The following is a 264,918-nucleotide window of genomic DNA, read 5'->3' on the forward strand; positions in this document are numbered from 1 at the left end:
ACAACTTCAAATGGGTGCAAATTAACAGGGAATCAGCACTGGTATATACCATGACCAGAAACTCAAATGCCCCCTTACCAGAAGCTGGATAATTTACAATGCAGCCTTACAGCAGCATACTCTGTACATGCTGGTGGGGAATCTCCTTTATGACGATGACAAATAGAAGCAGAGAATTATGCTTTTCCCCCCATTTTTTTTTTTTTTTTTTCTTTTTGCGGTATGTGGGCCTCTCACTGCTGTGGCCTCTCCCGTTGCGGAGCACAGGCTCCGGACACGCAGGCCCAGCGGCCATGGCTCACGGGCCCAGCCGCTCCGCGGCATATGGGATCCTCCCAGACCGGGGCACGAACCCGCATCCCCTGCATCGGCAGGCGGACTCTCAACCACTGCGCCACCAGGGAGGCCCCCCCATTTTTTTTACTGCGGTGAAATACACATAAAATTTACCATCTTTACCATTTTTAAAAAAAATTTTTATTGGGGTATCGTTGATTTACAATGTTGTGTTAGTTTCAGGTATACAGCAAAGTGAATCAGCTATACATATATCCACTCTTTTAAAATTCTTTTCCCATATAGGCCATTACAGAGTATTCAGTAGAGTCCCCTGTGCTATACAATAGCTCCTTATTAGTTACCTTCTTTATATGTAGTAGCATGTATGTGTCAATCCCAATCTTCCAATTTATCCCCCTCCCCATGTTTACCACTTTTAAGCATACAGTTCAGTGGTAATAAACACATTCATTACATTGAGCAACCATCACCACCATCCATCCCCGTGAACTCTTTTCATCTTCTAAAATGGAAACTCTATACCCATTAAACAGTAACTTCATTTCCTCATTCCCTGCCCCTGGCAACCACCAGTATATTCTTTTAAAATATATCTGGACAACCTATGTTTTCACCAATGGATCAACAGGCAAATTGGATGTCCGTGTTAATGGCGTCATAAAACCCTCAAATATTAGAATACTATCACAGTCAATCTAGAAATCCTTAACATTGGTGTCAATATGTGGCAAATCTACTTTTTGTATGTGGCTGCAAAGAGGTACAGCTAGATGTCAACTGTGATGCCCATTCACTGGTGGTTAACCTTTCATGTCCCTAAACCTTTCTTACCATCTTGTTTTCACTGAGACCAATCTGTTTTTTATTTGTTTTAAAATATTTTATTGGAATCCTTTGGGTAAGACGAAGTAAAGGCCACCTAATTGATTTTGGTCCCCAAATTTCTACGCAGTCCCCTCCCTCCACCCCAGGAGGTTGACAGCTGCTCACGCGGGTTAATGCAGGAAAGATGTGAAGTTCCGAGGACCTGTCCAACCCCAGGTAGAGAACATCCTTTGTGTCAGCAAAATTCTAAAATTTCATAAAAGCAACACATATTAGAAACATGCAAGCAACTGGCAGTAAAGCATGAATCTAGGGCTTCCCTGGTGGCACCGTGGGTAAGAATCTGCCTGCCAACGCAGGGGACGGGTTCGAGCCCTGGTCTGGGAAGATCCCACATCGCGGAGCAACTAAGCCTGTGAGCCACAACTACTGAGCCTGTGTTCTAGAGCCTGCGAGCCACAACTACTGAAGTCCGCGCGCCTAAAGCCCGTGCTCCTCAACAAAAGAAGCCACCACAAGGAGAAGCCCTCGCACCGCAACGAAGACCCAATGCAGCCAAAAATAGGTAAATACAATAAATAAATTTATTTTAAAAAAGCATGAATCAGGCTTCCCTGGTGGCGCAGTGGTTGAGAGTCCGCCTGCCGATGCAGGGGACGTGGGTTTGTGCCCCGGTCCGGGAAGATCCCACATGCCACGGAGCGGCTAGGCTCGTGAGCCATGGCCCCCTGAGGCTGCGCGTCCGGAGCCTGTGCTCCGGAACAGGAGAGGCCACAACAGTGAGAGGCCCGCGTAGCGCAAAAAAAAAAAAAGCATGAATCATAGATACAGGGACAGATTGGTAGTTATCAGAGGGAAAGGTGGTTAGGCAAAAAGGATCAATTGCATGGTGACTAGATTTATTGTGGTGATCGCTTTCTAGTGTATGTAATTATCCAAAACATTATGTTCCTAAAACTAATGTAGTTATGTACCAGTTTTACTTTAAAAAAAGAAAAGTCTGGGTGGGCAGGGGAATTGCCACACAGGGTGGAAAGAAGCGTAACAGTGGATCAGGTGGTTTCAAAGATCCTCAGAAGTTCTCAGAGACTGTAGTCCAACCAGGTCACCATTACCACTCTGGAGCTGGCAGAAAAACCAACAAGAGACTTACCACAGTACCCACGTAGAAAGCATGCTACTCTCCACTTCTTGTCACAGCTTGTTGATGAAGTGGCAGGAACCATTACCTAGGCATCCCAGCTATCCCAACAGCACTTCTCCAGGAGAAGAATTCCAAACTTTAGGCCTTCAGCCACCAGGCTATCCCTGAATCTCTGTGAAGGGGCACTGCCCCTGCTGGGCTTCCAAAGCTCTCAAGCTAGAAAGATGAAAGCAGGACCACCAATGAGAAATACAGCAGAGAGTTACAGCCCTCCCATTGGCTCCTCTCAAAACTCCAGGTATCCAGTTCCCCAAATGAGTCAGAAATTAATTTTGACATCAGGATCAGCATCAGAGACTCTAGTCTGAGAAATCATCATCCCCAGTTTAGGGAAACCTGGATCAAGGGAAGCCATTATGGGAAGGAATCTACAACATTCAAATACAACAGCCCCAGTATAAGGATCTAGCAAATTAAGAATTCAGGGATGGGAAGTTCAGGAGAGAAAAGAAGTAGGAAACAAATTTAGAACTGTGGAGAACAGCTCCATCAAGGAGGCCCAGCATGCAGAGTAGTTTATAGTAGGAAAACAGGTGGAGAAAGCAGGTTTAGCAAGGCTTAAACAAAACTTTGGGAAGTTAAAAAAGTGAGAGACACTGAGAGCGCCCGCACACCTAATACTCACCTTTATTCAAAAATAACACACCGGTGAACGTCTTAAACCCCTAATGGAGAAACGAGACACACGAATAAGTGGCTTCCCCGAGCCCAAATACTAGGGATCCCAACCCGGGGGATGGAGGTGGTCAGCGCGCTGCGGTGATGGCGTCAGCGAGACACTCAGAATCACCTGTTGTCATCATCACCCCCGTCCTCCCCCAGTACAACCACCAGCCACTCCATATCCCACAATCCACTCACCTTCGAGGCGCTGCGGACCCTCCTTCGAGAATCAGGGGCCTGGGAAGAAACCAGTGAGTTAGCGGAAACCAGGGCGACTACCAGACGAGTCCCTCTGCCCTGGGCTGGCTCAGTTCCAAGCAGTGGAGTCACAGAGACATCAGAAATTCTGGTCTGTAATGATAGTTCATCCTGCTCAGTGTCCAACACGGCCCTGAGGTACTGAGGCACCTGTACGCCGGCAGCTGTGCAAAGACGGCGCAGGCGGTCGCCTTCCTCTTGGAAGGTTGCACAATGCCCGCCAGGCGGATCCCAAAGCCACCATCTTCACCACCCACGAGTTCACTGCACAAAAAGAACGACAAGGCCGGGGCCAGAGCCCTTTATTTACGGCGCGTGGCTTCGGGGCCTGACAGGCCTATAGCTGTCTTCTGAGATGCCTGTCTCGATCCTCAGAATTTTCCACATAGCTTGTCCAAACAAGACTAAAGTTAAGTGAAAGAGAGGCCATGAGTGAACGTTTCACATTCTTCTGGGCAAATATTCGGAGATGTTTTGTGAATTTTGAAAAACAAAAAAACAGGTGACTTTCCTGGCCAGGCCGGAGAACGTCCTCGACGCTGCCAGGTGCGCGCGCAGCTGAACGCTCTTCCTGGGTGGCCTCCCAGATAGTGTAGTCCCTGTTTGTGTAGCCAAAGGACTTCTCGTTCTCACTAGTCCCGGCTTGGATTAGGGGGTCACTCCAAGGGACTGTCACCCTGCTCTGTCTAGCCAGCGAAATCTGAATTTGCAAGATCTGTCAGGTACATTAAACTTCCTGCCCTGTTGTGGTTTTTTTTATTTTTTTTTGCCGTACGCGGGCCTCTCACTGTTGTGACCTCTCCCGTTGCGGAGCACAGGCTCCGGACGCGCAGGCTCAGCGGCCATGGCTCACGGGCGCAGCCGCTCCGCGGCATGTGGGATCTTCCCAGACCGGGGCAGGAACCCGTGTCCCTTGCATCGGCAGGCGGACTCTCAACCACTGCGCCACCAGGGAAGCCCATATCCTGTTTTTTTTTTTTTTTTTTAATCTTTATTAAGGTATAATTGTGTCCACTGAAAAAAAACGCACGATCTAAACGTTGAGAATCTGTTTTATTTGGTGGATAAAACTGAGGACTTAGGCCCGGGTCGCAGCCTCTCAGCCCTGAAGAGGTAAGGGAGGAGCCAGGCTATGTAAGAGTTTTTGCGACAAAGATCGGGTAGTCGGCACTTCATAAGATTACTGTCAATTAGAGAAAACTAGGGATTTCCATGGTGGCGCAGTGGTAAAGAGTCTGCAGTTTTTTAGAAAATGAAAGAACCTCCATACTGTTCTCCATAGTGGCTGTATCAATTTACATTCCCACCAGCAGTGCAAGAGGGTTCCCTTTTCTCCACACACTCTCCAGCATTTGTTGTTTGTAGATTTTCTGATGATGCCCATCCTAACTGGTGTGAGGTGATACCTCATGTAGCTTTTTTTAACATCTTTATTAGAGTATAATTGCTTTACAATGGTGTGTTAGTTTCTGCTGTATAACAAAGTGAATCAGCTATACATATATATATATCTCCATATCTCCTCCCTCTTTCTTCTCTCCCACCCTCCCTATCTCACCCTAGGTGGACACAAAGCACTGAGCTGATCTCCCTGTGCTAGGTGGCTGCTTCCTACTAACTATCTATTTTACATTTGGTAGTGTATATATGTCCAGTATTGAGAACAGTGTGGAGGTTCCTTAAAAAACGGAAAATAGCCTTACCATATGATCCAGCAATCCCACTATTGGGCATATACCCAGAGAAAACCATAATTCAAAAAGACACATGCACCCCAGTGTTCATTGCAGCACTATTTACAGTAACCAGGTCATGGAAGCCACCTAAATGCCCATCGACAGACGAATGGATAAAGATGTGGTACAGGGCTTCCCTGGTGGCGCAGTGGTTGAGAGTCCGCCTGCCAATGCAGGGGACACGGGTTCGTGCCCCAGTCCGGGAAGATCCCACATGCCGTGGAGCGGCTAGGTCCGTGAGCCATGGTCGCTGAGCCTGCGCATCCGGAGCCTGTGCTCCGCAACGGGAGAGACCACAACAGTGAGAGGCCCACGTACCGTAAAAAAAAAAAAAAAAAAGATGTGGTACAGATCTACAGTGGAATATTACTCAGCCATAAAAAGGACGAAATTGGGTCATTTGTAGAGACGTGGATGGATCTAGAGACTGTCATACAGAGTGAAGTAACTCAGAAAGAGAAAAACAAATATTGTATATTAACGCATATATGTGGAACCTAGAAGATTGGTACAGATGAACCGGTTTGCAGGACAGAAATAGAGACACAAATGTAGAGAACAAACGTATGGACACCAAGGGGGGAAAGGGGCCGGGGTGGGGGGATGGTGGTGGGATGAACTGGGCAATTGGAATTGACATGTATACACTGATGTGTATAAAATGGATGACTGATAAGAACCTGCTGTATAAAAAATAAATAAATTTTTTAAAGAAAAATTAGGGCTTCCCTGGTGGCGCAGTGGTTGAGAGTCTGCCTGCCGATGCAGGGGACACGGGTTCATGCCCCGGACCAGGAGGATCCCACGTGCCGCGGAGCGGCTAGGCCCTTGAGCAATGGCCGCTGAGCCTGCGCGTCCGGAGCCTGTACTCCGCAACGGGAGAGGCAACAACAGTGAGAGGCCCGCATACAGGGAAAAAAAAAAAAAAAAAAAATTCAAGAAAACCAGACATCTCTAATTAATGAATTTAACTAAACATGCCGCAACAAAGATCCCATGTCCCGCAGCAAAGACCCGGCGCAGCCCAAAATAAATATTAAAAAAAAAAAAGTCTCTTCCAAGAATTCTATAGTATTCATCTGTTTATTTGACACATTTCTCAGTTCCCAGTGGTTGAGTTCCACCGGTGGTTGATGTTGCAAAGTGACTTTAAGTTCCAGGAAGTGTATGTGTACAGGTAGGTGATGACTTCTCATATTCTAAAGTGGCTGTATTTATTGGCCGTGCTGCGCCGCGTGCAGGATCTTAGGATTGAACCCAGGCCCACAGTGAAAGGGCCGAGTCCTAACCACTGGGCAACCAGGAAGTTTCGTGATGTTGCTTTTTGATGAACTATTTCCCTAATGAGGACTCATGAAAGTAGTTGGCCCAGCTTCAGGAATTCTCTTCTTTGGCCCGTTAAGCCGTTGCTGGCGATTTCCCTAACCTTTATCATCGCTGCTGCTGCGGCCAGTGATTCAACACTTTAAGGCCTTGGAAGGCTTCCAGGTCTGGTTCACAGCAGAAAGCCCCTTGCCACAAGCTGCTGCTCCTGGAAGCACTGGCACCTTCCTGTCCTGCCTCTCTTGGGTCCCCATACCTCTAAAAACATAATCAGGAGTAGCCTCTGGTGCAGTGGCTTTTTCTCCACTTTGGCTGAAACACTGAGACAATTTTAATTCTATACAATTACTTGGCCTATTTCCGGGCCAATTTCTTGGCCTGACTCTTGCGGGACCGGTATCAGTATTTCTTAAGCTTCCCAAATGATCTCAGTATACCACTGGGTTGGAGAACCATGGCTCCAATGATTTGAAGTTACAAGGTTTATTCCCTCTATTGCCTGACTGGTTAAATTTTTTAAAAGTTAAGCAAGCCCCCAATTTCTGCTGCTGCAGCAGTTAAACTGCACATACTATATGCTATGGTCAGAGCCTATAATATTACATACAGTTCACCTATCTTGTAAGTAAGACCGGCCTTTGAGAATTGGCCCAGGAACCAAAACTATACTATTTCCTTTACAAGGTTCCCATACTTTGTCATTCCTAAGATGTTTCAGTTTCCCAGAGAGGAATGATTTATTGAAAGATAAAACACAGGGAACTTTAATTTGATTCTGGAGTAGATACTCCCAGGTTCAGTTTTTGGAAGGAACAAGGTTGGGATTTATCAGGCTAGAGGAAGTGTTAAGGACTTTTAACTGCTCCAGTGAGAAGCAGCCCCTAGGGAAGGGCTTGTGTGGGAGGAACGCCCATCTCCCCATCTTCCCAGATCTATGCTGCACAGCTTTTATTTCCTCTTCGTTCATAATTAAATGTGCTATTAAGTTGCTTTTGTTTTGAGACTGTCCATGAAAAGAACAAAAAGGCTACTGATTGTTAAAACTGGGGTAAAACCACCACTTACAGCCAGACAGGAACCACCCACACTAGCCCCAGTGTTCAGGCAGTGTGAAAAAACCCTGGCCCCCAAATCATCACTTGTTCCTCCCTAGTTTTGCTCTGGATATAGCTTAAGTGACCACCTCCACATGGCTACCTATGAAAAAGACACTTTACAATGCCTAAGTTAGAGGGTGGTGTGATGAGAACTACTGAGGATTACTGGAGTGACTCAGAGAAACAGGTGCAGTGCCTGGCCCATTCCTCTTTCTTGCCATGCCCCCAAACTCTCAGTATCTCACTCCCCCAGACCCTCAGTTGAATAACTGCAGCTCCAGTGACCTTCGTTGAACATGTTGCTTGCCTACAGCACATTTCTGCTCAAAATGATCTAGATCTTTGGAACTGAGGCCATTCAGACAAATGCTTTATTTTGAAAGGAGGCAACCAAAACTAAGAGGCTAAATAATTTGCACTAAGTCACTCAAGTGGGATTTATAAACCAGAGTATGAATCTGCATCTCATTTTTACTGTTTTGTCCACCCCTAAATTCATAACTTAAATAAAAGACTGGAAGACTCACAGGTCTAGTAAGAAATGAACAGCTCTGCACACAGTGAGTGCAAGACCCTAAGGAACCACGAACCCATCTCAACACTGCCCTTAACACCACAACAATCTCTCCTCCCCAAAACCCTACTGCAGCTCCCATCCCTACTTGTACCTAAAACAAACCCCACCCCAATCAAAATGGGCACTTGGAATTTGTTTTCTGTCATGGATGTGATTTACCACTTACAATAAAGTCCCAACAAAAACAGCCATACCCACGGCTCCAAATACGTATGATACTCTCTTCAGAAGTACAGCCCTTTCATGGTCTATGGATTTCAGAGAAGAGACTATTATCCCTCCCCAAATAAAAGCAGACATATTTAACATTTTATTCTTATTCCTTAAGCATGCAAATTTTTAATTCCATAAGTTTTGGGATGTTTACAAAGCAAAAAATAGGACAGAAGGTGGCAGTGTTAATCCATTTGAGAGAGGGGAAAAAAAAGGAAAGCGACCCTTACACTACCAACTTACATGAAACGCAAATAATTCTGGTGAACACCAGAACTGGTTATAACATACAGAAATAACAAAGACAAGCAAGCTAATTATTAAAGGTTAAAAGCCAACCATAGAATAAACTGCTCTGGTAGAGGACTAACATACAGGGAAATAACCAAGGTCCTTGGGTCTCCTCTGTCTCAAAAAGGAATACAGAGAAACAATAGTAAGTCCCCTAATCCACCTCCTCAATGGTGGGGCCAGACCCAGAGCCCCCTTTAGGGGCCTGGGCCCCAAAGCCGCCAGCCCCGGGGCCACCCGCCCCCTGGTACAGTCCGCTGATGATGGGGTTACACACCTGCTCCAGCTCCTTCCTCTTGTGCTCAAACTCGTCCTTCTCGGCCAACGTGTTGGCGTCCAGCCAGGAAATCACCTCCTGGCACTTGTCCAGCACCTTCTTCTTGTCGGCCTCGCTGATCTTGCCCTTCAGCCCCTCATCCTCCACGGCGCTCTTCATGTTGAAGGCGTACGACTCCAGGGCGTTCTTGGCAGACACCCTCTCGCGCTGGACCTCGTCCTCGGCTTTGTACTTCTCCGCCTCCTGCACCATGCGCTCGATCTCCTCCTTGCTCAGCCGGCCCTTGTCGTTGGTGATGGTGATCTTGTTGGCCTTGCCCGTGCTCTTGTCCGTGGCCGTGACGTTCAGGATGCCATTGGCGTCGATGTCGAAGGTCACCTCGATCTGGGGCACTCCCCTGGGCGCCGGTGGGATGCCGCTCAGCTCGAAGCGCCCCAGCAGGTTGTTGTCCCGCGTCATGGCCCTCTCGCCCTCATACACCTGGATCAGCACGCCGGGCTGGTTGTCCGAATAGGTGGTGAAGATCTGCGTCTGCTTGGTGGGGATGGTGGAGTTGCGCTTGATCAGGGCAGTCATCACGCCCCCAGCCGTCTCCAGCCCCAGCGACAGGGGAGCCACGTCCAGCAGCAGCAGGTCCTGCACGTTCTCAGACTTGTCTCCCATCAGGATGGCTGCCTGCACCGCCGCCCCATAGGCCACCGCCTCGTCGGGGTTGATGCTCTTGTTGAGGTCGCGCCCGTTGAAGAAGTCCTGCAGCAGCTTCTGCACCTTGGGGATGCGGGTGGAGCCCCCCACCAGGACCAGGTCGTGGATCTGAGCCTTGTCCAGCTTGGCGTCGCGCAGAGCCTTCTCCACGGGCTCCAGGGTGCTCCGGAACAGGTCCGAGCACAGCTCTTCGAACCGCGCCCTGGTGATGGACGTGTAGAAGTCGATGCCCTCGAACAGGGAATCGATCTCCAGGCTGGCCTGAGTGCTGGACGACAGGGTCCTCTTGGCCCTCTCGCAGGCGGTGCGCAGTCGCCTCACGGCCCGCTTGTTCTGGCTGATGTCCTTCTTGTGCTTCCTCTTGAACTCCTCCACGAAGTGGTTCACCAGCCTGTTGTCGAAGTCCTCCCCACCCAGGTGGGTGTCCCCGGCCGTGGCCTTCACCTCGAAGATGCCGTCGTCGATCGTCAGGATGGACACGTCGAACGTGCCCCCGCCCAGGTCAAAGATGAGCACGTTGCGCTCCCCCTTGCCCGTCCGGTCCAGGCCGTAGGCGATGGCGGCAGCCGTGGGCTCGTTGATGATCCTCAGCACGTTCAGCCCCGCGATCACCCCGGCATCCTTGGTGGCCTGGCGCTGCGAGTCGTTGAAGTAGGCCGGCACGGTGATCACCGCGTTGCTTACCGGGTGGCCCAGGTACGCCTCGGCGATCTCCTTCATCTTGGTCAGCACCATCGACGAGATCTCCTCGGGGTAGAACGCCTTGGTCTCCCCCTTGTAGCTCACCTGCACCTTGGGCTTGTCACCGTCGTTGATCACCCGGAAAGGCCAGTGCTTCATGTCCGACTGCACCACAGGGTCGCCAAACTTGCGGCCGATCAGCCGCTTCGCGTCAAATACGGTGTTCTGTGGGTTCAGCGCCACCTGGTTCTTGGCCGCGTCGCCGATGAGCCGCTCGGTGTCCGTGAAGGCCACGTAGCTGGGGGTGGTGCGGTTGCCCTGATCGTTGGCGATGATCTCTACTTTGCCGTGCTGGAACACCCCCACGCAGGAGTAGGTGGTGCCCAGATCGATGCCAATGGCCGTGCTTTTCGCCATGCCGGTGTCCTGCCCTCTCGGCTCCGCAACGAACTTCAGACCTGAAAACGGCCAACGAGTCTAGCGACGAGGAGCTCGGTTCTTTAGGAATCCGAAAACGGAACGCGCCGGTGCCGCTCGGGGTGGTCCTCGCAGAGAGTGCGTCTGCAGAAGGTGCGCTCACCAACCACACCAATCTTAGTAGCTTTCTCAGGGTTCTCCGTTTCTCTGAGGGCGGCTCTGTGTTTATAGTTTTCCATCAAGCTCCGCCTTTTCCCTCCTCAGCCAGTCACCGAGCTCAGTGGGGCTGCCGGGTCGGGAATATTCCAGGGGGTTCTCCTCAGGTCCTGCCTCCTGGTTTTCTGGGACCAATCAGCCCCGTGGGTGCCGCCCCTCCCAGAACTCTCCAGACTCTTCTCGGATTCGCTGGAGGAAACTGGAGTCCTAAGGGGACGGGGGAGAGGCCCTGGGAAGAGTTGTTGTTGACTCCGCCCACCCAGTCTCCGTTTCCCTGGCGAGCCGCCTGCCAAGTAGTTGGATGTCTACCGGAAGGATGAGTCCTAGGCTTGTAATAAGTAGGGCGGTGAGAGGGTCGTGGGGCTCAAATAAGCTTGGTCGTTTAAAGTAGGATTAGGGGGTACACGATTCCGGGGAGACCGAAATTACAGAAAGATCCGGAGTTTCTCTAAGAGGGTGGGGTATCTGTGGCCCAAAGAGACGCTGATTGGAGCCTGACGCTGATGGAAGCAGCCGCGTTTGGGCCGGTTCGCGGAGGGGCCGGGCTGCCTGAGAATTGCCTTGGCCATCCCGGCGTTTTTCCCATCTTATTTTTAAAATAGGAAGGACAAGGAAAGAGATAATGCAGTATAGTTTTGGCGTCGTCTTTAGCCCTATATGGATGGAATATCTGGGGATGGGAAAATTTGAATTTTCAAAAGAAAAGTAATCAGGTAAACAGACGGTGCTTAAATTGGAGAAGGCTCCCAACGCCTTAGAAGGGACATGTTCGGTCAGGGGCGTGGGGAGGGAAGGGGAGGGTTGGATCCACCGCGCCCCTGTCCCCGCCCAGAATCGCTCCCGTTTTCCTCGGGCTGGACTGGGGCTTGAGGAAGAAAAAAAAATCTCTATAGAAATTCAGCTATCATTAGGCCTTTGGGGCTTCTCCCAGTTCCTCATCTTTCCCCGCCTGGGGTCCGGGCCACCCCCGTGTTTCCTTTCTGCCTTCTTCATTCCTGGTTCAGCCTCGGATGATTGGTGGTGCCAGGATTAATCTGAGTCCGGAATTCGGCCTTCTGCCTTGTCACTTGCAGCCTCTAGGCTGTCCACCGCTTTAAAATAAATGTGATGTGGTGATGAGCCTGCGAGGGCGGGGCGGGAATGTTCACTCCTCTTTAACAGCATCATATGCTACAGCAGGTTGGCAGGTGGCTCACTTAAAAGCAAACTGGTCGGGATGGTGCTGTAAAGTGGGAGGTTGGCGGGACCCAGATTCTAGCTCCTTTAAAACTTCCCATTATTTGCTATGCACGTAATTCTTCCGCTTAAGTTTTTTAGCCTGGATTTCAACTCTCTGTGCGTTACCTTCCTTCCTGTTTTAGATACAATTATATTTGGTAATTTGTTTTGGCCTTTGTTTCTTCATCCTTTGTGAGCAATGCAAGACCGCTTGTTAAGCGCCTAAAATGAAAATGTGAGGGACATTAAAGCAACAGTGCGGGGTTCACAACCCACAGAAAAATAGACTCATTGCTGTACTCACATGTCTTGAGCATAGAAAACATAAGAGCACAAGTGGGAGGAGGCAGGGTTTTTTTTTCTATTTGTTTATTTATGTATTTATTTTGGTTGCGTTGGGTCTTCATTGCTGCGTGCAAGCTTTTCTCTAGTTGCGGTGAGCGGGGGCTACTCTTTGTTGTGCTGTGCGGGCTTCTCATTGTGGTGGCTTCTCTCGTTGTGGAACATGGGCTCTAGAGCACAGGTTCAGTAGTTGTAGCGCACGGGCTCAGTTGCTCCACGGCCTGTGGGCATGAACCCATGTCCCCTGCATTGGCAGGCAGATTCCTCTTTTTTTTAAAAAATAATAATCTATCTATCTATCTATCTATTTATTTATGACTGTGTTGGGTCTTCGTTGCTGAGCAGGGGCTCTCTCTAGTTTTGGGGAGCTACTCTTCGTCGTGGTACGTGGGCTTCTCATTGGGTGGCTTCTGTTGTTGGGAGCACGGGCTCTAGGTGCACGGGCTTCAGTATTTGTGGCACGTGGGCTCAGTAGTTGTGGCTCGCAGGCTCTAGAACATAGACTCAGTAGTTGTGGCGCATGGGCTTTGTTGTTCTGCAGCATGTGGGATCTTTCCCAACCAGGGCTGGAACCCGAGGCCTCTGCATTGGCAGGTCGATTCTTAACCACTGCGCCACCAGGGAAGCCCAGCAGGCAGTTTCTGATGAAGGGAAGAAATCTTGCTTTTGAACACTTTTGCTCAATTGGCATTCTTTTAAATTTATTTATTTATTTAATTTTTGCTGTGTTGGGTCTTCATTTCTGTGCGAGGGCTTTCTCCAGTTGCGGCGAGTGGGGCCCACTCTTCATCGCGGTGCGCAGGCCTCTCACTGTCGCGGCCTCTCCTGTTGCGGAGCACAGGCTCCAGATGCGCAGGCTCAGTAGCTGTGGCTCACGGGCTTAGTTGCTCCGCAGCATGTGGGATCTTCCCAGACCAGGGCTCGAACCCGTGTCCCCTGCATTGGCAGGCAGATTCTTAACCACTGCGCCACCAGGGAAGCCCTCAATTGGCATTCTTTACACACACACCTGTCCATCAAAACACCTTTTCCTGGAATCCAAGGGTATTCATTTGTTTATTCTATAATTTGCTCAGGATAATCTAAACTGATGTTGCAAAAAGATTTCTTTAACAAACCTGTGTGTCTTTCTCTGTGCAGGTAGATGATAACTTTTTTTACTTTCAGATGTGACACCCTAACGAATCACCTCCTTAATCTAATCAAACTGGCCAAAGTTCAGGAATTTTCCATTTCTTTATGCAATATCTGGCTGGGGATTCCCCAAACTTACATCTTAGCTGCCCAGTATAGGAACACTTCCAGAGACCCTTAACCTCACCGCCTCTGGAAGCTTCCTCACCATCAGCTGCTACCAGCAGCACTTCTGGATTCACTGTTTCCTTCTCTCCAAATTTGCAATTGTATTCCTCTGTTGGCTTGAAGCAAAGGGTATCATTGTCTCCACTGCTAGGCAGGTAGACGATGTGAGAGGGCCTCAAATCTTGTGGCTGCTGGCTTAGCAGAAAAAAAGCCACTCGAAAATGCTGTTTTTCTTGAATCGGGCAGTCAGCCGCACATCGTATTTGACCTACATTTTGCATTAAGTTTCTCTCTGTGGACTGGCCTGTAAACCTAAACATCTATATTCCTTTTCCATTTCCTACAAGGGGAAGTGTCTCCTCAATTTTGTCTTTCCTTTTGCACTGGACACTTCCGAATGCAGAAACTCAGTTACAGGTTTAATTGGTGTCTAAGGAGACTATATGAACCCCAAGAGATTTTTCAGAACTTTCATTTGATTAGCTTTGGAATTAGGTTTTTATCGGGTTTGGTGTTTGGAAGGATCAAGGCTCGGGTTCCCCAAGCCTGACGGGCTGTCAGGTAAAATTTAAGGGTGGGGCATGGGAGAGAGAGTGCCAAGAAAGCTGACCGCCGGTGGCAGGAAGTGTGGGGGAGGGGAACCTTTCTCACCCCGAGGCTGCAGGATCTTGTTTCTTCTCTCTCCTTTTTCCTACAGTTTTTCAAACAGTATCGTTTTCTCCTCAATTCTATTTGTTTAAAAAGATAGTATAATTCTAGGTTTATCAGAAGAACGCAAAACAGATAACTGATATGAAACCTAGAGCCAGGCATTTTTAACCATCAAATGGCAAAGGCTTCAAAGACCTGGGAACCCTGCTAATTTCCAGCAGCATGGAAAAAAAACCTGGGTTTGCATCTGGACTCCACTTCGTTGTTGGGGCTGTTTTTCTTCTTTCTTTCACAATGAAGTACTTGTAAGTTAACTAAATTACACGTCTCTGTATATCTAAATTAGAATTAATATTTCATAGGATGACAACTACAAGGATAATACTTATAAGGCCTTAGTTCAGTGTCTGTGACAGAGTAGTGTTCAAAAGTTTGCTTCCTTCTCCCTTCTTTTGTTGGGGTCCCACACTCTCTCAGGTCTGTTATATCTCAATCATTCTTACTGAAGGTTGGGGTTAATACCAGGACTATAGTATTACTTTCAGTTTACCATAGAAACTATCTTAAGATTTTTAGGCAGAGCCCTTCAGCCAAACCTTTACATTTTCAAACATAACCACAAAAGATCAGAGGTCTAGTGGCTTGGTCTGGTCTCCTAGACAGATAATTACAGAACCGGTGACTGAACCTACATGTCCTCATACTTTCTATTTTGGACTCCTCCCAATGCTGGCACGTAGACCTTACCCTTTCACTCTAAAAAGAAGAAAACAAATGGCCATAGAAGATAGTTAAGAGTGAATGTCAGGGCTCTGCGCGCATCTTGTGCACCATGGGGGGTATGTGACCAGCAGGTATTCCCCTCCAGGCTGTTGCTTCTGACTCACAACTATCTCCCCCATCGCCCCACCCCCACCCCACCCTTCCAGCTTCTTCCAGAACCTTCTCTTCCCTTCATCCCAGACTGGTCGGTTGTTACGAGGGGAAAGGAGGGGGAGCCCCGTTACTAAGGCTAGGCTGGCACCCAGTTCTAAGAATCTCCTGGAAACTAAATGTAGAGCCGTGACTAAGCTTGATATCCTAGAGTGGGGTTGGGGGGTAGGGAGACTTGGGTGGGGCAGTTTGTTTGTTGAGGACTGTTCCGAGTCAGTCCCCGCCTTCGAGCCCAGAGAACTCCAGAAAGTTCCTGGCACAGCCTGAAGCGGGGGCGAGGAGCCAGAAGCCCTAAGACCCCGAGAAAATGGGGCGGGGCGGGGCCTGACGGTAGGGCTGGCCGCGGAGCTGCCTGTCCGGTGCCGGCGGTTTTCGGTTGTTTTTTCAAAATGGGATTAAAGAAGTAAATAAAGGAGAGACCTTTAGAGTTTCACTCAAACTCGCTAATTTATTGGATGAAAACACTAGAAAGGTTCGTAACTGATACTAGGAAGCCGGATGAACTGGGTGGCCAGACGGGAGAAGGCCCCACCGCCTGTGCAGGGACGGACCATAGATGGGAGCTTGCTGGCTTCTCTCTGCCGCTTCCCCACCCGACTCTAGTCCCTGGTTCTCGTGGGGACGTTTGGAGTGGTAAAATGGTCGAAGACCGTCGGGGGTGATTCTGGCCTTCCGAACTCCCCCGCCTTCCCACCCTGTTTGCCCCGTTATGCCCCCCCTCCTCCCCCGCTGTGCCCTCTGCTCCGATCCTCTGCTGGGCTGGGGGTGGGGCGGGTTGACCTCGGCATCCGTAATTCGCGGCGCTACGTGATCCCTTAACGTCTCTAAATGAGCTGGAGCTAGGAGAGGGCGAGGGGGCTGGTGGGGTTGCTCTCACAGAACTGCACTGGATACTTTACGGGTGACCCTCGGGGACGGATTTAAGGTGATCAGTTGGCGTAAAGTATGATGACAGTTACCGTTTCTTATTCCTAGCGTGAGGATCTCCCCCTCAGAAATCGCCAATATTGGTTTTTCACCTGAAACAACCTCTTTTAACTGAAAGCCCATGCTTCTGCCCACTTCTCTCACATTTATAAACGTTTTTGTTGTTTTGGTATCTTTTCTTCATTTTTGATGACAGGACCCTGTTAAACACCAGGAATAACAGTATGTATGTTACTAATCACAATATCTTGGATTTAAAAGACATAAAATTAGTCGCATTACCATAGCCACCTGCCTTCTGAGGGCTGGCATAGGGAGACAGGTGAGATTGGAATTAGGGAAGGTATTAGATTTAAAAAATTCTTTCCTCATCTATAATTATCTCGATGCACCCCCTCTCCGCCAAAGTTCCTGCTGCTACCCAAAACACCACTTTCTCCAGGGATGGCATTGCATTCTCTTTGCTAGTTCTGCAATTCCCTCAGCTTCATCTGGAACTTAAAAAGTGATTATTTTCAAAGTACTCCGTGCAAGGGTATATGCTATCAAGGCAATAACATATTGACTTCTTAGTGTCAATAAAACACCCTCAATAACCTTAACTGATTTAGCCATAGGAACTCATTTTCTCCAAGGTAATTTCTGGAGATTTCCCTAACCTCTCTTATCAAAAGGTGTTTCTTAGGTCCTTCCCAATCTCCGCCCTTTTCCACCCACCCTCCCCATCCCTTGCTACCTCCCCCTAAAGTAGTGGTAGTGGCTGCTTGAAGAGTTACTGTGTTGTGTGCAGATGACAGTCACAAATGTTACTGCAGCTCTATGGGGTAGAGGAGGTCCTGTAGCAAATGCATACCCCCATGAAGGTTGACTTACATTGTGGCTAGACTCCACAGCGCTACAGTTCAACTACCCTGAGGATTAAACGTGTCTTTACAAACTGGCCTGTAAGTCTAAGCATTTCCATTTCCATACTTACAGGGCAAGGTCTACGTATACATGTTATTCCCATAATATTGGATTTTGTTCAAAGGCAAGTATTTAGTGAAAGGTTTGGTGGGCCTTGAAGTATACAAACTCACAAAGTGCTTTTGAATGTTGACACAATTTTTTTTTCTGCTTTTGGCGAAGTAAATTCACATAACATAAAATGAACCATTTTCAAGTGTACAATTTAGTGGTACCTAGCCCATTCCCATGTTATGCAATCACCACCGCTACCTAGTTCCAAAATCTTTGTAAACCCCAGACACAACTGATTTCTGAAAGGGCTCACTCCCCAAGCCTTGAGGATTGTGCCAGGCCTTTTCCAACAAAGAGGCTGTGGAGATTACTTCTAGGATGCTAGCAGCTAGGGTATGAAGCATCTCAAGGGGAAGCCAGTGTGTGGTAAGTCTTCCTGGTACAGGGCTGCAAGTTTTTTCTATCACTCTTCTAAATTAACAAATACTAAACCTCTGTCATCAACCCTATTGTTTATCTGACATCATTGTTTCGATCATACAGAGTTAAAGCAGAAAGAATACTGATTGTGAAACCCAGAGTAGAAACATAACCCAGAACCAGACATGCACACACAAAGCCCTGTGGACTTGGGGCAGCAAGGGAAAAACCAATGAACCCAGAGTTGGAATCCAGGTTCAACATCTTTGCTGAACTGATGTTTTTAACCTTGAAATAAATTTTAGTTAGGCCAGTAACTTTTAAGTCTCCCCATATGTTCACCTGTGGAAGTCAAACACCACCTATACTCAGTGCAGTGGAATGAGAATTCATAAACACCTAAAAGGCCCCTGTGCAGTGCCCGGTAGGTAAGAGCACTGAAATACTGGGGTCCCCCTGCTGAGGCATGAAACTATGACACCTCCCTAAGGTACTCACTGGGATACTTAAAATGTAGGTAACCACTGCTGGAAATGTGGCATTTTTATCTCAGCATTCTTTCAGAAATAAGAAATATAGATTGAGGCATGAGGCCAAACCCCTCCATTTTAAAATATGAGAACTAGGGATCACAGTGGAGAATGCATTCATGCATAACTAGCAAAGCCATTGCTTGAACTCACATCTCTTCAATGCCAATTTAGCCTCTTTTTCATGCTGAATCCAGATTAAGTAACAGGGCTCTAACGTATCACGTGTACTCACAGGAAGCAGGAGCCATGACCTTCCAATCCAACTGCCTCTCCTATTTGGCTGCTTCTCCAGAACACTCCCACGCACAAGCTCCTTTTGAGGCCACCCTTAAAGCCTCTACCCCCTCAGCCACCTTGAGGCCACCATGCCCGTACCTCTTAACATTTTTTCTGGACCCACTAAACCCAAAGCATTCAAATTCGCAGTTTTGTAGCTCCCAAGAATACTATTTGCCTAAAAGACGTGTGTCACGATACTATACATATCCTTACTTTCCAGATCCCTGACCTTATCTAAGAGGCAAATTGCCATTCAATTTTAGACTCTGTAAGAAAGAGAACCTATGCAGACCCTTCTGCCCTCGAAATAAAACAGAGACAGACATCACTCGACTTATTTTGAGTTTATTTACTTAGAAGTAATCAGTTAAAAAGGGGGGGGGAAGCCTGAGTTTGGCATGAGTATTACAAAGCAGAAAATTGACAAAAGATGGCAGTATACATTCATCTCTACGCTCACACGCTGAAAAAGAGTTCATAACTTCACCAAGAGACACAGTTCAACTTTGCAAACAACTTGCATAGCTGATAACTGATGAAAGGCAGATACGTAAGGCAATGCAAAATCTTGGATCCCAACTGTCTCCATAAAAAATGAACGATCTGGGGAAAGATTCCTAATCCACCTCCTCAATGGTGGGGCCAGACCCAGAGCCCCCTTTAGGGGCCTGGGCCCCAAAGCCGCCAGCCCCGGGGCCACCCGCCCCCTGGTACAGTCCGCTGATGATGGGGTTACACACCTGCTCCAGCTCCTTCCTCTTGTGCTCAAACTCGTCCTTCTCGGCCAACGTGTTGGCGTCCAGCCAGGAAATCACCTCCTGGCACTTGTCCAGCACCTTCTTCTTGTCGGCCTCGCTGATCTTGCCCTTCAGCCCCTCATCCTCCACGGCGCTCTTCATGTTGAAGGCGTACGACTCCAGGGCGTTCTTGGCAGACACCCTCTCGCGCTGGACCTCGTCCTCGGCTTTGTACTTCTCCGCCTCCTGCACCATGCGCTCGATCTCCTCCTTGCTCAGCCGGCCCTTGTCGTTGGTGATGGTGATCTTGTTGGCCTTGCCCGTGCTCTTGTCCGTGGCCGTGACGTTCAGGATGCCATTGGCGTCGATGTCGAAGGTCACCTCGATCTGGGGCACTCCCCTGGGCGCCGGTGGGATGCCGCTCAGCTCGAAGCGCCCCAGCAGGTTGTTGTCCCGCGTCATGGCCCTCTCGCCCTCATACACCTGGATCAGCACGCCGGGCTGGTTGTCCGAATAGGTGGTGAAGATCTGCGTCTGCTTGGTGGGGATGGTGGAGTTGCGCTTGATCAGGGCAGTCATCACGCCCCCAGCCGTCTCCAGCCCCAGCGACAGGGGAGCCACGTCCAGCAGCAGCAGGTCCTGCACGTTCTCAGACTTGTCTCCCATCAGGATAGCTGCCTGCACCGCCGCCCCATAGGCCACCGCCTCGTCGGGGTTGATGCTCTTGTTGAGGTCGCGCCCGTTGAAGAAGTCCTGCAGCAGCTTCTGCACCTTGGGGATGCGGGTGGAGCCCCCCACCAGGACCAGGTCGTGGATCTGAGCCTTGTCCAGCTTGGCGTCGCGCAGAGCCTTCTCCACGGGCTCCAGGGTGCTCCGGAACAGGTCCGAGCACAGCTCTTCGAACCGCGCCCTGGTGATGGACGTGTAGAAGTCGATGCCCTCGAACAGGGAATCGATCTCCAGGCTGGCCTGAGTGCTGGACGACAGGGTCCTCTTGGCCCTCTCGCAGGCGGTGCGCAGTCGCCTCACGGCCCGCTTGTTCTGGCTGATGTCCTTCTTGTGCTTCCTCTTGAACTCCTCCACGAAGTGGTTCACCAGCCTGTTGTCGAAGTCCTCCCCACCCAGGTGGGTGTCCCCGGCCGTGGCCTTCACCTCGAAGATGCCGTCGTCGATCGTCAGGATGGACACGTCGAACGTGCCCCCGCCCAGGTCAAAGATGAGCACGCTGCGCTCCCCCTTGCCCGTCCGGTCCAGGCCGTAGGCGATGGCGGCAGCCGTGGGCTCGTTGATGATCCTCAGCACGTTCAGCCCCGCGATCACCCCGGCATCCTTGGTGGCCTGGCGCTGCGAGTCGTTGAAGTAGGCCGGCACGGTGATCACCGCGTTGCTTACCGGGTGGCCCAGGTACGCCTCGGCGATCTCCTTCATCTTGGTCAGCACCATCGACGAGATCTCCTCGGGGTAGAACGCCTTGGTCTCCCCCTTGTAGCTCACCTGCACCTTGGGCTTGTCACCGTCGTTGATCACCCGGAAAGGCCAGTGCTTCATGTCCGACTGCACCACAGGGTCGCCAAACTTGCGGCCGATCAGCCGCTTCGCGTCAAATACGGTGTTCTGTGGGTTCAGCGCCACCTGGTTCTTGGCCGCGTCGCCGATGAGCCGCTCGGTGTCCGTGAAGGCCACGTAGCTGGGGGTGGTGCGGTTGCCCTGATCGTTGGCGATGATCTCTACTTTGCCGTGCTGGAACACCCCCACGCAGGAGTAGGTGGTGCCCAGATCGATGCCAATGGCCGTGCTTTTCGCCATGCCGGTGTCCTGCCCTCTCGGCTCCGCAACGAACTTCAGACCTGAAAACGGCCAACGAGTCTAGCGACGAGGAGCTCGGTCCTTTAGGAATCCGAAAACGGAAAGCGCCGGTGCCGCTCGGGGTGGTCCTCGCAGAGTGTGTCTGCAGAAGGTGCGCTCACCAACCACACCAATGTTAGTAACGGAGGGCGGCTCTGTGTTTATGGTTTTTCATCAAGCTCCGCCTTTTCCCCCTCAGCCAGTCACCGAGCTCAGTGGGGCTGCCGGGTCGGGAATATTCCAGGAGTTTCGCCTCAGGTCCTGCCCCCCGGCTTTCTGGGACCAATCAGCGCCCTGAGTATTGCCGCTCCCAGAACTCTCCAGAGTCTTCTGGGGCTTGCTGGCTGGCACTGGCTCGGGGAGGGACGGTGGGTGGGGAAGGAGTGGGAGGAGCTTGCGGGTCCGGTGGGGGGGCGGGGGCGATGACGTCGTCCCCGTAGTTGCGTTACAATGGAGATGCTGCTTCTGACCTCATGGGCTAGTAGGGAGTCAGGATGACCGGTCTGGGCCCGGCTCAAAGTTGTAGGGCAGGGCGGGTGGGGGGTGGGGGGACACTGGCTGTGCAGTTTGGATATTGAGGGAGCCCCAAGTTATAGGCGCTCCGCAAAACGAACCGTAACAAACTGCATCGAAGGCGGCGGGACACTAGGTGAGCCACGAGTACTCTGATTGGAATGGGCTGGGAATAGGCAAGACGAATAAGTCCTTGTTTGAGGAAGTGCTGGAAAGTTCTCTAGTTTGTTTAAATCTAAGGTATGGGGATGTGGGCCAGCCAGGGAAGGGGGATCGTTTAAGGACCTCAAAGGTGGCTGGGATTGGTCAGAGCTGCCAGAAAAAAGTGAAGGAGTTGGTCTGTTATTGTCTCCAGATAACAGTTGTTTTACTTGGGAGAAGATTAGAGAAAGAGACAGCCTTAGAGAGCACCACCTCACCTGAGAAAACTCATGAGGGCTTGATTGGGTTCCTAGCAGCCGTCTTCAGACTGGCCCAAATATACTCCCAGCAATCCCTAACAGAGGGTAAAAGGCGATCAGCAGGGTTGCTAAACCCACGTGACTGATGTCTCCTGTGGCGACAAGAACTTCAAATAATCAGAGTTCAGCAGGAGACAGGTACAATACCAGAATAAAAAAAGTCACAGACAGAGGAACAGGACAGTTGAGTCTGGCCCTGTGAGAAATTGAAAACAGCATTATGACGCTGTCCTAGGAGTTGGCTAGGAGTTCTTCTGTCTACCTTGTACATAACCTTGTCTGGAAGAGATGTTTGCACACACAGTATGTGGCAGGATTATTCACAATAGCCACAAGGTGGAAGCAGCCCAAGTGCCACAGAAGGAATGAATAAAGGAATGTGGTATATACATACAATGAAAATTATTCAGCCGTAAAACACGCTGTAAAATAGATGAACTTTTAGGATATTACACTAAGTTAAATAAGCCAGTCACAAAAAGAAACAGTGTGTAATTCCGCTAATGTGAGGTACCTAGAGTAGTCAAATTCTGAGAGACAAAAAGTAGGCCAAAAGGAAAACCACTAGTAGGCTAATGGTTTCCAAGGGCTTGGAGGAGGGGGGAAATGGGGAGTTGTTTAATGGGTATAGAATTTGTTTTGAGAGATAAAAAATTCTGTAGACTGTTTGGGCAGCAATGTGAATGGACTTACGACTGAACTGTATGCCAAAAAATGGTTCAGATGGTAAATTTCATGTTGTGTGTATTTTACCACAGTTAAAAATACATAAAAATTAAAAGTTCTCTCTGAAATTTTATCTCATTCTTTTCCCACAGGCCTAGGAAAACCATGGCTGCTGCTAAGGGAACAGCCATTGGCATCGACCTGGGCACCACCTACTCCTGTGTGGGGGTGTTCCAGCACGGCAAAGTAAAGATCATCGCCAACGATCAGGGCAACCGCACCACCCCCAGCTACGTGGCCTTCACGGACACCAAGCGGCTCATCGGCGACGCGGCCAAGAACCAGGTAGCCATGAATCCCCAGAACACTGTCTTTGATGCCAAACGGCTGATCGGCAGGCAATTTAATGATCCTGTAGTTCAATCAGATATGAAACTTTGGCCTTTCCAAGTAATCAATGAAGGAGGCAAGCCCAAGGTAATGGTGTCCTACAAAGGGGAGAAAAAATCTTTCTACCCTGAGGAAATCTCTTCTATGGTACTGACTAAGATGAAGGAGACAGCTGAGGCTTTTTTGGGCCACAGTGTCACCAATGCTGTGATCACCGTGCCAGCGTACTTCAATGACTCTCAACGCCAGGCCACCAAGGATGCAGGTGTGATTGCAGGTCTCAATGTGCTAAGAATTATTAATGAACCCACAGCTGCTGCCATTGCCTATGGCTTAGATAAAGCAGGGCAGGGAGAACGACATGTCCTGATCTTTGATCTGGGTGGAGGCACATTTGATGTGTCCATCCTGACCATAGATGATGGGATTTTTGAGGTAAAGGCCACAGCTGGGGACAGCCACCTGGGTGGAGAGGATTTTGACAACAGGCTTGTGAGCCACTTTGTGGAAGAGTTCAAGAAGAAACATAAGAAGGACATCAGCCACAACAAGCGGGCGGTGAGGCGGCTACGCACTGCCTGCGAGAGGGCCAAGAGGACCCTGTCGTCCAGCACCCAGGCCGACTTGGAAATTGATTCACTTTATGAAGGCTTTGACTTCTACACATCCATCACCAGAGCCCGGTTTGAAGACTTGTGTGCAGACCTGTTTAGGGGCACACTGGAGCCTGTGGAAAAGTCTGTTTGGGATGCCAAGATGGATAAGGCTGAAGTCCATGACATTGTTTTAGTAGGGGGCTCCACCGGCATCCCTAAGGTTCAGAGGCTATTGCAGGACTACTTTAAGGGTCGTGATCTCAACAAGAGCATCAACCCCGATGAGGCAGTTGCCTATGGGGCCGCAGTACAGGCAGCCATTTTGATGGGGGATAAGTCTGAAAAGGTACAGGACATGCTTTTGTTGGACGTGGCTCCCCTGTCCTTAGGGTTGGAGACAGCTGGGGGTGTCATGACTGTCCTGATCAAGCGCAACTCCACCATCCCCACCAAGCAGACGCACATCTTCACCACCTACTCAGATAACCAGCCCAGCGTGCTGATCCAGGTGTACGAGGGCGAGAGGGCCATGACGCGGGACAACAGCCTGCTGGGGTGCTTTGATCTGAGTGGAATCCCTCCTGCACCCAGGGGAGTGCCCCAGATCGAGGTAACCTTTGACATCGATGCTAACGGTATTCTCAATGTAACAGCCATGGACAAGAGCACAGGCAAGGCTAACAAGATCACCATCACCAATGACAAGGGCCGGCTGAGCAAGGAGGAGATCGAGCACATGGTTCTGGATGCTGAGAAATATAAAGCTGAGGATGAGGTCCAGAGAGAGAAAATTGCTGCAAAAAATACCTTAGAATCCTATGCTTTTAACATGAAGAGTGCTGTGAGTGATGAAGGTCTACAGGGCAAGATTAATGAGTCTGATAAGAAGAAAATACTGAGTAAATGCAGTGAGGTCCTTTCATGGCTGGAGGCCAATCAACTGGCTGAGAAAGATGAGTTTGATCCTAAGAGAAAGGAGTTGGAGCAGGTGTGTAACCCAATCATCACAAAGCTCTACCAGGGAGGATGCACTGGGCCTTCCTGTGCAACAGGGTATACACCTGGAAGGGCTGCCACAGGCCCCACCATTGAAGAAGTAGATTAATCTTTTCTGGAGCTGGAGGGTTTTAGGGTGCCTCTAAGATGAATTTTGTTCCCCTCATCTTTGAACATGGTTATGATTCCTGAATTGACTGGACCTGAAGCTAAGTTACCATCCCTTTTGGATTCTGATAGAGGAGTCTTATATACCATCTTTTCACACTCCAACATCCTGTTTCTGACTCTGGGTTGAGACTCTTAGGAAAACTAGGCCTCTCTCTGAACCATTTGAAGAATTTGTCTGTTATTTATTTCCAGCCTCCCCAACTTTCTTCTTCCTGTGTGGATGGTTATCTGTCCCTCAATAAATTTGTTCCTAAAGCAAATTACTTCTGGTATTTTTAGACTGTGAGTGTATCTTGTAAAGTAGGGAAAAGGAGAGCTCCTGGAGAGAGCGTCTGTGGTCTGTTTGTGAGCTTATTATGAATGATTAAGCTGATGAGTCCAAAGTATTTGAATTTTCATGAGCTAATTGTTTCAAGAAAAAACAACTTTTGATCATCAGGCACCTTTAGCCCCAGTTAGAGTAGTTGCTAATTAGTTACTGCTTATATTCAGTGATAGACTGATTTCTGTGCTTAGGGTTCAGCTGCTTCCAGGGGTGGGTGGGTGGGGGCCGTGGTGAGGGCCCAAACTTCTGCTTGATGTCCTGATGTCACTTACAGGTGGGGCCTAGGAGATCCAGCGTCTGTGCACTCACAGAGTTCATTATACAGTCCTTTACATGCTGAAAATATTTCTACAACGAACTCCTAACAAATGTGTACTTTTATGCAAGATGAGAAATGGAAGATGTATTACAATCTTATTCCTTTAAAAAATATTTTCACCGATTGTGTCATAATATCGCATACTTATAAAGCCTTGGGGACCTGAGTATAGAAGTACGTGTAACTGTGTAACTGCATTTGTGTCCCTTTCTGTTTGAGAGGGAAATATTTTTTAAGTGAAAATATTAGAATGGATATTTCTAGCCCCGAGCCAGACTGTTTGGTTTTACTCAGTCCTTTACAGGACAGTCCTAGGCAAAACCGTAAAAGAAATGTGGACCGAGAGAGTAATATCTTTATTGGGAACCTTTGATAAAATCGAGATATGTGCGCAGGCTCCTCATCTCCGGGACTTCTCAACATTTTTTTTTCTTTACTTTTATCAAAGTGTAACATACATAGAAAAGTGTACAAATCATCATGGGTTTTCACAAGCTCCCCAGCAGTTTGCAATAGGAAGTGTCTTTAGAGTATGAGCAAATCATGCTGGAACTGTACTTATTGTCATAGAAAGGAACAAAAACCCCTGAGAGGCGGTGAGCCACCCTCCCCGACGCCCGTGCAGCAGCTGGGGCCCGCGCCTGCGCGGTGGGAGCCTGCCACTCCGGGAGGAAGTCGGAAGGCGATCAGCTCCGCCCCTTTCCCGGCTTTGGCGTTCCCCTCGGCTCTACCCACCCCGACCTCCCCGAGCCGCGAGCCGCGAGCCCGCGGGGCGCTGTCCTCCACCCCTTGGAGCTCTCCGCGGCGCTTCCCGCAGCGCCTGCGCGACCCCGCCCCGCCCCACGCGCAGGTTCGTGTTCCAGTTGCCGCCAGGCCTTCGGTCCACTGCGCCCGGCCCTCGCTCTCCCTGTCTGGCGGGCGCCCGGCGGCGCAAGCACCATGGTAGGTACCGTGACGTCACAAGGGGGCGCCTTCGGGGAGCGCGGGCGGTTGGGACGGTTGGGGGCGGCGGGGGGTCCCTCTGGGGGCTTTGTTCTTCTGGGCTGGCGTTGGGCCCTAGGACTTTTCCCTCCATCCTTAGTTCCTGCGCCTCAAGTTCTTTGAGGAGAGACCTGGAAGCAAATAGGATTTTTTTCCCCCCATGAGAAAAAAGGAATAAAAAAACAGAGAGTAGGCGGAGACAGCAGTAGGAACAGCTAGACCTCAAGGATCATTTCCCTGACGGAGAACAGGCTCCGGGAGGGTGCGGGTGGAATACTTTCTACAGTTCTCTGGGAGGCGTGGTCAGGACCCTGGGAGAGGTCGTCCGTTGAGAGACGAGCCCGAGGTGTGTAGCGCAGAGCCTCTCTCTGGGGCTTTAGGTCAGGGGCTCGAGGTAGTGTGCATAATCATCTGGGCTCCAGCTGTTGATCCGAGTGTTCCTGTGAAGTTTTGAGAACTGCCAGAAATGTGGCGGGGATCCCAATACCAGTATTTGGTAATACTAGCAGGGGGACACGCCTCTTACCATGTCCCTTCCCATATGATGGTTTTCCCCCTCTCGCCCAATAGCTCTTCTATTCCTTTTTCAAGTCCCTTGTGGGCAAGGATGTGGTCGTGGAACTCAAGAATGACCTGAGGTAGGTACCTGTTCTGCCAAGTCTGTAGGGGGTCGATGTGCCCAGCGCCCTGGAACTTCTTTAACAAGTATTTGAGGGCTAGGCAAGGTGGGAGGGATACAAAGGAAATAAATGACTTGTGCCTCCAGCTTACAGATTAGCTGAGGAGTTGTATCTTGTATTGGAAAAAAATACAAAGAAGTATGTAAGTAGTAAGTACTGGAGAGAAGACAGGGCACACGCATCAATAACATTTTTTACAAAACCTAGTTTTGTTTTTCTGATTATATACTCCTTTGACCCAACTTCTAGAAATGTAAGTATCGGTTCCTCAAGTAAAGATGTGTGTACAACGATGTTGGTAGATTTTTTTTTTTGTAATAGCCAAAAGTTGGGGGAAAAATTAAAAGAGCCATAAATAGGGAATGGGTTAGATTGTGGTATTTCCATATAGTATAGCTGTTCACATAGAAATGAGATGTATTAATATGGAAAGCTGTTGCAGAATAGTATATGTGGCATTATCTCCTTTTTGTTGAAGAAAATATAAAAGGTAAACAGAAGACCAGTGCAGCCCCTTTTGTCTATACTGCTTTTACATCCCCTATCCCCTTGTATCATTAGCTTCTAGTCATTTTTCAGGAGTTGGATTAAATGCTGTATCCTTGGACTTTCCTGGTTCTTTTTCTTCTTCTAGCCAAGTAGACTCCTCCTTTTCTTTTTTTCTTTTCTTTTTTTTTGGCCCGTGCCACGCAGCATGTGGTATCTTAGTTCCCCCACCAGGGATTGATCCTGTGCCCCCTGCATTGGAAGCATGGAGTCTTAAACCACTGGACCTCCAGGGAAGTCCCTAGCCAAATAGACTCTTCTGTCAAAGAGTCTTTTCTCCTTCCTAGTGGGTGCTTCTCAAGTTGTGATTTCATAGAAGTGTATTTACTGTTTAGGATCTATCTTTCCTACAGGGCCAAGACCATGTTTAAGCTCACCACTGTGTAACTAAGGTCTAGCACAGGCCTGGTATCAATATATAGTAGGTGCTTAATAAATGTGTGCTGAAGGAAAAAAAAATAGCCAACATTTGAGAACCTCCTATAGACTAAGAACTACTCTGAATACTTTACATTTGTTAATTCATTTAATTCTCAGAACACCTCTACATGACATATACTACTGTTCCTGTTTTACACATGAGGAAACTGAAGCTTGGATAGGTTAAGACACTTGATTAAGTCTGCACAAATACTAAAAGACAAAGCCAGAACTTAAATCCCATTCTGTCTGCCCCCCGACCCCTTTTTAAAAATTAAAAACAGGGTCATAGTTTCTATGCAATTGTGAAACTTGCTTTCACCTAATGGTATGTTGCGGATATTTTCCATGTCAATAAAGTTGATATTTAACGTTTTAACGTTCTTAATGTCTGAATGGCATTTTTCTTAGCTGGCTAGAACTAATTTAACCAAGACCTTGCTGTGGGACACTTAGGCTGTTTCCAATTATTTGCTTTTATAAATGATACTGCCCTGAACATCCTCATGCATACATCTTTGTATACATCTCATTTCATTAGAAAAAAAATCCTTTAAGTGAAATGTACATTTAAAATATTGATACATATTATCTGATTGTCCTTTAGAAAGTTTGAATGAATGTATTCTCTCCCCAATTGTTTCTTCTTCATTTCTATGTGAGACAATTTCTTAGTGGGGGAGGCATTGACATGGCAGGGAACGAACGGTGAGGCAAGGGATTTGCCTTTTAGATCAGCGATTTCGATTTATGGCACTGACAATGCATGTGGTATTGATGGCATATATTGATAGATTGGGTCCATATAGAGACAAGTGTGGAAAGCACAACTACCCTCAGCAATTCTGTGAGATGACTTGTTTTTTGATTTTCCTCTTCTTCCTGGGTCTTCCACATGGCAAGAATAACTGTTATGTTATAGCCCCAGATCCTAAAGCAAGGACTTAAAAGATTCGAAGGTAATCCATTGGGTTGGGAGAAGAGCTCTTTCTCTTGTGCTGGTTGTCAGACCACTTTTGTCCTAAATATCTCATTCTAAAGGGACTGAATGAAATGTTACCACCTTATGCAATTCCTGAAAGTTACTGCATTGCTGCAGTGGGTGATAAGGCGCTGTCAGAAGTTTTTTAGCAGCCAGGGATGTGGTAAAAGCACCACTGAGGCAGTTGGTCTCAGACACTGGATTTCAGACACTTAGAATTTTACAAAAACTAGGGCCAACAGAGAACTGACAACTTGAAGTTTGGCAAGGTAAGGATAATTTTTAAACTGCCATTTATTAACAATCATATTTTTTTTAATACAAAAAAAAAGGAAGGGCAATTAAAGAGCAGTTATTCTTAGGAGGAAACCAATGACAACCTTCAGCACACTATATACACACTACACTAGCCTGCATTTCCTCTTTTGTCATGGACTTATGAAACTTTGAGCGCACATCAGTATTTGAGAACCAGTTCTAAGGAACTTAGAATCTGGTGATGACATGCAGAATGGTTCGGATGAAGGCAGCCAGGTTGGAGGCTGGCCTGGATTGAGCTGTAAAGTCATCAGACCTTGGTTTGTAGAAATCATACTACAAAGAGAATTACAGAAATGTTAGAAAGACATCAGCAAACCATAGGGATTCATGGGACATGGAGGGTGGAGAAGTACAACTTACAGGATTTGAGGTTGTGAGACTTCGTGTTGAAACTATTGGCAGAAATGAAAGGACTGGGAGAGGTAGCATGGCTTGGAGCACTGGTGTTTAGATAGCATTCCTCTTTAACATGGCGGGGGGCTCAAGGATTGAGGAAGGGAGAGGACATCCCTGTGCCTGCATCATCAAGAACACTGCTAGCTACCTACTTTACCTACTTTACATATGAGGCTCTGGTTCCAAAGCAATAGTATTTGAAACTAGCTGGTGGTTCTGGGGGTTGGACAGGCCTGAACCAAAGTCTCTGTTTGTTCTAAACTTGGGCAAGTTATAAAACGTTTCTGAGCCCCTGGATGGTTAATAGCTACCTTATGAAGTGGCTGTAAATATTACAAATATGCAGAATACAGGTCTAGCCCATACCAGTTGTTTAATGGTAGCTACTGAGAGTGAGTTGGTTTAGGGAGAGGAGAGGTTATTTTAGAGGTCTAAAATAACACACTGCTGTTTTTCAGAGGTCTAAAATAACACACTGCTCTGGAAGCACCTACTTTCCTAGTCCAGAGCTTAGACATATCCCTTTTTGGTTCTGCCTTTTCTGGTTTCCTCAAGTCCTTTATTTCCCCCAACCATGCTCTTATCCCTGCTCTGTAGTCACCTCTATGTTGACTTTGGTATAAACTAATTGGGTTTTACCCTCTCTCTGCCCCTGACAGCATCTGTGGAACCCTCCATTCTGTGGATCAGGTGAGAATATAATAAGGGCCGTGAATGGGGTCTTGGGGAAGGAGATGGGAGAGGTTAAGGACTGCGTACATTCATCTTGTCTCTAGTTCTAATGATGGTGTTCATCTTCTTTTCTTAGTATCTCAACATCAAACTAACTGACATCAGTGTCACAGACCCTGAGAAATACCCTCACATGGTGAGTTGTGGATGGTAGAGAAGAGGAAACATCTCTCAAAGCAGGAGGTCCCTGGGTGGATAGAGGACATTTTTTAAGGGTGTTCTCACATTTGTCTATCTTTGTCTAGTTATCAGTGAAGAACTGCTTCATCCGGGGCTCAGTAGTTCGCTATGTGCAGTTGCCAGCAGATGAGGTCGACACACAGTTGCTACAGGATGCAGCAAGGAAGGAGGCCCTGCAGCAGAAGCAGTGATGGCTCCTCCTCCCTTCCCCCTCCTTCCACTGGTGACCCTTAACCTCATGTCCCAGCCCGGGAGGCCTCCCTCCCATACTTGAGGTGTTGTTTGTTTCTACATAGCAAAGGCTTTTTTTTTTTTTTTTTTTAAGGGATGTGGATGAGAGGAATAATAGTAGGGAGCAACTGTCCTCTGTTGAGAAGGGGAGGAAAAGTAGGCTGGGGAACCGCGAAGCCTTCCCTGTCCCCAGCACCTGCCTTTCTCACTTCTTCCCTGGAGACGGTGGGGAAATCTCCCAGATCTCTCCAGGGTAGCACGTGATTCATTTTGGGGATGGAAGGAATCTGTCCCGCATCGGGAATAAAATTTATGACGCAAATTCTGGTTCTGTGTGTGTTTTGGGAAGGGGGCTGGAGAATGGGAAAGGGGTGCTAAATTCATCCAAGCCCTGTTACTCTCATTACCCCAGCCAAGAATCCAATCCATCCCAGCATTATCTGCTGCTACTCTCCTTGGTATAAACCATATCATTACCTCAATTAGACTACACGTGTTTCCTGAACATTGCCCTACCTAAATGGCCTACCTATCGCAGCTTTTTGCTTATACTGTACCTGTGAGTGCTTGCTGTCCTATTACCATGAAAGCTAATGAGACACCAAAATGCGTTTAATGCTGCTGGATTTCTTCCTCAGCCCAGCCAAACCAGTACACTCTTTCCCAATATCTATTGCAGATAAATAAATACAAGTGACAAAATACTGTGGAGAGTTGTGACTGGGAATTAACCCTTTCACTCGTTTAGCAAACGAGTTGCCGCTACAGATATGATTTCTCAGCATGAAGGGATTTTAGAGGCCATCCAGCGTGACTCCCTCTCCCACATAGGAGGAAATGAGGACCAGGGAGGACCTGGACACCAGGGACCTTCCCCAAGTGGGTCCGCGTCCGCGTCAGGGAGCACCCTCCCCGCCGCTTCCCCAGCTGCCCGCTCGGCAGCGCCCTCCCGCCCGGCCGAGGACCCGCGCTGGGTGCCCGCGGCGGCGCCTGACGGGAGCGCGGTTCCCGGGCGCGTCGCCACACCGCCCCCCCGTGCCTGCGCCCCTCGCTGTTCCTCCGGAGCGCGGTCTGCGGCGGGCGGCGCGGTACCCGGGCCAGGGTCGGGAAGGGCAGCGCCCGCACACTCAGGCGGGGCACGGCTGCCCCCGCCAGGACCCGCGGGCCCGGAAACGCTTCCAGTCACACGTGGGCGCCGACGGCCTGGGCTGCTGTCGCAGGGAGCTAGGGTCGCCCGGACCACTGCCCGCCGTCCACGCCCGCTGGACTCCCCGGCTCCAGCCGCCAGACCAGTCCAGCTTCGGCCGGCGCCTGGCTATGAGGTGGATACCAGGCTCAGTGTGACCACCTCCCTCCAGTACGTACATGCAGCCCGAACCCGCGTCCTGCCGGCCGCTGAGGGGAGCCTAAGAGCTTCCCACACTCCCCGAGGGCCCGCGGTCACGGGAAGTTCCCCACTGTCATTGCCACTCCGAGAGCTGGGTCCTCGGCTCTTGAAGTCCAGTCAGATTCCTGGGTCCCTCGTTCTTACCGTGTCTTTCTTTCTCCTTAGGGTTTTTGCACCTCGTTCGGACCTCCTGCATAACCATGTCCGTTCTCTACGTCTCTTCTCACCCCGATGCCTTCCCCAGCCTCCGAGCCCTTATAGCTGCTCGCTACGGGGAGCATGGGGAGGGTCCGGGATGGGGAGGAGCCCACCCCCGCATCTGTCTCCAGCCGCCCCCGACCAGCAGGACTCCCTTTCCGCCACCCCGCCTGCCCGCCCTGGAACAGGGGCCCGGTGGGCTGTGGGTGTGGGGGGCCACTGCTGTGGCCCAGCTGCTGTGGCCAGCAGGCCTGGGGGGCCCTGGAGGTAGTCGGGCAGCCGTCCTCGTCCAACAGTGGGTCAGTTACGCTGACACGGAGCTGATACCAGCTGCCTGTGGGGCAACGCTGCCAGCCTTGGGACTCCGAAGCTCTGGCCAGGACCCCCAGGTGAGAAGAAGCGCAGAGGGGAAGGGGGAAATTTAGAAGAAGGAAGCAAGACTTGGAATGGATGGTGAGCCAGGAAGTCAGCAGGTCAGACGTAGAAAAAGATTGATCGTATTCCAGATTGCCACCTGATATGGTAACCTTGGGCAGTTTTCTTAAACTCTCTGAACCTTGGTCTTCCTATGTCTGTGAAAACGAAAATTGAGAACATGTTGAGAAGGTGAAAAGATGTGTGCAGAGCACATAACCTAGTGCCAGGTGTTTTAAAGTCTCAGAGTAAGAGTTTGATGAATCTGAAACTGATGAGGTTAGTTAGAGGTTACTGTGAATTGTAGGAAAAGATTGGGTGAAGGAGAGATGAGGAGAGGCGGCTGGCAGGCCTGGAGAGATCACAGTTGCTGGGAGAAGATGGAGGAGAAATGAAATGAGGAAGAAGGGAAGTAGGAGAAAGGAGAGAGAATCACACCGGATTATAACTGAATTCTTCTTGAGTGGAGCTGTGCCTTACTGCCCTTATACCACCACCTCCTTGCAGAGTATTGAGCACATGGTGGATATTTAGTATTTTTTGAATGAATGAATGAATGAAATGAGTATATGACTTAGATCCTGGTTTGCTCCCTCATATCCTGACTACCCTATCTAAATAGAGGCCCCCTCTCATTGGGATTCTCTCTCCCCCTCAGCTTCATTTATTTTTCTTCATAGCACTTAGGAGGAAAACAGGGTAATACATTATATATTTGCACATTTACTGTCCCCGCCCCAGAAGGTAAATGCCAACAGGTCAGGGGCTCCGTGTGCTCATATTGTCTCCTCATTCATTAGAGAAGGCCTGGCATGCAGTAATACTTAAAAAAATATTTGTTGCAGCAGTTACTGTGTTGCCTCATGTAATCTTTAACTTGCTGTGCTTAGTATATTGTATCTGACATATAAGCGTTTAGTAGGCAGTCCAGTGGTTAAGACTCCATGCTTCCACTGCCTGGGGCGCGGGTTCGAGCCCTCTTTGGGGAACTAAGATCCCGCATGCTGCGTGGTATGGCCAAAAAAAAAAAAAAAAGTGTTCAGTAGGAATTTATTGAATGAATGGTAAGTATTTTTATTATGATCATTTCAGTGAAGAAGGAACTGGTGATTTGTGGGAATGGAAGGAGGCCAAATGGATTGAAGGGGGGTGGGGATTGAGGTGGGCCGAGCCTTATCTCATACCCTTTGCCTTCCTGTTAGGCTGCACTGGCGGCCCTGGGCAGGGCCCTGAGCCCCTTGGAAGAGTGGCTTCGGCTGCACACCTACTTGGCTGGAGAGGCCCCCACTCTGGCTGACCTGGCGGCTGTCACAGCTTTGCTGCTGCCTTTCCGTTATGTGAGTCATTGGGGCTTGGAGAAGAATGAGGGCAGGTTCCCTCAGACCTCACTATAGGGTGACTCAGGACAGTTCATTTCTTTTCCCCACCCCAGGTCCTGGACCCCTCTGCCCGCCAGATTTGGGGTAATGTGACTCGCTGGTTTATCACATGTGTCCAGCAGCCAGAATTCCGGGCCGTGCTGGGAGAGGTGGCTGTGTATTCAGGGGCCAGGCCTCTCTCCCAACAGCCAGGTGAGGAAGGATGGAGGGTGGGAGCGAAGGGGTTCCTCTGGGGCCTTTCATGCAGCTCACTTTCTTTTGTCTCTTAGGAATAGCAGAATCACTGGGACAGGAGCTGGGCGGGGGTAGGTGGGAGGTCAGCATGGGGGAGCCTTTGGGCAGCTGAAATAGGCCATCTGAGACGTAATAGCACTCTTCACAGAGGGTCTCCCGCAGGTCTGCATTTCTGTGCCTCTTTCCAGGCTCTGAGGTCCCTGCACCCCCAAAGACAGCTGCTCAACTCAAGAAAGAGGCAAAGAAACGGGAGAAGCTAGAGAAATTCCAACAGAAGCAGAAGGTCCAACAGCAGCAGCCACCCCCTGGGGAGGTGAGAGGCTGGTGGAGCTGGATGGAGGGTTGGTGCCATGGTGAGCGGCTGATATCTGGACCTATGTCCTTTCTCTCCCAAGCAGAAGAAACCAAAACCAGAGAAGAGGGAGAAACGGGATCCTGGGGTCATTACCTATGACCTCCCAACCCCACCTGGAGAAAAGAAAGGTACTAGGAGGGGGAAGAGAGACCTCCACTCTTCACCTCTACCCTCCTGGTCTCTTCTCTTTTTACCCCTTTTGCTCTGTCCTTGCTCCCACTACTTTGCTTAGTGAGGATTTGCAGAGTCCCAGGTCCTCCTCTGCTGGCCCCTTGTCCCCTTCCCAGCTGCTCCCAGCCTCGGCTCTGACCCTTCCCTTCCTCCCCCTCAGATGTCAGTGGCACCATGCCTGACTCCTACAGCCCTCAGTACGTGGAGGCTGCCTGGTACCCTTGGTGGGAGCAGCAGGGCTTCTTCAAGCCCGAGTATGGGGTGAGTGGGCACTGCTGCCCAGGCCTGGAGGGGATGGGGGCGGGGAAGGACAGGGCTGAAGGATACATTGCCTGGGAGCGGACCAGAAGAGGTGACATGAGGCCTTAGTAATAAGTACCCATCCTTCCTCCCCGTCAGCGTTCCAGTGTGTCAGCACCAAATCCTCGGGGCATCTTCATGATGTGCATTCCACCCCCCAACGTGACAGGCTCTCTGCACCTGGGCCACGCGCTCACCAACGCCATCCAGGACTCCCTGACCCGATGGTGAGCTCCCGTCCTCCCCTCCAACTGGTTCCCTCTGCCTTCTCTGGCTCCACGCTCCTGTGGTTCCCTTCTCTTTGCCGACTGGGGCCCTCAGCTCTGCCCCCTGGTGGTGCTACACTTCTCTCTGGGTCACTCCCATCTGATGACTTAGCGTCCTCTCCTGGTCAAGTAACCAGCACTTCCACTCGCAGACTCTCTTCTCTTGCCACTAAAAATAACATTATTTTGAATTTAGCAAGAAATATGTGAATATATTCTTGTAAGAAATTTAAAACTTCAAGTTTCCTTGACCTCCCTCCCTCAGATTTACTCCCTGCTAAGAATTAGCACACATCATTGTTATCACTTGGATGTGTATCTTTCCAGACCTTTCCTATTTGCTTACATGTACATGTACCCATAGAAATGTGTAGTTTTCCTTTTGGGAAATGGGTTTTTCTTTTCTGTAAAGGGATCACACCAAATTTGTTATTTTACAACTTTTTTCTTACCCTTAACAGTTTATCGTAGAGATTTTTCCTCGTCCTTATATGCGGACTGACTTCATTCTCCTTCATTGCTCCTTAGTGTGGCTTTGCATAATGGTGTCACTCTTTTTTTTTTTTTTTTGCGGTATGCGGGGTTCTCACTGTTGTGGCCTCTCCCGTTGCGGAGCACAGGCTCCGGATGCGCAGGCTCAGCGGCCATGGCTCACGGGCCCAGCTGCTCCACAGCATGTGGGATCTTCCCGGACCGGAGCACGAACCCGTGTCCCCTGCATCGGCAGGCGGACTCTCAACCACTGCGCCACCAGGGAAGCCCGTGTCACTTTTTTATTAGTGGTTGTTCCTGATTTTTCTCTGTTGAGAACTGCTGGAATGCACATTTCCTATACATGTTTTCTTAAGCTCCTGTGGAAGCATATCTCTGGCGTAGATACCAAGAACTGAAATCTCTGTGTCCAAGGGGCATGCCTTTATTGAGTACAAATAGAAGCTGGCAAGTTGCCCTCTAAAACAGCTTTACCAGTTTATACTCCATGAGTTGCATGTGAGGTGTGCCCCTGCCAACCCTGGACATTATCTGTCTTTGTTTTGCCAATCTGATGGGGGGGAAAATGGTTATTTCTGTTACTGCTGATTACTAGTGAGGCTGTGTCTCTTCATGTATCCTGGCCAGTCAGGTTTCTCTTTATATGTATTGTCTGCCCATCTTTCTATTGTTCTTTGTTTGTTTGTTTACTTTTTAAATTGTTTCGTTCGTTAGAAGATTCTTTTTTTTTTTTTTTTTTTTTTTTTATAAATTTACTTTATTATTTATTTTTGGCTGCATTGGGTCTTCGTTGCTGCATGCTGGCTTTCTCTAGTTGCAGAGAGTGGGGGCTATTCTTCGTTGCGGTGTGTGTGCTTCTCATTGAGGTGGCTTCTCCTGTCGCGGAGCACGGGCTCTAGGTGCACGGGCTCAGTAGTTGTGGCGCACGGGTTTAGTTGATCCGCGGCATGTGGGATCTTCCCGGACCAGGGCTCGAACCTGTGTCCCCTGCATTGGCAGGCAGATTCTTAACCACTGCGCCACCAGGGAAGTCCTAGAAGATTCTTTATAGAATCTATGTATACATTTTGGCTATTGATTTTTGTTGTTGTTGTTATATATGTTATAAACATTTTCTCCTGTTCTAGCACTTGATTTTTTTCCCCCACTGTTAATATTTTGACTAGTTAACAACCACAAAGGCTAATATTTCAGGTGATGACTTTCTTTTAAAAAGTATTTTAAAACAGCATTTTATCTATTGAAACTAGGGTTTATTTATTATATTTTAAAATTTGAGAAGTTTTTCTAGTGTCCTACTAAACTCAATTAATTTGGTCAAAAATATTTCAGGACATAAGTATGTGCCAGCTCTGCTCAGGGGACTGGGATACATCAGACTTAGCATTTTGCAAGGAATTAAGAGTTGGAAAAACAGAGTTGTGTTAAATACATATAACATATAACAGCCAGATTATTTACGTGAGGAAAGGTTTAACACTTCTTACAGAACACTTAAGGTAGCAACTTTTTTTTCTGATGAGCATGGTTTAAATCAAGTATTAGAAACTCCCATTGCTTAACTGGAATAGATTCATGTCAATGTTTTAGAATCACAGATAACGTGAAATAACAGCCATAAGTATCTCCACCAGTAAGACATAAAAATGAAATAAAAGTGACTACCTATGTTTTTTCCTTTTTCTTCTAGCAGAGAATAGGGTGTTTTTCTACAAATGTCCATGACATTTTATTGATTTTTTTTTTTGGCCGAATTTATATGCTCCCCAAGAGACACTTCTGGTGAAATAATATTTTTATCTTCCTCTCTCATGCTTGATTTCTTTAATAGTATTGTTTAACAACATCTTGAAAAGGTGAGAAAATGTTCATATCCGTTACAGCATATAAGAATGTCTGTGATCTGTAAGAGAATGGAGTTGCTACAGTCCTGTCCCCAAGGAGATCTAAACCCAGTGGGGGTAAACAGACTGATAGAGTAATGGATATAATGCAGTTTGATGAGTCATTGAAAATAATGTATGAACACAGTATTACTGTATTTCTATAGTAATTTTCTCTCGCCCACTCTTTTTTAAACATGTATCGATTTTTTAAATTAATTAATTAATTTTTGGCTGTGTAGGGTCTTCGTTGCTGCACGTGGGCTTTCTCTAGTTGCAGCAGTTGGGGGCTACTCTTTGTCGTGCTGCGCAGGCTCCTCATTGCAGTGGCTTCTCTTGTGGAGCACGGGCTCTAGGCACGTGGGCTTCAGTAGTTGTGGCACGCGGGCTCAGCAGTTGCAACGCACGGGCTTAGTTTCTCCGCGGCATGTGGGATCTTCCCAGACCAGGGCTCGAACCCGTGTCTGCTGCATTGGCAGGCAGATTCTTAACCACTGCGCCACCAGGGAAGTCCCATAAACATGTATCACTTTCTAATAACAATAATAATAGCTGACATTAATTTGGTCCTCTCCCCTACTTTAAAATATACTTCTCAAAGGTCACCAAAAAGTTCATTACAGTTCAATGCTTTATGGGCCACATCAGCACAGAGCTTGATTAAGAGTAAACTGCGGGGGCTTCCCTGGTGGCACAGTGGTTGAGAGTCCGCCTGCCGATGCAGGGGACGTGGGTTCGTGCCCCGGTCCGGGAAGATCCCACATGCCGTGAAGCAGTTGGGCCCGTGAGCCATGGCCGCTGAGCCTGCGCATCCGGAACCTATGCTCCGAATGGGAGAGGCCACAGCAGTGAGAGGCCCGCCTACCGCAAAAAAAAAAGAAAAAAGAGTAAACTGCATTTACTTGTACCAGAATATGGTAGGTGAAGACTCACGATACTACCATCTCTATTTCTCTAATTCATCCCCTGATTAATTCCCTGAAATATTACTAGCTTCCAGTCATTTTCTCCAAAATAGTCTAGTCCTTGAATTTCAACTCAGAGATTTCATTGTTCTGAGGTTTTATGTTTTAACCTAGTCAGTTTACCAGTGTTCTTTGACTTAATCTTTACTGTCTTGTTAAAGAAGATCTCTCCTGCCTCCAAGTTACAAACACGATCACCTATTATTTTCTTCTTTTTTTTAATTTTTGGAAACGATACCATTTTCTAATGCTTTTCTCATAGTTTTGTTTTCTAAAGTTGAGGGTTTTTCTTTTTAACTAAATTAAAATTAGACTAAATTTAGATTTATTTTAAAGTAAATAAGTTTATTTTTGTGGCTATGGGGAAGTAGGGCGATTTTTCCAACCAATTAGCTAGTGTCCCAAGCAAATTTATTGAATAGTTTGTCCTTTCTCCACTGATATGAAATGCCACGTTTAGCAAATACTAAATATGCTTGAATCTGTTTCCAGTCACTGTTTTGTTTCCTTAATCTATAACTTTGTTCCTAGTTCCTGTAAAAACTTCTTTTAATAATCGTAACTTTCTCACATGTGTTGATATCTAGCTGGGCGAGAGCCTCCTCTCTGTCCTTCTTTTGCCAGATTGCCTTGGCTGTCCTCACACATCTCTGCCTGACAGTGATTTTTAGAGTTGGGAGAGTCCTGCCCCATCGCCCCTCTCTATCTCAAGTTCACCGACTGCCTGCCTGGAGTCCCTTCCTCCTTTGGGGCAGCCCTACGGCCCGCTCACCTCTGCTCCTCCGTGCTCCCCCCACAGGCACCGCATGCGCGGGGAGACCACCCTGTGGAATCCTGGCTGTGACCACGCGGGCATTGCCACCCAGGTGGTGGTGGAGAAGAAACTCTGGCGCGAGCAGGGGCTGAGTCGGCACCAGCTGGGCCGAGAGGCCTTTCTGCGGGAGGTCTGGAAGTGGAAGGAGGAGTGAGTGCAGTGTCCCTGCAGACATCCCAGCCCTGCCTCCCTGTCCCCTGTCCAGATAAGATCTCTGTCACCTGCAACCCTGGCTGCAGGGTCAGACCCTCCCACAGAGACTGAGGGTCATTTGGCCCCAGGGACAATGTCCATTTCAGAGGAATGAGTGATCCCCACATTCTGCCCCATTAGCTGCCTGATGTCTCCTTCCAGCCCAGGCCTGAATGCTGATCCCGGCCTTTCTGTCCACTTCCAGGAAAGGTGACCGGATTTACCACCAGCTGAAGAAGCTTGGCAGCTCCTTGGACTGGAATCGAGCCTGTTTCACCATGGATCCTGTGAGTAGGAGTAGGGCCGGGTCTCGGGGCTGGGGTAGGAGTAGGAAGCTCCCCACGGAAGAGAGCATATGCCCAGGGCCCTCCCCCAGGAGGTGGCCCACTCGTAGGAAACCACCAGGGCTCAGCTGCAAATGCCACTTTCTACCCCGTGTCATGGCCCTTTGTGTTACCTGTCACCTACCTTAGGAGCTCAAATTCCTTCCAGTGGCACATGGTGGGGCCTCACCCTCCCCTGGAGCCTGAACCCCCAGGATTTTCTGCATTAGCACCTGTCCCTAGCTGAGTGGTTTCCCTGCCATCTACAGTATCACCAGGCTGTTGCCGATCTGTGTTCCCATAGTGCCCTCTCCCCCTCAAGAAAAGTACTTCTCTAGCCCCTAAAGGGGTCTGTGTGCCGGGCAGTGGGGCTCTGGGCCGGCCGGGTCTCACTGGCCCCTGCTGCCTTGACACCGAGGCCCATCTCTGGCTCCCCCTGTTCCCCCCTAGAAACTGTCAGCAGCCGTGACGGAGGCCTTTGTCCAGCTCCATGAGGAAGGAGTCATCTACCGTAGTACCCGCCTTGTCAACTGGTCCTGCACCCTCAACTCTGCCATCTCAGATATTGAGGTGTGCCCCTTCCCTCCCCCAGCTCTCCCCATCTCCACCCCCAGTCCCTGGGCCACTCTTCTTAATCTCCGCCTCACAGGTGGATAAGAAGGAGTTGACAGGCCGCACCCTGCTCTCTGTGCCTGGCTACAAGGAGAAGGTGGAGTTTGGGGTCCTCGTCTCCTTTGCTTACAAGGTCCAAGGCTCAGGTAGGAACCAGGGGCACCAGGGTCCTGGACTGGGTTGGCTGGGGGGTGGGAAGGGCCCAGCGCTGAGCCCACAAGGCCTCCTGTCACCCCAGACAGCGACGAGGAGGTGCTGGTGGCAACAACTCGGATTGAGACGATGCTGGGAGACGTGGCCGTAGCCGTGCACCCCAAAGACCCCAGATACCAGGTGTGGCGGTGTGCTGCCCGCAGTTGGGGAATGAATGCTGGCTGAAGCGGCCCCCACGCTACGTGGGGGCGATGGGCGCTGAGCCCCCCGGCTGATGAGAGAAATTGGATCAGAAACTCATCCGCTGGTGGTTTTCTGGCCGTGTAGATGGAATTTGGGTGTTAGGAAGTCAGGACCCTGCGTAGGAGGGAGGCGGGCCCAGCCCTCTGTGCGTTTTCGGCATCTCCCTCTGTCCCCAGCACCTGAAGGGGAAGAGCGTGATCCACCCACTCGTGTCTCGGAGCCTTCCCATCGTCTTCGATGATTTTGTGGACATGGAGTTCGGCACAGGTGAGCACAGGGCTGTCTGTGGGGAGAGGAAGGAGCCGTGAGGCACACTCGTGCTGTCCGTCTTCCCTTTCAAAGAAAAAAATAAGCTTCACCTGAGCAGGCAGGAGTTGGGCTGGTTCTCAGGGGACTGTGTGAGGGGGATGGGGGACGGGTGGTCTGAGGGCCACATCCGTCGGCAGAAGGGGGGGTGCGTGTGGGCAGAGACTCTTGTGAGTCCCTCGTGACCCTGGCACCCCCGCGTACACCCCAGGCGCGGTGAAGATCACCCCTGCACACGACCAGAATGACTATGAGGTTGGGCAGCGGCACGGGCTGGAGGCCATCAGCATCATGGACGCCCAAGGGGCCCTTGTCAACGTGCCCCCACCTTTCCTGGTGAGACTGCCTGGGGCGTGGTGGCTGGCTCAGGAGACGGCGGGGTACCTGGCACGGCCGTGACAGAGCCTGTCTCCCATCCAGGGCCTGCCCAGGTTTGAGGCCAGAAAGGCAGTGCTGGCGGCGCTGAAGGAGCGGGGACTGTTCCGTGGCATTGAGGACAACCCCATGGTGGTGCCACTTTGCAAGTGAGGGTGGAGGCCGGGGGAGGGGGGAGGGGACGGGTTTCTCGGGGTGCTCGCCACCCAGCCTCCCCACGCACATGTACCTGCAGCCGCTCCAAGGACGTGGTGGAGCCTCTCCTGCGGCCGCAGTGGTACGTGCGCTGTGGGGAAATGGCCCAGGCCGCCAGCGCTGCTGTGACACGGGGCGACCTCCGCATCCTGCCCGAGGCCCATCAACGGACGTGGCATGCCTGGATGGACAACATCAGGTGCGTCAGGCCCCTCGATGTGGGGAGGGCGACCGGGCGAGGGGCCGAGCGGGGCAGAGGCCAGGGCACCTCCTGCCCTTCCTTGATTCCTTCTCCTCCCCCTGCCACTTGCAGGGACTGGTGCATCTCCCGGCAGCTGTGGTGGGGCCATCGCATCCCAGCCTACTTCGTCACTGTCAGTGACCCAGCTGTACCCCCAGGGGAGGTGAGAACCGGGCCAGGGCTGGGTACTGGCACGTCTTGAGGGGGCTCTGGGTTCATTGGATCTTGGTGGGGGGACAGGCAGAGGTGCCCCCTTGGATACTCACTCCACCTGTGGCAGGACCCTGATGGGCGGTACTGGGTGAGCGGGCGCACCAAGGCTGAGGCTCTGGAGAAGGCAGCCGAGGAGTTTGGAGTGTCCCCTGACAAGATCAGTCTCCAGCAAGGCAAGGCGGGGCCTTGGGGTGGGGGCAGAGGGGGGCTGATCCTCACCTCTACCCCGTCTGACCTCTGGCCCCCCTCAGATGAAGACGTACTGGACACCTGGTTCTCCTCTGGCCTCTTCCCCTTCTCCATCCTGGGCTGGCCCAACCAGGTACATTCCCAGGGCCAGCGCAGGGTGGGGTGGGAGTCTTGGGGGTGGGTGCTTGGCTCCCCATCACTCACGCCCTGCTCTGCCCTCAGTCAGAAGATCTGAGTGTGTTCTACCCAGGGACGCTGCTGGAGACGGGCCATGATATCCTCTTCTTCTGGGTGGCCAGGATGGTCATGCTTGGCCTGAAGCTCACTGGCAGGCTGCCCTTCAGAGAGGTGTGGAGACTGCTGAGACCCCTCCCGCTGTCCACTCCCTCACCTGGGCAGCTGCGGGTGGGCCTGGCCAAGGAGGCTTGTGGGTCTCAAAGCCAGCCTGGGCTCTACTAGGTGATTCTGCACCCCAGCTTCCTAGGGGAGGGAGCACCTCTAATTCACACGAAGGCACTGAAGGGGCTGGCAGGGACACCGAGGGGCCTGAGGTTCAGAGGAGGGCAAACCAGAGGTAGGGGGAGGGGGACAGGCATTGGGGTCTAGGTGGGGAGACATCCCCACAGGCCTTCCCTTCCCTGCCTCGCAGGTCTACCTCCACGCCATCGTGCGGGATGCCCACGGCCGGAAGATGAGCAAGTCTCTAGGCAACGTCATTGACCCCCTGGACGTTATCCATGGAGTCTCTCTGCAGGTGGGGCTGGGCGCGGGCTCAGGCCGGGAAGGGCTGTGGGGTGGTGGCCGCGGGCCCCTGACTACTCCCACCTCACCCTCAGGGCCTCCACGACCAGTTACTGAACAGCAACCTGGACCCCAGCGAGGTGGAAAAGGCTAAAGAAGGGCAGGTACGGAGGGTGGGCCCGGGGCTGGAGTTTGGGCAGAAGGCAGGTGAGGCTGGCTCAGGACGCTCACTCCTCCCCCGCAGAAGGCGGATTTCCCGGCAGGGATCCCCGAGTGTGGCACCGATGCTCTCCGGTTTGGACTGTGCGCCTACACGTCCCAGGGTACGGCTCCCCAAACCTGTCTCAGCTGCATCCTTCCTCCTTCCCTGAGGCACAGCTCTCTTCTCTGCCCTGGGCGTTGAGCTGGGAGGGAGCACGGTGTGGACTCACACTTCACCTCCACCCAGGCCGTGACATCAACCTGGATGTGAACCGGATATTGGGATACCGCCATTTCTGCAACAAGCTCTGGAACGCCACCAAGTTTGCCCTCCGTGGCCTTGGGAAGGATTTTGTGCCCTCACCCACCTCTGAGGTGAGGGCCTGGTGGGCGTGAGGTGGGCAGCACCCACACAGGTTGCATTCCTTCCCATCAAGCACAGCCCATGCTGTTTCAGGATTGTAGCCACAGAGTCAGGAAGCCTGGCTCCTGCCCCCAAGGAGCCTCTGTCTAGCTGGGGGGACAGAAGGATGTCGGGACAGGGTGTCATCAGGAGCCTCAGGCACTGCGGTCCTCCCTCAAGGTGGAGGGGGCGCCTGCCCCTTCTCCCCCGGGTGCTGGGCACATGGTGGTTGCTTTGGACCCATCAGGCTCCTGGAATGCAGATTTCCCCATGGTTCCCGTTCCCATGGGGTTCTGGCTCCCCTGCCCCTGGGCATATGGTGGCCCCCCGCCTGATATGGTGCTTGCCCCCAAGCCTGGAGGCCGCGAGAGCCTGGTGGACCGCTGGATCCGCAGCCGGCTGACTGAAGCTGTGAGGCTCAGCAACCAAGGTTTCCAGGCCTACGACTTCCCAGCTGTCACCACCGCCCAGTACAGCTTCTGGCTCTATGAGCTCTGTGACGTCTACCTGGTGAGGAGGAGCCGAGGGGCCGGGGTGCACAGAGCCCTGGGTTGGCCTGAGACCTGAGCCAGCCTGCCCCCCTCCCAGTCCTCACCAATTCAACGAGGGCTGGAAGCTGGGCCTTCCCAGCCCTGAGCCCTGTGCCTCCCCCTCCCCTAGGAGTGCCTGAAGCCTGTGCTGAATGGGGTGGACCAGGTGGCGGCCGAGCACGCCCGCCAGACCCTCTACACCTGCCTGGACGTCGGCCTGCGGCTGCTCTCGCCCTTCATGCCCTTTGTGACCGAGGAGCTGTTCCAGAGGCTGCCCCGGCGGACGCCACAAGCTCCCCCTAGCCTCTGCGTTACCTCCTACCCGGAGCCCTCGGAGGTACGGGGTATGGCCTGGAGCGGGGCTCCGGGTAGCTCTGCAGAGCCAGCCCCCAGCTTCCCTCACCCCCTCCTCCACCCCACAGTGCTCCTGGAAGGACCCTGAGGCGGAAGCTGCCTTTGAGCTGGCCCTGAGCATCACTCGAGCCGTGCGCTCCCTGCGTGCCGACTACAACCTCACCCGGATCCGGCCCGACTGTGAGCCTCAGGCCCCCGCGTCCCCCGTCCCCTCAGCCCACTCTGGGACCAATGTCCAGTGTGGCCGTCTCGTCTCCTTTCTCCCTCCCACGCAGGTTTCCTGGAAGTGGCTGATGAGGCCACAGGCGCCCTGGCATCAGCAGTGTCGGGCTATGTGCAGACGCTGGCCAGCGCGGGTATAGTGGCTGTCCTGGCGCTGGGGGCTTCTGCACCCCAGGGCTGCGCTGTGGCCCTGGCTTCTGACCGCTGCTCTGTCCACCTGCAGCTGCAGGGGCTGGTAGACCCGGCCCGGGAGCTGGGCAAACTGCAGGCCAAGCACGATGAGGCGCAGCGGCAGGCCCAGCGTCTGCGGGAACGCCGCGCCGCCTCGGGCTACACCGTCAAAGTGCCCCTCAAAGTCCAGGAGGCAGATGAAGCCAAGGTGTGTTGTGTGGGTGGGCGTTTCCTTCCCCATTTCCCACCCCATCACTCCCTCCGCCATCAAACCCCCTCCTGCGTCTGCTCTGCCGGGCCCCAGGCAAGCCCTGGAGGAGCAGGTGGGACCACGTAATCTCTCCTCTCACACATGAAGGACAGCCAGGCAGGGGCACAGCCCAGGGTCACACAGCAAGTTGAAGATGGAAGCAGACCATCCATCCATCCTTCCTCCCAGTCAGACCCCTCGTGCACCACCCGCTTCCCAGAACTTGGTATCCACATGCCGCGGGGCTGGGATTGGGACTGGCCCAATACAGTCAGGAAGCTTAGCAGATCACCTGGGACCCCTGCAGGGAGGAGCCGTGGGGTAAACCACAGGGACAAAAAGAGAAACATGAGTGGAGGCTAGGAGTTACAGAGCCTTGGTGGCTGAGCAGGCTTGTCTCACGTGATTGTCCCAGTAGCCCTCTCATGGCAGGGCGGTATTACCAACACCATTTTCCAGATGGAGGCGAAGGGCCCCTCAGAGCCTCTGTTCCTAACCACTGTGCTCTGCTTGCCCAGTCATTGGCTGGGGCTGAGCCACCAGGTGGCACACAGGAGCCCTGAAGCCCCTTTGTCTTTGGGAATGGACCACTCTGGGAAAAGACAGGACCCAGGAGACCAGGGATGGTGGAAGAGAACAGGGAGGTGGGGAATTAGGGGGAAACAGGCTAGCCAAGCACACAGTTCCCCCAGACTACCCCCTGCCCGTGGTCCTCGCCCGTCTTTCCAACTCTGACCCCTCTGCTCTTTGTTTATTAATATATAAATTTATTTATTTATTTTTGGCTGCGTTGGGTCTTCGTTGCTGCACGTGGGCTTTCTCTAGTTGCCGCGAGTGGGGGCTACTCTTGGTTGCGGTGCGCGGCCTTCTCGTTGCGGTGGCTTCTCTTGTTGCAGAGCTCGGGCTCTAGGCGCGCGGGCTTCAGTAGTTGTGGCACGTGGGCTCAGTAGTTGTGGCTCACGGGCTCTAGAACGCATGTTCAGTAGTTGTGGCGCACGGGCTTAGTTGCTCCACGCCGTGTGGGATCTTCCCGGACCAGGGGTCAAACCCGTGTCCCCTGCATTGGCAAGCGGATTCTTAACCACTGAGCCACCAGAGAAGCCCCTGACCCCTCTGCTCCTGTGGGCCTTTGGGGTTCCCTTCTCTTGGCCCTGGGTCTCACCACTCACCGCCTTTTCCGCCCTCAGCTCCAGCAGACAGAAGCAGAGCTCAGGAAGGTCGATGAGGCCATCTCCCTGTTTCAGAAGATGCTGTGATACACCCGGCTCCAGCCCTCGTAACGCCCAGTGCTCCACCATGGGGATGGCAGCAATAAAATATTTTGCCACAAAACCACCTCCTGGCTGTGTGTGGTGGGGCTGGGGACGGGGTGCTGAGGGGCCGGGTTCCTGAATCCTCAGAGGCGCCAACGTGAACAGGAGGGCAGCGGGCTGGGCGTGAGACACTGGGTCCTGGCGGGTAGAGAGGTGCGTCTCTCTGGGTCTGGCCCTGGCCCTGAGCCAGGCCTGAGTCACGCTGCTCGCTCCCCCTCCTGCTGCCGCCGCCTCCCAGCTCTCCCCTCACCTCCGCACTGCGGCCAGCCTTCTAGCCGTGGGAGGCCCGCCCTGGTGCTGGCTGCTGCTTGTGGCCTTGGGCAGGCCAGAGTAGAGGGGCCAGGGGCTGCCTGTCCTGCCCACACCCTGCCGGGGCCTCCCCTCCCTCCCTCCACTGAATCCGGCGAGGTTAATTATAACTCTGACCTAAGTGCCCTGTGACACCCTACCCCCCCGGCCTGCCTGGAGACCCAGCAACCAGGTAGGGGAGAGGCCTAGGGAGGAGACTTCCTCTGCATGGGGGCGTTAGCCGAGGGGTGGGAGGTGCGGTGCTGGGGGAGGAGCCTCAGACCCTTCCCCTGCAGGTGTAAGTCCCTGTTGGCCTGAGAGGCCCTCAGGTTGTCTGGATGATTGAAGGGAGAGGGCGGGGAAGCCAGTTAAGGGGCCAAAGCAGGTGCCCGTGGAGACAGGGCCGGGCCTGCCCTGAAATCTCTGCTGCTTCCTGCTCTCTGGAGAGCCTTCTGTTCCCCAGGTCCATGTCTCAGCTATGCTCCCCACGGACGAGCCCCTGTTCCACCTGGGCCCCTCACTGCTGCTGTTGCTGCAGCTGCAGCTACTGCTCCCCCCCGCATCTGCCTTCTTCCCCAATATCTGGAGCCTCCTGGCTGCCCCCGGCTCCATCACCCACCAGGACCTGACCGAGGAGGCGGCACTCAACGTCACCCTGCAGCTCTTCCTGGAGCAGCCGCCCCCAGGTCGGCCCCCCCTTCGCCTTGAGGACTTCCTGGTGAGCGTCCCTGGGTCCGGTAAAATCCCAGGTGGATTCCCCCATTCTGGGGGACTTCTACTACTTGAGGGTCCTGCTTGCCCAGAGAAGGGACCCCACGCACACATTCCCTCCTCCCCTCCTGACAGCAACGATACCCAGGAGTCCTGGTCCTACAGTCGGGAGTCCCCCTCCTTAGGAATGTCCAGGATTGCCCCTCCCTTGTAGGGCCCAGCACCCTCAATTCCTCCCACACCCAGCCTGGAGTGACAGAGCTGAGGAAATGTAGGCAGTGGTCCGAGCCAAGGGGCTTCGCTGGAACCCCTGCCCCCTCCCACCCTCCCAGGGCCGCACCCTCCTTGCCGACAACCTCTTTGCCGCCTACTTTGGACCTGGGTCTCCTTCCCGGCGGTTCCGAGCAGCCTTAGGAGAGGTGTCTCGTGCCAATGCCGCCCAGGACTTCCTGCCGACTTCCAGGAATGACCCTGACTTGCACTTTGATGCCGAGCGGCTGGGCCAGGGGCGCACACGCCTGGTGGGAGCTCTAGGGGAGACTGTGGTGGCAGCCAGAGCCCTTGACCACACCCTGGCCCGCCAGCGCCTCGGGGCTGCGCTTCATGCCTTGCAGGTGAGGACAGAGTTGGGGGGTCATGGTCAGAGGGGTCTTCGTTTCCAGTCTTCCTGTCTCCCGAGTGGTGCCTCCTTAGCCATGCCTCCCCCTACTCTAGAAGGGGCTGGGGCGCTGCTTGCCAAGGCCCTGGGGCTATTCCCTAGTCCCTGCCTCCAAACTGGCAGCTTCCTGTGGTAACAGCCAGGAGGCATTGGCGGCTGGAGCAGGTGAGTGAGATGAGAGAGGACGGTGCTGAGGTCAAGAGGTGGGCCGTGCAGGCCACTGAAAGGCCTCTGGCTGGGCTCTGAGTGAGATGGGAAGAAACGTGGGAGGCTCCCACTTCGGCAAAGCTCTATTCTGGGCAAGGGAGAGAGCAGTGGAGGGGACTTGGGGTGTCTGAGGAGTAGCAGGGTGGGAGGAGGCTTTCAGGCTGGGGCACTGGGAGGAAGGGGAGTTAGGGCTGGAGACGGTGAGAACAGTGAGCTAGTGCTTCTTCCCCTTCTCCGTTCTCTTGGGACCAGGATTTCTACAGTCACAGCAACTGGGTGGAACTGGGGAAGCAGCAGCCACACCCTCACCTCCTCTGGCCAAGGCAGGGGCTGCAGAACCTGGCGCAAGGTACGGCCGGGACCCCACTGGTGAGGGTGAGCCCACAGAGCCGCCTCACATCCTGGGGTCAAATAGGATGCGACATGGCTTCATCTCTGGAACCACCTGTGCGGTCTCTCAGTTCAGCCAAAGGCCAGTCAGCTGCTTCCCCAAGGTCACGCAGCAGAGGACAGAGCCAGGACCAGATCTGCAGACGTCAGGGAGTTCTCTGTCTTTCACGCGGCTTCCTCCCCCTACTGGATCACACAGGGCTTTCTCTCTCAGTCCCCTCATCCTTCCAACTGAACTGTGACCCGGAAGCTGCCTCCTGTCTAGGACAGGTTCACTTCCTGTCCACAGCTCACAGAGGGCACACTCCCGTAGGATTGGTCCCCCCCACACTTCTGGGTTTTCTAGCACAGTCCCAGTCTCAAATATTAAGTCTCACTGCCAGCCATGAGCTCCAGGTTTTAGTTCAGAAAGCCTGGAAGGGTACCTGCAAAGGGTACCTATGGGCTTTTACCTTGTTCCAGTTGAGAGAAAAAGCTGAAGAAGTTCGGGTGGACAGGGATAAAGGTCAGGGGCAGCAGAATCTTGGGTGCCAGACCCTTGCCCTCTCTTCCCAGTGGGCGATCCTACCTGCTCCGACTGTGACGAGTGGAGCTGCCCCGGGAATTTGCTGGGCTTCACACTCCTCACCTCTGGCTACTTTGGAACTCATCCCTCCAAACCTCCAGGTACCAGACAGGAAAGACCCCAGAAGTAAGGGGAGAAAGTCACTTCCTCTCCCCTGACCCTCTCCCTAGGGACCTCAGTCCTGTAGCCCTTGTCCTATTTCCTATGGCATCACTTCTTGGAAGAAGGAGAGGATGCTGGGAGGGGAGTCGGTGGATGAAGGCCCACTGAGGTGGCCATGATTGTTGGGCAGGTGGGAGCAGCTTCTTACACTGCCCATAAGACTTCAGTGCCCGAGGGCAGCTTTTGGGGACTAACTGAGGGATCAGGGGATCCACCATGTGCTGTGGTAACTGATCATTCCAGATTTACTCCACGTTTGCCCTCTACAAAATATCCTAATTGTCTGCTTATCCTTTGCTGAGGAGTGAGAGGGTCAGGGCAGGTCAGAGAGGGCCTCGTTTTATTAGGAGGCAGTGGGTTTTTTACCTCCACCCTCCAGATCCCTTTCCCCAACCCAGGGAAATGTAGCCATGGGGGCCATTTTGACCAGAGCAGCTCCCAGCCACCACGGGGAGGCATCAACAAGGATAGCACATCCCCAGGCTTCTCCCCCCACCACATGCTGCACCTCCAGGCTGCAAACCTGGCCCTTCTGGCCTCCATCCAGGCCTTCAGCCTCCTACGAAGCCGCCTGGGAGACAGGGGTTTCTCCAGGTGAGTGGCCTCCTGGGATGGGCTCCTTGCTCCAGAGTTGAGAAACCAGGGGCTGGGGACAAGTGTGCAGGCCCTTCACTGTATCTCTGGCCTGCTTTCCAGGCTGCTGGACATCACCCCAGCCTCCAGCCTGAGCTTCGTCCTGGACACCACAGGCAGTATGGGCGAGGAGATCAATGCCGCCAAAATCCAGGCTCGCCACATTGTGGAGCAGCGACGGGGTGGCCCCATGGAGCCCACCCACTATGTCCTGGTGCCTTTCCATGACCCAGGTAACTGGGGTCTGGCCGGAATAGTGGAGAGAAGTCCAGGGCAAGGGGTAAATGCCACTGGTAGGAAAGAGGGCCTAATGGCTTCACTTCCATAATAAAACGGAGGCACCTCCTAGGGTCCTGAGTGAGTCTTCACTGGTACTTGTGTGCATTTAGGAAACAATCAGCCACTTCCTCCACTGCTGCCCACGTGACAGCACTTCCCGTCTGAGTTTCACCATTATGGTGCTTAGGCAGGTAGCCTCTGCTTTCTTAGGCTCCCACTCTAATAAGGCATTCTCAGTTCTCTCCATTCCTGTAGACAGAGGTTGGGGTGAAGCTGGGGGGTGGGCTTGATGGGTCCAGGCCTCTGTGAAACGTCTAAGACAGCTACCTACCTCATATTGCTTCCCCGCTAAATTAGAAGTCAGATCATCGGGCCTGGGTTGACCGGCACTTACTGTGTGTGCTTAGGCTGATCGTTTAACCTCTCTTTCCTCAATTTCATCATCCATAAAGTGGATTAGTACTTACCGTGTCCTGCCTATCTCCCAGGGTCAAAATGATCATCAAATAAAATTGGGATTGAGAATTCCCTAAGGGCAGGGTTTGAGTCTGATCTGCCTATATAAATCTCATAGTAGCTGACATTCAAAAGGGGTTTATCACATATCTGATAAAGGTACGAGTAAGTGAATAATTAAGAATTTAGCACTTATTATGTGTCAAAGCACTATTCTAAGATTTACAAAATCAACTCATTTAATCATCCCAATAACCCTCTCTGAGGTAGGTACTATTATTTGTCTGTCTTTTCTGTGAGGAAACTGAGGACCCAGTTTTTGTTGTTGTTGTTTTTTAGTTGAAGTATAGTTGATTTACAATGTTTCAGGTGTCCAGCAAAGTGATTCAGTTATATATATTCTTTTTCAGTTTCTTTTCCATTATAAATTATTACAAGATATTGAGTATAGTTCCCTGTGCTATACAGTAGGTCCTTGGTGGTTATCTATGTTGCCTTTTTTTTTTTTTTTTTGGCTGCGTTGGGTCTTCGTTGCTGTGTGCGGGCTTTCTCTAGTTGTGGCGAGCGGGGGGCTACTCTTCGTTGCAGTGCGCGGGCTTCTCATTGCGGTGGCTTCTCTTTGTTGCGGAGCACGGGCTCTAGGCGCGTGGGCTTCAGTAGTTGTGGCATGTGGGCTTAGTAGATGCGGCTCGTGGGCCCTAGAGCTCAGGCTCAGTAGTTTTGGCATACAGGCTTAGTTGCTCGGCAGCATGTGGGATCTTCCCGGACCAGGGGTCGTACCCGTGTCCCCTTAACCACTGAGCCACCAAGTAAGTCCCCCCAGTTGTTTTTTATACTTACACATATACCCAAAAAGGCCCACTCAGGACCACAGGAAGTGCCACCATTTTGTGAGGAAATGAGGTCCACTTTCCCACCAGAGGTACCTAGCCCCTGCCTTGTTCTACCCTGTCAGTATAAATATAAAGGAATATTATTATCTCAATACTTGTCCACTCAAGGAGCACAGCGGGGCCCCTTGACTGGGGAGATGCCCGTGGGTGGGAATGAGGGGAGCCCTCCTCTCACTTATCTCAGTCTCCTTTCTCCTTTCCCAGGGTTTGGCCCCGTCTTTACAACCAGTGACCCTGACAGTTTCTGGCAACAACTCAATGAGATACATGCCTTGGGAGGTGGAGATGAGCCCGAGATGTGCCTGTCAGCCCTGGAGGTCTGCCCTCCCCACCCCTTCCCTTCTTCTCCCCCCACCCCTTTCCAGGCCCCACCATCAAGGGAGCTAGAGCTTCCCTGGGACCTCATCCCTCCGCCCTGCCTTCAGAACCTAGTCCCACTCGCTTCACTCCAGGTTCCAGGGCCGTGTTGCCTCCTACTCTGCCCTCCCTTGCTCTGCCCATTCCCCTACTGCCGCCACTTTTTTAAAAAGTTATTTGGTTGTGCCAGGTCTTAGTTGCGGCAGGTGGGCTCCTTAGTTGCGGCTCACCTGCTCCTTAGTTGTGGCACATGGGCTCCTTAATTGCGGCAGGCGGGCTCCTTAGTTGTGGCATGTGAACTCTTTGTTGCGGCATGCATGTGGGATCTAGTTCCCTGACCAGGGATTGAACCCCGGCCCCCTGCATTGGGAGTGTGGAGTCTTATCCACTGCGCCACCAGGGAAGTCCCACTGCTGCCATTTTTTAACACCAGTTTTTTCCCTCCCCTGTCAGCTGGCCCTGCTGCACACACCTCCACTCTCAGACATCTTCGTCTTCACTGACGCCTCCCCCAAGGATGCCTTTCTCACCAATCGGGTGGAATCTCTGACTCAGGAGCGGCGTTGCAGAGTAAGCATAGCTGGTGGGACACTCAATGTTAGCTACCCAGGGATGCGGTAAACTGCAGGACAACTCTCATTACAAGGGTCACACTCACACTAGGGTGGTTAAACCAGACTTGGCTTGGGGGTGGGAGAAGTGGACCATGAATATAACATTTCCAGATCCCTTTAACAATACTAAAGTGGGAGGCCCTACCCTTAATTATGCTGAATTCTTATATGAATCTGCCCCCAATAAACCGTTTGAAGAACTGGAGATTTGGTTGCCAGCAATCCACTATGTGGATGACGTATGGTGACAGTTACAGGGAATGGCAGCTTCTAACGGAAGCCCAGGGGTTGTGTCATTGGGAGACCCGGCTGTAGCAGCCAGAGGGTAGACAGAGAATTTATCACCCATCATCAGCTCTGTAGAAAGCTTGAGCACAGGAGATCCTTATTTACAATGGTAGATGGCAAATAGAAACTTCAAGTACTGGCCTTTCTTCTGGGCACAGGTCACATTCCTGGTGACTGAAGACCCATCTAGGGTTCAGGGCCGACCTCGGCGTGAGGTCTTGTCCCCTCTGCGTTTTGAGCCGTATGAAGCGGTGGCGCTGGCCTCAGGAGGAGAGGTGATCTTCACCAAAGACCAGTACATTCAGGATGTGGCAGCCATTGTTGGGGACAGCGTATCTGACCTGGTAAGTGTGGGGGCTCAGCTCAGAACTGAGGGGACGATGGTGACACTGCATTTCTCTTTCTTGTAGAAGAAAGCAAATAGCTCCCATTGCTGAGTTGCCATTCTAGGCAGAGGGTGGGAAAGGAAGTTTCTCTCCGAGATCCACAGCTACCCACCTTCTACACTGCCACCCTCAGTCTTGGCCTCCAGTATTCTGTCTTCACGGCTACTCTAGGAAGTCCTGCCATCTTTTAAGGGGGGCAAGAAGTGGTTGCCTCATCCTTAATCCCTTGCCTCCAACTTTGTCATTGATCATAGCTTCATCCCTGGTCCTTCCTCTCTCACTGGTATCCCATGTGTTACTTAGTTTTTTTCTGTCTCTACCTTTCTTCCTCCTGTCTTTGTTCCCACCTCATTCCATGCCTTATCTTCTCCCCCATTTTTCGGTCCTGCCCCCTCAAGGTGACCCTTCCCCTGGAGCCTCCTGTTGTGGTGCCTGAGAGGCCACTTGTGTTCAGTGTGGATGGGCTGCTCCAGAGGGTCACAGTCCGGATCCATGGGGAGGTCAGCAGCTTCTGGATCAGAAACCCTGCAGGTACTTCCATGTGTGTGTCTCAAGGCAGAGGCAAGAATGGAGACTGGAGAATGAGGGGTAATGTACTAAGGGAAAGGAATTCTCCTGTGACAATCTCATGCCCCCAATACCCATCCAGGGGTCTCCCAGGGCCAGGAGGAAGGTGAGGGGCCTCTAGGTCATACTCGCCGCTTTGGGCAGTTCTGGATGGTGAACATGAATGACCCCCTGCAGACAGGAACCTGGGAGATCCAGGTCACAGCCAAGGGTACCCCCCGGGTGAGAGTGCAAGGTAAGGAGGGAGATATTCCTGGGAAAGGAAGGGGAGACTGCAGCGCTCAGAGAGCAATATCAGTCACGTTCATCTCTGGAAGGTCTCTGACTGCCTTCGCCCTCCCTCAGCCCAGACCTCCCTGGATTTCCTCTTCCACTTTGGGATCCCCATGGAGGATGGACCCCACCCTGGCCTCTACCCACTGACTCAACCAGTTGCAGGTACATCTGTCCCCACCCCTAACTTGCTTTGTGTATATATATAAATTATATATATAGCTTTTCATTGAGTTATAACATTTAATAAGGTGCACTAAACTTCAGTGTACAGCTGGGTGGATTTTGTATAATAAAAAATAACCGTCATTCAGTTCAAGCTATAGAACATTTCCAGCATCCCAGCACTCCCTCCTGGCCCTCGCCATCAATACCCGTAGAGGTAACCCCTTTTCCCCATCCATACCCCCAGAGCTAACCCCTATTCAAAGCTGTTCATGCTTTTCTCCCTGTCTCCAAACCTCACGCAGACCACTGTTCTTTCCTCCCCTCCCCTGTCCCAGGTCTCCAGACCCAGCTGCTGGTAGAAGTGACAGGGCTGGCCTCCAGAGGAAACCCTGGAGATCCTCTGCCGCATTTCTCCCACGTCGTCCTTCGAGGGGTCCCGTACGGTGCCGAGCTGGGCCGGGTGCCTTTGGAGCCCATGGGACGCCGGGAGCGAGGTCTCCTCGCTGCCTCGCTACCGCCCACGCTTCTGTCCACCGCGGGACCCTTCTCTCTGGAGCTGATTGGCCAGGACGGAGTGGGGCAGGGCCTGCACCGGGCGGCCCCCCAGCCCTGTGCTGTAGTTCCTGTCCTTCTGGAGGTGAGATGCCAGCGGAAGGTGCGGCTGCGGCTGGCGAGAACAGGGCCTGCTGCTCCTCCCCTGACTGGCCCTCCTCCGCAGCTCAGTGGTCCCCCGGGTTTCCTGGCGCCGGGCACCGAGGCCCCGCTCAGCCTCCGCATCGCCAGCTTCTCGGGCCCTCAGGATCTCGATCTTAGGACATCCGTCAACCCCAGCTTCGCTCTCACCTCCAACCTCTCCAGGTGAAGCCCCTGAAACCCCCTGCTCCCTTCTTGTCCCATCTTTCTGTTCCCAGGGCATGGGATCTGGTACTCGCTCCTCTGGCTCTTTCGAATTGGCGCTCAGATTCCTCGCTCCCCTCCCACCCTGCGCTTGGCTCCACCCCTTGGCTTTCGGCTATTCAGAGCCTGCGGCTTCAGCCGGACTTCGGCATCCACTCCCCAGGGTTCGCCTGGAACAGAACGAGTCCGCCTGGGGGTGCCTGTGGCTGAAGGTACCAGACACAGCCGCCTCAGACTCCGTGGTGATGGTGACTGTGACCGCGACGGATCGAGAAGCCAGCACTGTACCCCCGACCCATGCCTTCCTCCGGCTCCTGGTGTGGGGCCCCGCCCCGCAGGTGAGGTGCCCCCACTTTCCATTGCAGGATAGGCAGGGTGAGGGGAGGGCGGTGCAGGCTTATTTGGGTGCAGCCACCCTGACAGCCTCTCCCTCTTCTCCCCAGGACCAGCTCCCTGCCCCTGTCCACTCGACTGACCCTGTCCTCACAACCACCAGCCCTGCCTTTCATCTTTCCACCTTGGTGACTCCAGGCAGGGCTGGGGGAGGGCTGGTGGGCAACCCCTGGTGGGGCACAGTTGGAGCCGTGCTGCTCCTGCTAGGCCTGGCCTCCTGGTGACACACTAGCCCCTAGAGGGATGGGTCTCCGGCACTGCCATCTTGCCCCATTGGTAAGAAGGTAACATGGGCCTCCGGACCCTACCTCTCCCAGGTGGGATGGAGGTTTTCCTTCTCATGCACTTGTCCCTTCCAAGATTGGGATAGAGGGCATTGGGTTTTCCCACAATGCACTTTCCCTAACCCTTGTGGGAAACAAACGGGACTCATTTTTGGAGAAAGTTGCTTTCTATTTCTCTGTAGCATCTTTTTTATTTTTTGGCTGCGTTGGGTTTTTGTTGCTGAGCACGGGCTTTCTCTAGTTGCGGCGAGCGGGGGCTACTCTTCCTTGTGGTGCATGGGCTTCTCGTTGCGGTGGCTTCTCTTGTTGCGGAGCACGGGCGCTAGGCGCATGGGCTTCAGTTGTTGTGGCTCGCGGGCTCTAGAGCACAGGCTTCAGTAGTTGTGGCACATGGGCTTAGTTGCTCCGCGGCATGTGGGATCTTCCCGGACCAGGGCTCGAACCCGTGTCCCCTGCATTGGCAGGTGGATTCTTAACCACTGCACCACCAGGGAAGCTCTCTGTAGCATCTTTATTCCACTTATTCATGCTCTCCCAAGCTCACGTAGAGGGGAAGATACATGGGGCAGTGACTAAGATTGGAAGTGGGGAGGAGGGTACCCCACCTCCAACCGAAGTGTTATTTATAGAATTGCTTTTATTGAAATTCTGGAGATGCTTCTATTTTATTTTTAAAATTCTGGAGATGCTTATATTTTATTTTTGTATTTAAAGTTGAAGGACAGTGCCAATAAACACGTCTTCTCCCCAGAGGGATTTCAAAGAAAGATCACTTATGCACATCATGTAGGGAAGAGTGAGAGCGTAAGATACCAAAAAGATGAAATGGAAGTTTTCACGAGTGGAGAAGAAACTTCACAGCAAGATGTCAGGTTTCAGCTGACCCTCCACCTGGAGCCATTTAGCTATTGAGTCAAGAAGCAGAATAAGGAGGCTGGGGGTTCTGACTCAGCCTTGCCAGCACAACTGAGGGGAACCAGAGGACACATTAGACACGGGTAGGGCCCCTCTGTCCATTGGGGCAGCCTGGCTGAGCCATCTCCCCCTTTGGCTGAGCGACTCCTTTCTGCTGCCTTGACACCACCTGGAGGAGAGGAGGGAGACAGTCTGGTATGTCCGTGCCCTCCCTCCCGCTGAGGGCCAGGGCTTCTGCCCTCCCTCCGACTCCTCTACTGCTTACCTGTTGCTGCCACACGTTCTGCTTCCTTGGCCTTCCCTTCCAGTCCTGGGTGGCGCAGGAACTAGCTTTGTCCAGGGGATGCGGGGAGAACTGTAGGGGGTGGAATTTGCTGTTTTGTTAGACCAGTGCTGACCCCAAGTCCCCTCTTTACCCCCACACTTCCCAAGGGTAAACTAAAAACAATAAACTCACCTTCCCCTGAATCAGATTCTGCAAACAGATGTTCACCTTTTGAATCTGGGCAAACTGGGGGCCACCAGGCTCTGAGTGTAAATCTGTTGGAAAATTCTAAAAGGAGGAGTTAGAGGCAGACAGTGTGGTGAAAACTCGAGTACCATCTGCCACTCTTCTCCCATCACCACAGGTCATTCCTCTCCTCCATCTGGATCCCCTCATCCCAATTCCCTGCCAGGCAGGTGGGAAATTCCAGTACTCTCCACTCCATCTCTTTAATAGTCCAGATCCTCCAACCCCCTCAAATAGCATAGTACCCACTTTCTCTATTCTTTGGATCCTCCCTGTCCATCCCTGACTCACTGGAACAATCCAGACCACTCCCCCATCTCCATGGAGTGAGCCAAACTGTGTCCCTCTGAATGGAATGCAGACCAGCCTCCTCTAGGCCCAACAATGAACCGACCTAACACTTGGTGGCATCCTGTCATTACAATGCTGCTTCCAATTGATGAGCCCTGTCCATTAACTCCTGCCTTTCCAGGATGGTGTCAGGCTGTGTCCACATGTCCCTGCTACCCCTGCCCCCACATACCATGGGTCAGCCCCATACCTCACCAAGGGCCCCCAGATACAGCTGCTGTTGCTGGGCCTCCCTCAGACGGCCCTCATACCAGGCCTGGCTGTGCTCCAGCAGCTCCAGCCCCTGCCACAGGGCATCCTGTTCCCGCTCCAGAGCCTGCATCCTCTGCAGCTGAAAAAGGCAAGAAGCAGAGGCTGACTCACTCCACAGCAGGGTTCTGGGCCACGCTTGGCCCTTACTCTTAACCCGTGGCTCAGTTCACTATGTGGTCACTGAGTGTGCGCCCAGACTGGCCACTGAGGACCTGGAGGGCAAGGGAAAGCAAGGGGCTGAACTTACGAGTCCTCAGAATTGAGTGGAGTTGCAGGAGACTGATCTAGGGAGAGGGGCTTCCCCGGGGCCTCTTGCGGGACTGATACTCACCCAGAGGAAGAAGCGCTGGGCCCCTGGGTCTTGGCGGCTTGTCTCCAGTGGCAGCAGCAGAACCGTGTAGGGGGCCTGCACCAGGGGCAGCCCACCAGGACCCCGGCTCCCCATGGCTCTGAGGTGGGAAGGGTGGAGCCACACCCACTGGTGCAGGGCTGGTCCCTCCCTTTCCCCCCGGCCTTGCACCGGTCCGGCCTAGTCTTTCAGCCTCCCAGAGCCCTTCCTGCTGGGTCTGTCTCAGGCTGAGGTGTTCCTACTTTGAGGGGAAAGAACATCTCCCTTGGGCTCCCGTCTTCTCATCTGTTTCTGTGGGGTCTGTTGAAGTGGCTGGTTCTCATGAAGTCCCCCTGGGTAGACCCCGAGGGCCTCCCTCCAGCAGTGATACTTTATTTCTAAGGAGGCGGGGCAGGTCCCTCTGTGGCCTGCTGCTTCCTGTTTCATCTCTTTCCTACTCTCTTGTTCTGTTTTGGCTCGTCTAAGGAAACAGTAACTTTCTCCAAAATAAACTTTATTACTAACATGAAACAAAATTTCCAGGGAAACTGAGAACTCTGGGTGTGAAGGAGGTAAGGAAACAAAGAGGGCCTGGCAGCCTCCCGGGGTTTGGGGTGTGGAGAGCCCAGGAAGGACTCTCAGAGGATGGCGGTGGCAGCAGGCAGCACTTCCTGACTCATGAAAACGTCCAGGTCCAGACTGGGATCTTCCAAGTCCAGTGTCAGAAACTTGTCTACTAACATCTGGCAACTGAGGGGAGAGAGAACAGTGAGATTTATGGAAGCATGGATAACAGAATCCCTGAGCAGAGGGAAGAGGATGCAGCACAGGAAACCCGAGACCTTGAGAATTTAGCAATTTCAGGAAGAAATTTTGAATCTTTAAAGGGCAAGTCTGAGTCCCTGAAAGGGGCAGAAGAGCTGCAGAACATGCTAGAGAGAACAAGGACCCTGGGCCTGCACTCACTTTTCCATTTGTTTCTCCTTTAGCAGCTCCTTGACAGGCTTGATGGGCTTTCCACTGCAGATCAAGTCTGAGACCTAGGACCAAGGAGGAAGGGGCAGGGGTGGGAGTGGGTGAGAGCAGAGAGAGTAAGGGTCAGAAATCCCATGGGCCCAGAAATCCAGGTCCCTCAGAGAAACAGGGACAGTGGAAGGGAGCCCTGATGGAGGCGGTTGCTGTTTGGACCTCACCTCCTTGCCGCGAGCAATGAGTTTCTCAGGAAGCCCAGCCTGGGCAGCTGTGTGGGAGGCATGGCTGGCACTGGCAACACCTTCACAAACCTGATAGAAGAAGACAAGGTCATTCCCATCTTCACAGGTCTCCATGGTCTTAAAAGAGAATAAAAGGGGAATGTTATCAGTCATTCTGCTTCCCGCCCCAGTCCCTTGGTCAGTTGCTGTGGAGAGTGAGAAACAGGAAGGGACATGGTCCCTGTGCTCAAGGAGCCCCTGTTCTGACGGAGAAGCCAGTTCCCAGCTCTGGGAAATGCTCGGCCTAGGAGCCCCTAGGGAGCTGGATTGGTTTCCTCACCAAATACTGCACGAGGGGCCCCTGTGGCAGCAGCTGTAGCTGAATGAGGCTCAGAAAGTTGGTGGCCACGAAGATGTGGGGGCACGTGGGCCCAAGCGCCAGCCAGTGTCGGATCACGGCCGCCAGAAGCGCGAGCCCATCCACCTGTGCAGAGGGCAAGGGTGAGGCTGTGGAACCACAGGTGCCCCATGCGCCCCTCTCCTCCTGCCAGGCCTCTCCCGCCTCACACTCTGTTTCTTTTCCACCCACACACCCCTATTCTTTTCCAGAGGCGCAGCCGCACCCTCTTGTTCCTTAGCCCTCCTTCATTTTCCCCTCCTTAACTCCTCAACAGCTTCTCCCCTTACCGTGTTGGTTCCCTTTCCGAATTCATCGATAAGGACCAGCGACCGCTCGGTGGCATTGTTCACTGCTTTCGCCACCTGCTGGGTACCAGGTGGACAAGGGAGAGTTTCAGAAACATTCGAGGCCTGTAACGCACTGACCACAGTCTGCCTGGCAGTAAAGCTGCTTGTGTATGTGTCCACCCAACTGGACTGCAAGTTCTTTAACGGCGAGACACGTTTTGTTCATCCTTTCATTGCCAACAGTGCCTCACACAAAGCCGGGGATCGATAAAGGTTCGCGGTATTGATTCTCCTGGTCTCTGAACTGGGTGCTCCCTGCCCCTAGTGTAGAGAGCAGGCAGCAGAAGGAACGTTTCTCCTGTTCTGACATTTTTCACGGGTAGGGTTCCTTCCCCATTATCCCCCTCCCCCAACCCTCCCTCCTTTTGACCTGGTTGAGGTCGATCATGAAGGTAGAGAGGCCAAGGGAGATGGATTCACAGCTATGGATTCGGGTGAAGATGGCGTCTACTGCCCCGATTTCGGCTTCCTCTGCTGGCACAAAGCTGCCCACCAGGGCCATGAACGTGATCAAGCCTACCTGAATAGGGGAGGAGACAGGGCCCGGTGCCTCGTGTGGCTGAGGTGAAGGTGAGGCTAAACTGAGGGGAGAACAATAGATCAAGAGAGATGGACACAGTTTAACAGAAGATCACAGCCCCTTCTGCTCGCTTTAGAATCAGTAAAGGGCAGGGAGTGAGCAAAGGTACACTTTAATTCAGAGGTGGGGGAGGAGAATTCAGGCCATGGAACAATCATTAGAGCATGGCTCTCCCTCAGGTAGAGAATGAGAACTTGGGAGGAAGAGGAGCGGCGGGTGTGGGTTACGGTCTTTTCATGACAGCTGGGGTCAGAACACGGGGAGAAGAGCTGTAAGGACCTGGGTTGACTGGCAGGTGGGAGATGGAGACAATGGAGAAGATCCCAGAGGCCCAGTTTGTAGGGATTCCTCTACCTGTTTGAGGTATATGCTCTTCCCTGAGGAGTTGGGTCCAGTGATGACTTTGACCCTCCCTTCGTTCCCCCCGCATTCTGCGGAGTTGGGCACGAAGGTTCGGGCACAGAGTTCCATCAGAGGATGCCTGCAGTGGGTGGAGAGGTACCTTGCACATGGCCTGTGGATGCAGAAGATGGGGCCTTTGGGCCCCTCTTGTCTATGCCTCCACCCTTTTCTGTTCTCACCTGCCATTCTGGATTCGTACCCCTAGGAGCCGTGGGGAGTAACGGGGCCTTGAGTAGCCATAGTCCCGGGCGGCACTGGCAAGAGCCAAGAGGACGTCCAGGCGGGAGGCAAGGTCCAACACACGGGTCAAGACAGCTGCCCGTGCCAGCACCTGGCACTGCAGCTGGTACATCAGCAGGGTCTCCTGGTCTGGGGGCAGGTAAGGGAGGGAGCTGGGGGTCAGCTCCAGGGGAAAGTGAAGGAGAGACAAAGAGGCCAGCAGAGGGACCCAGAAACAGGCTTGCAGATACCATCTGAAATACCCAGAGACATTCAGAAAAGGCAGAGTCAGAGAGAGAGAGAGAGAGCAATAGCAGGAAGGAAAGGAGCCTATCAGAATCATCTCCATGCTGCCCACTCCGCTCCAGCCACTCGCTTCTCCTCACCCCGGATGTCGCAGTGCAGGTCCCCCAGCAATGCATCCAGCTCCTTGGTTCGAGCACTACGATAGTGAAGCTTCTCCTCTGAGAGGAACTGGATACAAGGGTTCAAAGCTATGGGCTTTGCTTCTCTCGATCCTCATCCTCTCTAACCCCCGCTCCAGCCCTGACCTTGATTTCTTTCTCCTTTGTCTCAGAGCTGGTAAAGATCAGAGTAAAACAACAGAAGACGGATCCCACATTGGGCAGTGCTGATATGGGGTAAGGCCTTCCTCTCAGCTGCTCATTCACTTTCCTTATCAACCCCTACAGAGGTCAAGGGTCTCACCATGAAATCCAGACCCTCAATCTCAAAGTCATTGGTCTCCACCATGGAAGGCAGGCGGGGAATACAAAGAAGGAAGCCAATCTGTGGAGAGTAGAGAAGAGATAAAGTAGAGAGTGAGGTACTGGGCACTTTCTTTCCTTAGAGGAAGCCAGAGTCCCCTATATCCCCCAGTGCTTCCCTCAGGGGGCTAAAGCCACCAAAAAGTGTTCATGTTCTTCAGATTTCTCCAGGGTTTTCTTATCTACTAATGTGTCCTTCATAAGCCTAATGTCCCCCTAAAAAACCCCTGGGGAGCACACCCACCCTCCTGCCCTCACCAAAGGGATGTAGATGACACTGCATGAAGGAATACGGGGGTCCAGATTTTCCAGCTCCTTCCGAGCCACCTCAGTGAGGAAACTGGGAAGTCCTGTCAGCCTTCGTTTTTCTAGGAGGGTGAAAGACACGTGGATATCAAAAGTAAGGTTCCTGCTCTGGTTGCGATGATTATCCCCAGTTGTAGTGGCCGCCTACCGAGAATGGTACCCCATCAACGGGCAGGCTCATGTTTCAGGCCTCACAGGCCCACCCGTACACCTAACACTCACTCTCATCAATTTCAGGATCTATGTTGGGGAGGACTGTGAAGCGATTTTCAGCAAGACTGCCCTCAAAGTCCACCTGAGGAGACAAGAAGTCCAGGTTCTTTACATCCAGCACCATCTCGTCCTGTTCCTCACCTCTACTTGGGCCCCTTCAGCCCCTGCTTTAACCCTAACCCTCCAAGCCTCCAAGCAGATCCCTGATATTTTGCCATCTCCTCTCACCATCCCATCCCTTGGTCATCCAGCTGACCTCAGTGTCTCCCGTGCATCCCCATCTTCCACACCACATTCCCCAGAGCCCAGTCGTTCTCTATTACCCAAACCCACCTCTCCCCTAGTTTCCCAGGAGCTCCGCCTCTTTCCTTCCACTCACCACTTTCCCAATGAGGCTGGCAATGTGGTGTAGGTCATCAGAGAACTCTTGGGCAATGTCCCGAAAGAGCTGAATGGACTGGGGCAGGGAGCGGCAAGCATCCCTCAGGCCCAGGGCACTGTACACTGTCTGTAGGAGAAATGGACAGAGGAGGGTGGTCCATACCCAGGCCAGGCTTAGGCAAGAGAACAGGGATGGACTGAGAAGAACAAAGACCAATAGGGAAAAACACAATAACAGAGACAGAGAGAAGATCTCAAATGCAAAAAAGAAACAGTGAGAGAGAAAATAGAATCTGCAGAACTCTTCACCAGGCACCACACTAAACACTGAGGCTCCAAAGACAACAAAGACAACTGGGTCCCTTGTCCTAGATGGGCTCGTGGTCTAGTAAGGAAGACAGAAATACACCCAGAAGATTTAAAAATAAAGTGGTAGTTGCTTTGATAGAGATTTGTACAATATCCCAAGAGAGAAGTTTGTACAGAGGAAGGAGAAAGAGAAATAGGGATATGAAAGGCAGAGAAGAAGTAAATGAGCAGAAGGGGCAATGACAGCATTCGGGTAAGAGACAGCAAGAAGAGAGGATGGGTGAGAGTCACTGAGAATTAATTCCCCAGCGTGAAAGTCAGTGACCTGAGGTGGCTGCTCTAACCAGGGATTAGACTGAGTGGATAGACCCAATCCAAAGGACATTGACTGAGCCTCACTCTGTGACAGAGGATATATAAAGTGTATAAACCAAAGAGTTTATAATCTAGCCATTATGGAAACAAGCAACAAAAACAATGACTACCCACAAAAAGGATTGACCAAGTTGTGAAACTGACTAAAATTACTAAGGAAGTTCAGAGAATAAGACTAATATGGGCTAAAATAGTTGGGATATCTTTGCAGAGAAAAAGAAATGGGCTTGGTCTTGAATAAGGCAATTCCAAAGGGAGGAGTGTATTCTAGGTGGGGGCAAGAGCATGGGCAAATGAATAGACACAGGAATAAGAACTAACACTTATTGAATGTTTAGTACCCGCCAGGCAATATTCTAAACTTTTTACATGTGTTAATTTCATTCAATTCTCAAAAGAATCCTAGGAGATAGGGACTAGCATGACTCCATTTTACAGGTGAGCAACCTGAAGCACAAAGAGGTAACACAATTTGCTCGAGGTCTCACAGAGAGTAAACAGAAGAGCTGGGAATTGAGCCCAGGTGTCTGGCTTTTAACCACCATGCTATCCTGAGCAGGAACATGGTGGGTCTCCCAGGCAGAGTGCTTGAATGCGGAGCCTGGCCTGGCTGAAGCCAAGGATAAATGTTAAGTAGTGGGAGGGAATATACAAATAGTCACACACATCTGCTCACGTCAAATAAAACTGAAACTACTTTATGTGTTAGGTAAATATACTGTAGAGGGCTTCCCTGGTGGCGCAGTGGTTAAAAACCCGCCTGCCAATGCAGGGGACATGGGTTCGAGCCCTGCTCGGGGAAGATCCCACGTGCCACGGAACAACTAAGCATGTGTGCCACAACTACTGAGGCTGCGCTAGGGCCCATGAGCCACAACTACTGAAGCCCGTGCACCACAACTACTGAGCCTGCACTCTAGAGCCCACAAGCCACAACTACTGAGCCCACGTTCCACAACTACCGAAGCCCGCGCACCTAGAGCCCGTGCTCTGCAACAAGGGAAGCCACCGCAATGAGAAGTCCGCACACCACAACAAAGAGTAGCCCCTGCTCGACTCGACTAGAGAAAGCCCGTGCGCAGCAACAAAGACCCGATGCAGCCAAAAATAAATAAATAAATTTAAATTAAAAATATATTTTTTTTTTTTAGGCTCTGTCGCCTTCTGAGATGGCCCACACTCTGTCTGTGGAGTGTGTTTCTCCCTAAATAAATCCACTTCTTAACTATACCTTTGTTTCTCACTGAATTCTTTCTGCAATGAGACATCAAGAACCTCAAATTCACTGGGAACAGAACTATAGCAGCTGCTGCAGCAAAAAAGCTGGAAACTGAAACCATGCACAGAGAAACTTCAGACAGTCACTGGAAACTTCGAATAGCAGTGGACGAGGAGTAGCTGGAAAGCAGATATTACAGCTGGAATTCACCTTGCTATCTTGAGCGAGGGGGTAGAAGCCACATGCTGAGGATGGCAGAACAGGAAGACAGAAGGAGACTGGGTCACTGAGGACTTTATGAAACCACCCAAAAATCATGGACTGCTTATTTTTATCCTTTTCTATAAAAGATAAACTTATTGGGCCTCCCTGGTGGCGCAGTGGTTGGGAGTCCGCCTGCCGATGCGGGGGATGCGGGTTCGTGCCCCGGTCTGGGAGGATCCCATGTGCCGCGGAGCGGCTGGGCCCGTGAGCCATGGCCGCTGGGCCTGCGCGTCCGGAGCCTGTGCTCCGCAACGGGAGAGGCCGCAGCAGTGAGAGGCCCGCGTACTACAAAAAAAAAAAAAAAAAAAAAAAAAAAAAAGATAAACTTATTTAAGCCAAAAAAAATTTTTTTTAAGGTTATCTATAGGTGGAGAGAGGGGAAAGGGATAGAAGCTACAATTAATTGACTATACCTTGTTTGGGAGATTTGACTTTGGAACTGTGTAAATATTCTACATAATTATAAGATTAAATTTTAAGAAGCAATTATTAAAAATCAAAAAAAAGAATGAAATGAACATAATGTATATCCAGATAGTGACATAACCACTTGAAGTAGTGACTAAAACACAGCAATTTGACTGTATATCCTAGGGAGAACAGAAAGAACTATCCCTCCTTCCCCCCAAAAAATGTTAAATAGTATTCAATAATCATAGTTTTGGTAGTAATGGTGATATTGCTATTCTAAGACTGTTGTGGATGTAACGTAGGAAAAAGCAAGTAAGTGATACTTTGATTTTCTCATTCCTAGTGTTATTGAGACACAGAATCTCCAGTATGGAAGAAGGAAATATTGAAGAGGATGAAAGTGGAATATACAAGGTAAGAACCCTGTGGTGCTGAATTTAAATAGGTGATGTCACAGATGTAGAAAACAAACTAATGGTTACCAAGGGGGAAACGGTGGGGGAGGGATAAATTGGGAGATTGGGATTGACATATACACACTACTATATATAAAATAGATACCTAATAAGGACCTACTGTATAGCACAGGGAACTCTACTCAATACTCTGTAATGACCTAAATGGGAAAAGAATCTAAAAAAGAGTGGATATACATTTATGTATAACTGATTCACTTTGCTATACAGCAGACAATATTGTAAATCAACTATACTCAAAAAAAATTAATTAAAGAAAAGAATATAGATATAGTGATCTCTGGATATCTAAAACACTAAAATAAAATAAATAGGTGATGTCAGTACTAATTTATCATGTTTTTTTTTTTTTTAAGTTCCTAGATCTGTCCACAGAAAAGGCCTACAAGCAATAAGCAAAACATGCTGAGTACCCTCTAGCACTCACTGTGGTATACAGAAATACCATTTCTCACTAAAAGGAACCAGGGCTCCTCATGTCTGGTTCCGGGTCAGAACCAGTAGGTGTAAATGGTATATCTGGTACATCTTGTCAAACCAGAGAGTGGGGAAGCTATCCAAGTCTACTAGTGTCATGTTAAAGGACTCAGAAGCCAACATGAAGAGGCTCCCACTGGCCAAAGGTGGAATATCTCGAACATGTGTAAAGATTAAAAATGCAGTGGCCTGGGCCTCCCTGGTGGCGCAGTGGTTGAGAGTCCGCCTGCCGATGCAGGGGATACGGGTTCGTGCCCCGGTCCGGGAGGATCCCATATGCCGCGGAGCAGCTGGGCCCGTGAGCCATGGCCGCTGAGCCTGTGCATCCGGAGCCTGTGCTCCGCAACGGGAGAGGCCACAACAGTGAGAGGCCCACGTACCGCAAAAAAAAAAAAAAAATGCAGTGGCCTGAAGCACGAAGAAATCTGTAAGTTTGTAATGATACTAAAACAACAACAGCAACCAAAAAAACTCATTGGTTGCCTTGGAGGATTATGGAACTAATTTCGTATTTGCTGATAGCTGGACAGATAAAATCAGGGGGAAAAAAATCAAGCAATGTTCTGTGATATCACTAGGTAACCAAAGAGTAGATGAGAGGAAGTCTTCCTTCCAGAAACATTCTAATAAATGAAGAAAGAATTAGAATAACACTACTTTGCAATCTCTAAAGAACTAATGGACTTAGATATTAAACATCAAAGACTGCTATCGTCACAAAAGGAGAGTCAGACATACTGACATTATGTTCCTCCATTTATGAAACACTATTGAAAAAAATTAGACTTGAACCTGATCAAGCTTCTAGATTCAACTATTAATTTACAGAAATTCTAGAATAGAGAGAAACATGTCAAAAACAGGGAATGTAATCAGTGAAATTCAGGCTAAGGAAAACTCTGTAGGACAAATAATCCAGCTTCTTCAAGAAATACGTTGCAAGGGGGAAAGATATATATATGGAGAGATGGCGAGAGGAGGGGAGGGGGGGAGAGGGGGAGGGAGGGAGAGAGGGAGGGGGAGAGAGGGAGAGGGAGAGAGAGAGAGAGACAGAGAGACAGAGAGAGAGAGAGAATGGTGAAATGGAGAAGGAACCCATAAAGGAGACTCAGAAAGACATCATCCCATCGTTATATGAACATATTTTGATCCTAATTAAACAAACTGTAATTTAAAAAAATCATTAAAGAGATGAATAGAAATAAACATGAGATAATTAATATTAAAGAATTACATTAATTTTTAGATAAGATAATGGCATTGTTATTCTTTTTTAAAAATAATTTTCTTTTAGAAAGCATATTGAAATATTTATGGGTGCAATTATATGATGGCTGGGAATTGCTTCAAAATAATACAGGAAAAGGAAAGTGAGAGAAGATATACATGAAACAAGATTTGTATGAGTCAAAGTGTTAAAGCTACATGGTGGGTACATGGGAGTTCATTGTATTATTCTCTCTAAATTTTTTTTGACAATTTCCACAGTGCAAAGTTTTTTTAAAGGTGTTGGGATAAAATTGGACCGGGTGACGAGAGTAAAGAGGATTTGGAACACATGCTGGGGGTCTTAACCTGGACTTCTAGATTCAAGAAGGGAGGTCTTACCTTGTAGAGAACCTGCCAGTCACTGACCTTGGTGTGGGACAACTTCATGCGCTTAAGAATCAGCTAGAGTCAAACAAGGAGACAGCCGCTGTTTGCCTTCTCCCGCCCTAATGCCCCTCAAGATGCCCAGCACCCCTCAACCTCCTTCCCCACCTCCCTGCCCCCAACCCCGAGCTCACAGGCACGTTCTTGATGTGACCCAGCAATCGATGCAGCATCTGAGCCATGTCCAGATTCTGGGGTAACAGGAAAAACTGAATGACATCCAGACGGGAATTTAGTTCCCCCAGGTCCTGGGTTGGACGTGTGAACCATAGCCTGGAAGTGAGGGTTGGAGTGAGGAGACCAGAAATTACATCTGTTCTCATCACTGTCTTGATCTCAATTTGTGAAAAATGTGCATTTGGAGGTCCCTGGGGATTGCGGCAATATGTATCTGCACTGGTAAGTACAGTGCCCTATCTATGCAGGTGTGGTTACTCGCATCTACTGAAAATCTCTGGATGTGAGCACAACTGTGTGTATCTCGGTTTTGATGGATATGACCATGTGTCCTTCTATGTGGATATGTGATGGAATTTGTCAGTATTTTAGAGGGAGAGCAGTGTGTTGAGGCGTTTGAATGCCAACACTCTAGCTCTCTCTGCAGCTGAGTAGGAGTCAGAAAGTTTGTGTATCTGTATTTAGCTGTGAAATAGCACAGACATTCATGTCTTTTCATGTTCTTCCTATGGAAGTATATAACTGTTCCATGTAGAATAAGTCCTCAATTCGTGATAATGTTCATCCCTGCAGAGAAGAAAGTATTGGGTAGAGATAAAGGGTTTCGATAACATTGTCTTATTTTTAAATTGGCTAGTGGAAACACATCGAGGTTTATATTATTATTACCTTTTCTGTGTCTGAGGTTATTTCCTAATAAATTAAATTATTATACAGAAATAACTGTCTTATCTGTGTTCGTCTAATTCTGGGTACCCCTATCTCCCTATGGCTATGAAGAGTGTGAGATTCTACAAGGACCTGGGAGCCCATGGATTCTTTCCTACATTAGAGCAAGCCATTAGGCATATCATTTTGTGTAAGAGCCAACCTGTGGAGACACTGGGGCCTAAGGATGTGTATCTCACACTGTAGTCTACGGCCAGCTACCCTGGGTTAGAACACCCCAGGTTAGAATGAAGTGCAAGACTCATGTGGATTCGAGGGTGGGTTTAGGCACCTCTGCTCCTTGGCCACAGAGGAGCGGAGGTGTCTGAGGCAGCGTAGGCCAGTCTGTGAATACCCGCCCCACCTGGAGAGCACGAGCCTCACCAGACTTTCTTATAAAACACCTGGGTAGCTCTGACTCATGTACTTCGAGTGCCTGGAGGTCTTAGTCGAGCCAGACTCAAGTCAGCTGAGGGGATGAGGCCCTTAGAAGGTAAGCAAATTGTCCAAAGTCATGCAGCTAGTAAGAAGTACAACTGGATCTCAAACTCAGGTCTCCAGAGTGCTAGGACAGTGCTCTTTAGAGCATACTGTGACATTTAGTCACCTTCCAGGTGCCCTGTTTGGCTTCAGGCCAGCTGGGCCCTTGGCTGATCATCAGATTGTGATTCTATGCCCTGCAGGATCCTATCTAAGGAATCTGCACCCCTCCCTCACCTTTAACTCAGTTCTCTTCTCCTTTGAGAATTCCTTCCCTTTCATCCCTGGTTGAGACTAGAGATCTGTGCCTGAAGCACTAGAGAAGAACTTCGAGGTAATTAAATCACCCCACCAATTACCTGGAGGTGGCCTCAGAGATAATCCTAAATTAACCTCCAAAAGACATACATTGCAGGGCAGGTGGCATGGGGAAAAGGTTGCGCACCTGCAGGCTAGCTAAGGTTCCCTGAGTTTTTAGAGATGGTGTAACCAGTGTGCTTGCATTCTACTGCATACAAGGCCAGGTGCTGAGCTAACAGGAACGGGCCGCTGCATAGAGTTCACTCACAGCTATGAGGGCAAGTAGATTCACCAACTACTTCCCACCGTGCACCTAGAAACTACAAACAAGCACTATTGTGACCACACAGCACAGTGCATGTCAGTCTCCTCAGAGGTGCCTGTGAAAGCTTCACCAGAAAGCTGATAGTGGGGTTGCAAGAAGATGTAAGATTTTGACAGGTGGAGAGCAGGGGAAAGACTTTCCAGAGGGAACAGCATAAACATAGGCTTGAGGGGGAATTCCCTGGCGGTCCAGTGGTTAGGACTCCACACCTTCACTGCTGAGGGCCTGGGTTTAATCCCTCGTTGGGGAACTAAGATCCCACAAGCCGCACGACCGAAAAAACAAAACAAAACAAAACGAAACATGGGTATGAGGAGGTAAGCCTGGAAATTAAAATTGAGGGGCCCTGAATGCCATACTGCTAAAGATGCGACCCTTAATCATGCAGGTAATGTGGAAACCTCCCGAGATTTATGTTTTTTTTCTACTTAAGCTTTAAAAAAAAGGGGGGTGGGGGCGTGACATGCTCAGACCTCTATTTTGGAATGAAGAACACATTGGAAAAAGAAGCGTTTAGAGGCAGAGAGACCAGTTTGAAGGTGAATGCAATGTTCCAGGTTAGAAATGAAGATAGCCAGAGTTAGAGCAGAGGAAAGAGGGAGAAGGGGATGGCTGAGAGAGACATTTCTGGATAGAATCAATAGGTCTCAGTGAATAATTGAATATGGGGGGTGAGGGAGAAGCATCAATCCAAGGTTCAGAGCTTGAGAAGCTATATTGCCAGCAATGCCATTAACCAGAAAAGGGAATGCAGGAAGAGGAACAGGGCCAGTGGGTGTCAGTTTGGATGCTCTGAGTTTGAGCTGCCTGTGGAAATTGCAGGTGGCGATGATGTGCAAAGAGCATTCCACATAATTGAGCTCGGAACTAGAGATACATATTTGAGAGTCATCAGAGAACAGCTCAAATTTGAAGTATGTTTTTAATAATTAAAGATATTACCATGTGTACATTGCTGTCTTGTGATTCTGCTTCTGCTGCGTGTATGTGTGAAAGTCTGTGTATCATCAGTGGGTACATGTGCATCTGTGCTGACAACGTAAAATGAGAATAACACTAGCTACCACATGGGGTCGTTGTAAGGATTAAATGCATTTAGCCAGCATTTGGGAAAGGGCAGTTGTTTTCATTACTACTAAGGGTGGTGTGTTTGAGTCTACAGATTGCCTGCATTAACCTGTAGCACGTGTGTGACTCTTACTCACCTGAGCAGTTTCTCTCCCCACTTACAGCGGCATCTGTTGAGGATTCCTGTTGGGAATTGGGGTATGGAGTGAGCCTGTTACAAGCAGGGTCAGGGAAAGCAATGTATGGATGTGTCTAAGCTGAGGCATCAGGGTCAGAGGTTTGGGTGTTCGGCTGGCTGGCCTGTGGGGCGTTCCCCAGATACAGGACACAAAGGCAGCCAAAGCCAGCGTGTGGTCACAAGTCTGAGCCAGGATTACCTTACATGGGCTTGGGGGAGGAATGGGCGCTCACAGGAACACTCAGCCAGAAAAATATGCAGAGCAGGCATAATTAGACTCACAAAAAGCCCAACACATACACATAAACATTAGACACAACCCACTAAGATGCACAGTGAAACCATGTGTTTACTTGGGGTGATGTCCCCAGTACACCCTAAAGCCTGAAACAACTATAGGAAATAAAGACTCTATGCAAAGCAAACATGGGAGTTATGCAGTTACATAACTCTCCTCTATACATAGGGCCTCCCAAAGTCCCTAGACAGGTACACCACTAGTAGAAATATTCATACAAACCCAAGGAATAAACATGGAATTGGTAGAGTAAGAAATGATACGCAAATGACACTGGACAACTATACTGGACAAGGTTTCGGGAAGATGGCCAAACTGAGGGAGGGTACAAAGAGGATAATAAAGCTGGATTGGGACTTCCCTGGTAGCGTAGTGGTTAAGAATCCACCTGCCAATGCAGGGGACACGGGTTCGAGCCCTGATCTGGAAAGATCCCACATGCCGCAGAGCAACTAAGCCCGTGCTTCACAACTACTGAGCCTGCGCTATAGAACCCGCGAGCCACAACTACTGAGCCCACGCGCGGCAACTACTGAAGCCCCCACGCCTAGAGCCCGTGCTCCGCAACAAGAGAAGCCACTGCAATGAGAAGCCTGCACACCGCAATGAAGAGCAGCCCCCGTTCGCTGCAACTAGAGAAAGGCTGAGTGCAGCAACGAAGACCTAACGCAGCCAAAAATAAAAAAATTAAGGAAAAAAAAAAAAAGAAGCTGGATTGGAGCAGAAGAGACAGCTGGCAATGGGGTGAGGTGGAAAGAGAGGGGCTGGGATACATCTTTGGAGGCAGCTGTTTTTCTGGCAGGCCTGTGTAGTGTGGGATGAGGGAGGGGGCACACCTACCAAAGAGGCTGAGCCCCTCCTTGAGTCCACTGGCCACTTTGTACACTGAGGGGTGAGGCTCACTCTTAAATATCTGCAGAACACTATCAGGGAGAAATTAGGGTAATTTGTATTTTAAAAGGCAATTGAGAAAATGGAATGGGGATTGGGAACACCTCCTGAGATGAAGTCTTGATGTAAGGTTTGTCCCTCACTGCTCTCTGCCTCAGTTTCTCCCTTTAGAAAAGGAGGGTGACGCCTTTGTGCTTTTCTTCTTCTCTCCCCTCACCCCACTTCTCTTTCCTTCAGGGAGAGAGCTCTTAATAGCCCCAGGATTAAAGAAATTAGAGCCCAGTTAAGGATTATTAGAGCATTAAGCTTAATCCTTCTCCCTCCCCAAAGATGACAGCCTGCCTCCATCTCCTTACCTGTAAGTGTCTTGATCTATGCTCACCAGATGGGTCCTGAGGACAGAAAACAAGCAGAAAGGAAGGTGGCTGGGGTATGAGAGCTCTGAGTTCATTCTTAAGTTATACCCGCTTAGCTCTCCTTCAAGAGTACTGACTCAGTTTTCTCCCCAGAGCTCCACACCCTCTCAGGAGTTCCTGTGTGTCCTAGAGCACTTTACCAGATGGGTCACAGCCAACGCCCCCCATCCCGTCTTACTTTCCAGGCCTCCCAATCCCACCTTACTTTGGTTGAGGTTAGGGTAAATGACCTACAACACAAATTTCTTAAAGCCTAGGATGGGGATGCTGACGTTACAGTCTTCCAGTTCAACTCCGATTCTTCTTCGACCCATGAACTTCAGCAGCCCTCCAAGTGCTCGAACCTAGGAGGGGATCAGTAGTGGAGGTGGGGTAAATCCCAACGTCTTGGAGGCTGGACGACACCAGGGAAAACTATTATTTTCCAGGGCTGGGCTAGTATCTCCCAGGACTCAAACCTAGTCTCCAGGTGCTTGTGCCTTTCTCTAACCTGCTGCAACCCAGCCCTTCTCTTGCGGGACCCATCTCACCGTGAGGAGGCAGTCAAAGGGGATGATGGAGGAGAGGAAGAGGATTTTCTCAGTGGCGGTCACGGAGTCTGGGATGAAGGAGTAGTTTCCAGAAAGGAGGCGCTGTTTGCTTATCTCCAGGCCTATTTTGAGGGAAGAAGGGAGGGAAAGATCTTATAGCCCGATTCTTCACCTTATTTTAAGAATGAGAAAACAGAAGCAAGAGAGATGATGTGGCTTGCCAAATTCACACAGGCAGTTAACGTAAAGCTGATACAAGAGGCAAATTTTCAGACTCTTTATTCTACATATACTATAAAGAGGTTTGGCTGGGAACATAAACTGAGAAAGATAAATGGCTCAGGAGAGGAAGATATCTGTCTGGAATTGGGGATTTGGGGTCAAAAAAATCATATTAACAGAGGAACTAATAACATGAATGCCCTCACATCTAATTTAGGATAGAACATTCCCTGTCCTTTTTGCAAAACCTGGGAAGGTTATGGAAGCATCTTCTAGATGAACGAGGTCACTGAGGCAGTGCCTTTTTTTTTTTTAAGGGGCAAATGGCTTTGGCTTAAAGGGGAAAATGCCAACAATCAAAGCTGACCAAAAAGTGTTACTGCTCCCTCTTCTCACGGAAGGCCCTCATCCCTAGACAAGCCTAAGCTGCAGGTTATTAAAGGGTAGGGATTAGGAGAGATCGTGGGGAGACTGGTCATGGGGCTTGAAGAACACAAAGGTTTAGAATGAGATAGGGCTGAGGGGAGACCTCTGATGATGAAGGTGGAGTTAGGAGAAAGGGTCAGAAAACTGGGATGGGGGATTGGGCAAAGCAAAAGGGAGGAGATACCAAAATCCACACTTGGCAAAAATATGATTTCAGGTCTCTTAGGCTCTCTGTGCTCTTGGGAGGCTGTGACGGAGACAAAGAAAGGGCCATCAGTCTGTACATCTCAGTCCTTCTGCCGCTGTCCCACCTTCCCTCTCACCCAATTCTGGTCTCCTGGCTGTAGCTCCCCCCAAGACCCTTTAGTCTCCTGGAACATTCCATAATTTAGTCCTTCCCCGTTTTCCCTCTCTCCCTTACTCAGTCCTTACCAAGCTTCCCCAGAAACCGAGTCATAGACTCATCCTGTTTGGCGCTCGTGACCACAGACTGGGGATCGATTTCATCCAGAACTTGGAATGAAAATGGAGACCAAATGAGTTGAAGGATCTTTATCTTTTGACTAAGAGGGAACCCGTAGCCCTCCCCTTGCTATCTCCCTTCACCCCTCAGAGACTTATTTCCTCCTTCTAAGAGTAGGGAGTGCCCCCCACATTGGGAGCGTAAGTCGGAGTCAGACATGAGATTAGAAAAGGAAAGAGTAGTAAGACTGATGGGGTGGTGGGAGGGGAAGAGGGGTGCCCAGGAGATTATCACTAGACTGTAAACCCTTAAAGGACAGACATGACTGATGTGCCCAGGACTGTATCTCCAGCTCCTGGTACATTTGTGAATAATGAGATGAATTCCTAAAAACAACAAAGGGGGGGCCTCTAGGGGTCAACTAATAAAAATAGATTGAGTCAGGTAAGGACCTACGAGTGAAATACGTTTCTAATCCCAGAGTAGAGGAATTCCTAGTTCTGTCCTCACCTCTCTGGAGCAGCTTGAGGCTCTCGTGGTCTGGGGCATCTGGCATAAAGTAGATGGTGGAGTCACTAGTGTCATAGTAGGCAATGCCCAGGTATCCTGAGTTCCACAGTACACACAGATGAATCTGTCCGGCAAAGAAGAAAGGAAACTAATATTTGAACCAACCACTCGTTAAGTGCAGGGTTGAGGCATGCCATATTTAATTTTAATTATTTTATCAACTCTCTGAGATAGGCATCGTCACCCCCATTCAGTTAATGTGAAACCGACATTCAGCGGAGGGAAGTGACTGGCCCAGCTCTTGTTCCCAGCCCCTTTAGAGTCTAACAACCAGACGTTCCAATCAACTCCCTGCTCTCCAGATTCGAGCTCTTGCTCCTCCGACAACGCCTCTCCGCCCCACCCCCAGACCTCCGCGGGCTCCTCCTCTTCCTCCTCCTCGGCCTCCCGGGGGTCCGGCACTGGGGCCGGGCTGGGGAAGCTGGCCGAGGCTTCCCCGGGTCCCGGTCCCTGCGGCGTCCTGCCTGGGGTCGCTCCTACGGAGGCCATGGCGTTGGAGGCTCTGTGGATGAAGAAAATGAAGGCGGTTCAGGAGCGAGATCTCACCCGCGAGGAGGCGGGGGTAGCGGGGCGCGCAGAAATGCAACTCCACTGAGAACTAATGGGAGAGGGCTGAGGGGCAGGGCTGCTAGGGCCTTCGAGAGCTATGGTCACAGGTGCAGGGCATCTGGAGGGGCGACTTCTCGGGTATTTCACTAAAGTACAGACTGTGGAAAACACCACTCGCCCCACCCTCATTCCTGTCACGCGAAGGTTGTATTTGGAGACGGTCTGAGGGTCCTGTGGGGCAAGTTTTGCACGCCTCCTCTCTCCGCCCCTGCCAAACAAGCCCCCAAGATCACAGCCTCAGGCTCTTGACTTCCCCACCCAGTTGCGGACAGCTCGCGGCGTTTTCCCGCCTTTTCAGTCACCTGGGTCGCTACGTGCGCGAGACCGCGTCACTAAGTGCCGCGGGCCTGCGGGAGGGTGCGCCGACGCGAGGGCGGGGTGCGCGCGCACACGCCCCGCCTTCTTAGCCGCTATTGGTCGAAGAAACCCGGATCCTGCCTAGAGATCCAACAGGGCGAGAGGGAGGAGGGGACCGCCGAGAAGGCTGGACGATGATTGGCCTATTCGCATATGGGGCGGTGCCAGAACGTTCAAACTTCCCGCCCTCTGCTGTTGCCTAGCAACCGGGCCTCTGGCCCTTGATTGACACGGGGTGGAGCCTGTGAGAAGGTCCTTAGCAGAGCTGGAGTCCGAGCCCCCGGAACGGGTCTAGGGGCGTTGGGTAATCTGGAGAGGAGGCCGACCTTAAAGGAACAGAGACGCGTTTTTGGGGGGTTTTTGTTTTTGTTTTTGTTTTTTCTGGAGAGTGGAGATAAGCAACATCAATTCAACCTATGCCAACAATTCTAACTTAATATTTATAATGAGCTTAGAACAGTGCCTGGCAAACACAGTAAGAGCTACGTGAGTGTTTTAAATAAATAAGCGGAAATAAGAAGCGAGGCTCCTATCTCAGCCCACCTTTGCCTGTTTCCTGGGTGCAGAGTATGATCACTCCCATAGGAACACCACAGGGCCTAATTAATAATTTCAGCGCCCCAAGAGAAGTTGGAAGCATTCGAATTTCACCAAGTTCTGGCAGAGAGAAGCAGACCTGCTAAAAAACACCTACACCCCTACTGAAACGTGCCCCTACCCCTGCGCGCGCGCGCACACACACACACACACACACACACACACACACACACCCTAAGGACAGAAGGGTGTCATTCATTCATTCTGGGCCAGGTGGTGGACTCAAAACAGGGAACATAATTAAATCCCTACTCAATGAGCCTAATTTTTGAGTGTGTGTGTCTGAGGGGAGGAGAAGCAAGGAGATAGTGAAGGAGAAAGAAATAAACAATTATATACTTTTAAAAACACCTCTTAAAATACATCTTCACCCCCAGCTTTGTTCTGGGTACTCTGAGATGCGGAGATCCCACCCAGGAGCTTAGGAAAGATGGTAACCTGGCTCTGCTAACCAATGATTGGAAAATCCCTTCTAGTGAGAAAGGTGGGGGAGTGAGTTAAGGGCTAGGTTAATGGTTACCCCTGGCAAATTGTTTAGCAACGGGGCTATGGAAACCTGGAGGAGGCCAGGTGACAGCTCTAAGGAGTGTTGGGGAGGGACACACGTTCCAATCTGGGGTGGGAAGAGATTAGGGACTGGTTTACCAACCTGAGGAAGGGGAGAGAGTGGAAAGAGAAGCCTGGGGAAGAAAAGGGGAGATACTGAGATAGGAGAAAAGCAGGGGCAAGGAGATTGAGATGGGAGGGAAACTTCTCTGATGCAGGATTTGGGGGTATAGCCTCTGGCTTCAAACCCATGCGGCACTGATGGATGGTACCAGGAGAGGGAAGCATCACCTGTTGTTACCTGAGAAATTAAGGAAAAATACTTTGTGGGTAGCCATGCCAGCTAGCCAAAGTCAATATTGATCAAGGCAGCTCTAGCTATAAAAGCTGTAGGGAAAGAGAGGCAGGGGAGAAGCTGTCAAACTTGTTTGAGTTCAGGGCTGGTCCCATTTGCCTGAGGCTTCTCCCAAAAGGGAGATTTTTGTGGGGCAGATTCTCTGGTGGACATGGACCAGCTGGAGCAGAAAAGGACCCTGAGAAGTAGCGCTGCTTTGACCTCCCTTCCTCAGATGGAAGGGGTCATATGTGTGCAGATTTTGAGGGTCACCCTGGAGGAGATTCCCCACCAACAAACACATACTCGTTGAATCGTTCTGCATCCTTATCGGATGTTACAATTCAAGGGAGCAAACACCAAATATATCCCCTCTCTGAGGAGGACAGAGAAAGGCCTTCCTCCATGGAGGAGAAAACCCACAGAAGAGGAAGCATGAGAGGAAACCGCTAACTGCTGGTTCCAGCACCTCTCTTCACTCCACCCCCTCCTCCCCCAACTCTCTCCCTTTCTTTAAGTCTCAAGCCCTGTTTTGCTCCTATGTCCTTGCATTCCACCATGATTTTCTGAAACTGTAGGTGTCCTGTTAGACAGAGGGTGGTGAGGAAGAAAGGGATGGCTGGATAGGAGAGAGATTCAAATGTGGAGGCTGGCATATGTCCAGTTTGGAGGACATATTTTTGGGCTATTTTTCAGCAGATCATAAAGGGTTTGATAGAACCTTCAAAATCAAGGTTATTGGGGAGGGAGGGAGAGAACTCTTCTTCCTCTGTCCTCTCTACTTCTTTCTTTCTTTCCGTATTTATTTATTTTCGGCTGCGTTGGGTCTTCATTGCTGTGCGCGGGCTTCTCATTGCGGTGGCTTCTCTTGTTGCGGAGTCCTTAGTCCTTGAGGACTCCACTCACACTATTCTGTCTGATCTTCACTTTTTTCCCCCATGATAGGACCAGCTACCACCAGCCCCTAGCATCGGTGCAGCTCTACTCTGGGGCCACAATAACCCCATGCTTCCACCCCAACTCCAAGGCAACCCGTCAGTGATAAAAGGGCAAGGGGCACAGGAAAGGACCCCAGATGGGGGGGTGGGGAGAAGTAGAAGCATTAAAGCTGACCAGGCTACGGAGCGGGAGAGTATCTCCGCCGGTGATGAAGTCCCTTGGCTCAGCTTTCTGTTTCCCCAGCACAAGGCCTGGTTATCTCCTTTCCCCACCCCTGCCCTACCTCTCACCGCTCTCTTCCTCCAACCCCAGCTTCCACTTGCAAGTCCCTCTCCTGGGCCACAGTCCTAGCAACCCAGAATTTGGACTGGAGTTCCGAGGGAACTTGGAGAAAGTAATAAAGGACCACCTTTCCCTTCTATAAATTCCCTCTCTGGGCCCTCATGGATGTGCTCAAGCAGTCGGTTTCAGATTTCTTGTGTGAGGGTTGAGTGGGAGTGTCCTCTGACTAATGAAGCAGGGAAACTGAGGCAGAAAAAAGTCCCTTGTTCAAGGAGACTGGCAGGGACACAAGAAGTTTCCCAGGATTCCCTCTCCTCAACACCCCCTTCCCCATCATCTGGGAGACCTGAGGCTCACCCCTCCGGGCCCACTCCCTAGGTCATCGAGTTCCGCCCCCGCGCCCGTCCCCTCCGCAGGTTCAGGGCGGGGCGGTCCGTGAGTCAGCTCCCAGATCCAGCCCGGGAGTGGGTAGAGCTAGATCCGCTGGGTGCGGAGTACGCTGGACTGGTCGAGAGGCCGCATCTGGAGTGAGCGGGTCTGATCGGGCTCTTGCGGCGCTGCAGGGCGAGTAGTCCTAGGTCTGGGGGAGAGAATCTTTTCTGTGAGACCGCCTTCTCCCTGGCCCCGCCCCCTCCCAGTTCCCCCAGGGACGGCCGCTTCCTGGTCCCCGTCGCAACCATGGCCGAAGAACAACCGCAGGTCGAATTGTTCGTGAAGGTAAGAACACCTCTCCCTCCTAGGCCCCCCTCCGAGTTACTGGAAGGCAACTCGCACTTTTCCCCAGCTCCAGCCTTAACTCCCTAATCCCTTTCCTCTTTGATCCCCACCCCCAAACCCACGTGCAGTCTTTAGGGCGTGTATGGCAGGGGCCTGGGGTGGTGGTGGCCGGGCTTTGGGAGGGGAAGACATTTGATGTGTGCGCGGGTAATGAGAAATCTAGGCTCAACCCTGAAAAGTTTGTAGAAGTGCACGTTTCCAGCAGCCTGAAGGACAGGAAAGTAGAGAAAAGGGAGGGTTCCCAGGAGCTGAGAAGATTGACGGGAGTGGGTGTGGGGGGACAGCTGATAGGAGGACCGAGAGAGTAGGGGGCAGCAGGAAACCTACAGGCTTTGGGTGGGACAGAGGGGAACATCCGGATGAGGCCCTACAAGAAGATCAGAGGGTGAGGAGCATAGTGGGGGAGACTTGGATTGGGGGGGTGTCGGGGCGGGGGAGGTTTCAAGGAAGAGGGTGTGGTCCGGAGGCCTGGGAGTGGGACCAGGTGAACTGGGAAGAATTGGTGGGGTGGAAGGAGACAGGAAAATGGGAGTGGAGTTCCAGAAGCTGGCTCAGAGAGGTGATGGGGTCGAGAACGAGTGTCCTGAGGACTTGGAGGAGCGAGAGAAAGGGTGGTGGCGAGGAGATGAGAGTTGAGCTGTGGCCACCACGAGGGTAGATGGGGAGAGAGAGCAGGAGGAGAGCTAGGTTAGGGCGTTTAGGGTTTGGGGGTTACAGAAGCAGAAGAAAAAGAGTTGCCCCAGCTCTGTCCTCTCTGCGGGTGTGGAGGAGGAGAGGTGGTCCCAAGGCATTTGCATATCGAAACCGCAGGCTGCCGTTTCTGCCCCGCTCCCTTCCCCACTAGCACTGCATTCTCTCCCCTCTCTGGACCTCTTCTTTGTGCCCCTCCCTCCCTTTAGCGACCTCCCCCTCCGTCGGTAACTCCCAGTTCACCCATTCTCCCCACCCTTCACTTTCCTGCCTCCTTTCTCTCCACTTCCCCGCTTTTGTTCATCTAGCCTTTGTGTGTTCCAGCCCGTCTCTCCCTCTCCTTTATGCTGGGGCTTCTCCGGTAGCCATTCCCTCTCCCTCAGCCGTGCCTGGGTCGACCCCCTTAAGTGTGGTCCCCACCTCACTCTCACACTTGCCTCAGGGGCTATTTTTATTTTTACTCCTGGGTGAGTCTGCGCTACAGAGATTCCAGCCCTGGGTCCCGTGTGAGGAAGATTATCTGGAGCCAGGGAACTTGTCCTGGGAGACTCCAGCCGTGCCCAGGGAAGAGGGAGGTGGCCTTTGCTGCCCAGGCCTCAGCCTCACAGGTCCCTGCCCCCACTGCTTGCCAGGAAGGAAGCTGCTGAGCCCGGAGACACAGTGAGATGAATCACCCTCAGCTAACGGGGAGGTGTCCTTTGGGGGATGAGGTCACTACTTGCTGATTAGAGGGCAGCCCCCCTCTGCAAGGCCCTCCACATCTCTAGGGCGAGGCTCTGAGCCCCTTGACTCCCCACCCAGCTGCTTGGGTAGAGGTATAGAGAACCAGAACTCCTGCTGCCAAACCCTGCCCCACCTCTCCTGTTCTCAGGCTCTACGCCATTCAGGAATCCAGGCCTCCAGCCCGCAACTCTAGCCTCACCAAAGTCCCTCTAGGCATTATTTCATGGGTCGATGTGAGAATTAAATGAGTTTTTGTATGTAAAGTGCTCAGAATAGTACAGAGAAAACTAACTACACCACCATTAGTCTTCCCCCTCTAGGGTCCAAATCCTCCAAATTCTCCAAAGCCCATTCCCTCTGCCTACCTCCATCTGTCCTCAACTCTCTGGGGAACCAGAAGCCTACCTTTGCAGAAGATATTCTCACTGACCCATCTTAGGTTTGATCCAGACCCCAGGGTAGAGAGCCCAGTTCTGGAGGGGTGCTTTTAGCGGTGAGACTGAGTATGTGTCATGACTAGGCAGAAACCAGCTAGGTCTGGGAGTAGGAGATTCAGAGAATGGCCTGGGGATGAGTGGGGTGCACCAGGCCTAACCTTGGGCTGGGGGTTGCTTTCCAGGCTGGCAGTGATGGGGCCAAGATCGGGAACTGCCCCTTCTCCCAGAGACTGTTCATGGTGCTCTGGCTCAAGGGAGTCACCTTCAATGTCACCACTGTTGACACCAAAAGGTAGGTGCACTTCTGTTCCTCTAAACTCCCTTGTGCACACACACATGCACACTTACACACTCACCCACCTGAGTCCTTCCATCCAGAACTGTTTTCCTCTCCATCTGGAGCCCCTTTGCCACATCTCCCCATCTCTCCTTTCTGGGTCTCCCTAACCCCCTTTTCCTGTCCTAATGCCTAGTCTCTCCTCCAGGCGGACTGAGACGGTGCAGAAGCTGTGCCCAGGAGGGCAGCTCCCATTCCTGCTGTACGGCACTGAAGTGCACACAGACACCAACAAGATTGAGGAATTTCTGGAGGCGGTGCTGTGCCCTCCCAGGTATAGGGGAACTTGGAAAGGGGAGTAGGGCTGGGAGACTCTGGGAGAGAGAGGTTGAAGAAATGAAAAACAGAGATGGTGGTGGGGCTGCGGCAGGGGAGCTGAGGTTCCTCCTCAGAAGATATCTTATCCTGTTTGTCCCATTGGCTTCCAGGTACCCCAAGCTGGCAGCTCTGAACCCTGAATCCAACACAGCTGGGCTGGACATATTTGCCAAATTCTCTGCCTACATCAAGAATTCAAACCCAGCTCTCAATGATAGTGAGTCTTGTGCGTTGGAGGCCTGGGTCCTAGGAGGAATAGAAAAGATCCAGTGAGTAGGGGCACCTGGACATTCAGATACCAGGGAGATGGAGCAGATGTTGGCAAATCTTACTTCAATTTAAAAAAAAGAGAGAGAGACAGTGAGAGAGAGAGAGAGAGAGAGACTCTAGATCCAGATGACCTGAGTACAAATTCTAGTAGCTGTGTGACTTCGGGGAATTCATTGAACTTCTCTGTAAATCCATTTCCAGATCTATAAAATGAGGATAACAGTACCTACTTCATGGGTTGATGTGAGAATTAAATGAGTTTTTGTGTGTCAATTGCTTAGAATAGCACAGAGAAAATGCACTACATTAGTGTTAGCTATTATTATTTTGGACTGGCCTCACCATTAGTGTTCACCCCCTCATGGGCCTTCTTGGACTATGTCAGTCTTCTGATGTTCTTACCAACTCCCTTCTCTTGCACAGACCTGGAGAAGGGACTCCTGAAAGCCCTGAAAGTTTTAGACAATTACTTGACATCCCCTCTCCCAGATGAAGTAGATGAGACCAGCGCTGAGGATGAGGGCATCTCTCAGAGGAAGTTTCTGGATGGCAATGAGCTCACTCTGGCTGACTGCAACCTGTTGCCAAAGCTCCACATAGTACAGGTGAGTGGTCACTGTGGGAGGAGAGGGTGGTCGCTGGGATGGTTCTTTAAGGGGCTCCCACGCAGGCTTCCCATGACAATCACTCCAAAGGTGCTTTCTTTCTTAGGGTGGTTTTCAATAGCAGACACCACCCCATTCTTTCTCTGCTGTCTTTGCTGGCAAGACCACTACTTGAGAGAATTACATTCTACGATGCAAGGTGTGGGTGCAAACAGACTGGCCTAGGGTAACACATCCCAGTGTTAACATTAAAGAATGCTCTTCCTGTCTCTGTCATTGCCAAATCCCCAGATCAGAGAGCAGGCTTTTCCCAAAATCAAAGTTTTAAGTCTATAGCTTCAGTCTCCACTTCCTCTTGTGGAAGATGAAAGCTGCTGGTTCCCATGTTTTTGTCATAGTTCAAAGCTACGGTTTAGTTTCTGAAACGTGGGCCCAGTGTCAGTCTGCTGCAGAACTGTGTACTGAAAATCTCTTTACTAGGCACTGAAAGACAAGATATGTGGTGATTGGTCCTTGCCCTCAAAGGATTTGAAATCTAGCTGAGAAGATAAAACATTCACATGATTAATAATACATGATTAAAAGCCAAATGAAAAGTAGAAAAAAGTTGCTGTGGAAATTCAAGAGGAGAATTTTTGGTTTGTGAATTATATTTCAAAATCAAGAGGGGAAAACTAGCACCATGGACTGGGGTGGCCTGAAAAGGGGCTGGTTATAAATGGCCAGTATTTTAGTAAGCAGAGAGGAAGGATGAAGGCCTTACAAGACAGTGAGGAGTTAAGAAAGATTATTGAAGATGATTCATATGGGAGGTAAGAATCATCGGAAGAGAAACCAGATAGTGGACCTACTTGAATGCCTGGATTTTATCATGAGGCCTTGGGATAAGGGAAAGACCAAGAGCATGGCAGCCAATGTGACTTCCCTGAAGCTAACCTACTGGCTCTCCTCTCCCCACCCCTAGGTGGTATGTAAGAAGTACCGAGGATTCTCCATTCCAGATGTGTTTCGGGGAGTGCATAGGTACCTGCGCAATGCCTATGCTCGGGAAGAGTTTGCCTCCACCTGTCCAGATGATGAGGAGATCGAGCTGGCCTATGAGCAAGTGGCCAAGGCCCTCAAATAAGCCCCTCCTGGAGCTCCCTCGCCCCCCCTCCATTTTCTCCACAAAGGCCCTGGGTGGTTTCCACATGGTTACCCAATGGACACACTCCAAAATGGCCAGTGGGCATAGAATCCTGGAGCACCTGTGCAGGGCTTGCTGGGGGGATGAGGAGAAAGGATGGGGGATCTGGGTGAGATTTTTACTGTGGGGTGGGTAGGACAACGTATTTCAGTAATAAAGTACAGAATGAAAATCTAGTGCTTTGGGACTTCCCTGGTGGTACAGTGGTTAAGAATCCACCTGGCAACGCAGGAGACATGGGTTCCAGCCTTGGTCCGGGAAGATCCCACATGCCGCGGAGCAACTAAGCCTGTGTGCCACAACTACTGAGCCTGTGCTCCAGAGCCTGTGAGCCCGGGTGCAAAAACTACTGAAGCCCGCGCGCCTAGAGCCCGTGCTCCCGCAACAAGAGAAGCCACCGCATAGCAATGAAGACCCAACGCAGCCAAAAATAATAATTTTAAAGGAAAAAAGAAAATCTAGTGTTTTTACACAAAGGGGGCTTGAAGTGTGAGTAACACGGAATGAAGAGTGGGTCAATGACCTTGAACTCCTGGCAGAAACCAGGAATTTAGAAGACGGGTGCTTGTGACGGGGCTGCCATTTTTAGTGCGGGTCCACCACAGTGCTGTTTTGTGCTCCATGTCGCACTCGCAGCCCAGCCGCCAGAGCCAACCACATCTGGGTGGGTCTGGGCAGAGCTCGTGGGGCGGGGCCGAATTTCGAGAAGGGGGGCACAGTCGGGGTGGAGTGGGCGCGGCAAAGCAGGGCGGAATGGGCGTGGCATCGAGGCGCCCCGCCCCGTCCCGCTTAGACAATGCCCCGGAGCCGCCAGACCGTCGCGCCCCCGACCCACTGTGGTACTTGAGCGCGCCTACCCGGGGACCCCTCAAAGCCAAAGCTCCAATCCCCGAGGCTTGAAGACTACGACTCTCTTCTTCACCAACTCTGTCCTCAGGGGGGTGGGGCCCCAGCCAAGAGCACAGAGCTGCAAGAGTGGGGGTGGCCGCAGGAGGTGAGTCTGGTGGGAGGTGCTCCTCGGACCGTGTGTGTGGGGGGAGTTTGGAGGTGCTGGGCCCGTGTCTGCGCCGGACAGTGCGGAGGGTCGACATTTGGGTGCGGAGCTGAGTCGGGGTGGACTTTGGGGAAGATGGATCGGGAGACTGGAGGACCCGGTCCTGGCGCCCGGAGCGGTGCCTGCTCCCCAGAACCACGTCCCCCCCCCGTTTTCCCGCCCCTCGGATTTCGTTTTAGACCTCTCCCAGTCCTCCGGGACTCAGTCTGGTTTACACTGGGTCGCGCTAGGAACGGATTGACCGGCCAGGGTGGAGAGGATGTTTAACTCCTTAGGCTCTAATTCCTCCCTCCTTGTCCCTCGCTCCCGTTCTCGTTCGGACACCCAGGGCTTTCATCCCCCAGGTCCTGCCTGACTCTCTCCCCAGCTGTCTCCTCCTGTCCCATAACCCTTGTGGGTTCCTCGCCGCACTTCGGGTCCCTAAGGCAGCGAGCAGCAGAGGGTTAAGGGGGCGGGGCCGCTGCATTTTTTGGGAGTGAGCGCATCCTAGCGGCTGCCAAGAGGGGCGCCCGGCAGGGACCTCTCGAAGCCCCCGAGCAGGGGCAACAGGTGTTTTGGAGACTAGGGATCCCGATCTCGTTCCTCGGACTTCTCCTAAAGCAGCAGACCCGCGAGGATGCGGGGTGGAGTGGGGTCGGCAGGAGAGGAAGGTCTGGAGGGGGGTGGGGCGGAGTGGGAGGGGCGCCCGAAGATGGCAGGAGGAAGACCCGGGCGCTTTTAACCATCCCCCTATGCCCTTCTCTGCATGTCTCTCTCTCTGCCTACCCCCGTTCTGTTTCTTCTCCCAGACAGGTGAAGTTAAAAAAAGACAACTAAGAAATCAGCGCAGCCGGAGGGGGCGTCTGTGTGGATGGGATGGGGACGCCAGGAGAGGGGCTGGGCCGCTGTTCCCATGCCCTGATCCGGGGGGTCCCGGAGAGCCTGGCGTCGGGGGAGGGTGCGGGGGCTGGCCTCCCGGCTCTGGACCTAGCCAAAGCTCAGAGGGAGCATGGGGTGCTGGGGGGTAAACTGAGGCAGCGATTGGGGCTGCAGCTATTAGAACTGCCTCCTGAAGAGTCGCTGCCGCTGGGACCGCTGCTTGGTGACACCGCTGTGATCCAAGGGGATACGGCCCTAATCACGCGGCCCTGGAGCCCCGCCCGCAGGCCGGAGGTGAGCGCCTGGGCACGGGTCGGGTAGGGGGAAGGGAGGATCTGGACGTCTGGGGCTTAAGGGAAGAATGGGGGTGGGAATGTCTCCGCTTCGCGCCCTCTTCTCCTGCCCTAAGGTCGATGGCGTCCGCAAAGCCCTCCAGGACCTGGGGCTCCGAATTGTGGAGATGGGGGACGAGAACGCGACGCTGGATGGCACTGATGTTCTCTTCACCGGTGAGGCTGGGGTGCCTGCACCCTGGGGCTTGGCACAGGGAAGCAAACTTTGGGAGACTGGGCCATCTCGGGCCTTGTTTCCAACCCACTCCCGCTTCATACCTCGACGGCCTCCCTGGGCTCAGGCCGGGAGTTTTTCGTAGGCCTCTCCAAGTGGACTAATCACCGAGGAGCTGAGATCGTGGCGGACACGTTCCGGGTGAGGAGCAGGACTAGCCTTGTGTGGGGGGAGCAGGGAGCGGATGGGGGTCTGAGGGACTGGGCGGGGGCGCGGGGCGGGCCGTGCTGAGGAGGAAGAGGCTGAGAGCAGCCTGTTTGAAGGTATCCTCTCACCTTTCCCGCGTCCCTGAATACTTTCCCTTGTACCCTTTAGGACTTTGCCGTCTCCACGGTGCCGGTCTCGAGCCCCTCCCACCTGCGTGGCCTCTGCGGCATGGGGGGACCCCGCACTGTGGTGGCGGGTAGCAGCGAGGCTGCCCAAAAAGCTGTCAGGGTGAGAAGGGGCGGGGCTGGGGTGGGGCAGGTTGGGGCGCGGCCAACAAAAGTGGGCGTGGCTCCGGGCCTGGCAGGCGGGGAGTTGGGAGGCTCTGAGAATTAATTAACTCCAACCCCTACCCTCATGGAGCTGTCCATCTATGTGAAAACACGTGTGAAAACAAGAAGTTACTATAAACGGGACAGACAGCTGGAACACCGAGGAACAGGGGCAATTAACATCGTTTTCCCGAGTTTCAAGAAACTCCCTAAAGGGCACCCAAGCTGTGTCTTGAAGGATGGATAGGACCGACCCGTGGGGTCTGAAGTAGGCGAGGAGTGTGTAGCAGGTGGAAAGAACTGCGTGTGAGTCCGAGGTGGAAATTAGACAAGTTAATTAAAGCGCTTAGTGCCTGACACATAGTAAGTGCTATGTGATTGCTGTCATTATTATTCCACAATAATGTAACTCTGTCCCCAGCCCTTAGCGGTGGTAGGGCAGCCGGACTCAGTTGTGGAGAGGCTCTGAGCCTTGCATGCTTCCTCCCTCCTCTCCCCTAGGCAATGGCAGTGTTGACGGATCACCCCTATGCCTCCCTGACCCTCCCAGATGATGCAGCGGCTGACTGTCTCTTTCTGCGTCCTGGGCTGCCTGGTATGCCCCCTTTCCTCCTGCACCGTGGAGGCGGGGATCTGCCCAACAGCCAGGAGGTGAGAGAAGGCAGGAGCTCCACCAACAACAACAACCAGAGAAATGGGGCTCAGACCTTCCTAGTGGGAGGAAGAAGGGGTACCTTTTCTAGAAGCCAGGGTGGGGCCACTCTAGCTGGCTGAAATGGGGCCCTGGCTGTGGGCCTTGGGGTCTTACTCTCTTCTCCCCACACACTGTCCTCCCTGCAGGCACTGCAGAAGCTCTCTGACGTCACCCTGGTACCTGTGTCCTGCTCGGAACTGGAGAAGGCAGGCGCTGGGCTCAGCTCCCTCTGCCTGGTGCTCAGCACACGCCCCCACAGCTGAGAGCCTGGCCTTGGGGTCCTGGCTGACCAGGGGCAGGGTGGCATAGGAGTAGAAGGGGAAGGAAGGTTAGATAGAGCACAGTGAATAGGTAGTAGTGGGGAGATGGCCCCAAGGTAGGGGGAGGGCATAGAGTGAGAAGAAGGAAGGAGGTCACAGGGTGAGTCCTCTCCCCAAGAGCTAATAAAATAGAACTGACCTTTTTAGAATGGGCTGCGACTGGGCTGCGACTGGTGTCTTATGGGGCAGAGGGTCAAGGGCAGGGCTGAAACCTGAGGTTGGGGTCAGTGCTGGGAAGGAGGCCTCCTTCATTCATCAAACCCTATTCAGTGCTCACTGACTCATTGTCCAGCCCTGTCATAGCTGCTTGGGCACAAGATGGACAGGACAGAATTTCTATGATGGGGAGCATGTACAGGGCAGAGAAAAAATATGGGTGAATCACTCACTGAATTTATCTAAATGTCAGATGATTCAGAGACTGGGAGATCAACAGCCCATCCCTAGTGGATAGGAGGAAATGACATTTCCAGGGATATTCATTTTCACTCATTTACTGAGGCTTAGCAGTGATATAAAAAGGGTCAGTCTCCTGATATCAGGGGACTCACAGTACATGAAAATTTCTTATAAATTGAAATACAGGTTGTAATGGAACAATTCACAGGAGGCTGTTGCTATGAGAGAAATAAGGGGGCTCCCTAGGGCATCAGAGTGTATGCAGGGGTGGGCAAAGTGGGTCAGAAATAGCTTCCCAGAAAAGGCTACACTTGAACTGAGTCCTGAGGATAAATAAGAATTAGCCAGGCAGATAGTGGGGAGGAGGCAAAGGCTAATCCAGGAAGAAGGAATTGCACTGGGCAAAGGCACATTTGGGGGCTGGGGAGAATTTCTCTAAGGCTGTCCTGTTCTAGGCATTGAGTGACAGAGATAAGCCTGGAGAGTAAGTAGAGTACTGTGGCACCTTGAACCCAAAGCTGAGGCCCATGGGCCCAGAGCTGAAATACTGCTGAAATATAGGCTGTCAGGAGCAGGTTAGCATTTGGGGAGAATATCTCTAGCTTCAGGGAGGAGAACAAGGGCAGGAGGATGAGGTGGGGCTATGGGTAATCCAGGGAGGAAGTAAAGAGTACATTCAGGTGGCAGTGCTGGGTGTGAAAAGGGTGTGGATTTGACAGTGACATTAAAATAGAAAGACAGGACTTGGTTTATCGTGTGGGAGTGAGAGGAAGGAGGTCTACATGACTCTCCATTTCTGGCTTGGGCAATGGGGTTGATCAAGAGAGAATGCAGAGGAGGAAAGATTAAGTAAGTGGCTTGGGAGATGACAGTGAGTTGGGTTTTGGACCTGCTGTGTGCAGAATGCCTAGGGCCAGCCAGGCAGGGATGTCTGAGGGACAGTTTGGAAATCTCATATCAGAGATCTGAACTGGAGAGAGTTCTGGATGTTGCACAGAAAAAGGCTGAGGACTGGCTGTGGATGACAACATCCCAGGAGAGGGAGAAGGCAGATAAAGAAAAAGACAAACCTGGAATGGTGGAGAATACTGTAGGGGCAGGGAGCAAGGGGGAGGAGTCCAGAAGGAAGACAACAGCATTAAAGAAAGACAGCTTAAATAAGAGCGATCAAAGGCCAAGCCAGATGAATGCTAATAGATGTCTAGTGGGTGTGGTTATTAGGACATCACTGGCAAGCTCACGGAGAGCACGTGAGCAGTGGGAGTGGAGTGAAGAGAAAAATGGAAGAGACAGGTGTAGGCCCTTGGTTCAAAGAGCTTGACTGTGGAGAGAAGGGAAGAGATACGGCAAAAATCTAGGAGTTGTTGATGTCTTAAGATAGGGAGACAGGGCTTGATCAGGTTTAAGGACATCAGTGGTGAAGGAGACCTGAAAGCTGTGTGAGAGATGGGGGTAAGGAAGGACCAAGATCAGCAGCAGAGATAGCCTGGATCCTCCGTCTCCTGACTCCCAGTCTAGTGCTCATTTCTATCCCACGGTGCCTTCCTTTTCCAGGTGAAGGGCCAAGAAGGGGAGGGGTGTTATGGAGAGCTGGGAGTCCCCAGCTTGTTAGGTAGTAAGGGCTTCCTTTCGAACTACAACTGCATAGGTGGTGGAGGCATCAGCAGGGACCACTGGGGACAGTCGGCAGGATCTTCTGAGGGCCATATGATCCAGGTCTGCGTAGAGCAGGCTCTGAAAGGTGGGGAGGAAGGTAGGAGGGTCTCAGAAGTCTGACTCCCTTGGGGATCCAAGCCTCTGTCTTTCTTGGTCCACTTTACTCACGGATTCTGGCCAGACACCACCCCCCCCCAAGCCTTTACCGGCTCCTGGTCCAGGTCCCCTGCAATCTTGTGCTCTTCCTCCTCTACTGGCCTCTGGGGCTCCGCTTTCACGAGTGGAACTATGTGGGGGGGACAGAGCTGAAGAATTGAGAGAAGGTGACCAACGTGTCTGCTCCCAGCAAGGGCTCAGACTCAGGAACTGGGTGGGGAATGTGCGGGGAAGGCAAATGGGGTGGAGTTAGTCTCACCAAATCTGGGGGGTGGTCGAGGCGGGTGAGGGGGCGAGCGCCTGGAAGGGATAGATAAGAGTCTCTAAGAACCACATTATGTCCCGCTTGTTCTGGGCCCCAGGACGCGCCAACAACAACCCAGCAACAGGCCGGCTCTGACCAGCAAAACAACCCAGGTTCCACCCGCACAGATAGTTCCGCCCACGCTTGGAGCCAGCTCGGCCTCTAGCTTGGCTTCCTTAGCTAGGGCTCCACCCACCAGCCCATGGCCTCGCCCCCAAGTTCCGACCTCCCCTATTCGTCTCCGAACCACACCCGAGGGCTCTCGATGTAGTTTTGGCCCGCGGAAAGTTCTGGGCCTGCCCCTCCCGCCTCTGGTCGAGAGCCTTTCAACCAGGCCCCGCCCCTAGAGCTCACCTGCGCAGCCAACAGGCCCAGCCCAATACTCCGAGTCCCAGCACCAGCCCAGCGCCCAGCAGCGGGATTAGAATCTGGGGATACACGGACCCTGCGGGAACGTTGGAAGCGGGGTAGCGGTGGATGCAGAGGTCAGGGTGCGGGGACAGAGAGCTAGGTCTCCCACTCAGGAACCCCCCAGGGAACTTCCCTCCCTGACGGGGGCGTGTGTCTGAGTTAGGTCCTCTTTGTGTGAAGGCCTGGACCTACCGTGGGTAGGCCCCGGAGCTCTGCAATAGGCCCGGTCCCCCAGCACGTGAAGCTCCGTACGGCTCTCGTTCTCTTGGCGGCCCTTGCAGATAAAGGTGCCCGAGTCCCCCGCGCTCAGGAGCAACTCCAGCCGCCGGATATCAAGGTCCAGAGCACGTAGGCGGCCAGCAAAGGGCTGGACGGGAGACACGGTGGGGGTCCCGCTCGGTGAGGCCAACAAGATCGCGCGGCGTCCTTTGGACAGGCCTTTGCAGGCCGGGAATCTAGGTGCCCAGACCCAGCGGGTGGGTTGCGAGACCCCTACGCAGGAGAGATTCACCCGGTCCCCAGGGTGGCCGTCCAGTGAAGCTAGGGGAGGCGGCGGGGGGGGGTTGCGGGGGACGGTGGTCAAGGCAAGTCCACAGAGCAAGACGACCCTCCCCCTTACGCCTTTTCCCTCTCCTCTACCCTCCCGCCATCCTGGATCTTCCCATACACATCTCATCCCTCCTCCCCCCACCTGGTCGCCTCCTCCTCCAGTCTCAGTCTTTCCTCGCCCATTCCGACTTTCCTGGGATGGCTTACCCCCGGGGTTCCCCTGGGCCCTCGACAGCAGCAGCGGCAGCAGCTGCAGAACCAAGGCCATGGCTGCGATGTGGTGGGAAGAGGAGGCCAGTGAATCAGCGAAGGAGACCGGAGGGAAATCAGAGGGGGGTGGAGGGGGAGACCGCAGGTCTGGGGGCTCCGATAAGGGGTGGGGGAGGGGCCACCATCTGCCCACATCCCTCTGGGAATCCTTGCAGGCAGGTTCACAGCCCTCAACCAATGCTCACTTAGAATTCATGCTGGGGCCCTTTACACAAGCACTTCCGCAGACTTTAACTCTTGAAGCGTAGCAGTCGCCGGGAGCATCACAGTTTCTGGATCTTGGCTGCCTGAATTCAAATCTCCACTTCACCTACTAGCTGTGTGATGTGCGCAAGTCGCTTAACTTCTCTGGGCCTGCTTGCTCATCTGTAAAATGGGAATAAAAGCACCTACGTGGCAGAGTATTGTGAGAACTAAATAAAGTAATACACGGTAAATGCCTAGCACAATGGCAGAGACATAGGAGCAATATATGCTTGCCATTCTTACTATTTCTATTCTTGTTTTAGCTGCTACCTCACCCCTCTGTGCCCACTCCATCCCTCCCGTCCCAAGGTGGCCCGCCCAAATTGGCAGGTTTTGATTAGGGAGGCGCTTTGGAGCAGGTGCACAGCCCCACACCCAGGACTTCATCAGCCCTCACTGCACTGGAGCAACAAAGGCCAGGCCAAGCCCAGGTGGAGCCAGGATGAGGTCCTGAGAACCTTCACGGGGCCTGAGGCAGCCCCTCCCTAACAGGCAGCTCCAGCCCATGCCTCTACTGCTTTGACATCACAGAAGCTCTTGGTGACATCACAAATCCTACTCCTCCATCCTGTGGCTGAGGAGGGGTTGGGAAAACTAAGTGGACGGAGATGAATTTGGTGCTCAGTTTCTGCCCACATACCCCTACCAATGCCCCCCAGGGACCAAAATTTTGCAGTCAGCTTGGGCCACACCCCATTGTCCATTTCCCAGGAACCAGCAGACACTGCTACCACCACAGCCACTGTAACATCACAGGGGCCTTTGGTGATACTTCTTCAGAGGACTGGGCAGACAGGGATGTTACTCCTGGGGGCCAGGAGGGTGTGTCTTGCACTGAAACCAAGAACCAAAATGGAGTTGGCCACTAGTGCACCTACCCTCCCCACCTCTCTCTCCCATCCCCATCCCTACTGCCCCACTGGGTCCTGCTTAGCCCCTCCCTAAATGGGGAAGGAGGGGCCACCAGAGACCAGGGAGGGAGGGACTGCTGTGGCTATAAATTCCAAAAAGGCCACTCAACTCCCAGAGCAGGATCCCTGAAATTCTACTCTGTCGGCTGCTGCTGTTGCTACCATTCTCAGGACCCTCACCATGAAAGGCCTTCTGCTGCTCACCTTGTCTTCTCTGCTCTGCTGGGTCTCAGGTGAGCACCTGGGGGCCCCAAGGACCTGGTTCACCTGGTCAGGACTTTTACACCCTGCCCCAGGCACTGCCCTACACTACCCACTACTCAAGATCCCAAGCGCCCCCAGACCCAACTGGCTCAGCTCTCCTGTGCCCCCCTGTGACAGGGTCCTTGCTCTGTTTCTCAAGGACCCGTGTCTCCATCTTCAGACTGTTCCCCACCTCCAAGACGCACTCTTCTAACCTGCCCAGGGTTCCAGGTCCCCTGTTCCCCACTCCTTGGAAACTCTGATATCCAGTTCCCCTGCCAGCCCCACTCTGATACAGAACTCTCCAGGATCCAGCTTACCTGCTTTCTCCTCTCACCACCTGCACTCAGCCAGGGCGTCCTCCCAGAAATCTAGGCAACCAGCCTGGGGCTTCTTTTGTGACCCCTCCTCCCATCTACTCCATCAGGGACTTTGTGCTCAGTCCCTCGAGCAGTGGCCTTTCCTAGATCCCCACCCCTGCTCCTCCCTGAGGTGCATACCTCCAGGAACACAAGCTTTCTGGAGGGCTCCAGTGACCTCTCAGAAATTCCCAGGGAACCAGGGAGATTTCCCGGCCTTCTAGGGAGGGAATGCCAAGGTTGCTCACCCCCAGGGTGAGGTGGGTTTCACTGAGGTGCAGTCACCAGGCTCCTCCACCCACGGACTGAACCCTTCCATCCCTCAAACCTTGAATCGGATGCAGCAGAAACTTTCGGGGTGCCTTCTGCCTTTCTGCACCCATCCTCTCCATTTTGGTAAAGTGCTCGGATGGATTCTGATGATCTGTCTCCCAGATACTTTTCCTTTCTGTCAGAGAGCTACTGGGGTGGGAGGATTCAGTTCAAGTCTGGTTTCTCTTCCCATGCTCTTGGCGGCCCCAGGAGGTGAAGAATACATTGCTAATCTGGCCCCAGGTGGCTTTCTTGCCAGCCTCAAGTTCCAAGCTATTTCTGCAAGTGTTGTAACCACCATGATTTTTACTTTTAATATTTCTTCCTATTTCAAGACTCCATCTGTGACCTCTTCTGAATTCCTTCATCTCCTCCCTCGCCACCTCCATTCCTTCCCCGTGGTATTCTCCCATTTCATCTGTCCCCAGCCCTATTGTTGGTATCTCTGCCTCTCTTGACTCATCTCCAGATGGGGTGGAGTGAAGGAAGATGTTAAGGTGTGGGCCATTCACAGAGCAACTCCACCCTCACCCACTTACATTTTTTCTGCTTCACTCACCCTCTCTGTCCCTACCGGAACAAACAGGTCAGAATACCTACTTGATTGGCTCTTCTCCACCCTGCCCACCAGCTGGGTTCTTCCCCAGGTGAGTCAGACCCTCCATCACTTCAGCCCGACTTGTGTCTTCCCAGCTGACATTCGCTGTCACTCCTGCTACAAGGTCCCTTTGCTGGGCTGTGTGGACCGGCAGTCCTGCCGCCTGGAACCAGGACAGCAATGCCTGACAACAAATGTGTACCTCGGTAACATTCCTTTCTTCAGTGGGGAGAGGGGGCCAGTGGGAGACTCTATGGCTGCGGCTGAGGTGGAACAGAGAATTACAGCAATGATATTTGGCCAAGGATCATTATGTGCCAGGCACCATCCTATGTCTTTACAAGGATTGTTTCAATTAATGCTCATGACAACCCTATGATGTGGGTGCTATTATTATACCGAGAAAACAGCCTCAAAAAGAGACAGTAACAGGTCCAAAGCCTCATGGGCAGCAAGTGATAGGACCGGGATTGGGGTGAGGGGCAGGGTAAGGAAGTGCAGGAGAAAGGTTAGACTGAGAAGAGATACAGAAGGGCAGGGCCAAGGGCAGAGTTGGGAAGGAAGGAAGCCTGGGTGGGGTGCATGGGGTGGGGAGGTGGACACAGGCATGCCAGGTGCCCATCTTAACTGTCCCCACTGCCCCCTCCTAACCCCAGGGAAGCTGTGGGTTTTCTCCAACCTACGCTGTGGCACACCAGAAGAGCCCTGTCGGGAGGCCTTCAACCAAACCAACAACAAGCTAGGCCTGACCTATAACACCACCTGCTGCAACAAGGACAACTGCAATAACCCAGCCCCTCGGCCCACCCCGGCCCTGGCCCTTGTCCTCCTCACCTCCTTGGCTGGCCTTGGCCTCTGGCTGTTGCAGTGAGACTCACTCTATGGCTGCCCCTCCTCCCACCTGCCTTAGCCTGAGCCTCTCTTATCTTCATATCCTCTGCTTCCTTTTGCTCAGAAAAGCATTTCTCCAGACCCTTCACATTTCTTTAATTAGACAGTGGTCCCCCGATCCATCCTTCCATCCCACACCCTCCACTCTGCTTCTCTGGAGTCTCTTTCCATTTCCCTCGACACCACTCCAGATCCTCCATCGTTTCCTAGAAGGGCTCCGCACTTTGCCTCCTGAACTCCCCTGTACCCTATGTGAGGAGGGATTGGAATCTGGGCCTGAAATGGGGTTTCTGTCCTGTCCCCAGTGAAGGCTCCCAGGAAGGACCTGATGATCTCACTGTATGAGCTGATCCTTCAAACCCTGGCTCCCATACGTACCTCATCCCCATGCTCACCCCTTTCCATTTTGAGTAATAAATGTCTGTATATGATCAATTGTGTATCAGAAGATCTATTGTCAGAGGCGCCCTCCCAGGAAATACCACTCTCAGCCCTCACACTCACCCAAGAGCCCTTCAGGGAGTTTCTCTCAGAGGCTGGGCTGGGGCAGATGGAAAAACAGGTTTTGCAGGCTTCCATCCTCTCTTCCAGTGTCTGGGGGTGGCGTACAGGGCCGAGTGTTTGGAGAAGCAATATTTATCTTAAATTTAGGCCACACCTCTGATGTACTGCCAAGAAGGAGGTGCAGTCTGGCTTGAGGGCTCCCCAGAAGGGGTAGGAGAGTTGCATGGGGATGGGACCTGGGACCCTCTTTCCAGGCCTCAGTCCCTCAAGTTAGATTCAGAGGCCTCACCTGGCCTAGTACATGGGGCACCAAGCAACCCTCCTATCACAGTGCTTACATTTCCTTTCTCAATTCCAAATAGTCATATTGGGAGCCAAGTTGCAAATGCGGGGAAGGGGAACAAGCCCAGACAACGAGGCTCATTGATTCCTGGTGGCCCCCACTCAGCCCAGAGGCTGTTCCCGTCAGGGATCCTCATTGCTAAGGAAGATTCTCCCTAGCAACAGGATGTAGGAGTCACATAGGGTATATTCTCCATTGTCCTTTGGGGTTTAGTTGGTTAAGGAGTGCACCACTGTAACTAAGTCCACTGATCCTTGATAACCCCTAAACTAGAGACTGGTTGCCCCCATATTACTCCTTCAGCCCTCCCATCAACAAAAGATGGAATTTTCCAGTCAGCTCTAGAGTGGTCGATAGATTTTAATGGCTCACAGAGGAGTGTTTATCTTCTCACTTCAGATCCCCTTTGTTCCCTTGCTCCCTTGCTCCCTTCTCTTGCCCTACTCCCACGACCCTCTCCACAGTCCTGGCAAGAGCCAGGCTAGGGCAGTGACCCCTGGAGCCACGATGCACGCGGGGGCTGCAGTGCTCACCACAGCACTGTTGCACAGGTCGCAGACGCAGCAGTCCCTGTGGGTCATATAAGTCATGTCTCCCACCACCTCTGTTTCCACTCACTCGACTGCAATGATGGGCCGCCATGCAGGCTGGATGGTGATGAATCAAGGTCACTGAGGCTGAGAGAGAGGATGAGATTGGGCTGTTGAACTCCTGGCTTGAGGACTTGCCTTCTGAGGCAGGGCAGATGTGATTTCAAGGAGCCCGAAAGGATCCTCTGGCCCCTCAGAAAACACCTCCCTGAAACCAAGTGATCACAGTCAACACGCTGACCTTGTGAACCCCTGATGGGATGCACTGAAAGGGACAAACGTCACTTCTTGCCAAAAACTCACGACCTCAGTCTAATCATGAGAAAATATCAGGTAAATCCAAACTGCGGGACATTCTATAAAATAACTCATCAGGACTCTTCAAAAAGGTCAAGATCATGGAATCAAAGGAAGACTCAGAACCGTCCCAGAGCGGGGACGACTAAGAAAACAGGAGAGCTAAAGGCAATGTAGGATCCTGGTGTGGGTCCTGGATCAGAAAAAGGACATCAGTGGGACAACTGGCTAAATTGAGTAAGGTTTGTAGGTTAGTTAGTTGTACTGTACCGGTGTTATTTTCTGATTTTGCTAATTGTACTATGGTTATATAAGACGTTAACATGAGAGGAAACTGAGTGAGGCTATACAGTACTGATCTGTACTACTTTTCTAATAAAATTAACTTTTCTGTCCATCTAAAATTATTTAGAGACAAAAACATTAGAATACACACATACACATACCTCCTTGGTCCTTAGCTGATGCCTGCAAGTTGAAGTTTGGCTGAATCTTTTGCTCCCTGCCTTCAAGGGAGCTTTTCACCCATTTGTGAGTGAATGGGCCTATGAGACTCTTTCTGGAGGGTAAAGAGGAGGGGGTGTGGCCACACAGACAGCGGGCTTCCAGGGGCTCAGTGCCAGGAGCCAGAAGGGGCTACAGACCGCTCCACTCTGACAGCGGCACCATCTGCCCAGAGCCAGACTGAGCCTGGAAGGTTCTGGAAGCCAGAAGGACTGAAGTAGTAGGGGCTGGTGGCAGGGGGACAAAAGGAGGACTCACGGTTTCCAGATGGCTTGGTCTGTCTCAGGTCTGGTTGGGGTTTGCGCTCCAGGAAGCCGCAGTGTTTGCCCTGGCCGCAAGTGGTCACGGTCTCTTTGCAGGAGCCGCTGGGGCCCCCACCGCAGTCATAGCACCGCTTGCGGTTTCCTGGCAGGAGGGAAGCGGTGCTGGAACTGGGGCGGGGGGGCGGCTGGCACAGGGCGATGGGCCTTTGTGACAGGCGCCTTGGCTGCCTCCTTACCCAAGGCAGCCCGCAGCAGGGTGCTGAGCAGGATCCTAGCAAACAGGGGGTTCATTGTGTCTGCCTGTGTCTGTAGTGCCTCTCCTTCCCGCCCACCCGCCTCCCTGGCCCCGCTCTGCCAGCCTTTTATCCCCCTTGCCTTGGGCTTTTTTTTTTTTTTTTTTTGGCTGCATTGGGTCTTCGTTGCTGCGCACGGGCTTTCTCCAGTTGTGCTTGCCTTGGGCTTTATAGGGCAATAAAAAGGAAGGAAAGAGACTCCTCCAGCAGCCACCGGGGCCCCAGTGGGGACAGGGAGGGGCCGCCACAGGAGAAAGAGCTCTCAGCATCCTCTAGCATCCCCACACTCCTCCATCTCAGGAACAATTCTAAAACGGTGGCCCTAGACCTCCTGCGGGCCCCTAAGGCCCTTTTAGAGGGTCCTCCACCGTCTTCCTTTTCCAACTACATATCTGTCAGATTTTCTTCAGATACTTCAATCAAAACAACAAATCCCAACAGGTTGAATGCAGAAGCAGATGTGAAAACCCAGCCATCTTCTATTTCTTCTATTAAGCCCAACATTAAATAGATTCCCCAAAGGGTAAAGCCATGCCACTCTTCTCACTGTACTGTTGGAAAAGGAATTATTTTTCACAAAACTATGTTTTGTTAACATGTAATAGGTTTATTGTTTTTTTATTTTTAAATGAACCTATTAAAATATTCTGTTTCGGGACTTCCCTGGTGGAGCAGTAGTTGAGGGTCCGCCTGCCGATGCAGGGGACACGGGTTCGTGCCCCGGTCCGGGAAGATCCCACATGCCGCGGAGCGGCTGGGCCCGTGAGCCATGGCCGCTGAGCCTACGCGTCCGGAGCCTGTGCTCCGCAACGGGAGAGGCCGCGACAGTGAGAGGCCCGCGTACCGCAAAAAAAAAAAAAAAAATTCTGTTTCTATTTCTCATATAGCAAATATTGATATAACTTACATAAGAAAAGCTCTTTGGGGTCTTCAGTAATTTTTGCGTGTAAAGAGGTCCTGAGATAAATGTTTTGAAAACTGCTGCTCAGTGGATACCTGTCTCCTCTGCCTCACCTCCACCTCACATCTCCCCCACCCTGTCTGCCTCCTACTCCCAGTACGTTCTGCCCTGATTCCCCAGGTGCAGCTCTTCTCCCCAATCTCTTAAGCCCCCGTCTTCCACACTCTACCACCCGTACTCCCCAAATCTTATCGCTGCCTTCCTTCCTGGTCGTTCTGACCCTCATCCCTGCACCAGTGGAAACATATCAGTCCCTCTGGCCACACCCATGATTAATTCTTTCCTCTAAGGCAGTAAGGCTGGGAGAGATAATTATGGGGTAAGAATGTTGAAGCTTGGGGGGATCAAAGGGATCGGAAGCTGGGTGGCGTCCTCCCTTACGCAGCTGCAGCTGGGCTTTGTGTGGGCCGGTGGGTGGGGGATTGTTGAGTCCACATTCAAACACCGCTCGCCAACAGATGTGGGCTGCAAACAGGTCTGGGCCAGGGCTCAAGGTCAAGGAGAGTGACCTTGACAGACTTAAATGCACAGAAGGACAAAAGACAGAGAAACAAAAACAAGGAGATGAGAGAGCAAAGAACAGCTTGAGACAAGGGGAGGGAGGGAAAGGAGTAGGAGGGGAAGTGACAGATGCTGACAGACACCATTCAGGAGCGACAGACGCAGCTAAGAGTAACAGACCAACGCTGCGGGAATGGAGAACACCCTCAAGGCAAGAGCAGGCTCTAGTAGGAGACAGGGAAGATGTGAGAACTGTGAGGCCAGGGTCCCTGCTGTGTCAGGCTGCCCAATCTGGTCCGGCTTCCACCCCACCCTCAGATTCACTCCCTACATGTGTTTGTTTACTGCTTCCTCCCTGTCTCGCTCAGATGCTCCATCTCTCCAACTCTAGGATCTCTGGGTGCAGATCGCATTCTCCCAGACTCCTGAGCCCCGGGTCCAGCCATGGGCGCCTCCAGCATCTTCCTCTGCATTCTGTTCCTCGGTGGGGCACTGGGTAAGGGTGGGCTGGGGAATCCTTGGGGACTGGGCGCAGGGTGGGGGGGGTGCTGGCAGGGGCTTGTGGAGGAGCCTGAGTTCTGGGGGTGGGGGGTGGCTGGCGGAGAGGGTGCTGAGAAATGCCAAGGAGGGAGTTGTGGGGGTTTTGGAAAGAAAAGCTACTGGGAATGGTCTCAGGACAGCCTGATGAGGTGGAACAAGAAAAATTTCCTTTCAAAGGCATTTGAGAATAACTGTCTCTTTCCTGTGGCATCTTTGACAAGCCTCTGTCTCCCCTGACCCTTATCTCACCTCCTGTTTCTTTGCTGGGCCCCTTGGTCAATGTTAATTCCTATCTTCTCATCTGACTTAGCACCATCTGCTTAACTTCTTCACTGGTACCCCCTCCCCGTCCTGGCCTGGCTTTTTGTGTCGTTCTCTGTATTCATCTCCGATTCTCTTGGCTTCTGTTCATGTCTGTGTGTCTCTCACACTCACTGTATCCCTCGTGCCTCTGTGTCTTTTTCTTTTCCTGTATTATCCCCCCTCCCTTCTCTGTATCTCTTTTTCTACTTCTGTTTTTCCCTCCATTTCACTGTTCCTCTCTCCCCACTTTGTGTATCACCTCTGTCTATGCATCCCGTTCCCAAATCTGGGCTCAGCCTCTCACCTGTCCTGTTTGCCTCTCCTCCCTGCCTGACCTCCTCCGACCCCACAGGTCTTGCCACTTCCCCTGCCCGGAGACGGCTCCACTGTTACACCTACAACTTCGCCAAACCCTGCTACCCTGTTCCTACCGACTGTCAGGATGATAAAGTTTGTGGCATCTGTATTGGTACCTCAGGGAGGACTCCCTAGGCCTTCCCCACCGCCATCCGTCCTGCCTTTCCTGTGGCCTCGTGGCCCTTGTCTCCTTCCTGCCCCTGCCTCAGCATCCCCTCTTTGTCCCATAGAACAGTGAGGTCATCAAGCAGAAAGCGTGCCTCCCAAGGACCCCAGTGCTCTCTGCAGGGCCATGCCACCTACTGGTCACTCTCCTACACTCCTCAGCACCACTGCTGCGAGCAGGACCTGTGCAATGCAGCCACCAAGCCGCATCGGCTCCCCAGCCTCCTCCTCATCACCCCGCTCATCCTCGTGGCCAGCTTCACCTGGGGAGCACACCTCCTCCACCAGCGTTCAACCCAAGACTCCTCCACTATCGCCGTGGCCCTGGAAACACCGGCACAGACACTTCTGAGATCTGCCTGATGTTGTACAGAGACCTCACACCCCTTGGGCCCAGCACCTTCACGGACCCCTCCCCAAACCCGATTCCTACAGGCACTGCTCTAGCCCCTTCCTGCCCAGAGGCACCAACCCAGAGCCCAGCCTCATAAAGAACACCTGTTCTAAATCTTTGGTCTTTTCTAGATGTCTGTTGCTGATGCATTCTCTCAGCCCCAGCTCTCTGGCAAGGCAGGTGTTTGACGGAGCTGTGGGTCCCAGGCAAGGGGATCGAAAGGGCACCAGGTGTGATGAGCAGGAGGGTCCTGCTAGGAGAGATTAATTTGGTAGGTCAGGAAGGAGGGCTTGGGGAACTGTGAAGAGTAAATGTAATAAAAATGCTACCTGGGGGCTTCCCTGGTGGCGCAGTGATTGAGAGTCCGCCTGCCGATGCAGGGGACGTGGGTTCATGCCCCGGTCCGGGAGGATCCCACATGCCGTGGGGCTGGGCCCGTGAGCCATGGCCGCTGAGCCTGCACGTCTGGAGCCTGTGCTCCGCAACAGGAGAGGCCACAACAGTGAGAGGCCCACGTACCGCAAAAAAAAAAAAAAAAAGTGCTATCTGGGAGTTCAGTAACACTGCTCCGTGTGTGTGTGTGTGTGTGTGCATGCGCACACGCATGTGCTCTAACAGCAAACTATAGCTGCTTGGTGGGTTGGGCTGGGGTGCTGGCACGTGAACCACAACTTTCACTTCGTCCTCCACCTGGCATTGGTATCCTCCTTCTTGCCATTAACTCAGCTTAAGCCACTGCAGCGTGAAGGCTTTAGGTAAGACTTCTGAGAAAGCTTTTCTCCAGTGAAGCCCAAGCTTGAGTAGACACACAAAGGGGCCCCTGGTGGAGTGGTGGCGGTGTGACCGGGAGGCCGGCTGATTTCTGCCTTAGACTAGGAGCTGGGAGCACCGGTGCCCTCCCCCGCTTCACCAGCCCAGACTTGTCCTGGTTCACTGACAGCCAAGCACGCAGGGCCCAAGTACTCACCCCACCAGGGAATTCACCCACCCAGCACGGTGGACACTCCCTCTGCCCAGGGGCCCCCAGGATGTCAGGGTGGTAAGCTGCTCCCTGCTCCGGATGCCACAGTGGAGCGCCTAGGATAAGGGGGTGCCGTGGGGGTGGTGGTCAGGCACAGGTACCCCCATCCTGACTCAGTTCCCTCCACTTCCATCTGAGGAAGTCTGGGGTCTGATTAGAGGTGCTTCTCTCTCAACTTCTTTTCTTTGTGGGGATGAGACGGGGTGGGGATCTGGCTTACTTTAGAGGCAAGTTGAGTCTTCTTTCCATTCTCTCTGTCCCTCAATCCTCCCACTTTGTATTTCTATTTGTTTTCTCTCTCTCTCCATCTCTTTCCCTTTACCCTGACTTGAGCCTCTTCCCTTCTCTCTTCTTCAATTTCCCCCATTTGTCCTTTGGTTCCCCCGTAACTGACTCTCCACCACTGCTCACGTCTCTGGATTCCTCTGTCTCTTTTCTTCATCCCCACCCCTCCTCAACCCCTCCCAGCCACCCCAAGCTTCCCTCAACCCCATGGTACTGCAGGCTCAGGGCCACCCCTCCACTGGCTTCTGTGAGACAGAAAACCACACTTTTCATAGGTGACATCACAGAATAATGCTTCTCCTTTCCTTCAGCCCCCAGCCCCTTCTCACACACACACACACACACACACACACACACACACACACACACAGCTTGGCTGCTGGAGACCAGCTGGACTGTGAAGTAGCACTCCCACCCCCTCCCCGTGCCAAGGTTTTCGGGAATCTTTCAGGTGCCAGATGGCCAGGGAGACAGCAAGTCACACTTCCCAGCAGATGTCATCGAGGTCACCTGGTCTTAGGGGCAGGTGGGCTGTGGGGTTTGCAAAGCAGAAAGATAGTAAGGATACTTCTATTCTCCACGTCCTCAGGAACCAGCAGCCCATCTCCACCCCAACCTCAGTCTTCTCTGGGATTTAAGCCTCTGCCCCCTGGTTGTTCCTCACCTGAGATGGGCCAAATGGATGTTCTCATAGACCTGGATCTCGGGTTTGAACTGAGGAAACGAGGCATCTGGGGAGAAAGAGCCATATGAGGTGTGGCAGAGAAGTCACAGATAACTCAGAGCTCTATTCCTTACCCGCCTCCTCCCCTGGAGAAGAGAGGGTATAGAGGAAAGATATGAGCCCACCCCTCTGGGAAGGAGGGACTCACTTCTGTGCTTAGTCCCCTGGACCCTCCGCCTCCAGAGCATGACGCTGAGGACCACGATGGTGAACCCCTGGCTCACTGTGAGGGACAGCATCAGGATCCAGGGTGCATCCCACTCTGTGGAAGGGGCACAGAGGGCAGGGGAGGCATCCATGGAGGCTGCAGGAAGGGCAAGATAAGAGGGATGAGCAGGGAGGCAGGGAGGGGGTCTGTCCCTTGTGCCCCAAAGAAAGGCTTTCCCCCATAGTCTGGTGGGCTCTTCCAAAAGAAGACTTCCTTGCCCCCAATATCCACCGGCCCGTTTTGCCTGTTTCCAGGCCTCTCACCCTGATCCCATAAACCAACATTGATAGAAAGTGGTGATGCCCCCCTGGCTACACATGGATGGCTAACTCCAGGGTGGACCACCAGCCATAACTGTGATTTTTTCCTCAAGCCCTTCACAGTAATCCACCCTTTAAGAAAAAAAGAAAACGCCTTCTGTTTATTCATTCTTCCATTCATCCACTCCACAGGTGTTCGCTGAGTGCCCACCACATGCCGACCCCAGATTAGGTATGAGGATGTACAGGGAAATAAACCCCAGTCACTGCCTGTTAGTTGGCCTTCGCTCACCAAAAGAATGGTCATTTGCTCCTCCCTCCTGCCTTGTAAATGGGTTGTTCTACATCCAATAGCATTCCTTCTCTGTATAATGGACTTTTTATTGTAAAACAATTATATATTTTTTCTCCTTCTGCCTCCACCATCAATGGGCCATTATAACATCAGTGCATATATCCTTTCTTCAAAAGACAACCGCCCCAGCAATAATTCTTACCTTCTTCCTCGCTGCTAAGGGATATTCCACAAAAATCATAGATTATCCTATTTCTCATTCTAGCTCTTTTTTTTTTTTTTTTTTTTTTTTTTGCAGTACGCAGGCATCTCACTGTTGTGGCCTCTACCGTTGCGGAGCACAGGCTCCAGACGCGCAGGCTCAGCGGCCATGGCCCATGGGCCCAGCCGCTCCGTGGCATGTGGGATCCTCCCGGACCGGGGCACGAACCCACAACCCCCGCATTGGCAGGCAGGCTCCCAACCACTGCGCCACCAGGGAAACCCATAGACTATCCTATTTCTAAACAAAGGTATATTCCACCAGAATTCCTCTTCTCCCTCTTGACTGATGGTCTATTTCATCAGAAAGCTGGCTTAACCAGCCCCCTTCTCTGTTACAGATCCAGTCAGTGAGAAAAAAGCCCTCCTCCTACAGGCAGCGGAGGATAAAAACAGCCAATAACAGATACGCCCCCTCCCCTAGCTAGCAGTGCGGGATGTGTCGGAGGCAACATCCCTTCCTTTAGTGTCCATCAGTTTACCTGCCAGGCTAAAGCTGACCCCTTTGTTCTGAGGCAGGAGGCAGCGGATGTTTCTTGGTCTACGTCCCCTGGGCTCAGGAAGCCCCTCCCCAGGACACACCAAGAGCAGGGCAGCCCCATCACCCCAGAAGGACTGCACACGCCCCCTCACAGGACCCTTCCCCTCCAGCCAGGTCACAGAGTCCAGGCGTCTGGCGGGGACCACAGAGCACAGGAGGATAGAGCAGGGGGATCCATCTGCAGCCCTCGCAGAGAACTGGGATCCTGGAGGGAGAGAGGGACTCCTCAGTTCTTTGTCTGGGCTTCCCTGGTTCCCAGTGGCCCCTGGTCTGTATGCCCCCCACTCACCTCTGAGCACGGAGACATCATACACCCTCCAGTTCTGGTACTTGTGGCGCTGACCCAGCACGGCGCACCAGTACCGCCCAGCGTCTCCCTCCTTGGACCCTTCCAGCCACAAAGAGTTGTTTCCCAGGAGTTTGAGCCTGGATTCCCTTCCGGGCTTCCCAGGGTCTGGGGCTGGCCTGTCTACTTGGACGTGGGCCACTAAAGCAGTGGAGGAGCCTGTTGCAGGACTGCGGAACCAGGACAGGAATTCATCTCCATGCAGGGTGGGTGGTGAAGGACATGGCAGCTCCATTGCCTCCCCCAGTGCCACATAGATGGCCTGGATGTTGTCTGTGGGGAGAGGGCTGTGTGAGACCAGAGACCTCCATCAGGTCAACAACCCCACCCGTCAACCTCCTACCCCTGGCTTCTTCCCCTTCTGGGGTCCCCCAGCACTGGGCCTGACTGTGAGCACATTTCTCAAGTGACAGCAACAAAAAAGTAAGGTGGAGAGAAGAGGGTGGGGCTTTCCCCACCTCTCCTGGCAAGTGAGGGAATCTGAGGGCAAGAGGGAAAAGGCTGGAATAGTTGACAAATGCCCATACCCCTCCCTTTTGTTTCTCCTCTTCTGGATGAGCATTTACTTGTCCGTTCTTATTTTCTAAAGGAAACTGTATCTGACCTGGACCCTCGCTGACTCTGGATCTTTCCCAGTATTAGAGGCAGGGGGAGGTCAACTGGCATAAATCGATCTTCTTGAGACAGATGCCTTCCCCAGGCCCCTAAGGAGAAACAGCAGCAGTCCCTCCCAACCCTGTGAACAGGTGAAGGACCCCTCAACTCCTGCTCCTTACCTGCAGCAGCCTGGGGCAGCCCATGTAGGCACAGAAGGAGGAGGAATAAGACAGCCATGGGGAGAGCTTACCAAGTTCTCTTGCCTGGGACCTGCTATCCCCAGGGAGGAAACAGAGCCCAGATAAAGGCCCATACTCCCTAGTCTGGAGTGACATAGGCCTTTGAAGGGGATGGGAATGCTGGGGAGATAAAGCCCAGCTGCATGTCTAATGGGGAAAAACTGACAACAACCTTTCTGTGCCAAGAGGGAGAAGACCAAGTTCAGGCCACTCCAAAGATGACCTCTTCATCCTTCAGACCCCACATCAGCTGAAGGACTCAGAACAAAGACTCTATGTGCTAAGAAGCCTGTGCAGAAGGGGTCACGGCTGTCCACCTCCCATCAGTCTGGAAGTACATTCCGTGTTCTCTCCTCCAGCCCAAGAGACACCAGCCATGAGGGAAGAAGCTGAGTCTTCATATTGGTTTCCAGGGAACCCAGCGCAAGACTGCACATCCAGTCAGTACTCCCTAAATGACTTAGAATGACTTTCACGGACTTCCCTGGTGGCACAGTGGTTAAGAATCCGCCTGCCAATGCAGGGGACATGGGTTCGATCCCTGTTCCGGGAAGATCCCACATGCCGCGGAGCAACTAAGCCCGTGCGCCACAACTACTGAGCATGCGCTCTAGAACCCTGGAGTCACAGCTACTGAAGCCTGCATGCCACAACTACTGAAGCCCGCATGCCTAGAGCCCGTGCTCCGCAGCAAGGGAAGCCCGCGCACCGCAATGAAGAGTAGCCCCGGCTCGCCGCAACTAGAGAATGCCTGCGTGCAGTAACGAAGACCCAACGCAGCCAAAATAAAAAAATAAATAAAATAAATATTAAAAAAAAAAAGAATGACTTTCTCTGTGGCTGCTTGGCACATCACAGACTTCTTCTGAGCCCCTGATGAGTATATTAAGTTATTACTCAAGGAGAAGGATAGCAAGGGCCTGGAGAATTCACTGATTCATCCCTTTCCCTCAGGCAGGACTCTCTTAAGGCAGCTCTTCATATTGCTCTAATAGTTTTTAATGTGTTTTTTATTTATTTTTTAAAAAAGGCTCCTGGTAAAGCATTTCTTTATTTTTTAAATTAATTAATTAATTAATTTTTATTTTTGGCTGCTTTGGGTCTTTGTTGCTGCGCGCGGGCTTTCTCTAGTAGCGGCGAGCGGGGGCTACTCTTCGTTGCAGAGCGCAGGCTTCTCATTGCAGTGGCTTCTCTTCTTGCGGAGCACGGGATCTAGGTGCGCGGGCTTCAGTAGTTGTGGCGCACGGGCTTAGTTGCTCCGCAGCATGTGGGATCTTCCCAGACGAGGGATCGAACCTGTGTCCCCTGCATTGGCAGGCAGATTCTTAACCACTGTGCCACCAGGGAAGTCCCAATGTGTTATTTATCTTTAAAGGCTATTTTTGTGTGTGTGTGCGGTACGCGGGCCTCTCACTGCTGTGGCCTGTCCCGCTGTGGAGCACAGGCTCCGGACGCACAGGCTCAGCGGCCATGGCTCACGGGCCCAGCCGCTCCGTGGCATGTGGGATCTTCCCAGACTGGGGCACGAACCTGTGTCCCCCGCATCGGCAGGCAGACGCTCAACCACTGCGCCACCAGGGAAGCCCTAAAGGCTATTTTTTTTTTTTTTTTTTTTCTTTTTGCGGTATGCGGGCCTCTCACTGTTGTGGCCTCTCCCGCTGCGGAGCACAGGCTCCGGACGCGCAGGCCCAGCGGCCATGGCTCACGGGCCCAGCCGCTCCGCGGCATATGGGATCCTCCCAGACCGGGGCACGAACCCGTATCCCCTGCATCGGCAGGCGGACTCTCAACCACTGCGCCACCAGGGAGGCCCTAAAGGCTATTTTTTAAAAATTGTTTTTGATGAACTATTTCATGCATACCAAAGACTATATCTAATGTACAACTGTATATTGGCTAAATAAACTGTGGTATATTCACATAACGGAACACTCGATAGCAATTAGAATGAACAAACCACAATGACATGCAACAAGGTTGAATCCCACAAACATAAGGAGAGTAAAGAAGCCAGAAACAAAGGGCACGTACTGTATGATTCATTTACATAAAGTGCAAAAACAGACAAAAGTAGTCTGTGAGGTTAGAGATTAAAAGAGTGGTTACCGGGCTTCCCTGGTGGCGCAGTGGTTGAGAGTCCGCCTGCCGATGCAGGGGACACGGGTTCGTGCCCCTATCCCGGAAGATCCCACATGCCGCGGAGCGGCTGGGCCCGTGAGCCATGGCCGCGGAGCCTGTGTGTCCGGAGCCTGTGCTCCGCAACGGGAGAGGCCACAGCAGTGAGAGGCCCGCGTACAGCAAAAAAAAAAAAAAAAAGAGTGGTTACCCATGGATGGATCTAGAGGTTATCATATTAAGGGAAGTCAGTCAGAAAGAGAAAGACAGGGACTTCCCTGGTGGTCCAGTGGTTGAAACTCTGCATTCCTGGTGCCGGGGGCCTGGGTTTGAGCCCTGGTCGGGAAAGTAGATCCCACATTCATGCCACAACTAAGAGTTTGCATGCTTCAACTAAGAGTCTGCATGCCGCAACTAACAGTCCTCATGCTGCAACTAAAGATCCCGCATGCTGCAATGAAGACCCAGTGCAGCCAAAACAAACAAACAAACAAACAAGAGGTCTTTCCTGGTGGCGCAGTGGTCAAGAATCTGCCTGCCAGTGCAGGGGACATGGGTTCGAGCCCTGGTCGGGGATGATCCCACATGCCTCGGAGCAACCAAGCCCGTGTGCCACAGCTGTTGAGCCTGTGCTCTAGAGCCTGTGAGCCACAACTACTGAAGCCCATGCACCTAGATCCCATGCTCCACAACAAGAGAAGCCACCGCAACGAGAAGCCCGAGCACCACAACGAGAGTAGCTCCCGCTCACCGCAACTAGAGAAAGCCCGCGCGCAGCAACGAAGACCCAACGCAGCCAAAAATAAAGAAAAAGACAAATACCATATGATATCACTTATAGGACACAAATGAATTTATCTACGAACCCTACTGACAGACATAGAGAACAGACTTGTGGTTGGGGGGTGGGGTGGGGGGGTGGGAGAGGAATGGATTGGGAGTTTGGGATTAGCACATGCAAACTATATAGGCTGGATAAACAAGAAGATCTTACTGTGTAGCACAGGGAACTACATTCAATATCCTGTGATAAACCATAATGGAAAAGAATATGAAAAAGAATTTATCACTTTGCTTAAAGTAGAAATTAACACAACAGGGATTTCCGAAGGCGGCAGACGGAGTGGGTGCTGCCGCCTGAGACCGAGGCCTGAAGAGAGCAGAGACTGCGCCCCAGGAGTGCAGTTAGGAGCTGAAACTCGCCTGAATTTCGTGCAGAAGGCCGGAGCAAGGGCATAGAGAAGTGGGGAGCAGGTGAGGGGGTCTGCAGTCTGTCCGGGGTCGGGCGCGCGCGGGTCCGGCGGACTGTAGTCGGAGTGCGCAGCCCGCCCGGGCGAGTTACGCTGCAGGCGTATTAAACACTAAGTAATGGCTACGCAGATGCAGCTTGAAGCAAACGCAGATACTTCAGTGGAAGAAAAGAGCTTTGGCCCACAACCTGTTTCTCGATTAGAGCAATGTGGCATACATGCCAATGATGTGAAGAAATTGGAAGAAGCTGGATTCCATGCTGTGGAGGCTGTTGCCTATGCACCAAAGAAGGAGCTAATAAATATTAAGGGGATTAGTGAAGCCAAAGCTGATGAAATTCTGACTGAGGCAGCTAAATTAGTTCCAATGGGTTTCACCACTGCAACTGAGTTCCACCAAAGGCGGGCTGAGATCATACAGATTACTACCGGCTCCAAAGAGCTTGACAAACTACTTCAAGGAGGAATCGAGACTGGATCTATCACAGAGATGTTTGGAGAATTCCGAACTGGGAAGACCCAGATCTGTCATACGTTGGCTGTAACATGCCAGCTTCCCATTGACTGAGGTGGAGGTGAAGGAAAGGCCATGTACACTGACACCGAGGGTACCTTTAGGCCAGAATGGCTGCTAGCAGTGGCTGAGAGATATGGCCTCTCTGGCAGTGATGTCCTGGATAATGTAGCATATGCTCGAGGGTTCAAAACAGACCACCAGATCCAGCTCCTTTATCAAGCATCAGCCATGATGGTAGAGTCCAGGTATGCACTGCTAATTGTAGACAGTGCCACCGCCCTCTACAGAACAGACTGTTCGTGTCGAGGTGAGCTTTCCGCCAGGCAGATGCACTTGGCCAGGTTTCTGCGGATGCTTCTGCGACTTGCTGATGAGTTTGGTGTAGCAGTGGTAATCACCAACCAGGTGGTAGCCCAAGTGGATGGAGCAGCCATGTTTGCTGCAGATCCTAAAAAACCTATTGGAGGAAATATCATTGCTCATGCCTCAACAACAAGACTGAACCTGAGAAAAGGAAGAGGGGAAACCAGAATCTGCAAATTCTATGACTCTCCTTGTCTTCCTGAAGCTGAAGAAGCTATGTTTGCCATCAATGCGGATGGAGTAGGAGATGCCAAGGACTGAATCGTTGGTTTTTTTCCTGTGATAAACCTTAAGTGCTGCAGCCTAATGGAGAGGACTGCTCCCTGAGGTTCTTCACAGGCCTCTTCCTGTTGTGACTCCCAGGAAAAGGCTCCCAGGAAAACAGCTATTATATCGGCTTTTCTTATGGTGTAAACACGAGACAGGTCAGTAGTCACAAGCTGATCTGAAATGTTTATTCCTTCTAGAGTATATTAATGTCTATGTGAATTCTTTGGTTTGGGGGTGTAGGTATGAAGTACCTTTGACATCATAGTGCCTTGGGGGTTGACTCAGGGCTAACTGCTATTGGCCAATCTTATGTCTCTAAGAGAACTAAAACTGGAGAGACCTGACTTATCTCACTGTCTGAATAATGTTGGGGAAAAATATGCCTGAGCTATGTGGCAAAGGGAGTGGGTCTCCTCACAGGTTTTTTTTTCTCTATCAGTAAAACTCTTAAATCAGAAGCAGGTAAAGTTTGTGTGTCTGAATAGCTTATATAAGAATGTTTTTTTAGATAAGTGGTATTGAGTAGGCCTGCTGGGCTACCAGCCCTTCACCATCTACTCTTTTTTTTTTTTTTTTTTTTTTTTTCAGTACGCGGGCCTCTCACCGTTGTGGCCTCTCCCGTTGCGGAGCACAGGCTCCGGACGCACAGGCTCAGCGGCCATGGCTCACGGGCCCAGCCGCTCCGCGGCATGTGGGATCTTCCCAGATCGGGGCACGAACCCACGTCCCCTGCATCGGCAGGCGGACTCTCAACCACTGCGCCACCAGGGAAGCCCACCATCTACTCTTTTTTAATGCTAAGAGCAATTCAAGATAGTTCTGGAATCTTAAGCATTTCAGAAGCTCTTCAAGTAAGTAGATTCAATGTGGGACTGCTAATAAAGCAGTTATTTGTAGTGAATGTGCTGTTTATAGGAGTTATTCTGGTACAAGCTGAATATTTCAGGATAGGGCCTTCATAATATAGTTTTGGCTCTGGGTAGGGTGATCAGTTTCTATTGCTTTAAAATTGAAAATTTAAAAGGGAAGTCCCACATTCAGGTGATTCATTTTATACCCCTTTAACCTAATAGAAGATCTCACAAGATGGCTACCCCATGACTTTCCTGTGGCCTTTGTTTTTATTCTTTAAGTTTTGTATTGTATAGGGCTGGTTCTTGCCCAGATTATTCTACTTCAGGGGTTTGAGATACTCCTTCCTCTTCAAACTTCTACTCAGGATGGGTTCTAACCAACTCTTCCAGTTTCAAAGGGCCTCTCGGCTAGTATTAGGAGGAGAGGCAGTGCAAATCTCTGCTGTTGCCTGTGTTGATCCTACTATATGTAGGGAGATAGGAAGACACAATTTAATGCAACTTTGTTTTAAAAACAGTTCTGTTCCCTGACTTTATAGAACAGAGTACCTCCTAGGCCTTCTTTCATTTTTACATTACAGAACAAACCTGGGATGAAATAATAAAGCCACAGTAACAGAAAAAAAAAAGAAATTAACACAACATTGTAAATCAACTATATTTGAATAAAATAAATTTTAAAAATAAATTCAGATCTAAACAGAAAGAAAAAGTAATGTTTACCCTTGGTGGGGTGGTAGCAACTGGTAGTGATCTGGAGAGGGTCTTCTAGATGCGGTAATGATGTAATGATGTAATCAGATTCCTGATCTGGGTGATGACTACATGGACATATTCAATTGGTGCATTTTTCTCTATATGTGTTTACTGCAGTGAAAAGCTAAAGAGTTTATATATTATGTAGGTGTAAGGTACTAAGAAAAATAAAACAAACCTCTATATCTATCGAGAAACAGAATATTACCCTTTCAGCCAAAGATCCTCTATGCTGTGTAACAGTATTATAAATTTGCTCTTTATCTTTCACATACTTGATCATTAAATTTTAAGTGTTTTTGAATTTTGTACTATGGTGTCATGTTGTATGTAATCTTCTGTGGCTTTCTTTTCTCCACTCAACATTATGGTTTTGAAAATTGTTCACGCTTAAGTGCGATAATTCATCCTTTTTTTTTTTAAACCAGTATTTCACACATCTTAACACTACAGAGTCTTCCTATCCATGACCATGGCGTAGCTCTCCATTTACTCAAGACTTTGTTTACCTCTTTCATTAATTTTTGTAATTTCCTTCGTAAAATCTTGCATTTCTTTCATTAGGCGTGTTCCTAGATACCTTTTTGTTGCTCTTGTCAAACGCTCCTTATCTTAACCCCTCTTTCACACTGTCGCTCGAGAGTCTGCCAATATTAAGGGGTAGAAAGAAGTGACTTAACTATGTCTGATAATATTCTAACTCTCCGCGGTCCAAACGCCTCCAACTAATTCTGACTATTGCTGTTCCCGTAGCTCCGACTGCAAAAATCCGTGCTAAAAGGGCGCTGAGAATATCTCAACTCCGCGCAAGGCGGAGCCGGTACGTGCTGACGTCAAGGGCACGCAACACCTTAGGGGCCGGAGGAGGGCGGGGCCAGCGTGGGGACCTGCTGCTGAAAGAGCAGCGCCCCGGGCCGGGGCCATGGCGAAGCTGCTGAGCTGCGTCCTAGGCCCCCGGCTCTACAAGATCTACCGGGAAAGGGACTCTGAAAGGGCCCCGTCCAGCGTCCCTGGGACTCCAACTTCTGTCACTAACCCCCCTTCCAGCTCCTGGGTGAGTCGAGTTCTCCCCTGGTTAAAAACATAGTATGGCCCAAACCCCTTTGCGGCCTTTGCTCCCCAGAAGCGCCCATTATTGGAAATAGGGGGAGCCTGCTTGTCAAGCTAGTTGTCCGCAAAGTCTGCGCTCTTTGTGCTTCCTGGGTTAAAGTCACGCCTGTGGACTGGCCGCCTGCTGTATCGCTGTCGTCCAGTGCTTTCTCATTCCGACTGCCACTCCTTGCTTTTTTCCTCTCGCGACCCCTCAACCCTGCCCGTCGTGCTTCATGCCCGTCCCAATTGACTCTTAAGTCCTGGAAGAGACCCTGCGCGGATTCAGGAGCTGGATGATTTTGCCATCAAACTCTCGATTTCCTCTTACTCAGTGCCTCACCCGGTTCCGTTTATCTTCCCTGGCCTTGAATTTCAAAATGACTTCTTCAACATATCATATGTCCGCTCTCCCCCACCCCACCCGCAGCCTACCTTGGAGACCCCAGGATCATTGCGTTTATGAAAACCTGGGTGGTGGTAGGCTGTGTCCCTAAATGTTCTCTTCCTTTTTATCGGTAGTCTCAGATTATGTTCATTGTCCTCTACAAACTGTCCCCCCCCCAGCCACATTCTCTTCCTTAATCAGCCTACTCTTATTTCCGATGCGCTTCTTTCCCTCTTAAAGTTGTCATGATGTCTTTCCTTCTCTACCCCTGTCCCCATAGGCACCCAACCCATTTGAAACTGGGTTGTGAAAAAAGAGCAAAAGTCGTCCAATGCTGCTTTCAGTTTTGCTTCCAAGTCCAGTGCCCTGTGTTTGTTCTCAGGTTCTGAAGTAGGAAATCAGCTTCTGAGTCAGGGTGGGGAAAAGGGGCTTCCTACAGAGCCAGAGATGTCCTAGGAGAGATGACTCTGGGGGCTAGAACCTGAGGACACACATCAGGGCTTCTAAAAGGGAAGGTGGAGGACTTGTCAATGAGTAGCATCCTTAATTCGGCCATCTGTTTTGGCAGGATATGTACTATCAGCCCCGTGCCCTCGAGAAACATGCCGACAGCATCCTGGCACTGGTATGTCTGCCCTGGCATCTGGGACTGCTGCATCTTTTCAGACCCAGCTGCCCTCCTGAACTTTCTCCTCCCCAGACTAGGAGAGGGCAGTGCCCCTGGGGGTGGGGGATGCTCTGGGCTCTGCAGCAGACATCTCCAACACACACACACACAGATAGCTCTCAAGCGCACATACTTGGCACTCTCCTTTGGCATGTGCACTGCTTTCTCTGGGGCAGCCTGAGCCATGAGGAAGCTGCGTTTACTCTTGGGACCATCCGCAGGTACGGAGTCCTGCAGTCCCCAGTGACCTGTCCTCCCTGGCAACTAGCCTCTTTGGCTGCAGAGACAGCTGTTCTCTCTGGCAAGGTTCCCATGGTGACATTTGTGCATCTCTTGGGGACCAGGCCAGGGGCTGTCCTGAGCAGGGCTGATTGAAAAGGCTTGATTAACTTGAGTAGAAAGAGAGACTGGCCTTTAAATCTGATGAAATTATGTCCAGAGATGATTAGGGGAAGAAAATAGAAGCTGTACCTAGTTTTCCAAGCCTCTGTTATGCTCTGACACACTGCCTTGAACAATAATTGAGCACCTACTGTGTGCATGGTGTCATACACAGAATAGGTACTTGATATGACATCCCTCAGGTTATCCACTTTGCTCAGAGCCAAGGCCTGGAAATGGCAGACCGGGGTGTGTGTGTGTGTGTGTGTGTGTGTGTGTGTGTGTGTGTTGATTGCTTGTCCCTGTCTCTCTGCTACAGGCTTCAGTCTTCTGGTCCATCTCTTACTACTCCTCTCCCTTCGCCTTCTTCTACTTATACAGGAAAGGTCAGTGTGGTTTCAAAGGTGGTGGGACAGGAAACGGGCAGGTCATTGGCAGCTGAGCCAGTCCCCTAATGAGGAAAGGGGACCTGTGATGAGGATGGCTTGGCTTCCCTCTTCCATCAGGTATCTTCTTCCTCTGAGGGTGTGGCTGTCCCCAAAAGAGGGTGTTGGGGGGAGGTTGGGGCTGAACTGCGATGAGGAGCTGAGGGGCAGTGGGGAAAGCGTCTCATATAATCCCTCTCCCCCACCAGGTTACTTGAGTTTGTCCAAAGTGGTGCCATTTTCTCACTATGCTGGGACACTGCTTCTACTGCTGGCAGGAGTGGCCTGCCTCCGAGGTAGGTGGAGAGGGAGACTGGTTTGGATCTATCCATCACTGAGTAAATATTCATTAAGTACCTTTGCAAATACAGTTTGGTGCTGGGCCCTGAAGGGAAGTAATTAATGGCCGAGACATGATCTTTTCCTTAAAGGGGTTGAGTTGTAAATATGAACAGATAATTAGCAGAAGGGTTTGCTATTATCTAGAAAAGATGCATATACCCTACAACAGTTCCACATATATCCATGTGTATGTTTGTATTAATCCTTAAGTGGACTCCATGGCCTCTAATAGCAGGATGGATAAATACATTAGAGGTTATAGTTCTACAACAGAACACCAGAGTTACACTCAGCTACACAGATGAATCTCACAAATATAACATTTTTGGGGTTTTTTTGGCTGTGTTGAGTCTACATTGCTGCGCGCGGGCTTTCTCTAGTTGCAGAGAGCCAGGGCTACTCTTCATTGCAGTGCGCAGGCTTCTCATTGCGGTGGCTTCTCTTGTTGCGGAGTACGGGCTGTAGGTGAGCGGGCTTCAGTAGTTGCAGTGGCATGCAGGCTCAGTAGTTGTAGCGCACGGGCTTAGTTGCTCCACGGCATGTGGGATCTTCCCGGACCAAGGCTTGAACCTGTGTCCCCTGCATTGGCAGGCGGATTCTTAACCACTGCGCCACCAGGGAAGTCCCCCACAGATACAATGTTGAATGAAAGGAGCTGAACACCAAATAATTTATGCAGTATGTTTCCATTTACATAAAGTTCAAAAGGGATGCATATATAAGTGGCAAAACACTAAAGAAAAACACAGTCTTGGTTATCTTGAAAGTCAGGAGAGTGATAACCTGGGAGGGGGAGGGAACAGGCTGGGGAGGACTCCTGGTGGGAGGTGGCTTTGTTCTCTTTCTTCACCTGGGTGATCGGCACATGAATGTTTGTATTCTTTAAACTGAATGTATGTTTTATGTACATATGTTATTATCTCACAATTTAAAAAATGAAGAGATAAGCCAAATCAGTGCCCTCTGGCGGGTGCACTTGATGAAAACCAGGTGAGGGGGATGCCTAAGACGGGAGTGGTGGGGTCGGGAGCTGGACGGCTGCCGTTGGGGTCCAGTCCGGGGTGAGGACCTTCTGCCCGTTCTGCCTCCTGATCACCATGGGGCTGGGCTCCCTGCTCAGAGAGGCCCTCCCTGACCACCCTATCTGAAAGTCGCTCCCACTCCTTAGTTTTGTCTTAATTTTAAATTTTATTTATTTTTAATTTGGGGGAGAGATTAGGTACAGAAAAGTCCGTAAAACAAAATATCAGAAAGAACTAAAATGCTTATGTTTTGTGCTACTGCTTCAAATACCTTTTGTCAATAAAATACTAAAGTATTACAGAGTTGGCGTCCCCATTGGAATCTTCCTCAGCCCCATGTTTCTCTTTCCCCAGAAGTAGCCATTGTCATCTGGTGTGGTTTTTTTCCCTAGTCCATGTTTTTATATTTTTACAAAATATGGACCTCATTCCATCACATCTAAGCTGCTATGAGTTGTAAATGCATACCAATTTCAGAGTTTTCAAATGTGAAAAAGAATATGAATCTTCGAATCTGTGCAATAAGATAAGTATAGACAAAATATAGCATTTTGGGGGATGCATTGTACATTTTTAGCACAAATGACATCACTCTGTCCAAATCACTGTGCAGCTTGTTTCATTCTCAGTATTGTTTGGGGGCTCTACCCTTGATGATATATAGCAGTCTAGTTCATTCTGGTTTTATTTTCTTTATAGCCCTTATCCCTCTGAAACTTTCTTGTTGACTCATTTATTGTCTTTCTCCAGCCCCACCCCATCCCCAACCAAAACGCCAGCTCCTTGAGGGCCGGGACCTGTGTGTCTCGTTCCCTACTGTCTCTCCCATGTCGGAACGATGCCTGGCGCGCGACACCTGTCGGGTCAGTGGGAGCAGAGAAGTCAGGGCTTGAGATTCCTCAGCGGTGAAGGGAGAGCAGATGCGATCGCTCAGGGGCCAAGCAAAGAGAGAAAAGAGCTCAGTGTTGAGAATGGCTTTCGATTCAGAGAGAGAAGGAGAAGGGATGCAGGGGAGGAGCAGCCCAGGAATTGGAAGGAGGCAAAGATGGACCCAAGAAACAGGAGAAAGGAATCTTGACGGACGGGAAGAGTGCTGAGTGGCACAGTTAAAAGAGAACGGGGGGACTTCCCTGGTGGCTCAGTGGTTAAGAATCTGCCTGCCAAGGCAGGGGACACGGGTTTGAGCCCTGGTCCGGGAAGATCCCACATGCTGCAGAGCAACTAAGCCCGTGCGCCACAGCTACTGAGCCCACGTGCCACAACTACTGAAGCCTGCCCGCCTAGAGCCCGTGCTCCGCAACAAGAGAAGCCACCACAATGAGAAGCCTGCGCACTGCAACAAAGAGTAGTCCCCACTCGCCGCAGCTAGAGAAAGCCCGCGCGCAGCAACGAAGACCCAACTCAGCAAAAAATTAAACAAATAAATTTACTTAAAAAAAGAGAGAGAGAGAGAGAGAGAGGATGAGGACAGGAAGGGGACTCGGATGCAGTGAGTGAGGAAGTAATTATGGGGCAAGTGCAAGAGCTGTGAAGCCAGATGCAGGGAGTTAGAATACGCAGAAAAGAGACGGAAAGGTAGCATTGGAGAAGGGAGGAGGGAAAAGGAGAGAAACCCAGTGTTAGCAAGAGTGAAGCCTGAGGGCACATGACAGTGTTTTTTTTTTTTTTTTTTTTTGCCCCCCCGGTACGCGGGCCTCTCACCGTTGTGGCCTCTCCCGTTGGCGGAGCACAGGCTCTGGACGCACTGGCTCAGTGGCCATGGCTTACGGGCCCAGCCGCTCCACGGCATGTGGGATCTTCCCGGACCGGGGCATGAACCCATGTCCCCTGCATTGGCAGGCGGACTCTCAACCACTGCGCCACCAGGGAAGTCCGCGTGACAGTGTTTTAAGACTGGGAAGAATGAACATTCTGGAGGGTGGAAGGTCTATAGTCTAGGAAGAAACAAGCTGGAGAGGTTAGGGAGGGGAAGAATGCCCTTGCCGGCCACTGGATATGGAGGAGGGGCGTCGGTTCAGGTCTCCTATTTCCTCAGATCCGGGGCCCTCTGTTCCTTTTCCTCTCACTTCTTGCCCATCTTGGATTCTCTTCCTGAAACTTACTCGTCTTGCTTCCCAGTTTTCCTAACACAGTTTCCTATCCTCTCTCTACCAGGCATCGGCCGCTGGACCAACCCCCAGTACCGGCAGTTCATCACCATCTTGGAGGCAACACACAGGAACCGGTCCGCAGAAAACAAGGTGAGACCCGCAACTGCCTACCCAGAGCACCGGCCCAGCTTCTGCCTGAGCAGGGAGATGTGTTTTGCCACCCGCCACACTGGGCGTTTGCTTGCACATTGCTGGATCCCTTCTCCCCTCCACAAGGGAACTGTCCACCTGAGGAATTTTTCCTCCCTACCACTTCTGGTGGAATATTCCACTAGAATAATCCTCCACCCTACATCTGAAAGAATTGCCTAGATGTGGAAACATTCACAGTGTTTCTTAGAAGGAGGTTTCCTCTCTATCACAACAGCTCATTCTGTAAATGTCTGTTTATTTTTGCCGTGTGCATTGAACACTGTGCTAGTTTTGTTCAGGGATGGGACAAGACAGGCAGGTATGTCCACCCTTGTGCCCAAGGGCACAGTGTGGTGCCAGGAGGGAGATAAGCTAGGGCAGAGTGTCCTTGGAGTTGTGCCAGCCCAGCCAGTTCTGGAGTGTGATTATCTTTGAGAAGGGGCTTTGGGGCCCTATAAAGCTCTTTCCTGTTACACAGGGGTTTCTGGGATCAAACAGCTCTGAGCACCATCATCGTATTGCTGGTTGCTCCACACCACCGCTTATGGAGCTGTGTAAAGATGTCCCACCATGCTGCTGTTTGGCGCATTTTTTTTTTTTTTTTTTGCGGTACGCGGGCCTCTCACTGCTGTGGCCTCTCCTGTTGTGGAGCACAGGTGCCGGATGCGCAGGCTCAGCGGCCATGGCTCACGGGCCCAGCCGCTCCACGGCATGTGGGATCTTCCCGGACCGGGACATGAACCCATGTCCCCTGCATCGGCAGGTGGACTCTCAACCACTGCGCCAGCAGGGAAGCCCTGTCTGGCGCATTTTGCATACACCCTTTCTAATCCTCACAGCAATGGCATGAGGTGGCATTATTGCCCTTATTTATATGTCTGAGGAAACAGGCAAAAAGAGGTTACAAGACCCAAGCAGAGTCACAGAGCAAGGAAGTGACTAGAGCCTGTGTTTGGGTCCAGGTCCGAACAGAGCTTGCCTAAAATTTGCTTCCCTTCATTTTGTTTTGTTTTTCCATTTACATTTTTGTAGAATTTTTCTATTGCTCTCTCTTAGTCCAGTTATTTTTGTAAATGTCAAAAAAAATTGTCTGTGACAGAAAATAAAAAACCTATTCTCAAAGTGCTGGGAGCTCTGGGGGTGGGGGAAGAAATAGAGCAGAGTGGAAGACACAGCTCTCACTGCCCTCAGAAAGCATGTGGACTGACTCGGTGGGGTAACCGAAGGCGGCATCGGCAGCCCGTGGCTGCAGGAGTCGAGGGAAGGGAGGTGCCCGTGAGGATGGAACAGTCAGAGAGGCCTTGATTCAAGTGGTGGCCCAGGTGCAAAGGGGCTACCGTGGGTGTGACTTCCCTCCTTCCCTCTCACCAGACATTTTGATCCTTCAAGATAGAATCATGTAAAGGACCTAGGTGGGGAAGGGAGCGTGACCAGCCAACAGGCTCCCCACCTCCTCCCTCAGAAGCTCCAGCACCTCCAGCCACCCCTCCTGGGGGTGAGTCCGTCTTAGATTTTAGAAAAGCGAAGAGTGTTAGGTTCCCCTTCTGGATGCGGGCAAACAGGCCAGAGTTGATACCTGATAGGGCATCCTCTCTAGCCTGACTTTTCTGGCCCCAGCAGAACTTTCCATCTGCGAACCGGAGGGTGTTGACCTCTGCTTGTCTCCCCATGATGGGTGGGGGCCAGTCCCCTGGATGGTGGGAGTGTTGGGGCTGGGTAGGTGGGCATCCCCACAACTCCCCTTTTCATCCCCTCCCCCATCTCTCTCTGCCCACCACAGAGGCAGCTCGCCAACTACAACTTTGACTTCAGGAGCTGGCCAGTCGACTTCCACTGGGAAGAACCCAGCAGCCGGTGAGGCCCCAGTTCTTTCGCTCCATCCCTGCTCTGTCCCCCACCTCCACCCCTTCTTGGGGTCTAGTGCCTGCCATCCAGCGCCATCTCCTCATTCCTACACCCCACCGTCCTATGGACCTCAGACGTCCAGCTTGCTGCTCCTGACCCCATCCTCCCCTGCATCTTTCCATTCCTCAGGAAGGAGTCCCGGGGGGGGCCTTCCCGCTGGGGTGTGGCCCTGCTCCGCCCAGAGCCCCTGCACCGGGGGACTGCAGACACCTTCCTCAACCGAGTCAAGAAGCTGCCTTGTCAGATCACCAGGTGGGAAGCAGCAGGGAAGAGAGGCCAGCTGGGGTGGAGGGAACATAGGGTGCAGGCTCCAGGACAGGGTGCTCCATTGTAAGATGACTGTCATTTATTGGGCTTAGTGCCACGTACATTGTATTATTTGTAGCAAAGTATTTAGTTTTTATCCACATCTGTGTGTGAAAAAAAGAGGTTCAGAGAGATCCATGATCTCACAGGTGGTGCATGAAGAGCTGGGATATTAACACAGTTCTGTCTGACACAACAGCTCTTTCAGTGAGGCTGAGAGGGAAGGGTGAGGTTATGTATGGGTGGGGTGTGGACACACAGCCTTAGCTGCAGCAGGGTCTGGTGGCAGCTGCGGCCCTATCCTGGCCCCGCTGCTCCTTGGTTTTTCCACTTTGAGGCAGCTCCAACTTCTGCATCCATGAGCAACCTGCCTCATAGGGTTGGTGAGATTTAACATGTTCTGAAGGGCTTCCACCTTGCCTGGGTGCCTGAGAGCATGAGGTAAAACCTAAGTAAATCGTGGTTGTGGGTACTGATGATGTCTGAAGCAACAACAGTGACCACAGCGGCGCGGCCAGTGTGGGAATTTTCTGTTGCTGGGGGCTAGGAGGCAGGTTGGAGGATACCAAGGAAGTGGATGGACTTGGTGGTCAGTTGTTGACTGTGTGCTGATTGATCAGAGGGGCAAGCCAAGTTTGAGGTTTTGAGGGGGGATGCTGGACGGGGTTGTACAATGTTGTTCTGGGGACACATCCTACTTCGGGATTAACTGGAAGTAGTTAACCATCTGCTTCAGGAACAGCACCTATCACATCTCTTTTTTCGATTTATTTATTGATTTATTGATTTTTGGCTGCGTTGGGTCTTCGTTGCTGCGCACGGGCTTTCTCTAGTTGCGGAGAGCAGGGGCTACCCTTCGTTGTGGTGCATGGGCTGCTCATTGCGATGGCTTCTCTTGTTGTGGAGCATGGGCTCTAGGCACATGGGCTTCAGTAGTTGTGGCACATGGGCTCTAGAGTGCAGGCTCAGTAGTTACGGCGCATGGGCTTAGTTGCTCCACAGCATGTGGGATCTTCCCAGACCAGGGCTCAAACCCGTGTCCCCTGCATTGGCAGGTGGATTCTTAACCACTGCGCCACCAGGGAAGCCCCCTACTGTGTCTTATGTGTCTAGATTAGTATATTTGTGCAAGAAATATTTATTAAGCCCCAGAGTACTCTGTGCGAGGCTCTTGGCACCTACTACATGGCAGATACCAGGCATAGTGCAATGAACAGTATTATTTATTTGGGGACTTTAATAAATACATTAACAGAATCATAATTGTTAATTACTTTGCTTTTACTTATCATATCAGTATTCAGAAAGTATTATCTCATAACACTTTCAATGTTAATATGTGCATATATGTATACTAGGCCACAATATAAAGTATTTTAAAAAGGTTGCAATAGGGCTTCCCTGGTGGCACAGTGGTTGAGAGTCCGCCTGCCCATGCAAGGGACATGGATTCGTGCCCCGGTCTGGGAAGATCCCACATGCCGTGGAGCGGCTGGGCCCGTGAGCCACAGCCGCTGAGGCTGCGCGTCTGGAGCCTGTGCTCCTCAACGGGAGAGGCCACAACAGTGAGAGGCCCACGTACAGCAAAAAAAAAAAAAAAAAAGGTTGCAGTAAAAAAAGTTTGAAAGGGCGGGACTTCCCTGGCGGTCCAGTGGTTAGGACTCCACACTTTCACTGCCGAGGGCATGGGTTCAATCCCTAGTCGGGGAACTAATATCCCGCAAGCCACGTGGCGCAGCCAAAAAACAAACAAAAGTTTGAAAAATTGGTGCATATATTGTTTCATTAAGTCCTGAAAGAGGCAAACGAAGCTGTGAAGGTCAAAGGTGAAGCCGGCCCCAGAGTCTCTGAGTGCTTGGGTTGGGATGGTCCCTGGGCTCCACTGTGTTGGAGGTTCATTAACCCCATGTTCCCCGCAGCTATCTGGTGGCACACACCCTGGGGCGCCGGATGCTGTATCCGGGCTCTGTGTACCTGCTCCAGAAGGCCCTCATGCCTGTGCTGCTGCAGGGGCAGGCCCGGCTGGTGGAAGAGGTAAGGCTCCCCTGCCCGTGACCCCCACACACAGCCCTTCTTCCCCCACCCAGGAATGTGGCCTCCTGCCCCTCCAACTTGGCCATTGCATCTCCCCCACTCAGTGTAACGGGCGCCGGGCAAAGCTGCAGGCCTGCGACGGCAATGAAATTGACACCATGTTTGTGGACCGGCGAGGGAGAGCTGAGCCCCAGGGACAGAAGCTGGTGAGAGGGCACAGGGAGCCCAAAGGTAGAGTGTGGGGAGATCTAGAGATCTCAGTTCTACAGCAGCCCTAAGGAAGCACAGTGGGGATAATCCCATCTCCCAGCTCCACCCTAAAGAACTCTTGATGTAGGAAATCCCTGTGATAGGGAAATAGATGAAGGAGTTGACACGCAAGGACCAAAAAGTCATCATCATAATAGTCACCACTTAGCACTTACCACATGCAGGGCATATGTTTGAGCCTCACAACAGCCCTGTAAGATAGGTACCATTTATATTAGCCCATTTTACAGATGATGAAACAGAGGCACAGAATAGCTTTTCCAGATCACACAGTTAGTGAGTGGGAGAGCTGGGACTTGAGCCCAGGCAGCCTGGCTCTAAAATCTCCTGTGCCCATGAAGCAGCCCTGGAAAGAACACTAAGCCAGCAGCGCTGGGTGCTGGGTTCTAGTCCCAGCTCTGCCCAGATGCTCTGAGGGTCTGCCCAAGCCCCACCATCCCTGAGCTTTGGCTTGGGGCACCAATAGAGTTTATCTGACCATAATTCTGGAGCCCGAGAGGGAGAGGGAAAGTGATTGGCATACCACACGAAAGAAACAGCCACAGAAAAAATGGACCCCAAAACTAGAAAGGAAAAAAAAATCCATAATCCCATTCCTGAGAGATGGCCACCTGGTAGTCTTCCAAGGAAGCATGGACACTGTGCTGGGGGGTTGAGCATTTCAAGTTGGATCATTCCTCTTCCTCTGAGGGCCCAGTTCGCTAAGCATTTGCATCCACTTTGCCTCTCACTTTACGGACTTGTGAAATGAGACGTTTCTCTTCTCCTTGGAGAGAACAGGAAACATGCCCTTTCGTCTTTCCTACAAAGCTCCCACAGGCTGCCCTCCCTGCCGCTAGTGGGATTTTTGGTCCCAGCTTGGCTCCTTCCTGCTTCCCCTATAGGTGATCTGCTGTGAGGGGAACGCAGGCTTCTATGAAGTGGGCTGCGTCTCCACACCTCTGGAAGGTAGGCCCATGGCTCAGCCCTCTTATCTCTGCCCCTTGGAATGGAATGTCCCCACCTTCCCACATGGATATGACCTCCCAGGGCCTAACCACTTTCTCTGGGTGACGTTTGAGACCCCCGCCTTTGGGGAAAAGTCTACTCCCCATTTGCTTTGCTAACCTTGCAACCTTCCCCTAGGGCTGTGTCCCTAACCTCGTTATGCTCTTTGTTCTGTTCCCCGGACCCAACAATCACATCTCTGTCCCTTCTGCTGCCTCAGAACCTTTTTGTCCTCTTCCCATTCTGGGAAGGCTTGGAGTTCTTGGCCTCTGAGTTGGGTGTTTAGAACTCCAGTGTCCTGCTCCTTCCCCCAGCGCTGTGGGCAGAGAGTGGTGGGGGGCGTGGGCCATGAGGTCCCAGCCCTTCTTCCCCCTGTGTTACAGCTGGATATTCAGTCCTGGGCTGGAATCATCCCGGCTTTGCTGGAAGCACGGTGAGACCTCTGAAATCCCTTCTTTTTCTGAGTTATGGTCTATCTCCCTCTAGTCAGCCACTGGCGTTAGGGAAAGGGGTTATATGTTTCTGTAGGGCCTTCCACTCACCTGTGACCTGGGCGCCAAGGGCAGGGAGCTGCAAGCCTCCTCCTCTCACACTGGGGGCTTGGCAGGAGGGGAGGCAGCGGATCTTGCTGTAAACGACTGGTTTCTAGAGAGAACAGCCCCTCCCACTGCCCTATTCTTTTTTTCTATGCCACTGACAGGCATTTACTCTTCTATTAGAGAAGCACTCTGAATTTTCTGTTCAGAGCTGCAGTTTCATCTTCGCTGTCTGTTGGAGTGTAGCTGCAGGAAGGGTCCATGCTGGGAGGCTGGGGGGTGATGGGCAAGTGGCCTTTTGTGCTGACCCATTCCTGCCTTTGCCCTTCTTCCTGCAGGGGGTGCCGTTCCCACAGAACGAGGCCAATGCCATGGATGTGGTGGTCCAGTTTGCCATCCACCGCCTGGGCTTCCAGCCCCAGGACATCATCATCTATGCCTGGTCCATCGGCGGTTTCACTGGTACCAGCCTCCCTCCTACCCCCCCTACTGCAGGCACATTCAAGCCATCTCTGTGTCCCCCCAGGAGAGGTGGGGAAATGCACTGGTGGCCCAGGAGTGGGGTGGAGGCTTCAAGGAGGAGAGGTGGGATGGGGGTGGGATCTCTGAGTGGGTCTGGAGGAAGCTCTCCTTTTCGTGTACACTTCACATTTCCTTCCACCCTTGTGCCCGATTATTAAAAGAAGTAGACCGGGGTCCTGGGGTGGAGACATCAGGGAGTAAATGTCTCCTCCGGTATTGTCTTCAGTGCACTTCGTTGTTCTCTCTCCATCCTCTCCGGGCAGAGCCCTGGCTGAGTGAAGTGAGGGGTTAAGGAGAGACCTGGGGCTCACTTAGTAGGCAGGGTGGGGTCAGCCTATAGGATCAGTGGGACAAGGGCAGGGGTGGTGGGCCTGCCCTTGGTCCTCACCCTTTTTCCCTGTCCTGGTACCAGCTACGTGGGCAGCCATGTCCTACCCAGACATTAGTGCCGTGATCCTGGATGCCTCCTTTGATGACCTGGTGCCCTTGGCCTTGAAGGTCATGCCAGACAGCTGGAGTGAGTGCAGCTCCCAGGCTTGCCCTTCAGGAAAGAGGTGGGCTGGAACTGGGAGATGTTCTAACTGGAGATGGTCCCCCTTTCTGTGGGTGGGGAGTAGGTCACCCCATTGTTGAGAAGCAGGGGGACTCCCCTGTCTGGGGACCTCAGTTTTCTATCTCCATGAACAGTGGGGACCTTGGTGTTGAGCAGGGGCTTTGTCTCTGCTGTCCTTCCACATCTCTCTCACTTTAGGGGGCCTGGTGACCAGGACTGTGCGGCAGCATCTCAATCTAAACAACGCAGAGCAGCTGTGCAGGTGAGGGCAGGCCAATGTCTAGCGTACAACACCCTTCCCCCACCTCACCCCCCGTAGAGATGCTGCTGGGTGTTCAAATGCTGAAATTAGTACCAAAGTACAAGTACAAGCCACATTTCCCACATGTGGGGAAGCTGCCCCACACTTCCTGAGTGGCCCTGCCACCACCACAGCAGGCCCAACCCCTCCCAGCTTCCCTGGGACCCTGGACCTTCTCGTGATCTGGCAACCAGTCGGTTCATGCCTGGCCCAGCAGGGACCTCCCAGCAAGGCCTGACTTTGAGCAATGCCCATTCTTAAGTATTCTGACTCTCACCCCTGGGTGAAGGGCTAGCGCAGGGGGCCCAGCTGTAGCAGGGGTAAGAATGAAGCCAGTGCAGGGGTGGGGTGGCCAGTTGTCACCCGTTTCCCGCTCTGAGCTCTCCCTCCCCGCCATGCTGTCCTCTGAAGGTACCAGGGCCCTGTGCTGCTGATCCGCAGAACCAAGGATGAGATCATCACTACCACGTGAGTGCCCGGGAACTTCTGCCCTCCTGGATCCCAGAGACAGCCAGGGAGTTGCCCCTCCTCCCTCTGCCCACCAGAAAACCAGGTATCCAGAACCTTCCTCCCCAACCTCCAGCCCCTCCAGTGTACATTCTTCTCACCCCCAGGGTTCCTGAGGACATCATGTCTAACCGAGGCAATGACCTCCTGCTGAAGCTCCTGCAGCATCGGTGAGAGCCAGGGTGTGTGTACGCACATACGCACATATGTGTGTGTACTGACACCAGCGCGGGGAGAGGGGGGAGAAGGTTTGGGGATGAGGAGTGAAGAGAACTGGGTCCTGACCTCTTGTCCCGGCACTCCCTCCATAGGTATCCCCGTGTGATGGCAGAGGAGGGTCTTCAAGCGGTGAGGCAGTGGCTGGAGGCCTCCTCACAGCTGGAGGAAGGTGAAAGGGGATCTGGTGAGGGCTTTGGTTGGGGGCCTGGCAAAACCAGGTTGCTGATGGGCACTCCTCTCTCTCCATGACCAGCCTCGATTTACAGCCGATGGGAGGTGGAGGAGGACTGGTGCCTGTCCGTCCTCCACTCCTACCAGGCAGAACACGGGCCTGAATTCCCCTGGAGCGTGGGTAAGGAGTCCTGGGGCAGGAGAAGGGGTTGGGAAGAGCCCAGGAAGGGGGTGAATATCCAGATGCGTGGCTCGTGTTTGAGCACCTCCTCTCTGCAGGGGAGGACATGAGTCCAGAAGGAAGGCGGCAGCTGGCTTTGTTTCTGGTGAGCTAAGGGGTGGGAAGCAGGAAGAGGGTGCCTGAATGGCCAGGGGGCACATATGGGGCTTGGGGACAGGGGTACCCTGTAAGCATTGGAAGTAGCAGCTTTTTTAGAGTGGGTAGTGGGTTTGGAGGTTGTCTGTGTTCTGCACCCCACCTGTCCCGCCCTCTCCCCTCAGGCTCAGAAGCATCTGCACAACTTCGAAGCCACACACTGTACCCCACTCCCGGCCCAGAACTTTCAGATGCCCTGGCACCTCTAGGGACCACACTGGGACTCATTCTGGAAGAACGGATGGGAGGAGACACGAGGAAGGACCCTATCACTTGTTATTCTCTGTGTTTATTTTGCTGTTTATAGTTTGTGGCAAGCGGGGGGACCATCCCCCTTCTCACTGTTCCTCTTGCACGTTTCCCCTCATCCATCCGGCAGTACCTAACCTTCCCCAACACACTCCCTGCATTAAATGAATGGATTATTCCTAATAATTAATAAAAGTATTTTTTCTACTGGCTGGCTAATTTTGTGACTTCCCAGGTGTCCAGGAAGCCAGGGTTGGGAGTGGGGAGAGTCGAAGCTCCAAAGGGCTGGGCTTTGAGAAACCCCGACTCCAGACAGACAGTTTAACCCTCCCCATCTCTGCTGCCGCCTCAGGCAATAGCACGAGCTGTCCTTGTGCAACGGGTCCCCAGTCCTCACCCTTCCCTGGCATGCCTAGTACTGTCACCACTGTGCAGCCTCCCTGGTGCCTGCCTAGGCCTTCCTGCACACAACCAGCCCAGGAGACCAAGGTTGCCTCCTGTTGCTCTCAACTCATGGGCTTTGTTGTTTACAAAGTACTTTCTAGCTCCTGATTTTCACCTACTCAGCAATTCTACAGGTTTCCAGGTCCAGCCTGCATGGTCTCACCATCCATACTTCCAGTTTTCCTTGCTTAGCTCTTGCTCTTTCCGTGGGGAGTGAGGAATGGCCTGCTCCCCGTCTTATGCAGCAAACCCTGCACACCCTCCTCACCATGTCAAGTCTCTCTCTTCACACCCTCTTTGCAATTCAACAAACACAGGGCCTGCCAGGGACCAAGGAGCAGGTGCCAAGGACTCAGGTCTTCCCAGAGCCATACTTTGCCTTTCTGGACAGCTGTTAGAATATTCTTAGTTTGAACTTGAGGAAATTGGTTCCCTATAACTTCCATTCTATTTCCAGTCCTTGGACCTCACAGAACAGAATGAGTCCCTTTCCCACCCATCAGTTTGTTACCTGGCCACCTTCTTCCTTTGGAAACCTCTTTTGCAGATGAAATACCCCTAGGTTTACCACCCTGGGTCCACCATTTTGAACAAGATACTTCAGGTGGACAATATTCTGAGGTCCTGGATACAGCCTCTGGTTAATTTCAGTGTCTCCTCCAACCTCCCCTGCAATCCCTGGGGCAGAGGCTGTCTGCCCTAACCAGCTCAGCAGCTCCTTAAAGGGAGATATACCGAGTCTCCACTGAAAGGAGTGATCTGAGACTTGTCAGTTGACATGATGCCTCCTATTTGGAGTTAGAAGAGGTGGCCACAGCTCCGGAATGCTCCACCTTTAGCAAATACCGGAGAGCTGATACTGGCACCCCTCTCCTCTGTCCTGCCCTAGGGAGCAAACAGGGTGGGAAGTGTGGAGCGTGAAGCTGTGGGACCAGCTGCATGATTCTGAACCTTGCCTTCCAGAGCCATCAGGACAGTTAGCCCCCTGGAAGCCAAGTCTTTGTTCAGCTAAGGGAACCTCCTTAAGTGCAAACACGGGGTGCCCCACATCTCACACCCTAGACACAAAGGACTCCCTCTTCCTGGCCATGGCCATTAGGGACTCTGTTGACCTGCCTCTACAACCACGTCTCCCTCCCCCTTCTTCCTGCACATACTGTAGAGAACAGCGGATGCCATGAGGGACGCTTGGATACCTGAAGTGGGTGGGGAGAAGTGAGGCTCAACATTTGAATTCTGGACCATGCCACCAAGGAGTCACAGTCTGCCCCCTCAGACTACTCCCTATCTGATAAGGCTCACAGCAGCTGTTTTCAGAACCACCCCCACCCCAGGTGGGACCAGCTCCCCATCCACTCCTCACCCTATTTATCAGGGTTCTAGCAGTCTCGGGAGAAGACCAGCTGAGATGCAGACACCACATCCGCTGAGGCTCTGGCTCTTGCTGTAGTGGGCACCAGGTGAGGCCTGGACACCCAGGCATCCCAGAGTTGCTAGGCAAACTGGGAGAGGGGATGGAGGCTGGGAAAAAGGAGAGCTAGCAACTGGACAGGAAACCTGGGAAGAAGAGGTGGGCCCCGGGCTGGGCCACCCCTTATCTTACCATGTCTCACTGGCCCAGGCTCCACCCTGCGCTGCTCCCAGTGTGAGGTGCTGGACTCCGCTCTGAACTGAGTGTCTGGGTTGCGGGTCTGCTCCATGTCCCCGGGAGGGGCATGTGTTTCTCGCACTGTCACAAAGTGAATGAGGGCCCCGAGGGTGAAAGGCTCCAGAGAGTGGGGGACCCAGGCGTCGGGGGATGGCCAGGTCCCTATCCATCCATCCATCCCAGCTCCCTCAGGAGCCCAGTCATTCATTTTTTCATTCATTTCTATTCTGATTAAAGATCCCCTCTGTAGTTCCTCTCCAGACCGCTCTGTCGCGGCCACTCCCCTAACAGAACCTGGCTTTCGCCCGGCCCAATCATCCATAGCTCCGCCCCTCGTTCACCCCGATTCTTTCCTCTAATTGCAGCGTTCTGTCCTAAGGCCCGACCTGCTTTGTTTGGTAATTTGGCTGCTTACCCTCAGGTATCCCTTGTCCGGGGGGGGGCCCTCAGCGTGGATTTCTCCAGCCGCTGTTGTCACCATGACGACTATTGCAAAGACCCGCCTCTTCACCCCAGGAAAGGCTCCAAGGAGCCCGTCACCATGACAACGAACTCTGGCAGCTCTGCGCGCGCAGAAGCCGCGCCCTGCCTCGTGGACAGGGGAGGAGCGAAACGAAACAAGGGCGGGATTAATGATCCTAAGGCCACGCCCTCTCTGAAGAAGGCCCAGCCCAGCTCCGAAATAACCACTCGCCTGTTCTCACTTGCTACGCCCTGGGCCCCTGATTGCCGTAGCTCCGTCGCAAGTCCTCCCGGACCTCTCAGGGCGACCCATTAAGGCAGGCCAGCCTCAGCCACCCATAACGCCCTTGGCCTTTTCGTTGCGCTTATATTCGAGAGAGGGAGTCAAAGGGCGCTGTGAAATTCCCTTCTGCCTCTCCTTTGCCCTCTTTGCTTCAAAAGCAGCCCCCGCTAACTGTTTTCGTCTATCACTTTGTGACTCATTCAACCAACATTTATATCGGTCCCAGGTGCTCCTCCCCAGTTCTCCATTACTCTTGACTTTTCTCTAAAATAATTCTCTTATTTTTATCATCCCAAGGCTCTTGGGGTGCGCGCAGTGGCGTGTGTTTTCCTCTCGTATTTCTTCTTTCGCGTCCGCCTTTCTTGGCGTGTCTCCGTCAGTTTCTTCCCATCTTCCGCATCAGCACCCCGAGACCGGATGATTCTTGGATAGTGTTGGGACCACAGCAGGGAACCCTCGGGCAGGGCCCGGCCCCAAATCTTCAGACTGGAAGTTGGAGCAGGTGGTGCGTTCCTGGAAGCCGAGGACTTCCCCTAGCCCACCGACCCTTAAAGCAAAAACCCTGTGCCTCTCACAGAGAGACGGACCTGGCGAGATGCCGACGGAGCAGGCATGGTGGGCCCAACAGGCCCCCGGCGGGGGCAGTGGATGGGGCGCCTGGAGCCAGTCCGCGGCCGCTCACTGGTTGCTGTGTGGTCTCCAGAATCCGGGTGTGGGGAGGGATGTTAGCGCCACAGTGTCACGTTCCGGGGAAGCCGCGTAGCGCTCTGGGTGTCTTGACAGGGCCGGATGCCTGGGTCCCGACGCCGGGCGCGCCCTCCCCAGCCGCCCGGCCAAGAACTGAGCTTGGGCTGGGGGCCGCCCTCGCGTCTTCCAAAAATCTCTGAGGTGCAGCCAGGCGCGGAGAGCGAGCGCACAGCGCCGGAGCCTGTGGGCGCCAGAGATTAGACCCACCGACCTGCAGCTGAGCTGAGGCGGGCCCGGAAAAGTGGGGCGTAGGGAAAGGCTCTGACTTCCCGGAACCCACAGGAGGCACTGGGCTGAGTACGGTCATTAACGACTCAGGTGTCCTCGCTTTTGGATTTCTTACACGTCTTTCTCATCTTGAAAAATGGTGTCACAATAACCCCCTTTTGCAAGCCTATCCCCCCTCCCTCACCTCACATTCAGTCTAGGTCCAAATCTGTCCAGTCTTTCTTCTAAATGCAGCTCAGATTCATTCACTTCGCGGCTTCCCTCTCTTCTGCTAGACCAGGCCGCCATCTTGTGACTGGGCTCAGGAATAGCTTCCTAAGTGGTTTTCTGGCCTCAGAAATCTTTTACAAACAGAAATTGATCTTGTTACTGCTCTGATGAAACCCCTTGGGTCAGTAGTTTCCATTGCCCAAGTTCTCCCCGGAAGCACTCTGCCCGCGTTCCCCGCCCCTCCCTCCTTCATTGTCCGTTGACTTGTCTCCCGTACTAGATGGTGTACTCTGTGAGGGTAGGGACTTTGTGCAATATTGTAGCCCCAACAGCTGATGCAGTGATTTAATGAATGTCTGTTGAATTAATATGAAAGAAATTTCCCCTCTCATTCCCCTGTTGCTGGGTCCTTGTCCCCAAGCCAGTATGTTAGACCCCAGAATGGCCGTGGGTGAGGACACTCTGTCCCTCTGGCTGTTCAGGCACTGATTTCCACCCCCAAAGGATGTTGCCTCTCCCCTTCGTCTTCGCCACCTTCTCTTCCACCAATATAAGGCCAAACTGGAGGCTGGTGGGCAGTCATGCATGTTATGGCAGGCCCTGCAGGTAGCTAGAATCCGGGCCCCCACCCCAAGCCCTGTACATGGTCCTCTTAATAATGCTGGTCGTGATGAGCTTGGCGTTTGGTAAGTGGCTCTAAGGGGTCAGAAGGGTCTCCTATTCTGCTGGATAGGGAAACCCTGGATAGATGTCTGGGTACATCTGCCAAGGAGATTCAGGTAAACCCAGGCAGGAGGAAAGATGGGAGAGGAGGGCTTGGTGGGATAATGCCTGGGGACTGATAATGTACTGATGTTCGCTCTGAGGGAGATTTCTGGTGATTACCCCAGGGCTATCTCACTCAACAGCAGTGACCTGAATGGAGATACTAAAGGGAACCTCGTAGAATCTGAGGGCAATACAGAATAGGGAGGGTTGGGAGAACATGCCAGATGACAGCCTCAGGATCCACAGCGTAGAACAAGGCTGAATCCAGCCTGATAACCTCACTTGGCTGCAAAGCACCATCGACACAGAAACAAGATCCAAAGTGTTTGCTAAGCATCTGCCTTACACCAAGTGCTCTGTTGGGTCTGGGGACTCATTAACATGTGGTCTGGGCCTGGGATCAGAGGAGGAGGGAGATGAATATGCATGCAGTTGGGGAGGGCTTTGGTGGACAAAGTTTAATATGAGTCTGTTCAGTGAGAGAACCACCAAACCAAGAATGTGCCCTTGGGTTGCTTGAAGTCTCCTGTCTACACAAAGCTGAGATCCTTCCTGTCCTGTGATGATGCACCCTGATGTTTTCACTTCTGAACATTATAGATTAAGAAAGCATATTCAAAAGAGTCTGGGGGTTGGGTGGGGACAGTGAAACCAAGTCACAGAGGAAGAACTGTCCTAACAGGGCTGCCAAAAGTTGGAATGGGCTGCCTTGGCCTAACCTTTAAAAGTTAGAGGCTTGTAGAGTGCTGGGCACGTTAGCCCCTCAAATATATGAATAAAGGAATGAATGAATGAGTTCATTTCAGGAGGTAAAAGAGCAGAGAATGGAGATTTTTAATGAGAACTAAAGCTTCTGATGTTAGATTAAGCCAGATGGTTCATTAAAGAATTGGTGATTTTATGGTTTTCTGAGATGGGGAGGTAGGAGGGAACAGTGGGATTGGCCAGTCTGGGAATTAGGTGGGTTTGGGGTCAGTGCTTCTCTGTATTCGAGGTGAGTTTGAGCATTATGATCAAGAACCCCTTCATCAGATTCATGCAGCTGCATGGTATTCCACGGCATGGGCATGTCAGAGTTGATTTATCCATCCCCCTACTGATGGACCTTTAGGTTGCTTCTAAGTTTTCACTCTCTCAAGCAGGGCAGCAGTGAACATCCCCGTACATGGGCACAAAGATTTCCCCGCTCTCATATATACAATAGCAGCGAAGATGTCCTCTTCTACTTTTTTTAATATAAATTTATTTATATTTTATTTATTTAGTTTCGGTTGTGTTGGGTCTTTGTTGCTGCATGAGGGCTTTCTCTAGTTGCTGTGAGCGGGGGCTACTGTTCGTTGCTGTGCGCGGGCTTCTCGTTGCAGTGGCTTCTCTTGTTGCGGAGCATGGGCTCTAGGGTGTGCCAGCTTCAATAGTTGTGGCCCGTGGGCTCCAGAGCACAGGCTCAGCAGTTGTGGCGCAGCTCACGGGCTTAGTTGCTCCACGGCATGTGGAATCTTCCTGGACCAGGGATCGAACCCATGTCCCCTGCATTGGCACGCGGATTCTTAACCACTGTGCCACCAGGGAAGTCCCTCATCTTCTCTTACTTTTGATCCATAAAATAAACGACGAACACCTCCTGTCTGCAATCTGACCTCCAATACATCTCCCAACTTTTTCTTACATGGTCCAGCCTGAAGTGCTGGTTCTCCTCACTTTGCTCCACAAGTCCCAATTCACCCCATTCCAACTGTCACTGTATCTCGAATGGCTCTTTCCCACCAACCTTCCCTGGGAAACTTCCAGAGTTCATGGCTGGTGACTCCCTGGCCTGTCCAGTTCCAGGAATTGTTGCATTTTGGGGGTCCAGGGCAGGGTGTGGGGGCAGTGATGGTAAGTCCATGTGGGGTGAGGGGATGGGAGGGTTCGGGACTTTACCTGGGAACTCTGTATCACCAATTGCTGCCGTCCCTCCCCAGACAGTGGTTCGGAGATCATGGTGAGTGACTGCCACAGCAAGGAGCAGATAGGTGACTGCTCGTACACCCACACTTCTCCAGTGCTGGGCTTCTGGATATTCTCTCGATGCCGCTTCCGGAATTTCTGCAATAACCCTCAGAACAGAATAAAATATGGTCCTTAGAACTTCCGTAGAGACCTCTGGAGTAAAAACCTGCCAATTTCCAGCCATCCTCCTGATTTCCACCTGGGGGCAGCCAGAACAATGTCCGGCCCCACCCACCAGCCCTCCCTACCGCCCTCAGCAGCAATTACTGGACCCCAGTCCTACCTGCCTCTTGGTTGACGCCCCTCAACAGCCTTATTCCCACTCTGCCCCTTCCCTAGCCTCCCTCTCCAGAATTCTCTGGAGTTTTCCTTAAAGTCCTCAGTCTGACATCTTTCCTCCCGTCTGTTCCCACCTCAAGGATGCCCCTTTGCTCTGCTTTGCTTCTTTTCCCACCACAGTCCTCTCTTGTCCAAAGTCCCCAGCTGTTCCTCCAAAATATATAGATGTGCAAACTGTTTGATTTGTCTCTCTCTTCTGGCGGGTGTGGAGGCTGAGGGAGGTGGTGCTGCCCGAGCGCCCCGTCAGGGGCAGGTAAGTGGCTCCCAGCTCTGCGGAGCTCGGCTCCTGCCCTGCCCCACTGTCTCTGATTCAGCTCTCAACACAAAGACGTGAATAGGAACCGCAAGCCCTCCCGTGTCGAAGACCAGAAGGGTAGCGGGCATCCTCAGAGGTGCTGTCAGGCCCAGAGCTGGACGGGGACTCGTAGGGAGGTTCACGGGGGTGTGTTGGTAGGAGTGGAGCTGTGAAAGAACCAGTCCCAGGGAGGAGAGGGTGGGGAAGGAGCTCTGTGAAGAGATCCAAGTCCTAGTGGCCTCTCTGACCCTAGGCTCAACTTCCCTTTTCAAGGACCATGGTTAAGTTACTCCTCAGTTTCGGGCCTTGGGTTTCTCATCCTCTGAGGCTGTCTTCCAGTTTGACTTGCTGGAGCTGTGTAAACCTGGGCCTTTGACTTATGCTGAAGTCAGAGGTCATGGGGTAAAGTGGAGCGGCAAGAGAGGGACACAGTGCCTTGTACCTCTCTTTGTATCTCCAACTGCTTCCTGACCTAGAAACAAATGTTGGTTTCTCCCACCAGAGCACAAGCCGTTAAAGGGGCCACAAAAATCTAACATACATGCAAAATGTTGTGTAGGAAGAGTGTATGCTGTGTGATGTCATTTCTATCAAGCACACAGACAAAATTCAGGACAGTGGCTACCCCTGAATTTTAGAAGGGTCTAGGAGGGTGCATGAAGGCAGCTTTGGGTGCTGATAAAGGCCTTTATGCTAACTCAGGGAGTGGTAACACAGGTGTGTAGTTTACAAAAACCCACCTTCTGGTGCGCAAACATCTGTATGGCCAAAAAGGTTTAAAACTAAATAGACCAAAATCTGTGTGTATGCTTGCCTCTAAGGCATGTCTATTTTTGAGACCATTAGCACACACTGACACACATTCTCTCAATCCTGAGGCACTATCCCTACTTGACAGGTGACCAAAGTTCGGCACAGAGACCAACTTACTCAAGTGGCAGAGGAGCTGGGATTGGGCCTCCCAGCCACAGAGCTGCACTATTTTTCAGAAAAGGGTCTCATAATCCCAGCACTGGGTTGTGAGATTCGGAAGGGCGGACACCTGACTGTACTCATCTGCAAGTCTTGGTGCTTAATGCTGGGCCTGGCTCAGAGTAGTGTGTCCAGTGTTTACTGAATGTATGGGGAAGGTTCTTTCTGCATGCTTGCAGTTTTTCAAAATATTAAAATGAAAGACCCTACCACTGCAGCCCCACCTGTGTGCTCTCTGTACTCTCCCACCCCCTCCACACAGGCCCTCACAGAGGGGGTCCTGGGTCCCAGGATCCTGAAAAGAACTGAGAATAGGCAGGAACGCAGGTGCCTCAGCTCCAGGTAGCTCTGAGATGCAGACCTGGGCCCTCTGGTTTGCTCTTGAGTTTTCGTGGTTGAGTATTTCCTCCTTTATTATGTGGAAAAACCTGACATCACCCGGGTTTAACTTTCTAGGTTTTGTAGGGTATGTTTAAGGCTGGCAGGAGTCACAATCCTCATACTTGGATCTCTAGCTGAGCAGAGGGTGGGATGGATGTGGGTTCTTTGCGGCAGGCCATGAGGAACCACAAAGGCCAAGTGGAGTGGGCAGGGCTCTGCAACCCTGTTTGAACCCCACGCCCAGTTAACTTTCTTTAACCTGTTTACACCTGCCCACACCTGAGCCTGACCCCATAAACAATGTGACACAGACTTAGCCCAGTTTGTTTATTGTGGAGGGAAACTGGAGAATGCGGAGCAGAGGACAGGTCCTCTCCTCTCCCTGGGATTCTGTGCAAGTGGGTATCAGGACTCAGGGACGTGAAGTGGGGCTGTGGAAGCCAAAGGTGGGGACAAGAGATGAGAGAAGGCAGCAGGAGACCAGGTGGGAGTGAGGGTGGTGGAGACAGTGAGGTAGGAACACCAGAGTGCCCAGTCAGGAAATCTGCACAAAGTCCACCTCTCACCCTCCTTGATGCAAGGTCTGGCACAAGGTTTTAGAGACAGGTGTAGGAGTGGAAATAGCCAAATTGAGAGGGGATCAGGAAGATGGGGGGTGGGGGGGATGATCCCACTCAGATGATAGGAAAGGGATGAGGAAACCACTGTGCCTTTCCCAGGTCAGCCTAGGCAGAATTCACATTTGAGATTATTTTCTAGGTGGACGAAGGGCACTGGGTGCAGCGCCAACTGCTTTTTGGGGAGGAAACTAAACCAAAACCATATAGACGATGGAAGTACAAAGGAAAGGAAGACTGAGAACTCACAGACCAGGAAGTGTGAGTGTTCTGAGAGGGCAGTACATGATGCTGGGGTGTCAGGGGAGAGACGCTGGACCAGAGTGAAATCTGGGAAGGGTAAGACGTCACAGCCTAGCCCAGGGAAGAACCAAAAGTCCTGAATTGTTGAGGAACCAGTATATGCGGCGCACGTCAGCAACGGACAAACTCAGACTCAGGGGCAGGACAGCCAGGGGGTCCAAGCCTTCAGAAGGCTCCTTCCCAGCAATGGAAGCTGGGTAGGGGCAGTGAGAGGTTCAGGGCTTGGTAGAACCACTGGATCTGGGACTCAGACAGGGGCAGGGCCAGGGACCCCTCAGGGGGCTCAGGGAGGGAGCTCTGGAGCTGGGGGCTGTACCAGGAGTTGCAGTAATCATACTGGCAGCACTGGGCGTAGTACCAGCGCTCTGGGGGGTCGGTGGGGTGTTTTTCTTGGCACCGGTCAGACTTGTGCTGTCCACAGCCTCAGATTAAGAAGCGAACCTTGGTATCTGGAAGAGAGGGGACAGCTAACAACCACTGCTGCCTCCCATAGTCCCCAAACCTGGCACCCCTTTCACAGACTCTGCGATCCCTCACCCAGACCCAATTCCTAGCCCAGACTCCTTCAGAAGGGGCCAGAAAAATTAGCTTAACTGGCTCCACAGAACCCCAGACCCCTCCCCTTCCAGGATCCTCCATCTCCTTAGACCTCAGGCCCCAAGCAGCCTTCATCTACAAGAGACCAAGCCATGGGCTGCCCTACCAGTAGCCCCTTCCTGGGACTGGACTCACTATGACAGATGCTGATCACTATGCATGGGGACGAGCTGCCGATAGTGCACTTCTGAGCCTGAAATGCATCCTATAGTAGGATCTTCTAAGAGGCAGAGGTGGCAGGTCCGGACTGCAGCAACAGGAGCTGGGGCAGTGGAAGACAGGAGTGGCCGTGTCGGCTCACTCCAAGTTCCCTGCCCTGCAGGGAGCCCGCTCATCCAGAGCCACCCCCTCCCTGGACTCAGTCGCCCCTCCTTCCCTGCCCGTGTCCCACTTACCCTTTCCCACTGTGAAGCCCATCACGACCAGCACACCTACAAACATATGGGCCTTCGTCATGGAATTCTGGGGAGGGGAAGTCCCTCAGGGGTACTCTGAAACCCCACCTTCCTGTGACCATGCTCTTGAGCCTGAACTGCAGGGTGGTTTTGACAGGCAGAGTCTGGGCAGGAGCTACCGCAGGTACAGAGCTATATTCCTGACTGGGGGAAGAAGCTATTAACTTGGCAGGAGGGATGCGTCCTCACCCACCAGGTCTGGTTCCTGAATGTGGGAGCAGTAGCCCAGACAGGGGCAATACCTGGGCCCCAATCCAGCAGTCTACCTTTGTCCCGTGTGCCTTTCAAGGGTCCATGGATGTTTCCTTCTCTGGTACCATCTGCTATCCTTCCCACACAATAGGGTCAGTCCCTATTGTTCTGGGAGAAACCTCAGCCAGGAACCCAGTGACCCCATCCTTCTGAAATGAGCATGTCTCAGCTCTCCAGCAGGGGGCAGGCAGACACCACAAAACAGCAATTCTGGACCCTGCCCCTCCTCTCCCCACCCCTTACAGATCTGTTTATTTTGGGACCAATTTCCCTGTAAAACCCAAACTCAAAAGTGTTGTTGATTACATTCCCTAGAGTATAAACAGACAACCATAGGTGGCCCAAAAGGAATAAATATTTCTCTAGTCTTTGAAATTTGATTTTTGAGTCTTTTGTGATCTTTGCACATCCCCACACCCAATTCTAGAACTCCACTTTACTACTAAAAACATCACCCAAATCCACTGGGCAAAAATCTGTGCTGGATTTCAAGCTGAGGAGGGTAGGCGGGGCCAGGAGAGCTCCTGGGGTCCAGCACACCATTACGTAACCTCCCTTCCCCAACCCCAAGTACCAGCAAATCAGCCCACAGCCTTTTCTTCCACTTTATTTCATATTCCCACCACAATAATGACTCCTTTAATTTAAACTAAAAACCATAGAGGGTTCCTGAAAGGGTGGCAGCAAAGGAATGAAAGTGTCAAAGACTGGGGACAGGTGGGGTGGAATCAGCGAATCGTCTTGACTGGACTCTTGAAGTTGCTGGCCGCTTGGAGCTGCAGCTGGTAGGCCATCGGATGGATCTTGAAACCGTAGAGCCTGGGTCAGGGCAGAGGTCAGAGGGGCAGCAGCGTGAGCCCCATCCTGGCCCTGCCTGTGGCCAGCATCCCTGCCTCCCCACCCCAGCTCCTTCATGGGCCTGCTCAGTACTGAAGGGCAGTGGTTCCCAAACTTCTTCTCTCAAGAATAGGTGGAAATTTATTTTAAATATCCATTAAAACTCAAATTCTAGGACGTACACGTGTGTTCACACGCACAAGCACACACATCAGTCCTTGTTTCAATATAAAGCTGAACTTTCCTTCTCTACGCAAGAGTAAAAATGATACTCCAGGAAGATAAACCACACTTGAACCGTGGCTCTGAGCATTTCCTGGCGGAAGGTTGAACACCCAAGATGGCAACAAGGATAGCTACTGTTTAAATGTTGCTTCAAGTGACAAACATTATTTTAAGCGATTCATACATTTAAAAACACACTGTCAGGCATGTCACTATCCCCACTTCATGGATAACGGAACTGAGGCATAGGTGATCACACTTTCCCAAGGTCACTCAGCAGGGAAAAGCCCTGGCTTTGGGAGAAGTAGGTCTCAAGAACGGACCATGCCCTGTCCTTGTCTTCCCTTCTTTCTGGGGGATCCCGGCCCTTTCCTTTGACCCTTGGTGACTCTGTCCCTGCTCCCCACCTGGGCACAAACTGGTTGGCGGGCCTCTTGGGCCGGTACTCAGGGTGCACCATGAAGAGCATGTGAGGGAAACCGGTGCCGAAGTAGGCGCCATCCGTGTGGTGGTGCCTCGATGACTTGGGTGTGTACACGTCCATGCACTTGGGGCAGTAGAGCTTCACCATGGCCTCACCTGGGATGTCCGAAAGGCCTGGGAGACAGCCAGACTCAGCAGGCCAGGTAACCCAAGCCTGCCCAACCTCCCTCCTGGACTCAGGCCCCAACTTGCTGAGCCCCAACTCCTTCCCAGTGGACCTGCCATTTTATGTGGCCCTGCTTTCCCTTTTCCAACACTCACCGATGGGAAGCATTGGCTGGTTCTCACAGTACACACGGGGACAGTAGCCAAAGTCTCCCTGCTGGTACTTTTCCAACTGCAGTGGATAAAATGGAAGGCGTTGCTGGATAGGTATGAGGAGAAGAGGCAACCCCCTCCTCAGCCCAACCCCCATCACTCTGGCCCCAACTCCTCCTGCCTCTCGCTGTCCAGAGGCCCCTTTTCTGGCTCAGATGGGCCCTCAAGACTCCTCTGCTTCCCTCCCTCCGGTCAGGCAAGCTGCAGACCATCAGAGCCATCCGCTGCTTATTCTCTGAGGAAGAGGCAGTCTACAACTTCCTGCCCAAGGTCACATCCCCCTCCCTGAAAACACCCCCTTTAGCACACCCCCAATCAGGTTTTAATCCCTAAGCCTAGGTTCTGGGTTTTTTTCTCCTCTTCTCAGCTAGATTCCTTGACAAGGTTGAAACAAGTGACTTCTTGCTGCAGGAAACTGTTTCCCTTGTTGCCTCTGAAGGAGCCAAGTGGGAGTGGAGAGGCCTCACCATCTGGGCGATGCCACGGTTGGTGAGGATATAGCGGGCGTGGATCAATCCATAGAGCATTTCAGCTGCCTGCTCAATCAGGTCACTCTGGTTGGGGTTGTCTTCCAGCTCCTCATCTGAAACATGGCCCCAACCAAATGCAACCACTTGTCTTACAGCTATTTTAGGTGCCCTGCCCACCCCCAGGGGCTGCTGGCTACTCAGTTAGCCCAGCACCCAACTCTGAGCCTCACCCCACCCACGGCCTGGGCATCTGACCCAGAAACCTGGGCCTCTGACCCTTCCACCAACCCAAGGCAGCTCTGCCTTCTTTCCATCCCTCTCAGCCTCTGCTCCCTTCTCTCCCTCGATACATAAATGCAAAGATGTCTCCACAGAAGATAAAACTCTAGCCTGGAAGGTGCAAGGCAGGGAAAAGAAACAGAAAATAAGACTCATGGAAAAACGGGCATTATGGAATAGCGCTAAGTTAACAGGATCAGAGTATGGGAACAAGCGGTGTACGTCACAGAACTAAGCAAGAGTGAGGGAGGGAATCAAAATCAAGTAGAGGACTTTGGGGTAAGGGGGTCAGAGAACCCAAAGGAAATTCAGAGATTCAAGAAGCAGATAAAACAGGATTTGAAAAGCACAAAAAGCACACACACACAAAACAACCCTGAGGGTGTCTCACCAGGCTCCAGGTCCAAGATCATGTCTAAAGCTTGTCGATAGTGAGGCACCTGCTCATTGAGTCCAGTGAGATTGAATTTGTCCTGGATATAATCTTCATCCACCTGTCAGGACATGAAGTCAAAAGGAAACCCATAGCAGAATCCTCAGCTTTGACCTGGGCAAGATGCTCGAACTGGTGCCTTATCCTCAACACAACTGCTTCTGTTCCCTTTGTTCCGCACTCCCAACTCAGTAGAAGTACTTGAGTCTCTCTCCCCAGCTTGCATATACCGCCCACCCATAAAAGCTTCGGGTTTTCCTTTCCAAGGACAAACAGGTACAGCAATCCCCGTCTTAGAGAGACACTCCTTTCATGATCCTTGTCCCTATTCCTGCTTCCCATCTCAGTTTTGGCCTCTCCTTAGGGCCAGCTGGCTCTCTGAGGAAGGTGGAGGCTCAACAGCTTGGATTCTGAAGGCAGTTACAATCCCTTATGTTAACACACAGCTTTGCATGTTACAGAACATTTTAGTAGGAACTATTTTAATTCTAACAGCCACAAAAAATAGGTACTACCAGTACCACTGTGGTAATAAAAAAGAAAATGCACAGGTTGACATGTCCAACGTTATACTGCTGGAGAATGGCAGGGCTGACTTGGGGCCCCAGTCTTGCCCCTTCACCACAAGTTAGTGAGGGAGTTACTAAGGGGACTCTTCCTTGACGGGAAAGAGTTTTTATGTAAGCCTGTGAAAGAAGTGTGTGGAAGCTGAATATATGGGAGAACATTTTATTTGGCCAGATTATATGTGGACATGGGTAGGGGGTTTGAGAAGAACTCACTTCACAGAAGAATTCATTGCCACGAAGCCCACAGAACCAGGAAATCCAGGACACCTCCTCTGAGCTGCTCATCTTCACGTCAGCTAGAGAAAGAGGAGTGTAAGGCTAAGCTCTACCTCCCTGCCTCTGATATCCTCCCTCCTTCCACACTTTGCCCTCCAACCATGGAAGAACTTGGGGCCACCCTTTCTTAAAGGATCCGAACCAGGAGCACGTCTGTCTAGCTCCTCTAATTCACATCTCGGCCCCTTTTCTCTGAGACTAGATAAATTCTTTGGGGTCCCACCACTTGTGAGAAACCGACAGGTCTTGACCTACCAGTCCTACCCACATCCCTGACGCTCCTGAAGGCCAGGCCCCTCTCCCCTCCGTGTCAACTCCGGCAGGGCCCGCCGCTCAGGGTCCCTACCCCCGCAAGTCTCCGCGCGTTCCCAGCCCCATTTCCAAGGGTTCCGAAGTTTATCCTTTCCAAGCAAGAGCCGAGCCCCTCCTTTTCTCATGGCCTGCGGGTGGCCCTCAGGTCCCTTTCATGGGAGTCCCCACATCCCGCCTCCACCCTTTTGGCCACCTCTCCCTCCCTCGGTGCCGGACCAGGTCACTTCCTTCCCCACCCCCATATCAAGGCGGGGAGACCCCTTGTGCCGCGCCCAGGGACAGGGGACACGGCGCGGGGACGACCCCAGACTCACCGACTGGACGGGGACTGGGACCGGGGGACGGGGGGGGAAGGGGAGTTTCTGCTTCCAAGGAACCGCGGGGACCGCTGCAACGCAGGGAGCGGACCCGACCGCGGTAGGCGAAGTGGGGTGGAGGGGGAGTGGAAATTGGGGAGGGTGGGGAAGAGGGCAACGCGCAAGTGCTTAGCGTCGGGAGCCGCGGTGGACGCCGGGAAATGGAGTCCCCGGTGGGGAGAAACTGGCGAAACTAGGGAAAGCCGAACTACGAATCCCAGGATGACCCGCGCACGACCCTGGTGTCGCGAGGCCCCTGAGGGAGACGCTCGGGGGCGGGGCGCAGCAAGGGGCTGCGAGGCTCCACCGGAAGCGGAAAATCAGTATCGCGTTCTGGGCCAGGGAGCCTGGGAAATATACTCGTGTGATTCCAGGGACCGTGGGTTCGAGAAGGGCGGGGAGAGGAACAAGGCTGCCGGGGTCGTTTCCTGCCGCACCCCTCACACAGCGAGCCTCAGGCCCCGGCGCGGCTCCGCTTCCCAGGGCATTGACCTCATCCGCTCCAGCCAGCCTGGTCCTTATCGCCTGTCGAGCTCCTTGCCCGAGTCAGCCCGCCAAGGAGAACCCCGAAGGGGCCCATGCTTCACCCCGGGGTTTGGGCTCCGGAGGCGGGAGGTGAGGCCGGGTTCCGTGCTGAGGGACCTGGGTAGGGTGTACTGGGCTGAACTGAACGGCGACAGAACCAGGACGGCCCCGTGCGCTAACCTGAGGTGGTGCCAGCCATTCTGCTGCTTGTTCCCCTGCACTTCTGCATTTCCTCTCAGGGCTTGAACGGGGCTGCTGCAGGCGCTAAGTGTGACCTTCGAACCCTCGTCAGAGTAATGGTCAGGGGCTGTGAGACGTTATTTCTTCTCACGGTTTCTGGGCATTCTCCACCTCAGAGCCTTTCTTAACCCCGAGACTGGTTTCCCAGGGACAGAAAATGAGCTCGGAGCGGGGGCCGCCTTGAGGGAGGCGAAGGGCATTGTGGGGGCGTTATGTAAAAGCAGCACCCCAACCGACGGATCCTTCTCGGTCCTCGCGCTACCTGGGCACGTGGTGCGTTGCGCGTATGCTATTGGAACGATTCCAAGGCGGGAAACAGCCCGGCGCTTGCGCGCGCCTGCGCCCTCAAGTAATTGCCCCCACCCCAAGCCACGCATGCGGCTTTGTATCGTGTGACTCTGTCGATTCCTTTGCTTAGAGTAGCGCCATTTTGCAGTACGGAAGCTACGAAACAACACAGGGTGGAACCTCTCCCTGAAATCTGCTTCCTGCTTCCGGAGAATTGTCAAGTCTGTTTTTGTTTGGGAAGACGTTACCCGAAATAGGATCGAGGAAGATTTAAAGAGCCAGGCTGATTGTTTTTCTTAACGGTATGTCTTACGCGGTGGTAAAGTAGCCTCAGAGAGGCTATTATTTATTGTTGATGAGGATGGGAGTGGGGGCGGAGCGCAGGACCTCTGGGCAGCAGTCTTACGGAGACTTCTTTGTTAACCTTAACTAAGGGGCATGGTCTGTTACTGTAGGATTTCCTGTTTTTCCACATGATCTATGGTCCTCAGGCCCTGCAGGGTCCTAGGTTGTGGGGTCACTTTTGGGTTAGGAGGGGATTTTTGACGCTAAGGATACTTTTCCTTCTCCCAGCAGGTGTCTGGAGGTGGCTCTGGTCACTGCAGGACCACCAGGGGCTTGGCTTCCTTGTCTCATCCTCCCCCTGCCTAGTCTCATTTTCCCAGATCTCCCAAGAGCCATGTCCTGGGCCACCCTCATTAACTTTACCCGAGCCACTGACCCCAGTGATCTCTGGAAAGATGGGCAGTTGCAGTCACAGCCTGAAGAGCTGAAGCCCACCCTGGATGGGGCTGCAGCCCGGGCTTTCTACGAAGCCTTGACTGGGGATGAGAGCAGCACTCGTGAACCCCAGAGGGCTCAGCCTGAGTCTGCCAGTAAGAGAAAGAGGAAGAGACGAAGAATGATGAGGGAAGCTGCAGCAGGAGTATCAGGAGGACATGGACAAAGGAGCTCCCTTGAGGCAGAGGACAAGATGACCCATCGGATACTGAGGGCAGCCCAGGAGGGGGATGTGGCAAAACTAAAAAGACTGTTGGATCCCCATGAGGCAGGGGGAGCTGGGGGGAATATCAACGCTCGAGATGCTTTCTGGTGGACCCCCCTGATGTGTGCTGCCCGAGCAGGCCAGGGGGCAGCTGTGCGCTATCTCCTGGGCCGTGGGGCTGCCTGGGTGGGGGTCTGCGAGCTGGGTGGCAGGGATGCTGCTCAGCTGGCAGAAGAAGCCGGCTTCCCTGAGGTGGCCCGCATGGTCAGAGAGAGCCCCAGAGAGACGAGGAGTCCAGAGAGCCGGTGAGGGGAAGCCCTATATCTTCCGTTGTGTTCTTTCCTTCCTAGCTACTCCACACCAGAGGCCCCAGAACAGAGCTGGAGGGTTGGTTCTCTCCCCTGTCCTCTAGTGTAGGCTAATAAGGCAGTCTGGTTACAGACATGAGCTCCCTGGGTTTATTTTTTTGTATTTTAAAAATTTATATATTTATTTACTTTTTAGTTTTTAATTTTGTATTTTTTTATTGAAGCATAGTTCATGTATAATACTATATAAATTACAGCTATACAATATTAGTGATTCACAATTTTTAAAGGCTATAGTCCATTTAAAGTCATCATAAAATGTTTGCTATATTCCCGTGGTTACCCACTCCCTGGGTTTAAATCCTGACTGTACTTACTTGGGCAAGCAACCGAATGTCCATGTGCATCAGTTTCGTCATCTAAGAAATGGGGCAATAAGAGCACCTTTCTCAAAGGGTTGTTAGTATTAAATGGGTTAATATATGTAAAGTGCTAGAACAGTGCTTGTAGCATAGTAAGCACTATACAAACATTAGCTATAGTAATTATTCCTCCCTCACCCAAGAGCCTTGTGAGTACTTTTAACCTTCTCTTCTCCCACCTATCCCCCTTTGGGTCCCTCGTTGCTAAGTGGGGAGGAAGGCAATTTGTTCCTCAGCAGAAGTACTGGAAGGACCCTGTCCCACCCTGCCACCCACCTCTGAGGCCTAAACCCTTGCGCTGCCCTTAACCCTTTCTTTTTTTTCTCTGCAGGTCCCGATCCCCCTCCCCCCAGTACTGTGAGACTTGTGATGCCCACTTCCAAGACTCTAATCACCGTACCTCCACTGCTCACCTGCTGTCATTGTCCCAGGATCTCCGGCCCCGCAACCTGCCCCTTGGGGTGCCTACCTCCAGCCCAGGCTTCAAGCTGCTGCTGAGGGGGGGCTGGGAGCCTGGAATGGGGCTGGGACCCCGGGGCGAGGGTCGTGCCAATCCCATCCCCACTGTCCTCAAGAGGGACCAGGAAGGATTAGGCTACAGATCAGCACCCCAACCCCGAGTTACACATTTCCCAGCTCAGGATACACGGGCAGTGGCTGGGAGGGAGAGAGCCCCTAGGGTGACCACACTGAACTGGAAGGAGGAGAGAAGGCAGGAGGAGAAGGACAGGGCCTGGGAGCAGGATCTGAGGACATACATGAACCTTGAGTTCTGACCTTGGCAAGTTCTGACCCTGGTCTGCTGCTGAAGTCTGAACTTGGGCCCCTGACCTAGGCACTTGGGCTTCTGCTTCCTGGGGTCTGCCCAGGTTCCAGACCTTCAGGTTTTGATCAGTGGGCTCTGCCTTTGGGAGAAAAGAGGCTGAGAGTTGAGAAATAAATCAAGCTTCTCCCCCTCTTTGGTGTTCTATTCACTTTTCTGGAAGCTGTTGCAGGGAAGCCAAACAGGCTGGGGGCCACGTGAAATTCCACCTGAGCCGGAAGAGGCAGCAGCTCTGCTAGGTGGTACGATAGGGTCACCTCCCTGCCAGTCTGGTTCGCTTCTAGTCCCAGCCACTGCCCAGAGTGCCGCACCTGTTGTTTCAGTCCCTGAACCAGGAATTACCCATCTCTATGCAAGTCTAACTTCCCCCAGAAGGCATCCCCTGCACACTCCATCCAATCACTGATTTCACAAAGTTCATACACTATGTGCTAAGAATAGGGAGTAAGAGACTTTCCCAGTCTACAGGTTGCTCATAGCTGGAGGAGACAGGATGTGATCAAATACAATGCGTGGTGATAGAGGAGGTCAGGGAAGGCTCAGAGGTGATGAGAGTGGGTAGGGTCTTGCAGGAAGAGGCCAGTGTGATAGGAGGGCCTAAGATTATTCAGCCTGTAGGCTATTAGCTGAAAACTGGGACCAGAACTCTGGCCTCCCAAATAATACACTTTAAGCCAAGGTTCTTCATTTTGATACCTGAAAACTCCTGAGGGCAGGAAGCACATCCTATTTGTCTTCACTTGTCCGTCCCACACTTCCTCTCCCGCTCCTCCCTTCTGCTGCTCATACTAGGTGCCAGGCACATGAAGCGCTCACTGTCGTCAAATCCAAGAGGTAAAATCCGTGCATGGAGGAGCAAGGAAGGGCTACTTAAGTCCCAAGCCTCCTCTCAGCTTTCTTTTCCGGAAAATCCTTTCATGAAGTCATAAGAAAAGGGGACTAAAGGGGGCGGGCGAGTTTAAGGGAACACTGGCGTCACGGGGGCTCTAGACGACGAAAAGGGAAAGCTGGGTTTACATTCAGGCGTTGGGTCCCCGTGATCTTGACTCTGCGCCCCGCGGTACGGCCCGGTGCGCACTGATGGCGCGCACAAGCACCGCGGGCGGGGGGCGGTGGTGGATCGGCAGGGTCCGCCCCGCGAGCTGCGGGCTCCGCCTCCGCCTGGCCGTCTAGGCCCGGTGCAGCTGCTTCCGGGCTCTGCGGCTCCGGGCGGATCCGCGAGGCCGCGGTCCGGACGCTGGGCCCGGGAGGGGCTGCAGCGCCTGGACGCCTGGCTCCCCAGGCAGGCTCGCGCTTTGCCTCGCAACCGGGATCTCCGAAGACATCTCCGGCCTAACCTCGCGGGGACCGAGCCTCAGCTGCGTGCTCAGGGGCCGGTGGGGCCACTTTATAGGGTTCATAGCCCTCTGAATCAAGGGACGAACGTTGCTGGCTGGAGTTTGCCGGATACCTCTTCCCTCACTCACCTAACAGGAGACTTCTTCCTGAGCTGCCTTAGGGCAGCAGTTCAGGACTCTCCCGCTCCGAAGCACCTAGGACCCAGGGCCACCTTCCTTCCTTCCTTCTTGGATGGAGACGCTCCTCCCCCGTTTCTGGGGCACCTTGGGGCGTAGCCTTGGTGAGTGAAACTTGGGGTGCTGCCTGCTGGGAAAGAAACCTGGAAATCAGGGAGGACACTGGGGGGGTGACCTAGGCTTTGTCAGATCCTGAGACTTGGAATCTTGTGTGCTGGGTGGTGGTGGTGAATGAACTTGGATGTGCCTTTCTTTACCTCAAAACCGTAAAGGAAACAAGCCGCTTGACACACTTGAGGCTGCATGACCATCCAGGGAAGTGGGGAGCCACTTCTGAATTCAGAGTAGGACTCACCAGAAGATACCTGTTCTTCTGAGCCTGAACAGACTGTGGCTTCTGAGGAAACCCTCAACCCCCAAACCTGAGAGTCTAAGCAGTGCCAGGAAGCAGCCCCAGAATTTGGGGGCTCATTACACACCCCAACCATGTTCCTGCGACAGCTTGGTGGCTGGCTACCTCGCCCCTGGGGCCGCTGGAAATCAACGAGGCCTGACCTGCCCGCCCCAGAACCCAGACGGATGGACAGCTCCTCTGAGAATTCAGGGAGTGACTGGGACAGTGCCCCAGAAACCATGGGAGATCTGGGGCCTCCTAAGACCAAGGACTCAGGTGCACAGAGGAGCTCTGGGGCTGCTCCAGAACCAAGCAGGGAGTCCCAAGTTGAGCAACTGGGGTGCAAACGAATGGATTCTCTCAAGTGGGACAAGACCGTCGCTAGCACTCAAGAGTCTGGGAGATTGGAGGCTGGAGAGACCATTCCCAAACTAGGATGGGATCCTGTGGACTCAGGTGGCACCAGGAAGCCTGGTGTGTCCCCTGAAGAGGGACTGAGCCCCCCTGGGCCTGAAGCCCCAGCGGAGAAGCCTGGCCAGCGTCAGAAGCTGCTGGGCTGGTTGCGGGGGGAAACAGGTGGGGGAGCAGGGGCTCCCTACCAGTACCTGGGGGACCCAGAGGAGTGTCTGCAGATCTCCACCAACCTGACCCTGCACCTGCTGGAGCTCCTGGCCTCAGCCCTGCTAGGGCTGTGCTCAAGGCCCTTGCGGGCAGCCTTGGACGCGTTGGGCCTGCGTGGACCGCTGGGCCTCTGGCTGCATGGGCTACTGTCCTTCCTGGCTGCCCTGCATGGGCTCCATGCCGTGCTGAGCCTACTTACCGCTCACCCCCTGCACTTTGCCTGCCTCTTTGGTCTTCTACAGGCCCTGGTGCTGGCTGTCAGCCTCCGGGAGCCCAGTGGGGATGGGGAGGCCACTGACTTGGAGGGCGAGAAGTTGGGGAGGGAGGGTGAGGAGCAGAGGGGAGACCCAGGAAAGAGGCTGTGACCACGGGGTGGGGTGTGGCCCAGCGTCCCACCCTCAGTGGGTTGGGAGCAAGGGTGAAGATAGTGTGGGGGCACGATCCACATTGTAAGCACAGGGACCTCAGGGATGGGGCAGAAACCCCGGAGTATGAGGGCACAGAGCCCCCGCCCCCCTTCACACACAGGAGAGCTGTTTAGGGTGTCTGTGTTTATGGACAGTGGGGGCATTGGCCTTGAATTCACCAGCTGTTGTTAATTTTTGCTTTTACATTTCTCCCACTTCCAGTTTTTTTTTTTCCCACCTCCGCTTTTTAAAAACCAAAAAAAAAAAAAAAAAAAAAAAAAGTGTGGTGGTGGAGAATAAAGACTGAAGGGTCTTCTCTACCTTTCAAAACTCTCCAGGGGTGGAGGAGACTAGAGGCAAGACAGACAGACCTCTGGGTGGGGTAAGAGGGTGGTTGAGAGACTCAAGGGATCCTGTGGATCCTGGGATCTGTGCTCTCTGGGAAAGAGTGGCACTGCTAGGTGGGTGGATTAGGGAGTCTGGATGGGGTTCCCACAGGTGATGGGGAGCCTTCAGGGGGGATCTGGGTGTTCCTAGGAGCCAGAGGGAGTGGGGATGGTGCTGGCAGTGTTGGCAGGAGGGCCAGCTCAGAGGGGCTGGCAGCTCATAGGCAGTATGGGGAGCACTGGAGTTTGCAGACCCCACTGGGGGGTTGGCTTTGCTCACTCAGCAATAAATAACTGTGTCACACCAAATCCTAAATACACCACGAAGAGTGAGAGTTACTGTCACTCAGTGTCCTTCCTGACGCCGTCCAGCTGGGGGCTTAGGTGGTAGGAGGTCCAGAGGGAGTATTGAAATGGGGGGAGTGGGACTGATGTTGGGAGACAAACCCCCAAATGAGATGAGGATTGAAAAATCATCTTTATTCTTGAAAGGGAGTTAAGAGTCTCCAGCTTCTCCCCCCACCACAATCTCAGTTCCCACTGTATCCATCTGGGGGGCACAGATGAAACCACAGGTCAGTTACTGGACAGCTCACAGGTCTCTGGTGGGAGGAGGGAGAAAAAAAGAGGATGAAAAGGAAGGAGACCCAGGGAGAGAGGCAAGGTTGATGGTAATGGGATGAGGAAGAATGCACTCCCTCATTCCCCCGTGTCAGAGAAGGGGTCTCTGAGGCCTTTTTTCCTACAGACCTCTGCCCCCTGTCTGCCCCGTCTGCCCCTTTTATCCACTGCCAACTCAGAAACCTCTCTCGAGTATCCCAGAGCCCATCCTGGCTCCCTGTGGTGCCATCACAGTCTGTGACACAAATGGAAGTGTCAACACAGCCAATGTGATGATGTCGGCCTTTGGCCATGCCCTCTGGTGACACCACTTGAGTCCCTTTCATCCAGCGCTCACAGAAGACTTGGTGAGTCCTACTTGTTTTCTCTGGGACTCTACCCCTCACCTTGATTCCTGGGAGTCAGTAAGAAGGCCTTAAAGTCGAGGCAGGAGGTCAGGGACTGGAATTCCTCCACACACTTCTCGGGAGGGTGTGGTGAGCGATCTGGAAGAGCAAGGCAAGGCCCGTGAAAGCCCATGCTTCTCAGCACCGCCCCTGGTGAGGCCCTCATGGAAGCACGAAGCCCTTCCTGGGATGATGTCACGGAGCCCAGAGAAAGGGGCTCTCTTGCCCCCCGCCCCCGCTTCCCCCCAGCGCTTCCTGCCTGGCACCCTCACTCACTGTAGAGGAGGAAGCGCTGGTAACCCTGGCCTGTCTCTTTCAGCATGATTCCGCCTGGGCATGCGCTGGAGAAGAGCTTGGTCTTCATGTCAGGGCGGCCTGTCAGGGTGGGTGGGGAAAGTGTGAGGACTGAGGTACAGAAGCAAGCAAGCCCAGGGGGCTTGAGGAGAGTGAGGGCTGGAGAGAACCAACCTTCGGTTCTGAGATCTGTGCTCCCCTCAGACAGGTGGTAGATCCATTTCCGGGGCGCACAGAGCCCATTTTTCCTGCAGAGGTGGTGGTGACAAGGAAGAAAGACTGAGTGACACCTCAACCACTCAGTACCAGCCTCTATTTATTCCATCTTATTCCCTCTTGAAGCCTGGCTCCCCTTGGGTTTCAGGCTACCAAGGGATGGTTAGGTCCCTATCTCTCCGGAGGGAAACTAATAGAGCTGTTGAACTCAAGTGGACCAAGAATAATGGATGTGCCAAAGAGCCCAGCTCCTGTGGGCGGGTGCTCACACTTGAGGCAGAGACCGTACCTACTGGTGCCTCTGCCTCCTCACCACTCACGTGCGGATGGTAGCTCGAAGCTGGAGCTGCATGGGGGCAGAGCCCACGGCCATGTTGAAGACAATGTTGTCCACAGGGTCAAAAGTCGCCAACTCCTCCTTGGTGGGAGCTGCCCCTGCGATAAAGTACCACCGGCCCAGGTGGGGCTCTGGGAACTGGAGAGACGACGAGGGGAGCAGAAGAAGGTGGGTCTCACTACAGAATCCATTCAACCTCTTCATCAGTCAGAACGACAATGCTTAGGGGTGAAGGTGTTGGCTGCCTTTTTCCAACTGAGGGTTGGATCCACGACAAGGAGTCATTAAATGACTTTTCCTCTTTGCCCCTCCTCAGTAAACCCCACCTCCCAATTCTACATGTCTTCACATCGATGACCACAGTACTAATATTTTTTTTTACTTCTTGCTTTCATCATCACAACACCCACACCCTCTTCCTCCCTTCCTTTCCCAGTGTGGCTTTTTGGTCATCCTAGGCCACTTCTCAAGGCCCCCCCAACCCCCAACCCGGCAAAGCTTCCCACATTCTCAGTCCATACCTCTTTCCCATCTAGTCCTTCCGTTGTCAGCTGCCTGTGCTCAGGGCACTGGTAGATGGAGTTAAGGAGAACGCCACAGAGGTAGAGTAGAGCTGCCCACATTTGGTGGAACATCTTCAGGCAGGAGGGAGCTGGGGGTCTGCGTGGAGTGGCTGGTGCCTTAACTGCTCTCCCCCACTGGCTGCTCAGTCCACTCTGCTTCCAGCCCCCTTGCCTCGACCCTTGACCCTTTCACCTGCTAATGAGTAACTTCAACCTTGTTTTCCAACCCAAGCCTGGATTACTTACAGTGTTTGGGACTTCCTCCCCATCTTCTCAATGCAACTACTCCACAATACATCCTGGCATGTCCAGGGTGTCCCAGGAATTAAGAGAGCTGAGCCCTCCAGGTAGGCCTGTGGTCTTTTAACCCATATCTGAGCTGGGATATCTGCTGTGCTGTGCAGCACTGAAGAGAAGTGGATTGATTCTTTCATTCGCTCACTTAGCAAACTGTTTTTGAGTTCCAGATGTTGGTCAGGAACTGGCTAAGCCCTGGGAACATAACAATGAATAAGACACAGTCCCTGGCCTTGAAGAAGTCAGTCTATGGAAAACTAGCTGTATAAACAAATCATTGCAGTACAACCTGGTAAGTGCTTTAGAACAGGTATGAACCAGGTGCTGGAGCATGGTGGATGGGAGGCTTTCCCTCTGAAGTTGTTAATTGGGGAAACAATATGTACACCCCCCAGAAAAGTTTGCTGACACATGAGTTCATTCACTCAATGTTTATAAGTAGGAGACTACATAATCTAGTGGTCAAAGAGAACAGACAGTGGTGTCAGGCAGAGTGGGTCCAAACCCTTAACTCTACTTACTGACCTTGGATAATTTTATTAATCTTTATGCCTGTTTTTTCATCTGTAAAATGAGCAAGTCATCCATCTCATAGGATTAAAAGAGCTAATGCACATAAAGCCCATAGCAAAGGCCTGCACGTAAGTCCAAAATAAATATTCGCTATAATTAATAGTAGTGTTTGTAAAGTACTTATTAGTCTCTGGTGGGTATTAAGTTCTCAAGTAACAGGAGGTAGGGAAAGAATTGTCAGGAGGCAGTCATTGGGTAATGAGTGCCAAGTGGGTGGAGCAGTTAATGTAATGGAAGGTGTGGGGCTTCTTTTATAGATTATTTATAACCCACAGACTGCCATAAAGGTTTGTTCTGAGAGGTGAGGCTTGCTATGGGCTTGCGATTTCGTTAAAAGAATAAACTTTGGATGATGTGTATATGAGGGTTATTACTGTTTTGGGGTAATGTTTGACATTTTAAATTAAAAAAACTAAAATACAAGTTATTGGGGCAGTAAAGTAGAAGTGATTAACCCAAGGGAGTCTGGTAGGCCTGAATTTGTCAGTTCTGCCACTTACATTCGCCTAGGTGTACTCATCTGTAAAATGGATGTAATAGTTATCTCAGATGTTGAAAGCCTTTTAAATATGACAGTACGTGAGACCCTCAGCAAACTGGCTGGCACAAACTAGGGGCTCATGTACAGGTGCTTACTACAACTCTTAGTTGAAACACTACTGGGACTTAGGTATAAACTACGAATCCCAGAAAGGATGGGCACCAGAGGCAGGCACACTGGCAGCAACGGGTCTGGCTGGAGTGGCAGCACCGCGGGGCCCAGGCCCCTGCCCGAGGGGCTGGGGGAGAAGAGGACAGAGGGACGATAATCTCCCCGGACCTCCGGCCCGCAGAAGCCCTTAGGCGGCCCTTTCAATTCCCCAGGGTCAGAGTCTTGTGTTTCGGTCCAGTGTAACTCCACTTGCTCCCAATTCCCAAACTCGGAGGCGTCCTTTTTTAGACAAAAGTCCTGAAAGGTAGTAAATCCTTAGCTTCTCCAAAACATGGCGTGTCCCCTCGGCCGCACACCTCCGGGGAAGAACATGGCGCCACAAAACGCCCACCGGGCAAAACCGAGGTCAAACCCAACGAAGCCTACGCACGCAAATCAGCTCGAGAGCCACCTCCAACGGCCTATGGAAAGGGTGACTTCCGGAAGCGCCGAAGGAGTGGCGCAACGAGGAAGACGATTCTAGGTGGCCAGGACAGTGCCGCCTCAACTTCTCTGCCGGCCAAGATTTTAACATAGATTAACGAGGCACAATCCCTAGTCTCCAAACTCCAAGGTCCATATAACTGTTCAAAGCCGCTCTCGAGGCAGTCGAAGAGTCCCACCTGATAATTTTTTTTCAGGCATTTATAGCGGCCACCACAACCCCCTACTGCTTAAGCGCGCGCACGTAAGAAATGGACAGCGCCGGCGGGGGTGGGGAGATGCCTAAGTGTGTACGCATGCGTAGTGCGACGCACGCAAGCGCAGTACGGTCTCCCGGGCGGCGGCGGCGGCGGCTCTTCGGGGCGCTCGGCTCCCTCCCATCTAGGCCGGCCCCGGCCCGTTTAGCCCCCAGGAACTCACTATTTGGGGCCGCGGACTTTCTCGTCGAGCCCCACAAAAGTAAAGCTTGGGGACCTGGGGGGAGCCGGAAGTACCGCCTCGCGATCCCCAAATAGTGTCGGAAACGGAAGTGGCCATCCGAGGTAGGTTGGGGGAGGCCGGAAGTGACGGTACCGTGGGGAAGTCGGGGGCGGAGCTGCGGGGTTGTGGGGTGTGAGTGTGGGGGTGTGTGCGTGTGTGGGTGTTTGGTGTGTGTGGGTGTGTGTTTGGTCTGTGTTGGTTGCGTCGCTCTGCTAGAGCACCGAGGCTAGGTGGAAGAGGGAGGCAGTCAGCTAGCAGATCTGGCCCACCGTGAGTGTCCGTCATTTCGGGTCTGTGATGACTTAGGCGGGTTCGATGGGCGTGGCGTGGCGTGGCGCGCGTGCGCGAAACCACTTTCTCCGCAGAGTCTGGCGCGACCCTCGGTCTCTCGTTGTCCCAGGGTTTGCCGACTTCTCGGGCCCTTGTCTTATCGCGACCAGTGATGACACTGGTCTTGTGTTTCCTTCCTTCCCTGATTTCTAGCCCGACTAGCCCTCCCTTATTGTGATTGGCATCGTGGAGCCCCTCCCACCTGCCGTCCTCCAGCTCCCTGTGCCGTCGATCTCTTGCCCTTTGTGTTTCTCTCCCCGTGCCCCGGAATCTGAAGGGGAATGGGGGAGGGTGTGAGTGTGTGTGCCTGTGTGAGAGAAACTCTTTAGGTATTGGGGCGGAGTCTCGGGCCGGGGAGGCTTCCGGGTATATAAAAATCTCCTCTGGGCGACAGCGGACCTCCCTCATAACATTCTTCCTCAGAGAGCTGTCGGCCATGGAGCCCAATGATAGTACCAGTACCACTATGGAGGAACCTGACAACCTGGAGGTGCTGGTGAAGACCCTGGACTCTCAGACCCGGACCTTTATTGTGGGGGCCCAGGTGAGACCTCAGTACTTCTGGGAGACACCCATTAACTCTTCCTCTTATAGGTTCCTTATTGTGAGAGAAGAGCCTAATTTTCTGGTTTTCAAAAATTTTCTTTCATTGATTCCTTTGTTCATTTTCTGATGTTTCCTCTTTGGTTTTTGTTGGGGAAGGCAGATTTTCTTTTGCTTTCCTCCACCTGGATAAAACTCAGTGTAGAGGGAAAGAAGGAAGAAGGAGTCAGTATTCCAACATCATAGATGAACCCCATCCCACAGGGAGAGACATGGCTCCTGCCTTTGGGAAAGGAAGGAGAACACACAGACCTAAAATACAAATGTGTCTTAAAAACAAAAATTGGTGAGGTCTGTACTGTGTATATAAGGGATAGAAGTCAGATCCTGTAATGCTTATAATGCAGGTAGAGACCTAATAGACAAAATTGTGAGCTGGTTGACTTATAGTATTAAAACACGGTGTTACATGTATTTAAGGAAACCACATAGGCTTGTGTGATTAGGTGCATGTAAACAGCTTGATACTCCTCAAGAGTCAGTTGTCTAGTTAGGAAGAATGTTTTTCTGGTTTGCCCCTTTTTCTTTCTTCTTGCTTGAGTCTGCCTTCCTTAATCTGATTTTCTACTCCATCTTCTTTGTCACTGCTTTTATCTTTGAGATTACAGTGTTGGTATCGTTCTGTGTTTGGGGAGGGGTCACCGGTATCTTTAGACACACACATTCCTTTGGGAGCCAGGCAGAGAAGGAGAGAAGAGAACGTCAGTTGACTTTTCTGTTTTTCAGCCCTGTAGTTTTGTTCTAGGTTTATAACCTGAAGTTCCTTATGTTTATTGTATGTATTTTGATAGGTGTTGCTTTAGTTCAGGGCTTTGCACAATAATTACCTCACAATTAAGACAGGCAGGTAGTGATTTTATGATGGGATGGTTTTTACCCCTCACAAGTCGGTTGTCCCTCTGCTGTCCTTCCTTTTTCTTCCATTCCCTGATTCCTATTTATGTCTCTTCCTTACAGATGAATGTAAAGGAGTTTAAGGAGCACATTGCTGCCTCTGTCAGCATCCCCTCTGAGAAACAACGGCTTATCTACCAAGGGCGAGTTCTGCAGGATGATAAGAAGCTCCAGGAATACAGTAAGGGGGTGGGGGAGGCAGTTCAGAGCTTGCCGCTGCTGTTCAGAGGGATGAGCTGAGGCCATGCGTTTACTTGATCATACAATGTTTCAGTGTGTATCTTTTTTTCTGCAGATGTTGGGGGAAAGGTTATCCACCTTGTGGAACGGGCTCCTCCTCAGACTCAGCTCCCTTCTGGAGCGTCTTCTGGAACAGGGCCAGCCTCAGCCACCCATGGTGGGGGACCCCCGCCTGGTACTCGGGGGCCTGGGGCCTCTGTTCATGACCGGAATGCCAACAGCTATGTCATGGTCGGAACCTTCAATCTTCCTGTAAGCTTGTGTTTCACATGGGAGGGTTTTTCTGGGGGAGTTTTGGTTGTGGTAGCAGTCAGGAGCTTATAAAACAGGTGTCTCAGCCTTTAGATTGGGTTTGGAGGGCCCTGTGGTCTGATGATGGCCTCAGTCTTTAAGGAGATAGGGGGTGGGGCTCCAGAGAATCAGTTGGAAGTGTGGGGGCCTTAGTATTTGACTTCTCCCAGAGCAACTTCCCTTACCCTTTCCCCAGAGTGACGGCTCTGCTGTGGATGTTCACATCAACATGGAACAGGCCCCGATTCAGGTATCACGGGGCCTGGGAGGGTCAGGGAAGGGGATCTGGGAGAACGAGGCCATGAAGTGGGGGCGGATCTGGCTGAGGAGATGGCTGGGACCTGGTTTAATAGGTGGTGGAGCTTGTGGCTTATCTCATACCTGTCCTGATCTTCCCTCTCCTGTTGTAGAGTGAGCCCCGAGTACGGCTGGTGATGGCTCAGCACATGATCAGGGATATACAGACCTTACTATCCCGGATGGAGGTGAGTGGGCAGGGCTGGCTAGGGTCTGTCTGTCTCACCGCATCCTCCCTACCCCTTTTCTCTCAGCCTAGGGGTGGGGGCATGACTGGCCACATCCACTGGATTCTCCCCTCCTAATCTAGTCTCTTTGCAGTCTTCATTCTTTCGGGCAGAAAAAGTATGTTTGTGAGGCTGTTTCGTCCCTGCCAGTCCTCTAAGTACTGGGTATCTGGGCAGTTTTTTGCAGACTTGTCAGATGATTCTCACGGCATGTTTTTTCAGTTAAATATGGATTCCATGCTTTTCTATTCCTCGCTTCTCATATTTGATACTGGGATGGCCTAATTTTATTAGTTCGCGTTTGCAACCAGTGGCCTTTCCTTCTTTTCTCTTGGAGGTTAGGAAACTACAGGCCGTACTTTTTGTTAGTAATGGGTTTGCAAGTCTCATAGGTATTCCTCACGCATCTAACTTGTGGAAGTCTTAGGGAGTTGCCAGGGAGTCAGGTGCAGACGCAGAGCCCTGCCTTCAGGGAGCCGAGTTCGCGCGTTCTCCGCTCAGCCTGCTCTGACCTGAGGAATGTTCTGGTGCCGTCTCATCTTGCCTTTGGTGTCCTGACTCCTCCCCACCTTCAGTGCCGAGGGGGACCCCAAGCCCAGCAGAGTCAGGCGCCCCCACAGACGCCAGCTGTGGCCTCGGAGCCAGTAGCCTTGAGCTCTCCAACATCAGAACCGGTCGAAAGTGAAGTGCCTCCTCGGGAGCCCATGGAGGCAGAAGAGGTGGAGGAGCGTGCCCCTGCCCAGAGCCCGGAGCTCTCCCCTTCTGGCCCAGCCCCAGCGGGCCCAACACCTGCCCCAGACACAAATGCACCCAAGTGAGAGCTGGAGGGAACCTTTTGGGGTAGGGGTGGGTTGGGGATTCTGAGTGAAGTATGAGGACCAGGGAAGGTCTGATGGGAGAGGAAGGATTGCTTAGGGCTTATACCTGTAGAGTTAGTGTTGAGGGGCAGGGAGGGGCTCCAGTGTAGGTAAATGGGGCTAGGACTGGCCCCTGAGCCAGAAGCTCTGCTCTCCCTGGGGCAGGGAAATCCAAGTGGTGCTTCCTGAGCCTGATCAAGATTCTCTCCTGAGTTCACACAGGCCCCGTCTGTTTTTTAGGGTTAGTGTTTTGCCATTGTAGGTACAGGATTGTATGGTGGGGCGGGTGGAAGCAGTTTATTTTTCTCTTCCCGTCTTCCCCTGGGTGAGGTTAAAGAACAGAAGCTCTGCTACTTCAGGAAGGGATTGGGCCCGGGGTCTGGGAGGCCAGGAAGAAGCCGGGCAGATATGGTGAGGTTGGGGATCTGAGGGAAGCCTTGGCTCACTGCCCCTTGGGGTTGCCCACAGCCATCCTTCCCCTGCGGAGTATGTCGAGGTGCTTCAGGAGCTACAGCGGCTTGAGAGCCGCCTCCAGCCCTTCCTGCAGCGCTACTATGAGGTTCTGGGCGCCGCCGCCACTACAGACTACAATAACAATGTGAGCCCGCCCACCCCCTCGCCCGGTACTCCCCAGTGGGGCAGGGAGGAATGCAGGTCACCCCTTCCCCCCGCAGAAGACACTGCCTTTGACAGAATAGCTGCCCTTTAGATTTGGAAGGAAGTGATCTTTTCCTCCGTGACAGAGAAGGAGGATCTTTTTCTCCCTGACATCTTTATCATGGCCACTGTCACTGTCCTCGCACCCTCTTGATCCCTTTAGTGAGTTATTTAGGAAGTTTATAAAGTAAGGGAGATTAGCAGGTGGTAACTGATTCATTGTAGGGCTTATTTTATCAGGAAGCTGTTAATGTGTATAAAATAGAATTTACGTGCAAAGATGTGGTCTACACAGAAGCTTCTAAGCACGTGCTTGAAGACGTAGAGGACGTGAGAATGTGAGAATTTCAAGAAGGTGCTGTTTTTGTTAGCGAGGTGGATTCTAGCCTAATGTTTTCTGCCTTTCTGTGTTTGGCCCCGGGGAGTGCAGCAAGAGGGCCGTGAGGAGGACCAGCGCTTGATCAACTTGGTGGGGGAGAGCCTGCGGCTGCTGGGCAACACCTTTGTGGCGTTGTCTGACCTGCGTTGCAATCTGGCGTGTGCGCCGCCGCGTCACCTGCATGTGGTCCGGCCCATGTCTCACTACACCACCCCCATGGTGCTCCAGCAGGCAGCCATCCCCATCCAGGTGGGTCAGGGGAGCCTGGCCTGAGGGAGAATGGAGGTCTGTCAGTGGAACGATCCAGCATAGCTGTTGGGCTCAAAAGAGGTTAGAAGGGGAGCATACTTTGGAAACGTGGTGACGCAGGATGAAGGAGCCTTTAGAAGTACAGTGTGTCGTGGGGTGCTCTGGGTTAGGCTCTGGTGTTTTTCTCACTTCTGCCCCATCCATCTCTCGTGCAGATCAACGTGGGGACCACTGTGACCATGACGGGGAATGGGACCCGGCCCCCTCCGACTCCCAGTGCGGAGGCACCTCCCCCTGGTCCTGGGCAGGCCTCGTCCCTGGCCCCCTCTTCTACCACTGTCGAGTCTTCGACTGAGGGAGCTCCCCCACCAGGACCGGCTCCCCCACCGACCGCCAGCCACCCGAGGGTCATCCGGATTTCCCACCAGAGCGTGGAACCCGTGGTTATGATGCACATGAACATTCAAGGTGAGTTAGGAACAGTCGCTGGCAGAGAAGAGCGGCGCCATGTGGGAGGTGGGGTTGGCACTGAGGTGTGAGGGCGCCAGGGTGGGGAAGGAGAGGCCAGGGCTGATGGCGGTGGTAGGGGGACCGAGCAGAGGCTCTTCTGGTTGGTGTGGGGGGGGAGGGGCAGGAAGAACTACTTGTCCTCAGAGAGTTGTTTGCATGGTGAAGGGAGTATCTCCTCCTTGGCTAGATGGAGTGAAAGGCAGGCTTTGTGGTCGGGGGAGTGGAAGCCTGAAGCGCGCCGATCTCAGGAGGATACAGTTAGGCCTTGGCCCCGCCTGTCTCAGGGCCACTCTCTCTGTCTCCTTGCCCAGATTCTGGCACACAGCCCGGTGGAGTTCCGAGTGCTCCCACTGGCCCCCTAGGACCCCCTGGTCATGGCCAGACCCTGGGTAAGAGTGAGGGCATCAGAGCAGGCTGAGCTCTGGGTAGAGAAGGGGTAGGGCCAAGTGGGTGGGTTGAAGGGGGTCCAGGTTCAAGGTTACATCAGACCCACCCCCCAGGCTCCACCCACATCCAGCTGCCCTCCCTGCCCCCTGAGTTCATGCACGCCGTCGCCCACCAGATCACACATCAGGCCATGGTGGCAGCTGTTGCCTCCGCGGCCGCAGGTAATGACCTGAAAGGGGAAGCCTGGGAGGTGGGGCCTGGTCCACGGTGGTGGGCATCATCCACTGGCAGGCCAGGGCCCGGCCCTCAGCCCTTTTCGGTCTCTCCCCTCTGCCACCCACAGGACAGCAGGTACCAGGCTTCCCGACAGCTCCCACCCGGGTGGTGATTGCCCGGCCCACCCCTCCACAGGCTCGGCCTTCCCATCCTGGGGGGCCCCCAGTCTCGGGGGCTCTGGTGAGTAGGGGTGGGGGAGTTCCACTGGGGAAGAGTGTGGGGAGAAAATCCTACGGTGGGGCATGGAGAGGCCAAGACTGAAAGCCTGCCCTTCTCCTCTCCCCTCAGCCGGGCGCTGGTCTGGGGACCAACGCCTCTTTAGCCCAGATGGTGAGCGGCCTCGTGGGGCAACTGCTTATGCAGCCTGTCCTTGTGGGTGAGTACTTGTTCTTCCCCACTTCAAACTGAAGAGGTCTCCCTGGCTCTGAAGGCTGATGCTCCCTTCCCGGTCTCCTCACTGGCACTTTCCAGTTCTCTCCGTATTCCTTTGTTCTTGCTTTCCTACTGGGAAGACCAGAATGGAGATGCTGTGGGGGCTTGATTTTCTTGAGATTTCAACTTTCCTCTTTTGGCCCCTATAGCTCAGGGGACCCCAGGAATGGCTCCACCTCCAGCCCCTGCCACTGCGTCAGCCAGTGCCGGCACCACCAACACAGCTACCACAGCTGGCCCTGCCCCCGGGGGGCCCGCCCAGCCTCCACCTCCTCAACCCTCCGCCTCTGATCTTCAATTCTCTCAGCTCCTGGGGAACCTGCTGGGGCCTGCAGGGCCAGGGGCTGGAGGGCCTGGCATGGCTTCTCCCACCATTACTGTGGCGATGCCCGGTGTCCCTGCCTTTCTCCAGGGCATGACTGACTTCTTGCAGGTGAGTGGCTGGCTTACTCCTCACTTCACCCTTCCTGTTCCTGGGCCCAGCCAAGCACTGGAGTCTTGTTGCCATTATATTGCCACTTGGAAGGAAACTTGGGAATTTATTGACTCCGAACCCTCCATTTTGGAGATGAGGAAAACAGGGCTTGGAGAGAGAAGCATAGTACTTTGGGTCACTGCTTTCTGACCTAACCCAATCAGAGGGAGAGAGGTAGCTGCTCAACCTGACTCTGCCCTGGAGAAGCTACAGTGTGTATTCTGCTTTAAGGTGCAAAGACTGGAATAGAGCTCCATGTCTTCCAGACCCCTGTTGATTTGTGCCTTCCTGATGCCCTTTTATGTCCTTGTCCCCATTCTCGCTTTGTCTTCTGTTCTTCATTCCTTCTCTGTGGGGCAGGCGACACAAACAGCTGCTCCGCCACCTCCGCCACCTCCGCCCCCACCCCCGCCTCCGGCCCCAGAACAGCAGACGGCGCCTCCACCAGGGTCCCCCTCTGGTGGCGCAGGGAGTCCTGGAGGCCTGGGTCCTGAGAGCCTGCCACTGGAGTTTTTCACCTCGGTGGTGCAGGGTGTGCTGAGTTCCCTGCTGGGCTCCCTGGGGGCTCGGGCTGGCAGCAGTGAAAGTATTGCTGCTTTCATACAACGCCTCAGTGGATCCAGCAACATCTTTGAGCCTGGGGCTGATGGGGCTCTCGGTGAGCAAATGGGGGTGCCTTGGCCTTCTCTAGGGAGGGGCAACCAGGGGACGGTAGATGGCCTTTGTTGGGGTATTGCCAAGGTGGGGTGAGGCTGATGGGCTGGTGGGCGGGCCAGGTGGTAAAGGCCACTGCTCCCTTCTGCCCCTGTCCCTAGGATTCTTTGGGGCACTGCTCTCTCTTCTGTGCCAGAACTTCTCCATGGTGGACGTGGTGATGCTTCTCCACGGGCATTTCCAGCCACTGCAGCGGCTCCAGCCCCAGCTGCGATCTTTCTTCCACCAGCACTATCTGGGTGGCCAGGAGCCCACACCTGGTAACATCCGGGTAAATGAAGACCTTGGGCCCAGAGCTCTTCTTCTCATCTTCAGTTCCTTATTCCTAACTTTGTCCGTTGCCTAAAGCTGTGACTGCCCCAGCTCAAGCCCTGGGCTTGGTTGGGGAGGAGGGGGAAGTGTCTTGAGGGGTGTGGGACTTGGTTCTAAACTTGTGCTGTTCTCTTCCCCGCACACCGCCCCCCAGACGGCAACCCACACATTGATCACGGGGCTAGAAGAATACGTGCGGGAGAGTTTTGTGAGTAACCCTTCCCCATCCCCTCCTCTCTTGGCTCTGGTCAGGATAGCCCACGGCTCCCAGTCTCTCAGGGCTTCAGATGGGGGTCTTTGTGCGTTTTGTCTCTCAGTCTTTGGTGCAAGTTCAGCCAGGTGTGGACATCATCCGGACAAACCTGGAATTTCTCCAAGAGCAATTTAATAGCATTGCTGCTCATGTGATGCACTGCACAGGTCAGGGGCTCGCTGGGCCTGGGTGAATGGGGCATGTTGGATGTGCAGGGCTGCTGGGTGCCAGCATTCCGTCCTTATTTCTCACCCACAGACAGTGGATTTGGGGCCCGTTTGCTGGAGCTGTGTAACCAGGGCCTGTTTGAATGCCTGGCCCTGAACCTGCACTGCCTGGGGGGACAGCAGATGGAGCTCGCTGCTGTCATCAATGGCCGAATTGTAAGCATCACCCAGTCCCACATTCCCAGCCTTTTGTTTCCTCAGGTTTCTGTTTTCTTAGGTATCCTGCAGTTTTCTTTTCTTTTTTCTTTTTCTTCAAACTGCCATCCTTTACTGTTTGGTACCTTTCAAAAGCTGTTTGAGGGTTTTGTGTTCCAAGTCTGCTTTCTGCCCCCCAGCGTCGCATGTCTCGTGGAGTGAATCCGTCCTTGGTGAGCTGGCTCACCACTATGATGGGACTGAGGCTTCAGGTGGTACTGGAGCACATGCCTGTAGGCCCTGATGCCATTCTCAGATATGTTCGCAGGGTTGGTGATCCCCCCCAGGTAAGGGACCTGATGGGCTATGGGGTCAGGGGACTCGAGGGAACTGCAGAGATCTGAGAGGGCCTTTTGTGGTGGTCTCCTTCTCTGTCCTTTTGCACAGACGCTTCCTGAGGAGCCAATGGAAGTTCAGGGATCAGAGAGAACTCCCCCTGAGCCTCAGGTACCAGGGAGAGGTCGAGGAGCCAGATAATTTGGAGTGGAGGGCTGGGGCCGGAAGGGCTGGAAGCTGAGAATTCTGAAGCCTGGGTCTTCCCACTGTCTGACTGCCAGCGGGAGAATGCTTCTCCAGCCCCTGGGACAACAGCAGAAGAGGCCATGTCCCGAGGTCCGCCTCCTGCTCCTGAGGGAGGCTCCCGAGACGAGCAGGATGGAGCTTCAGCCGAGACAGAACCTTGGGCAGCTGCAGTCCCCCCAGTGAGTGTCAGGAGGTGGTCCAGTGGGCTAAGGCAGCTGAAAGTTGTGGGAATTAACTATTTTCTTATCTTTTTCTCCCCAGGAATGGGTCCCTATTATCCAGCAGGACATTCACAGCCAGCGGAAGGTGAAACCGCAGCCCCCCCTGAGCGATGCCTACCTCAGTGGTATGCCTGCCAAGAGACGCAAGGTTGGTTTGCCTCTTCCCTGAGGATCCCTCTTTATCCGAATTCCCCTGTTGTGCTTAGAGTCAAACTAATTAGAGCTGGAAAGAATTCTTCCTAGTCCCCCGATTTAATTGATGAGGAAAGCTTTCTGGCTCAGACTTGCTCACGGTTGTTGCCCCACACCTTTACCTTAGTCTGTTTGTCAGCAGTCCTTGTCATCCCTCAGTTGCCCGATCCCCATGTGACCAGGGCCCATCTTCCTTAAGGTGGGCTTCCTCTTGTGGACTAGCTAGCTGTGAATACTGGGTGGCTTGACCCATCCTGCCCCTCTTGTTTTGAAGACCAAGTCCAGCACGTTCAATGGTGTTTTTGGCCAGAGCCAAACAAAATTAGGAAGGCATTTCTGCTGTCAAAATTACACATGGACTGTTTCCCTTCTCTCCGCTAGCATGGGGACTCAGTGGTTGACTCATGGAAAGGGTGAGCTGGGTGGGGGCATTGGATCTGATGTTGATCCTCTTTTCCCTTTCAACCCCATCCCCCAGACGATGCAGGGTGAGGGCCCCCAGCTGCTTCTCTCAGAGGCCGTGAGCCGGGCAGCTAAGGCAGCCGGAGCTCGGCCCCTGACGAGCCCCGAGAGCCTGAGCCGGGACCTGGAGGCACCAGAGGTTCAGGAGAGCTACAGGCAGCAGGTGCCCCCACCTTGAAGCAGCATAGGGATGGTCTAGTGGGAGGGATTGGGCTAGGGTCCCTCTTCCCTGGATCCCTTCAGAGATGAACTGGTCAGTCTGGGGCTACCACTTGGTTTTAAAATGTTGTTTTCCCCTAGGGGCATCTGGGAAGGCTCAGTGATGCCATATTGGGCTACTGGACAGTACCTGGCTGGTGGGGAAATGTTAGCTCCTGAGGGATGACTTGTGTGTGCTTGCTGGGATCCTAGGGGCTGGGCCAGTACCACTCCAACCTGCTTTGCTCTCTCTCTCTAGCTCCGGGCTGATATACAAAAGCGACTGCAGGAAGACCCTAACTACAGCCCCCAGCGCTTCCCTAATGCCCACAGGGCCTTTGCTGAGGATCCCTAGCTCTTTGCTCCATGGCCCTCCATCATCAGGGGACCATTTCTCCCCTCTTCCTTCACAGTATTTAAGAAATAAAGTCAGATTTTCCTGGCTCTTTCTTTTGGTCTCTAAATTGTCTTCGTTAAGTAGTCTAAGCCCCTTAATCTTCTATGAAATAGGTTTTATAAATTAATTCCCAGGAGCCCACCTATACTGGACAGCTTTTAACATTTCACCACGAGCAGATGTGCAGTATGATGTTTTACTGTTCGTGCAGCACAAGTGTATAAGCCTGTTTTGAGGTCAGCCATTTTCAAGGAAAACTGTGTAAATGAGATGAAAGAAACCTACATGGTTTAAAGAAACCTATATCCTAGTACACGCTAGGATAGGGCTCTCAGACTATTCAATTGCCAAGCAGCTGCAGACCTGTAGTCTTGACTAGCATGCAGTGGTACCAGTGTAACTCAACCAAGTTTGACTATGGTGCAATTGGTCTACCCAGTTCAAGGACCCCAGGTTCAAGCCCTGTGCTTGAACACATGACAGCTATAAAGGCACGTCCTTTCTTTGTAGACAGACCAAAGGGACATGTGGCTGCAAATTCTCTGCTGTCCCTTCCCCTTTTTAGCTGGTTCGTGCCGGGCAAATAGAACATGGCAGAAACCTAAGGCCAGGTTGTAAGCTTTGCAGCTTCTGCCCAGACCTCTTGGAACACTGACTCAGGGACATTAAAAGGCCTTATGACTCAGGATATCTTGCCAGAGAAGCCATGCAGAGACAGTGGTTGACAACCCAATGGAGTTCTGCCTTCCAGATGTCCCACCATGGCCCCAGACATGTGAGCAAAAGGCCTATAGGACCAAGGAGCTGTCAGGTGCTGACTGACTGGTTACCAACCAACCTCACTCACTGGCACAAGCAGCTTTGCCCGGGGAGCCCAGCTCTAATTCCCGGCCCACAGAACTTTAAGATACAACAAAAGTTTGTTCTGAGGTAGTTCTGTTACATCACTGAGGTAAATAGCAAATAGTTCCCTGACTGAAACCACTCTACAGATCACTTGGCACTGAACTACGACACAGGAGATTGCAAACAACTGACCCATCCCCAAAATCATTTTGGAAATATTTTTTTAATCCTTTTATTATTCTTTTTTAACAAACGGCCCCAGGGATAGGGGACCAGGGGAGGGGAGAGGAGGGGAAGCAAGGCCCCAGCCCCGCAACCCCTCCCCACCCGCCCCTTTCCCCCTTATATATTTATAATCTATATACAAGCCCCGGGCGGGGTGGGGGGGGGGCAAAGGGCACTCCCTCAGCGGGGTGGGGGCAATCCAGGCTCCTTGTCCCCTCGGGACCCAGGCTCCTCTGCCCTTCGGGACGGCCCTTCTCGAGAAGGTGGCCCCGTCCGCTCCCAAGGCTTCGGCGTCCAGCGCAGGGCATCTGGTGGGGAGGCCTGGGGGACGGGTACATGTGGAAGAGTTAAGTCAAACAGGGAGGTCGGGGATGAAAGGACAGGAACTCAGGTGGTGACTTTTTTAAATTAAGACTTGAGACCACAGGGGTTTCTCCTTCACCTGCTGGTAGAGGTCGATGCGCTGGGTGCGGAAGACTCCGCTGTAGGTGGAAGGTGGGGCCTTGAGACGGGAGTTGAGGCCAGAGAAAGACCTGAAGGAGGAATGACATTTGAGGCAACCTTAAAACCTGCCCCTGGTCCCCAAAGAAAGTAAGTCCTTGGGAATGGATAGGCAGTCTGCATCCCCATTCCCTTCTCTTGCCTTCCAGCTGGAGGAGTACGTGATGACCCAGGTCCCCCAAGGTGGTTGTTCAGTTTTCGATAATCGTGGAACGGCTTTAGTTCTACTGGGTGCAGCTGAAGGACAAAAAATTCATGAGCATCCTGCCTCTCAACCCTTTTATCTCGAGATGCTAAATCCTTACCCCTAACTCTTGGGGTTCCCTAGCACTTCAGTTCCTGTACCTTACCTCTGCTCGCCCCAAGCTAGGGCCGAAGGGCCTGGCAGGTGAAGGCAGCACCCGAGTAGGAGCAGGTGGGGGCCGCACAGCCAGGCTGGGGGGCTGCAGAGCAGGGCCCACAGGTAACAGAGAAAGGGGGGGTGGGGCAGGAGGTGGCGCTGGTGGCAGGGAGCCAAAGTTCACCACAGGCAGCTGAGAGTCCACCATGGGTAGAAGCATCTGTAACGAGAAACATGGGAGCGTGTGTTGGGGCAGGGAGAGAGTCCAACCAGGTAACAGAAAAAGCTAGAAGTTGGAGGAGAACAGAACAAAGGGGAACTGGGAAGATAAAAGGTACCTGCTGGGCAGGGGCCCCTGAGGGGAGGAAGCCACTTTGGCCACCAGGTTGCAGAGGAGGGGAATAGAAATCTGAAGGGGATGGCAGATCCTGTCGCACCTGTTGGGGAACAGGGAGGAATAAGTCAACTCCCCCAAAAGCATTCTTCACCCCACCCCTAACTCCCTAAGCCCAGCACACCCCCACCTCTTCTTACCTGAAGCAAGGGTGGGTCTGGCAAAGGGCTAGGGCAGAAAGCTGGAGAGTAGAGGAAGGAAGGTGGAGGGTAGAGAACTCCTCCAGCTGGCAACTTCCCCAGCTCTGTTGCTTGCAGTGGGGAGAAATCCAGAAACTGGCCCTTGACAGCTACCCCAGAGAGCAGTGCCGAGGGTGGGGCTGGGCCTGGGGGGAGGTACAGGGGCTGTGATCTGAAAAGAAAGTGGGGCAAGGGAGAGGAAAGGCATCAGGAAACCAGAGTCATTTACTCCTTTAGTCTGAGCAGTACTGTTAAGTCCACTAGCCGCCGGGTACCCTAGAAATGTATTCCCCTTCCCTCTTCCCCTGAAACACAGTTCCATTTCCTTCTGAGATCCTCAGAGATCTAGTCTTACCTGTAAGGGTGCAATGAGGGTGTCCCAGGGCGGAAACCTCCATTGTTGGGATGTAGCTGAGAGTCTATGGCTCCCCCTGAAACCTGCAGGAGAGCAAGTGTGGAATAGCTCCAGTTTTCCTGGTCAAGAAAAGCTCACTCATCCCACCCACTACAGCAAAAGCAGGGAGAAAAGTGAAATGACAAAAAAAAAAAAGTGTTAAAAACTACAAATTGGAAAGGTTTGATATTAGGAGACTACAGGCAGAAAGGGGTCTTGGGATAGGAAGTAGGACCTACTTGAGAACTGGGAGGCCCAGGGCTGCCATAGAAGACCTCAGGGTACAAGCGTTGGCCTGAGGAGCTGGTCTCTGGGCCACAGTGCCCAGAATCCAGGTTCTTGGATTGTGGCTCAGCTGAGGCAGAAGCACTGGGGAGCAGCTCCCAGTCTCGGGCTATGGGAATGGCCTGGGAAGGAGAAGCCTCGTCAAGGGGGCTATCTGGGCAACGTGGATGCCCAAGTCACTCCCAGACGCCTTCTCCAGAAGTCTAAGGTCTTTCCCCAAAACCTCACTCTCCCACTTACCTCAGTGACTGATACCGTTAGCTCCTTCTCTGCTTTTAAACTGTCTCCCACCACTAGGCACAAGTCCGAGTCCTGTGATCATGAGGCAGGAGAGATTGTCCCATGATTCAGACGTGTCCCCCACATCCCACTTCTAGTCCACCCAACCCAAGACACCCAGATCTAGCCTACACGGACCTTGTCACTGGTACCAAACTGGACTGGAGGACCAGGTCGATGGGATGGCCGGAGGGAGCCAGGCTCTGGGCCTCGGTCTGTACGCTGCAATCTTTCTGTGCCAATGGGCCCAGGGGGCAGAGGCTGCTCCCGGGGCAGCTCCTGGGTAGGGCAACACAGTGAAGTAGGGTTGGGGAAAGGAAAAGGAAGCCCCAACCAGCACACACAGGCAGAGGAAAGGGGAGACAAAAATAAGGCCAAAGTCAAAGTCCCAGAAACATTCTTCTTATCCTTTCTTGGTCGTTTACCTTTCTGTCCCCATCGTGCGGGGCAGGTGGCCGTCTCCTAGGAGGTTCAGAGGGTTCAGAGCCAGGTGGACCCTCGCCAGGAACAGCATTCAGGGGGGAGGGGCCTCCAGACCGCTTGGGGGGCCCCTCTGCTGCCCCCTTGAGTCCTCCATCAGGGGAACTTCGCTGGCTGCAGGGACCTGATGACACCTGAGAATCCCCACTCAGGTCCACCCCACTGTCAGACTGACTCATCTGAGAGGAGTGGAGAAGGATTTAGGTCAGAGTAGAAGGCACCCCAATACCTGACTGTGGTACACACAAAGACAAACTACAGGAAGTAAGTAGGCCGCTACGTGATGCAACAGCCCCACACTCATTCCAGAATAGGTGAAGTGTGACCACTGCTCAATAACATCCAAGCTCAGACACTCCTTCCCACCCTCACTTACCTCCGTGCCAGCCACATCCTCAAAAGGACTCAGGGGTTCCATCCAAGGCTCCATGGAGCCAGGCTGATAACTCTTCCGGCTAGTGGCTGGGAGGAGCACCAACACAACAGGAGTGAGAGAAGATGGCTCTGCGGCCCGCCTCACTCTCTAAGCCCTCTAACACAGTCCTTTCCTTCTGCTCAGCTCAACTCACCAGTGTGTATACGATTCCAGAGGTGAGGGGTCAGGGCCTCTGTTCCTGCATCTCTGGACTCTCCCTGAGGGCCCGGGCCCTCGGGTTTGGGGCCCAAGAATCCAGAGCTATGAGAAGGTGGCAAGGATTCCTAAAGGTGAGAGAGGCCAAAAGCAAAACATGAATGAGGTGGCAACTGAGGAATGTAAGCACCTGAGACAGAGTGCCCCACTTGTGGGGAAAAAAGGAGACGTGGGAGATCAACAGCGACTAACACTGAGAACTTGGGGGTGAAAACACAATGACAGAAATAGGAAAGAGTGAAGAAAACGTAAGTGAAAACCTTTGAAAGTGAGAGCAGTGAAACATCACCTCAAGCCCCATCCCTCACCTCCTGCAGCAGCTCCGGTTTTCTGGGAGGCCGCTCTCGCCGTTTGGGGGGGAAGGGATTAACCCCGGCAGAGTCCCGGGGAGTCCCGCCCGCCCCCCTGACCATCGGCCCTGGCTCCTCCAAGTGGGGGTCTGGGGAAAAGGGGAAATCCGTCAGCATGTCTTGCTCTATCACTGAACCGAGCTTTTCCCTCTGTACTCCACCTCCCAACCCTTCCACCCTCAGTGGAATGGAGACACCCAGCATCAGGGCTCCCAGGCCAGATTCTTCCCCCTTCAGCACCTGGCCTTCTCTGGGGATGGAGACATTTGCACCCTCAGCCCCTCCAGCTTACCCGAATTGACGTCATTGCTGTTGGCCCTCTGAGGGTCATACCGGGTTGGGGGCCGAGGGGAGGGGCCTTGGGGGGTTTGGGGAGGCCCAGGCTTGGGCCTTGGGTGGCCCCCTGGTGCAGCTGCACTTCCTTGGCGGCTGCTGAGCTGGGCCAGAGCCTGTTGGATGCCAGCAGGGTTGCTGTGGATAACTTGGTCCAGGCGGAAGACAGCAGAACTGCTGGGGGGTGGGGGAGGCAGAGGGAGCCCTGGGGGACGCTCCTCTGGAGGACGGCTGAAGAAAACAGAGCATCCGTTCCAGTACGCACAGAATTGTCACATCTTCCCTACAAGTTAAATCTCCTCTACCTCTCCACCTTCAACCCGGTCCTCTGCACTAAAATCCAGGTGTTTCTGAGCACTTCCCCCCCCCCCCCACCGTGCGGCTTGTGGGATTCTCGGCTCCCCAGCCAGGGATAGAACCCAGGCTCCAGAAGTGAAAGCGCCAGAGTCCTAACCGCTGGAGGACCAGGGAATTCCCCATTTCTGAGCACTTCCAAGGAATTCTACTCGTAAAGGTCTTTGGAGGGGAAAACAAGGAATATGGGCGGTGTTCCCAACGCTGTCAACTGCTTTCCAGCTACTTTAACTAGACTTGGATAACCTAGTGCACCTAAGAGCTTACCCTGCGCCCTTGGATGATCTCACACTCCACACCACCCAACCACACCTTTCCCCCAGGTTTTCTCCCCTCCCCCAACTTTTTAACCCTAAGAATAAACTTAATCACCTCTCTGTACCCACCTTCGGTTCTTGGGAGAGGGCCAGCTCCTCTTGTCCCCTCGCCCTGGGCCGGTCCTCCCTCCAGGGCCCCCGCCTCCTCCTCCACTGCTGCCGCCACCACTGCCAGACTTGCTGCTCGGGCCTGGGCGCCGGTTCTGCCTTTCCATGCCTGGCCGCTGACTCGAGAAGCTCCGCTTGCTCAAATCTTTGGCTCTCTGGCTCAGCTCTCCACGGGACATGGCTGAAATGCCTGGTCCAGCTCCACCTCCACTGCCCCCGGGAGTCCCCACAGCTTTGGGGGTTAGCAGTGCTGCTGGCGGAGCCTCCTTGTCCCCCCGGCGCTCACTGGCAAAGTCACTGCTCTCTGAGGCGGTCTCCCATTCCTCATTGGCTTGGTCGGAGTTCTGGTTTGACAGATCGGGAGACTTAGCAGCTGCCCGGCGAGGTGGTGGGGGCACTGCTGTTGTGAGGGCCTCCTCCGGCCCAGGAGTGGAGACTGGAAGGGCAAGGGAAGAGGGCTTGCCCTCGGTCCCCCTGGCAGCGTTCTCCCGTTCCTGTTTCAGTCTCCGGAAACGAGGCGGTTTGTCCTGCTGCTGAGCCCTCCCATGTCGCCTCCTTCTGGGCCGCTCTCCGTCTTCCACACCCATGCCTACGTTGCTGCCTCCGTTGCTGCCTCCTCGGGCCATGGGGGACAGGGGCCCTGGGATCAGCTTCTCTTTCAAAGGCTCCTTACTTGGAGGCAAAGGACCTGTTGGAGGCTTCTTTGGAGCCAGAGACTTGGTGGGGGGGCTCCAGCCTGGGCAAATGGGGGGAGGGGGCCGCCCTCCCCCTCGACCCCGGCGTGATGGCACCCCTCTGGGAGTGAAGACTCGTCCACCTCTGGCTGTGGAAAAGCGGGCTGGGGCTGGTGAAGGGGGTGCTCCTGATGGTGGGGGAGCAAGAGGGACCTGCGTAAGTACTCCTTCCTTGGGTGTCGGGGCCTCCTTGTCTGAGGGGGCCAGATCACTCTCATGGGTCTCGCTGCCTGTCTCTGAACCCCGCTGCCGGCGCCGCTTGGGGATTTCTTCATACTCTGAACCCTCACTCCGTGTCTCGCTGGCAGTGCGGCCTCGAGGAGCAGGAGGATGGTTTGGTCCCCCTGCCCCACCTGCACGCCCATCATCTCCTCGGAATTCCCGGTAACTACGGAACTCTCGGCTTCGGGCTCCCCGCCCCCGTCCCCCATAGGTGCCCCGAAAACCCCTCCCCCTGGCAAAATACTCCCCTCGGCCCCGACCCCGGCAAGAGGGAGGACCCACTCTCTCATAGGAATAGTCCCTCCGAAGCCTTGGGGCAGGGGAAAGAGTCCCACTGGGTGGGGTCTCCTTGGGGCCACCTATCTTCCCCTTCGCCGTCTTCAACGGGTCTGGCTTTGGAACCTTGGGGGTTTCATCTCCCTGTTCGAGGGGCTTGGGGGGCAGATCTTCGACTTTTGCAGGCAGGGGGGGTTTCTTGATAGGCCCAGCGCGGCGGGGAGGGGCCCCTGGCTCCTCTGGAGGGATTCCACGACGACTGCTGCCTGGACGAGGGCCCCAGCGGGTCTCAGTGCGGCTCTCTCTGCGAGGTGGCGGGGGGCCTTGGCCTCCGATTCCACGGACAGGCTTTCGACCGGCTTCTGGCCCGGTCAGCTGTGGAGTCTCCTCCTTGGGGGTTTCCTTTTTGGGTGGTGGAGCCTGTATCTTGGCTGCCTCATCATTGCCTGGGGGCCAGGGGAGTGGACGGGGCCCTGGGGGAGTTGGCTCCTCCAGAGGGAAGCGAGGGATTGGGGGCCCAGGGCCTCCATTCTCAGGAAAGCCTGGATAACTGGCCAGATAGGGTGGTGGGGGAGGTACTGGAGGGGTCTCGCTCCTGAAAAGGGAGACAGAAAAGAATGGAAATTAAGTACCTTAAGACGAGGAAAACGAACTAGATGGGGAAAGAGAACACTTTATTATGACACAGATACTCCTTTCACATTTACTCCTAACACTTCACCGATAACCCAAAGTACCTTTTCTCCTAGCCTAGATACTTACACTGGAAACCCACGCATTTCTCTACTCAGACTCACCTCATCCCCTTCTCATCCTCGTCAGCAGCCTGGCGCAGTGGTGAGGTAAGTGGGCGGGGGTCAGCAGGTGTGGTGGTGAAGACATCTCCTACCCAGGCCAACTTTGGATCCACTGGTGGGGTGCCACGATCCCGTAAGAGGGGGGGTGCATGGCGCTCAAATGGCTCTGAGCTTGAGCCTCCACTGTCTGAGCGCTCCCGGGGAACTAGGCCTGAGGAAACAAAACAGTATGAGAAAAAACACCCTTTTTTATGTTATAAGCCCTCCAGCCCAAAAAGCATCTCCCCAGTTAATCCTCCATGTCAGCCCGGTCAAGGCCTCCATCTCCTGGGCCTTGCCCACGCTCCTGAAACAGTTATCCACTAAGCTTCCCTACAGATGAATCCAATTAATCCCCCCACCCAGTTAAATCCCAGTTAAAGAAGGACCACTGTTTCATTTTTGCAACAAAGAGGTATCTCAGCAGTGCTAGGCTCCCCTCTTAATTGGTGGTCCTTCATCCCCACACCAAGATGCTGATACCCACTTCCCAGGACTAAGGGGTCCACCACCCCCTCCCTCTTCTATGGCCCCTTACCAGAGGGATGCACACCAGGAGGATAGAAGTCCAGAGGGGGCCGGCCCTGAAGGAGCCGGGGGTCCACATAAGGAGGAATCATCATCCAGCGGGGATCGAAGTTCATAGGGGGCATGGGTGGGGGCCGGCCCAGAGCACCTGGGTACAGGGCCTTGGGGGGGGGCGGCGGAGCCTGTGGAGCTGGCACAGCCCCCAGGGTCGCAGGCTGTGGTGGTGATGCGGGCACTGGGGCGGGCGGGGCGGAGCCCTGGTGATGCTGCTGCCACTGCTGCTGCTGCTGCTTCAAGAGCTGCTCCTGGGGAAGACAAAAGGGGGTGAGAGAGGCATCCGAGGCCCCCAACAGAAAAACGAACTGACACAACAAGAACCAAAAACCCGCAAGCGCCAACAAATACCTGGACTAGACGGAAACTAGGGTGACACAAAGCAAAGAGAACTGGTAGAGGGATCCAGGAAGGAACTCATGGATAGGATAAATGCACGGAAAGCAGCCCTTAAGAAGGGAAGTAACTTAGTTTTACCTGCTGCTGCCGCTGGAAACGAGGAGGCAATGATTTCTGATACTTGGGGTAGCCCAAGCCTTGGCTGGGGGGCTGCCGGGTAGGACCAACCCCATCACCCTTGGGCTCCACCTTTGGGGCTGGGGGAGTGGCAGGAGAAGGAACCTCTTCTGGTGGTTCAGGACCCTCTTTTGAGGGCACTTGGGGTTCCACTGCATTAAAGAAAAGACACTCATCAAAGTGGTCTAGTCCCCCAAGAGACATTCCATGAACACCCCCGTAATTTCAGCTCTCACCTCTAGCTCCCCCACTAAAGGTTAAGACCATCCCATTTAAAACCCATGAAAACTTCATGGTCTCTCAAAAGCCAACAGTGGTGGCATTAACTTCCCATGAGAACATCAAAAGTAACAGACACTTGCTTCAGCCTTGCTCCACTCTAGGCCTACCGGAAGTGGTTTCAGGTCACTACTTATTCAGGAATTCAAGTAACAAAAGCTTTCCCCCTCGGATGTCCATACAAGCAAAAAGATCCTTTTCGCCCCTTCCACTGATAGTCCAGTAAACCAAAACAACTGCCTTCTATTTCCTTTACTCACATCCTTACCACCTGCACCCTCAACCCCAAGCAGATAAGAGATCTGGCACCTGGTAGTACCCATCACCATCTCCATACCTGGGCTGGCTTCGAAGCTGCCACTGCTGGTGCTACTGGTGCTGCCACCACCACTCACCACGGTGGGAGCTGGAGCCACACCTGCAGTGGGGGTGGACTGGGCAGGAGAGGCCTGTGCCGGCTCTTCCGGTTCTTTTTCAGGTGTCGGGACTGGTGCCGGTGGAGGAGCTGGAGGTGTGGGGAGTTCTTTGGGGGCCGCAGGTGGTGGAGCGGGGACAGGAGGGGCAGCAGGTGGTACAGCAGGTTCCGATTTGAGCCGCTTGTCAGGTGCCCCAAACTTCTCATCGAGTCGCTTGAGTTTCTCGGCACAGGCTGCCCTGCGTTCCTCCTGCATGCGCCGTTCCTCCTCCTCTCGCCGTCGCCGGGCTCGCTCCACAGCCAGGGAGATTTCTGACGAAGACTGCTTTCGCCGCTGCCGCCAAGCCTCATCCTCATCTTCGGGTGCTGGGGGCTTGCAGGGAGGGCCCCCGCGATCCTGTCAGTGGGCAGACCCAGCAGGGCCAAAGGTATCAGTCATTATGTTTCTTATGATCTCTTCCACAGACTCATCAACTGTCTCTAGCTGCAGGTGCAAAGACCAGGCCTTGGGGTTGATGGCCTCTCAGGGTAGGGACAAACTCATCATCCTAGTCTTGCTTCCTCTCTTTCAGAGACCCAGACACCCAGGTCTCCTTGTTTTACCTAACTGGCGTCCCAGTTTCTCTTTTCACCCAGACTCGCCTAACACTGACGATTTTCCAAACCTTCCCAGAGATGCTCCACAGCTCTACACTTCCTGCAGCCCATTTTCGATCCTCCCTCCAGCTTCCTCTTATTACTACTGCTTCAATTACTCAGCTGAAACTAATCTCCCATGACTGACCCTCTCAACCCCTCACTGTAGACACTCACTGGGTAGTCCCCAGGGGGGCCCCAGTTCCCGGTGGGGCCCCGGTGTGGTGGGGGTGGGGGAGGCTTTGGGGCAGGAGGCCCCGGCTCTGTCTCTGGAGGCCGAGAGGTCTCTGCCCAGGCCGTCTTGGGAGGGGGTGGTTCGCTGCCGGGGGAGTTGCCCTTTTTGCCATCTGCTTCAGGGGGCCGTTCCTCACCAGCAGCTGACTGGGACTCCTTGCTGTGAGCAGACCAACAGTGGAATTAAAATCAGCTGCAACCCAACTCCTTTAAGAGTATATTACCATGAGAGAAACGGAGCCCCCTCCTCTCCCCAGAGGGCCCGAACTCACTGGCCCTCAGCTCCCTCCTCATCGGAGTCTCGCCCATCTTCCTCATCACTGAACTTGAGCTTCTCAGTGTAGTCGACCTCCTCGTGGGCCCCTGAGGAGAACAGTGAAGAGTGGTAACCCAAGCATTCTGCTCTCCAATCTCATATTTTCTGGAACACAGGAACTACGTGATAGGATGTACTACTAATGCCAACTGCCCTCCTCCCACTGACATCCAGATCCCCACCATGACTCTCATAGTTCTCTACCAGGACTTGGCTTTCCTCAACATATCTCCCCTACCTTTCAGTGTCTGCTTTTCTCCCACACAACCTGTTTTCTTAAGATTTTTTTTTTTTTGACGTGGACCATTTTTAAAGTCTTTATTGAATTTGTTACAATATTGCTTCTGGTTTTTTTGTTTGTTTGTTTTGCAGTACGCGGGCTTCTCACTGTTGTGGCCTCTCCCGTTGCGGAGCACAGGCTCCAGACGCACAGGCTCAGCGGCCATGGCTCACGGGCCTAGCCGCTCTGCGGCATGTGGGATCTTCCCAGACCGGGGCACGAACCTGTGTCCCCTGCATCGGCAGGCGGACTCTCAACCACTGCGCCACCAGGGAAGCCCTGCTTCTGTTTTATGTTTTGGTTTTTGGCTGCGAGGCATGTGGGATCTTAGCTCCCCGACCAGGGATCGAACCTGCCCCCACTGCATTGGAAGGTGAAGTCTTAACCACTGGGCTACCAAAGAAGTCCTGTATAACCCGTTTTTTCCTCATCAGATTTTGCTTTTTAAAACTAAAATACTTGGGAATTCCCTGGCGGTCCAGTGGTTAGGACTCCACACTTTCTCTGCCGAGGGCCTGGGTTCAATCCCTGGGAGGGGAATTAAGATCTCATAACTTGTGCAGTGCAGCCAAAAACCAAACAAAACCAAAAACCAAAAACCAAACAAACAAAAAGGGCTTCCCTGGTGGCACAGTGGTTGAGAGTCCGTCTGCCAATGCTGGGGACACGGGTTTGTGCCCCGGTCCGGGAAGATCCCACATGCCGCGGAGCGGCTGGGCCCGTGAGCCATGGCCGCTGAGCCTGCGCGTCCGGAGCCTGTGCTCCGCAGCGGGAGAGGCCACAGCAGTGAGAGGCCCACGTACCGCAAACAAACAAACAAACAAACAAACCCCAAACCAAAACCAAACCAAAACAAAAATACTTGGTCCTTAGTATCCACTCACCTGCCCAACCATCATCATTCTCCTGGTCCAACTGATCAAACTCTTTGAGATTATCTTCTTTAAGAATGGAAGGCCGACCCACAGGTTCTACGAGGCGCATTGGTGGCCCTGAACCTCGGGGGCCTGCCACACGGGGGAAACGGCTGTGTATGAAAAAGCAAACAGGAGAAGAGGTTAAGACGGCATGTTGTATAATCACATACAAGACTGAGCCTCCTGGCTAGAAAACCATCTCCTCCCCAACAGGCTTCCCCTGTCCCCAACCACAAACCCAGACCTAGATTACTCACCCGGGCCCATCAGGAGTGGGGTATCGGTAAGGCCCCTGGGGTCCATAGGGCGGAGGAAACGGGAGATATGGGGGATACATCTGCAAAAGGGCCCAAGAGTAGCCGCTCAGAGGGACAGTCAAATAGCCTACCAGCTCCCTAAACCTATTATCCTCCCACCCTCACTATATGTCACAGGCCCCTGCTTTCTATGTGTCCCCTCCAAAGACTAAGCCCTAATTCCTAACTCTCTTAACTTCCAGCACAACCAATCCCAAACAAGATATCCAAACTCACGAAAGGCGGCATCATTCCGCGGTAGGGAGGGAACTGGGGTGGGCCTGCAGGCTGCAGCCCACCCCGGGGATCATGGCCATGATGAAGTTTGGAGTCCGGGCCCTCCAGCTCATCAGGGCCACGCCCACCTCCGTCCCTCCAAGTTGTAGAATCTGTATTTTGGAAAAGGCAGAGCGAACATAGCTGAAAATGATGGGGAGAAAGATGAATAAGCTAGCACCTAACTCTGAGACGGAATAAGGTAATGTCCTGGCCAAAAGGTAACCACTCATTCACTCACTAATGGCGGCCACTCACTTTGGGGGCGGAGGCTTGGTCCGGGCCCAGACGACTGTTCGGCAGACTCCCTTTCCTTGGCAGCCTTGTCCTGGTCGCCAGCCGCCTGCAGGGTCGGAAATTCCTCTCGAGAGAATCGTGACAGTAGGCTTGATGCCCTTCCACCTGTTGGTGTTGAGGTGCAAAAGTAGGAGACACAAGTACATCTACTGAGGACGCACCATGAAAGTGGAAGGGTCTGATAGGTAGCAGATCCAGTTCTGCCTCCAAACTCACCCCCTACGTATTACGTGTTCATTCCCCAAGAAACAAGGTCAGTTTTGGGACATCCTCCTCACCTTCAGTTAATTCTGAGACAAACTTGCTCATGTGTGTCCCATGAAACTGAATATGGGATCCAAAGTTTAGCCAAAGAGGAACGAGGAGGCACAGTGGAGGTACAGTACAGGACTCCTGCCTACTATGGTGCCCAAAGAGACCTCCCCAAACAGCCCTGCACTCACCATCTCCAAGTGCTCCATGGGTGACACTGGCTTGTGCCCAGGACTTTACCCCGCTTGGAACCGAAGGAGTGTTCTGGGGAAGCAGAGATAATAAATGGTGACGTGCATGAGAAGCTACAAGCCATTCTTGCCCCTGCCCCTTAAATAACATCCAGTTCTTCAGATACCTCGGGGGCTGCTGGGGGTCGTTTCGGTTGGTTGGAGGCAGGCGTCTGTGAAGCCGGCAGTGGCTGCGATTCCGGCGGCTGAGCGGTTGAGGCATCGGAACTGAGGGGATGGTAGGATGAGAAGGTTAGAGTCTGAGATGGCTCCGGCTCCACTGCTTCTCCAACTGGTGGAGGACAGGAACTGAACCCAGGTCTACTCCCTACTTTTAACAAGTATTAGGGCAAAATACCATAAGCTCGTCACCCTGCACAGGCTGTCCTCTATTCTTCAAGCTTTCTTTACATCTGACAGAAAGCTAAAGGTACCATTCATTAGTCATCTGACAGGAGTCCTACAATAGGCAGGACAGAGTCTTCCCTGTTTGTCTCTGACTCTCATGTGGCCAGGCTAGACCAAGCCCCCATTCAGCCTGAAGTTCAAAGTTGAAGTACTCATAACTCCAAGTCCCCCAGGTCTCTGTCTACCTCTTGGGGTCGGACTGCTCCTGTTTGCTTGCCCATCCTGTTCCGTCTTTCGGCACTAGTGAGACGTTGGGGTCATTGCCTTTGTTCTCGGCTTTCAGGCTTGGAAGGTTGGCTGGGGGTGGCATACGCCGAGCAATGGCAACTTTCCCGAGACTCTGCAGGCCATGGCGAGGGGCAACTGGAGAAAAGGCGGAGAGAGTGAAAATGCTTTATATAGCAGATCTGACACCATCCTACCCTAGGTCCCATTCTGACACCCTCAATAGCTTCTCTTAGAAACCAAACTTCTCCTAGAAACCTTCCCTCCCTTTCCCCTCGGCAACCTCCAAAATTCCATCAGGAAGGAAGGCTGAGATGCTTTACATTCAATACTTCTATGTGGGATGGCTGATCTTGAGCCTGCAGGGAGCAAGCTGGCCCCAGACTTCTCCAAGTCCACATTTCTTTGCCTCCGATTCTTACGTGTCCAAAGACGGGAAACCACAGACACGCCTTTGTAGGAGGGTACTGGTGTTCACCCAAAGCGCAACACCCCCATGGGACCCAAGATAAAATTAGAAAGTCTCTAGTGTTTCTCTAACCTTTGGATGTATGTACCATAGTTGTTTCCCTTCGAAGAGCTCTGAAATATGTGCCCCATTCATGCCCAGCCTCCTATAATTAGGAACATCATTGCAGGACCCTCACCAGCGGGTTTCTGGATCTCTAAGGACTTGCCCTTATATGTATCAAACAGGTTGAGCGAGGAATACTTTTTTCCATCCTTCCCCTTGGCAGTCGGCCCCGAGCGATCGGACATTGCGCTGGAAGCTCATTGAGTACGTTGGGTCCTGCAGGCACCTCCCCCAAAACGTGCCGGAGCCTGTGGGCCAGATACCAAGTGTTTCAGTCTCTGCTCCATTTAGAGACTCCAACAGAAGCTTAGACTCGTAGGCTCCCTTTTATTCTCATCAGGGGCCCAGATATGTGGCCCTCTAGTGTCTCTTCCTCCAGCCTATTCAAACACCCCAGTCCCTTTAAGCAATCATTATCTACTTAGCTCCCCACGGAGCCCAAATGCCATGTACCCTCTTTCCCCCAGACACCTCTTGCTAAGGAAACCCAAATAAAAATCCAGTATCTTCCTAATACAAACACTCTCCCCTTTGTACCAGTCTATATAAAGTGTAGCGGCCTCTTCATTATGCCCACAAGTAATAATCTCTCTCCACCAAAATCATTTCAGAGACCTACAATAAAAAAGGGCAAGTCCAAGCTCCTGAGAAAACCAGAAAGACGCATACGGCTCCATCATGTAAGGAACAGAGCTTTAGGTCCCCTACTTATTAGATATCAGCTTCCTGTGCGCCAGGTTCTATTCCCAGCCGCCTCACTCCCATCGGGGAGGTTTGCAGGAAGGTATGCCGGAGTTTAAGGATTTTATGAGCTTGCTCAGCCAGGCTGGGGGGCTGGTGCCAGAGAATTCCTGAGGGAACAAATGGGGCTCTACATAGTCCCAAGCTATAGAACCAAGTATTTGGGATAGCCTGCCTTTTCCTACACTTGCCCCCAACCCAGCTCCTGGAAAAAATTTTGTCTGCAGATGAAATACTGGTGGGCTCTGGTTTACCCTATGTAGATGTGAGAAAAACAAAGCATTATGGACCCACCTCAAGCATACCATGTAACCATGGGGCCGAGGCCGGAACCAACTTCATTTTCCTACCCCCAGTAAAAACACCCATTGGCAGTCATTTCTTTCCCTAATACCCCTTGCTCCCCAAGCCGGCCAAACTCTCCAACATCGGTCAGTTCCTGGGTGACAAGGCATTCGTTTATAGAGAATGGTGTAAAGGAAAGAGATGGGAGTTGGTGAGACATCCAGACAGGACCAGGATGATAACCCAAATCAAGAACTTTAAGACAGGTTTAGATGAGGATTGCTTTTAAGGTGTTTAAGGAGGCCAGTCTTTGAAAATAAATTTATGAAGGAAAAGAGGACAGAAGAATAGTGAAGAAACTAAAACTAACAGAAGACAATTAATACGAAAGCAGGTGGGAAATAATACACGTAAGCGGGAATGGTAGGAAAAGGATGCAGACCAAAGTAAGGGAGCGACGTCAAGAGACCCAGGAGAAAGGGCGGGGTTGGGATAGAAAGGAGATAAGAAAGGAAACATGAAAAAAGCAGAGAAGAAATTGAAGAACGTAGAAAGCACAGATGCGGGATAAAAGCAGGGCTCCAGAGTGGGAGTGACTAGACGCGAAGTGGGGCATCAAGAAGGGGGAACCTTAGCGCTGGATGATGGGAGGGGTCCACTATGGAGGAAGGGAGACTCTTGGAAAAGAGGAGAGTCAGGCGCGGCCCACCCTAGAGCGGCGGCAGGGAAGGGGACCATAAATACGGGTGAAAGGCCAGGAGCGCAACGGGGGGCGGGGGGGGTTACGGCCCAGGAGTGGGGGGTCGCCCCATGAAGCCATAAGGTGAGTGGGTAAGGGCAGGCCATAGACTCAGAGAAGGGCTGGAAGTGCGGGTCCCAGGATGGGAGTATCGGAGGGGGAGGGGCAGGCAGGCCCGGCAGCAGGAGGACAAAATGGCGGCGGCTAATAGCAGCTTCTCCTCCCGGCCCGCCACCGCCGCTGCTGCCGCTGCCACCGCTGCTCCCGCGCCGGAAAAGGGCGTTAGCAGTCGGCTCGCCCAGACTCACCTGGCCGGGTGCGCGGGGGTCCGGGACCGGGGCCTAGGGGCTCCCCGGGGTGGAATGGCGGTGGGGCGGGGGCGGATGGCGGCGGATGGCGCCGGGTTCGGCTCCTCCCGTCTCCCTCGCTCACTCCGCGGCTGGGCCCCGACTAACGGCCCATCCGGGCAACCGCCACCCCCGGGAGCGCCCCCCCCGCCGCCTCCCTCCGCGCATAGACACGCCCCTTAATTTGCATAAAGGGCGGGGAGCTTTCTACCCTATCCCTCTTTACTTCCAGGGCTATCCTTATTTTAAAAAGCAGAGCGTGCGAAGCTGACGTATGTTATTTGCATAAAGAGGAGGGACTTAAGGCGCTAGGACGCCGGTTGGCTGAAGTGGCAGGCCCCCGGCGTCGGCCGTTGAGACGCGTAGAGGGGGCGGGAATACGGCGCCGGTCGGCCGGGCGGTTGGGGCGCAGAATTTGCACGACAAATAGGGGGAGAAAGAGGCGGGGCGTGCGTCGTGCGTTCGTGGAGAGATGGGAACGGAGAGACGTAGGGACGCCGAAAGTGGAAGGAAACGATCCTAGGCCCGTGGCGCTTTCGGCGAAGGAGTCGGAGCTAGAAGACGGGGCGGAAGGGTTTCTTTGCCGGGGGGCGGAGCTTACGTAACCAGGAAAGAGTCCCAACCCACGCTTCTCTTCGCGAGAGGTGAAAGCAGCAGGGGGGAGGGCCTTCATTTATTAAATCACGTCATACAAATAAGGTGGATTGACAGGCCAATCCAAGGGGCCAGGGGCGTGCATCACACGGCATAGGCCTTCTGTGGGTAGTTCTTATTTGCATAATATATGCAAATCATTTGAACAAAGATAGGCTACGAATAACCTATTCATCAAAATAGTGGTAACCAATGACTAAGACGGGCATTTAATTTTATAATTTACAATTTTCATGAATATATTTGTATATCTGATATTATTAGCAGTTTGCATTCGCTTCACAACGAGTTTAATTCTACGAAATGCAGCACCATTCCCCTCCTTTGTCTCCTATTACTCTGCTCCTACTACCCGTTCAACAAATCATTCAACAGCTATGTTTTTTTAACCATTAAAAATATATAGAATAGATTTTTATTAGAGCGGTTTTAAGTTTACGGGATAATTGAGCAGAAAGTACAGAGAATGCTCGTACACTCCTTCCCCTGCCTCAGTTTTCCCTATTATTAACTTCGTGCACTGGTGTGGCACATTTGTTACAATTGATGAGCCAATAGTGATACGTTTTTTGTTCCAGTTTTATTGAGATATGATTGACACACAGTGCTATATAAACTTAAGGGGTACAGCATAATGATTTGACTTACCAACATCATGAAATGATTACCACAATGTTTAGTGGACATCCATCATCTCATATAGTTACAGACTTAAAGGAATAGAAAAAATGTATTTTTTCCTTGTGAAGAGAACTCTGAGAATTTACTCTTAACAACTGTTATCAGTTTTAATTATATTTATCATGCTATACGTGACACCCCTAGTATTTATCTTATAAATGGAAGTTGGTACTTTTTGACTGCCTTTATCCATCCCTTACCCCCCACCACAAATCTGATCTCTTTCTCTATAAGTTTTGTTTTGTTTTGTTTTCATAAATTTCTTTATTTTTTGGCTGTGCTGGGTCTTTGCTGCTGCGCGCGGGCTTTCTGTAGTTTCAGCGAGTGGGAGCTACTCTTCGTTGAGGTGCACAGGCTTCTCATTGCGGTGGCTTCTCTTGTTGCAGAACACGGGCTCTAGGCGTGGGGGCTTCAGTAGTTGTGGCACACAGGCTCAGTAGTTGTGGCTCACGGGCTCTAAAGTGCAGGCTCAGTAGTTGTGGCGCATGAGCTTAGTTGCTCCGCAGCATGTGGGATCTTTCCGGACCATGGCTCGAACCCCTGTCCCCTGCACTGACAGGTGGATTCTTAACCACTGCGCCACCAGGGAAGTCCCTGTTTGTTTTTGAGGTATAGTTGGCCTACAATACTATGTTAGTTCTTGGTACACAACATAGTGATTTGATATTTCAAAATGATCACCATCATAAGTCTAGTTATCACCTGTCATCATACATAATTATTGACTATATTCCCCACACTGTACATTTCATATCCATGACTCAATTGTTTTGTAACTGGAAGTTTCTTTCACTTAATCACTTAATCTCCTTTGCCTATTTCTCTCCTCCCCCACCAACTACCTGTTTGTTCTCTGTATCTATGACTCTGTTTCTGCCATGTTACGTTTGTTTTTATGTTTTATAGATCCCACATAAGTGAAATCATACAGTATTTTTCTGTGTCTGACTTATTTCACTTAGCGTGATACCCTCTAGGTCCACCATGTTGACACAAATGGCAAGATTTCATTCTTTTTCATGGCTCAGTAATATTCCATGGTACATATATACTATATCTTCTTTATCTATTCACCTGTTGATGGGCACTTAGGTTGCTTCCATATCTTGGCTGTTATAAATAATGCTTCAATGAACATAGTGGTGCATATATCTTTTTGAATTAATGTTTTCATTTTCGTCAGATAAATACCTAGGAGTGGAATTAGTGGATCGTATAGTAGTTCTATTTTTAATTTTTTGAGGAATCTCCATATTGTTTTCCATAATGGCTGCACCAATTTACATTCCTGCCAGTATTGAAAGAGGGTTCCCTTTTCTCCACATCCTTGCCAACACTTGTTATTTGTGGTCTTTTTGATAATAGCCATTCTGACAGGTGTGAGGGGATATTTCATTGTGGTTTGAGTTGTATCTCCCTGATGATTAGTGATGTTGAGCATCTTTTCATGTGCCTATTGGCCATCTTTATGTCTTCTTTGGAAAATGTCTATTCAGGCCCTTTGCCCATTTTTTTATAGTATTTTTTTATTATTATTATTTTTTTGCCAGCATTGGGTCTTCGTTGCTGTGCGCGGGCTTTCTCTAGTTGCAGCAAGCAAGGGCTACTCTTCGCTGCGGTGCTCAGGCTTCTCGTTGGGTGGCTTCTCTTCTTGCAGAGCATGGGCTCTAGGCGTGGGGGCTTCAGTAGTTGTGGCATGTGGGCTCAGTAGTTGTGGCTCACGGGCTCTAGAGTGCAGGCTCAGTAGTTGTGGCGCACGGGCTTAGTTGCTCCGCGGCATGTGGGATCTTCCCAGACCAGGGCTCGAATCCGTGTCCCCTGCATTGGCAGACAGATTCTTAACCACTGCGTCACCAGGGAAGTCCCTATTTTTTTTTTCTCCTCTGCCCATTTTTTAATCTTTTTTTTTTAATTGTATGAGTTCTTTGTATATTTTGGATATTAACCCCTTATCAGATATATTATTTGCAAGTATCTTATCCCATTCGGGATAAGATACTTTCTGGCAGCCTTTTCATTTTATTGATAGTTTCCTTTGCTATGCAAAAGCTTTTTAGTTTGATATAGTCCCATTTGTTGACTTTTGCTTTTGTTTCCCTTGTCTGAGGAGACATATTCAAAAAAATATTGCTAAGATTGATGTCAGAGAGCATACTCCATATGTTTTCTTATAGAAATTTTATGGTTTCAGGTCTTACATTTCTTAGTTAGATTTATTCCTAGGTATTTCATTCTTTTTGATGTGATTGTAAATGGGATTGTTTTCTTAATTTTTTTCCTGATAATTCATTGATAGTGTGTAGAAATGCAACAGATTTCTATATGTTAATGTTGTATACTGCAACTTTACTAGATTCATTGGTGAGTTCTAGTAGTTTCTTTGTGGCATCTTTAGAATTTTCTATCTATAGTATCATGTCATCTTCAAACTGACAGTTTTACTTCTTCCTTTCCAATTTGGATTCCTCTTATTTCTTTTTTTTGTCTGATTATTGTGGCTAGGACTTCCAACACTATGTTGAATGAAAGTGGGCATCCTTGTATTCTTCCTGATCTTAGAGGAAATGTTTCAGGTTTTCACCATTGAGTATGATGTTAGCTGTGGGCTTGCCATATATGGCTTTTATTATGTTGAGGTATACTCCCTCTGTGCCCACTTTCTGGAGAGTTTTAATCATAAATGAATGTTGAATTTATCACAAGCTTTTCCTACATCTGTTGAGATGACCATATGTTTTTTATTCCTCAGTTTATTAATGTGGTGTATCACATTGACTGATTTATGGACATCGATCCATCCTTGCATCGCTGGGATAAATCCCACTTGATCATGGTGTACAATCCTTTTAATGTATTGTTGAATTCCATTTGCTAATAGTTTTTGAGGATTTTTGCATCTCTGTTCATCTGTGATATTGGCCTATAATTTTTATTTTTTTGTGATATCTTTATCTGGATTTGGTATCAGGGTGATACTGGCCTTATAAAATGGGTTCAGAAGTGTTCCTTCCTCTGCAGTTTTTTGGAATAGTTTGAGAAGGATGGATGGTAACTCTTCTTTTTTTTTTTTTTTTTTTTTTTGTGGTACGCAGGCCTCTCACCGTTGTGGCCTCTCCCGTTGCGGAGCACAGGCTCTGGACGTGCAGGCTCATCGGCCATGGCTCACGGGCCTAGCCGCTCCGCGGCATGTGGGATCTTCCCAGACTGGGGCACGAACCCCTGTCACCTGCATCGGCAGGCGGACTCTCAGCTACTGTGCCACCAGGGAAGCCCTGGTAACTCTTCTTTAAATGTTTGGTAGAATTCACCTTTGGTAGAAGCATTGTGGTCCTGGAGTTTTGTCTGTTGAGAGGTTGTTTTTTTTTTTTTTTTAATTACTGATTCAATTTCATTACTGGTAACTGGCCTGTTCATATTTTCTATTTCTTCCTGATTCAGCCTTGGGAGATTGTACATTTCTAGGAATTTGTCCATTTCTTCTAGGTTGTCCATTTTATTGGCATATAGTTACTTGTAACAATCTCTTATGATCCTTTGTATTTCTGTGGTGTCAGTTGTAACTTCTCCTTTTTCATTTCTGATTTTATTGATTTGGGCCCTCTCCCTTTTTTCTTGATGAGTCTGGCTAAAGGTTTATCAATTTTGTTTATCTTTTCAAAGAACAGCTCTTTCATTAATATTTTCTGTTTTTTTGTCTCTATTTCATTTATTTCTGTTCTCATCTTTATTATTTCTTTCCTTCTACTAATTTTGGGTTTTGTTTGTTCTTCTGTATCTAGTTCCTTTAGGTGTAAAGTTAGATTGTTTATTTGAGGTTTTTCCTGTTTCCAGGGGTAGGTTTGTATCGCTATAAACTTCCCTCTTAGAAATGTTTTTGCTGCATCCCATAGATTGTGGATCATTGTGTTTTTGTTTTCATTTGTCTCCAGCTTTTTAAAGTTTCCTCTTTGATTTATAAGTGACCCATTGTCAACAACTATGTTCTGAAGACACCAGAGATATGCACAGGAATATTATAGAAGTAGAGGAATAAAAATCAGACTGTGCCTGAGCAAGTTCAGAAATGTTTCTAGAAAAATGTGACTTATTAAGTGATATGAAGAACTAGTTAAGATTTAGCCAGGAGACTTCCCTGGTGGTCCAATGATTAAGAATCCACCTTCCAGTGCAGGGGACGCATGTTCGATCCCTGGTCAGGGAGCTAAGATCCCACATGCCGCAGGGTAACTAAACCTGCATGCCACGACTACTGAGCCCGCACGCCACAACTAGAGAGCCTGCACGCTGCAACTACTGAGCCAGTGTGCTCTGGAGCCCATGCGCCACAACTAGAGAAAAGCCTGTGTGTCGCAACAAGGAGCCTGCAGACCACAACGAAAGATCCCGCATGTCGCAACAAAGATCCTGTGTGCTGCAACTAAGACCCGATGCAGCCAAATAAATAAAATAAGTAATTTTTAAAAAAAGGTTTAACAAGTTTGAGGAGAGAGTGCACATCTTGGGCCCAGTGAACTGATAAGCAGAGGCAGGGGTTTGGAACCTACGCCTAGGCTGGTGTGGCTAAATTAAGGGACTGACTGCCCATAATGGAAAATGAGAGCAGAAAATTTAGCAAGACTCTGGTAAGAATTCTATCCTGAGGCCCATTAAGATGGTTGAGATGACTTCAGTTCTCAAACTTTCTTTTTATTTTTAAATTATTTTTATTTATATATTTCTTAATTTTTTATTTTGGCTGTGCTGGGTCTTTGTTGTGGCATGTGGGCTCTTTGTTGAGGTGCGTGGGCTTCTCTAGTTACAGTGCGCGGGCTTCTCTAGTTGTGGCGTGCAGGCTCAATAGTTGTGGTGCGCTGGCTTAGTTGTCCCATGGCATGTGGTATCTTAGTTCCCGGACCAGGGATCGAACCCGTATCCCCTGCATTGGAAGGTGGATTCTTTTTTTTTTTTTTAATTTATTTTTGGCTATGTTGGGTCTTTGTTGCTGCCCGCAGGCTTTCTCTAGTTGTGGTGAGTGGGGTCTACTCGTTGCAATGTGCAGGCTTCTCATTGTGGTGGCTTCTCTTGTTGCGGAGCATGGGCTGTAGGCGCGCAGGCTTCAGTAGTTTTGGCTTGCGGGCTCAGTAGTTGTGACTTGCAGGCTCTAGAGCACAGGCTCAGTAGTTGTGGCACACGGGCTTTGTTGCTCTGCGGCATGTGGGATCTTCCCAGACCAGGGCTCGAACCCGTGTCCCCTGCATTGGCAGGGGGATTCTTAACCACTGTACCACCAGGGAAGGCCTGGAAGGCGGATTCTTAACCACTGCACCACCAGGGAAGTCCCTCTCAAACTTTCAAAATGATACTCATGTCCCCTTTCCCCGGTCAGTTACCACAGCAGAATTTCTTGGAAGACCTATCCATACACACTGTCTCCAATGTCTCTCCTCTCATTCTTTCTTAAACCCACTTCAGTCAAGCCTTCATCCCCACCTTCTACCCAAACTGCCAAGAGCATCAGTCTCATGGCTTGAAATAACGTTTATATGCTGATGACTCTCAAATGTGTCTATTCATCAGAGACCTCACTCCAAAACTCCAGACTTGTATACACAGCTATGTACTTGACACCACCTCTTGGGTATCTAACAGATCATTTCAAATTCAGTATGTCCAGAACTGAACATTTTGATGTCCAGTCCTCCAATACCTGCTCTATCCACAGCCTTTACCATCTCAGCTGATGTCAATTTAAAAATTACAGTTAAACTAACACAACATTATAAAGCAACTATACTCCAATAAAAATTAATTTTTAAAAAATTCCAGTTAAGTCAAAAACCCTGGAAACTTCACTGACTCCTTTCTTTATCTCACTCCACTTTCAATCAGACAGGAAATCCTATATCGAGAAATTATCCAGAATCCAACCTCTTCACTTCCACTGTTTCCACTTTGATCTGAGCCGTCCTCATCTCTTACCTGGGTTACAGTAACAGCCTCCTAACTGGTCTTCCTAAGTCTACCCCTGCTCCCACAGTCTATTCTCTATACTGCAGTCAGAGTGGGACCTTTTCTCAGAGGAGTTTTCAAAGCATTCCTTTGCTCAAAGTCCTGCATTGCCTCTCCATTTCTCTCAGAATAAAAACCAAAGTCCTGGGCTTCCCTGGTGGTGCAGTAGTTGAGAGTCCACCTGCCGATGCAGGGGACTCAGGTTCGTGCCCCAGTCTGGGAAGATCCCACATGCCGCGGAGCGGCTGGGCCCGTGGGCCATGGCTGCTGAGCCTACGCATCCAGAGCCTGTGCTCCGCAACGGGAGAGGCCACAACAGTGAGAGGCCCGCATACCAAAAAAAAAACCCCAAAACACCAAAGTCCTTACTGTGGCCCACAAGACCCTAGATGACTTGGCCCTCTATTATGTTTCTGATTTTATTACTCTGCCTATCTGCACAGACCTGTCTTACCCTAGGGCCCTTCTGCTCCTTTTCCCTCTGCCCAACTGACTCTTCCCCCAGAAACCTGCATGGCTCACTCCTTTATTTCCTTGAAGTTTTTGCTCAGTGTTGGTCACCTCCTCAATGAGGCCTCTCCTGATTACCCTTTCAAAATTTTAATCTTCCCTGACCATCCTGACACCCCTCTTTCCCTTTAACCTGCTCTACGTTCTCTTTTTTTCATACTACTTGTCATTTTCTAATAGATCATATAAATTTTAAATTATGTTTACTTTTTATTGTCTGTCCTCCTCCCACACCAGTTCCCACAACAGAATGTAAGCTTCACAAAGGCAGGGATCTTTGTTTTGTTCACTCTTCTATCCCAAGCACCTGGAATAGGGAATGGAACATAGTTAATGTCCAATAAGTGATTCTTTAAATCTTCTTTAGAGTAGCCCCTGCTTGCTGCAACTGGAGAAATCCTGCATGCAGCAATGAAGACCCAACCCAGCCAAAAAAGAAAAAAAAAATCTTCTTATCAAAGTGTGTAATATATATGTGTATTTTATATATATATATATATATATATATATATATATATATATATATGAAATTTTGATAACTTTTCATGAACTAAGCAAAACATGTAACCAAAAACAGAACCCTAACTAGCACAAAAGCTGCCTGAGGGCCTCTTGTAGTCACTGCCCTCCCCCAAGGCTGACTATTATCCTGACTTCTAACAATATATATTAGTTTTACTTGTTTTTGTACTTTATATAAATGGAATTGTACAGTAAGGGTTCTTTTATGTCTGTCTTCTTTTGCTCAACATTGTATTAATGAAATTGATCCACATTGTTGCATGTAGTTGTAGTCTGTTCATTCTTATTGCTGTATAATAGTAGTCCATTGTGTAAATATAACCCAATTTATTTATCTTGAATGAACAAATTGTTTAAGCTCCAGATCCTTCCTATCCTCCTTGTTGTCGCCAGAGTTGTCGGGAAGATTAAATGAATTAATACACAGAAAGCATCTACCCAGGGTATAGTAGGTGCTCAGTAAAGCTTAGCTATTAATTTTGTTATATTCAGATATTTTATTGAACCCACATTGATCTCGTCCTCATCTGAAGTCCTGTACAGTTACTGTAGCACTCTTTAGGATGCCAACCTGGCTTTACCATTGGAAAGGGCCAGAATGAGTGGCCCTAGGGGCCTGATCTGTCCTTGGTACATGAAACAAGCTGGACCAATTCGATTCTTGCTTTCCAGGGAGTAAGGAAATCTGAAATAGTGGCCAATGACTGGGAGTTGCTGGAGTTAATCCATCTGGACCCCTTGGAGGAAAAGTCCAGGAATAGCCTCACCAAAGGCCTGGGAACTCTCAGGCTCCTGCCTTCCCTGGAATTGGCTTTTTAACCCTTTCTGCCATCCAGGGATCCTGTATGCTCAGAATCTGCCCTCAGTACTCTCCTAATACAAGCCCCTTTTCCTTTTATTAGATAGATTCGGTTGTTGTAGCTTGTCCCCAACAGGACCTCGAGACTCATTTTCACTTAAATTATCAGGCTTTATAGTGTCGTGAATCCTTTACTTAATTCAATAACACCAGTTCTTTCATCTATCCATCCATCCATTCATTCAAGTTTTAAACATTATTGAGGGCTTATGATATGTCAGGTACTGCAGGGTAGATCATATTACTCTCGTTTTCAAATGAAAGACTCAGAGAGGATGAATAATCATTGAGGTTACAAAGCTTATAGTCATAGAGAATGTTGGTTCAAGGTAATCCTTGCTCTTCATCATGAGCTTGGATATATATTTTTTGTCTGTACATGTCTTTTCATCCCACTTAAATTCCTTGAGGGAGGTCAAGGCTATCTTATACATCTGGAATCCCCCTTGGTGTACAAAACCATCTGCTGTAGTAGACATACTACAGAATTGTTGATGGATTGCTCATATGGGCAAATCCTTGCTACCCTTCCCTCAAAGACGCTTCACTCCTTCCCAAACCCAGGAAAAAAAAATCCCCCAAACAGTGACCAAGCTGATCTGTTGATCTGAAGGAGGGCAGTTTATTTAAATTAGTTTAGCTCTGGCTCACAATTTTGTGTTCTTTTTCCATGTTGGAGTCACAGAAGCCCCTTCAATCCCACCACATCTCCTTCACCACAAATCAGGGCAACTCAGAGATAGCTTTCTTGGCTGGGGGACCCGTTGGCTTCTCCTGTTCTCTTGCTTTCTCTTCATACATCAGGATCCTGATTGAGATGGGAAGAGACACAGGGATCAGGGGACAGTCCTCTCAAGAGAGTAAATTTTAGTCTACTGTGAAAGTCCAGAAAAAGGATGAGGTTTGTGAGGGTGGGAGGAGAAGGAGAAAGGGCAGGAGTGGGAGTACTGGGGGCTGTGGGGATCCGACCGTGAATGAGGATAGCACCTTGGAAGGGTCTCTCAAAAGACGGAAGAGAAATGCATGCTGAGTAATGTGTAGAAGGTGAACCTGGGGATGGAGGTGGGGGGAGAGAAAACAGGTAAGTAAGTATAGGGGAGGTTGGAACTGGACCCTCACATCTTTAGGATGGCAGATCTCTTGCCCAGCATCATCTTGAGAAAGTCAGAGTAGCTGAAAGTCTCCCCAGGGCCGCTGGATACCTCGCTGATTAATTTTTTTAGCTCCAGGTGGGTCTTGGGGACCTCAAGTTTCTCCAGCATTCGCTTCAGGGACATGATATCTGGAGGCAGAGGATGGGGGTAAGAAGAGGGGGAGCCTCTCTCACTCCGTCGCCTCTACCTCCTCATTCCCATTCCCCTTCCTACCCTGGTCGATGGACCCTCTCCCGAACCACTGGGAATGGAGCACTGTGGGAAAGACCTCCCTCTTCCTAGATCTGCACACTCCCTGAAGATCACCCTCTGCTCACCGATATCTCCATTTCCATTCAGGTCAAACTCCATGTATTTCTCTGGGTGAGGGGAGAAAGCAGAGAGGGTAAGCACTGGCTTGAGGGTCCCAGGCAGGGGCAGGGCAGGGATTGACCGAGCGCTAGGTAGGGGGGGAAGATGAAGAAGAGGTGGGGCAGGTAGAGGAAGTGTGAAGGTTGGGAGGCTGAGGGCCCTGGTACGGTGTAGGGAACTAGAGGGGCTCCTGAGAGGGGCAGGCCGGGGAAAGGGACTGTAACCAGGGTGGCGATAGAGGCAGCCTTCTTTTTTCCCATCCCAAAAGTCAACTTCGTTTCTGCCGTCTGCTTTCTTCCTGGGGAAATCCTACCCTCCTCACCCCCTTCCCCACCCCTATAGTTTTCCCCTCACTCTTGAAGGCTTCCAGTTTGGAGGGCAGGTCCTCGTCACTGCTATATTTGGGATCATCCAGGAATTGCTGTGGGGGAAAGCAAGAACCTGGGTAGACCCTCCTGGTCGCCCCCCACCACCACCACCCGGCCCCTTCGTTCTTCCTTTTACCTTGTTGATTTCACCGAGTCTCTCTTCTTGCTGGGCCTTCAGCAGCCCAAAGGCTTTTCCTCCTGAAGGGGTGCAAAGGTTAATGTAGCCTCACTGCCCCCTTCCTCTCCTCACCCCCAAGCCCAGCCTGAAGCCATCACAATTCTGCCTTCATGGGCCAGATTCCCAGCCCACAGCCCAGGACTGTCCACCTTCTTTCTCCTGTTTTAGGACCCTGCCCATTCCACCTTCCCTACCCTGCAAATCCCTGGTTTGGCTCATAGCTCAGCTGGTGCTGGAGGAGACAGACCAGGCTGGGCGCCTCTCTGTCTGCCAGCTGTCCTCTCCCACCAGCTTCTTGGAGGCCTCCCTCCCAAACTTCCCCTTTCCCCTCATTCCCTCCTCCTCTGAGTTCCAGGCCTCACTTCCCCATCAGCTTCTGCTGACACTAGCACCCAGGAAGAAGGGGGAGCTGGGTGTAGAAAGGAGATGAGAGAACAACATCCTCCTTAATTCCTCTGAAGGGGAGCTCAGTGTGTGTGTGACAGAAATATTTCCATAAGCCACCAAAGGAGTGGGGGAAGGTCAGTAAGACCCCGGGGGGCGTTTATTCTCAGGAACAAAGAATCTCTGAACAGGTCTGGAGGTTCGGGTGGCGGAGGCCCAGGTTTCACAAGTCTGGACGCGCAGGTTTGGGCAGGGAGCTGAGGAAAGGCCGACTGAGTCTTCTGCACTGTGGGTGCGCGAAGAACCTGAAGTTGCTGGCAGATTTGGGAGGGGGCAAGACGGGTGCAGGGTCTGGAAAGGGAGGGGTACGTCACTTCCCACCTGTCAGCTCCAGAGAGGCACTTGGAAACATGGAAGTGTCGGACAAAGGAGTCTTTGTTTGCTTTAGGATGTGCAATGTAATCCCCTCATCTTATCTCATTTGAAATGTTCAGTAAAATCTACAGACCTCTGGAATTTGAGAATTTCAGTAGATTCTTTGGGGGAATTGCCCGGTGGTCCAGTGGTTAGGACTGTGGCACTGTCACTGCCGAGGGGCCAGGTTCAATCCCTGGTGGGGGAACTAAGATCCCACAAGCTGCATGACACGGCCAAAAAAAAAAAAAAGTAGATTCTTTGGAGGCCAGTGGTGCTGAGAGAGATAGCATTGGTGGACACAAGAGCCAGGGGGTGAGGCCGACATTAGGGGTGGGACGGTGCCGGTCACTGTGGGCTCAACAGAGTGGGGGGTAGCCTCTGATAAATGTCCTCCCTAGGCACACTCTTTATACCCTTTGCTGCTCTTTTTGGCTAGTGGCTTCTAGGGGAGGCCAGGACAGTGCGTCCCCCTCACTGAGACACTTTTGCCTAAACTCCCTGCCCCAAGCTCCAGCCACTCTGCGCCAGCACTGATGGGCACACCTTTCCTTCTCTCCCCCGCCCCCCAACCTATTTCCCCTTCTGCAGCTGGGAGTTTTCATTTCTCACTGCCCTCTCCCTGACCCACATGATTGGGGGAGATGCTGATGGGGACTCTGGCCTCTTGAGTTCCCTTTATCACAGCTTCCTCTCCCCCTGAGGAGAAAGCTGGCAACGCTGCCCTCCCGATGGTCTTGGTGCCTAGTGGGGGGAATCTGTTTTTTTATTCATACATTCATTCAACAAATACTTATTGAGTGCTTACTATATGCCAGGCACCTTTCTAGGGCCAATGAACCAAATAAGTGTAAACTCTTGTCCTCATGGACAATCTAATTGGGGGAGACAGACAATAAAAATACACAAGTATATTAAAGGTGGTAGGTGCCTAGATAGATCAAAATAGGGAGGGAGATAGGAAGGGCTGCGTGGACTGCAGATTTAAATAGGGTGCTTAGGGAGGCTTCTCTGAGAAAGTGATATTTGAGCAAAGATTTCAAGGAGGTGAGGGAACAAGCCACGTGGATATATAGGAGGGGAGCATTTCAGGCAGAGGGAACAGCAAACGCAAAGGTCCTAAGGTGAGGACGTGTCTGGATGTCTGAGTATTCAGGAAGCAGCAGGAAGGCCAGCGTAGTGGAGCCGGGTGTGTGAGGGGGAGCAGAGGCAGGAGGTGAGGTCAGATTGCATAGGGCCTTGTAGGCCATTGGGAAGAATCCGGCTTTTATTTGGACTGAGATCGCATCCCAGAGAAGTCTTTCCCTCGCTGGTGGCTTGGCAGACTACCAAGGTGAGATAGAACTTAGATGCTCAGAAAAACTTCCTGGGAAAGAGAAAGTGACAGCTGCTCTGACCAAGGGACAAAAATGAAGTGTAAAGAGTAACTAGGTGGGCAAGTGAGTGGCGAATGAAGCTCAGCATAAGCACAGATGTGGGAAAGCCTGTGAAGAACAGAGATGCGAGAAGACACCTCCCACCCAAACCCAGGGGCCGGCCCGCTGGACCAAAGGGAGCGCAAGCTCACAGTCCGCAGTCAAGGCTGAAGGGGAGGTGGGGCCTCTGGGCAGGGAGCTGCCAGGGAGCAGCTGTGAACCCAGAAGTAAGGGAAGTAGGTAACTCTGTGACAGGCTGCAAAATCTAGCTCTGAGGAGAGACATGCAGAATCTCCTTAAAGCAGTGATTCTCAGCGAGTGGTCCTTCCACCAGCAGCATCACATGGAAACATGTTAGAAACGCACATTGTTGGGCCCCATCCCAGACCTACTGAATCAGAAACTCCGGGGGTGGGGTCCAGCAATAGCTTTTTAGCAAGTGCCTCAGATGATTCTGATACGCACTCAAGTTTGAGAGCCATGGGCCCTAAAGCAATAGAGTGACTCCCAAGCCTGCAGGGCTTGCTGTCCTCACTGAAGGTGTCAACATGGCTTAAGTGCGTCAGTGGGTGGTGGGGCTGGTGAGTCTTGGAGGCAGAAAAAAGAGGAGTCACTGAGGCCAGAGTTGTCAGTGTCCAGACAAGCAGTCAGGAAGAGAGAATGCTGAGCTGGCTCAAGAAATGAGCCGCTAGAAACCTGTGAGGTTAGAGCCCCTTATAGGACTGGCACCGTGTTGCTAAGCATCCTTCATATGGTTCCACACTCTCCAGGGGAGCTCCTGGTTAGAATTAGGTCCCCTGTGTACCTACATGAAGAAAATACACTGGCCAGAAAGCTTGTCTGTGTGTGTGTGTGGGGGGGGGACCTGGATGTCTTTTGTTTGCCCCTCCATTTTCCCTCTCCCACTCTGTTCTCTGCCCCAGGAGACTAACCTGTACAGACTATATCAAGGGCACCTCTGGCTTCTAGCTGTTTTGGCTGATGGGGAGCCTGGCAGGAGAACAACAGGAGGGAGGACATTAAGTTAAGGGTATTCATTCCTCTGACCCCCTTGCCACAGGGTCACCTCAGGCTGGCTGACACCCCCATCTATGGGCAATGCTCCTCTCCAGGCAACCTGCTCTACATCATGCTGTCCTTTTCCAGGTTTCAGAAGCCCAGGGAATAACTTTCAGGTGGTCTGTGAATTTGGAAACGAAAAAAATGTACATCCTCTTCTCACGTCCAACATTACACATGTTGCCTTGTCAAAGACCACTTCACAGTTTAAAGTTCTTACTCAAGCCAACAACATCTTTTGCACTGATATCTTTTTTTTTTTTTTTTTTTTTTTTTTTGGTACGCGGGCCTCTCACTGCTGTGGCCTCTCCCGTTGGGGAGCACAGGCTCCGGACGCGCAGGCTCAGCGGCCATGGCTCACGGGCCCAGCCGCTCCGCGGCATGTGGGATCTTCCCGGACCGGGGCACGAACCCATGTCCCCTGCATCGGCAGGCGGACTCTCAACCACTGCGCCACCAGGGAAGCCCCTGATATATCTTTTTCAAAGTCTAACTTCAACTTGCCTGTATTTCTTTTTTTAATATTTATTTACTTATTTGGCTATTCCGGGTCTTAGTTTTGGCATGCGGGATCTTTCGTTGCGGCATGTGTGGTCTAGTTCCCTGACCAAGGATGGAACCCAGTCCCCCTGCACTGGGAGCATAAAGTCTTACCCACTGGACCACCAGGGAAGTCCCAACTTGCCTCTCTTTTAAATCTCTTGTCTTTTAATGTGATAATAAGTACATGGTTTTTTCTATCCCAATATTTTATTAATATTTTGATAACTGGAACTCAATGTAATTGTTTTACTTTGCTATATATTTTTTATTTTACACTTTACCAGAATGCCGAAGAGATCTGTGGCACAAAATGAGTAAAAACCACTGCTGTAATCTCTCCTCCCCTCATCCCTTTGGGCCGGGGTTGCAATATGCCTTGTGATTCCCCTATACCTGACCCACACCTTTGTAAATAAACTATCTCTGGGCACTTCCCTGGTGGTCCAGTGGCTAAGACTCTGCGCTGCCAGTGCAGGGGGCCTGGGTTCCATCCCTGGTCAGGGAACTAGATCCCACATGCAGCAACTAAGAGTTCGCATGCCACAACCAAAGATCCCGCATGCCGCAGCTAAAAAAAGATCCCGCGTGCTGCAACTAAAGATCCTGCATGCTTCAACTAAGACCCAGCCCAGCCAAATTAAAAAAACAAAGCTATTTCCTCAAATGAACCAAATTTGAGAACCTGAATGGTACGGTGTACATGTGTGTATGGGGGGGAATGTGGGGGGCTGGGAAGAAACTGCAGCTCTATTTCTTTTTGTAAATGAACAAAAGGGCATCCTGGTGTTTGCAGCAGACTCAGGGGCTTGGTTAACAAGAGGCTTTCCGGGAGGCGGGAAAACAAGTTAGGATTCTGAGTCTACGAGGGACAGCTCTGGAGAACCATAACTGAGTCACCAACATCGCTTTTGCCAAAGCCTTTTCCTTTCTAAAAAGCCTCCTTGTAGGGCTTTGAGGGGATGCGGCAGCAGCTTGTGTCTAAATTTCCCCTCCTGATGCCTGTAAAGAGATCGGAAACGCACGCACACACACGCACGTACGCACGCGCGGGCTACATATTCAGTGAAGCTAGGAGATACAGAGTACCTACAAACTCCGATTTATGTGTCCGTGTGACCAAATTCCCGCTGAGCAGGCATTCCCCAGGAGTGCCTCTGAGAAGAGCAGGGGAGTAGCGAGGGTCCTGGTGACTGCTAAAAAAAAAAAAAGCAAAGCAAAGCAAATATTCCTTCCTGGGAGGAAAGGCCTCACCCCTGGAGGGAAAAGCTGAGGGCAGTGCTGACTGAACAGAGTCAAATACCTGTAAAGGTGGAGAGAGAGTGTTTTAAAGCAGCCGAAGGGACCCCAGATGTGGCAGCAAAATTCTCCTAATATTAAGTGCACCACCTTAGGTGCACTTGGGAGGTGGCAGCCTGTGAGGTCTCCTGTGAAATAAAGAAGCCTAAGGTTGGGGGTAAATGCTGGGTAAAAACTGGGAGATGTTCTCAGAGGCCAAGGAGGTAGTGGCTACACAGAGGTGCCAAATTTAAGGAAATAATCCATTGTGATGGCAAAAGAGGAGGAGTCCTTGAACTTGTAAGTCTGACCCCCCACGAAACGTCCCCCTGTTAATAGTTTAGAAAAATCTAGCTCATTTAAATATGAGTGGGACTTCCCCAGTGGCGCAGTGGATAGGACTCCCGCGCTCCCAATGCAGGGGGCCCGGATTCGATCCCTGGTCAGGGAACTAGATCCCACATGCATACCACAACTAAGAGTTTGCATGCCACAACTAAGGAGCCCACGAGCCGCAACTGAGCCCGCCTGCCGTAACTAAGGAGCTCACGTGCCTCAACTAAGACCCGGTGCAACCAAATAAATAAATAAATACTAAAAAAAAAAACCCAAACTGATAAGCTTTTAAAGAAAAAAAGAGTAACAGAAAGAAATGACCAGGAATTCCCTGGTGGCGCAGTGGTTAAGAATCCACCTGCCAATGCAGGGGACACGGGTTCAGAGCCCTGGTCCGGGAAGATCCCACATGCTGTGGAGCAAATAAGCCCGGGTGCCACAATTACTGAGCCTGCGCTCTAGAGCCCGCGAGCCACAACTACTGAGCCCATGTGCCACAACTGCTGAAGCCTGCGCTCCTAGAGCCTGTGCTCCACAGCAAGAGAAGCCTGCTCACTGCAACGAAGAGTAACCCCCGCTTGCCACAGCTAGAGAAAGCCCGCGTGCAGCAACGAAGACCCAATGCAGCCAAAAATAAAATAAATAAATACATTTATAAAAAAAAAAGAGGAAATGACCAAAGCATCTGTTCACTTAACTGTGAAAAAAAAGGTAAAGAAGAAGTACACAATTTTCCAACAGATGACAACACACCAGAAATGTATTGCCAAAAGCAGTTGGAAACTGTGGCCCAAAATTCCATCATGAATTGAAAAGCAACAAAACTTAGCATAGCCTTTTAGCAGTGAAGGAAGGCCACATATCAGAAATCCAAATACTCCCACAAGAAATGATGGGTAACAGAGGGTACTAATAGGAACAGGAGGAAATGTATAGAAAAAAAAAAAGACAAAGCCATTTCAAAAACATACACTAAATTCCGTGGGCGAAGAGAGGCATTTGATATACAGTCCTAATTTTTAAAATCATAAATGACTTGTGAAATGATTTTTTTTCTATTTTAAAAATTTGAGTAGTTGTTTATCATAAACACCTTTTGTAAAATGCTTCTATTGTATTGATTGAGATGGTCATATGAGTTTTCCTCCTTCATCTCTTCATGCATTGAGTTGTATGAATGGAAACTAGGTGTTGCTTGGTTAAGGTTTTTTTGTTTTTGTTTTTGTTTTTGTTTTTTCTGCCCATGGTGCACAGCTTGCAGGATCTTAGTTCCATGACCAGGGATCAAACCCATGCCCCTTGCAGTGGAAGCACGGAGTCCTAACTACTGGACCACCAGGGAATTCCTGGTTAAGTTTTACATTATTTAGTCAATTCTGGTTTAGCTTTGCTAATATTTTTTTTAATTTTTTTTTTATTTTTGTGGTACGCGGGCCTCTCACTGTTGTGGCCTCTCCGACTGCGGAGCACAGGCTCCGGACGCGCAGGCTTAGCGACCATGGCTCACGGGACTAGCCGCTCCGCAGCATGTGGGATCTTCCCAGACCGGGGCACGAACCCGTGTCCCCTGCATCGGCAAGCGGACTCTCAACGACTGCGCCACCAGGGAAGCCCCTGCTAATATTTTTAAGTTGTTTTTTTTTTCTTGCATCTATGTTCGCGAGGGAAATTGTTTTATAATTTTCCTTTCTCAAATTGTCCTTGCCTCTAAATCCTCTCCTCAAACATAATGTAGACATATGATTGTGCAGTACATGGAATTCTCAATAGATTCTCTGCACAAAAAGAAATTAGATCTGAAGCAATTATGAAAAATGTTAACATCTGACAAAGCTAGGCACTGGGTACATGGGTGTTCATTATATTATTCTCTATTTATATTTCAAATGCTGAAAATATTTCATGATAAAAATCTAAAAGAAGGGACTTCCCTGGTGGCGCAGTGGTTAAGAATCCACCTGCCAGTGCAGGGGACACAGGTTTGAGCCCTGCTCCGGGAAGATCCCACATGCCGCGGGGCAACTAAGCCGTGCACCACAACTACTGAGCCTGTGCCCTAGAGCCTGCGAACCACAACTACTGAGCCCACATGTCACAACTACTGAAGCCCACGTGCCTATAGCCCGTGCTTCGCAACAAGAGAAGCCACCACAACGAGAAGCCCGTGCACCACAACGAAGAGTAGCCCCTGCTCACTGCAACTAGAGAAAGCTTGCACGCAGCAACGAAGACCCAGTGCAGCCAAAAATAAATAAATAATAAATAAATTTTAAAAACTAAAAGAGAACAGAGTGCTACTAGGCACCAGTTAGAATAGCTAAAATTAAAAAGACTGACAATACCAAGTGCTGACAAGGATGTGGAGCAACTGGAACTCTCATACACTGCTGGTGGGAATGTCAAATGTTACAGCAACTCTGGAAAATGGTTTGGTACTTCATTATCAACATAAACATAGAAATACCATAAGACTCAGCCATTTTACTCTTAGATTTTTACCCCGAAGAAAGGAAAACGTATGTCCACACAACGATTCGTATACAAAATGTTCATGGCAGCTCTATTCATAATTTCTTTTAAAAGATTGGAAATAGCACAAATATCCATCAACAGGTAAATGGATAAACAAATTATGGTACATCCACACAATGGAATACTACTCATCAATAAGAAGGAATTAACTACTGACACATGCAACAACATGGATGAATCTCAAAAAACATGCCGAGCAAAAAAAGCAAGATGCAAAAGGATACATACTGTATGATCCCACTTTTGTGGAAGTTTAGAAAGACAAATCATCTAGAGTGACAGAAAGAGGATCAGTGGTTGCCTGGGAAGAGACACAGTGGAACTTCTTAGGGTAATATCTTTTATATCTTCACTGTGATAATGCTTACACTATCATTTGTTAAGACTTATCAAAATGTACACTTAAAATTGGTTCTTTGATTATATGTAAAGTATACTTTAATAAAACTGGTTTTAAAAAATTATTTATTGGGGCTTCCCTGGTGGCGCAGTGGTTGAGAGTCCGCCTGCTGATGCAGGGGACACGGGTTCGTGCCCCGGTCCGGGAAGATCCCACATGCTGCGGAGCAGCTGGGCCCGTGAGCCATGGCCGCTCGAGCCTGCGCGTCCGGAGCCTGTGCTCCGCAGCGGGAGAGGCCACAACAGTGAGAGGCCCGCGTACTGCAAAAAAAAAAAAAAAAAATTGTTAAAAAAAATTGTCCTTGCCTGGCTTTTGTAGCAAGGTTACACTAATCTCGTGAAATAAGTTGAGAAACTTTTCCTGTTTTCTGGCCAGTAGAATAATTTTTTTTTGGGGGGGGTGCTGCATTGGGTCTTCATTACTGCACAGGAGCTTTTTCTCTAGTTGTGGTGAGTGGGGGCTACTCTTTGTTGTGGTGCGCGGGCTTCTCATTGCGGTGGCTTCTCTTGTTGCGGAGCACAGGCTCTAGGTCTGAGGGCTTCAGTAGTTGCAGCACGCAGGCTCAGTAGTTGTGGCTTGCGGGCTCTAGAACGCAGGCTCAGTAGTTGTGGTGCACAGGCATATTTACTCCGCGGCATGCGGGATCTTCCCGGACCAGGGATTGAACCCATGTCCTCTGCATTGGCAGGCAGATTCTTAACCACTGCACCACCAGGGAAGTCCCTAGAATAATTTTTATATAACTGGAATGATCTCTGTTTTGAAGATTTCATAACTCCCTGGGCTTGATGATTTTTTGGTGCTTAAATTTTGAACATCTGATTCAGTTTCTTTAATGGTTATAGGTGTATCAGGCTTCTAATTTTTTCTTGAGTCAGTTTTGGTCATATATTTTTCTAGAAAATTATTCATCTTATCAAAGTTTGCAAGCTAAATATCTAATGTATCAGACATTACATTCCCTATAAATTACTTTTTGTGTGTGTATGTGTATACCTTTTCTTTTTCTGCTTTACCAATTTGGTCAGAGATTTTTTTTTTTTTTTTTTTTTTTGTGATACGCGGGCCTCTCACTGCCGTGGCCACTCCCGTTGCGGAGCACAGGCTCCAGATGCGCAGGCTCAGCAGCCATGGCTCACGGGCCCATCCGCTCCGCGGCATGTGGGATCTTCCCGGACCAGGGCACGAACCCGTGTCCCCTGCATCGGCGGGCGGACTCTCAACCACTGCGCCACCAAGGAAGCCCTGGTCAGAGATTTTTAATATAAGTAGTCTCTGTAAATATGTATTTGTTTTCTACTCTATTATTTCTTTGTTTTCTAGGTCATTAATTTCTAAAAGTATCTTTATTTTTTTCTTCCTAAATTTGGGGGGATGCTCTGTGCACTTTTTCTAATTTCTTGAAATGTCTGTTCAACTCATTGATTTTCAAACTTTCTTTCCTAATCCTCACATTTACTTTCTTCCATGAATTGTTTTAGCTACATCCCACAGTTTAGGTAGGCAGTGTTTTCACTGTCATTCAGTTCAAAAAAAAAATTTTTTTTTTTTTGGCCATGCTGAGTGGCTTGTGGGATCTTAGTTCCCTGACCCAAGCCCTGCCGAGTCCTAACTGCTGGACCACCAGGAAATGCCCAGTTCAAAATATTTTAAATTCCATTATATTTTCTTTTAACATTTGAATTATACAGAAGTAAGTTTTTAAAGTTTACAAATACAGGGACTTCCCTAGTGGTCCAGTGGGCAGGACTCCGTGCTTCCAATGTAGGGGGCCCGGGTTCGATCCGTGGTCAGGGAACTAGATCCCACATGCATGCCGCTGCTAAAGATCCGCATGCTACAATGAAGATCTCGCACCGCAACTAAGACCTGGCGCAGCCAAAATAAATATTAATTAATTAATTAATTAATTAAAAGTTTACAAATACATTAGAAATGCATTTTAAAATTTTCCAAACATATGATAAATATTCTTTGTTATTCTTTTACACTGTCATGGATTTTGGTCAGCAATTGTGTTCTAAATGATTTTGGTTCTTTTTCCTAAACGTCTCTCTGTGTACCTGAAAACAATGGATATTTTCTAATTATTCTAATATTCTACGTAATCCCATTACATCAAGCTTCTTAACTGTCTGCTTTTACTCTTTTATATCTTTAGTAATTATGTGCTTGTTTGATTTATCAGTTTCTGAGAGATGTGAGTTAAAGTCTTCCTCTAATTTTGTAGATTAATAGATTAATAGATATTAATAGATTAATAGATATTGTAGATTAATATTGTAGATTAATATTGTGGATTATTGTAGATTAGACAATTTGCTCCACATTGACCCTTTGGGGATGGGGATGGGGCATTGATAGGACAAGACAAGGTAAGGGACAGGGCAGAAGCTGGAATTAAGGCCCAGTTGAGAAAAGCTACATATTGGTGCCTCAGGCCTCCCCCTTCCCTGTGACCACCAGGGGGCAGCCCTTGCCTTGCCATGGCACCTCATTTCCACACCCTCTGGTTAGATGGCCCTGAGGAGGCAGCCACTCCACTAAAAGAGAATGGCTGAGTCAGTCCTTCCCAGATTGTGAGGTACCGTGCTTGTTGTCTAGGTGGTTCAGAGAGGTTCGATAATTTGTTCAAGGTTATGTAACTAGTTTGTAGGGGAGCTGATCACAGCCTGACTTCAAGCCAGCATTCTTAACCATAAAATTACTACTTCTCCAAAAATTCTCCAAATCACTGCAGTGGAGATTAGGACTGCACGATCTATGGATGTATCGTGAAACAGCGAGAAACTCAGACAGGAAGAAAGAATATGTACTGATATAAAAGGAGCCAGAGGGAAAATGTGTGGCGAGGGCTGGGCAGGCTTCACCCAGCATATTACACATCATCCTCTTTTCTCTGTGCTGTGTTATCTCATGTAGGTGTGTAATACATATACAAGAGTGTGTTGCATACTCTTGTACTAATCCCTGCATAAACTTGGAGTTATGTGTAACATAATGTGTATTTCATTTGGGTCTGTCAAAATGCATTTCATGTAATGGGGGCACTTTGTGATTTCTCAATAAATGTTAGCTAAATAATGAATAAAATAAAAAATGAGTGAATTGACCAGTGGGTGATAAATCTGTTCAGAACACACCTGGCAAAGCAGACCTCTGCAAGAGGTGTATTCCTTTAATGGGGATCTGAATGTGAATGCATCCAAACTTCCCCATCAGCGGCACTCACTCTGCCCATCCACCCAAGACAACACATCCAAAGTGAAACGGGGTGATCGCTATGAAAATGCAGCTTCCAGACAAAGTCCCTGGCAACTCCCTGTCGCCACCACCAATCAGCTGACTTCTGCTAATCCTCTCATTTATAGAATTCCTAGAGCAGCCCTGAGGGAGGGCCGGACTCGAAGGAAGAGAATGGATGGGGTGGACCTGGGTGCTACTGAGCCAAGGGGAGGGGAAGTAGGTTAGCTCTGAGCCCAGAAAGGCTCTTGGAGGCTAATTCTTGGTAAAGGGTTGGTCTTCTTGAACCTCAAAAGACAGGGGAACCACATCCTGGTCTCACCCGTCCACCCACCCACCCTAGCATTACTGGCCATCTAAGCCCCACCCTCCCCCTCAAACACTTAGGCAACATGCCCACACGCTGCCCCCACCTCCTAGCGACCCAGATATCACCGTCAGCAGCATCCTCTTTCCTCAGGGAGGCATGCATCTGATGCCCGAGACCCTACGGAGTTGAGGTCCTTTGTAAGTGATGTGTGAGTCCTGTGTGTCACAGGAAGCTCCCCACCCCCAACCAGTGACCAAAGTCCTGGTCAAAACTAGTGGGACGTTTTCCTCCACCCAGACCTCACTGCTCATGTCCCCCTCGTCAACAGGAACACCCTTCGACATGGCCCGGATGCTGTTGCTCATCTTCATCATGGTCCATCCAGGTGACAGGGGTTTCTCCCAGGACCCTGAGGGGTGTGGGGCTGGGAGGATGGAGGATGGGGGAGGCTGGACATAGATGTCCCGGGGGAGCAGACTGGGTGGGGGCTGAAAGCAGGGGGTCCCTCCATAAAGCTGATACCCAGTGGGCTTCCCCAGTTCTCAGTTCCCTCCATGTCACCCGCTGGGAAGGTCATTCCCCAGCTTCCATCCCAGAACTCTTCCTTCCCAGCCACGTTCCTAACAAGATAAAGTTTAAAGAACCAGTAAAAAAGGGCTTGAAGGAAGGAAGGGCTTGAAGGAAGGGGTCAAATCTTTTTAAGGGGTCAGTTTTAATTCGATGAGTTTAATAAACTTATTAAACAAGGCTTATTATCTAGGGTCTAGATATAATTAGGAGTTTAGGAGATCTAATTAAATCTGTTAAGTTTCTTAATGAAACTGATTTTAATTGTCAGACATATTCATTAACTAAATGCAGTGTGGATTCCAGACCAGCATCAGCATCAGCGGGGACGTAGGGCAAATTCTCAGGGCCCACTCCAGACCCACTGAATAAAAAATTCTGGGAGTGGGGCCTGGGAATCTGTTTTAACAAGCACTCCAGGTGATTCCAGCGTGCTCTCAAGTTTGAGAATCACTGAAATAGAAGAATGATTGGTAAATTTCATTAACTAGAGAATTTAATCAAGAATTTTAATAATTGGTTTAATTCATCACTTTAGATAAGTTAAATAGGGATCCCAAGCAATTATAGCCATGTCTTCACCTGGAGATTTAATTAGTTAATGCTCTTTAACAAAAAAAAAAAGTGGCAAGGATGGTATGCTACAAAATGCTATTAGTACTAAGATAATACCTGGAATAATATAATTAATGATATTAGTTAACTAGGCAGCCACATTCATGAATGAGCTTCACTTTCACTGTGACAAGTTAAATTTCAGCAAAATGTTACTAGTGAATGGAACTGGAGAATGATGGGAGAGGGTGAATGTGAGAGCTGGTATGGGAAAGAATTTGAAAAACAATTTAATAAGCAATGTTAAGAAATTAGATTGATAAAGAGGAAAGGCTTAATGAGACATCTACAGTGCTCGTCCCTCTGGGCCCTCTGTGGGTGGGGTACAGCAGGGATAGTCTACTGCAAGCTCTCTTGTCTTTTCTCTTTGGAGTAATTGGGGAGGTGTTTATCTGGGTCTTCTCTCTGCCCCCAGGATCCTGTGCTCTCTGGGTGTCCCAGCCCCCTGAGATCCGTACCCAGGAAGGCACCCCTGCCTTCCTGCCCTGTTCCTTCAATGCCAGCCAAGGGAAATTGGCCATTGGTTCTGTCACGTGGTACCAGGACAAAGTGGCCCCAGGGAAGGAGGTGAGGAATGAGACCGCAGAGTTCAGGGGCCGCCTGGCGCCTCTTGCCTCTTCCCGTTTCCTCTGTGACCACCAGGCTGAGCTGCACATCTGGGACACCCGAGCCCGTGACGCCGGAGTCTACGTGTGCAGGGTGGAGGTGCTGGGCCTGGGTGTCGGAACAGGGAATGGGACTCTGCTGGTGGTGGAGAAAGGTGAGGTGCTGGGAAGCTGTGCCTCCTTGGCCGGAGGCCCCACTCTCCCTGGTAGTCGAGTCGAGAGTCCTTCCCTGAGGCCCACTGTCGTCCCTAAGCCTGTGCACGCTGCTTCCCAGGGCTTTCTTTCCTAAGCCCTTCTCCCCCTCCCCATCCCCGCCCACATGCAGGACCTCCTCAGCTAGCTGCCGGCACAGTCTTCCTCCTTCGGGCTGGGTTCTATGCCTTCAGCTTTCTCTCAGTGGCCATGGGCAGCACCATCTATTACCAGGGCAAATGTGAGTAGTGGAGCCGGGACAATGGGCCCAGAGATGGGAGGGGCACTGAGAGGGCTGGAGCAGGTGGAGACAGAGACCAAGAAGAGAAGGAGGGCTGCAGCACTGAGCTACTCCTGTGGCCTCTCCACCAGGCCACTGTCACATGGGAACACACTGCCGCTCCTTGGATGGCCTCTGATGAGTGATTTCAGACCTCAGTGATCCCAAGTTCTTCAAGAGACCCCCCAATAAATCCCTCTCTGCCCCACCATTAGCTCCTTTTGTGTATTTCCTGCTCCATCTCTAGATGGCCCAATGTGCCCTGTTCTGGGTTCTCCCACCTCTTACTCTCCCTTCTACCAAGTCTGGTCTGGAAAGGTCCAAGGAGGGAGCTTCCCAGGACTGTGCCTAGAGTCCCCTCCCACCATCATCCTGAGACTCAACACACCTCCTTCTCCCGCCCAGGAGGCTAAGGCCCTTTGTCCTGAGAAAAGTGGAATATCAGACATGATTAGTTCTACTTCTCAGTGGCCCACACACAAATGCTCTTTTCTGGCCTTCAGGGGAGCTTGGGTCCCTAAACACTCATCTTCACCCAGTGGATCCCTGGTGGGTAAGACTGGGTAGGAGGGTAAGTTGCTTAGGTCTTGATGGTGGCCCTGTTGAGCTGGGGTTTGAGGTGGATGGAGAAGCCTGAGACACAGAGAGTGGCGAGACCATGGCCTTTACTGGGTGAACCACAGGATGGCCCTGACCACCCGCCTGGGTTGGACGAGGCGTCTGGGGGTGCTCAGGTGGGTTTGTTCTTGGCAATGCAGGCGTAGTCCGTGCTGGGGTCCTCCTTGCTGCCTTCCCTTTCTTGGTCGCTGAGGTCAGGTCCCTCCCGTTCAGGCAGCCTCAGCAGGGACGCATAGTGGAGCTCCTGTTGCGAGAGCTGGGCCTGGGGCTGGGACGGAGGGTGCTGACAGGAGGTCCCCAGGAGCCTCCCTCCCCTGACGCTGCCCTCTGAGTTCTTGCTGCTCCCCCGCCCCACTTTCTTACCTCATTGCCTCTATTTGCACGCTCTCTCTCCCTCTCTGTCTCTCTCTGTCTCTCTCTCTTGTCCTTTTCTCTTTGTGTCTCTCTTACTCTCTCACTCTCCCCCTCTATCACTCTTAATCTCCTTCTCTTACTTTTTCTCTGGATTTCTCTCATTCTCCCTGTGTCTCTCTCATTCTCTCTCTGATTTTTGCCTCTCACTTTTGTCTCTATCTCCCTCATTTCTTCCTCTCTCTCCTTCTGTCTTATTTTTCTCTCCATCTCTACCCCTTTCCTTTCCTCTCTTCTTCTCATCCCTTATTTCCCTCTTTCTGCTTCTCTCTTACTTCCTCTGTCTCTCTGTCTCTCCTGCTCATTTCTCCTTCTTCTCCTGCCCCCCGACCTCAGCCCCCGCTTGTTGCCCCATCACGCACTTCCCTGCCCCAGACTCACCCAGCTCCTCTCCAGCCTCCTCACTGGAAGAAAAGAAGAAGCTCGGCTCGGCCCTTGCCTCCCTTGTGCCACCTCCAGCCCTCCTTGCCCACTCTCCCCACCCCCAGCAGGTGTTTCCTCACTTGCCAACCTCCCTGTGGTTCCCGCAGCCAAAAGGCAAGGTCTCTCTCTTTGGACGCTCTCCCCTCCCCTCTCCCCACCGACTTCTGCCCCCTTCCTCAGGCAGGAGGGGCGAGTCAGGGTTGATGGGGGTGTCTGGGAGCACAGGAGGAAAGGGTGTGTGGGGGACGGCACAGGGTGTTGCCCGGGGGTGAGGGGCGAGGGGGTACGAGGGAGGTGAGGGTGGGGCTCACCTTTCCCACGGAGCCGACACAGGCAGACGGACAGAACGACCACAGAGAGGAACAGGAGCACCCCCAGCCCTAGGCCCCCAAATAGGTAAGGGCATATCTCTGCAGGGAAAAGGGGTGAGTGTCAGTGGGCCCATTTCTCTCTGCAGCTTACCCCGTCCTCCTCGTTGGTCGGGGATCTCAGCTCCTTTCTCCAACAGTTTTAGAGGCAGAAAACCATTCTCTCAGAGGTTCTTCACCCCAGACTGTGTTCCCTCACCTCCTCCCAGAGGTCGCCATGCCTCATCAGTTACCTCGCTCGTCCCGGACACCACTCGCCCCTCAGAAACCTCCCACCACCATTGCTGCCCTCTCTGGGCCTCCCCATGAAGCCCCTTGTCCGCTGCACTGGCTGGCCCCGAGAGACCCTGGCCACCTACCCACAACCCGCGCATACACCGCTTTTTATCGACTGTTCCCTGTGCACCACAACCCTCCCTGGGCGGAGAGTTACCTTACCTTTTATCTCACAAGCTTTCATTAGGTTGGGGACTGAAGACTAGCCTGCAGGTTGGGAAACCTAACGCTGCTCTTCCAGGCTAAATGACCTGGGGTGAATCACGTGCCCCAAGTTCCTCATCTGTAAGGTCTGGGGCCTCTGTTACAACTGTTTCCCGGGCTGAGGAGCCTTAGCTATGTGCCAACCCTGAACTGGGCTCTTTCTATTTGTCACTGCTAATCCCCATAACAATGTAGGGTATTATGGTGCCCATTTCCTTGGTGAAGGACCTGAGACTCGAGGCTGGACTCCGACAAGGACGTCCAGCCCAGAAGTGGCAGAGCTGGGGTTCAAGGCCAGCTCTGTCCAGCTCCAGAGCCCACTCTGGTTCTCCGACCCTAGGCTGACCAACTGGTTCATAGGGGCCTCTCCAGCACTGGATAGTTCTAGTTTCTGGTGAGGGGGCTGAGGCAGGACCTGGGGTCCGGAGGGTGCGTGGGGACTGGTGGGAAAATAGGGAAGGTGGTGTCCAGTGTCACCTGGCACCTACGGCCGCTCTCTCAGCCCCAGAGCAACTTAGGAAAGGGGGGCTCCGCTTGGCTGGTGTGGAGAGCCGCTTCCCTTGGGCAGATACTGCGGGGGCTGAAGTGGGGCATGGAGGAGCGTCTGGGGCCCATAACTTCCCCTCAGGCACTTCCTGCCCTACAACCACTGGTTCCTGTTTGAGGGCAAAGAGGGGGCCGCTGACTTCATCCAGAGCCAGATGCAGTGACCAGGGTGTGGAAACTGAGACCATCCTGGGTTCAAGAGGAAGGCTGGGACGTGGCGGGTGGCAGGTGCGGAGCAGAAGCACAGGTGGAGAGGAGGGCCTGCGTGGCCATGACGGATAGTGGCGGCAGAAGTGGATTGTTTAAATTTCTTTGGGGAGCGGAGACAGAGGCCAGAGAGAGGATTCCCCCAGGGCCCAGGGAACCTCAAAGCCATATTCTCCCTTCCTTCATCTTAGACTCACCTCACTCTGGGGGTGACTGTCCCCTCCCTGGGTTTCCTTCATGAGGGCTCCCTCTCTCGCCCAGCTTACCTAGAGTCTGTGGCCTGCGGGTGGACAGACTTCTGACTGACCAGAGCTGCCTGGGGGAAGTGTTGCCACCTCAGACATTCCTGTCCCTCCTCTGGTTTAACTTCTCCCCCAGCCTAGGTGCCTCCCTAGCATTGTTAGGAGAGGAAGTTAGGCTTTGAGGGTTAGGGTTACAACATCTTTTCCTTTCAGGCTTCTAGAACTATAATTCAGCCTGTGATCCCTGTCAGCTCCAGCCATCCTATTGATCCTGCAAGTCGTCAGTGATCATCTCCCTTCTAGGTGCCTTTCCTGATTCACTTTTCCCAATTACACTGTGTCACTGAGAGCTCATGATCCTGGTATGTGTGGACACACACTCCAGTTCCCAAGGAAGACTGGGAGTTCTGGTGGATTTGGGTAACTCTCCTGCTATTCTGGGGCTGTATCTAACAGGGCACTTGGCTGACTGATTAACAAACAGGAGAGTCAGAGACAGCCAGACTAGATCGACATGAGCACTGCTGATAGATCTAGGACAGAAAGTTGATGACAAGTTGGTGTTGGGAAAAGAGGTGTGGGCAATCCATGTGGCCTTCCTGCAGCAAGCAGCATTCTGATATTGAGCACAAAAGTAAGGGTGGTAGTCCAAGGACCTAGATGGAGGCCTCATAGTGGCACTGTGATTGAGAGGGAGATGAATGCTGGAGGATGGCACACCTAGTCCTTGAGGAGGGTGAAGACTTGGGAGCTCATGGAAGCAAGGACTGAAGAGGAGATCTGGTGCCTGGACCCATAAGCATTTGCATTTCCTTCTCCAGATTCAGAAATTTTCTGCTACTTCCTTCCCTTCCCCCATCCACAGTGTTCCCATGCAGGACAGTAGGAAAATATTGTTTCAAAATGTTTTATTAGGGCTTCCCTGGTGGCGCAGTGGTTGAGAGTCCGCCTGCTGATGCAGGGGACGCGGGTTCGTGCCCCAGTCCGAGAAGATCCCACATGTGGCGGAGCGGCTGGGCCTGTGAGCCATGGCCGCTGAGCCTGCGCGTCCGGAGCCTGTGCTCCACAACGGGAGAGGCCACAACAGTGAGAGGCCCGCGTACCGCAAAAAAAAAAAAAAAAAAGTTTTATTATTAAAACATTCAAACATAGAAAAAAATTGAAAGAACTGTACAGTGAACCTATCCCTACCACCTAGATTCTACAATTAATATTCTTCTATATATTTGTTTTATCACATATCTATCAATCCATCTCATTTTTTGATACCTTTCAAAGTTGCAAACATCAGTACATTTTACCTCTAAACCGTTTACCATGCTTATCATTGACTCAAGTTCAGTATTTGTTTCCCTATTCTTTTTTGGGGGGAGTGAGGAAGGTAAGATTTACATACCCTGAAATGGACAAATCTGAAGTCAGTACTCAGGTTTTTTTGTTTTGTTTTGTTTTGTTTTTGCGATACGCGGGCCTCTCACTGTTGTGGCCTCTCCCGTTGCAGAGCACAGGCTCCAGACGTGCAGGCTCAGCGGCCATGGCTCACGGGCCCAGCCGCTCCGTGGCATGTGGGATCCTCCCGGACCGGGGCACGAACCTGTGTCCCCTGCATCGGCAGGCGGACTCTCAACCACTGTGCCACCAGGGAAGCCCAGTACTCAGTTTTTAAACTGTCTTTTGGTTAAGGGTATGGAGCCAGACTGCCTGGGTTCAAATCCTGTCTCTGCTACTACTGTGTGACCTTCCACAAGTTCTTTAACTTCTCTGTGCCTCAGTTTCCTCTTAGAGTTTTTTTTTGGGTTTTTTAAATAAAATTATTTATTTTACTTATTTATTTTTGGCTGCGTTGAGTCTCCATTGCTGTGCGCGGGCTTTCTCTGGTTGCGGCGAGTGGGGGCTACTCTTCATTGCGGTGCGCCGGCTTCTCAATGCGGTGGCTTCTCTTGTTGCGGAGCCCGTGATTCTTAACCACTGCGCCATCAGGGAAGTCCCCCTCTTAAGAGTTTTTTATCAGGATTAAAAGCATTATTACAGGACTTCCCTGGAGGTCCAGTGGTTAAGAATCCACGCTTCCACTGCAGGGGGCACGGGTTTGATCCCTGGTTGGGGAACTAAGATACCGCATGCCGCGCCGTGTGGCCAAAAAGAAAGGAAGGAAGGAAGGAAGGAAGAAAAGAAAGAAAGAAAGAAAGAAAGAAAGAAAGAAAGAAAGAAAGAAAGAAAGAAAGAAAGAAAGAAAGAAGGAAGGAAGGAAAGAAAGAAAAAGGAAGGAGGAAAGAAAGAGCATTATTATATATAAAGTGTGTAGATTAGTGGCAGGCACATACCAAATGCTACCTGGATATTAGCTATGTTGTCACTGTTATTATTATTACCTGAACACACAGAGATATCAAGAAGGGGAAATGATCTGGGACCACCTCCAACTTTCTTGACCTGGTTTTTCCTCCCGTCAACTCCTACTGCTCTGCCGACTATACCATTCATTTGGTCCTTACTGCTTTGTTTTGCTTACTCATTCATCCTTTTGTCCTTTCTTCACTTTACACTTAGTCAGCATCTACTAAATGGATGGAGCTCATTCTAGACTGTGAAGCTCTTTGGGGATGGATGCCTCATCGCTCTCCTGTCTACAGTGTGTGTAGCAAGGGAGGTAATGCTCTATTTCCATCCCTCCTCAGTGAGTTAATAGTCAGTGGTGAGGCTGAGGCCCCCTTCAGCTGCCATCACCGTGGACTGGCTTAACGCTGCCTTTCTCACCTAGCTCTGGGGGCTTGGAGGGCACAAGGGAATGGGAGGAGGAGGTCAGTCCAGTGTGGGGACAGGTTCTTCTTTGGAACCTAGACATCCATCCCTGAAGATTCTAGTTCTCGTCCTCCTATTCCAGCCCTTGACCTCAGGGATATGGATGCAGCCCTCCCTCTAGCACCCACCTCTGGGGTGCAGAAGAATGCAGACCAGGGACTTCCCTGGTGGCACAGTGGTTAAGAATCCAACTCCCAATGCAGGGGACACGGGTTCGATTCCTGGTCCGGGAAGATCCCACATGCCGCGGAGCAACTAAGCCTGTGTGCCACAACTACTGAGCCTGCGTTCTAGAGCCTGTGAGCCCGCGTGCCACAGCTACTGAAGCCCGCGTGCCTAGATCCCGTGCTCCGCAACAAGAGAAGCCACTGCAATGAGAAGCCCGCGCACCGCAACAAAGAGTAGCCCCTGCTCGCTGCAACTAGAGAAAGCCCGCGTGCAGCAACGATGACCCAGTGCAGCCAAAATAAATAAATAAATAAATAACTTAATTTAAAAAAAAAGAAGAATGCAGACCACACTAGCAGTCTGGAGTTCTGGGTTCTCACTGTAGCTGCCTGACTTTCTGCAAGCTAGCTTCCCTCTCTGGGCCTCAGTTTTCCTTCCCACTGAGTCAGAAGATCTCTAAGGCCCCCTCCAGCTCTACCCTGAAAGCCTGTCTCTTCACCCCGACTCCCTCCCCAGTTCAGAGAACCCAGGCATCCAGCTGCCCCACCCTAGCTCTGGGTAAACAGGAAGCAGGGTGAGGGGAGCAGGGGTGTTCGGAAAGTCCCAGCCAGGTGTGTGGGTCTACAGGGAGGGGGTGGCCCCACCCCTGAGGTATGAAAGCCCCCCTGCCCTGGCTCTGGCTCAGTCTCAATGGGGGCACTGGGGCTGGAGTGCCGGGGTAGGCGGCCCCAGGGGAAGGGATGCCTCCTGCTGGCTGTCGCAGGAGCCACTTCCCTGGTGACCCTTCTGCTGGCTGTGCCTATCACTGTTCTGGCTGTGCTGGCCTTGGTGCCCCAGGAGCAGGGAGGACTGGTGAGTGGCTGCCACATATCCTCCAAGGGCCGTATATTGCTGATGCTCCCTCACCTCTGGCTATGCCTCTTGCCTCATCCTGCTCGGCTGGCTTGGCTGTCCCCCAGTGGGGATGTCTTCTCTGTCTCTTTGCTGGTCCTCTTTCCACGTTCCTGTGATGCTGCTGTGCCCTGGTGTCACCAAGCCCCTTTCTGGTTGTCTGTATGTCTCTTCTCCTCTTCCCAAGACATGCGTGGGCCTCTGTCTCTCTGCCCAAGTACAGATGCCTTGCTTGCTCTCCATTCCAGGGAGGTGTGTTTTGAGGGCTGGTGGGAGAAACCCCAAGTCTGGAGCTTGCATCTATGTTGGGAGTGGGAGGGGTGGGGTTGGCATCAGCTAAGACTGAACTCTGGGCCCTGTGACCCCACCCACTCAGGTAACAGGGACTGCTGACCCAGGCACCCAAGCACAGGCCCATCAGCGATTTGGTAAGAGCCGACCATCTCCCCCTCCCCTGCTTCTGCCCCTCAGGGACTCCCAGCTCCCATCCATCTGCATCCCCAGATACTCTCTTCCTCCAGGAATCCAGGTGCCCCATCCCTGGGCCCTGGCACCTTGTCCTCTCAAGGTGACTACACGTGGGTGGCCGCCCTGCCCCCAACCGTGGACTCTTCGCCCCTTCCAGAGTCCGGGGAGCTGCCGGTGGAGGAGGAGGCAGAAACAGATCTCAGCCCCAGGCTCCCGGCTGCCCACCTCATTGGTAAGGATCTCATAGACCTGAAGAGTCCAAGAGTGCCAGTTCTGCTCGCCCACAGTTAGAGTCCCTTTGCTCTGTTACTACCGCGCTGGGTTGCCCACCTGCTTCACCGCTGCTATAGTACGCACTCTTCTGCTCGTCCAGCATTCTAGCTTCTCGCTTTCCCCTCCGCCGGAGGAGGCAAAACCCGGCCTGGATCTCCCCACCACAGCGCTCCTACCGCACACCCAGGTGCCCTCAGTCCCAACTCGTACTCATTGCAGAGGGAGCACCATCACCCCGCTCCCCCAGCCCGGCTGGACTCCTGCAGTGGGTTAAAAGCCCCAGCTGTCCCTCATGCCCACCCTCCCAGAAGTCCCGGGCCTGGATCACTCCTTTCAGGATCGGATTTCCGAGAACCAACTGGCCCGTTTCTCCGCAGGCGCTTGGACCACGGGGCAGGGGCTAGGCTGGGAGGCGAAGAAAGAAGAGGCGTTTCTGAGGAGCGGGACGCAGTTCTCGGGCGCCGAGGGGCTGGCCCTCCCGCAGGACGGCCTCTATTACCTCTACTGTCACGTCGGCTACCGGGGCCGGGCGCCCCCTCCCGGCGGGGACCCCCTGGACCGCTCGGTCACGCTGCTCAGTCGGCTGTACCGGGCGGGGGGCGCCTATGGATCCGGGAGTCCCGAGTTGCTGCTCGAGGGCGCGGAGACCGTGAGCCCGGTCTTGGACCCCGCCCGGAGGCACGAGTACGGGCCCCTCTGGTACACGAGCGTGGGGTTCGGTGGCCTGGTGCAGCTCCGGAGGGGCGAGAGGGTTTACGTCAATATCAGTCACCCCGATATGGTGGACTACAGGAGAGGAAAGACCTTCTTTGGGGTGGTGATGGTGGGGTGAGGGCTACGCACGTCCCTAAAACGACCACTGCAATGTGGGAGTATGTGAACGAATCGGCCTAGATATTGGGGACCCAGACACCAGGGACCCCATGGCCGTGGCGAAAATGTAGAAGACTGTTTGGAAACTGATTTTGAGCCTGGTGAAAATAAAGAATGTAAAGCTTTAGTGCTTCCGGTACAGATGCTGAGATGCTAACGTGTCTTCGTTCAGGGTGGGTACACAAATGTTGGTTACATAGTCTCTGTATTTTTCTGGTTGCTTGAGACAATTCACAACACCTGGCATGGCCTCTGTTCCCTGGGCTGGGGATCTGTGGGTCCCACCCACCCCTGCCTCTGAATGGCCTTGCCCCAGCATTAGCCCATTTGGAGGGTAGAAGGAAAGGGCTCCGCACAAACCCCAAATCATCTCCAAGCATCCTGATTCTCAAGGCCACATGGTCCCCGCAGACTCAACACTGCACTCTTGTCTCTTGGGTCCCTCCTGGTAGTGATAGGGGTCATTACCGGGGAAGGCAAGCACCACTCAGAAAGGCCCAGCCAGCAGAGTAAGCCCCAATAGGGCTGATAATGAAGCACTGAGGGGACAGCGTTTCTGCCCTGCTAGGTGCCTGAAGGCCCTGTTAGCCACAGTCGACTCTTCTCCAGGGGAAGACCCGCAGCTCGGGGAGCGGGGGAGTGGGGGTGGGGACCGGGGCGTGAAGGCAGGAGGCTGAAGGAGTTGGGAGGGTGGTTGAGAAGGAGAGATGGGGTGGGGATAGTGCCCGAGGACACCAGGGAGAACCTGGGGAGGAGGGGGAGGAGGAAAAACTGATGTCACCTGGCCCGGTCCAGGGTGGGATGGAAGGTCCTCACCCCTCAGTCACACTTCAGATCCCCTTTCCATAAGTGGGCAAGTGTTGGGGCCCCAGAGTGAGTAACAGCAGCCCCCTCACTCCATGACCAACTTTCAGCCCCGAGCTGGAGGAGGCCGAGGAGGATCCAAGGCTCTGTCTAGGTTACGCTAGCGGGTCACCCCACCTCTGCGGCACACCGCACAGTTTTCCCCCTGCCTGGCAACCCTAGCAGGAAGGAAAGCCCAACTTCAGAGCCCAGTGAGGGCTGCCACTCTCTGAGTCTTCATTTCTGACTCCATATTTGTCTTTGACTCTGTGTGCAGAAGAGCCTTCCCAGAGGGGAGGAATGCATTTCTCTTTCCACTTCACCCACCTCCCATCCCTCTCCTCATCATTCGCCAAGAAAATCAGGGAGACCAAGCTGGCATGGGGGGTGGGTCCTTCACCTACATCCTATTCCTTGTTTTTTATTTTCTTCTTCCTCTTCAATTCCATCCACTGAGAGATGGAAGCGGTTGGAAGACTGGGGGCTGGGAAAAGGGAGAAAGCCAGAATTCACCGAGCGCTCCGCTAGGCGCTCTGTTGTGAAGAGTTTAGGTTTTCTGTTCTCACGTGGCCCCGTGTGCGGTGGGCATTCCTACTTCTCTTTGATAGACGAGGTTCAGTGACTGGTTCAGGTTGCACAGTTAGGACTGGACTGGCAGGGGGAGGGGCATGGGGCGGGATCAGGTGGTTTGGAGCCCAGGTGCCTGACTGCCTGGAAGTCCCTTGGCTGTGATTCAGGTACCTGAGAATTTGGCCGCTCCCCAGGTCTTTCTTTCTCTCAGGCCACAACAGCCGGAAATCTCATCTGAGCTGTGGGACTTCCCCCACTTGGATAGGAATTCCCAGAATTGGAAATTCCCATGCCCTGAGGGAGAGCTAATTAAGTTCAGGTTCCTTTCTTGGGGGAGAGGCATATTCAGCTGGGCCTTGTTTTATGTAGGGTCTCCTGAGCCCCAGCAGTCCAAGGAGTGAGGTGCAGGGATCTTAAGCCCTGTGGAGAAAGAACTTCAGGGAGCCACGTCTCACCCCCAAGGAGAGGCCAGTGAAGAATTAATTCCCAGAAAGGGGCCATATTTCTTTTCTAAGCACACTTTATTTCTCGCCACTGACCAGTAGGGCGGTTACAGACACGACTCCCCTGGGGAGCAGAGGTTCAGTGATGTAGCGACAAGTCAGTCACCAAATCAGCATTATTTAGGCAACCTGATCAGATAAATATTTTTTAAAAACATAAGCAAAAGGAGGCACAGAGGCCAGGAGGCAGGGTGGGAACGACCTACAGTTCAGCTCCGTTTTCACAGAAAACACATCTGAGACAAGGCAGCCTCTACATTGGGTCTCCCAGGACACCTTGACCTCCTGAATAAATACATTCATTAGTAAATAAATAAATAATAAATAAATAATAAATAATCAAAAGTGCAAACATAAATAGAGGGAGCTGGCCCCGTTGGGGTGCGGCTGGGCTCCCCATCTCAGGGAAGTCTGGAAACATTGGAAGAAAGGGAGGCCTGAAGTCCACTCATGTCAAGTTCTGGGTGAGATCTTCTCAAGGAATGTTCTGAAGTGTTCCAGTCAGAACCCAAGGTCCCCTGGCCCACACATTCTGGGTGTCCCAGGTTGCATGCAAGAATCCAAACGCGAGGACCCCAGTGAGTTCCAGAAGACCCAGTTCCAACTCTTGGTGGTGGTCAGTGCCCCATTGTCCAGGCCACACTTCCCTGCATCCCTGATTTCTAAGTGTTGTTGTTGTTTAACGTTTTAAGCTTGGAGCCCAGCCTTGAGTCTCTAATTCTCTTTCTAAACCAGAAGGGGATGAGGGGGTCTGAAGGAGTAAATAATAAAGTAATTGAGGTGGGAGAGGATGGATGTTCTGTCCCCTCACAGGGCAATGATCCCAAAGTAGACCTGCCCAGACTCAGCAAAGTCCAGATAGTCGGGCAGGTTGATCTCAGCACTGAGTCGATCACCCTTCTCCAGCTGGAAGACCCCTCCCTGGTAGATGGGCTCATACCAGGGCTTGGCCTCAGCCCCCTCCGGCGTCTCCCTCTGGCAAGGGCTCTTGATGGCAGAGAGGAGGTTGACCTTGGTCTGGTAGGAGACAGCGATGCGGCTGATGGTGTGGGTGAGGAACAAGTGGGTGGAAGGGCAGCCTTGGCCCCTGAACAGGACCTGGGAGTAGATGAGGTACAGCCCGTCTGTCGGCACCACCAGCTGGTTGTCTTTCAGCTTCACGCTGTTGGCCAGGAGGGTGTTGGCATATGTGTTCAGCCACTGGAGCTGCCCCTGAGCACTGAGGTTGGCTGGAGGGAGGGAGAAAAAGAGGGAGGGGTGAGTCATTGTGACCCTGTCAGTTCCACTCTCCACATCCTGGCCCTCAAGTTCTGCCCACCCCCCCCACATCCGGTTCCTGTCCCCTCTGTCTGTCTTCCCACATCCCATCTGGCCATGAGGTTCTGAGTATCCCCTTCAAGTTCTAAGTATCCTCCACCCTCCCCTTGAGCTCAGTGAGTCCTTCTCACCCTGTCTCCAAGGTCTGTCTAACCTCAGCCTGGCCTCAGCTGCCAAATCCTACCCCTCCCCATCCCATATGCTTCTTCATCCCCCAGACACATCCTCAGAACTCTTACCTACAACATGGGCTACGGGCTTGTTACTTGAGGTTTTAGAAGACGATCCTGAAGAGGAAAGAGGAAAGAAGAAGGTGAGAGACAATTAAGCTTCCCAGAAAATATCCCACTACTTTGACCTCCTTTCCTCCTCCCCCCAAACCCAAACTCTAAATTTCCCCTACTGCTTCCATCCCAGGACTAACCCCTATGCACACCCAAGCCCAGAATTAGGAGAGAGGTTTTGGAGACACTTACTGAGTGTCTGAGCCAGAGGGCTGATGAAGGAGTAGCCAGTTGGGAACTGTTGGGAGAAGAAGGAGGATTAGTATCAAAGCAAGTAACCCCTGAAGGAGAAACAGCCGGCTGCTTCTCTAGCTTGTACTCTCTGCACTGATGTGTCTCATTTTCTCTCCCCATTCATCCATGTTTTTCATTCATCCATCCATTTAACAGCTCATTCATTGAGTTCCTTCCGTGTGCCAGACACCCTTAGCTTCATCTTTCCTATCTCTCTTTCATACCTGCTGTATCTCCTTCTGTCTCACCATCTTTATCCAGATGATTTGTTTTCTTCCCCATCTTTCTACCCATACCCCTTATCTGTCTACACATCTCTCTTTATATCTGAATCCCTGCTTACTCATTCATTCATTCGACAAATATTTAGAGAGCATCGCCCATGTGCCAGGCACCCTATTTCTCCATCCTTCCTTCTCTTCCCCCATCTCTCTCCACGTCTCCTTCTGCCTCCCCATCTTTCTCCACTGTTTTCCTCCCCAAGCCTCCCAATCAGCACACCTCTTTTCCCCACCCCATATCTCACCCTTTTTCTCTCCCATTTCTCTCTGGGTGAGAGAATGAGCCAAGGCTGGCCAGGGACTCACCTCTTCCCTCTGGGGGCCGATTACCCCGAACTGCAGCAGGCAGAAGAGCGTGGTGGCTCCTGCGACCAGGAAGAAGGAGAAGAGGCTGAGACACAGGCACTTTCTGGAACCCTGGGGGCCTCCTGCCTTCTTGGAGAGAGCCTCCTCTGCCAGCTCCACATCCCGGATCATGCTTTCAGTGCTCATGGTGTCTTTTTCTGAAGGGCTCACGTCCAGCTGGGAGACGGTAGAGCCCTGTGGCAGGGTGTGTTAGAGGGAGCAAGTCGTCTGGCTGCCTGTCGGGGTGGGGCTGTGTGGTCTGGGAGGTTATTTCCAGGGGGGTCTGGAGTTGCTTGTCTCTCTCCTGGCTGGTCCCCTGGTGTCCTCGCTCTGGGAGCTTCTGCTGGCTGGGTGTGCAAACAGCTGCATTTATACGCTCTGGGGTGAGAGGAGGGCGGGGAAAGGCTCTCATTCAACCAGCGGAAAACTTCCTTGGTGGAGAAACCCATGAGCTCATCTGGAGGAAGCGGTAGCGGGTCCTACACCTTCTGTCTCGGTTTCTTCTCCATCACGGGGGCGGGGGTTTGGAAAGTTGGGGACACCCAGGCATCAAGGATACTTCCTACCCTACCCACCCGGATTCTGAGGGGGGCTCCCTGGGCCAGTTACTGCTGTAGATGTAGGACCCTGGAGGCTGGACCCCATTTCCCCTCTGCCCCCCAGTTCCCATTGTTTCCATTTCTTTGGGGGATGAGTTCTGTGGCCTATTTCCTTCTGATTTCCAGAGCCGACTCAGGTAGTGGTAGAACTAGAAATGGGAGGGGCTTCAGAAAGCTGAGTCCTTAATGGAGAGAAAACTTGGGGGAAGCTGTGCTGGGTCCTGAGACGTGTGTTTGGGTCCCTGGGGGCAAGAGGAGCTGGAGGAAGGGAAGCTTGAGGCTCTGCAAGGGCTGGGGGAGGATGGCAGGGACAAGCCTGGGACAGCCCCTGAGGAGTGAAAGAGACACTGGGAATTCACGAACCTCACCACGGCAGGCCTTCTCCTTTCACTCTGACCGGGGACTCACCAAAACTCTGGTGCTGGTTTCAGTCTTGGCTTCCAAGGGCATGTGATGCCCCAATTTTTGCACAAAGACCCCACCCTTCAGAGTCCCTGTGTGTGGCCATGTATCTGCAAAGAGCTCCCTGCTCCCTCCAGTTTCCTGGAGACAGCCCTGGCCCTCAGAGCCCCTGCACGTGACCACGTCTCCTGAAATGTCCCCTGTGTTTTCCAGTCCCCCAGCCTTGGAGGCTCTCCCACTCCTCGGGGCCCTGGCATGGCCACGTCTTCCAGGAGGCCTCATGCTCCTCCTCCACAGTCCCAAACAAACACCCTCCAGTGTGGTCACTGCTCCTCAGAAGCCTCCTGTAACCCCCATTCCTCAGGGGTTCCCTGACCTCCACTCCTCCAGACTTTGGACCTGCATCTTTCCTTTGTCTTCTCAGCTTATTCTCTGGTCTCCTCCCACCCCTGTGAGGCCACCATATTTCACCAGAGCCCCTTAGGCCTCTCTGTATATGCCCACAGCTCCTGTCCCTCTGATTCCTGTCCTCCCTCCATTCCTTAGAGACATCTGGGGAATTCTCCCCTCCCAGACAGACAGATACAGGCAGACAGCATTTCAGAGAAAAGAGGTTTATTGGGCTTCATCAAGGGTCAGACATCTCCTCGTGGGGTGTCCAGTCAAGCACTGGCTGGCTCTTAAGAGCCTTTCACTTCCTTCCAGAGCCCCTTGGTCCCTCAGACCCACTCTTTTTCTCTCTTGCTCGGTCACCCTTGTGCCCACGCCCTCCCACTCTTCGTCTCTTGGGTGTATTATCTCTTTCTTCTGCCGTCCCCCTTCTCTCCATCCTCCATAAATAAATAATTTAAATTGTTTTCCCTTCATAAATAACCCCCCTCCCTGCCCCCAGTCATCCACCCAAGCTCCCTCATGTGTCAGCTCCCCTTCCATGTCCAGGGCAAGGCCCCCTAGACGGGCAGGGCAGAGGAAGGGCTCTGGGTGGGCATTTCCAGGCAGGCTTGAAGTCCTCAGCCGAGCATCCGGGGTGGTTCAGGAAGGTGTGGTCCCCTGGGGTGCCTAGAGTTCCTTCTTTGGAAGCTCCAGGTGCTGAGAACGGGGGAAGACTTGAGACTGATGGAATGGTCAAAGGAGAGGTGTGGTGACCCCTGAAGTGGTCAGAATGGAGGCAAAATGGGGAGAAGGCCTTGAAACCAAATTTTTTCTTTCTGGATTTTTCTATAGAGCGAAGGCTCCAAAGAAGACACTACTGGGGCTGAGGAGCAGGTGGGAGATGCCATCTGTGTGAGTGGATAGCTGGTCTCCCCGGGTGAGCAGGAACACAGCCCCCTGGTACACCGAGCGCACCCAAGGTCCCTGTGGCCCTGGGCACACGGACTTCTGAGCGCTGAGGAGAGGCACGTGGAATGGGTACTGGGAGGAGAAGAGCTGGACCTCGTGGGCCAGGTAGAGAGGGGTGGGGGTGGCCTTGGGGAAGCAGCCTTCCCCAGAGAAGACCACCTGGGAGTAGACAAAGTAGAGGCCACTGGTGGGGACCAGGAGGGAATTGTTGCTCAGAGAGAAGCCGTGGCGGAGGAAGGCACGATCTGTGTTTGCTCTCCAGCGCAGGGAGTCCTGGGTGCTGGGGTCTCCTAGGAAGAGCCAGAGGGGATGGCGGTCAAGGGCCTGGGGGTTAGAGGTCTCAATCCCTGAGGAAGCAGGTGCTGGACTGAGTTCCTGGGGGATGGTTGGGAGGACAGAAGGGAGTAGGAGTGGGGGTGAGCTGGAGGGGATGCTTGGGTCCCTGAAGGGGGATGGGAGGAGGGCTGGGGGCTACATGTCTAGGAGGGCAGGTGAATGTTTACCAACAAGGTGAGCAGCAGGCTTGAAGGTGCCTCGGGTGAAGTGATTCGGGGGGTGCTGATGGGCAGGCTGCGCAGTTGAGGGTGGGAGGCCAACACCAGAGAGCCCCTAGGGGAGAACAGAGTCAGAGAGGTCCTCAGGCCCAGGGTCAGGCCAGGCTGCCCACACAGTCCCCATTGCCTTGCCGCCTCACCTGGGCCTCAGGCGGCAGGGCCAGCAGCAGTCCCAGAAGGAGGAGGAGTAGGGGGGTGCTGCACACCCTCAGGAGGTAGAGACGTCCAGGTGGTGTCATGGGGAGAACCTGCAGGGAGAGAGACAGTGAGTGGGGCGGGGCGCGATGCGGAAGACGGGCCTCCTGCCCGTGGAGACAGCCACCCTGAGAGACGGGCAACAGACAGAGAAGGGGACAAGTTGCAGTCAGGGAAACCCCAGGTGAGCAGGGGGAGAGAGAGAGAGAGGAACAGAGATGAGAAGGGAACAGAGAGGGATGAGAATGTGTGACACAGACAGAGAGAAAGAGATTGACAGATAAAGAGTCAGAGAGAGGGGAACAAACCAAAACCAAACCCACCAAGGCCCAGGCCCAGGCCCAAGCAGGAGGTGCAAGAGGGGCTGAGGCCCAGGCGGAGGGACTGAACGTCCCGGGGAGAGGAGTCCACCGCCAGGGAAGCCCAAGGAGATGGGGTGGGAGAGTCTCACCTGCTGTGCGGGGCCCCTTGGCCGGGACGCCTGGGTCCCTTTATAGAGGAAGCGGCAGTGGCAGCGTGGCAGGCGGCGGGCGGGTTCTAGGCCGGGGCTGGGGCCCGGGGAAGCCCCCAGGGCTTAGAAGATGCTGCTGTTTCAGTCGAAGGCAGGAAAGGCTGAGGCTTAGGAGAGAACCGCAGGCTGGGGGCTCAGACGACTGAGTTCTGGGAAAGGGAGTGGGGTCAGGGGAACTGTGGGCTGGGAGGGCCAGGGAGCGGGGGTCAGGCTTAGGAGTTCCAGAGAAGGGACAGTAAGTTCAGAGGAGGAGGAGAAGGGGAGCAGCTGGGGCGTGGGCTGGAGGCCCGGTTCCCTGAAGAGCAATTATGTATAACACCTCTGCACCCTTGGCTGATTACAGGCTTCTCTCTGTGCACATTTCTTCCTCTTGTACCCCTGTCCTTGTCCCAAAGACTCAAGTCACACTTGTTCCAGTGTGTGTATTTTCCAGTTTTTCTGGCAGGTTTCATATCAAGAAGTTCCATTATATACCCTCCTGCCTGGTACATCCTGGTTTATGCCTGTTGTCCTGGTAGAAATATTCATGGACCCCCTTTTACTCTCAAAAGTGTTCTGGTTTGGAAGATCCAGCTCACGTTGAGCCATGAACTCACGTATGATGAGATCTTGTCTCACTGCTGAAGGATGCCCTCCACCTCATCCCAACCTCAGGTGGGCTCCACAGATCAGAGTTATATAACCCCAAACAAACACATTCCAGGATCAAGGAATGTGGCAATTGCTAAAGTTCTCTACAGAGGATGCTTCAGAATTCCACACAGGTGGAGCTTAAGGGTGGTGACCTAGGGCAGGGTGGGGACAGCAAAGGGACTTCTCTTGCAGCTGCACTTGTAAAGCCAATACACTGTTGTAAAATCATTAAGGATTTCCCTCTTCTATTGATGTAGAACTCAGGTACAGTGAGGTGCACTTCTCCTAAGTGGACAGCCTGATGAACTTCTCCATCTGTTTATAGCCATGTAGCCACCATCCAGTTCAACATAGTTTTAGGTCCCCAGAAGGTTCTCTCGTGCCCCCTCCCAGTTAATACCTTCCAAATATAACCAACCACTTTCTGACCTCTACAATTATAGATTAGTTCTTCCAGCTTTTGAGCCTCATATACATGAAATCACACAGACTCTACTCATCTGTGTTTGGCTTCTTTCTCTCGACGTTATGTATGTAAGATTCATGTATATTGTTGTGTGTATCAGTGATTTTTATTTCATTGTGATGTGATGTTGTGTGAATATACTCTAATTTACTTATCTATTTCTCTGTTAATGGACATTTGGTTCATTTCTAGTTTTTGGCTAGCATGAAAAACGTTGACATGAACGTTCTTGAACATGAGCGAGTTTTCGCTTAGCTTGCAGGTTGCAGGTTAAAAAAAAAAGCAAGGTTTCTAAAGATGATTTTAGTCACATTTCATGAGATTGAGAAAATAACAATTGGCCCCCTCAAATATTATTATTACTCTTACTAGCTTGTTATGCTTTCATTTGGAGGTTTTTGGAGGGGCTGGGGCTGAGGATGGTGGTGATGGAAACTAAAGCCCTCCCTCTGTTGCACTGGGCAGAAAGTTCCTGAGGTGTCTTGGTGTCCTGTGGCACATAAGTGATATTCAGGGTGTGCATCAGCTAGTTCTCCTGTTTTCCTCCCTGCTACTTGAGGCCCTGCAACTTTGCCTTTCATGCCTTCCTAGTCTAACCTATTACTTCTTTTCATTCCATCTCTTTGGGTTTTTTTGGCTGTGCCTTGTGGCTTGCAGGATCTTAGTTCCCTGGCCAGGGATTGAACCTGGGCCACGGCAGTGAAAGTGCGGTGTCCTAACCACTGGACCACCAGGGAATACCTTCATTCCATCTCTTTAGCTTTCTCTCTATTTCACAAACATTTATTGAGCGTCTGCACAAGGCATTGAGTAAACAGATGTGAAAAACAGTCCCCTGACCTCTGGGAGCTCAAAGACTAGTGTGGGTTCCGTGACAGTGGGCTTATGGCAGCCCACAGTAAAGCCATCAAACTTGGCCTGGGGGAGAGGTGAGTCAGGCATTAGTATCAAGGCAAAGATGGTGAAGGGCATTCCTGATAGAGGGAATAGAAGGTGCAAAGACTGGAGGTAAAAGAGAGTATGAAGTGCACTAACCTGTGCAAGTGAGTACACATAAAAGGAACAGAGATGAGGCTTGGGAGGTAAGCTGAGACCACATCCTGAGGGGTTTAAAACCAAGAAAAGAGGTTTGGATTTCATTGTAATTGTGATGGAGAGCTACCAAAATTTTTGAGTGAGAGAGGGACCCACCAAGATTGGTATATTTAAAACATGAGTCTGGGCTTCCCTGGTGGTGCAGTGGTTGAGAGTCCACCTGCCAATGCAGGGGACACGGCTTCTTGCCCCGGTCCGGGAAGATCCCACATACCGCGGAGCGGCTGGGCCCGTGAGCCATGGCCGCTGAGCCTGCGCTCCGCAACGGGAGAGGCCACAACAGTGAGAGGCCCGCGTACCGCACAAAAAACCAAAAAAAAAAAAAAAAAAAAACCCATGAGTCTGGATGCTACATGAAGAATGAATTGAGGAATGGGAGTTGGGGTCTGGAGGGGAAACCAGAAGTGTGGAGACCAGTTAGGGGGGTTTTGCAACAACTCAGCAAGGAGGTGACAAGAGCCTGCATTTACATCGAGGCAGTGGCAGGAGAATGAACAGGAGGAGAGTTCCTGGGCACAATCTACAGGGCTTGGTGGCTGACCAGAGGGGACGGTGGAAGAAGGGTAGCCAGAGGTGCCTCTTTTAAATACCTTGGCCTCTATCTTGGCTTCATCTTGTTTCTTTTAACCTCACTGTGTCTTGTGCCACTGTTGGCCTCCCCCTTGGTCCCTGCTCCTTTCCTTTCCTCTGTGTCCCTCTTCCTCTGGAGTCTCTTTTTCTTCCTGCTCTCTCTTTCTGCCTCTCCAATGGTAGGAGCCCATGGACTAGGAGAACTCGGCTATATTAAAATGTAAAATGGTGTTGCAATGAACGGTGAGAAATAGAGAGAAATGGAGAAACTTCGGTCAGAGAGAAAGACTGGGGCATTGAAGGAAAAAAAGGGGAAGGTGAGGACAAGTGATGGGGAGACATGAGAGACAGAGAGGAAGGAAGGGTGAGAACTGGGCCGAAGCTCTGTGTCACAGGCATGTGCGATGTGCTGAAGGATGCTACTTGAGATAGGCCAATCTTGGTTTCAATCTCAGTTTTGGAGGTTGTGTGAAATTGTCTCTTTCTTGAGGAGGCCAGCAGTTGGTTTGGGGCTTTCCCTGAGTGGGAGGGGTGATGACTGGAGTCTTGTGCTCCAAACCGAGGGATATACAGTTTCTACAGTGGTCTCTGTGGAGAAACTAGTGAAATCTCTGAGCCCTCCAAATAAGGCTGAAATGACAATAGCCTCAAACTTGAACCTAGCCTCAAAACCTAAAGTGGGATTACATAGCAACTTTGATCCTAACCCATATTTAACCTCAACCCAAATCACAACTCAAACTCAACCCTAACCTCAAATCTAAACATCTCAACAAATGAACCCCCAAATAAACTTATCCTCTAAACTAACCCAGCCCTGTTTCTAGAGCTACTCTTGGAATTAACTCATCCCCATTCCTAACCCTATAGTTAAACCTGACTCTAAATGTAAGTTCAATTTGAACCACAAACCTAACGTTGAGCTTTATCCTGCTTTTCCCCATTATTCATCCATGCCTCCACTTAACAAGTCTTTATTGGGAGCTTACTATGTGCTGGGCACTGTTCCAGGCAGTAGGGATACAGTGGCAAACAAGTCAGATGAGGTACCTGCACTTGTGGAGCTTCCACTCTAGTGAGGCAGAAAAGAAATACACTGAAGAAGAAGGCGTAAGCAGGGCTATGAGGAAATAAGATAGGGCCATGTGATAAGAGTGGCAGGGAACTACTTTAGACACAGTGGTCAGGAAAGTCCTTTCTGAGTAAATGGCATTTTAAGCTGAGACCCAAATGACAAGAGTGGCCAAGTGAAGGTCTTAGGGAGAAGCATTCCATGTAAAGGGAACAGCTACTGTGAAGGCCGGAAGGTGGAAATGAGCTGTGGGTGTTGAGGAACAGAAAGAAGGCCAGCGTGGCTGGAGCAGAGAGAGTGGGAGAGAGGTGGGAGATGAGGTCAGAGAGCAGGGGCAGGGGCCCGATCATGCAGGGACCTGCAAAGATGGGTAAAGCACCTGAATTTTACTCAACCATGGGAAGCTCTGGAGGGTGTCAGGGTGTGCACATGTTGCGTGGGAGTGGGGGGAGGAGGGAGGGAGGTCTGAGGTAGAGGTGATTGGATTTACATTTTTAAAAGATCATTGTGGCTCCTGTGTTTAGACTGGACTGTAGTGGGTAACACTGCAAGCAGGGACACCAGTTAGGAGGCAACTGCAGTAATCCTGGGGAGAAGATGGTGGCCACCACGAAGATGGAGAGAAGTAGACAAATTTGGGATATGTTGGGATATATTTCATGGGTAGAATTGACAAGACCAGATGATGGATTGGATGGATGGTGGTGGGGTGGAAGATGGGGAGACTGGGAGAGAAGCAGGATTCTGATGGGATGGGAGAACCAGAAGTTCAATTTTGGATTTAAGTTTAAACCTATTGGACAGACATCCAAGTCTTGGATAACATTCAAGCCTTGCCAAGAAATGTCACTTGGCAGTCGTATATATGAGTCTAGATTTCAGAGGCAATGTGAGAACTAGAGAGTCAACAATGGGAACTGTTGGCACGAAGAAAGCCATGGAATTGGAAGAGATACCTTACCTTAAGCATCCCCCTAAGATTCCTTCAAAGTGTTTGTTTTCCCTCAGGATAAATGCAGTGTATCTCCAATCCTAAATTCCAGAAGCAGCAGCCTCTTGCTTCCGGAAGCAAAATCCTCCAGACTTAGTTTCCTTCTGAACTCTCACTGGGATTTAACCTCCCTGGATCCGATTCCCTACCCAACAAAGGATGTTTCTACCAATCCATTTCACAGTATTTTATGGAATTCCTCAAATCCTCTATTTCACTTTTGAAAGCAACTTCCTCTGGTACTTTGAAACCTGGCTTTTCCCTAATGATGTTCCTTCTGTCTTTGGTGAAGGCTGCTCTTTCTTCCACACCCATCACTAGGAGCAGGGGGGCAGAGGAGAGGCCACTGTTCTCCTCTCCCCCGCCTGCTTCATTGATAACCTCCTCCTCTCTTGAAGTCCATGCCTTTTGCATTTTCCACGTTCTTCTGCTCTTCACAGCACAATCTTCTCCACCAACATCTCTATCATGTGCTTAACAATTTGTATATCTAGATAAGTTTTTCTTCATCTCTCATTCCCTTCCTGATATTCTATCAAGAAAATCTTGAAAAACTTGATTTGGGTAAACTCAATGGTCTCATTCTTGGCTCTTTCTCCTAGGCTGCCAAGCATTGCAGGAGAGTCATGTCCTCATAAGAGGCCTACTACTAACCCTGCCCATCTAACCTCAGAAAGCCCTCAGTGTTCCCTAATCTTTGTTGATTCCCTGGCTCTTCCCCTGCAGGTGATGTTCTAAATCTCCACGCCTCCTGACCTCTTTACTCTCAGTTGGTGAGGCTATCATCTTTTTATTGAACTTAAGGCCATCCAAGGTGGATCTCTTTACTTCTTTCTTTTCCCTTCACTTTCCTTTTTCCTTTCTCCTTGATTCAGAGAAGGACTCTTTCTCCTGTCCAAGGCTGATTCTTTGTACTCCTTCCCACTTCCCCATGTTTACCATACTTTTTTCCTGCCTTTCTTTTGTCTTCAGTATTTTTCTCTTTTCATGCGCCTTCATTTTACATACTCAACTTTATTTCTTGAAACTACAAAACCTTCCCTGGACTTTCTCCCTTAAATGTCCATCCACCTCTCACTCTCCTTTTCTGTGTGATGTCTCAAGAGACTAGCCCCTTAACTAACCACTTTTTCGGGAACTGGTAAAATTTTCCTCACTGTAAAATTTGTGGGTTGAGCTACAGATGATACTGTTACCTTCAGTATTCACCATTCTATGCCTTTGTACCCACCACCTCCTTTTCCTCACCTCCCACTCATTCCTTAAGCTACGTAAAGCGATTTCTGTGCCTCTGGTAAGTGGAAACTGTTTTCTCAAAATCTGTAATCGTCTAGCTCCTAAACCCAAAGGATCTTTTGAACTCTCACCTACTAGACTTCTTTGAAGCATCAGATGTGGCCGCCCAGTCTCTGCTTGGCATACCTCTCCCTTGCCCTACTTCTCTGACTGCTCCCCCGACCTCTCTCCTTTATTGGTTCCTCTTCCTTTGATCCTCCTCAAGGCTCTTCTGGTCACCCCCTCTTTTGGGATCCTGTCCACTCAGAGGCTCCACCTCTACTGGAAAAGGAATGATGCCCAAACCTATGCGTCCAGCAGCCCCAACTTTTCTGTCGGGCTCCAGACCTGCTCACTGGAAATCTCCACCTGAGTGTCATGCTGACACCTCAAACTCCGCAGGACTTTCTTGAGTATTTTATTACTCTAAGAAGGTGCACCTCCTGTCATCACGGGTAGTTGGTCCTTGTCTGTATGTTGTTTCGTTAGACTGCAAGCCCTATGAGGGCAGTGACTTTATGTCATTTATATCCATTGCCTAGTAGAGCACCCTGCTCCTCTCAGGTGCTTAATAAAAATTTGATTGTATGTCTGAAATTAACTCATTTTCCCCTTAGCCACACACCTCCTTGGTTTAGGGTATCATCGTCTTTCCTATGCCCTTGGCTCAAAACTGGGAGTCATCTAAGACTCCTCTTCCCTCACTCCCACCATCCAATCAGTTGGCATGACCTAACGACTTATCCCTGTCGAAGTTTATAAAATCTGTTCCTTCCTTTAACACCACTTGAAGTTATTGGGACCTAAGTAGAAAGTACACAAGTTTTGGAGTAAAATGAGTTTGATGCTAATTCCACTACTTTTGAGCTGTGTGACCTTAAGCAAGCTATGGTACGTTTATGAGCCTCAGTTTCCTCATCTGTATAATGGCGATCCACCACCTCCCCTTTGGACAGTTGCTGGCAGGATTCTGACATTAGGAAAAGGGCTTGACATGGTTAACACGTAGTATGCAGCCCCCAAAATGGCAGTTATTTTTATTCCTTGTCTGTACACCTGCAGCACTCCCCTGTACTCCCTCTTCTTCACAGCTGTCACAGTGCCACTGCCCACAGATAAGGTCCAAATCCCTTACCCTGACATTCTGTGTCCTTTCTTCAGCACATGCTCCCTCACACCTGTGCTTCATCTACCTCAGGACACTTGTCTTTCCTGTTTTCTGACTCCTGGCCTCTGCTCAAACTGTTTCACTCCTCTCTGGGTCCCTTCCATTCCCCCTCCCACAGAAATCCCACCCGTTCATCAAATGCCCTCTCCTCCCTCAGAGACCCCCGGGTGCTTTCAGCTGGAATCCACCTCCCCTTCTCCTTTTTGCACGTCCACTGTACCTTACTCGTTTTTACTCAGCATGCCTTGCATCAGTTGATTAGGTATGGGCCTGCCTCCCCTGTTGGATGGCAAACTTGAAACAGAGTTTGCATTTATCTTTGGTCTATTCGATGCTCAGCTGAACTGCACTGAATAGAGTCCCTCCTAGACCCTTCTCCTAACTTAATCCAAACCTGCCCCAACCCAATCCCCCAACTGACCTTCTTCAATCTCACCGGTCTCATTCCCAATCCTGTTTCTCTAACTGAACCCCAACGCATCCTCCTCTGAGAAGTGATTCCTCTTTCCAGGTCTAGAGAGCGAAATATGCACACCCTTACCTCCCCAGTGTTTCATGGTAGGCACTGAGTCACCCCTTGGGGATCCCTGGTTCCTCCTCCCCACCCCCACCATGGAGGACAGGATGCCTGCCGCCTGGCCCCAGGGGGTCAGAGGAAGCCAGGGCCTCTAGGGTTCAGTATTTTTATCAGCCTAGGAAATTAGAGACACAGAAGCGGAAACCGTGTGGTCAGAGAAAGTGAACAGCCCTCATCTCAGGGGAACCCCCAACAGGGCTGGGGGCCAGACACCAGGGAGAGACGTTGAAAAGAGGGAGGTCTGGGGGGCCAGGTATCAGGGCTTGTTTTGCTTTGGTTTTATGTGACTCTTGCAGAAGGGCAAATGATGTGCTCAAAAACCAGACAAAAGTCTGCTGGACGAAGGAACAAATTTGGACACCAAAGTCTTCTGTTGCTTACCTCTCAACCCCCAGCTTAGGGGTCCTAACCCCAACCCCGCCTCCACTCCCAACCTGAGCTCTTTGCATGCCACTTCCGAAATCTCCGGCCTGTGAGAGGAACCGGACGCCTGGGTTGCTCACAGCTCGCAGTCTCTTCTCTGAATCACAGCAGCTTCCTCTCACAGGATCTTTCTCACCAGCCCTTCCTCCTCCGGCCCCCTGAACATCTGCCTGGTCCCTCGGAGACCTGGGGCCTCTTGGCTCTCTGTCTTCTCCAAGGGTCTCACACCTGCCCCATGTTTCCAGGCTTCCAGAGGCTTCCCCTCCCTGTCACCTCTTGCCCTCCACTTCCACTCCTGGGATTCTCCTGTGTAGACCGGCATTCCATTCCAAACCTGAAAAAGAAGCTCTCATTCATGATTCTCTGATGCAGCCAACGTGCAGACTGTGCACGTGGCAGCGCATGCCTGTACTCTCCTTAGTCCTGCCCTTTCTCTTTGCTGAGTTCCTGCTGTGTCCTGCTGGTGACGGTGGGGTCTGGTGCTGTCTGCAAACTCCCTACCCCAGTTCCCGGGAGCTGAAGTGGGGACTGAGTATGAACAGTGGAAGGGAGGGCACCCTCCCCGCCTTGGAATCCTGGACCCTCTCCCTCTACCCTCCAGGCCCTCTCCTCAACCTCAGGAAAAGGGGAGGTTTATCTGGAAGGCCAAGACTGGGCTGCCCAGAGACGAAGCCCAGGTTTGGGACGGGGGCAGAAGCTCGATGGAAGGAGCCGAGAATCGGGGCCCTAGAGGAGGAGAGACGGGACTGAGAAGCTAGAGGCGAGGGATGGCCGCGGGTGTGGATCCCTGGTTGCCCAAGAGCAGACAACCCAGGTTACATAATTTTGCTCTTTCCGCCTCCTTCCCCTGCTCCTAATTTTAGCAACCGAAATTCCACTCCCCCACAGGGCCCTTCCTCCATACTTTCTGCTTCTATCCCCCATCCTCCCACAACCTCCTCATGGTCCCCCAGCTCCAGCTGCCCCCAATTCACATCATTCAGTGACTCAGCAGAGGGAAAGCCCTGTGTTGGGGGAAGGGGGTGTTAAGTGGGGAGGAGGATGTGGTTCTGGCTGGGGAGGGGAGGGAAACTGGTTTTGTTCCCCTTTTTGCCTCTGTTCACATCTATTTCTCCAACCGCTGACTGAAGAGTGGAGAGGAGCCCAGTGTAGGGAGTGGAGAGACTGGAGGGCAAGCTGGGCCTTCTTAGGGCCGCCCTTGTGGGCGGGTGGGCAGGCAAGCAGGGGGCTCCTAGTCTCCAGCTGAGGGCACGAGTTAGGGTGTGTGTGCATGGTGCAGGTGTGCGGGAGCTGTGGGTTTGGGCAGGTGGAGTGGGAAAGGAGATGTTATGGGTGATGAAAACCACAGTGATGGAAAAAGGCAGAGGAGACACCGGGAGTGAGATGTGGAACCAGGTCTTATTAGGAAATGGCAGAGTCGAGGAGCAGTGGTGGCGGCCCGCATCCCCCACCCCTGCTCGTTACAAGTTCTGCTCCTGCCCCACATCCTCTACTGTTCAGCACTGGTCTCCTGACCTTACCCTTCTTACTGCCCTGCACTTCCTGCAGTTTCTTGCTCTTTCCCTGGGGTCACTTGAGGGCCTCCGCATGGCGATTCAGGGCCTGAGAAAGGGCTGTCACAGCTCCCATCACTCGGCCCAGCTCCCAGGTCTCAATCTGGCTGCGGAATCGTTGCAGGAAGCGGTCGGGGTGCCAGCGGACCTGCTGGACCCTCAAGTACCTCCTCAGAGCCCCCTGCTCCTCCAAGGGAGGGCCCCTGGCCACCAGGGCTGCAGCCATGGCCTCTGGGTCTCCTCCACCTGGGCAGGGCCAGGGCACATCACCGAAGCGCCAGAGTCTGCCCCTCCCCGCTCCTCTGGGGTGCTCTGCCCTGGGCCCGGCCCTGGCTGGCTCCGGCATTCGATCCCCGGGAGCCTCCGGTGCCCTCCTGGCTCGGCTCTCACGCAGTTCTTCCTCCTTGGCCCGGGCTCGCTCTCGGAAGAGCCGCTGCTCCTCTTCCTGCTGCCGCCAGCTCTGACCGGAGCCCTCAGCCCGTGGGGGTTGGCAGGCTCCCTCTGCCTCGCGCTGTTGCTGGTGCTTCTGGGCATGTTCCCGGGCCATGCGATCTGACCAGGCTGAGAAGGACTCCTGGGTCTCATGGGAAGCATCATCTGTTTGGGAGGGTGGGAGGTGGTGGTCGCAGAGAGGCCATGAGAAGGTGACAGGCAAGAGAGGTGGGGCAGCACAGAGGAAGGGACCATAGGAAGCCGGTGGGAGCATTCGTGGAGTGGGTGTAGGAAAAGCAGCCAGTGGGGAAGAAGGGCGGCTGTGGATGGAAATGGATTCCTTACCTTCAAATCTCCCAATGACCTCCTGCCACTCGTCCTCCAGCTCTCCCTGCAGCTTCTGTCTCCATTCCCGTTCCTTAGAGGCCTCATCTTCTTCCTCCTCTTCGGCAGAATCCCAGGGGGGTCCCCAGCCCAGAATTTGCCCTGGGGTCTCCCCATCCTTATTCTTTATTCCCATGGCAGAGGGACAGCGACTCAGCAGTGGCAGGAAGAAATCCGTGTAGGCTGTTTGTGGGACAGCAGTGAGCAAAAGTTAGCTGGAACTCTCACTCCTTGGTAGGGCCGCCATCTTGAATCCTACAGGTTACTTACTCTCTTGATCTTAGAGCAATGAAAGGGTTGCCCACATGGATGCCTCCTGGGTGCTAGGAAATCACCATCACTGACAAATATTTACTGATACTTTACCACATGTGTGATAAATCTGGTAGTTTAAAATATACTGACCTGTGTCTTCACAAACTAATTTAGTGTCCTGGGAGCTCTACAATGTCAATGCCATTTTCTGGTCTGCCTCCAGCCACCTAGGATGATGTCAAAACCCTTTGACTATGTATTCCATTTTTGGCTTGAAAATATTGTCACTTTATACCTCTCATTGTGTTTCTCACCCAAAACTATGTTCTCCAGACTGGGAAAATACCTGAACACCCTGATTTGTACCATTCTAAATTTACAAATACTTAATACTTTTCTTTACATCATTTTTCAATAAGCTGCGTAAGATAAATATTTTCAGGGGAATTTCTCTCAGCCAGCCTTAGCCAGGGGATGCTGGGAGGGGGACGGAGAGGTAGAGAGTCCAGCCCAGTAATGAATCTGAGCCATAGAAACGTTCCCAGCAGCAGAGCAAACTCTTTCCAAATGACTGCTGACCTAGGGCAGGGGAACGGGGCTGAGACAGAGGGTTCCACTCAGGGCCTGGCTGACAGGAGGCTGGGGGAAACTAGGAGAGGGACTGACATCCCTGAGCTCCCCTCTTTCTGAGCCCTGACCTCAACGCATCAGCTGAGTGCCGTGCTACTCTCCTCACTGCCCACCCGGCACCCTACGCCTGGCCAGCCTGCCACCTGCCATGGTCGCCAACCACCTCTGCACTCTCAGGACAGAGGAAGATGAGTGAGGCACCCTCCCTTCCTGTGGACCTAGTTTCTCTCCCTACGGCAGGAAGAAGTGGGCCGGCAGTCTTTAGATCTTTATTCAGTGGTGCTAGAACATACTGGCTACCTGGCAAAAGGATGAGAGAGAGTAAGGGCTGTCCTGTCACTGCCAGGAAGGCAGAAGATAGAAGGGTCCAGCCTTGGCTGGCCAAGGTCCACTGCCCCCACCCATCACCTGGCACACCTGAGTGTCACCCAACCCAAACCACATCAAAACAAGGGGTAGGGGCACTTCTCTTTAGTACTGACGTGACCTGTCACAAGCCCTCCCAACTTGTCCCTCCCAGCAAGTACCTGGTCTTGTCTTTCAACGGCTTATATCCCACCAGGGCTTATAGCAGGTGTGAGGGCGGGTGGAAGGTTTTTAAATTCATAGGTTTTAAGGGGTAAGGCCTCCAACTATAAAACATCATGAGTAAAATCTGGTACAGAATATTAAATAGCCACTAAAAATTATGTTTGTGTGTGGAAAAAGCTGGCTGCAAAACTGTACATAGGATCCAATCACAACTCTGTGAAAAAGAGAACAAATCCCATGCTTGAAAAAGATAGACTGGATGGAAATATGTAAACATTCTAGTCTCTGGGTGGTAGACTATGGGTGGCTTTCCTCCAACCTTAGCTGATATTTTAATGTGAAAGGGACATAATTAATATGAAATTTTCTTTTCTTTTTAAAGACTAAAGAATAAATTTAATCACTGTTAACAGTTTGCTGTGGTCCCTTCTAGTCTTGTCTTGGTTTATATAAACACATAACACACAATTTCTTTTCAGTTACGTGACCCTACTACTATATATTGTTTGGCAACTTGCTTTTTTCATTTTAACACCTCATTTATATTTTCCACAGCAGTATACACAGTCTAGCTCATTCTTTTTTATGACTGTGTAGTGTTCCACTGTGTGCATGAAACAAATCTTCCCACCCCCAATAGAAAGACTTTGTTTCCAAAAATGATCAGTCTTATGTATGTGTCTTTGTGGACTCCTTACAGCACTTCTGCGGGGTAGATTCTCAGAAGTGGAATTTCTGAGTCAAACAACATGTGCAATTTTGCCAAACTGCTTTCAAAAAGTTTGTGCCATCAAGAATATATGAGCGCCTGATGAGGTTATAGCTTTATCACTTTCAGGAATCTTTTTATATATGCGATAAAGATTATTCAATTACTCTGTTGTTGTTTTTTTGCGGTACGCGGGCCTCTCACTGTTGTGGCCTCTCCCGTTGCAGAGCACAGGCTCCGGACACGCAGGCTCAGCGGCCATGGCTCACAGGCCCAGCCGCTCCGCGGCATGTGGGATCTTCCCAGACCGGGGCACGAACCCGTGTCCCCTGCATCGGCAGGTGGACTCCCAACCACTGCGCCACCAGGGGAGCCCAGATTATTCAATTACTCTTGAAATGAACTAGGTAATTATCAAAGTTAAAAAAAAAAAAAAGGAATATATGAGTGCCTGTGTTGTCCTTTACCAAAGCTGAATATCCCCAACCCTTTAAATTTTGCCCATCTGATAGATTAAAAAAATGACTTTATTAATGAAAAATTTCATATTCATATTCTTTGTCTACTTTCCCCTGGAAATTATATGTGTAGATATGACAGCTCTTTCTATAGTATAGATACCAACCCTTTGTGTCTGTGTCACATATATTGTAAATATTTGCTCCCATCTGTCTTTTCAAAATTGTACTGTAGTTAAATCTGTATCAATATTTTCATTTTACAGCTTTTGACTTTATTTCATTCTTAGGAAGGTTTTTCTCCACTCCAAGATTATACCCTTGTGTGTTTTCCTACTATATTTCTAGAAATATAAAAAAAAGGAAAAAAGTACAAAGTATAGTATGATAAGCAACCCTATTCCTACCACAAGGTATGTTAATATATTTTCATTTTGCAACATCATTAAAAAAAAACAACCATCATAGGTAAAGCTAAAGTTTTCTTTGATACTGTCTTCCAAGTTTTATTTCCCCCAGGGAAAACCCTCCCATGCATTTCCTGTCACATATAGGTGTTTAATCTGCTGTAATTTACTTCTAAGTCAGGTGTAAGGTAAGACTATTTTTCTCCAGAGAAGACAAATGGTCCAGTATCGTTTATTAAATAGTTCACCACCACCCCCTCCAGTGATTTGAAACACCAACTTTACCACCAATTTAGCAGTATAGATCAACTTTTCCCTTATGTTCTTTAATTAACATGTTGTACTTTTATATTGGGAAAAATAAATGAAAAAAAAGCTTTGCGGAGTAAAAATGTACTTCTTCTTAGTGACGGAAGCACTGTTCTTCTCCTCCCCATAATGAGACGTGATTTCTACATTAATGAGATATTCATACTAATTGGTACAAAACACTTTTTTAAAATGCCGGAGCAGAAGTTTATATTGAGTGACGACTGAGACACAGGAAGAAAAGGTTACAGTGGGCGGGGTGGTTGGACAGGGCTTACAGGAGGAGGTGGGGACTTACACTGGGCTGTGAAGGGAGAATAATCTAGCAAGGTGGAAAACTGAGTCGGGCGGACAGGAGGGCGACAGGCAAGAGGCAGATAAAAAAACAAGCATGTTTGTTGAAAACATGCTTGGGGTCACTGAAGACAGACTCATGAAGCAGGAGTCTCGGGTTTGTGGGCTCGCCGTGGGAGGTAAGGTTGGAAAGCAAAGAGAACATAAACCGGACAGCTCAGTCATCTGCAAAGCAGGGCCACAGCCTACTCCTACTGAGCAGATCAAAGTGGGTAATGGATGGGAAATGTCTAATACTGTGCCGGCACAGGTGCAGTGAATGTTACATTAAAAAAAAAAAGAAAACAAACACACAAGCTGGCTTTGGGCTTATTCTTTTTGCAAAGACTGTGAGAAAACGACCCCGTTTCTCAATGTTCACTCATTCTTGCTGTATGTAGAGAATGGCTATTGTTGGACTAAGGTGTGTTTATACAGGGGTCTCTGACAGCTAAGACCACCCCCCCGTGAGGTGTTACCAGAAGCCTCACAGGTAGTGGCCATTCACTGGCATCTCACTAGGTGTGACAACCCAGCCCAGCCAATTCAGCGTGAACTGGCGAATCCCTTGAACGTGGGAACTGAAAGGAACCTACTCTCCCCCAGGACATTCTGGGTCACTTCATCTGTTCAAAGGAAATACCTGCATTTTAAGGCAGAGTGGTCTCTAGAGACAGGTCTTTCTACCAAGGAGTTAGAAGGCCACCTGGTGGTAGGGCTGGCAGGGGACCAGGAGGAAGGAAGGCCTGAGAGGGCTTGGGAATGACCTGAGTGTAGGTGAGATTTCAGCAAGGTCCTCAGCCTTCTGGGCCCTGCTTTCCTCATCTGTAAATGGAACCATAATGTCATTCTCACATGCTCCTTAGAATTCAGTACAATGAAGGAAGCACCTACCGTACTGTAAGAGACATTTCTGTTACTTAAAAAGCCTTAACTGAATAATACAAGAATAAAAATAACAATACTTATCATCTAGTGAGGACCAAAACTGCCAAATGCTTGCCTCACTTACTCGCCACAACCTCCATTTTAGAGAAGCAAATTAGGTTCATAGAGGCTAAGCTGCATGTCCCAGTCACACAGCCTGTAAGTGGCAGAGCTGGAGCTTGGATGGGGTCTGAGGTCGGCCTCAGGGCACTCTGCTCTGTTGCCATGTACCATGTCAACTGCCGAGTTAGGTGCCTGCGCTTTGTAAACCTCCTCTCTTTGTTCTGTTAAAAAAAAAAAAATCTGAACAGGGCAGCCTATCTCACTTATGTTAGGGGAATTAAAGAAAAGGGGATTTTTGACTATATGGGGGAGGTTTCGGGGATGTGGGTGAGGTTCCTGTATATTCGGGGAGCTGGGGGATGATAATAGCAATGAAACTGAGTTCAGGTTGTTCATCCCAACCTAAAGGTTTTCATCTAATGTTCTTACTATAGAAGGAAAATCTCTCAATGGGGAAAGGGGTTTCACCTGTTATTTTCCTAGGAGGGCTGTACCTCTGCAGAGCTGCCTCCGCTGCCACTAATGTATCAACAAGTCCCCATCTGCAACCCTCAATATCAAAGACTTTCCAGAATGCAGATATTTTGGGGATTTGATAGAGTTGATCTGGAAGTATACCTAGAGTTGGCCCTCCATATCCTCAGGTTCCGCATCCACAGAATCAACCAAACTTAGACCTAAAATATTCAGGAAAAAAAAGTTCCAGAAAGTTCCAAAAAGCAAAACTTAAATTTGCTGCTTGCCTGCAACTATTTACATAGCATTTACATTGTATTAGGTATTTTAAGTAATCTAGAGATGACTTAAAGTATACAGGAAGATGGTTTGTAGGCTATACGCAAATACCATGTCATTTTATAAAAGGGACTTGAGCATCTGTGGATTTTGGTATCTTGGGAGGGGGATCCTTGAACCAATCCCTCTCGGATACCAAGGGACAACTGTACACTGTATATTATGTAGCCCGGGAGAGACTGGGTAGCCCCAGTAACCAAACACGTGAATGTTTCTGCAGTGAAACATATGAATACTGACATCAGTAGGATAAAAACATCATAAATAGCCTAGCTTTAGTTTATGTTAGGTTTTGTTACCAAATGAGTTTGGTGTTAGACTGATGAAAAATGTTTGGTTCTCGGAGTGTTTCTGAGTTTCAGAACTGTGGGTGAAAGAGTATGGGTCTGTTGATAACCACAGGAACAATGGCCAGTATCTAGAGTGTTTATCATGTGCCAAGTGCTCTAATTATGTACTGTGTCAGCTGATTCTCAAAACATACATCACAGCATGGGTGCTTTGAACACAGGCGTTATTACTGTATAATTCTATAAAGTATCACACAGGTTAGAGCATAGGCAGTCTAGTTAGGCTGCCTGGGATACAACCCTTGCTCTTCATAGCTGCGTGACTTTGGCAAAGTACTTAAACTTTTCTGTGCTGTTTCCTCATCTGAGAAATGGGGGATGATGTTAGTACTCATACCTTCATAGGGTAGTTGTGAGGATTAAATGAGTTGCTTTGTGAAAAGTGTCTGGCACACAGCAATGGTTGCTATTATTTAATTTTGCAGATGGGCAAATGAAGCATCAGGCAAGTTTAGAAACTTGCCAAGAATACACAGCTATTAAGTGTGGAGCTGGGATTTGAACCCAGGCAATGTAACTGCAGAGAGTACCCTCTATCCTGCTTTTCACACTACAGGCAAACAACAAGTCAAGAGACAAAATAGCTACTAATCTAGAGAGATGTGTAATTTAAATACTAGTTGCTGTCTGGGGAATGTTGGGCTCTTCAGACAATGGTAGCTCAATAATGTAAAGGCACAAATGACAGCCACAAGCCAACTTGGTCAACTATTTCCCTAAGTCCCATGACCAAATAACTAGCTTATTTTTCAACCACTGGCCTTCATCTCAGACCCCACCAGTTGCTCATGACCTTGTTCCCCACGAAGCAGACTCACCATCAGGGCCCTGGCGGGCAGCAGCATGCAGTGCTGTGTCCCCGTGGCGGTCCTGGTGGGCAGGGTCAGCCCCAAGCCGAAGAAGTAGGCACAGGGCAGGGGCATCGTGGCGGGCGCAGGCCCGGTGCAGTGGTGGAGGCTGCCCAGCATCTACATCAAGGCCTGGGTGTCGCTGGAGGAGGGCCTGGGCCCGGACCAGCCGTCCTGCAGACAAATAACGACGGAAGCGACGCTCTCGGCGTTGGCGTCGGGAAGTGGAGGCCATGGAACTCTTGGGCTGAGGAAGAAGGATAAACAGGCAGCAGTCAGGACCCCAGCCTTGGATGGTCCCTCCCCCTCCATCTCTGACATTCCCTCTGTTTCTCCCTTCGGTTCCCCATTTCTTCTTACATTTTCAGCAAGAGATGAGGCCAGTCCTAATAACCCTCATCCCTTTTCCAGGTGATAGGTTTGAAAACAATTTTGAGGGGAGCTGGGGGTCACATTTTTTTTTAATGTGAAATTTGAGAAAAGGATAAATGATTACTTAGAGGCTCATTAGTCCAGGTAAATTTTTAATAAAGGACTTTGTTATATAATAAAAACAAATAGAAACTGATGGGGGAAATTTTTATCAATAGAAATCTGAATTTTAAAAAGTCACAATTTCAAATAATGATCTAGAAATTGAATATAATGTACCCGGCAGACAGATGTAGAGGCTTCTCCCTCTGGGACTTGGGGGGAGGGGTTACTCATCAGACCTGCCCCCCGCCCCCTAAGTACCCCCGGAGCAGTAGGCCCGAAGCCTGTGTTTAAGACGCTCCGAGGAAGGGAGGCGGGAAGGGCGGAGACACTCTAGACTGACGGAAATGGCGCAAGCCGATACGCAGGTAAAGGGCGGAAATGAACTGTGAGGCGCATTACCGGATGTCGTTCCTCCCCGAGGGGGCGGGAGGTGTTTCCTTGGCCTTAGCCTCCGGGGGGAAACTAGGGAACTTAAGATAAAGGGTCCGTCTGAAACCGGAAGACTGGACGACAGGCGAGGAAAAGGAAGAGCAAGGGCTCTTTGGAGGTTTAACCCCTCTCCCCCTTACTGGGAGGAGAGAGGAGATGGTTCAGTGATAGGCGAAAAGATGAGAAGAGAGAGAAAACAGGGGAGATAAAGACAGGATAAAAATCACAGTGAAAATGAAAAATCAAAACCACAGTGAGGTCCGAGAAAGGGACAGATCGTAAAAGAGAAAAACACAGGAAGCAAAAGACAGGGAAAACAACCGCAGGACAAAGCAAGTGAGGTGAATGGAGAAATTTGGAATTGGGAAAGGTGTAGAAAAAGGAGATGGAAATGGGAGGGAGAAAAAGGAAGAAAAGTTGGAAGAATTCAGAGAAGCCCAGCATACTCTATTCCCAACACACCACGCATGATAATTTCCTTACCTCCTCACCCCATTCTCAATCCCTCTATGCCTCCTTCTCTCTCAAATACTCCTCTCCTCTCGGCCCCTGCCCCCATTCGTAGACCTTCCGACTGGGAAAGCCCTGCACCTGCTGTGAAGTTAGCAGGCAGCTTTGGACCTGGTCTTTGCTGCCCCCAGGCGGTCCTTCTGGGTACTGCCAGAGTGAGAGGTGGGAGAGGAGGACCAGCCATCAATGGGAGGATCAGTTTGGGGGAGACACCCGGTGCAGGAGGCTGAGCGAAAAGGGGAGCACTAAGACCCAGGGGTAGTGGAAGGCTGCAGCAAACAGCTGGAGGAGGAGGAGGAGGCGGTGTGGGGGGAGCGGAAAAGGGGGAGCCATCTGGTACCTTGGTAGCTTCTGAAGCGGCATCGGTCATAACGACAGAAATGGCCAGTCAATCCCAGGGTATCCAGCAGCTCCTGCAAGCCGAGAAGCGGGCGGCTGAGAAGGTGGCAGATGCCAGAAAGAGTGAGTCTCCTCATTTCTCCCTTAGGAATCTGGAGAGAAAATTGGGGGTGGAAGGACAGCAAACATTTGAGTCCTTAGGATAACCCAAGGCTGGTGGGGCGGGGGGAGGGAGGCTGGGGGCGCTTATTAGGAGGGAAGAAATGGGTGGGTGTCAGAATCTAGTCCTTAGCTGCCTGAGAGAAGGCACTAACTTTTTGGGAGGGACTGACCCCTGCTTTCACGTTTTGTGTGTGTTGGGTCTAGCCCCACTTTCAGTCCTTTTTCCTGCCTCCAGGGAAGGCCCGGCGTCTGAAGCAGGCAAAGGAGGAGGCACAGATGGAAGTGGAGCAATACCGCAGAGAGAGAGAGCAGGAATTCCAGAGCAAGCAGCAGGCAGTGAGTCGTGGGGGAGGCTGGGATGGGACCCCAGGGTGCAAGTTGGTGGTTATATCTGGTGAGGTGTGTACAGGGTGATTCCACAAGAAAATAAGGTACTAAAGGGCTGAAGGGGACCTGATGAAGACCATGATATTGGTCAAGCTTTGTGCTATGTAAGAGCGTCTAGGAGTTTTGAAGGACTTGTACAGCTTGTGGAGGTGGGGGGGATTGCCACAGTCTCCGTAGAGTATGATGATATTTGGGGTGGAGGGCAGTTTTATGGGCATGGGTGGTGAGGTGGTGGGGATGGTACGGTCTGTTGTAGGGTGATGCTGCATGTCAGGTCTTAGGGGAAAGGGCATTATGTCGGTCTCTTCGGTGTCTAGATATTTCCACGGATGGGAGTGGTTTTGGAGAGGGCCTTTCTTCCTGGTCTTGCTCCAGGATCCTTCCCTCCACACGCGTGGTTGCTTCTTTCTCTGTTTCTGCTTTCTCCTTTCTCTTTTCCACCCTTTCTCCCACCCCCCAGGCCATGGGCTCCCAAGGGAATCTGTCAGCTGAGGTGGAGCAGGCTACAAGGCGCCAGGTGCAGGGCATGCAGAGCTCCCAGCAGAGAAGCCGCGAACGTGTCCTGGCCCAGCTTCTTGGCATGGTCTGTGACGTCAGGCCCCATGTCCACCCCAACTACCGGATTGCTGCCTAGGACCCACCCTAGGGCCTGACTCCTCCTGCCAGTTCCCTCCTGCAAAGAAATCCCCAAGTCAAAATCAACTCCTACCATAATCCTTTCTCTCCCTTCCATTCCCTAGAAATTCTAGGAAGCAGGATCCAATAATTCTCCTGTGAAATTTATAAATATCCTGCTCAGACCTGAATCTCCTTATTGTTCTTTCACTGGGAGCTTGGAAACTGCCAAGTCACCCTCACCCAGCCCCTCTGTGAAATTTGTAGCATGGAGAAGTAGGGATGTGGAAAACAGTCTGACTTCAGAGCCTGGCAGGCTCGGGTCCCTCTTCTGACCCTGCCACTTGCTGGCTGGGCAACAAGAACAAGCTACTTAAACTGTAACCCCAGTGTCCTTTGCAAGGTTGGAATAATAATAATAATGCCTACCTTGCAGGGGTGTTGCATTGATTAGGAATCATTCTATAAAGAGCCTAGCATGGTTTCCAGCACGTAGTAGCTGTGATTCAATAAATGGCAAACCTGTGATATTATTACTACTCTCTGCCCACCTGCCAAAACCTAAACACGGCTGTTTTCTCACTTCTGTCTGTGGCTTTGTAATTCTACTCATTCATTCTGTGACCCTAGAAATTCTCTAAAAAATTGGTTCTTCCCACCTCTCTTTCCCCAGAGACCTTATTATCCCTGAAAAGATGAAATGATGGCCTCATTTAGCCTCTCTTCTGTGGTTCCAGGAAGATGTTTGCATTTCTTAGCCTCTCTTTTTGTCTCTCTTAAGCTGGTCTTTCTCTTTATTGGATTTCCCACTTTTCCTGTTTCCCCAGAGACCCATCAGATGCTTACTACTGCTTCCTGAGATCTAAAGTGATGCTGTGTCCCCTCATGTGCATGGCCTTCCTTTCTACATCAACACCTTACTTTCCCTTTGTAACAATAAAAAAGTGTCAATAAAATAATTATGGGCAAATCAATTGTTGGGTGGAATCAGCCTCCTTTTGCTTCATCATTTCTCATTTTCAGTCACTTTTGTTCCCTGTTTATGTATTCCCCAAACACCCAAAAGGTGTTGGAGCTTTGAGAAACAAAAGCAAATGGTACATTATTTTTTCTCTAAAGTGAGAAACACGTGGCTCCTTTGTAAACCTGAGGACTATAGGTGGTAACTGTAGAGAACAGCTGGGGTGTAGGAACAAGCACTCTGCCCCTTACCTTGCTTTATTTTCCTTCATAGCACCTATCGATACTTGACATGTTTATGTGTTGTCTCCCCTGTTATGTGAACTCTGTGAGGACAGGGCTGTTCACTGCTGTGTCCCCAGATCTTAGGATAGCACTTGGCACAGGACAGGCAGTTGATAAATACTGTTGAAAAAGATTGATATTGTGGGTTTGAAAAACTGCGCTTCTGTAACATCATCCTTGGATCACTGTTATTTCTTTTGGCCACAGAAAACGAGCCTACTTCACCAAGCACTTGAACCAGTGAGGTAATCTGTAGTGTGTATTTATTAACCAGACTCTTTAAGCAGGGAGTCAGGATACAGTAGAGAATAAAGTGGTATTTACATCCTGGCTCTGTCACCTTACTAGGTGTATTACTTTGGACATGTTGCTTTATTTCTCTGAATCTGTTTGCTTGATATAGCATGGGAATAATGGTACACCTTGGTGTTAAATGGTTAAGTGTGATAACAGGTAAAGGGCCAAACGTCTGTTGTCAGTTTTGTTAAGTCACATCTGACTTCTGTAGCATACAGAAGCGGGGCGGGAGATATCAAATGTTTCATTCAGGAAAAAAATCCGGGCTGAACCAAGGGGCTATTGGGGGCAGGGCTAATAAGCACATTACGGTAGAATTAACAACATTTATAAAAAAAATTTTTAACTCTCAAGCCCTAGCGTTTATCGTTAACATTTGGGGCAGAATCTAGACCCTGTCCCCCACTCAGTGGATTCAGAACCCCTTCCTGATTCCAGCCCACGCCCACGAACCTCAGGACCCTTAAGGCATCAGCTACATCGGCCAACATTAGGCAAATGCCGTCCACCGGCTCCAGGGCTGGGGAAAGGGTAGGGGTAGGACTCGTGAGCACGACTCACTTCCCACACCTGGGGTTAGTCGTTCCCTAGCTCCAGGGGCCAACGTCCCCAGGTCACCTTGACTACCGGGGCCAAGGACCCCGTGGGAACTCGAAATCCCGCCACCTTGGGTCCTCCTGCGCCCACGGAGGGGTGCCCAGAGAGAAGGCCTGCGTGGCAAGAACGTAAATGAAGAGGGGGGCGTGGAAAAGAGCAGGACAAGAGAAAAAAGATAACAATGGGGAGGATGCTAATTTCCTTTATGCCTTTTGTTACTGGTAGTAGCGGAGGAGTTAGAAGTGGCTTAAAACTTTTTTTCTTTCCACACAGGCATTTTCTAAAGGCGACCCTGGAGTGCGCGGAACTATAGAACCGTGGAAGGTCCTTCTTCCGGTCCCTTACGTCTGCGCAGTCGTAAGGCGGGAGGCCGGGGTAGAGGAAAGCAGGGAACCGGAAGTGAAGGCAGGTTCCTTCCTTCGTCGCTGTTGCCGCCGCCATACGCCTTCGCCTTGCTCAGGTAAGCTTTGGCCTTCGGCACCATCCGCCTCCATCTGCGTTTCTCTGCGCCCATCCTGTCGCACGGCCTCCTGATAATCCTTGTACAGGCTATGGTCGGGTCGCTGGAGTCTGATTGGGTCGTTACTTCGATCACTTGCATCCCTCGAGATCAAGAAACTTCGGGGGGAGGTAGGGAAGCTAGGGGGGCCCAATCCAAGATGGTGGCCCCGGCGCCATTGTGCTTCCTTTGCTCCTCGCTCATTCGGTAGGACCCTCGGTTACCTGCGAACCCAGCGACAGTGAGAGGCGGCGCTAGGCGTCTTCTGGTCCTGGGCATTTGCAGAGGGCGGGGCTCTCACTTTCCCGCTTATCTCTCGGTCCTCGGTGGGAATGGAAGGAGTCCCGACTTGTGGGCCTAGTTGGACTTTTCTCACCTCGGACTGCCCACCATTATCTGGAGTGTTTTCCAAATGTTTACCAGTGGTGTCGTTGTGTGTTTTCGGAAATGAGCTACACTTAGGAGTAACATAACGGTGATGGGAGGTCACTTGGTAAAGCTTCTGTTAGCCGGAACGAAGATACATCTTTCTTAATGATTGTGTTCTTTTTTATTCATCGTATGATGGAGGAGTGGGTTTTTTCCCGGCCGAGCCATTTCTCTAGGCCTCTCTCTCCGCCATTAATTACACGAGGATTTCTTAAGCGCCAGAAGGAGGTTATTGAGGAGTGGGAGGCTGGAATGCTGCGAGAGGTGGATGGCAGCCACATGATGTTTTCATTTTGAAAAGTGAGCGCTTTGCGTAATGACGACCGTAATCTATCACCCTGGACTGATGGCTGCTGTCGACACCTTGAGATTATAGGGAAAGCACAAGGTCTTCCGTTGAGGACTTTTCGTTTTGTCACTTTCATCGCCATTCTCCATTTTAAGCCATTAGTAGTATTCTGTTTTTCAGACGTGCATTTTTTTTTTCCTCGTTACTGTCACAGACCAGGAGTTTATAAGTCGGTTTTGCCCTTCCAACTTTCTGGTTTCTGCTTCTCTGATCCTATCTTTTTGGGAACTTAATGTCCTAACCACTTCCCCTGGGCCCACTTTTCCCATTCCCTGTATTATGTTTGCCTTTCGCTTTTTTGTCTTGTGTTTCTTTATTATTATTTTTTTTCCAGGTAAGTGTTTCCTAGTTTAGGGAAAGTGGAAAGAGTGTGCGGATGGAAAAGATGGTGAAGGCTGTGCTCATGACTGATGAGTTTTCTCTTTTTTTTTTCCCCCAGCTCTTCTGTCAGAAACTACTGTGTTTCTTTTCCTCTACTGTTCCTCAAGCCCCCAGTTTCCTCCTCTGTCTTCCCTTATTCTGCGTGAACTCATCCAGAGACCCCTCCCCTTCTCCCCCTGCCGGCCCAGTTATGGCAGAGAACGATGTGGACAATGAACTCTTGGATTATGAGGATGATGAGGTGGAGACAGCAGCTGGGGGAGATGGGGCTGAGGCCCCTGCCAAGAAGGATGTCAAGGGCTCCTATGTCTCCATTCACAGCTCTGGCTTTCGTGACTTCTTGCTCAAGCCAGAGTTGCTCCGGGCCATTGTCGACTGTGGCTTTGAGCATCCATCAGAAGGTAAATTTTCTATTGGGCGTGGAGTATTCATTAAGCTCTTTAAGGATACAGGAAACAGTATGGTCATGGTCCCTCAGGTGGTACAGATTTATATTCAGGATAGACCAGGAAGTAAGTACCAAAAACTATTTTAGCAATAGAAGAGGTTTATATAAGTTGGTCTTTTATTCATGATAGCATGTAAGTGCTAGTGATCTAAAAGCAACTTAGAGTGGCTTTTTTTCTTGCCTGTTTTTAATTTTGTCTGTCTGACTTTTAATTTAAAATCTCCAGAGAGGAGCTGGTTGGACCCTTGGGCCAGGCCAACTCTGGTCTCTGGAAACCTTTATGGCTGGTCTAAGGATGGCTGGCTTTTGGGTCATGTACCAAGTTCTTCATTTTGTTTAAGGTTGTTGCAGGGTTATGTGCCCCACAGCATGATAATCTAAGTATGAGAAACGGCCTGTGGCAGGCACTCAAAATTCATGGATTGCTACAGATTAAGGAACATTCAGACAGAATCAGGAGCACCTAAGGCGTCCAATTGGTAGATGCAAGAGGGTTGTTAGCAGGACTTTGGGCCCTGGAGCTGGAAGAGGCTATGTTAGAAGGAACTGGGAAGGTCTGATTTGGGAATCACTTTGATTGAGGGGGCAGAGAGGTAGAAAGGGTCTGGAAATTGACAAGAACAACTTAAGAATTGAGTGGTGAGAAATGGGTTTGGCCTGGTGAAAAAGGTGGTGGAGTTCTCTGGAGACTAATTTATCTTTTTTTCCCCTGCTTCTAGTCCAGCATGAATGCATCCCTCAGGCCATCCTGGGAATGGATGTCCTATGCCAGGCCAAGTCAGGCATGGGAAAGACGGCGGTGTTTGTGCTGGCGACACTGCAACAGCTGGAGCCAGTTACTGGGCAGGTACACTTGGGGAGAGTGCTGGGAAGGCATTTTGGCTAGTAATGTTCAGGAAGGGTATTTTTGTCTCGGCTACATGATGCATTCAGAGCCAGGAGTGCTTGTTGTTAAGATGACCTTTGTCATCCTTGACCGATGGCCATGAGAATATTCTGCAGTAATCACGGGGTTAATGATTTAGATCCAGAATTGTAGTCACCTGTGATCTGCTGGGTGTGCTTTTGTGACATATCTGGTGAAGGGATATACTGTATGTGTGTCTCTGTCTACTTCCCCCCCCAGGTGTCTGTACTGGTGATGTGTCACACTCGGGAGTTGGCTTTTCAGATCAGCAAGGAATATGAACGCTTCTCTAAATACATGCCCAACGTCAAGGTAAGCCAGGGTAAAGAGACCTGGGGGGGTGAGGGTGTGGGGAGTTGGAGGCATTGGAGACTTGTTAGATCAGCAGTCTTCACATCCCACAGGTGTTCAGTACCTATACACAGATCTCAGTTACATGTAGTACGTAGTAAGTTTCTGCAGCTTAGGTATATAAGAGGTTTATATTTTAGGGCTCATTTGGGTATGCATTATACTCTCAGAGATGTCTGCTGTATTTTGATTTTGGAGAAGCTTTATAGTTTGCTTTGGTTTTTAACACGTCCTATAAATACGCTTGTGCATTGATATTCAGGGTGTGGTTCCCAGACCCATGGTTTCAGTGTCATTTGGGAGCCTGTTGGAAATGTAGATTGCATGAGTTCCACCCCAGTCCTACCGAGTATGAGTATGTGTTCTGACAAGATCCTCGGGTAATTGGAGTTTGAGAAGCATAAACATATGCTTGATGTATATAACTTTGTACCCTCCTTGGGTGAAAAAAAAAACAGTATTTTTGTTCAGGTTGTTGTAATTTTCCTCATAATTGGTTTTTAATTTATATGTAGAACTAGGAGTGTGTGAGTAATAGCCCTAAACTAAAAGTAATTTGTTTAAAGCCAAAGTAGTAAAAGTAGTATCTGTGCCTGGTAAAAAAGTGCATAGGTAATGCAGAGGGCCTTATAACGAAAAGATTTCTGTTCTCCCATCTAATCGTACTTCACAGAATACCACTAGTTAACTTTTTTTTCAGTTCTGATGTTCTGTGAAACCAAGTATTCGGCTCTATTTTCTCAGTTTGTCAACTTAAAGGCCTTTTTGACTTTATCGTGAAAGATTATTTAGCTTGTTTACACTTTTTCTTCTAGAATTTGAAAACTGTATTTAAATTTTCTAAATATAGTTTGAAAGCTGGTGTGTGTGTTATGTATGTTTGTATTCTTATGTTGTCAGTTTCGTTGCGGTTTACTTTCTGTCTTTTTAGCAAGCAGTCTTGTTGGTAGGTTGATTCTATAAGTTGAAAACCAGAAAACCGTTTCCATTGCTAATGACTATGGAAACATTGTCATTGAGCTCAGTAGAGAGCTAGGATTGCACTTCTTCCTCTGTAGGTCTGACTTATCACCTTGCGGACTCAAAAGAGGATGGTCTTGGTGTCAAGATCAAATATAAATTGTCATGGCATAGTCTTACTTTCTTTTGCTCAAAATTACGCTTCAGTGATTTGTTTAAGACGTTGAGCTAGTTCTACAGAATGTCTTACCTCTGAGTTTGTCTGGTTACTCCCTTGTGTTGTTTTAACTTGTACTTCCCTCCCAGTGTTTCCTATAAACTGAGCTTTCCTGCGTTCTTTCTCTCTTTCTCTTTCTCTCTCCCTCCCTCCCTCTCTCTCTCTCTCCCTCTCCCCCCTCCTTCCTCCCTCCCTCCCTTTGCCGCACCACCCGGCATGTGGGATCTGAGTTCCCTGATCAGGGATCGAACCTGCGCCCCCTGCATAGGAAGCGTGGCATCTTGACCACTGGACCGCCGGGGAAGTCCCTAAACTGAAATTTATATTTGAAAGCTTAACTGGTTCAAGTTAAACGTTTTTGGCAAGAATTCTTCATAGATGATGCTGTGTACCTCCTGTTTTGTTGCAAACCTGCCTGTCCCACAGTTAATGGCTTTAGATTTACCCTAGAATTAGGGTCCTGTCAGTCTGATCTTTCCCCCTTGAAACTAAAAAGCAGTTTTTGGTGCTATTTGAGAGAGTATTAAGGCCCAGATCCTCAACAACCATTCCCCTAATGGTTTTAACATGGAGTAGTATATTTAGCCTGAATCAGTAATTTCATAGGGTTTATGCAAAGGAGTTTAAAAATCTGGAGTCATTTAGGAAAACTTGATGTCCATGAGCTTTTTTTGGTACTTGACACTGGTGATTTCTTGCCGTCCTCATTTTTACAGTGAAGCCTAGCCTTGGGGAAGGAAGATTGTTAGATTAAGTCAGAAGAACTAAATGCTGGTCCTCACTGCCTCAGTCAGCCATGTAATTTAGGGCAGGTCACTTTTGTTTCTTAGCTTTAATGTTTGGGGGATATAATAATTTTAGATTAGGTGATCTCTTATGTTCCTTTTAGCTCTGAAGTGTTCTAAGACTTGGTTTAGAGTAAACTGAAAGGATGGGAACCTTGGGGAGGTTGAATTCTTTTCTTCCTCATGAGATACTCTTTTCTCCTGGGTTGGCAGGTCGCAGTGTTTTTTGGTGGTCTGTCTATCAAGAAAGATGAAGAGGTGCTGAAGAAGAACTGCCCGCATATCGTCGTGGGGACCCCTGGCCGCATCCTAGCCCTGGCTCGAAATAAGAGCCTCAATCTCAAACACATTAAACACTTTATCTTGGATGAATGTGATAAGATGCTTGAACAACTCGGTGAGTAGCAGTGCTGGGACTGGGCTAATGATCTGGGAGTTGCCTTTTGGAGCCAAATGATGTTTATTTGATACTGGAGCACTTAGTGCCAGGACGACTCTTAATCTATCACCCATGACTGATGGCTCTGGCTTCCCTGGTCAGTCTTTGTTAGGCTTTTTAAGCATCCTTAGTGATCAAGGAGGAGGGTGTTAACGTTCTTTCTTTTGGTGATGTTTTGAGAGAAGGGACTTTCCTGATGTTGGATATTAGTCACACCACCATTCTCCTTTGTAAAACCCTATAGTGGGTGTCATAGGGGAGAAACTTGAGCAGGACGAGGAGACAGTCTACTCTTTTGGCATCCTCAGCTCAGTATATATTGTCAGAATTTATAGCTGAGTAGATCTCCAGACTTAAGTTTTAGAATTAATGTGGAGGGTGTTTGTGGGAGTTTGTGTGGTGTGGTATTCTGGTGTGCTAAGTGGGGTTAAGTAAGGACAATGTTTTGTAAGAACTCAAATTTGGTGAATGAGAGAGTAGGGATCGACATAGCCCCAGGGATAAGTCATTCCAAATGATCTTTGGCTATTCTAGATGGCGAGCTATAAGGTGGGCTCCAAGTAGAGATGTCATATTTGCCTGACTGGATAGGACAGTGTGATCCAGAGGAAGCATGGAGTGGACTCTGACAGCTGGAATGTAATAGGTGCGCGATATTTGTAGACAGTTGGAGCTTGGGGAGAGAGGAATAGGGAGAAGAGCCTTCCTTGTAAAGCATTTTTCAAAGGACTTATGTTTGTGAGCCTCTGCAGTGGGCTTTATCCCCATTGTTTAGTTGTGGGCTTTGGGGTTTCATCTAATTTCTTGTGTGGTTAAAATACACAGCTGGAACCTCCTCCCAAATCCATTGTTCTTTCCACTGTGTTATTACTATGGATATGATTATATGGTGGTTGGAGAAAATAGAGAGAGGCCTGAGGCACATCTTCCCCTGAACCGAGACTCTCGCTTACCAACAGTCTTTACCTCATTGGTACGCCTGTTTCTGGTCTTTGTTTACGATATATGCTTTTCTTCTACTATAGTTTCTTTTTCTTGTAGACATGCGTCGGGATGTCCAGGAAATTTTTCGCATGACCCCCCATGAGAAGCAGGTCATGATGTTCAGTGCTACCTTGAGCAAAGAGATTCGCCCAGTCTGCCGCAAGTTCATGCAAGACGTAAATACCCTTCTACCTTCTCTCCCTCCACTCCCCGCCCGCTGCCTCCTCCCCTTCCGCGCCCTCTTCCTCCAGACTCCCTTGTCCTTCAAGCGCCAAGAAGGGGGCACATGCCCATTTGGGAGTGATGACTCCTTGAAGAGACACACAGAGGCAGAGACAGTTAGTGTTAGGGTCTGCGCGGGCGCCAGGGAAACTCCGGAAGACTTGGTCGGGTTAACGTGAGAGCGGGAAGTGTTCGACTTTTTTTTTTTTAATCACAGCATTTTTGAACCTCTTCTCCCTTTTGGGGGAGGGCAGGATTTTCTGCCCTACTACCCACCCATCGTCTCCTACATACGCCCTAACAGCCACGCACCCTCAAGGTGGCATCGAGCATACAACCGGAGCCTTCTGCTCCCCAAACTCATAATGTCCCGGTGGCAGGAGAGCAAGAGAGGGACAGACAGATGGCAGGGCATGTCCAAAAGAAGAGCAAACAGCACAGATGAATCCGCTCCCTCCCCACCTCCAGGGGTGGGGGCCTTTGGCACCTCAATCCCCGAGTCCATACTCCTTCCCACCCGTACCTCCTCGCACCCATCCGGAACCTCGGTTGATGTGAGCCGGCAGCAGAGAAGCACCGTGGCGCGGCGGGGGAATGCGGACGGCACCCGGCGGTGGATGGCGGCAGCGGAGGCCGCGGGGAACCTGACCAGGAAGCCGAGGACCAAACCAGCCTCTTTTTCCGTTCCCGGTTTTTTTCCTGAACCCAAGGCGTGCCGTGTTCTCTGTTTCCCTCCATTTGTGTTGGTGGGGAGGGGTGTTCTGAATGGGGCGGTAGATTTTTTTTCATTTTTTAAACACTTTTTTTTTTTTTTTTTTTAAATACTTAGAGGGATATGGGAAAGGTAAAGTGAGGAGCTCCACTTGGATGTAACCAGGTGGGTGCTAGGGTCTGGGGCTAGGCGGGGCCATTGTATAAGCAGTGGAGTGTGTTCTTTCCCTCCCTGCGCTGCTCCTTCCCATGGGACCAAAACTCTTCAGCTGTACTTGAGGCTCAGATTAGATCTGAAAGAAGCCGTGGAACTTCTCTTTGGAAAGCCTACCTTTGCTAGTCTGACTTCTGAGATTGGGCTTCTGGTTTTCTCCCATGACACACACATCCTTTCCCGAAATCTTGGACCCTGGGGTTTTATGTTAACTATGTCTTCAAGTTAGTGAAGAGTGCTAGGAAAGTTGGGCTTCGGAGTTGAGACTTGTGTCAATTTCCGCCTTTTTTTTTTTTTTTTTTAATGCTGCCTTCCTTCCCTTCAAGGGTTGTGTGTGTATATGTTTTGTTTTGTTTTGTTTTTAAAGATGAGTGAATAACTGCTGCTCTGAATTTGCTTCTTAGCACCACTTATTGATACCTTCCACGTAACAGTGTAGGTGGTTTGATTTTTCGTTGAGACCAGTCTTATCTAAAACTGTTTCCTTGTGGTCCGAGGGCAAGTTGTTGCTCATCTTGAGTAATTTTTGCTTCTCTTTTCATGGTATTTTGACTTACGTCCACTGAAGCATTCTGATCTTCCACCTTCCTAATGGGGATATGGAAGACATCCACCTTCCTAATAGGGATATGATTCTCGTAGTTGAGAGCATAAAATGGAGTAGTCCTTGTCCTCTCCCTGATATTAAACCAGCTCTGATGGAGTTATTCTGACCTCGAGTCACTGTTTCCCATCATTTCCCAGGTGTTTGGCTCAGTGTTCTCTCTTGGAGAATCACCTCCCATTGTTTTCTTTCCTCCACCACCTCCATTTGAGGTAATGGCGTCTTGCCATTGTGTGGTTGTACTGTGTCTTTTCCTCCCTGCAAAGTTTCTTTCCCGTGAAAATTTTCAGTTGGAAAATCTTAAAACTCAACTGATAGGAAGAAAATTAGATCTACTGTGGAAAAGACCACATTAAAATGTGGGTATTTTTGGGGGTGGGGTTGGGTTTCCAGTCTCCTCTCTTCTCCCCATCCCGCCATGGGGTGTATTGGAGATCAACTTCCTCCACCCCCCCAGGTTTAACCCCCCCACTCTGCCCTCCTCCCGTTCCCCACCCCTTCCCTCCCCCCTCCCCCCCAGCCAATGGAGATCTTCGTGGATGATGAGACGAAGCTGACGCTGCATGGGTTGCAGCAGTACTACGTGAAACTGAAGGACAACGAGAAGAACCGGAAGCTCTTTGACCTTCTGGATGTCCTTGAATTCAACCAGGTCAGTTGTTCAAGTTCCAGTAGGGAGAGTGAGCACGTCTCCAACTGTTGCAGGAACCTCTATAGTATATCCTTTTATTGAGGAAATCGTGTGTCATGTGAAAGAGAATGGTGGAGAAATTCTCTTAAATGAAAATTCTGTTAAATGAGAGAAACATGTCTTTTGATGGCACTGAGCGTGAGCAGGGTGAGAACTGCTTTTCTGTTCCATGCCTGGCATAGATATTCAACAAAATAAAGCTCAAATTATAAAATCCTTGCAAGAGAGTTAATAAGTTGGTGAACGTCCAGAAACACATTAGGCCTGTTAGGTTCTCCAGTGTTATTTATTTCTTGTACTACCTCCTGAGGGAGAAGTGTTCCATCACTTTACCTGTTGTGTGACTTGCTTGCACTAAAAGCTACTTTCTAGAATTAGGCCAAGTTCTTACATTTGACGTTGTGGTGAGTCGGAATGTTGGTTGTGGTCTTTCCAGACTTCAGTTCAAGTGTTTACCACTCGAGACGTGGCTTCATCCTTGTCTCCTAATACGTCTGGTAATTTTAGTTACTGTTTTCCATACCTTCTCTGCGGCATGTCTGTCTGCTCAGGAAAAATCAGAGCCAAGAGGGAAAGGCTAAGTAACATTTAGAGCAGAAGAGGAAATGGGTGATGGGCACTAAGAGGAGTTCTTTTAGAAGAGTGTAATTACTGAAAACTCTTGCACATGATCTCTCTCACACACACCCACATGGACGCACATCCCCCCCAACCTTATACGTACACACACACACACACAGGTGGTGATATTTGTGAAGTCTGTGCAGCGTTGCATTGCCCTGGCCCAGCTCCTGGTGGAGCAGAACTTCCCAGCTATTGCCATCCACCGTGGGATGCCTCAGGAGGAGAGGTGAGTTAGAGATGGGGAAGATGCTTTGTGTCCTTGCAAGGAAAAGAGACCCTTGAGAGCAAGGAATCTCAACATTTTTCTGCTTTCCTTTCTCACAAAGGCTTTCTCGGTATCAGCAGTTTAAAGATTTTCAACGACGAATTCTTGTGGCTACCAACCTGTTTGGCCGAGGCATGGACATCGAGCGGGTGAACATTGCCTTTAACTACGACATGCCTGAGGATTCTGACACCTACCTGCATCGGGTAAGCCCCACACCCAGAAGGTATCCTAGTGTCCTCTCCCACCCCCTTAGTTTCTTTATCTTTTCATACTGTACATCTTCATCCCTCCTCTTGGGTGTCTTCCTTCTTTGGGGTCTACCAGTTCTATCATCTGTCTCCTTCCAGGTGGCCAGAGCAGGCCGGTTTGGCACCAAGGGCTTGGCCATCACGTTTGTGTCAGATGAGAATGATGCCAAGATTCTCAATGACGTGCAGGATCGCTTTGAAGTCAATATTAGTGAGCTGCCTGATGAGATAGACATCTCCTCCTACAGTGAGTAATGATCTCATGAAACTGGCTCCCCCAGTCCTTTAGGTTCTCCTTGTTCCTTAGTGGGTTTTTTCTTAAAGCCCCTGGTGCATAGTGGGCACTTGACAAATTTGTCATCTGTTTTCTCCCCCGCACCCCCATCTTGATGCCCTGTTGGGATGTTTAGTTGACCTCTTTATGGGGTCTCTTCTCATCGAAGTATTTCTTTCTTTACCCCCAGATGTATCCTCTGACCCACACACTGCACAAACATCTGCATGTGTTTCAGGGGGGCCTTTTCTACCAACCTAGCTTTTTCTTTTCCATACCTTATTCTAACTGCCATGTTTTTCTTCAGTTGAACAGACGCGGTAGAGAACTCCCCACCCATTCTGGAGTGTGACAGTCTGCTCCTCTTCAGGAGATGATGCCAGGCGTGGGGGTGAAGGAGACACTGCTGCCGCCTACCCTTGACGACCCCGTCCCCCACCCCATGGCTTCCCTCTTTTGCATCGCCACCACTCCTAAACCCCCATTTTCCTGATTTGTCAGAATTTTTTTTAACAAAACTAAAAAGCACATGCGTCTGTGGTGTCTGTAAGCGCTCCGTCCCTTTATTGGATTTGGGGTGAGGCTATTTTAGGGCATAATCCGAAGTAAATTCCCGTGGGGACTGTGTACACTGCAGTGGGGCGGAGGTCAGTAGGAGGTGTCAGACTGGGGGATGTTACTGAAAGACTGCAGAGGCCGTGGCTTCTCACTACTTTCCAATTTCTGGCCCTTTGTGTTGGTTTCTTCCATTTCCTTAGTGGCCTGGGAGAGGCTGGGATGTTTCTGATCGAAGGGCTGGGGAGGGAGGGTAGTGTGCAGTATTTCCAGTGTAGGAGGGTGAAGTGGCAGCTGGTGGAAAGCTTAGGCATCTTCTCCCAGGCTCTCTCTGTGTCTCCTCATCTGTTCCTTCAGCTTCTGGATCTTGAGCACCAGGGCCTGGGCTTCCCAGGCTCCCTCTTGCCCTTCGAGCAAGGCCTGGTACAGCTCCAGCTGCTGCTCCAGCAGCTCCTCAGCTTGGGCCAGCTCAGCTGTGGGGCGGGGCCAGGGGTCCTGGGAGAGGGGTTGTTAGGGAGAGAGCATCAGCCAGGGCAGGGAGCTTAGGCTCACTGCCTCCTTCCTGTTTTTCAGCCCCATTAGTTTAAGGTCATCTGTATTGCAGTGCCTGCAGTACACATGACCTTAACCGCAGTACATCTGTACTGCTTCCTGTCTTAGGCATAGGCCTGGGGGGAGGGGGAAAGTTAGAGATCACAGCCCAGGGGCTATAACTGGACTTCTGTGTGATGTATGGGAAGGGGAGGACTGGCCGTCCCAACCCCCCCCTGAGAAATAATTAACTGTTGGATGAGGGGAAATTCCTGTTCAAGGACTTAGTGGACTGTGCAGGGAGGGAGGGGTGTAGGTAGAGGGTGCCCTGAGGTCGAGTGTGGTGGGGGCAGGGAGGGTGCGGGGGAGCTGAGGAGCTAGGCAACGTGCTCTAGGGGTGGGGGGAGTGTCTGCATTCAGCTGGCCTGTGGTACAGGGTGAGGTGGGAGGGGATTCCCTGCCCCCAGTACAGATCTGCCCTCACGCCCTCCACCCTCACTCTTGGTGCCACTTACCCTGGAAGGTGACATCTGCCCAGTGCCTGTGGAGCTAGTCTTTTCTGTGCTTGCCTTGCGACCCTGGGAGCAGCACCTCCAGGAGCCCTGGAGTGCCGGGCACCAGGGTGGCAGGAGGAGGCGCCGGCAGCAGCTTCGGGAGAGCCAGGGCAAAGGGGGAACCATGGCTGGGGAGCCAAGGAGCTGTCTGAGCCACCCAACAGCCACCAGGAACTGGCTCCCTCCAGGCTGTGGCCTCGCTTCAGTGCCTGGCCCTGCCCCTGCCCTGCTCTGCTGCACCCACCCGCCTCCTAACCTGGCCCCAGACAGAGTCCAGGAACTCATGTTCCCTGGTGTGAGAATGCTCCTGCCAGGTTAGGCAGAACTTGCTTTAGAACTCTGGTCCCCAGCCTACTGCATGTCTTGTGTCTGTTTTTCTTAGCACTGTTTTCTCACTCTCAAATCTGCAAGGTAGAAATTGCATTACTGCTTGGCAGGTGAGGAAATGCTCAGAGAATTTCGTTCAGCCCTCAACTCAGTAAGTATGGGCTGGGGTCCGCTCTGGGCCAGATGTGCTCAAGGCTCCACAGCTGGTTGGTGGAAAAGCCAGGCAGATTCACCCCCAGGTCTACCTGACTTGAAAGCTCATACCCATTGACCTGGCTCAAGTATTGTTTCTCCCTGTTTCCCTTTGCTCTTCTTACTGGCCCAGAGAGACCTTTTTCCTTGTCCCTATTGTACATCGCACATCGTCAGGGTTTGCCTTCTCTGGAAAGTCTGGGCACTATACACTGGTACCGGTTTCAAGCTTTGTTGAACTGGTGAGCCCTCCCATCAAATCTGCATTAGAACAAAAGCTTTGTGCACCCACTGTGTGAGCCTTAGGTATACATATCGGACTTCCTGCAGTGTGTCCTGTGATGTTCTGTTGTGGATGGAGGACACAGCCACACCTCTGTGGCTCAGAAGTGGGTGGATGGTTCCAGCTTCGATCTTCTAAAAGGTCCTCAGACAGGAAAACATGCCTCAGAAAGCAAGGTTGCTGGAGGGTGGACAGCTGCTAACCAGCTTGCTATCTGGGACATCACACTGAATTGGGGGGGGAAGATGGCCTCTGCCATGGTGTGGGGGTCCAGGAACCAGAGAGGAAGACCTTCCTGCAGGTCAGTGGTTCTTGAACTTGAAGGGCTGAAGCACCTTTACATGAGGTCAGGGACCTCACGTTCCCCATTAGCTGGCAGGTTCCCATTTTTCAGTAGAAAAAGAATCCCTGTAAAATTTTGGAGGAGAGAAGCTTTCCTTCTTGTTTCTCGGTGATAGGGTTATACATGGTTCATTTTTGAACTGCAATGTATGTATGCACAGGCTAAAGTCCTACTTATTGGGACATAAGAGGCCCAAACTACTGTTGTTACAGTTAAGGGAAACTAGCATACGATTAAACAGCCCACAACATTCAACATTGAAGTGAAACTAACCACATTTATAAATTAAAAGCAAGATTAGCAGCTGTTAAGAAAATAAATAAAACTTGTGTAAGACAATGTAAATGATGCATAAATAACGAAGTGAATCCTGAAAATTAGACATTTCAACCATCTGAGGTTTTTTTTTTTTTTTGGCTGCGCTGTGTCTTTCTTGAGGCATGTGGGATCTTAGTTGCGGCATGCAGGATCTAGTTCCCTGACCAGGGATTGAACCTGGGCCCCTTGCTTTGGGAGGCTGGAGTCTTAACCACTGGACCACCAGGGAGGTCCCAGCCATCTGAGTTTCTATTTCAGGTTATGAACTCCAAAATGGACTAACATCCAGTAACGTGCAGTGTGCAGTCCTAAGCCGTGAATTATAATAGAGTCTGTGGATTTGGCTTTGTTTGTCTGTGAGAACTAAAGAAAAGGCTGGTATTTGGGTCAGTTCAAATCTATTGGATGAGCTGTGGATCTCATAGTCATGGAAATGAAGGGATGAAGATAGATAAATGTAAACCTAGATTTGTTACTGTGTATATTTATTTTTGTTATTCTTGTATTTAATAGTCTTTCTTTCTTTATATAATAAGTTTTATTTATGTCTAGTAGTCTTTAAAAAATTATTTATTTTTATTTATTTTTGGCTGCATTGAGTCTTCGTTGCTGTGCGTGGGCTTTTTTCTAGTTGCAGCGAGCAGGGGCTACTCTTTGTTGCGGTGTGTGGGCTTCTCATTGCAGTGGCTTCTCTTTTTGCGGAGCATGGGCTCTAGGTGCGCGGGCTTCAGTAGTTGTGGCACGTGGGCTCAGTAGCTCTTGGGCTCTAGAGCGCAGGCTCAGTAGTTGTAGTGCATGGGCTTTGTTGCTCTGTGGCATATGGGATCTTCCGGGACCAGGGCTCAAAACTGTGTCGCCTGTATTGGCAGGTGGATTCTTAACCACTGCACCACCAGGGAAGCCCTGCATTTATTTTAAATGAAAAAAGTTTTATTGAGGTATAGTTGATTTACAATATTATGTTAGTTTCAGGTGTACAACATAGTGATCCAAAATTTTTATAGATTATACTCAATTTAAAGTTGTTACAAAGTAACGGCTATATTTCCTTTGCTGTATAATACATCCTCGTAGCTTATTTATTTTATACATAGTAGTTTGTACCTCTTATTCCCTTACCCCTATCTTGCCCCTCCCCGTTTCCCTCTTTGCATTGGTAGCCACTAGTTTGTTTCTATACCTGCTGTTTCTGTTTTGCTATATTCATTCGTTTATTTTATTCTTTAAATTCTACATATAAGTGATAACATACAGTATTTGTCTTTCACTGACTTATTTCACTAAACATAATACCCTCCAGGGTCATCCATGTTGTTGTAAATGGCAAATTTTCATTCTTTTTAATGGCAGAATAGTATTCCATTCATCTGTTGATGAACACTTAGCTTGCTTCCATATCTTGGCAATTGTAAATAGTGATGCTATGAACATTGGGGTGCATGTATCTTTTTGAATTAGTGTTTTCATTTTTTTTATTGGAGTATAGTTGCTTTACAATGTTGTGTTAGTTTCTGTTGTACAGCAAAGTGAATCAGCCACATGTATATATATATATCCTCTATTCCTTGGATTTCCTTCCCATTTAGGTCACCACAGAACATTGAGTGTTTTCATCTTCTTTTTTTAAAAACATTATTAATTGGCTTGCGCTCGGTCTTAGTTGCGGCAGGCGGGCTCATTAGTTTCGACTCACGGGCTCCTTAGTTGTGGCACACAGGCTCCCCAGTTGTGGCATGCGAACTCTTAGTTGTGGCATGCATGTGGGATCTAGTTCCCTGACCAGGGATCAAACCCGGACCCCCTGCATTGGGAGCTCAGAGTCTTATCCACTGTGCCACCAGCGAAGTCCCCATATGGTAGTTCTATTTTTAGCTTTTTGAGGAAACTCCACACTCTTTTCCACAGTGGCTGTACCAATTTACATTCCCATCAACAGCATACAAGTGTTCCCTTCTCTCCACATCCTCACTAACATTAGCTATTTGTTGACCTTTTTAAAAAAATTTATTTATTTGTTTATTTTTGGTTGCGTTGGGTCTTCGTTGCTGCGTGCGGGCTTTCTCTGGTTGTGGCGAGCGGGGGGCTACTATGCATTGCAGCGCGCGGGCTTCTCATTGCGGTGGCTTCTCTTGTTGCGGAGCACGGGCTGTAGAGCACAGGCTAAGTAGTTGTGGCGCACGGGCTTTGTTGCTCCACGGCATGTGGAATATTCCCTGACCAGGGCACGAACCTGTGTCTCCTACATTGGCAGGCGGATTCTTAGCCACTGCACCACCAGGGAAGCCCTTGACTTTTTTGTTTGTTTGTTTTTGTTTTTGTTTTTGTTGTTGTTGATTTTATTCTTTTTTTTAATTTATTTTTATTTTTTATTTTTTGCTTTATAACAAAGTGAATCAGTTATACATACACATATGTTCCCATATCCCCTCCCTTTTGCGTCTCCCTCCCACCCTCCCTATCCCACCCCGCCAGGCGGTCACAAAGCACCGAGCTGATCTCCCTGTGCTATGCGGCTGCTTCCCACTAGCTATCTACCTTACGTTTGATAGTGTATATATGTCCATGCTGCTCTTTCACTTTGTCACAGCTTACCCTTCCCCCTCCCCATATCCTCAAGTCCATTCTCTAGTAGGTCTGTGTCTTTATTCCTGTCTTACCCCTATGTTCTTCATGACATTTTTTTTCTTAAATTCCATATATATGTGTCAGCATACAGTATTTGTCTTTCTCTTTCTGACTTACTTCACTCTGTATGACAGACTCTAGGTCCATCCACCTCATTACAAATAGCTCAATTTAATTTGTTTTTATGGCTGAGTAATATTCCATTGTATATATGTGCCACATCTTCTTTACCCATTCATCTGATGATGGACACTTAGGTTGTTTCCATCTCCGGGCTATTGTAAATAGGGCTGCTATGAACATTTTGGTGCATGTCTCTTTTTGAATTATGGTTTTCTCAGGGTATATGCCCAGTAGTGGGATTGCTGGGTCATATGGTAGTTGTATTTGTAGTTTTTTAAGGAACCTGCATACTGTTCTCCATAGTGGCTGTATCAATTTACATTCCCACCAGCAGTGCAAGAGGGTTCCCTTTTCTC

The 264,918-nt window shown here is 51.2% G+C and overlaps 32 protein-coding genes, 1 long non-coding RNA gene and 1 pseudogene across 71 annotated transcripts; 16 read left to right on the forward strand and 18 right to left on the reverse strand.

The window, feature by feature from the left end:
- Nucleotides 1-462: 462 nt before the first annotated feature.
- LOC308623724 lies at nt 463-3,528 on the reverse strand. The gene is made up of 4 exons (XR_014016876.1): nt 3,191-3,528; nt 2,955-2,994; nt 2,279-2,485; nt 463-1,371 (listed from the first exon to the last, which is right to left on the reverse strand). It is a non-coding gene; the product is annotated as an uncharacterized lncRNA (long non-coding RNA).
- A 4,751-nt stretch (nt 3,529-8,279) lies between these two features.
- LOC308623851 (heat shock 70 kDa protein 1B) lies at nt 8,280-10,784 on the reverse strand. Its single transcript, XM_081246605.1, has one exon. The coding sequence runs from the start codon at nt 10,565-10,567 to the stop codon at nt 8,642-8,644; it is 1,926 nt and encodes a 641-aa protein (XP_081102731.1). The 5' UTR covers nt 10,568-10,784; the 3' UTR covers nt 8,280-8,641.
- Nucleotides 10,785-18,677: 7,893 nt separating this feature from the next.
- Nucleotides 18,678-21,064, reverse strand: LOC308624503 (heat shock 70 kDa protein 1B-like). The gene has a single exon (XM_081247762.1). The coding sequence runs from the start codon at nt 20,889-20,891 to the stop codon at nt 18,966-18,968; it is 1,926 nt and encodes a 641-aa protein (XP_081103888.1). The 5' UTR covers nt 20,892-21,064; the 3' UTR covers nt 18,678-18,965.
- A 420-nt stretch (nt 21,065-21,484) lies between these two features.
- LOC308624022 (heat shock 70 kDa protein 1-like) lies at nt 21,485-24,952 on the forward strand. Its single transcript, XM_081246896.1, has 2 exons — nt 21,485-21,579; nt 22,723-24,952. Exon 2 carries the CDS (start codon nt 22,736-22,738, stop codon nt 24,659-24,661), a length of 1,926 nt encoding a protein of 641 aa, XP_081103022.1. The 5' UTR covers nt 21,485-21,579; nt 22,723-22,735; the 3' UTR covers nt 24,662-24,952.
- A 1,089-nt stretch (nt 24,953-26,041) lies between these two features.
- Nucleotides 26,042-31,158, forward strand: LSM2 (LSM2 homolog, U6 small nuclear RNA and mRNA degradation associated). The gene is made up of 5 exons (XM_081247004.1): nt 26,042-26,309; nt 26,919-26,986; nt 30,353-30,383; nt 30,502-30,561; nt 30,671-31,158. The coding sequence occupies exons 1-5, from the start codon at nt 26,307-26,309 to the stop codon at nt 30,794-30,796; spliced, it is 288 nt and encodes a 95-aa protein (XP_081103130.1). The 5' UTR covers nt 26,042-26,306; the 3' UTR covers nt 30,797-31,158.
- Nucleotides 31,159-31,891: 733 nt separating this feature from the next.
- On the forward strand, nt 31,892-46,940 carry VARS1 (valyl-tRNA synthetase 1). Of its 3 annotated transcripts, XR_014016838.1 has the most exons (31): nt 31,892-32,193; nt 32,389-32,810; nt 34,038-34,172; nt 34,268-34,406; nt 34,637-34,761; nt 34,844-34,931; nt 35,135-35,235; nt 35,374-35,501; nt 39,680-39,844; nt 40,092-40,173; nt 40,660-40,779; nt 40,859-40,967; nt 41,060-41,154; nt 41,394-41,484; nt 41,735-41,859; nt 41,944-42,047; nt 42,134-42,292; nt 42,407-42,497; nt 42,615-42,720; nt 42,799-42,869; nt 42,959-43,084; nt 43,386-43,490; nt 43,573-43,641; nt 43,722-43,800; nt 43,926-44,053; nt 44,436-44,591; nt 44,742-44,948; nt 45,034-45,145; nt 45,241-45,321; nt 45,411-45,566; nt 46,796-46,940. XR_014016838.1 is itself a non-coding variant. In XM_081246143.1 (30 exons), the coding sequence occupies exons 2-30, from the start codon at nt 32,424-32,426 to the stop codon at nt 46,862-46,864; spliced, it is 3,798 nt and encodes a 1,265-aa protein (XP_081102269.1). In that variant the 5' UTR covers nt 31,892-32,193; nt 32,389-32,423; the 3' UTR covers nt 46,865-46,940. The 3 variants fall into 3 exon arrangements, 2 of the variants coding, with proteins under 2 accessions (XP_081102269.1, XP_081102270.1); XM_081246143.1 differs by having other exon boundaries at nt 45,241-45,566; XM_081246144.1 differs by having other exon boundaries at nt 31,893-32,193; nt 34,847-34,931; nt 45,241-45,566.
- Nucleotides 46,941-47,134: 194 nt separating this feature from the next.
- Nucleotides 47,135-56,337, forward strand: VWA7 (von Willebrand factor A domain containing 7). 2 transcript variants are annotated; one of them, XM_081245358.1, is made up of 17 exons: nt 47,135-47,402; nt 47,656-47,927; nt 48,253-48,534; nt 49,038-49,134; nt 49,731-49,841; nt 50,301-50,496; nt 50,599-50,768; nt 52,368-52,480; nt 52,974-53,090; nt 53,581-53,766; nt 54,207-54,339; nt 54,458-54,610; nt 54,721-54,813; nt 55,152-55,453; nt 55,535-55,674; nt 55,877-56,051; nt 56,157-56,337. In XM_081245358.1, exons 2-17 carry the CDS (start codon nt 47,688-47,690, stop codon nt 56,328-56,330), a joined length of 2,682 nt encoding a protein of 893 aa, XP_081101484.1. In that variant the 5' UTR covers nt 47,135-47,402; nt 47,656-47,687; the 3' UTR covers nt 56,331-56,337. The 2 variants fall into 2 exon arrangements, with proteins under 2 accessions (XP_081101484.1, XP_081101485.1); XM_081245359.1 differs by having other exon boundaries at nt 47,673-47,927.
- Nucleotides 56,338-57,341: 1,004 nt separating this feature from the next.
- Nucleotides 57,342-58,877, reverse strand: SAPCD1 (suppressor APC domain containing 1). Of its 2 annotated transcripts, XM_081245364.1 has the most exons (5): nt 58,751-58,877; nt 58,358-58,498; nt 57,763-57,858; nt 57,571-57,660; nt 57,342-57,474 (listed from the first exon to the last, which is right to left on the reverse strand). In XM_081245364.1, exons 1-5 carry the CDS (start codon nt 58,862-58,864, stop codon nt 57,379-57,381), a joined length of 537 nt encoding a protein of 178 aa, XP_081101490.1. In that variant the 5' UTR covers nt 58,865-58,877; the 3' UTR covers nt 57,342-57,378. The 2 variants fall into 2 exon arrangements, with proteins under 2 accessions (XP_081101490.1, XP_081101489.1); XM_081245363.1 differs by having other exon boundaries at nt 57,366-57,660.
- Nucleotides 58,878-59,365: 488 nt separating this feature from the next.
- Nucleotides 59,366-76,637, reverse strand: MSH5 (mutS homolog 5). Of its 3 annotated transcripts, none has more exons than XM_081245361.1 (25): nt 76,524-76,637; nt 76,143-76,293; nt 75,732-75,855; nt 75,191-75,271; nt 74,943-75,005; nt 74,111-74,232; nt 73,815-73,924; nt 73,521-73,556; nt 73,114-73,196; nt 71,935-71,980; nt 68,874-69,012; nt 68,695-68,757; nt 63,554-63,682; nt 63,184-63,256; nt 62,914-63,023; nt 62,597-62,677; nt 62,275-62,362; nt 61,849-62,038; nt 61,622-61,748; nt 61,058-61,207; nt 60,628-60,702; nt 60,281-60,424; nt 59,941-60,030; nt 59,714-59,787; nt 59,366-59,497 (listed from the first exon to the last, which is right to left on the reverse strand). In XM_081245361.1, the coding sequence occupies exons 2-25, from the start codon at nt 76,278-76,280 to the stop codon at nt 59,386-59,388; spliced, it is 2,448 nt and encodes an 815-aa protein (XP_081101487.1). In that variant the 5' UTR covers nt 76,281-76,293; nt 76,524-76,637; the 3' UTR covers nt 59,366-59,385. The 3 variants fall into 3 exon arrangements, with proteins under 3 accessions (XP_081101487.1, XP_081101486.1, XP_081101488.1); XM_081245360.1 differs by having other exon boundaries at nt 59,941-60,078; XM_081245362.1 differs by lacking the exon at nt 61,058-61,207 and having other exon boundaries at nt 59,941-60,078.
- Nucleotides 76,638-79,919: 3,282 nt separating this feature from the next.
- Nucleotides 79,920-84,974, forward strand: CLIC1 (chloride intracellular channel 1). Its single transcript, XM_081246154.1, has 6 exons — nt 79,920-80,172; nt 82,265-82,374; nt 82,568-82,693; nt 82,848-82,954; nt 83,431-83,612; nt 84,577-84,974. Exons 1-6 carry the CDS (start codon nt 80,134-80,136, stop codon nt 84,736-84,738), a joined length of 726 nt encoding a protein of 241 aa, XP_081102280.1. The 5' UTR covers nt 79,920-80,133; the 3' UTR covers nt 84,739-84,974.
- Nucleotides 84,975-85,554: 580 nt separating this feature from the next.
- On the forward strand, nt 85,555-88,916 carry DDAH2 (DDAH family member 2, ADMA-independent). Of its 3 annotated transcripts, none has more exons than XM_081246153.1 (7): nt 85,555-85,792; nt 86,641-87,004; nt 87,120-87,219; nt 87,345-87,418; nt 87,593-87,712; nt 88,255-88,348; nt 88,594-88,916. In XM_081246153.1, exons 2-7 carry the CDS (start codon nt 86,708-86,710, stop codon nt 88,611-88,613), a joined length of 705 nt encoding a protein of 234 aa, XP_081102279.1. In that variant the 5' UTR covers nt 85,555-85,792; nt 86,641-86,707; the 3' UTR covers nt 88,614-88,916. The 3 variants fall into 3 exon arrangements, with proteins under 3 accessions (XP_081102279.1, XP_081102277.1, XP_081102278.1); XM_081246151.1 differs by having other exon boundaries at nt 85,557-85,792; nt 88,255-88,404; XM_081246152.1 differs by lacking the exon at nt 85,555-85,792 and adding an exon at nt 86,039-86,502 and having other exon boundaries at nt 88,255-88,404.
- A 144-nt stretch (nt 88,917-89,060) lies between these two features.
- MPIG6B (megakaryocyte and platelet inhibitory receptor G6b) lies at nt 89,061-95,268 on the reverse strand. Of its 5 annotated transcripts, none has more exons than XM_081246146.1 (7): nt 94,233-95,268; nt 92,698-92,878; nt 91,886-92,512; nt 91,637-91,727; nt 91,238-91,278; nt 91,029-91,108; nt 89,061-90,900 (listed from the first exon to the last, which is right to left on the reverse strand). In XM_081246146.1, exons 3-7 carry the CDS (start codon nt 92,508-92,510, stop codon nt 90,775-90,777), a joined length of 963 nt encoding a protein of 320 aa, XP_081102272.1. In that variant the 5' UTR covers nt 92,511-92,512; nt 92,698-92,878; nt 94,233-95,268; the 3' UTR covers nt 89,061-90,774. The 5 variants fall into 5 exon arrangements, with proteins under 5 accessions (XP_081102272.1, XP_081102274.1, XP_081102275.1 ...); XM_081246148.1 differs by having other exon boundaries at nt 91,886-92,233; nt 92,450-92,878; XM_081246149.1 differs by having other exon boundaries at nt 91,029-91,127; nt 91,886-92,233; nt 92,450-92,878.
- Nucleotides 93,756-96,503, forward strand: LY6G6C (lymphocyte antigen 6 family member G6C). Its single transcript, XM_081246156.1, has 3 exons — nt 93,756-93,902; nt 95,277-95,387; nt 95,838-96,503. The coding sequence occupies exons 1-3, from the start codon at nt 93,851-93,853 to the stop codon at nt 96,050-96,052; spliced, it is 378 nt and encodes a 125-aa protein (XP_081102282.1). The 5' UTR covers nt 93,756-93,850; the 3' UTR covers nt 96,053-96,503.
- Nucleotides 96,504-96,640: 137 nt separating this feature from the next.
- LY6G6D (lymphocyte antigen 6 family member G6D) lies at nt 96,641-99,268 on the reverse strand. The gene is given in 4 exon segments (XM_081246155.1): nt 96,641-97,533; nt 97,535-97,596; nt 98,569-98,715; nt 98,810-99,268. Coding segments are annotated over 4 exon segments (438 nt in total). The 5' UTR covers nt 98,865-99,268; the 3' UTR covers nt 96,641-97,359.
- A 4,534-nt stretch (nt 99,269-103,802) lies between these two features.
- LY6G6F (lymphocyte antigen 6 family member G6F) lies at nt 103,803-106,862 on the reverse strand (the record flags this gene model as incomplete). The annotated part of the gene is made up of 6 exons (XM_081246150.1): nt 103,803-103,924; nt 104,058-104,124; nt 104,266-104,421; nt 105,624-105,887; nt 105,972-106,301; nt 106,805-106,862. 6 exons carry the CDS (start codon nt 106,860-106,862, stop codon nt 103,900-103,902), a joined length of 900 nt encoding a protein of 299 aa, XP_081102276.1. The 3' UTR covers nt 103,803-103,899.
- A 3,390-nt stretch (nt 106,863-110,252) lies between these two features.
- LOC308623749 (DNA repair protein RAD51 homolog 1-like) lies at nt 110,253-111,606 on the forward strand (annotated as a pseudogene). The gene has a single exon. The product of its transcript is annotated as a DNA repair protein RAD51 homolog 1-like (transcript).
- Nucleotides 111,607-113,862: 2,256 nt separating this feature from the next.
- On the forward strand, nt 113,863-128,728 carry ABHD16A (abhydrolase domain containing 16A, phospholipase). Its single transcript, XM_081246417.1, has 20 exons — nt 113,863-114,043; nt 115,035-115,091; nt 115,834-115,900; nt 116,149-116,235; nt 119,458-119,543; nt 121,366-121,439; nt 121,620-121,742; nt 123,716-123,830; nt 123,935-124,036; nt 124,985-125,048; nt 125,471-125,520; nt 125,962-126,085; nt 126,558-126,662; nt 126,897-126,960; nt 127,411-127,467; nt 127,614-127,676; nt 127,818-127,894; nt 127,979-128,077; nt 128,176-128,222; nt 128,398-128,728. The coding sequence occupies exons 1-20, from the start codon at nt 113,912-113,914 to the stop codon at nt 128,479-128,481; spliced, it is 1,677 nt and encodes a 558-aa protein (XP_081102543.1). The 5' UTR covers nt 113,863-113,911; the 3' UTR covers nt 128,482-128,728.
- An 8,884-nt stretch (nt 128,729-137,612) lies between these two features.
- LY6G5B (lymphocyte antigen 6 family member G5B) lies at nt 137,613-140,013 on the reverse strand. Its single transcript, XM_081247787.1, is given in 7 exon segments — nt 137,613-138,392; nt 138,394-138,630; nt 138,634-138,656; nt 138,940-138,992; nt 138,994-139,066; nt 139,200-139,273; nt 139,275-140,013. Coding segments are annotated over 7 exon segments (648 nt in total). The 5' UTR covers nt 139,322-140,013; the 3' UTR covers nt 137,613-138,251.
- Nucleotides 140,014-140,102: 89 nt separating this feature from the next.
- CSNK2B (casein kinase 2 beta) lies at nt 140,103-144,156 on the reverse strand. The gene is made up of 7 exons (XM_081247785.1): nt 144,028-144,156; nt 143,339-143,421; nt 142,515-142,617; nt 141,842-141,957; nt 141,318-141,393; nt 140,981-141,170; nt 140,103-140,330 (listed from the first exon to the last, which is right to left on the reverse strand). The coding sequence occupies exons 2-7, from the start codon at nt 143,408-143,410 to the stop codon at nt 140,240-140,242; spliced, it is 648 nt and encodes a 215-aa protein (XP_081103911.1). The 5' UTR covers nt 143,411-143,421; nt 144,028-144,156; the 3' UTR covers nt 140,103-140,239.
- Nucleotides 144,157-144,388: 232 nt separating this feature from the next.
- GPANK1 (G-patch domain and ankyrin repeats 1) lies at nt 144,389-147,833 on the forward strand. 2 transcript variants are annotated; one of them, XM_081247783.1, is made up of 4 exons: nt 144,389-144,684; nt 145,253-145,424; nt 145,696-146,412; nt 147,169-147,833. In XM_081247783.1, the coding sequence occupies exons 3-4, from the start codon at nt 145,802-145,804 to the stop codon at nt 147,611-147,613; spliced, it is 1,056 nt and encodes a 351-aa protein (XP_081103909.1). In that variant the 5' UTR covers nt 144,389-144,684; nt 145,253-145,424; nt 145,696-145,801; the 3' UTR covers nt 147,614-147,833. The 2 variants fall into 2 exon arrangements, with proteins under 2 accessions (XP_081103909.1, XP_081103908.1); XM_081247782.1 differs by having other exon boundaries at nt 145,699-146,412.
- A 418-nt stretch (nt 147,834-148,251) lies between these two features.
- LOC308624507 (uncharacterized protein C6orf47) lies at nt 148,252-151,384 on the forward strand. The gene has a single exon (XM_081247784.1). The coding sequence runs from the start codon at nt 149,661-149,663 to the stop codon at nt 150,552-150,554; it is 894 nt and encodes a 297-aa protein (XP_081103910.1). The 5' UTR covers nt 148,252-149,660; the 3' UTR covers nt 150,555-151,384.
- Nucleotides 151,385-151,440: 56 nt separating this feature from the next.
- On the reverse strand, nt 151,441-153,823 carry APOM (apolipoprotein M). The gene is made up of 6 exons (XM_081247786.1): nt 153,358-153,823; nt 152,820-152,974; nt 152,458-152,531; nt 152,266-152,364; nt 151,990-152,088; nt 151,441-151,584 (listed from the first exon to the last, which is right to left on the reverse strand). The coding sequence occupies exons 1-6, from the start codon at nt 153,469-153,471 to the stop codon at nt 151,559-151,561; spliced, it is 567 nt and encodes a 188-aa protein (XP_081103912.1). The 5' UTR covers nt 153,472-153,823; the 3' UTR covers nt 151,441-151,558.
- An 86-nt stretch (nt 153,824-153,909) lies between these two features.
- Nucleotides 153,910-166,727, forward strand: BAG6 (BAG cochaperone 6). Of its 18 annotated transcripts, none has more exons than XM_081247775.1 (26): nt 153,910-153,988; nt 156,638-156,758; nt 157,775-157,892; nt 158,007-158,203; nt 158,439-158,492; nt 158,653-158,727; nt 159,342-159,580; nt 160,092-160,221; nt 160,711-160,908; nt 161,124-161,376; nt 161,703-161,807; nt 161,919-162,026; nt 162,149-162,261; nt 162,370-162,457; nt 162,663-162,946; nt 163,349-163,646; nt 163,804-163,973; nt 164,169-164,222; nt 164,332-164,434; nt 164,526-164,650; nt 164,830-164,976; nt 165,077-165,136; nt 165,247-165,390; nt 165,473-165,580; nt 166,103-166,249; nt 166,544-166,727. In XM_081247775.1, exons 2-26 carry the CDS (start codon nt 156,651-156,653, stop codon nt 166,637-166,639), a joined length of 3,522 nt encoding a protein of 1,173 aa, XP_081103901.1. In that variant the 5' UTR covers nt 153,910-153,988; nt 156,638-156,650; the 3' UTR covers nt 166,640-166,727. The 18 variants fall into 18 exon arrangements, with proteins under 18 accessions (XP_081103901.1, XP_081103889.1, XP_081103902.1 ...); XM_081247763.1 differs by lacking the exon at nt 153,910-153,988 and adding an exon at nt 155,721-155,946; XM_081247776.1 differs by lacking the exon at nt 153,910-153,988 and adding an exon at nt 155,721-155,946 and having other exon boundaries at nt 161,730-161,807.
- A 1,004-nt stretch (nt 166,728-167,731) lies between these two features.
- PRRC2A (proline rich coiled-coil 2A) lies at nt 167,732-183,736 on the reverse strand. The gene is made up of 31 exons (XM_081245867.1): nt 183,572-183,736; nt 181,572-181,746; nt 180,885-181,062; nt 180,420-180,519; nt 180,253-180,325; nt 179,771-179,914; nt 179,474-179,625; nt 179,198-179,277; nt 178,908-179,050; nt 177,700-177,790; nt 177,371-177,587; nt 176,480-176,954; nt 175,825-176,015; nt 175,304-175,598; nt 174,727-174,937; nt 172,659-174,524; nt 171,878-172,149; nt 171,544-171,674; nt 171,174-171,303; nt 170,981-171,066; nt 170,550-170,783; nt 170,263-170,403; nt 170,086-170,157; nt 169,800-169,967; nt 169,522-169,604; nt 169,128-169,338; nt 168,932-169,030; nt 168,604-168,813; nt 168,396-168,490; nt 168,195-168,285; nt 167,732-168,073 (listed from the first exon to the last, which is right to left on the reverse strand). Exons 2-31 carry the CDS (start codon nt 181,681-181,683, stop codon nt 167,933-167,935), a joined length of 6,492 nt encoding a protein of 2,163 aa, XP_081101993.1. The 5' UTR covers nt 181,684-181,746; nt 183,572-183,736; the 3' UTR covers nt 167,732-167,932.
- A 9,690-nt stretch (nt 183,737-193,426) lies between these two features.
- Nucleotides 193,427-195,179, reverse strand: AIF1 (allograft inflammatory factor 1). 2 transcript variants are annotated; one of them, XM_081246444.1, is made up of 6 exons: nt 195,070-195,179; nt 194,834-194,895; nt 194,684-194,750; nt 194,296-194,337; nt 193,944-194,106; nt 193,427-193,632 (listed from the first exon to the last, which is right to left on the reverse strand). In XM_081246444.1, the coding sequence occupies exons 1-6, from the start codon at nt 195,092-195,094 to the stop codon at nt 193,548-193,550; spliced, it is 444 nt and encodes a 147-aa protein (XP_081102570.1). In that variant the 5' UTR covers nt 195,095-195,179; the 3' UTR covers nt 193,427-193,547. The 2 variants fall into 2 exon arrangements, with proteins under 2 accessions (XP_081102570.1, XP_081102571.1); XM_081246445.1 differs by lacking the exon at nt 194,296-194,337.
- Nucleotides 195,180-207,102: 11,923 nt separating this feature from the next.
- NCR3 (natural cytotoxicity triggering receptor 3) lies at nt 207,103-209,251 on the forward strand. The gene is made up of 4 exons (XM_081246897.1): nt 207,103-207,171; nt 208,384-208,728; nt 208,899-209,006; nt 209,138-209,251. Exons 1-4 carry the CDS (start codon nt 207,129-207,131, stop codon nt 209,182-209,184), a joined length of 543 nt encoding a protein of 180 aa, XP_081103023.1. The 5' UTR covers nt 207,103-207,128; the 3' UTR covers nt 209,185-209,251.
- Nucleotides 209,252-209,700: 449 nt separating this feature from the next.
- LST1 (leukocyte specific transcript 1) lies at nt 209,701-217,311 on the reverse strand. 2 transcript variants are annotated; one of them, XM_081247655.1, is made up of 4 exons: nt 217,000-217,311; nt 210,809-210,907; nt 210,456-210,478; nt 209,701-209,925 (listed from the first exon to the last, which is right to left on the reverse strand). In XM_081247655.1, the coding sequence occupies exons 1-4, from the start codon at nt 217,043-217,045 to the stop codon at nt 209,776-209,778; spliced, it is 318 nt and encodes a 105-aa protein (XP_081103781.1). In that variant the 5' UTR covers nt 217,046-217,311; the 3' UTR covers nt 209,701-209,775. The 2 variants fall into 2 exon arrangements, with proteins under 2 accessions (XP_081103781.1, XP_081103782.1); XM_081247656.1 differs by lacking the exon at nt 217,000-217,311 and adding an exon at nt 211,304-211,424.
- Nucleotides 215,110-217,947, forward strand: LTB (lymphotoxin beta). Of its 2 annotated transcripts, XM_081247653.1 has the most exons (4): nt 215,110-216,162; nt 216,578-216,629; nt 216,827-216,901; nt 217,320-217,947. In XM_081247653.1, the coding sequence occupies exons 1-4, from the start codon at nt 216,001-216,003 to the stop codon at nt 217,772-217,774; spliced, it is 744 nt and encodes a 247-aa protein (XP_081103779.1). In that variant the 5' UTR covers nt 215,110-216,000; the 3' UTR covers nt 217,775-217,947. The 2 variants fall into 2 exon arrangements, with proteins under 2 accessions (XP_081103779.1, XP_081103780.1); XM_081247654.1 differs by lacking the exon at nt 216,578-216,629 and having other exon boundaries at nt 217,320-217,478.
- A 2,591-nt stretch (nt 217,948-220,538) lies between these two features.
- On the reverse strand, nt 220,539-222,340 carry TNF (tumor necrosis factor; the record flags this gene model as incomplete). The annotated part of the gene is made up of 4 exons (XM_081246199.1): nt 222,154-222,340; nt 221,525-221,570; nt 221,288-221,335; nt 220,539-220,960 (listed from the first exon to the last, which is right to left on the reverse strand). Exons 1-4 carry the CDS (start codon nt 222,337-222,339, stop codon nt 220,539-220,541), a joined length of 702 nt encoding a protein of 233 aa, XP_081102325.1. The 5' UTR covers nt 222,340.
- A 1,768-nt stretch (nt 222,341-224,108) lies between these two features.
- Nucleotides 224,109-225,331, reverse strand: LTA (lymphotoxin alpha). Its single transcript, XM_081246225.1, has 3 exons — nt 225,229-225,331; nt 225,038-225,143; nt 224,109-224,824 (listed from the first exon to the last, which is right to left on the reverse strand). The coding sequence occupies exons 1-3, from the start codon at nt 225,325-225,327 to the stop codon at nt 224,412-224,414; spliced, it is 618 nt and encodes a 205-aa protein (XP_081102351.1). The 5' UTR covers nt 225,328-225,331; the 3' UTR covers nt 224,109-224,411.
- Nucleotides 225,332-234,058: 8,727 nt separating this feature from the next.
- NFKBIL1 (NFKB inhibitor like 1) lies at nt 234,059-244,875 on the reverse strand. Of its 5 annotated transcripts, XM_081246607.1 has the most exons (5): nt 243,700-243,857; nt 243,019-243,295; nt 236,395-236,616; nt 235,585-236,214; nt 234,059-234,398 (listed from the first exon to the last, which is right to left on the reverse strand). In XM_081246607.1, exons 1-4 carry the CDS (start codon nt 243,754-243,756, stop codon nt 235,634-235,636), a joined length of 1,137 nt encoding a protein of 378 aa, XP_081102733.1. In that variant the 5' UTR covers nt 243,757-243,857; the 3' UTR covers nt 234,059-234,398; nt 235,585-235,633. The 5 variants fall into 5 exon arrangements, with proteins under 5 accessions (XP_081102733.1, XP_081102734.1, XP_081102735.1 ...); XM_081246608.1 differs by lacking the exons at nt 234,059-234,398; nt 243,700-243,857 and adding an exon at nt 244,805-244,875 and having other exon boundaries at nt 235,461-236,214; XM_081246609.1 differs by lacking the exons at nt 234,059-234,398; nt 243,700-243,857 and adding an exon at nt 244,438-244,521 and having other exon boundaries at nt 235,461-236,214.
- ATP6V1G2 (ATPase H+ transporting V1 subunit G2) lies at nt 244,801-246,925 on the forward strand. The gene is made up of 3 exons (XM_081246621.1): nt 244,801-244,926; nt 245,201-245,301; nt 245,813-246,925. Exons 1-3 carry the CDS (start codon nt 244,845-244,847, stop codon nt 245,984-245,986), a joined length of 357 nt encoding a protein of 118 aa, XP_081102747.1. The 5' UTR covers nt 244,801-244,844; the 3' UTR covers nt 245,987-246,925.
- Nucleotides 246,926-248,668: 1,743 nt separating this feature from the next.
- Nucleotides 248,669-259,239, forward strand: DDX39B (DExD-box helicase 39B). Its single transcript, XM_081246620.1, has 11 exons — nt 248,669-248,736; nt 249,823-250,165; nt 250,932-251,059; nt 251,339-251,431; nt 253,646-253,829; nt 254,913-255,031; nt 257,127-257,258; nt 258,038-258,147; nt 258,248-258,392; nt 258,537-258,684; nt 259,019-259,239. Exons 2-11 carry the CDS (start codon nt 249,955-249,957, stop codon nt 259,033-259,035), a joined length of 1,287 nt encoding a protein of 428 aa, XP_081102746.1. The 5' UTR covers nt 248,669-248,736; nt 249,823-249,954; the 3' UTR covers nt 259,036-259,239.
- Nucleotides 259,240-259,291: 52 nt separating this feature from the next.
- Nucleotides 259,292-260,477, reverse strand: MCCD1 (mitochondrial coiled-coil domain 1; the record flags this gene model as incomplete). The annotated part of the gene is made up of 2 exons (XM_081246622.1): nt 259,292-259,761; nt 260,313-260,477. 2 exons carry the CDS (start codon nt 260,475-260,477, stop codon nt 259,573-259,575), a joined length of 354 nt encoding a protein of 117 aa, XP_081102748.1. The 3' UTR covers nt 259,292-259,572.
- Nucleotides 260,478-264,918: the final 4,441 nt, after the last annotated feature.

The sequence above is a fragment of the Mesoplodon bidens genome (genome assembly GCF_964165515.1).
Source record: "Mesoplodon bidens genome assembly, chromosome: 10".
Classification (NCBI taxonomy): domain Eukaryota; kingdom Metazoa; phylum Chordata; class Mammalia; order Artiodactyla; family Ziphiidae; genus Mesoplodon; species Mesoplodon bidens.

Bases quoted from the DNA above. Each gene is read 5' to 3' on its own strand.
- ATP6V1G2 (XM_081246621.1), top strand. From the start codon at position 244,845: ATGGCCAGTCAATCCCAGGGTATCCAGCAGCTCCTGCAAGCCGAGAAG. The intron at 244,927-245,200 runs GTGAGTCTCCTC...TCCTGCCTCCAG, and splicing joins GGTGGCAGATGCCAGAAAGA to GGAAGGCCCGGCGTCTGAAG. The intron at 245,302-245,812 runs GTGAGTCGTGGG...CCCACCCCCCAG, and splicing joins TCCAGAGCAAGCAGCAGGCA to GCCATGGGCTCCCAAGGGAA.
- DDAH2 (XM_081246151.1), top strand. From the start codon at position 86,708: ATGGGGACGCCAGGAGAGGGGCTGGGCCGCTGTTCCCATGCCCTGATC. The intron at 87,220-87,344 runs GTGAGGCTGGGG...CCCTGGGCTCAG, and splicing joins CACTGATGTTCTCTTCACCG to GCCGGGAGTTTTTCGTAGGC. The intron at 87,713-88,254 runs GTGAGAAGGGGC...CCTCTCCCCTAG, and splicing joins CTGCCCAAAAAGCTGTCAGG to GCAATGGCAGTGTTGACGGA.
- MSH5 (XM_081245360.1), bottom strand. From the start codon at position 76,280: ATGGCCTCCGTAGGAGCGACCCCAGGCAGGACGCCGCAGGGACCGGGA. The intron at 75,006-75,190 runs GTAAGGACTGAG...TCTCCGTCACAG, and splicing joins TCGGTTTCTGGGGAAGCTTG to CCTCCCAAGAGCACAGAGAG. The intron at 71,981-73,113 runs GTAGGTGTGCCC...AATTCCCAACAG, and splicing joins GGAGGGGCTCAGCCTCTTTG to GAATCCTCAACAGATGCCGC.
- SAPCD1 (XM_081245363.1), bottom strand. From the start codon at position 58,864: ATGGGGAGCCGGGGTCCTGGTGGGCTGCCCCTGGTGCAGGCCCCCTAC. The intron at 58,499-58,750 runs GTGAGTATCAGT...TGCCTTTTTCAG, and splicing joins CCCAGCGCTTCTTCCTCTGG to CTGCAGAGGATGCAGGCTCT. The intron at 57,859-58,357 runs GTATGGGGCTGA...TCCTCCTTTTAG, and splicing joins ATCTGGGGGCCCTTGGTGAG to AATTTTCCAACAGATTTACA.
- LOC308624503 (XM_081247762.1), bottom strand. From the start codon at position 20,891: ATGGCGAAAAGCACGGCCATTGGCATCGATCTGGGCACCACCTACTCC.
- LOC308623851 (XM_081246605.1), bottom strand. From the start codon at position 10,567: ATGGCGAAAAGCACGGCCATTGGCATCGATCTGGGCACCACCTACTCC.
- LOC308624507 (XM_081247784.1), top strand. From the start codon at position 149,661: ATGTTCCTGCGACAGCTTGGTGGCTGGCTACCTCGCCCCTGGGGCCGC.
- NCR3 (XM_081246897.1), top strand. From the start codon at position 207,129: ATGGCCCGGATGCTGTTGCTCATCTTCATCATGGTCCATCCAG. The intron at 208,729-208,898 runs GTGAGGTGCTGG...GCCCACATGCAG, and splicing joins TCTGCTGGTGGTGGAGAAAG to GACCTCCTCAGCTAGCTGCC. The intron at 209,007-209,137 runs GTGAGTAGTGGA...CCTCTCCACCAG, and splicing joins CATCTATTACCAGGGCAAAT to GCCACTGTCACATGGGAACA.
- LTB (XM_081247653.1), top strand. From the start codon at position 216,001: ATGGGGGCACTGGGGCTGGAGTGCCGGGGTAGGCGGCCCCAGGGGAAG. The intron at 216,630-216,826 runs GTAAGAGCCGAC...CGCCCCTTCCAG, and splicing joins ACAGGCCCATCAGCGATTTG to AGTCCGGGGAGCTGCCGGTG. The intron at 216,902-217,319 runs GTAAGGATCTCA...GTTTCTCCGCAG, and splicing joins CCCGGCTGCCCACCTCATTG to GCGCTTGGACCACGGGGCAG.
- BAG6 (XM_081247775.1), top strand. From the start codon at position 156,651: ATGGAGCCCAATGATAGTACCAGTACCACTATGGAGGAACCTGACAAC. The intron at 158,728-159,341 runs GTGAGTGGGCAG...CCCCACCTTCAG, and splicing joins CCTTACTATCCCGGATGGAG to TGCCGAGGGGGACCCCAAGC. The intron at 165,391-165,472 runs GTGAGTGTCAGG...TTTTCTCCCCAG, and splicing joins GGGCAGCTGCAGTCCCCCCA to GAATGGGTCCCTATTATCCA.
- PRRC2A (XM_081245867.1), bottom strand. From the start codon at position 181,683: ATGTCCGATCGCTCGGGGCCGACTGCCAAGGGGAAGGATGGAAAAAAG. The intron at 181,063-181,571 runs GTGAGGGTCCTG...CCTTTTCTCCAG, and splicing joins AGAGATCCAGAAACCCGCTG to TTGCCCCTCGCCATGGCCTG. The intron at 169,031-169,127 runs GTAAGAAGAGGT...GTTCCCCAACAG, and splicing joins CAGACCCACCCTTGCTTCAG to GTGCGACAGGATCTGCCATC.
- MPIG6B (XM_081246146.1), bottom strand. From the start codon at position 92,510: ATGGCCTTGGTTCTGCAGCTGCTGCCGCTGCTGCTGTCGAGGGCCCAG. The intron at 91,728-91,885 runs GTAGGTCCAGGC...ACGTTCCCGCAG, and splicing joins AGCTCCGGGGCCTACCCACG to GGTCCGTGTATCCCCAGATT. The intron at 90,901-91,028 runs GTAAAGGCTTGG...CCCACCTTTCAG, and splicing joins GGGACCTGGACCAGGAGCCG to AGCCTGCTCTACGCAGACCT.
- DDX39B (XM_081246620.1), top strand. From the start codon at position 249,955: ATGGCAGAGAACGATGTGGACAATGAACTCTTGGATTATGAGGATGAT. The intron at 253,830-254,912 runs GTGAGTAGCAGT...TTTTTCTTGTAG, and splicing joins TAAGATGCTTGAACAACTCG to ACATGCGTCGGGATGTCCAG. The intron at 257,259-258,037 runs GTCAGTTGTTCA...ACACACACACAG, and splicing joins ATGTCCTTGAATTCAACCAG to GTGGTGATATTTGTGAAGTC.
- CSNK2B (XM_081247785.1), bottom strand. From the start codon at position 143,410: ATGAGCAGCTCAGAGGAGGTGTCCTGGATTTCCTGGTTCTGTGGGCTT. The intron at 142,618-143,338 runs GTGAGTTCTTCT...ATGTCCTGACAG, and splicing joins GCAATGAATTCTTCTGTGAA to GTGGATGAAGATTATATCCA. The intron at 141,171-141,317 runs GTGAGTGTTGGA...GCTGTCTCCCAG, and splicing joins CCAGCCAATGCTTCCCATCG to GCCTTTCGGACATCCCAGGT.
- LY6G6C (XM_081246156.1), top strand. From the start codon at position 93,851: ATGAAAGGCCTTCTGCTGCTCACCTTGTCTTCTCTGCTCTGCTGGGTC. The intron at 93,903-95,276 runs GTGAGCACCTGG...GTGTCTTCCCAG, and splicing joins TCTGCTCTGCTGGGTCTCAG to CTGACATTCGCTGTCACTCC. The intron at 95,388-95,837 runs GTAACATTCCTT...TCCTAACCCCAG, and splicing joins GACAACAAATGTGTACCTCG to GGAAGCTGTGGGTTTTCTCC.
- LTA (XM_081246225.1), bottom strand. From the start codon at position 225,327: ATGACACCACCTGGACGTCTCTACCTCCTGAGGGTGTGCAGCACCCCC. The intron at 225,144-225,228 runs GTGAGGCGGCAA...GTTCTCCCCTAG, and splicing joins CCCTGCCGCCTGAGGCCCAG to GGGCTCTCTGGTGTTGGCCT. The intron at 224,825-225,037 runs GTAAACATTCAC...GGCTCTTCCTAG, and splicing joins GCCTGCTGCTCACCTTGTTG to GAGACCCCAGCACCCAGGAC.
- VWA7 (XM_081245358.1), top strand. From the start codon at position 47,688: ATGCTCCCCACGGACGAGCCCCTGTTCCACCTGGGCCCCTCACTGCTG. The intron at 54,340-54,457 runs GTACTTCCATGT...ATACCCATCCAG, and splicing joins CTGGATCAGAAACCCTGCAG to GGGTCTCCCAGGGCCAGGAG. The intron at 56,052-56,156 runs GTGAGGTGCCCC...TCTTCTCCCCAG, and splicing joins TGTGGGGCCCCGCCCCGCAG to GACCAGCTCCCTGCCCCTGT.
- VARS1 (XM_081246143.1), top strand. From the start codon at position 32,424: ATGTCCGTTCTCTACGTCTCTTCTCACCCCGATGCCTTCCCCAGCCTC. The intron at 41,860-41,943 runs GTGAGACTGCCT...TCTCCCATCCAG, and splicing joins ACGTGCCCCCACCTTTCCTG to GGCCTGCCCAGGTTTGAGGC. The intron at 42,293-42,406 runs GTGCGTCAGGCC...TGCCACTTGCAG, and splicing joins GCCTGGATGGACAACATCAG to GGACTGGTGCATCTCCCGGC.
- LOC308624022 (XM_081246896.1), top strand. From the start codon at position 22,736: ATGGCTGCTGCTAAGGGAACAGCCATTGGCATCGACCTGGGCACCACC.
- CLIC1 (XM_081246154.1), top strand. From the start codon at position 80,134: ATGGCCGAAGAACAACCGCAGGTCGAATTGTTCGTGAAG. The intron at 82,955-83,430 runs GTGAGTCTTGTG...TCTCTTGCACAG, and splicing joins AAACCCAGCTCTCAATGATA to ACCTGGAGAAGGGACTCCTG. The intron at 83,613-84,576 runs GTGAGTGGTCAC...CCCCACCCCTAG, and splicing joins CAAAGCTCCACATAGTACAG to GTGGTATGTAAGAAGTACCG.
- AIF1 (XM_081246444.1), bottom strand. From the start codon at position 195,094: ATGAGCCAAACCAGGGATTTGCAGG. The intron at 194,751-194,833 runs GTAAAAGGAAGA...TTTCCCCCACAG, and splicing joins GACTCGGTGAAATCAACAAG to CAATTCCTGGATGATCCCAA. The intron at 194,338-194,683 runs GTGAGGGGAAAA...CCCCTCACCCAG, and splicing joins CAAACTGGAAGCCTTCAAGA to AGAAATACATGGAGTTTGAC.
- GPANK1 (XM_081247783.1), top strand. From the start codon at position 145,802: ATGTCCTGGGCCACCCTCATTAACTTTACCCGAGCCACTGACCCCAGT. The intron at 146,413-147,168 runs GTGAGGGGAAGC...TTTTCTCTGCAG, and splicing joins ACGAGGAGTCCAGAGAGCCG to GTCCCGATCCCCCTCCCCCC.
- NFKBIL1 (XM_081246607.1), bottom strand. From the start codon at position 243,756: ATGAGTAACCCCTCCCCCCAAGTCCCAGAGGGAGAAGCCTCTACATCT. The intron at 243,296-243,699 runs GTACATTATATT...CTTCTTCCTCAG, and splicing joins CCTCTACATCTGTCTGCCGG to CCCAAGAGTTCCATGGCCTC. The intron at 236,617-243,018 runs GTGAGTCTGCTT...TCCCACAAACAG, and splicing joins TGCCCGCCAGGGCCCTGATG to CCTACACGGATTTCTTCCTG.
- LSM2 (XM_081247004.1), top strand. The intron at 26,987-30,352 runs GTAGGTACCTGT...TGCCCCTGACAG, and splicing joins GAACTCAAGAATGACCTGAG to CATCTGTGGAACCCTCCATT. The intron at 30,384-30,501 runs GTGAGAATATAA...TTCTTTTCTTAG, and splicing joins CCCTCCATTCTGTGGATCAG to TATCTCAACATCAAACTAAC.
- LST1 (XM_081247655.1), bottom strand. From the start codon at position 217,045: ATGCTGGACGAGCAGAAGAGTGCGTACTATAGCAGCGGTGAAGCAG. The intron at 210,908-216,999 runs GTGGGCAACCCA...TTTTCCCTGCAG, and splicing joins CTATAGCAGCGGTGAAGCAG to AGATATGCCCTTACCTATTT. The intron at 210,479-210,808 runs GTGAGCCCCACC...CTTTTCTTCCAG, and splicing joins GTGTCGGCTCCGTGGGAAAG to TGAGGAGGCTGGAGAGGAGC.
- APOM (XM_081247786.1), bottom strand. From the start codon at position 153,471: ATGTTCCACCAAATGTGGGCAGCTCTACTCTACCTCTGTGGCGTTCTC. The intron at 152,365-152,457 runs GTTGGTTCTCTC...CCACCCTGACAG, and splicing joins CACAGATCTCAGAACCGAAG to GCCGCCCTGACATGAAGACC. The intron at 152,089-152,265 runs GTGAGTGAGGGT...TTGCTCTTCCAG, and splicing joins CCAGCGCTTCCTCCTCTACA to ATCGCTCACCACACCCTCCC.
- ABHD16A (XM_081246417.1), top strand. From the start codon at position 113,912: ATGGCGAAGCTGCTGAGCTGCGTCCTAGGCCCCCGGCTCTACAAGATC. The intron at 115,901-116,148 runs GTCAGTGTGGTT...CTCCCCCACCAG, and splicing joins CTTCTACTTATACAGGAAAG to GTTACTTGAGTTTGTCCAAA. The intron at 125,521-125,961 runs GTGAGACCTCTG...TTCTTCCTGCAG, and splicing joins CCGGCTTTGCTGGAAGCACG to GGGGTGCCGTTCCCACAGAA.